General features: G+C 42.2%; 11 protein-coding genes across 14 annotated transcripts; 6 read left to right on the forward strand and 5 right to left on the reverse strand.

Moving 5' to 3' along the window:
* Positions 1-975: 975 nt before the first annotated feature.
* PLPP1 (phospholipid phosphatase 1) lies at positions 976-87,802 on the forward strand. 2 transcript variants are annotated; one of them, XM_079995102.1, is made up of 6 exons: positions 976-1,259; positions 36,738-36,889; positions 44,656-44,936; positions 68,971-69,028; positions 86,079-86,255; positions 87,570-87,802. In XM_079995102.1, the coding sequence occupies exons 1-6, from the start codon at positions 1,202-1,204 to the stop codon at positions 87,699-87,701; spliced, it is 858 nt and encodes a 285-aa protein (XP_079851228.1). In that variant the 5' UTR covers positions 976-1,201; the 3' UTR covers positions 87,702-87,802. The 2 variants fall into 2 exon arrangements, with proteins under 2 accessions (XP_079851228.1, XP_079851227.1); XM_079995101.1 differs by lacking the exon at positions 36,738-36,889 and adding an exon at positions 24,639-24,793 and having other exon boundaries at positions 978-1,259.
* LOC307226350 (granzyme A-like) lies at positions 36,897-58,720 on the reverse strand. The gene is made up of 6 exons (XM_079995116.1): positions 57,749-58,720; positions 52,119-52,272; positions 49,786-49,939; positions 48,656-48,928; positions 47,836-47,995; positions 36,897-37,394 (listed from the first exon to the last, which is right to left on the reverse strand). The coding sequence occupies exons 1-6, from the start codon at positions 57,750-57,752 to the stop codon at positions 37,378-37,380; spliced, it is 762 nt and encodes a 253-aa protein (XP_079851242.1). The 5' UTR covers positions 57,753-58,720; the 3' UTR covers positions 36,897-37,377.
* Positions 87,803-87,915: 113 nt separating the features above from the next.
* On the reverse strand, positions 87,916-128,268 carry MTREX (Mtr4 exosome RNA helicase). The gene is made up of 27 exons (XM_079994756.1): positions 128,100-128,268; positions 126,882-127,019; positions 125,159-125,225; positions 123,051-123,113; positions 121,845-121,957; positions 120,827-121,001; positions 119,045-119,135; positions 118,809-118,933; positions 117,937-118,035; positions 115,650-115,752; positions 115,382-115,513; positions 114,229-114,308; positions 113,570-113,680; positions 112,747-112,848; positions 112,146-112,271; positions 105,352-105,502; positions 103,792-103,964; positions 102,551-102,619; positions 100,151-100,279; positions 98,217-98,327; positions 97,686-97,874; positions 95,545-95,708; positions 93,785-93,890; positions 92,296-92,352; positions 90,520-90,682; positions 88,554-88,658; positions 87,916-88,188 (listed from the first exon to the last, which is right to left on the reverse strand). The coding sequence occupies exons 1-27, from the start codon at positions 128,225-128,227 to the stop codon at positions 88,136-88,138; spliced, it is 3,123 nt and encodes a 1,040-aa protein (XP_079850882.1). The 5' UTR covers positions 128,228-128,268; the 3' UTR covers positions 87,916-88,135.
* A 1,190-nt stretch (positions 128,269-129,458) lies between these two features.
* Positions 129,459-157,581, forward strand: DHX29 (DExH-box helicase 29). 2 transcript variants are annotated; one of them, XM_079994691.1, is made up of 27 exons: positions 129,459-129,790; positions 131,081-131,154; positions 131,460-131,573; positions 132,786-132,915; positions 133,610-133,749; positions 134,332-134,454; positions 135,134-135,260; positions 135,737-135,895; positions 137,589-137,754; positions 138,857-138,980; positions 139,647-140,249; positions 141,337-141,480; positions 141,602-141,778; positions 142,248-142,388; positions 143,750-143,894; positions 144,958-145,078; positions 145,837-145,921; positions 146,615-146,703; positions 148,603-148,731; positions 149,277-149,352; positions 149,882-150,106; positions 150,840-150,976; positions 151,915-152,008; positions 153,387-153,674; positions 154,579-154,710; positions 155,116-155,212; positions 156,590-157,581. In XM_079994691.1, the coding sequence occupies exons 1-27, from the start codon at positions 129,589-129,591 to the stop codon at positions 156,643-156,645; spliced, it is 4,098 nt and encodes a 1,365-aa protein (XP_079850817.1). In that variant the 5' UTR covers positions 129,459-129,588; the 3' UTR covers positions 156,646-157,581. The 2 variants fall into 2 exon arrangements, with proteins under 2 accessions (XP_079850817.1, XP_079850818.1); XM_079994692.1 differs by lacking the exons at positions 129,459-129,790; positions 131,081-131,154; positions 131,460-131,573; ... (3 more) ...; positions 135,134-135,260; positions 135,737-135,895 and having other exon boundaries at positions 137,616-137,750.
* Positions 157,582-161,416: 3,835 nt separating this feature from the next.
* Positions 161,417-169,257, forward strand: CCNO (cyclin O). The gene is made up of 3 exons (XM_079995071.1): positions 161,417-163,159; positions 165,932-166,117; positions 168,339-169,257. Exons 1-3 carry the CDS (start codon positions 162,827-162,829, stop codon positions 168,816-168,818), a joined length of 999 nt encoding a protein of 332 aa, XP_079851197.1. The 5' UTR covers positions 161,417-162,826; the 3' UTR covers positions 168,819-169,257.
* Positions 169,258-174,092: 4,835 nt separating this feature from the next.
* Positions 174,093-181,368, forward strand: MCIDAS (multiciliate differentiation and DNA synthesis associated cell cycle protein). Of its 2 annotated transcripts, XM_079995049.1 has the most exons (7): positions 174,093-174,304; positions 174,865-174,940; positions 175,982-176,070; positions 177,812-177,884; positions 179,154-179,371; positions 180,438-180,548; positions 180,933-181,368. In XM_079995049.1, exons 1-7 carry the CDS (start codon positions 174,197-174,199, stop codon positions 181,356-181,358), a joined length of 1,101 nt encoding a protein of 366 aa, XP_079851175.1. In that variant the 5' UTR covers positions 174,093-174,196; the 3' UTR covers positions 181,359-181,368. The 2 variants fall into 2 exon arrangements, with proteins under 2 accessions (XP_079851175.1, XP_079851176.1); XM_079995050.1 differs by lacking the exons at positions 174,093-174,304; positions 174,865-174,940; positions 175,982-176,070 and adding an exon at positions 177,442-177,694.
* Positions 181,369-209,565: 28,197 nt separating this feature from the next.
* CDC20B (cell division cycle 20B) lies at positions 209,566-220,871 on the forward strand. The gene is made up of 4 exons (XM_079995207.1): positions 209,566-209,714; positions 210,551-210,622; positions 214,868-215,074; positions 219,884-220,871. Exons 1-4 carry the CDS (start codon positions 209,652-209,654, stop codon positions 220,127-220,129), a joined length of 588 nt encoding a protein of 195 aa, XP_079851333.1. The 5' UTR covers positions 209,566-209,651; the 3' UTR covers positions 220,130-220,871.
* Positions 216,039-218,903, reverse strand: GPX8 (glutathione peroxidase 8 (putative)). Its single transcript, XM_079995136.1, has 3 exons — positions 218,642-218,903; positions 217,300-217,561; positions 216,039-216,623 (listed from the first exon to the last, which is right to left on the reverse strand). The coding sequence occupies exons 1-3, from the start codon at positions 218,858-218,860 to the stop codon at positions 216,460-216,462; spliced, it is 645 nt and encodes a 214-aa protein (XP_079851262.1). The 5' UTR covers positions 218,861-218,903; the 3' UTR covers positions 216,039-216,459.
* Positions 220,872-224,951: 4,080 nt separating the features above from the next.
* Positions 224,952-234,204, reverse strand: LOC307226348 (granzyme A-like). The gene is made up of 5 exons (XM_079995114.1): positions 233,810-234,204; positions 232,842-232,986; positions 232,074-232,215; positions 231,326-231,592; positions 224,952-225,158 (listed from the first exon to the last, which is right to left on the reverse strand). The coding sequence occupies exons 1-5, from the start codon at positions 233,868-233,870 to the stop codon at positions 225,000-225,002; spliced, it is 774 nt and encodes a 257-aa protein (XP_079851240.1). The 5' UTR covers positions 233,871-234,204; the 3' UTR covers positions 224,952-224,999.
* Positions 234,205-237,927: 3,723 nt separating this feature from the next.
* On the reverse strand, positions 237,928-244,672 carry LOC307226349 (granzyme A-like). The gene is made up of 5 exons (XM_079995115.1): positions 244,527-244,672; positions 243,117-243,252; positions 242,516-242,657; positions 239,825-240,088; positions 237,928-238,174 (listed from the first exon to the last, which is right to left on the reverse strand). Exons 1-5 carry the CDS (start codon positions 244,585-244,587, stop codon positions 238,013-238,015), a joined length of 765 nt encoding a protein of 254 aa, XP_079851241.1. The 5' UTR covers positions 244,588-244,672; the 3' UTR covers positions 237,928-238,012.
* Positions 244,673-256,135: 11,463 nt separating this feature from the next.
* Positions 256,136-264,527, forward strand: ESM1 (endothelial cell specific molecule 1). Its single transcript, XM_079995155.1, has 3 exons — positions 256,136-256,668; positions 261,419-261,574; positions 262,898-264,527. Exons 1-3 carry the CDS (start codon positions 256,368-256,370, stop codon positions 262,996-262,998), a joined length of 558 nt encoding a protein of 185 aa, XP_079851281.1. The 5' UTR covers positions 256,136-256,367; the 3' UTR covers positions 262,999-264,527.
* Positions 264,528-276,533: the final 12,006 nt, after the last annotated feature.

Here is a 276,533-nt window from a genome sequence, read left to right on the forward strand (position 1 = left end):
CAGTGAGTGAATCACTGATGTCTTGGTTTTATAACTGATTTGCATACTACAATCTCTTGCATTCAAAACAGATAATTAAGATGACAAGGCATGGATTGCAAAACATTTTAATAAGGGTAATCAACTTATTTCCACATCCAACACACTTTTCCAATAAGGTTTTAGACAATAAAATCAGAGAGCCAACACTTCCTGGAATTTGAAAGTACATTTGAAATATAATTCCTCTTGTTATATAAAAAAATATTCAGAGTTGCATACTCATTTCGGACTCTTCTGCTGTCCCAATATGTCAGGGCTTTACAGTACAGTGATTCAGAGTCAACGTTTCTGACCAAGACTCATCGCAATCCATTGCAGCTGGGACTCCCCAGTACGTGTTGGGTTTTATTTAATGCAAGTGTAGCTATATAGACAGATGTAATGGAAAACACGTGTCCAATCTCCCCCTTGCATACTTTTATTAAACTTAAACTACCCCCCTGAATTTTATTAGTATTTTTTTAAAAAATACTTCTTTCATTTGTATTTTTAAGAACTGACAGACAGGGCGAGGCGGGGGGAGTGAGAGAACAAAAATCACATCTCCTCCTTTAAATGCCCGTGACCGCTTCCGGCAAACTGTGAGGAGAAAAAGTGCGCGCGCGCGCGCGCGCACCCACCAGGAGCGTAGGAGGCGGGAAATGAAGGGCGATTGCCAGCCTCCTGGTGGGCGGCGCGGCCTGGAGAAACGTACCTGAAACGTCGGAAAGAGAGCTCTGATTGGCCGCGTCGGAAATCAACGAAAAAGAAAAGCAAGAACGACTGGGCGGGGCAAAGATTGGTAGGATGATGGGCACGACGGGGGTGGGAGAGAATCGCTCGGCAGCGGCGTCGCGAGCCGGAGCCCGCCGGCGGTGTGGGCGGAGCCTGCGCGAACCCCGCCTCCCCTCCCTTGGTCGCTCCCCTCCCCTCCCTTAAAGCACCAGCCCGTCCTCCGCGAGGGCCGCATAATAGTGGCGGCGCCTCAGGAGGCGCTTTGTGGTGCCGTTGGGGCGAGAGAGGGAGCGTGCTCCGCGACACCCGCCACCCCCCTCCTCGCTTCCTCCCTCGTCGCCTCAGCTGGCCCTGTGGCTGGATGCGGCTGAGCTCCCAGCCTCCGCGCCCCTGCCGCTGTTCGTGAGCCCGGCGCGGTCCAGACGGAGTCCCGGGCGCCGCCGCGATGTTTGACAAGACGAGGCTCCCTTATGTGGCGCTGGATTTGGTGTGCCTGATACTGGGTACGTCTCGGCCGGCCGGCCGCCCTGAGGGGAAGGGGAGGAGGGAGGCGGCTGCGGGGAAAGGGAGGCTTGACGCCGGGGATGCTCCTTCGCTACGCGCTTCTTTTCCCTCTCCCGTCCCCCCCGCTTCACACAACACCCTTGTTTCGCGGGGCGGGCGCTGCTTTTTTGCGAGCTGCTTCGCGAACTACGCCTGAGAGCAGCATTCGCATATGTACATATATATATCCCGTACCTATATTGATATCCGGTGTGTGGAGTTTCACATGCGGTAGGAAAAAAACTCGCGTTTAATACGCGCTTGAAATATGGGTGCGTGTGTACATACATACATATGCGATACGTGTGTCCGGGTCTGCTTGGCTTCCATTGCATGTCAAGGGGCTAAACTTCGCTTTTCCCACCTCCCGCCGCCAAGGCTGTGAGGAAGGGTTGGAAAAAGAGGGTGGTGGGGCTGCAAACACCGTACTTGCTTCCCCCATGTGCTCTGCCATCTTCCCCGCTTGCCATCACATTTTATTGTCGCTGCTCTTTTCTCTGTGCTTCTTCCATCCCTAAACTCACCTAAATTCGCAGGTCAACCCCAACCCTCAATTGTCTCACCTGAGGAAACTTGGTCACTGCAGCTTCTTCTGTCCATAGCAGGATTGTGTAGAGTGGACTGATGTAAGAATTGCTTTGAATCACTGGTGTACACTGAAAATTAAGAAACCTGCCTCTGTACACTGATAGTAGGTAGCACAGCGCTGGTAGGGTTTGTTGTCATGAAGCTGAAGTTTACTGGAAAACTGATGATATCATTTCCCTCCTATCTGGACAGGCTTGTATTTTTTAAAAAAAGGAATAGCCGTGAACAGTTGTCCAGGTTGTTGTCAAAAAATGCAGATTTCCTTGATAACAGCGTCCAGCATTCTTTGTCTATAGCTGCTGTTTGTCATCCTTACAAGCTGTGAAGAAATAGGTCTTCCCATTTCGGTCACAAGATGTGAACACTCAGTTCTAGGCTTTATTTTCTGAATATTATTTTCCCTTTTTCTGATCAAATGAAGAAATGAATATCCATTAGAGAGCTAACTGGAAAAAAGTGAGTAGTGTGCAGGTTTTCTTTTCTCAAGAATGGTAAGATTTCTTATCATTTTGTATTAGGCAGTTTTATGTTGTGTGGCCTTAGACAGCCTTGTTATGATAAAGATTGTGACTTAAATGTAATTTTGGTACTAAATGATCAATTGCCTTTATAGCGAAATGTTTAGAGACTTTACCTTGGCGAGTGGTACTCTTAGTTTGCTAGACACTCATCATTTAATTACTAGGAATGATGACTGATATCTATAGTTGATGAATACTGGCAGTTTGACCAATTCTAAACATACACATTAAACTACAGTAGTTGAAAATTTGTCACAATGCAAGAAGAGAGAGTGAGGGAACATCTTGCTGTGTCTATTCTGGCATTTTAATTGAAAGAATGAGGTAATTTCTGTGCAATTGTCTTCTGTCAAAGTTAACATAAGATCTTGAGCTATGTCTTACGTTATCTATTTGAAATCCTTTCCAATTCTGACAGCAGGCAGCAAAGAGGCAACAGGCCAATTTCAGTGTGACCATTTTTCTGCATGGGAGAATATATGAGAAAAATCTGCACCTCTGAATACTGTAAACAAAAAACCTGCAAAGAGGAGTGAACAGGAAACTAGTATCCTGTTTGTGGCATGCTGTTATAAAATCCATGCAGGTTTATTTCTTTTGCTAATAAATTATATTGCTAGTGGTTATGCATTTGAAAGGCCTTGGTTTTTACCATGAACCCAGTAGCTGGTTTAAGGCTAGTTTGTACACCGCTTAGGGAGTGGTTTATAAATCTTCTAAATAAAAATTCAATCTCATATCTCCATCTTTTTTGTATTGACCTACCTTACAGAGTTACTGTAATACTTTCAAGTTCATGTATATGTGAAGCTTCTTGAATTAAGTGCTATACAAATGCTTTATAGTAATAATGATATACATTTCTCTCAATGGAGAAAAGTTTCTGGAACTGGTTTTATATCTGCCAGCTAATGCATCTGAATAAAAAAAGGATGCATGCAGCATTTTTATTTTTTTTTATTTTTTTTAGTACATGCTCCTTACTTGAATACAGTGTATAATTCATGGATGACCATTTAACTGAAAAAGGGAGAGTTCATGTGTGGTTTTCTTCAGGTTCAGTGGCGTTCAACATTTGGATGAAATAGTTGATACTTCCAGAAGCTCAATTCAGATATGTCAAGCCATGTTTAAGCAAGTTGAACAATTGTTGGCAGGGCATAAGCAATGGCTTCTGATGAGCTAGCAAACCAGAACTGGAAAACATGGAAAACATGAACCAGGGTTTGTGATAACGAAGATTGCATTTCCCCAAATATAGCCAAAGAGAAGCCCCAGCAGCAAAGAGTGGGCAGAATGTAATACAGTAGTTCTTTGCAAGCTGCAAACCTGAGATTCCAAGGGATTATATTGCAACAAAATTAATAATTTACCCATGTATTCTTGAGGTTACGGTGGGTGATTTGATAATTATATCTCAAGTGGTGATGTCAGTTGTATCTTGCATAATTCTGTTTCAAGCATCAAAGGTGGTTACAGTGCTGTAGATTATCTCTCATGTCTTATGAAGTGAAATGGTAGCTCCTATTGGGTGGCATCACTATACAGGTGACACCCAGCTGTATTTCTTCTTGTCATCGGAATCAGGTGAGGTCATGCAGGTGCTGGACTAGTAGTCTCTGATCACTGTAATAGGTTGGTTGAGGGTGTATAAATTAAAACGGAATCCTGATAATACAGATGCTTTAGTTTGGTGGTTCCAAACTAATTATGTGAATGACCTGTTCTTGACAGTGCTGCTCTCTGCTTGAAAAAACAAGTGTGTAGGTTGGGAGTGTGTGTGCTCGCGCACTGTTGGATTCTACCATGTGACACTACATTGCAGCAGCAGCATGGAATGCTTTCCCCCAGCTATGGCTGTTTCTGCATAGGGATACTCTGGCCACAGTAATCCATGCTGTTAATAATGTCTCATTTGGATTACTGTAATGCTGTCTACTTGGGGCTGTTCTTGAAGATGACCTGGAAACTCCAAGTAGTGCAAAATGAAGTGGCTTGGTTCTGAGTAGAGTTCCCACATCTGTTTTTAAAAGATTTGCACAGGCTGCCAATACATTCCCAGTCTCAATTTTAAGGTGTTACAGATGACTCATAAAGCCCTGAATGGTTTGGTATCTAAATACTTGAAAAAGAACTTCTCCCTATATAGTCCTAATTTACCAGGGTTGCTCTCCTTATCGTCCTGCTTGTGGGAGCTTTATAACTGGAGCTGACTTGAGGTGGTTCCCCTGCCTTGGAACTCTGCTTTATGAAATCTTGCTAGAACATTCACTGCTGTTATTTCAGTCTGAGCTTAAAACCTGATATATTTGGATTTCTGATCTTTAAAAATTGAATTTTTACCTTCTTTTGTGATTTTATTGATGCTGATAGGGTTATTTGGCTGAATTTGGTGTTACCCTGCCCTGAGATATTCAGATTAAGGGCAGGATATAAATAGCCTAGCTTTGGGTCTAATACCTGACCTGCTTCTTACATTACTTAATTTCAGAGACATGAAATAGCAGGATACCTATTTCTGTGTACTCGAGAATACTGAATGGTTTTTTGTTTTTGTTTTTACAAGAGTGGTTATGATGTTAATTCAAGAGAGTAGTAAGAGACAAAGAGCATAATAACATAAGACGTGTTCGTTGAATCAGACCAAACCTACCTCATCCTGCATCCTGGTCCTCATACTTGCCAGTCGCCCTGTGGCATGGCTTTCATGTAGTAGCTTGTAGGTTGATCTGATGTTTGCATGAAATTCTTGTTGCTTGTCTGCCAGGCTCTCTATATTTTGGCTGCTGCCAGCAGGAATCTGATAGGGTGAAACCAGTGGGAGATCTGTGGTTGGTTTCTGTTGGAGTGCTTTGCACAGCAGTCCAAAAGGAAAGATTTTTAAAGACAGGATTGGTTAAATCACTTAGGGATTTTTGCGCTCTACAGGTTTGGAGTTCACTTTTGTGTTAGCCTCAGTCTTTAAACATTGTGGATATTTTGTATTGCAATTTCAGATTCTAAGTGTATTCTTACCTTTGGTTAGTAGAAGTAATGTAGAGCAGGCTCCACCAGGAATTACTCCAATTAAAGACTGATTATGGTAGGATTGCTTTTATTTTGTGTAGTTCTCAGTTAAAGGAGACCTTTGGCCAAAAAATATTCTGCTGGGTTGTGCTTCATGTTCATATTCTGTCATCCAACACCCAATCGCAATGTATTTTCCTTTCTGGAAATTTTCCCCCAAATATGCCCTAGTTGTTTGAGCTTATTCCCTGGGTCAGGGACTGGCAGATTTCAGGTTTGCAGGATGTGCTGTCTGTGGTTTTTCTTGTCTGTGTGTCTGTTTTTACCAGAACTTTCAAGATCCACCAACCACAGCCAAGCGCTAGGTAATGGGTTGTGTTGTGTTGTGTTGTGTTGTGTTGTGTTGTGTGTGTGGACATATATTTATGGGGGAAAGCCTTTTAGTTGTTGTGGGTGGTTTTTTTTAAAAAAAATAAATAAATACTGGGACTCAGAAACCCTTAGATCTACCAGTGCATGCTGAACTGCCTTTTGATTACCCCTGGTCTGAGTAATAAAAAATCGATGCTGCTTATTCTGTGTTTTTAAATAGTATGTTCTTAATTGGAACATGTGGAAGTGGCTAATAACATTTGTGTGGATATCACCCATTAGGGCCATGTGTTAGGAAAACTGTTTGATCAGCTTCAGTATCTCTACCTTGAAGTCTGGCCCTTTGGATTATTCAAAGTGCATGCAAAGTGTGTTATCTGCTGCCTTGTGGGACATCTTTGGGAGAAGAAAAGGCTAAGAGTAAACTACACAAATCCGGAGTGGAGTTTTTAAGGCGGATGGATGTCTTATACGCCTCCTTCCGACAAGTCCTGTAGCCAAGCTGGTGCCAAATGTATTGTTTTGCTTTGTTTTGGACCACATCAACAAGGCTGAGAGAGGGGTGCATCTTGGTGTCTGGGTAACCTAGGGCTTCCGTACACACAGCCCAGGCCTCTGCTTCACAGAGGCGATGCACTCCATTGTCTCTCAAGACAGACAGGTGCCAACAACAGTGTGAAGTGTCTTGAACATTCAAAATGCTAAGAATTATAAGCTCTTAATTTATTGCTGAAAGACCATATTTATTTGTAGCTGAAGTCCCATGTTACATATGTTGTTCAGTACGGAAGTTATGAATCTAGGATTTTGAAGTAGAATAATCCTATGTGCCATTTTCTAGAAAACACAAAGACTCACACTATATTTAGCAATTGGGGCTATAGTTCTACCCTATAGAAACACTTGGCTCTAGGTGCAATGAGGAAATACATTTTTCCTATTTCCTGTCAATGACTCTAAATTACTGCTTTCCTAATGCAGCTGATGAAACAATTCTGGTGTTTAATTTACATTTGGCTTTAATTATGATGTTTGCTTCCAAAGCTGTGAGTAATTTAAGTTCCACTGCACTTCAGGTTTGCTTGCCTACTTTCTGTAAAAATGCTGCTGCAGGGTGACTAAGGCTGCGGTCCTATACCCATTCACCTGGAAGTAAGCCATACTGAGATCAATGGGACTTCTGAGTAGACATGTCTAGTGTTGTATTGTGGAATACTGCTGATGGGGCCCAAAAAACAGGTTGCAATCAAATGTGTGTTACGGCTGCCTGATTACCCTTTCAGGGGGTACAGTAAAGGAGAAGCAGTGTGGAGGTGCATTTAATCCTTTTCCAGCTAGTTGTTTCCCTCATTCCTTATTCTGCCCCCCCCCCGTAACTTCTCCTATAGTGTGTTAAATGTGTATGCCCCTTCCCATTTAAAACTGTGGCAAGAAAACAGGAGGTAGCAAAATTTAGGTGCCCCCACTTTCTGCTGCATTTCCACTCCCTAGCACTGCAACAAAAAGTGATTTCCTTCCTTCATGTAAACAAGAGCAATGTGTAGTTTGTCTCTGACATAAACATTACTTTTAGTTAGTTTGATCCTCCAGTCATTTGACTTCTTATCTTTGTAGTTAGAAGGTCACAGCTTCAATACAGATCTGAGATTGCTCCAGTTCTCTGTGCACCTGCCAATGTAGCAGTCCGAAAGCATACCAGTGCATTTAGATAAATAGGTACTGTTGCGGTGGGAAGGTAAATGGTGTTTCTGTGCACTCTGGCACTCATCACGGTGTCCCACTGTGCCAGAAGTGGTTTAGTCATGATGGCCACATGACCCGGAAAGCTGTCTGCAGATAAATGTCCACTCCTTTGACCTGAAACGAGATGAGTGCCACACCCCATAGCTGCTTTTGACTGGACTTAACTGTCCAGGGGTCCTTTACCTTTTTACCATGACCAGTTCTCTGTGGGCCTGTAGACCAGTCTGCATTGCTTGAGTATTACCACTCTCCTTGTTCACTGTGAGTTCCAAGATTCTCTGTAATACCACTTATCATACCATCACAGGGATAATAGACTTCTGAGGCAGAAAATGTTGCTTTCTTTTCTCTCTGAGCCTTTATAGGTACACCAGATGACAGAACTCTAGATGTCTAGTGGTAGAACTCTAGATTTCTAGGTGTAGAAGCTAATGGCAGTGCCAGCAGTTCCTAAGGCTTCTAAGTTCTCTCTTTTGGATCAGAAAGCAGAGCATAAATGGGCCGTATAAAAGGTTGCCATTTATCTTCTGACAGGGTTTCTTCTAACAGATGCATAACACACAGAAATGTTACATTTAAATGCTGGGGGAAACGACAGCACTTAAGACATAAGGAAGGTGCATGCCTAATAAAGGCGGCAAACTAATTGTGCTGTTGCCCATGTGCCTTGTCATTCTTCTGCTGTCTAATGCTTTAGGCAGCCATTGTTTGTAGGATGCATTCTTGATACAGAAGATATCATAAACATGCTTTCAATGGACTGAAATCAATGGGAAAGCTTCTTGGTAAATGTGTTGATGATTGCTGTACAGTTTTTTAATATGGGGCTGATCTTAAATTGGAAAGGCTTACTTTCAAAATATTGTTGTAAATATTCCCTAAGTTCCCCAAGGTATTAAAAGATCACATTTTATTGTGGAACAAAGCAGAAAGGCTTAAATTGCAAACATCTCCCCTCCCCCCCCCCTTGGTCTGGCATAGTTTCTCAGTGGTTGGTCATGCCTGTGATACTCTTGCTGCCAAGAACAGCACTGGGGAGTGCTATCATTGTGTAACATAATGTCAGTCTACCATACCCAGGCCCAGAGGCAGTTAACCTTCATCATCATTCTCTACTTGCTGCAGAGGAAGTGAAAAAAAACACCAAACTATGGTTTTACTAAGCCAGAGTTTGTTTTAGGCATCACACTAGTTGTTTTCTTTTGAAAGCAGGGCAGTAAGACAGTTTAGCCTGAAGTCATTAAAGCCTAACTTACAATCACCTATTAATTATAACAGTTTTCTATCTAATAGGAAGTCGTACATTTTGACCAAGCTATACTTGAGGGGTTTGTAGCTTTTATTCCCATCTGTTACTCATGCATTAAATTGTTAAGGACTTAACAACTGGGGCTTCTGTTCTGGCTTTTTGTGTAGATAGTCAGATTGCTGTGCTAGACAGTCCAGTTGTTCTATAGACAAATCTGCCCCTTTTATGGAGAAACAGCCCATAAATATGGCTTGGAGAAGAGCTCTGGAGGTAAGGGCAGCCGAAACATGTTCTCAGAGTTGATGAGAAGCACTTTTACAATTGGTTGACTAAGGAACATATTTTCAATTGGGAAGTATAGAAATTGCTTTGCTTCTTGCATAGTTTTAAATACCCAAATCTGTTATCATGCAGTCTGGCATTTTTCTCTTGACAGCAATTACTTCAACCATATGAAACTTTCTTTGTATTTGCGCGTTTGTTAAAAAGTGTAAAACAATAAATAAATAGCAACAAAAACAATGATATTTCCCCCTTCCCCCAGTTTTTCCCATATGGAACAAATCTGGATGACTCTTGAAGCCAGAACATATTGGTGGAATAAACTTTGAATATTTAGTGAACATTTAAAACCCAGTAACTAATGTTGTATGTTTACAAGTAAAACCAAATGGGCGTTTTAAACCAATTTAAACAATGACCATCAAGTGATGTGACAAACTGATGAATTGTGTGAAAGAACACTTTATGTTGGTTGATTTAGTTTAGTGCAATCAAACTGGCATTTGACAGTTAAGTGGTATGTTTGGGTCTGTGAATTTGGAGACGGTAAATAAGAAACACTGTATGGAACAATTTTGTCTGCTTTGCATAGTCTTCTTAGTATATGCTCTTAAAATATGAATAAAATCAGAAGTAGCTTGTGCCTATTCCAAATTTCAGTGGTTTAGGGAGAACTGTGATTTAAATAGTTTTCTGATAAGCCTAATGCCATGCTTTGTATTCACATGTTTTTAATAAGACCTCACAAACTGGTTGCTTCTGTTATGTTTTCTTGTAATGCTGATAGTCCATCCTTGGACCATCTGGGAATCTCCTGACTTTACCTTGGAGGCAACAGCTTTTGTCATCTTTGTATTTAGTGGGTGCATCTCTTCTTGGGAATGATTGAATGAGGTGGTATCACTGAAAAAAATAAAACTCCAAAATGCCCCTTGACTCTTTAATTGACCTTATAAGTGATAGGATTTTCTGCATGAGCAGGCCTGTAGTAGTTTAGCTACATGTGTTGCCAAATGGCTGCAGTTAACTCTCATAAAATAAAGTTGTGCTGTCATGAGCAGAGTCCTTATGATTCTGTAATACTAGTATTTGCTGCTACATTAGATCAGTTAGATACACTGACAGCAAAGACTGATAGTAATCCCTCATCTATGCATCAAGCCCAGTTCCAAGGGTTATGCATATACATGAAAAGCATATATAATCAAACCTTTGGAGCCACTCTGCAGTTAGCAGGTGTGTGGGGTGGGGGAGAGAAAGAGCATCCCCAGCATGCCCAGATCCAGTGCACTGAGTGGGCCTGTGAATAGGCTTTTTGAAAAGTAAGAGAAAACCTGGACGAAGTCTCCATCTTCCACACTTGCTGCAAAAATTAAAGAGTACTTTAACTGGCATAGTCAAATGTTTTTTAGGGAATTTTCCATACTCCATGAAATGATGGTTTGGATTGTTGCATAGGAACTTATTGCTTAGCGTATATTCACACTTACAGCATAATTTCAAAAGTGAAGCTTCTCAAGGAGAATTGCCATGTCCTTTAAAATACAGAAAGATTTTTATTCTACAGGAGATGGCTCTCCCTTCAAGAGTTCCTTGCATTTGCTTTGGCCAGAGTTGTGGCCTTTTTGAAAAAGAAAATTTTATAATGGTTATTCTCACATTTTGCTGGAAAGGATGAAGGGTTAGTTTTCCACCCAAGAAAAATCCCAAACTGCCCTTCACATTGGTTAAAACACGCACACACACACACACGCACGCACACACACACACACACACACACACATTTTAGGATGCCCATTACTGGAGCTCTTTGCTACCTTAGAAATATGAGCACCTATATATATTCTATTAAAATATTTTACTACTTAAAACATACATTGCAATTTGGTTTATGTCCCACAATATAAAAATGACATGGTTTTAAAGTAAGTTCTGGAAATGTTTCCAGTCTTGCATGCTATGGAAACTCCAGTGTGCCAAGGGAAGGGATGGTTCCCATTATATCCAGAAGGGCATTATGTTTAGTACTTTTGTTTCACGGTGCGCTTCATGTAGTATGAGGTGATAGTCTAGTCTAGTTCAGTATTGTGCCAACTCTGGCTTATGCTATACAATAATGTGGTTATGAAATGGCTATTAGTTTGTCTGTCCCCAGTTACCCACTCCCATAGGCCTATTGAAAGGATAAGCCTTAACTGGAAGAAGTATTTGAATGTTCTTCCTGTTACTCAGATGCTGTGTACAAAGTTCATGGTCATTCACTCCCTTTTACTTCTGCTTACGCAAAAGTGACAGTAGTGTAATACTTTCCATTAGGTACCATCAAAATTTACAAAGTAGTGCACAAGCTTTCAAGTCCAGCTTTTCAGTAGTTGCTCAGTATTTTGTGATTTTTTGTGATGCTTTAAACACTCCTCTTTGCTTTGGATTTTCTCTGATGGACTGGCATAGCTACCAGTTTCTTTTTCTTTTTCATTTAGTGTGTGCACACCAGTTTAGGGTGGAGACAGGTTTTAAATAATTGGCTGATTTTACAGGCTTAATATGGAATAGAAAAATACTAGATTATAAAAATAAGTCTTTCTCATGTGAGAAAGTATGCCTCATACTTGCTTGTCAACATAAAAATATTTCCCCACTCCACAGTAGCTGGAATTCTGTAACTGATTTTTGCATTGGTTTTTCTGCCATGGGATGTTCTGCCATAAAATGTTCTATATAATCTAGAGGCAGCCTTCTCTGAAGCCGCCTTATGAAGCTTTGTTTTCCCATCTTGCCCTTTTATTTATTTTCTTTCCGCAGTTGATAAGACTTTAAATAGCCATGGTGAAAGTACACAAGATCAAAGTAATTTTAAGCAAACAGACCTGTGATCCACGTTGCAATAGGGGAGGAAGTTGGCTTACCCTCTGAACTATTGCATTGAGAGAGGGTTGACATGTAAGTCCTAGGTTCAGCACCTATCATCTTGAAGAAAAAGGTATCTGGTTGAAGAGTAAGGAAGAGTTGCTTTCTGTGAACTTTGAGACCTGCTGCAAAGCTTGGTAGATAATACTGGACTGAATAGACTTCTGTTCCAGGTGTGGGGAACCTTTGGCATTGCACTGTTGCTGTATTACAACTCCTGTCAGTCCCAGCAAACATAGCCAGTGGCCAAGGGTGTTGGGAGTTGTAGGTCAGCAACATGTGGAAGACCAGAAGTCCCCCATACTTGTTTTATTCCCACAGTACTTAGGTAGTAACTTATTTCTTTGCACTGGGGCCCAGTCCAAGGGTTGTATCCAATGCTGTCAGTCCGCTGACTCAAAGGCCCTTGTGCTAGTGATGGATTCCTGTGTTGCACAGCATTGAGAAATAAACCAACACAATAGGTCTGCTGGTGAAACCAATGATTTGATTAATTTATGTTCCATATACTGTAGTACTTAATAAAAGCAATCTAAGTGGCTTGCAAAGAAACTTACAGAGATACCCAATAAATATTTAATCGAAGAACCATGTAATTCAACCAAATTAGAATGTGAAATAATTAAAATTGCACTAGTGGAAAGGGCTCATCAACCTTGGGAAGGTAGCTTATCTAGTAGAAGGAAACCTCTGCTGGTGGAAGAAGTGCTAAGGAGTAAACCCTAGACAAATCTGGAGTGGAGTCCCTAAGATGGTTAGATGGTGCCTTGTATGCCTCCTTCTGGCAACTTTGGCAAATTTCTTGCTCTGCTTTTCTTTGGACCACATCAGTGAGGCCAAGAGCGGGTTCTTGTCGTCTGGGTAGCCCAGGACCTCTATACACACCCAAGCTTGTGCCCCGGGGATGTCACTTCAGTGCAGCTAACACAGTGGTTTGACTTCACCCCTGGAGATGTACTCCATTGTCTCTCAAGACAGACAGATGCCAACTACTACTACTACTACTAGTGGAAATATTGTGAAACTACTTTTTATTTTACTGCCCTGTATGAATTATACATGCAAATGCAAGATTTTGGGAGAGGTCCTGTTGTGCAGTTGGGAAACAATGCTAAGATTGTATATTTATTATTATTTCACAGTGTTTATGTACCATGTGATAAACTGAACTATAATTCAGGATTGCTATTTTAACCTACAGATAAAACAATTAAACACTTAGGAATTAAAATTTTGTGAAGGATAGCTTTAATTGATGGTACTGAGAACACACATGATTATTATTTATTATTATTATTATTTTGTTTCTGGTCTGTTATATCTGAGAATGAAAGAAAATATGAAAGATGGCTTTATTATCATTACTATGTGGGACTTCCGGGTTGGCGCCTCCGGCAATGGCGGAGTTCCTCCGATCGGGAGGAATTTGCTCCGTGGAAATCAGGGTCTGACCGCCACGGCGAAAGCGGAGACCCACTAAAATCACAGGCGGGAGAAGCTTGTGAACGTGGGATTCGGCTGGCATCCTTTGCGCCTCCCCTGCTCGCGGGGAAACCCAGTTTTGGGGATCCAGAGCGACGTGGGGTGAGTGGCGCGGTGCTTCAAATTGATTGCTTTTTTCACGGAGTGAAGCCGCATTGCTGTTGCCGGAGAGCGCTGACTTTTTCCTGTGGACAATTTGACTTCAAACAATTATCCGTGAGTAGAACGGAAAATTGGATTTACAAACGTCTTAATTTGGTACCGAAACGGGAAGGTTTCAAACAGGAAGTCCGCCTTCCCCTTTTGTAAATAGATTGAAGCAAAGAAGCTGCAAGCTAAGGTCTTGGAAAGCCTTATGTAAAGGATTAAACTTCCATCGATTGAAATCATTAAACCCCCCTTGGAAGCAGGAGAAGAGGGGGGAAATTTTGGATTGTGTAGCCTGCAGGAGAGAGTGATAAAAATTAAATTACCACTGCTCTGAACCTGGAAACGGGCTGCCAGTAGATTGACGTTTTGGGAGAGTTCATTGACAGTGAAGAGAACGTAAGTTGACAGTTAGTTAAATAAGAGAAATATATAGTTTCCATTGTCCTCTTCTGCGTTTAAAAAGGAGGAAAAGTAACTGAAAATTGAAACTAACTTTACTTTTTGAACTGTGCTTGAAAGGATTAATACAAGTGGAGACTGTTTCCCTCTAGTGGGAGCTTTTGAAACTGTTACAAGAGTGGAGCTGGGGAATCTCCAGCTGCATGATAAGAACTGTGAGAATCAGGGATTGACCTTGGACCATTTAAGAATGTCGACAGGAGAAGCCTTAGTGACGGCATTATGTAAGATAAGCTACTCGTTGGAACAACTTCACAAGAAGACGGATGTTTTGACTACTAAAATTGATAACTTGGGACAAAAAGTGAGCACCAATACAGAAATTATTCAGGATTTGATACAGGAATTTACTTTAGCAGGACAAATTGTGGAAAAGGAGAAGGAGAAAGTTGTTGTTGTCTAACCTAAAGTAATACAAGTGGGAGCCTCAGCCTTACAGAGGCAAATTGAGGACTATAAGTTGAGGCCTTTTATGATTGAAACTAGAAAAAGTCAGATTTTGAGGATCGGAGCCCGGCCTGGACTGGAAAAGGAAAGTTGGAAAGATCCCTCCATGCAGGGATTAACTGACTTTTGGGACATGGACTTGGGTCAGGAGGAGATTGGAGTTCTGGGGGCCTTTGGATTTGGAGGAATCTTGAAACATGCCCTGAAATACTTTATGGATCTTAGCTTTAACTATGGAAATTTGGCTGACCTGTAGAGAAGGAATAAAAGCATCGTTAGGTCGGAGTTTCCCCGAGATCTGCTCTTTAGCATCAAAGAATATGAAGAAGACCTGCAGAAGGGACGTGGAAAAGAGTTAAGAGCCTCGGACATAAGATCTCCAGGTTGATGGACTGTATGGAGTTGACGGAAGTGACTGGCAGAGTCCGAGACTGGGGAGAGGAGATGGTGGAAGAAGATTGGAAAATTTAAAGTTTATATATAGAAATATTGTAAAATTAATGAGTGATAGAAAAATGTTGGAATGAAATTTTATGGCCTTAGTGGAAATGTTTTCAGGAGTTAAGCTTAAATAAGTATACTAGTTTTAATGGAAAATAAGATTAAAAATATGTTAAGACATTTATATGACAAAAAATAGAGAAAGAGGGAAAGGAATTGCTGAGACAACTAATAGAAGTGGAATACAAAAAGGGAGGTGAGAGGAGGTCGATGAAACAAGGGAATGAAAGATAGAATATGGAAAAGGTATGATGTATGCTTTTAAATTGTTTTTGTATTGTTTTGATTAGTTTATTGTGTTTCGTTTAATGTGTTAAGGTTGTGTTTTGTATAGTTTATATATTGTATTGTATTGTTTTTTTCTTTTTTTGTTCTTTTTTTCTTTTGTCTTCTTTTTCTTTTTTGTAAGTATTAAAAGTAATAAATATTTTTTTTAAAAAAATATTATCATTACTATGTGCATGCTTCAGTATGTTAAAAAAACCCTTTATTAAGAAAGCTGCAATATACAATTTATTTAAATCCAACAATTAATTAGCTGTGATACCTTTTTTTAAAAAAACATCTGTTCACAACCTTCTTATGTTTGGTTTTTGATTGCCTCTGCTGTGCTGCTGCTGTAATCTAACTTCTTGCTTCCTTTAGTGATTTGAGCTACAGAATACTGTTTACCAGGAAAATATTTCTGAAACCAAAGCTCTCTTTGTATCTATTCAAAACAAAAGAAAATGCTTGAATCTGTGAGCAAAGTTGGAGGGGGCTCTATTGCTAGAGCCTGATGCTGTTCCTGCCAGATAGCATTTATGGCTTCTGTCTGTGTTCTGCAGTAGCTCTTTTCTATGGCAAAGGATACCAAGCTTCCTGCTAGAAAGCCACATAGCTGCATGCAAATTCTCTTAAATTCAGGAATACTCCCTGTGCACCCTTTGTACTTTCCTCTGTGGTTAAAAGCGGAAATATGAGCTGATTTCACCATTGAAATGCCAACTGTTAATCAGTATCATGACAGAAAAAATATAGCATATATCAATGTGGTGGTTTCAGCTATGAAGTTGGCTTTTGTATTTGCTGCATATGCAAGAGATCGTTGAGGGACATCATGTTATGTTAACAGAACATCTTGTTATGCTAATCGGGCATGGTTGGGCTATTTTTGCTGTGTGTGGTGCTTTTCCAGGGCTTATAAAAACTTCAATCTTAGCTGGAATATTTTCCTAATGTAAACCGATTAATTAAAAAGCCAGGCATATTTTTGCCAAGGGAAGCACATTTTTCACCTTTGGATATTAACATGTTGGCACTCCTTTTCCTGTGGACTTTAACTTTCAGAACTGAGGATTTCCTTTTGGTTCCCCCGCCCTGCTTGTGTTTCCTTCCCTAAAGGCTTCTAAGCCAGGACAATTGTGTCCAATTCTCCGAACTGAAATGCTTGGCTTTTTGGCTAGCGGATGCTGTGGTTAGATAAACTGGTGTTAATTGTACCTAGCCAGGGTATAGTCCCTTTAACCCAGAGCCTTCCAAACTGTGTGTTGCAATACAGTGTGTAGGTGTGTCACATGAACACTTCCTGCACGCCTCCCAGGGCTAGAAAGGGGTTAGTTTAACCTCTGGTTTGCTAGTAAAACTGAATTACGGTACTTGTTTCACAAAATGATGCATGTCTAAAAACTGTACCACCAACATGAAAAGTTTGGAAAGCTCTGCTTTAACCCAATCATCTTTGACTGACAGCAGTTGTTTAGGGTTTACTTATCCTATGAGTTGGGGATGACAAGGTGAAGACCTTCCTGAATCCAGAAAGTATGCCATATAATAGGAATCTTGTCTTAGTTTAGACAAGATGAATCATGAGCCTGATGAAAATAAGTAGCAGCTTCCTTGTCCTGTTATTTGGCAGGTTTAATCAGACCACAAGGATTAGATCTGTACCTCAAGGCTTGTGACTTCTAGTCTCAGAACTGATGCTTGTAATTTGGTTGTGAGCATTATTGACGTCTCCCCTATAGGTTGTGTCTCCATTCCTGAGAAATCAACACAATTGCCTCCTTCTCCATCACTGTTGAGATTGTTCATGAGCATTAGTGGCTGTGTCATAGAATGGTAGCTGTGAATCGCAGACAAGAGCTACAGTTGTCCTTACTGAATGTCTACACAATATTTGGTGTATTTTAAAATATTGTATTTATGCCCCCTCTCCTCATAAAGGCTGCTTGAAGCAAATGCAGGGTTGTTGATGTTTTTTAAATTCTGGTTTCCATGATTAGTACGGTACTTCCTGCTGTATCACATAAGTAAGGGGCGTGAAACCTTTTTCAGTCTGAGGACTACATTCCCTTACTGGCAACCTTCCAGAGGCCACATGCATAGTGGGTAGACAAGTGGATGTAAATTTTACCTTCATACAATAGGCTGATTTCTACGCACTGTCTCACACCCCTCTCTATCTTATATCCAGGCAAAGAAGATTTAATACCACTTCAAGGACAAATTCCAGCCAGACAAAAACACTCAGAGGCCTAGCTCCACAACCTCCTTTAAGGAGTGTGGCCTGCGGAGAGTCCAAAGGGCCAGACAGAAAGGCCTGGAGGGCCACATTAGGTTCCCCTTTCTTGACTTAAGTGATATTGTATCTTTCCTTTTTTAAAAATGGTAAACGAGGTCAAGATTCATTCTCTCCCTGATCAATGTTCTCTTGTTTCCACTACCTCATATGGTCTTTATTTTTTAATAGCTCCACAGCCACTCCCAGTTCATATTTCTGAAATGTTATGAATGCTAATATAGGACACACTAGAACTTGCAGTGACTTGTTTGTAATTGCTGCTGCTTCTAGTTGCATATTGTTGAAAGTGAGCAATGTTCAATTTATAGGACCTGTCTCACCAAGCTCCTTTAGCAGTTCTATTTTCCTAATGTAAGATAGGCTTTTTATTTGGTAATTTAGGAGGGGCAAATAAGGCGCACCTTCTAGTAATTCATTGGCTTGCATCCAGAGATGTTTTCTGATAGTCGAAAGGCACTTCCATGTGCACAAAACAGCCCTGCTGAATTCTCCTGATTCCCCATCCCATTGCGGCTCTTCATGTCCCATCAACACCTGTTCCAGATGGTCCCTCAGGCTTCTGAAGTGGCTTTTTGGGGAGGCCCACAGTGTGTAGTGGAAGAGGTCAGCAAGGTCCTCTTGTGCAAATGGAGTTTCACTCATCCAGCTCTGGCTCCAACACTTTATATGAAGTCTATTTTACAGTTTCCCCCCTCTGATTTAGTCTGTTTTGTCTTGCTCAAGATCACAGAGTATGTGGGCAAGCTGGGGTTTCAAACTTGAAATTGCACCTGCTGCTTGAATGGAGCTCTGTTCACATAGGATTTCCCTTTCCTTTTCACCTCACTGTACCCCCCCCCTCCAAATCTGCTCTGAAGAATCCCTCAGCCCTCTGGAATAGTTGTTGAGGGTGGGTGCAGGGCTTTAGGGGAGAGGAGGAAGTTCCATTGTCCAAGTGGAAGTCTGTTACATGAGTGGAATGGTAGTGTTGGATACCACTTTACATCTTGCACAGATCAACCATTCAGTCTGTTGGACTAGCTCTTATGGTACTCCAACAATCTATAACTTAAAGTTAATTAATTTTGTCCGTAATCTTTTAAACTTCTTAAAAAATCTAATACAATTTTTAAAATCATGGATTTTTAGAGAAAACCTAAGAAGAAAAAATTAAGCATAGGGATATGGAGTAAAGAGCTGTTGAGTTGCCTTACTTAAGGTCATACATGCCACTTTAGAGCACTTCTGCAGGTATGTATTTATGTCTTGCCCTTCTGTTAAAATGTAATCAAAGGAGCTTACAGTAAAGGTAAAAGAAAAAAGTAGCAGCAGTTTTAAAACAACACATGAAAGCTGGCAAGGAGAGAAGGAGATGTTGGGAAACCCCTGAAAGTTCAGCAAAAGGAAATCAACTGAGCGTATCAGTGTTTTGAAAAGGCATTTGTGCACACCATCATTGGAGTGTGTACTGGTATTTTAAGGTTTTTGAACGGGTATGGAACAGTAGAGGTGCAAATGACAATACTAGTTGCCTGCTAAGTAGGTAATGTAGAGAGGCTGCAGTATGCAGTGCTTCAGTTCACGCATCACACCAGCTATGGTTTTGCAACCAACAGTTACGGACTTGCAGACTTACAGGTGGTAAACAATGGTTTAGGCCTGTTTGTTTGTTTTCATTTCTTATCTGCTGAGCACTCCAGGCTCACTCTCATCTTCATGGTTCAGTCCCCACATTGGCAGGAAAGACTGCCTCAGAACCTGAGGGGACACACTATTCCATACCCTCCAACATTTCTCTGATGAAAATTAGGGACACCCCATTCCATAATGATGATTTTACTATTTGTACCCCACACATCTTACTGGATTGCCCCAGCCACTTTGGGCAGCTTCCAACATATATAAAAACCACAATAAAACATTAAAAAACTTCCCTATACAGGATTGCCTTCAGGCACCATACCCTCCGACATTGCTCCAAAGAAAATAGCGACATCCTAAGGAAAACTGGGACATTCTGGGATCAAATCATAAACCGGGACAGCTTCTCTAAATCAGGGGTGTCCCTGGAAAATAGGGAAACTTGGAGGCTCTGCTGTTCATATTTCTCCCAACATTTCCTCCTTCCATTTACGGGGGGGGGGGGGGGGGACATAATCAAATAGTTCTCTTGAGGTGTATGTTTTATTTGTATTTTCTTTTTGTGTGTTGCCCTGGAAGCTGTGCTGAAGGGTAGTATAGAAATCTTTTAAACAATTAACAAACAATTCCCATGGGCCTTGACGTATTTGCAGTAGTCTGTTAAAATTGAAGGTGTGTCTGAGTCCCATGGAAATTAATGGGACACAAGCACACTGTTAAACACTTAAACCCAGTGACTTCAATAGAGCTTTTGTTACACCTGAGAAGAACAATCTAGCTGGATCAAATATCCTTCAGTCATCATTTGGTTTCCATTAGGGAGCCAGCTAATTACATAGAGATCACAAACAGAACATAAAGATGATAACCAGCACTCTTTGACCCAGTATGTAGCATTGCTAAGAGAAGCATACTGTTTTGCTTTTTGAAGGTTTCATTTAGCTGTCATGGTTAATTGCTTTTGATGGTTTTATAGCCATTAAAGCTAGTGGCCATCATCACATCTTGCGGCAGTGAATTCCGCAAGTTAATATATCTGTCAGTATGTTTTTATATTCAGGAGCCTACTTACAGAATTGGTATAATTATTCTCTCCTGAGTGAATCTTTCTCCGTGACTGTCAATGACCCTGGTTTCTATTCTGTAATTTAGCCAAATATGAAGGGGGAACTTTCCAAGGCTGCTAAAAATGAAAGTACAAGAGAAGGGGTTACCCTTGAGAAGGAACATTGCAAGGCAAAATACTCCTGATAAAGGCTTACTGCTAACCATAAAATGAGTGAGTGTGGTAAAAACAAAAATGTTTTAATACTACCCAAGTTAGAATTGTTATCTTGCACAGACTTGAATGGTAGCCAGAGTCTTGTCCCTCCTTTGTCACCTTGGCATTATTTCTTTTCTGAATTGCCTTGGGGGAATCAAGTTCTCCTCCCTATCTAATTTTATAGACTACTGTTAACATTTCTAAACTTGCCATGTATGCTTAATAGAAACCAGACATCCTCATTACTGAGTTTTTGCTGTTGTAGCAGAAAGTACTTTTTTGCCCTTGGAAGACGGTGGAAAAAATGGTTGCGAAAAGCTAGGAACCCTGGCAGGGGCAGTTTGGCAAGGAGTGTTGGGACATCATTCAACAGAACTTTGAGTTGACTGGTAAGGGTGTTGTGGAAATTAAATGTGGGGCATCTGTGGAGCAGTTGGCATAGTGAGAGGCTGAGTATACATATTCAAAAACGGTGCCATGTTTTGAATAAACCTGTAACAATTTATGTGCAGGTCCATCAAATAGCAAATTCAGGTTGTTCACTTTTCCCTGTATGAACACTGACTATACTAACCCATAAGGCAATTAAAATGGAGCATTTGCATATAAGCCAAGTTAGTGGCACTGTATGCATTCATGGGGCTGCAGTCCAATGTTCACGTGAGAAGTAAGCCCCATCTAACCCTGTCGGAACTCTTTCTGAGTAAATATAAGCAGGTTCAGGTTGTAAATCTGCAAAAGTCATTCAGCAAAAATAGTGTTAAATCTAAGCTTGGATTAGAGTGTGAATCATGCTGCCAGATCCTGTACTTCTAGGTAGTTACAGCTATAATTAGAGTAGCTTTGAACCAATGCTTGAAAGGGCACAGAGAACATTTTATTTTTTTAACTATCCAGGAATTGGTGTAGGTGAAGATTCATATTCTAAAGCAAGGTAAAATAACAAACACTTGTGTAAGATTATTTCTTTTACTAACTTGGTTCTCTCTCCACCCCTCAAAAACTGCTAAATAAGTTGCTGGATAAAATGAGATACCATTATGCTTAAGACTTGACATGGGCTGCTTTCCATGTTAATGTTATGAGAATTGCTTTGAGTTTGCCACATCCACAACTTTCTGATAAGCTGCAGGTTCGCCTCTGTTCATTTCATCCACACTGCTTTGGCACCCTGACCTGTCTTCTTTTACTCTCAGACCCTTTATCCCTCCACTCTGTTCGCAGAAATGGTTATCTAGGATTATTATTTTTTAAAAAAGGTTGGTGTTTCGATCAAAATGTACAGTTGCATGAGCAGAAGGCTATTTTATTATTTTTACTCATTAAATTTGTATACTGCCCTTTACCCGCAGTTCTCAGGGCGTTTACAACACAATATAAAACACCAAATGCACAATAAAATTGAAAACCAAAATAACCCAATAACCCCCATTCCCTTTTTGCTAGTGCAACGCCCCGCACTGTATTCCTTACTATTCTGTAGCCCGCCCAAATAATTATAACCAGGGGTAATCTAATTTCATTATAATCAGGGGTAATCAGTAGTTTTACTCTTAGGAGTAATACTCCCCACATATTACATTGCAAGGTGCTGAAGGCCTGCGCGAATTTATTTACCCTTTCCTTTCAAGGGAGTGTATGTGGTTTCTCCACCCAAATTCTACCTTTAAGAATAGCCCTGTGAGGTAAATAAAGATGAAAGATAGTGACTAACCCGAGGTCACTCAGTGAGCTTCATGGCTGAGTGTGGAGAACTTGGGTCTCCCTGGTCTTAGTTCAGCACTCTAACCACTGTACCACACTGGCTTTCATGGGTCATGTAGGCTTTTGACGTAATCTTGAACCAAAAAGCAATAATGGTTTTTATTTCTGTGGTTAGTATGACATTTGCAGTAGTGCTAATCCTGGGATTCTGTCTCTGGATAATGAATGGTAAGCAGCTTTGCTGCGGAAGTGATGGTTTCACTGTGGTATCCTGTAAATGTGTGGTTGTGATTGTGGGGAAGGGGGATGGGGAGAGCAAAGAGACTGAAGAAGTAATGTCCTATGGAGAGAGGGTTTTACCTAACTTACCTCACTACTATTCACACTTTTTAAAAAAATGTTGGTTAGGGTTATTCCTCACTTTAAAAAAAAGTTGGAGGAGACCTTTTTTGTACATCTCTTTTTGCTTTGGGCCCTTTGGTAAATTCTTTTTCTCATTTTGGAATTTACCTTGAGATTAGAGTCTGGTTCAAGCAGTCATCAAATGATGATAATGCAGACATCAAATGTTAAGTTGCATTTGGATAATAAATAGCAGAGACTGACGTGAACACAACACATAACAGCACAGGCTGATCCTCTAACTCAATGTAGGACATTTACACATTCAGTTATGAGAGCCAAGAGGGCATGGGGATTAGTGCCTCTACATCCTGAGGCGCGCTGTACATTTGAGATGTTAGAAGTTAAAATACTACAAGGTATGGCACAAAAAAATACTGGGAGAGGGGGAGGAATAATCCTCAGCGTAACAAATATAGGGGCCCCTTTCATGTTTTTAACCTGGAAATTCTAAAAGGCATAATGAATGATAAGAGGTGCGTTAAACTTCTCAATCTGAGCTTCACTAACCAGGCAAATCTGCCGTGGAATGAGGTGAGCAATGGGCCTACCAAGGTCTGGGTTTCTCCAAGCAGTCTTCCTTAGTGTGACAAATATATTAAGAACGACACAGACACCATGCTTCTATTCCTGTGCCTCCAGCTCTGCCTTCTTGAGAGTCACAGCTACTGTCAGTGCTGAGAGGAGCCTTGACCACCCTTTCATTGTCAAAGCTATAGGCCAAATAGGGGCCTAAAATAGGTCTCTAATTACCTCTTCTTAAAAGTTACAACTCAAACATCAGCGATCATAGGGCTGCAAACTATCAGAAGAGCTGAGTACCATCTTCCAACACTTGATCCCTCAAGACTAGATTTTTCACACTACATCCCCATCCAGACAATTTTAAAACAATTTATTTAAGGTTGCCACATGTCCCCTTTTTCTGGGACATGTTCTCTTTTTCATGAGTAGGTAAAATGAGAGTCCATAGTTAAAAGTCAGCAAATGTGTCCTCTTTTTTGCTCTTCAAAAAAGACTGAGGGTAGGCAGATTTAAAACTACAGAGGAGTTTGGGTACTAACCAGCCTAATCCACATTTCAGCATATTATAAAAATCTCTATGTAGGTGGACATGAAGGTGTACAGTCTGTGTGTGCTTGGGGCTGAGGGTTGTTCTTGCCTTGAAATACGCATGTTGGGATGAATGTAATATTTAAATTGGAGAGTATATATGAGTCCCATCTCAATATGGGAAAGTGAAGGGGGGAAAACAATCCACAGTGCCTATCTCCCTGTAAAATATTTCACTGGGATACGACAATGTTTTGTTTTGGTTTTTTTAGTTGTAGCAGTTGCTGATGTCAAGGAGTAAGCCATAAAAATAAGAAGAACCCATGAAACCCTATGCCCCCTCTAGCAGGGAAGAGTCTTTTCTCTTGATATATACTGAATGTCAGAGAACCGCTAAGGTGTAGTGCAACTATAGAGAGGATTCCCTCTTCCTTCCAGCTTGCTATACTTGGGATGCAGGGTGCTCATCATGTGTGATAACTGGCTAGGATACTACAGTGATTCAATAGACACAGTTAGTTCAAATTGTCCTTCTACTCTGTAACTTCATTAATAACCAGTGTTCTTCATCAAGCTTTCAGAAAATTCTTCCCTTTTTTTCTGGCTTCAAAAACATTGTCTCATAAAAATAAGCCCTACATTCCTTGCAGTCATTCCAGTTCTTATTTATATTCTGTCCAAGTTTCAAATTCTTTCCCTTTTGATTATTTCCATTCCCACGTTATCAATCCAAATAAACATAGCAGCTAAATAATTTGCCTCATAACTTGCCTTATGTGGAAAGCATCATTCTGGTGTCTGAACTCTGCGCTATTCTCACTTCTGCAGTTGGCAGGCCTGGTTGCTGGTATCTATGGGACAGATAGGTAAATGGGGTTTTGAAGTCTAGGCAGTTCGTGTGCACTGCATGATACTGAATACGCTACACTCTTGAGTTTTGCATGTTGCTTAGTAGTTTCGTCCATGCTTGATAATACGTATAGATAAATATTTAACTGTGTATCTTTTTTTCCCTTCCCCCAACAGCTGGCTTACCCCTTGCTGTTCTAAACTTGGCAAAAATAAAGCCGTATCAGAGGGGCTTTTTCTGTAATGATGACAGCATCAAGTATCCGTTCCATGACAGTACCATCACATCCACTGTCCTCTACGCAGTGGGGTTCACACTGCCCATTTCCTCTGTAAGTAGCTGGCAGCTGTGTGGGGAGAGTCTGAAGTGTGTGCTGAGAGCTCATTATTTGACCAAGTCTTTGAGAAAAGAAAAGGAAAAGGCTTGGCTTAAATGTACTTGGCTGACTAAACTTTTGTAGTAATAGAACGAGAAGCCTCTGTGAAACGCATTAATAAAGCAGGGATGGTGAGCCTGCCCCATTGCCCCATTTCAACTCTCATTAGCCCCAGTCAGGGATAATTTGAGCTGTATTCCAAAACTTCTGAAGGACACCAGGTTGGGGAAGTTGCTCTATTTAGTTGTAAGGTAAAGGTAAAGGGACCCCTGACCATTAGGTCCAGTCGTGGCCGAGTCTGGGGTTGCGGCGCTCATCTCGCTTTATTGGCCGAGGGAGCTGGCATACAGCTTCCAGGTCATGTGGCCAGCATGACTAAGCCGCTTCTGGCGAACCAGAGCAGCACACAGAAACACCGTTTACCTTCCCGCCGGAGTAGTACCTATTTATCTACTTGCACTTTGATGTGCTTTCAAACTGCTAGGTTGGCAGGAGCAGGGACCAAGCAACGGGAGCTCACCCTGTCGCGGGGATTTGAACCGCCGACCTTCTGATCGGCAAGTCCTACGCTCTGTGGTTTAACCCACAGCACCACCCGCGTCCCCTATTTAGTTCTAAACCAATATAATTGTTGGCACAATTAGTGTGCACTGTTAATATGTATGCTTCCTTGGGAAATGTGTGCATTTCAAAATGGGAAGCCACTTTAATCGTTTATTTGAATATTGTTGGGAAATTTAAATTGGTTATATTATTTAAATTTATCTTAATTGTCTTGATTTAAAGAAATTCACCTTGGAACCAATTAAGAATTTCTGCTTTGGTGTTGAAGGGACTGCTGGGTGAATGAATGAATGAAGTGAGTTTAGAAAAATGTGTTCAGTTAAATAGGTAGGCTTGTCTTTGTATTTAAAATTATGCTGAATTAAGAATGTCTGTATGAGGTACGCTCAGTTAAAATGACCATTTGAGAGCCTCAACACTTCCTTAATTTAAATGTAAGATGTTTAGCATGACCCCTTTGATATAAGATTCACCGAATTAAGTTGTGTTTACTCATATATATATATGGGATTTTATGCTTGGGATCATGGGGGTGTTTGTGAGAGATCCAAATCGATTTTTTACTCATGCACAACCTTTTATCGTTGAAATACTGAGCTACATCTATTGGAATTGCTCATTAAAGGCTCTTGCAAATATAGCGAAGTGTGTTTTAAGAGTCTTGCTGTTAAAATAAAATGAGGACCACCATTGAAATACCTTGAGCAGTTGAAATATGCCTAACTGCTAAGATCACACTAATTTGTTATAGTAAACCTCTTCTTGGAAGTAATATTTCATTTTCAGTCTACACTACCCAAAGTCAATAGTGCTCATATGTTTGCTCTTTACTTCAGACACATAACATTACAGTGTTAATACTCCAGATCTCTCTAAAAGCAAATAAAATTCTTGCCTCTTAAGCTTGTACATGCTGCTAACACTTAATACCCAAATAGTTTACTTCAGCTGAAAAATGCTGTTGGGATATAGGAATGTCATTTGCTTTTTTGTATAAAGAAAGCCACTTCGGTTTAAACTGTACATTAATGAACAGTCTTGCCAACATTATTGTGTATAAATACATACCTCTTGTCATATGTAAACCTAGAAAGTAAGAAAATGATTTCATCTTTGTCAAGAACATAGAAAATATCATTTAGTTTCAGTACAGCATATTTGGAAAACAAGATTATGCGCTGAAAGGATTATGCGCTGTGAGGAGAAATACTATGCAATGTCATGTATGGGTCATTCCACGTCATGTCAACACGGTCATGTCACCCACCATCTCGGATTTTGATGAAACTTGGTGTACACCCTTCCCTTATGGTTGAAAGAAACCCCCTTAAATTTCCCCCCTTTATCTCAAATGGTTTTAATTTTATAGCACTTCAAAGTTTCATGAAATCTGAGTTGTCTGTCCGTCTTGAGACCCTTGGCACATGTACATTTTATGTTTTTTCTCCATAAACAATGATCAGATCTCTCTGAAATTTTACACAGAGCTCAATAAGAGGATGAGGATTTCAGGAAAAAATACACCAGCACTCAAAAGATTTTACAAATGCCTAATTTATTTTTATATAAATGTACTTTTTTTAGTGGAAAACCTCGGTTTAGAAAACCTCAATTTTCAGCTTGTGGGCATGATGGAACCCCAAGTTTTTGATGTTGAAAATTATTGCACAAACATGCTCTTTCTCGACAAAGAATGAAATTTATGGGTTTTTTATTCCTTGTAATGAAAATTTTATGTTTTTTGGACATTGTGGGGGAAAATAGCTACTGGGTACAACTTTTCTACAACCCATAGTTGTTGTAGGAAAAAAAATGAAACCAAGTTGTTCATTATAAAAATTAACATAATATTGGTTATTATAAGGTTGTTTTTTTAAAACCCTTGTTTTTTGCATTGATTTGATGTGGAATGACCCCATGGATAAATTTGCTACATTATGTAGTGTAATAGAAAATGGATCTAAATTATGCAATTCAAGGATTCTGAGAAGATAAAACTTAGCTAAAAACATCAGCAGGTGTCCTCCTTCAAAATATTAGCAAGTGTCTCTAGGTTCTGGATAGGCTTGAGCTCTGAAACAGAAGGCTTTCTGCAGTGGTTTACATTATAGTTGCTGTAACTTCTGAATGAGAATCGATATCGTTCAGCTCCTCACCTAATCTAAGGTATTATCCAAACCATATATTTAAAGCACTCTTATACCACTTCAACATATATGTCTTCCCCCAAAGGACTCTGGGAACTGCAGTTTACCCCTCACAGAACTGCAGAACTAGCTACTTTGGGGAAAAGCTATGACTGTTAAAGTAGTACATGAATGCTTTAATTGTATGGTGTGAATGTGACATAAGATTCCCCCACCTCTTCCAAGGTAATGGAGAATAACATCTGTGAATGTGTGGTTATGGTTTCTTAGTAATTCAGTTTAGAAAACAACACCAATGAGTGACTTGGATAACACAACATGTTTCAGATACTCACCTATACCCCATGGTTAATAACTTTGCCTTGTTCAAGAGCACCGTTAACTTTTCCCAAAGGGTAGCCAACTTGGTCTGTTGTAGCAAAAAACAAGAGTCAAGAGCCATAAGAAATGGGTTAGTCTTTAAGGTGCCACAGGATTTTTGTTTCTTTTATCATCTTTAAGCTAATCTGACGTTGTGGGTTAGGTTTTCCATCAAGGCTAATCTCCAAACACGATCATACCAGTTAGTTACTGTAAATGCCAGGGACATTTTCCATCCTCCCGCTACTGTCATTCTGGCAGCTACTAATAAAAGAATAATGAAGTTTTTATAGAGCACTTTGGAAAGGGAGGGTGAGGCTAAAGAAGGATATCTGGGCACAGTGTGATTCGTGAATGTTGGAAAGGTGATTCAATCTTGGATCCCAAAACCAAGCTACATGAAGACCATGCTACCACGTGTGAACATAAGAGCCCTGAACAGAGCAACTGCTCCAACAGTTAGGAGACAGAATTTGATTCATATAATTTAATCCTACTGTGAAAATCCAGTAGTGCACCATCTTTAATGTTGCCTCCCGTCCTGTGGCTGAGATGGCTTTAAAGGGAGGGGAGGACCACAGAGAGTACCATATCAAGTCTACAATGGGTTCACCAATATCTGCTTCCCAGGCTGCTTTTAATCTTTGAAATTTTCCATATTTGATTCCCAGTAACATAAATTAAAGAGCAGAAACTACTCCCTTGCACTGATTGTGTTTCCTGAGCCTGTGGTCAAGGGGGTTGAGAAAACAAAAGTTAACAACAAACTCAGGCACTCTGCTCTAACTCAGATTAACAGCTGTTTAATGAATGATAGAGATCGGCAGCAGCACTCAATTTTTTTAAAGCAAGGCTTGCTATGTACTTTTAAGTTCTTGAGGCCACTGCCTTTCAGGGTCTGGCAATGAGGCAAGAAGCTGCACAGGTGTTTTAAATTTCCCATTAACAAATAAGTCATACAGATGAACAAACCCTGCCTCTTCCCAGACCCCACCGTGACCGTAACACTTTGGGCAGGAAAATTTTTGGATAATCTAGGTAGGGGTGTAGGGGGGGGAGCATTGGAGCTAAAGCCTGCTGTCATCTCCACACATACAGCCTGGTAAGAAGAAAGGGATTTTCAAGACTTTGGAAGGCAAGTTGAGAAAGGGTACCAAAGGGCAGAGTTTAAAATCTTGGGGACACATGGGAGTAGTCCATTGACCCAGGAGACATCTTTGCTATGGTTAATAATGGGTAACAATTGCCTGAGTTGGCAAGGTTCCCAATACAGGCGTAGATCGGGGACCCCTATACCTCAGTTCTTAGCTTTCTTTCTTTTATTTTCTTTTAAAAGACAAGTTTATGAATACATAATCTTTCCCCGCGGTGAAAGAAACCTATAGAGAGACGGGGAGAGTAATAGGAAGTGTATGAAACCACAGTAGCCATGGTTTAATAATAATAGCTGACACACAACCAAGCTAGGAGAGTAGTAAAGGATGCCAAGAGATAACATCTTGCTTAAAAAGCTTCAACAGAGGATCATAATTGTTCCTTCAGAGTTGGGCTAGGTCTTTGGTTACCAGAATTCCCAAATATTTGAAAAATGTTTCCTGAAGTGTAAGATTGGACTTTTGTGCAAGAGAGACGTCATCAGAGACCTCATCAAACCTTGGGATGTGAAGGCACATAAATTGGGATTTTGTATAATTCACTTCTAAGCCATATTTGTTTGTCACTCAAGCAATGCAACTTGTAGGCAGTTTCTTTGCATGTTTAATGAGAGGTCAGTCCTGGTGTGTTGATTGAGGGTTACTCTTAGAAAGTGTGCATAGGGCTGCAGAATTGGATATTTGTGGAAAAAATATCAATCGGGTATCCTGATTAAGCTAGAAATGAATAAAGATCAAATAGCAAAATTAGTCTCTCAAGAAACTTGGCATTTGCCTATTGAGCCATTGGCCAGTCTTTTTCACTATTCTGCCAGCTTTGATTGTAAGGCCATTCTCAGGTGCTGCTGAACCAGAATCTCTGATGCTGAACAACTTGGAAAGCTCTTGATTATTGTTTAGTTAATACCTTGAGGCCTGGGTTTCGAATGCACTACACATGAAAGTACATTCTTCAAAAAGGGGGGGGGGAGCATGGCGAAAGGGAAGGGAAGGATCAGTGGTTTCCCTGGGGCTGCTCCTCTTTTGACTCTTGTACAATTCAAAATGAGTCACTTTGCTATTATTCATTAAGAATTTGAACAGCTGAAACCATCTGTTTAAAATGCACAAACATGGAGCATTAAATTGCATGTTGTGAGCCAGTATAACTTGATGTTGATGTCTAGATGAGCCCATTTGAAGGCTGTGGAATAAACGCCCTCCTGAGCTAACTATGTCTTTATGTTGAACTAACCTTTACATTAGACACACAATAGTGTGTGTAAATGATTAAAGGTAGCATTTTTTTCCTATAGCAACCTGGCAAGAACAAAACTGAACAAACATAATATCCTACCATTTTGCTGCTTCTTCTTTTTTTAAAGTTACTTCATAAAAAGAAGGCCTTTGTAAAACTTTAAGGGTGTAATCTGTATATTGGATGTATTCTGTCTTGTTCTTTATTTTGTTCATTATTATTCATCTGTGTATAATGAAAGGTTTTACGTTCTGAGGCTAAAACAGCTTCAGGGGAATGACTGTATGTTGGGAAGGGCTATTCCCCTCCGGGCCCCATGCTTGTGGTCCTAATCCTCCTTCCTGCCTAAGATCAATAGTGCCTTCACCTTCATGTGTTAATTCCTTACACACAAGTAACATGTGTAGTTGCTGTCTATGTTCAGTGCTAAGATAACTAATTCCAGGGACAATACTTGTACATGTGTGACCTGCAGTAAAATGTAATTGAGTGTACGTTTGCACCATAAGAGGACTGCCTCTCCCTTAGCAGGCATCCCATCCCTCCTGATTCCTCCCCCCGCCCCCATAGGAATGTTGACCGTTGCAGGTCTAGGATCAGGTTGAAACTAGGAAAGTAGCTTATGGTAACCCTGCAATGTTATCTGGTGCTTTTATCCCCTTTGGAGGCTGAGCCAAGTGAGTAGTATACAGCAGCCTTCACCAACCTGGTTGTCTCCCGACGGTTTGGACTACAACTCTCATCAACCCCTGCCAGCGTGGCTGTGCTGACCAGGGCTTATGGGAGTTGTAGTCCAAACCATTTGGAGGGCACCAGGGTGGCAAAGACTAGTATAGAGCAACCCTCTGCATTGTAGTTTGCTGTTATGCAGCTATTGTTCATTGGGCTGTGCTGAGACAGTAGCTGTTAGGCCTGCCCCTGATCTCCAGTATTAACTATGGAATACATTTGAGTGCTGCCGTGTATTCCATAGTTAATACTGGAGATCAGGGGCAGGCCTAACACTGGTTCAGAATCACAGTCAAAGCTCCCTCATGCCTCTCAGTTTGCAGCAAGTCAAATCTACTTAAATTGCCCTCTCAGATTTTTTAGCATGCCAAATCCAGCACTCAGTTGTGTGCAGAAGCCTCACCCATCAATGACTTACAAGCAGACTAATTGCAGTTTTAATGTCCCAAAACAAAACATACAATAATTCTTTTGCACATGAAGTAGAATCTGAGTTAGAGCAGAGTGCCTGAGTTTGTTGTTAACTTTTGTTTTCTCAACCCCCTCAACCACAGGCTCAGGAAACACATCGCAGATACACTGCAACGTTTTGTTGCAAGACCACACTTGTATATACTAAAAATAAACTCATTCCCACAGTGCCTGCCCTTATGTGGCAAAATTGCACCACCCATGAATAGGAGGGAGGCATTGACATGTGTGGGTGAACCCCAAGGTTTGCAGAGGTACGAAAAATCTTTAGAAAAAACTCAAAAGGGGGCTGCCTCCCCCCATGGTTCAGCAGTGATTGATTTCTCTCCCTCCCTCTTAAAGAGTAATTACATTTGCTCTGCCTGTGGCCATAAAGATGTCTACTATTCTGGGACTTGCTTTAATTTATGAACTCTCATTCCTGTATATAAGATGTATGCTCACAAAATTGAATGTGCACATTACAAACCTCCCTTGTGCAGCCTTTTACTAAGGAATTTAGGCTGTGCCTTTAGAACCTGTTTCAGGGCTGTGCCAGGATGTAAACATTACTGCAAGTGGAAGTAGACTGGGTTTCACAGGTGTAAGAGTAGGTTTTGTGGGAGTGGTGAAAACAAGGTACATCTTGGTAACATGCCTGGCTTAAAAAAAATTACCTCTATTTTTTATTCCTTTGAGTAACTTCCTGTTGTTGTTGACCATAATGAGCTTGTGGCAGGCAGTGTAGCCCAATGCATAGAATAATGGTCTTGGATCTGAAATATTTGTTCATATTTTAATTGAGCTGTAATCTGCCTTGTATTAGTAATACGTATCTTTCTTTTCCTCCCCATCTCCCCCCACCCCAAAGGTATTAACATCTTTAAAGTATCAAATAGGATTTAAGGCTGCTCCACAGATTGCAAAGTGTGAATTCGGTACATATGGGTGATATCCAACTAAGTTATACTTGGAGTAGACCCGCTGCAGTCAATAAATTTAAATAACTTATTCAGCTATGACTAATGCATCTGGGAGCAAGGATTGGCTTTAGCTCCCTCACTAGGTGTCAAACCCACGTTTGCCTTTAATGTGTGAAGCTGTTATTATTGTAAGAATAGTCCAGACAAGATTGTGTTTTGGCACATTATTTATTTTTCATTTTAAAAGTGCTATATAAATGATCTCAAAGCAGGCCTTGAAACACTTGTTTAGGCAGCAATGTTGAAAAACAAGTTTGAGAAGTTTAGATAATTAATGTGGTTAGCCAGATGGGCAGTATTGTGCACTTGTTATTGTTGGGTTTGCATGTGGCACACAAACCTAGGTTCAAACTCCTGCCTCCCATTCATGAGTGACCATACTTGAGTGTCTTTAGGTAAGTTACAATCATTAAGCCTAATCTTCACCATAGGCTTGTTTGTGAGGCTAAAACACTGCCTTGAGCAGAGAGTGGAATGCAAATGCAAAAAATAAATCTTCTAACATTTCCTGTCAAAACATTTCTTAATTAAGGAGTAAAGACTAATGCAAACAGACTTAAGCCTTACGCTTGTGCTCCCTTTAAAATCTTTGCCAAACTAATTCAGTTACTGATTTGATCAGCCTGATCCTCAAAAGGGCTTGATCAAATAGAGCTTGTTGCAGCCTGAACTGAAGATAGAGCATGCACAAAACATTGAAGTGCAAATAGAAAATGAATTTGAAAGAGGCTCGAGGTACACTTGCCATGCTGAGTATTCCAGTACTACTTCTGAACTAGTTTATTTTGTTCTATGCTATCTGCACATGGGATTTTTAATTCATTCTACTACTCCCTCCTCCATGATGAATGCAATAAAGTTTTCTATATCTAGGATCTGGAAAATTATGCAGAGATCACAGAAAATATCAGTTTGTAATTGAGTGCAAAGTTTGGCATGAAAATCTAAACTCTAATTTAAAACAAACAAACAAACAGGAAAGATAAGTTTTAAAGTGTATGAATAATGTACTTTAAACTAGGTGGTCACTGTAAGATTGGCAGTGATCAGGATGGCTAGGTTTTGCATAGCACTTTTTCTTATCCACCCCCATGCGTGGCTGCATCACAAAGCTGCTTCTGAGAATTTCATGAGTAGTTTTCATTGTGCAGTGTGTATGTATGTGGGTGCTGTGCATTCTTAGACATATCTTAGCGCAAAACTATATAAGGAATTAATATTACTTCATCTCTTTCCTTCTGTTCTTCATAATGTCTAAATCTATCAACATAGAATTAACATATGTGATAGGATTATTTATTTTGTGATTTTAGATTCTGATTTTACACTGTGAACCACCCTGAGACCTGCGAGTATAGGACACTATATAAATTCCATAAATAAATAAAAATCGGATGTGATTTGACATTGTGTGTCTTGCTCTGTCTCATTGACTGGTGGGACAGTGTCTGATAGGATGTTGCCATGTCATGCATTGGCTTGAATTTAGGCATTTTGAGGAAGAGAAGAACAGAGGCTGGTCTCAGCTGAGAGGAGAGTCTCATCTAACTCCTTGTTCTTCCATAAGGTCTTCCTGGGAAATGGCTGTTGAGAAGTTACTGACAAATTTCTACTCTGGGTAGATTGATTAATTCTGCCCATCCTCATTGGCAGACCAGCTTTCAGCATTTTGGACAGAGGGAACATGGGTAAAATAACAGTTATTAGAAGATTTGGTACCATGCTGGAATATTTTCAGTGTTAGATTAGAACTGGAAATGTGCAAATCTTTTTTAAAGGCATACTGATTAAAAACTGTGTGACTATGCCTGGAAAAATTAGAAACAAATGACCTTGTTCCCAAGTTCTTGGGCGTTCAGTTGAAATATGCAGATTATGACAGGAGACAAGAAAGAGATAACAGCAAAAAGAGCAGACGGTTCTTAGACTGCGAAGCTCCTCAATGTAAATTTGCAGAGCTCCTATTTGTGTTAGTGAAGTTTACTTACTGCTTGGACTTTGTGCATGCCATACCACACAGAGTTTGGCATGCAGCATGGAGCTGTCTTTCTGAGACTGTTTTAGTTTTATAAAAGTGTAGAAAAATTATAATCTTAAGAAACATGGAACAGTTTTGAAATCTCTGTACATTGTTGGCTGAACTGCTATGATTGATATAGTGGTGTGTGCAAGGGAGGCAGCAGGTTTAGTCTTCTGTGCCTATTTGTCTCTCTATCCTCCAGTAGCATTATAAATGGGAAGATTCCCTGATATAATGATTAAAGTAGATTAAAAGTGTTAGGCTTCCATGGCAGAGATTTTTGTTGTAGAATACATATATGTACCTCGGCTCATTGTTTTATCTGTTTACATTTGAGCTCTGTACTTTGTTTGCTAGGGACAGTTGATATTTGGCAGATTTCCTTCATTGGCAACCTTTTAATGTTTATTTTTTTGTTGATGAACAAAATAGGTTTCAGCTACTAATTAGGACTTTTTTTGTCAATTTACCCTACCCTCTTTACTGAGGTGTTTAAAAAGTCCTGTTGAATAGGAGCCACAACCTCCAGCATTCCTGAAAGGACATATATTAATCCCTATATATTTCTGACCACCATAGAATTTTGCAGTTGAGGTTTTCTGAGGGCTGATCTGACACTTAATTATGGAACGACACCTACTTCTCTACAAAAAATTTACTTTTTGGACATGTGTATCATAATCGGCACATTCTAATATTTGGGTTACTTGCATGGTCAATGAACCAATGTTTTCCTGATGTTTGTGCAAACAAAATTTTAAGGATCATAAGTGGAACTCTGTAGTCTTGGATTCCAGTAAAGCAGAATGTTCCATGGGGTTATGTCTTTGAAGTAATGTTTATGTTATTAACTGGCTTCTATAGTTAAGTGTCCACCATTTTCAGATTTTGTCATTTTTTTATTATCTAAGAAAAATACAAGTGTAGTTGTTAGCAGATTTAATTTTGGTGTTCATGCTGAACACCATGATTCCTTGTAGTTTGCTGATAAGCTGAACTCCTGCCACTTTTTCTTGCAGTATATCTCCTGTTCTTTAGGTTTGCTAACTTTACATGTTAATTTGCTCATAACATTCCCAATTCTGGAATTAGTTTTGTCCAGTGATTTTTTTTCTAAAAAAAAGTTTAGGGGTACTCTCATTTCCCTACTCATATTGAAATACTGCCCCTCAATGAGGCCAAACTTAGATTCAAAAAATGTTTAGGGCTATGTGTACTCCTGCACCCCCCCCCCCAAAAAGCACTGATTTTATCCAATCTCATCGCATTACATTCATCTAGAAATAAGTTGCAAGCCTAGATGTACATAACTGACTGACTATGTGGTCTTACCTGCCAGCTTCATGGCAAATTATACCACCTCTGAGGTAGTATCTGTAGGATGAGCAGGTCAGAATGTGCTTCTCGTCACTACCCCTCCCTCAGATTCCAGCTGCAGCAATGAAGTATAGAGCATCCCAAAGTTTATAAGATTAAGGGACTAGAAGGAGTTGAAGCCTGTGTGTCCTTTTCATTCCTACATCTCTTTTGCTTATCATTCCTACAATCATTGTCTTCTGATCTGTTGTTTGGATTTAAACCTGAGTTTGCTTACTTACATTACTTACATCATTTGACAGTCTTGAGCCTGCCTCAACTAAAAATAAATTAAAATGTATTCTAGCTTAGGCTTAGAAATTCTGCTTTATTTTCATTGATGGATATTTATGGATGCTTATGATGAAGATATTTCATATAAGGTGAGTGTGTAGAAGGCAGAGTTTGAGGCAGAAGTCAGCGATAATGCTGGATGCTTTACAGAACAAGCAGTGACCAAGTTATACCAGGTTCCTCTACATTGTCTCCTCCTGCTTTGGCATCACTTATCATTCCATTTCACAAGTGACCCTGTGTAGAAAAGCTGTCTTGGGATGAAGTTGCAAATCTGGTCTGCTTATGGGCAACAAGCTAACACTGAGGGCACTGGAGTTGCCATAAAACTATCTTGAAGAGCACAAATTTTACAAATTGAATGTGCACTTGCCACACTTGTGTGGGTGGAGAGATGCTGGAAAGCTCTTCCTGTTCCCTTTGTAAAAAAATTATTCTGCTAAAAGCCTTTAATGCATCCATTAAATCAGCATGTAAAGGTGAAGTGGTACTATTTGCTGCATGTCTCCTTCACGCTCTTGCTTACTGCTCTGGATGGAAAGTGCTTGGGGTTAAACCTTTTTGAAATACCCTGTGTAAAATAATTATCTTATTCTTTTTGCTAGTTGGCTTGCCTTTTGCAATTCTGACTGCGAGGAATACTCCCTTCAAACGAGGAGTGTTCTGTAATGATGAATCCATCCAGTATCCTTACAAAGAAGACACCATTTCATATGAATTATTAGCGGGGATAATTGTTCCCTTGGATTTAATTGTTGTAAGTTTACAGCTCATTTTCCTCAATTACATTGCATTTTGAAAAGTTGTCATACCTTGTTTGCTATTGGATAACATGATGTCAAAAGAGAGCACGCTTCCTGACCTGGAAGAAAGAAGTTACAATTCCTAGTGAAAGCGAAACTGAGCAATAATACTGTAATGACATCGCTCCATGGCTAAGCATTTATTTAGAAAAAATTGCCTAATGTTAAGGTGGATTGACATTCATCTTCAGACATTGAAAAACAATGTTTATTAATGCTTTTTATCTTACTCATTTGCATGTAAAGCCTGCTCCATTCTAAAACCTCAGAGCAGCTAATGCAATATTTAAGCACCCTCTCACATATAGATACATACACTATCTACTTTAGACTCCAAATGGAAGAATTGAAAATCAGGACCCACTGCTTGCTCTTAAAAGCCAGCTGAAATAGGATACTGTAATCCTGCTGTATTTTCAAAGCATGGGTAAGGGAGGAAGTTCTAAAGTTCTGGGACATCTGGGGAAACAAAAACAGCCTCATGATAAGAACATGTTAAAACTGGATCCAACTAAAGAGAACAAAAATGAACCTTGAATATTTTGCTCTTTATTTAATATTTGATTGGTAGTCTTGAACTTGATACAAACATTTTTTATCTATGTAGCCGTCCACCCTAATTCCATAACATTTCCATTAACTAATATATCCATCCCAACCTATCTTCCTATGGCTCCACACAGGCATGAGGAGAATACAGTGGTACCTTGAGTTAAGAACTTAATTCGTTCCAGTGGTCCGTTCTTAACCTGAAGCACCACTTTAGCTAATGGGGCCTCCTGCTGCCACGCGATTTCTGTTCTCATCCTGAAGCAAACTTCTTAACTCAAGGTACTATTTCTGGGTTAGCAGAGTCTGTAACCTGAAGTGTCTGTAACCCGAGATACCACTGTAGTTTAAGCCCCCTAATGGCCCCCAAAAGACAGTTTTAGGCTGTTAGATGGTGCCCTTAGGCCAGTGGTGGCCAAACTTGGCCCTCCAACTGTTTTACAACTACAATTCCCACCACCCCTAACTACTGGTCCTGTTATCTAGGGATAATGGGAGTTTGTAGTCCAAAAACGGAGACCCAAGTTTGGCCACCACTGCCTTAGGCAGTTTGATTCTCTCTGCCTTGCCCAGGGCTACAGAGCAATAAGACAATTAAGATAAGGTGCACTTTCTGCAGGAACCTAGATGATATACAGTGGTACCTTGGGTTCCATATGCTTCAGGTTACAGAATCTGCTAACCCAGAAATAGTACCTCGGGTTAAGAACTTTGCTTCAAGATGAGAACAGAAATCGTGCTCCACTGGCGCGGCAGCAGCAGGAGGCCCCATTAGCTAAAGTGGTGCTTCAGGTTAAGAACAGTTTCAGGTTAAGAACGGACCTCCGGAACGAATTAAGTACTTAACCCGAGGTACCACTGTAGGTGCCTTCTTTCTGGGGCACCTCAATTTTACATGGTATGGATTTACCTTGTATGCTCTCCCACAGGTCCGTCCCGCCCCCCCACTCAAAAGGCCAGTTTGCCCACGGCTGGGGGTGTCAAGCCTTCTGTTGACAGCCTGCTTTCCTGATCTAAATCACTACCCAAAGCTGCTGTTCCCACTGCAGATGAAAAAATGCAGGGATAGCACTTCAACTAGTGTTCTCTACATCCCTGTAAAGCTAATATTGTTCGTGTGATTTTATTTCAGGAAAAATGGCATAGAGGAAGGGTTAAACACGCCCTCCCGAGCAATTCATGAGGGTCCTCATGGTTGCCTTTTAAAAAAAAAATGGACATCTTATCACATTTTTTACATGCCATATATGTTTGCTATAGACCAAGCTATTTCTAGTGAAGTTTTTCCTTTACTGGGAAATTGATTGTGCTATAGTTAGCTAGAATGTGGTCATTTGCTCAGGTGTACTGAGCAGTCAGTGCTAACTTGTAAAAGTAGAGTCAAAGTTGCTATTTAGACAAATTGCTAGCTTGGTTGCAACACAGATGAGAAGGTGAGTTTGTAATTCTTATTTTTCTCTCTCCCTCTCTCTCCCTGCCCCTCAGTTCAAGCAAAAATAAACTTGTCTGCAGCCTTCTTTGTTCAGAGAACTCATTTCCTTCCAGTGTCTCTAGTTATTTTTAATGCTCCCTGTTCTAAAAGCAGTTTCAACACTTTTCAGCCAAGGATGATCCTCAGTGCTCCATGGGAATGATCAAGAGTAAAGGCAGTGTCTGGTTATTTCTTGCTTATGCTAGACAATTAAAGAAACAAACCTGATGGATTTCTAGCCTTTTTTTGAAAAAAATAATGAAGCTTGAAATGTGTCACGCCCTGATGACTTGCTTCGATCCACATGTGTTGGAGGTTGAAAACCCAGAGAGAGAATATTCTATCCAGCTCTTCATTACAAGCAATTTCAGAGCCGGTGAAAAATTAAAAACCTAAAACACCTGCATAAAGCACTATAACAACAGAGCCAAGCAAATAATAGCCAAAATCATTTTTGGATGGAGGTGTGCAGCTGGTTCTGGATAGAGCTACACTCCCCCTGAAGAGTCAAGTACACCACCTGGGACTTCTCCCAGACTCACTGCCTTCTATTTAAGAAAGTACAGGTGACATTGGTGGCCAGAAGTACTTCTTACAAGCTTACTGCTGCACCTGTCAAATCCATGGATTTAGCCGCAGTGACACGTCTTGGTTATGCCCAGGCTAGATTGCTGCAATGAACTCTTGAATACTGTTTGGAAATAGCACAGAATGTGGGAGCCAAGCGTTTGGATTATATTACACCAATTCTGTTCTGGTTACAATATGAGGTAGCTTTGACTCATTCAATTGGCTGCATCTTTCAGGTATTCTAGAATGAATGATACAACTGCTAGGGCTTGCGTATACTTCACAGGCAGGTTTAGTCATTGTTTGAGGACTATCCCTGCCTGTGGGTCTGGTCTTGACCAGACGGATACTGGAATCAGCAAGAGATACCCACATGACCTGAAGGTGCTGCTGTGCAATGCCAGATCAATGATTCATAAGTCCACTGCCATACATGACTTGATTGTGGATGGAGGACTTGACCTGGCATGTGTAACAGAGACTTGGTTGGATGAAGCAGATGGGCCTGTCTTTGCCACTGCTTGTCCACCAGGTTTCTCTTAACGCACAACAAGCCAGGCCTTGTGGGCGGGGAGGGGGGGTTGCAGTGATTCTTAGGAAGTCATTAGTTTGCACCAGGCATCCTATCGAGAAGACCCAGTTCTCTGAGTGCATGTTCTGAAAGTTGGGCAATAGGGGCAGTACAGGATTCCTTTTGGTGTACCGACCTCCCCGCTGCACCAAGGATTCCCTGCCCGAGCTGCTTCAGGTTGTGGCGGATGTTCTCCTGGAGACACCTAGTTTGGTTGTCCTAGGGGATTTTAACATCCATGCCGACACGACCTTACAAGGGGCCGCTCGGGACTTTGTGGAAATTATGGCCTCCATGGGGCTGTCCCTGAATAGGTCTGGCCCAACTCATAGCCGCGGACATGCCTTGGACCTGGTGTTCACCTCTATGGATGTTGGTGATCTGACACTAAGTAAAAGCGAAACTAAAGAAGTGCCATGGTCAGATCACTTCCTGGTGCAAGTGGATTTCTCCGTGACCCTTCCCCTCTGCAGGGAGGTGGGACTGATTTGGATGGTCTGCCCCCGCCACTTAATGGATCCAAATGGTTTCCAGAGAGTGGTAGGGGATGCTTTATCCCATGTTGATGGCCTTTCAGCTGATTCCCTAGTGGCCTGCTGGAATGTGGAGTTAATCAGGGCTATTGACTGTTTGGCTCTGAAGCGGTCTCTCCGATTGCATGGAGCCTGGACAACCCCATGGTTTTCCACAGATCTGAGGGCAATGAAACAATTGCTGAGATGGCTAGAGCGCTGGTGGCGGATAACTCATTCTGAATCTGACCGGACACGGGTTAGAGCTCAATGTCGAGCTCAATGTTGAACCAGGAAGAGGGCCTTCTCGGTAGTGGCACCCACCCTGTGGAACGCCCTCCCACCAGATGTCAAAGAGAAAAACAACTACCACATTTTTAGAAGACATCTGAAGGCAGCCCTGTTTAAGGAAGCTTTCAGTATTCAATAGACTATTGCATTTTAATATTCTGTTGGAAGCCGCTCAGAGTGGCTGGGGAAACCCAGCCAGATGGGCGGGGTATAAATAATAAATTATTATTATTATTCACATAATCCCTGTAGCAGACGTTGCCAACGTAATGCCTACAAATGCCAGTGTGCTCGCCAGTACCTTCTGTGATGCCTGCAAAAGGTCTTCGTAAATATCTCCCAAACACTTTACAATGCATGACTGTGAATTCAGTTCCTGTTTGTGCTTGCTCAGTCTCTCCTGCATTGAACATGTCTTTTTAAACATGTCCACATTTTATTACATACCACCAGCTGTTTTGTCCTATGTGATGTCCCTTCAGCAGCCATTTTCTTAATGGTGCCCAGGACACTTTATCAAAATTCCAAATGGGCTTACTGGCACAAAAAGTTGGCAACCGGTATCTTACAGCCTGCTATTAAAAACTGAGAACATGAAAACATTAAGGCACCTGGCATCTTAAAGCTTTTAAGAACTGAGGCTCCAATTCTGTAGAGTCACCATTATCATTAGTATAACTTGTTGCCTTTTAAGTCCAGTATAATTAGGCTTGCCATTGGGGCTGACCTTACCATTGGGTGAGTGAGGCAACTGCCTGGGGTGGCAGGGAGTGGCGGTGAGATGTTGGAGGACAGGTGTGTGGGCCACATTCATTGTCTTCTGTTGCCTAAGCTAACCTGCTGCACTCAAGTATCATCATCACTGTTGGAGTAAAATTCAACAACCACTGGTTATTTTCTGTATATGGAACTTGCAAGGGTGCCATCCAGTCCCTGAGACAGCAAAAATACAGTGGAACCTTGGTTGGCAAACATAATCTATTCCGGAAGACCATTTGACTTCCGAAATGGTTGGCAATTTCAATGGAGAAAATTGAGAAATGTGCCTCGGAAGCTGTTCAACTTCCAAGGCGCGTTCAAAAATGGAAGCAATTACTTTCGGGTTTTCGGTGTTTGTAACCTGAGGCATTTGTAACTTGAGGTACCACTTTGTTTACTAGGATTTGTTTTAGAAAAGCTAGATCTCTGACTACCCCCTTTTTCCTTTAACAAAAGTGACATTAATACACTTTGTGTTGAGAAATGTACCAGTACCATGGTATGTGCCCTTACCAAGCAAATATTTGCTGGTTTGACATTTGTTTTCAGCCCATGACTTTAGCTTCCTTAAATCCACTAACTTACCTGAACTGCATCAGGGTATGAGCCAAATATATTAGGGAATCTGCCTGGTAAGGAGGCAAAGCTCAGAAGCCCCCTAAGATTTGAAAATAGCTATTGGTGTCCACAGTATGTGGAAGGGTAGAGATTTAACTCTTGTCATAAGTCTGCATAATTACATTGAAATTAAATGTTTATACACTACAAAACAATGGAGTGGCTCTGGTGTTAACAATTAGATAAGCACCTGCCCTGAAACTCTCTCAAGGTGGTAACCAAGCAACACCCAATAAATGTGACCAAGCACCTGAAACCAATCTCAGGTCAAGCACCTTGCCAGCTGCATTAAAGTCAGTGAGGTCATTGTATGTCATCAGTTTGAGAGGAGGCATCACCCAAGATCACATTGGAATTTCTTGGAGCAAATGTCCTAGGGCACCTCCTAAACCAGCTTCCAAGAATTCTGTCTCTGATGACTGGTATGCATGTTACTGGAAGGTCTGTATACAAATGAGTTACCCTGTGTGGCTGATGGAAGCACAGAAAGCAGCCGTGCTCAAATATATAACTGTTCTCAGGTGGGTTGTCTGGCATGTTACATAGCATATCACACCATGTTTTGCATAAATTTATCACTGAGAATGCTGATCCTGACTATTTTGTAAAGACTCTGGGAGGCCTGAGGGGCTGCTTTCTCACTGCACCAGTCAGTTTTTCTCAGTGTTGTTGTGGTTACCTTCTTGTATGAGGCCTGGAATAAGTGCTTCCATTGCTCACCCACCCCTCCGAAAGAAAGGAAAGCAAAACTGGTGAATAGCCCTGCCTTTACAGAGCCTATGGTATTCATCCAGGTCCTAGTTACACATGTAAGGTCTGTAGGATGCTCCATGTTGATGACTGAATGTGAATTCGGAGAGATCTTTTAGCCATTGGGTTTTGTGGAAAGGCTTCTTATTAACGCTAGAATCCACAGAGATTTAAGTACAAATGGAAAACATATCTTCCAGTTTATGCCCTTATAAATGCAATAAATGCTATTCTTGGGCGGTGGTGGTGTCCCCTGATACTTAAAATCAAATTCTGTGGGACAGAGGTGCTATGTGGACAACATTCTGGATGTTGGTGTATAACCCACTGTTTCCTATATTCTGTTTCAGGCTCCTAAATATTTATTTAATCATATGCTGTCTGCAAGCTTTTGGATATCTTAAAGGCCTAGTAAACATTCGTGATCCTATTGTATATGATGCCCTACTGATTCACTTGCAGCATATTGATATGTTAGTGATGGATGGCTAACCAATGTGCATATCCAACATTGCCACAGTAGGAATTGTATTCATTTTTGTAGAAGTAGATTTTTGTCATTTAGCCTTGGCTAGAGATTTTCATTAAGGGGAAAATCTTCTAACCACCTTAACTTCAGTCAGGTACTTATAGTCCATGTTGTTAGCCTCCAATTCACATAATCTCTGACATTGGCTAAACTGGCTGGGGCTGTTGGGAATTGCAGTTGAATTCCCACAGTTTCCCCATCCCTGCCTTAACTGTAAATTACCCACTCTTGTGATTCTCTAACCTTGCTTGTGGACCAACTACTGTTTAGAATTGTTTCCTATTCTCTTGTGCACAGACTTCTATTTTAAGAGGAGAAACTAAAATTAGTCCCAGTTATGAAACAACAAGCATGAATGCTTCTCATGCAACCAACTTGCTTAAATTTGAACATCACCTCCCCCATAACAGTCAAGTTACAAAGCTGTATCTTCCTGTAGATTTCCAAATCTAGCACTTTTATTATTGTTTCAGTAAAGCTTCACATCCTGGAGGAAGGATGCTCTTTCAAAATATTCCATTTTGCTGAAACATGGGAGGTTCCCATGTTAAAATCTGGCCTTTAGCAACCCTGGCAACTGTGCTCTCATCTAACCCTTTAACTTGGTTCCTGAGTTTCCAGAATGATCACGTTCTTGGCAAAGAAACTATTTCTTTTGAGTGGAAGGTTAAGAATGAGTGGAAACTTGATGAGGAATAAAATGTGCTGTGTGCTGTGGTGCTACTACTGGGTCTTTTGTGAAGTAGTGTGGGAAAGGTTGTTATCGCTGGAAAAAAAGGTGAAGGGTTGCCTTCCATTCATTCATTAAACCTTTGCTTCATAATCAAATGAGGGAAAAACAGAGGTTCCTGTTTACTTCAGTGATTTTTGGCTCAGCCATTTGAGACATCCAAATGATTTCCAGAAATTGATTGTTCTTTTTATTATTACTTAAAATTCACATAGTCAAAAATCAGATTTACCTATCCTGAAAATCAATAAAATGAACTAAGAAACCCCGCCATATTTACCCATGTACGGAGCAACTTTTATATCAGATATAACATTTTAATGGTGTTTCTTTAACTCATGTCTTTCTGGTTTCTTTTTTTCTATTTCAGATAATCATAGGAGAGGCACTTTCTGTGTATTACAACCACTTGCACTCCAATTCATTTGTGCGGAACAACTATATTGCCGCTCTTTACAAAGCCATTGGGACATTCATTTTTGGCGCAGCTATTAGCCAGTCTCTTACGGACATTGCCAAATACTCTATAGGTAGATTGAGGCCTCACTTTCTGGACATATGTGTACCAGATTGGCCACGGATCAACTGCAGTGCTGGTTACATTGAAAACTTCAAATGCCTTGGAAACAAAGCAAAGATTAATGAGGCGAGGTGAGTCTGTTAATTTAAGATATTTTGGCATGAAGACTTGTATGATGAAATTTCCTGGCAGAAGTGGAAATTCTAACTACTTTCTAAGTGGGGTACTGATCCCAGCAGAAGTGAGTTTTGTGGTGATGATGTACTTGAAGTATAGCTCAGTTTATGAACTCATATTTGTCTACTGTCAGCACGCAGAATGTATTGCTGAGGTAAGTGCTTCCATGAACGAAAAACGCATTTTCCTGAATTCATTATGTTAATTGATTTCAAATAATTACAAGCTGCTGTAGTTGCTGTTAGTCCACATATTAAGATTTCAGTGATGCAGCACTCTCAGCTGTACAAAGAGTGGGAAGCAAATCCTGTAACATTATTAAGGCTTGCATCAGTATTTTGGTCATAAGTGGTCCCTTTTGATGTAATGACATCATCAAGAGCAGGAGGGCACAGGTAAGTATAGGATAAGCTGTTACAGATCCTGATGAAGGACACTGAAGAATCATGCAGATGTTTTCATGTATCCAAGAGAACATTTTGAGTCATTTGTAGACCAGCACTGTTGTCCTCCACACTCCTAGTGCCATGTGGCAAAACAAGTTTGAAAAATGAGAGGACAGAAGTTTGGGCAGAAGATTTGTGCCAAAAGTACTTCTTTGGATTACAGTTCTTGAAACTAGAATGGAGTTGGTTATATTAAACCTGGACAATTAGGAGGTGATATGATAGCCAAATGATATGATAGCCATATTTAAGTGTTTGAAGAGGTGTCATGTAGATTGTGGAACTTTTTTTTTCTTTAGCAGGCTCAAATGAGTAGAAATGGGATTTTTACTAAGCCTCAGGAAGACTAAAGCAGAAGGTGGTGTCTACTCTTTCATTAGCAATTTTTAAGCAGAGGCTGGAAAGCCACCTATGAGTGATGCTTTGCAGCAGTTTTTTGCATTAACAAAGGGGGTATATGATCTTTGAGGTGCATTCCAACTGTATGGGAGATTTCCACCATTAGTTAAAGTTGGCCTATTGAAAGCAATAGACTTAACTTAAAAGATTGGTTTACATTAGGTAAGGCTTTGCAGTCCACAAGTCTCTGGATCCTTAGGAGGCTGTAGTCAACAACTGTAATGTCTTAGTAAATAAAGATCAACATAATTTTTAATAATAAATATTGGCTGTTGTGCTTGCCAGTAAAATGAAGTTCATTCTAAAACAGGCAAGGGTTTCATGGTATAAAACTGAATTGAAATGGTGGCAGCACATCAGTAGGGGGCTGGCAACCTGCAGGATAGCTGTGCTTGTGGGAACTGTTGGTTTCCTGTTAAACCCCAGCCAGCAGCCAAGGCATTTAAGTAGTAAAAACTTATCATTGTGTTAAATGTTTTCTTCAGGTTAGACATATAATTAAATTAGCGGAACTATATGATTAGAAAGGTATGTGTACTCATGTGCCATTAGAAAATTGAGTTTGGATTTGGAAGAATATTCTTTGACTTAACTCTCTGTCTGAATTTTAAGGATATCTCTCTCACACACACACACACAAACACACTGAAGGGAGCATGACTGGTTTGCCTGCACATGGCACCAAGTTTTGAGGGCACTGCAAGAATGACTTGGAACAGAAGGCAAGTGGTGGGGTGTGTGCTGAATACCACTGGTGAAGTTTGAAAGCCCAGAGTCCACTGCTGCACCTAATGCATACTGGCTGCAACCATTTTGTGCAGGGGTTCCGTTCCTGGCCCCCACACGCATAATCTCATTCTGCCCTGTTACGCCCCCAGTACATTCTGTCCCGTTCTGCCCTCTTCTGGGTCCAAAAGGACCCACACATTGGTGGTTGTGTGTCAGTTGGATGCACGCTGCCTGTATATATTTCATTTGATGTGAGTGTGTTATAATTAGGACTTTCAGGGAATCTGAACTGAGAGACGTAATGAGCCTTTAGAATCTTGTCTTTCTAAGGGACCTTTTGTAGCAATATTTTATATTTTAAGGGCATCATACCAGAGGAAGACTTTGAACTGATAGCTCACCTATTAACAGCAGCTTAAAAGGTGATTTGTCAAAACTGGAAAAGCTCTATGTCACCTTCAATCTTATCTAATTTGGGAGATAATTATATTGGGTCTTTTTTGGACTAGTGGTTATATATTTTGAGTGTTGTGTGCCCCAGTCACATAATGGCTGCTATTGTGGAGAAGGGATGTACGGGCAGAAAACAAAATTAGAGTGCATTCATTGTTCTCCACCCCCATCCCTGGGCAACCTCAGGTTTACCACAGGAAGTCAGCAGTTAAAGGCTTAACAACACTGTTTTTGCCAACGCCAATCCTAAACCAAAGGCTAGGCTGCCATCTTGTACAAAGACATTTATGAAGTAGCTATGTTTACCATTGCACTGTAAGTAACTATGCAGTTAATTCTTAATGAATACCCAGACATCAGCTCCTGTACAATAGGAGACATGTCCCAACTTCTTTGCAAAATTTTCGTGGTGGCCATTTGAGGAGAGGGTTCTTTCACATTCATCCATGCTTACTGTGTAAGTAGTTTCCTCTGTAGTGGAAAAACACATTTCCCCCAGCTTTATAAAAACACATGAGATCCAAATGGCATTCTTACACATGAAGGAAGCAGCTTTGCAGTGTACAATAGGGGATGTGAACCAAATGCTATTGGCTTCCAACTCTCATTAGCCCCAGCCGTCAGGGCCAGTTCACAGAAGATGGAATTTGTAGTCCATCAACACCCACAGGTTCCTCATCACTTTAAATCAGTTACATATAGGGCACTCACTACAGCTACAGAGATTAGCATAAACTAAATCACATTCTCTTTTTAAAAAGAAAGAAAAAGGAGAGGTTTAATTAATGAGTATCTGGAAAGAGAATCATAAAACCAAGTGCTCAACCTGTAAAAGGTTCTGTGATTTCTCTTATCCAGGCAAGATAGTCCTCTGTGAGAAGAGTATAGATACCAGGGTAGCGTTGATTTCCACATTCTGATTTAGCACCAAAGGAGACAATGCCTCTTTGCTTCCCATTGCATATCAAAGGGCCACCAGAGTCACCCTGGAAAAAGATTAAACGGAGACATGTTACCATTTTGAAAAATCCAGCTCTTGCATTTATTGAGTCTAAAAGAGTAGTTCAGTTCAGCATAATGTTATATGTAGTGATGCATTCAACATTCACATTTTTTAATGTCTGAAACAAATGAGAAGACTTCTATGAAACGGTTATAAGTAAAAAAATGTAATCCAACATAATCATGTCCATATTTGCCTTGAAGTGTGTTCCACTGAATTTAGTGTGGCTGGCTCTTAGTAAGTGTGGATAGGGGTGCAGCAGGACATAATAATCACATGCATATTTAATCAAAACTGTTTGCCTAACTTCAAATTTAGTTTGGAAATTCTTGAGTAGGGATCTGCTTTTTGCTTTCCTCCTATTCACGAGTTTTTGTTCATTAACTTTTAGAATTGCAACCCTAAATATACATTCCTACAAGTAAGCATCTCATAATATATTGGAACCTATTTCCGTGTAAACATGTGGATTGCACTGCAGTTTATTGTACACTTCTTTCAATATCTCATAGACACACATGTGACTTTGATTAAATACAAATTTATTTATCTGTCAAACAGTAGATAGGTAGATGGTTAAGTTCTTTAATCAGTTGATAGCTTTCTTAAGGAAGACAGAATGGGTAAATAAAAACACTCTTACCACACAAGCATCTTTTCCCCCCTTGTCATCTCCTGCACACAACATGTTACTTGTCACATACATCGAATGCTTATAGTGATTCTCATCATTGCAGACACTTCTCTGAATAACAGTGACATTAACTTCACGAAGCATAGTAGATATATTCCTGCTTTTGTTATCAGTAATTCCCCACCCAGCTACTAGACACTGTGTTCCTGCCTCAACATCATTGGAAGTGCTAGGAAGCTCAATGCATTTGACATGTCGGTCAATCTTCGCACTTTTCTCCATCTTAAAGGAATCATAAAAGGAAATAGTACTTATAAACAGAGCACAATTGAATAATCTCATTTTAGACTTCCTTTTATTTTATAGTACATTGTAAGACCTATAACATATTTGTAATATAATGTACAACATTTGTTTCTCCTAATGATTCAGTGACAAACAGCGTTACTACAGATGATCAAAGAATCAGGAATTAGCAGTTCCAAGATCAGAAATCCCTACCTGCTTAACTACACACCTGCACCTGCACAATATTACTATTATACCATATGATAATGAGTTATCTAAATGATTCAGCCTTCAGCTACTTAAAAAAAAAATCTGCAGGAGAAACCAGTCATCAGTCTCTAATGAGATGTCAGTGGCGCCCATTGGGCTTGGTAGAGCTGAGGGCTGGGAGACCAACAGTAGGTGGAGCCAATGACAAGCAGAGCCAACTAATTCTATTTTTGGATCCATCCTTATTGCTGACTTCTACAAGGGCAATATTGAGACTAAGGAGGAAGCTCTGCTTTATGCTTCTTGTAGAAGTTGCTTAAGCTCAGGCTTTGGCAAGTCTCCCAGGAAAACTCATATAACTAAGCAGGCTGAATAAGAACAGCCAGATGACGATCACTAATTTTGCCAAAGAATAACACTAACACTTTCCTATGCTTTCTAGTTGAATAACCAACTAAGGCTGTATTATGTTTCCCATTGAACTCTGTGGGGCTTACCCCTGAGTAGACATGTGCATTGATTACACTGTTGCCTATTTAAAATTTAAGGCATCCAATTCACTTGACAAGAAAGATATTTAGAAAGATAAGTATAAAATTAATTTTTTGCCCCCAGAATATTCACATTCCATTTAAAAGTACCTTCAAAAGCATAATATCATTTTCCAACGTCTTTTCATTATATTGTGGGTGACCATATCTTCCAATAATTTTAATGCGTTGTTGTTTTTTTCCAGTTAGTGAATGAGCACCAAGAAAAACTATTGCTTGTGGAATTGATTTTTTTCTTTCTTTTCTGAAAAGATAAAAAAAAAATAAAGATTTGGTCAACATTTGCTTCTAGCAAGTGCATTAATATTTGTTTTGCACTCTCCTTTGCCTTTCACAATATTCTTGAGTCTGTGTTGTCATACAGTACATTTCACACTCTGCATACTGCATACTTAGGCTGCAGTCTGAAACATACTTACTTAGGAGTAAGTCCCACTAGACACAATGGCCCTTCTGAATAAACGTGTAAGATTTTGCTGTTTTTTTAATCCATTTTGAACTTAATCGTCTATATAAATAGTACAGGATATAATACCCCATTGTTTACTGTGTGGTTGAGAAGCCAAAGTCTACTGGGCATTGCACAGAAAGGTATGAATGGAAAGCCAGTGTCTGTTTCCTGATACGGAAGACGTCGTAATATCTGAAAGACTGCCTCTTTCCCAACAGATGCCCTTGGCTGTTAAGATCAGCAGAGATTCCTCTTAGTAGTGCTGCTGCCCATGGAAGTTCAGCGGATGGCAGCCCAAAAGATGGTATTCTTTGTAGGAGACCCTAAGCCAGAGGTTTTCAACCTTTTTGAGTACATGGCTCCCTTGACCAACTACATTCTTTCTTCGGCATCCCTGTGGGGCTCAGGAGCCCAGTTATGTCACCCTTGCCTGCAGAGCTGGCAGCCTCTCATCTTTTTCCAAACACACTCCCTTGTGGAGTGTTTCCTCAGCCTCCTCCTCCCCTCTCCTTGGGAGTCCTCTGGGCAGCCACAGTTGCCGCCCCTGGTCTCTTAGCTGCTGCCCCCTGCCCCAAAGGTAGCTGCCTCCTGACACTGCCCCATAGGGGCCTGGGAAGCGCTCCCTGGCCAGCCCCACAGGCATCATTCACTGGGGGAGCTTGTAGCCAGGGCTGCTGCAATGATCAGCTGTGCAAGCCTTTGGGAGGCAGGGATGCAAGAGGGCATCAGAGGAGGAAGGGAAGGAAAGAGGGACAGAAGCCAGTGTTGCCCACAGCACCCATGGCCATCATTCAAGGCACCCCAGGATGCCACAGCACACTGGTTGAAAACCACTGCCCTAAGCTGTGGAATTCCCCCTCAAACAGAGGTGCATCTGACTCCTTCATTGAATAGCTTTGGCCTTTGAATTGACCCAAAAAGATTTTTCATCTGGGGCCCTCTTGGAATATCCTGGGGCCCCCGTTTGGAAACATTGCTCTACACCTATCAAGTTAAGACTTCTAGAAGTTAAAAACAGCTACATTCACTCTATATTTTTATACAGTAGTTCATTAAATCTTCTCCACTGTTTTAACACTATGAACTTGGGTCCATAAAAGGTTCTGTTCCCCCATCCTTGAAATCAAGCTTGAGGAACTCTGGAAAAGTTATTTGCAGGAGTTTGCTGGCTGATAAAACATCTTCACCACTTCTCTTGTAAAATAGCTGCCACAGCTTTGTACCAGTAAATTACCTACAGGTTTCAGTATATTGACTAGCACAGTAACCAAGCTGGGTGTGTGTGTCACATTTCTACTGGAATCATCTTCATCTTCCATCATAATGAAGTGTTGACTTGCACATGTGATGTGAGCCATTACAGATTAAACATCACAGATAAAGCGTACACATTGAGCTATGAGTGATCACGTTAATCTTTCAAGCACTGGAAAATCAAATTTATGTGCATGCCTTTGTGAAACAGCCACAAATACTAAGTAGTCAAGTGACATGCAATTGTGTGTCCTTTGTAAAAGTGTTAACTTCATAATAATCTGCACTGCTTTGAACTTGGGACCACAAAATGAAATGTTACCCAGATTTTCAACCCGCACTGCAATATCACATTGCACTTAAGTCACGAATCCATGATTTACTGCAGAGTGGCTAACGACCTGTGGCTTTTTGGATGTTGCTGGATTACAACTCCCATCATTACTGACTATACTGGCCATGCTGGCTGAGGCTGATGAAAGTTGGAGACCTGCAATATCTAGTCCTGAATACCACAAGTTGCCCAACCCTGATCTACTGGATTTTTTTGCCATTCTCATTTTCTTGGATCTTACAGCAGGCAGCTACTACTAGCAGCTCACACTAGGAGGCAAAGGCTGTGACCTGACAGAATAACAACTAAAGGGCTTGCCTAAAGGGCCATGCAAAACTATACCAGGAAGAACTTTGAAGAATAGACATACTTCTCTATACTTACGGAAAACAATGAGCTGCTGTTAACACCCAGTTCCTTTTAATCAAAGTACCTCCGCATAAGGATGTGTTACCTTCAACACGTATAATGAGGGCAGCCATATAAGGTCTTGAGTGTGGAACTGATTCTTTGCCCCCAATTATATCTGTAGATTGACCTAAGTAGAAATAAGACACACTAATCAAATTGTGTTATATATGCTGTGCTTCAGATTAAAGGTTAATGTAATTGTGTTAAAGCACATGCTGATAGGCACATCAATGGAATTTTATGTTGATTCAATGGCATGCTGGATATTAGGACATCAGTTAATGCTCCTGAAGCCTAATTCAAACACTTTTGGCATAGTCGCTGCTCAAAACTGCAATGGTGTGATTGCATGGGCATGCAAACATTTAAATGCTGTTCCCACAAAAGTTGATGACAGATAGCCTGCAACGTTTATGAGCCTGCATCACATCCATGCAGCGGCCCAGAAGTAATCACTCCTGTGGGATTGGGAGACCCACAATTGTAGTCAACCAACTGTTACTCAGAGTAGACCCATTGGGATTAAGTGACTGAAGTTAATTGCCATTAATTTCAATGGATCTTCTCTTGAGTAAAAACCCCAGCATGGAAAAGGGTTTTATTTTTCATCCCAACAACATGGGACTTTGGCCATATGATTGAAAATAGAACATTGACATAGAACTGATAATTCTTTTCTGTGGTGTTATACTTTCCAGATGCTATAAACAAAATGTTGGGTGGGCCCAAGTCCCATTAAAATAACAAAGATTTAGTAAATAGTAAGTACCTAAATAGCAATAGTTTACAAGGAATTTATATATGCTTAAACCTTTTTCAGTCTGCTTGTTTTCTCGTTCTCTTTTTGTCTAGCTTTACAGATGCAGCAGAATGAAGTGGGGAAAAGTGGATAATCTGTAACATTTCAGATGGAAGAGGTGATCACATTTTTTAAATCCCTCTGACATACTGTACTTCAAAAGCTCCCTGCAAGTAGAAAGCTAGCATGACAGAGGTAGTGCTAGGCTAAAACCTCTCTGCCCGATGTGCTTATTTTCTTCTTGCAGGGTAGGTTTTTCAGATAACACCCATCCCCCAGCAATTGGAAGTAGCTCTGTCCCTTCTGTCTTGAATTTATTATAGTCAATTTAATGCAGGTGCCTGGCAAAAAAATTCCATTTTCCTAGGCTTTAAGAACTGCTAAATTTTAATTTAGATTAATTATGAGTTTGCAGTCTAATTGAATGGACTCTTCCTGTTTTCCTTTGTATCCTTTATTTTATTTTTCAAAAGTATTGCACATTTATTATGCTACTTCATTAGCTGCCCTGGAAACATACATTTCTGCTGCAAGTGTGGGATATAAATTATGTAGAGAAGCAAAATAAAGTTTTGCTTTGGCAGAGCAGTCTTAACTAGTGGCTTCAAGGTACTTCCTGCCAGCCACAGTGTAAGGTGGACAGCTTCTGCAATTTTTTTTTTATTATTATTATTTTGCTGTACTAGCTCCATGCAGAGGTGCCCAAATCAGCCCTTCTCCAGAAGCTGGATCCATGGCTTGCCTAGCTCTCGCCTAGCTGCCATGACATCCCTTTTTGGAGCACACTGTTTGCAGTAGAATTGCCTCTGCCGCAACACTTTATGTGGCCATATTTGCCCCTTTCAATGCATGTTCTGAACTTACTGACATGGCAGCTTATCTGCCTGAATTTGAAATCTTTTAACAGCAGCACAGGTTCTACCTACTTGCCATTATCTGTCAGTGGTAACTCCTTCAAATAGGGAATGGCTGGACAGCCAGGTTTTGCAAACTTGACAAGAGGGAGGTAAGTCTTGTAGAATGCAGGTATTGAGGGATATCAGAAATCCCATGAATCTGAAGCCAGCCCTGTTTTCCTTACACTGAATGTGTTGCTGAGGGAAGACAAAACAGATGTAGAACTAACTTACCAGTCTGAATTTTGAAGAGAAAATAAGTCGCCGAGAAGGACAAAACCAAGAAAAGCCCCATGGTGGTGGTAACTGCTTTGAGTCCCCTTCAGAACATGTGCCTGCTATATATAGGTTGACTATCTGAAGGAAGTGAGCTGTGGGTTTTTTTTTCTTTCTCCTTTCCCCCCTCAAATTATTCTACCTTTTGCCCCTCCCCTAGCCAAGATCAATAATAGCAAAAGTATCGTGCACAGTTGTTGTTTTGTGTGTGTGTGTGTGTGTGTGTGTGTGTGTTTTTGTGTGTAGCATTGTTCCCTGGGTTATATGGACAAATAGAGAAATTTGAGAAGGTTAAGGAAAAGGCAGGCAAAAATATTATAAATTAATGGGAAAAACTGAGTCTGTGTTTCCTCTACTCCAGTAGGGGACATATAGGAATATTTGCTGACAGTATACATAAACAACTTTTATTACTCATGTTCCAATAAGGTGTTTATATTTCTGTGACCTAAAATAGCATTTATAAATAATGAGATAATATTCACATATACAGTTCTGTAAATTTTGTTTGATGTTATATTTGTGTATCCAATTACCTTATATCTGCATTTTGTTTGATTTTTCTATTGTTCATAGCATTATTTGTAATATATAAACATTTAATAATAACAAAATGGGGGAAATGGGTGGTTTCCAAGTGTAAGGGGGAAAGCAATGGGGATTCTTTCCATGTGGGTGCCACATCCATTCTGAGCATCTTGACTAAATCTTACTTATATTGAAAGCAGTACAGGTGCACAGCTAGCAATTGAAATACCATGCCAATTAAGACAAATATGTGACTTGCTGCTGTGAGTCTCAGCAGCTGTTAATTTTAGAAGTGTCTGTCCTGTGTTGCTTCACATAAACATGGGAGGCGGGGGGAAACAGCAAAGCACCTGGGTTTTTGCAGTGCCACATACTTCTACTCCTCCACCCCTCTAGACTTGGCTCCCCATTAAAGTCCTGTGAACAAGAGCTGGTTGACATCTGTTGTTGGTGAGAAGCTCATTGAAAGGTGCTAAGGGCTTTGCAAGTGTGATTTTAACGTTTTGCAACAGATGCCAAAATATCCAAGACCAGCACTGGCACTCTGCTACCGTGAACATGTAGATATGCCCACAGATGTCCAGGTAAATGAAACTTAACAGATGCTGGCATTTTAATGATTGCATTAGGTCTTCACGGACTCTGGTTCATAAGTGGTGTATGTGTGTTTTATAAGATTGTATTTACACATTATTTACAGTTGAGTTTGTCCCTAATGCAACTTTCAAAGCTGTTTCCCTCAAAGAGCACTATCCAACGAAAGTTAAGTTAAGTTAAAGTCCAGTTTTCTGTTAATAGGATAGATTTGCAGCATAGTCTGAATCATCTTTGGCCAACACTTAAGTCCTGTTCAGTAGAATTTACTCTCTAGAAAGTGCATAGGATTACAACCACATTTTTAATTCTTGTTCACTGAAATCAATGTGGAGAGTGCTTAACTGGCTGGATTGTGTCCAGAGTTACGATTCCTATGGGAGAAGCTGGATTGCTCTGTAAAAGTGAGAAGTTTTATTTGGGCTGTTTGCTTGTGCTGTTTCAGCAGCAGCTTTATGAGCTCGTTGAGTGGCCAGAATATCTTAAAATTGTTACTTAAAGTAAGAAGCTGTTTTTATATGTCCATATAACACCAACTAAATGTTGGTGTCAGTTTTCATTTTACTCAAATCATTGGTCTATATTTTTTTTTAAGTCGCTGTGAGCTAATGTGAGCTGTCTTACTGCAATTAACATACAACTTTAAACCTTACTGAAAGAGCGATTCCCACAACTGCACATAAATATGCACATCTAAATTTAAATTGCCTTTGTCTGGCCTAAGGAAGGGCACTTGGTATTTTTAAACTAAAAAAAAAAAAAAAGCGTCTAGGGAGCAAAGTAAGGTTATTTTGAAATCAGCCTTCAACAAATGTGTCAGTAAAATATAAATAGATTACATGTTAATAACATTTTCCCAGGGTTGCAGTTTACCTGATCTAAAGAAAAATAACTGTGTTGCTACCTTCAGATTCAGAACAAGTTGTCTAGCACAAGCTGCATTTAACTCCCTGTTCCCCCACGAAAGGTTCCATTAAGCTGGTTTCTCATCCGGTGTATATCTCAATATAATAAAAAATAATTTGTCATTCAAAGTGGCACTATAGTTGCTTTCTTTCTAACAGTAAGAGCAGATGGCTGAATCCAACAATGGTTGGATGAACTGTATATTTGCCTCTCTTCAATGGATCTTCCACAATACTGATAGCCTTGACTTTTTTTTAAAAAAAGTATTTTGGTTTGTTACTTTTTAATAGGGCATGTGCTGTACTTTCAAATTGGAGAAAGGCAATGTTAAAGCAATGTGTGGTAATATTTGTTAAATCGTATACTGCCTTATATTTCAGAGAAGCCATTAGTTTTCTCAAAGTCGCTTTCCAGGAGGAGAGGCAGCATATAACATATATTCAGATTAAAGCACCAAATAGTTAATTTACTAAAATATTTAAATGGCTGAAATCACTAATAAGGGTGCACCACTAAAACAGCCACTTATTTTAGCCATAGCACAATACACCCATTTGGACTGGTGGTGCATGATGGCTGTGCTTTTTCTTTCTTTCCCCCTTTTTTCTCTGTACCCATGGCAGGGAAGGGTCATGTGTGAAATGGCCATAAGCAAATGCAGGTATAAACATATATTTTTAGCATAAGGTGCCCATCTGTTCATAATGTGTCTTTTAAGTTATTACAGGAGGTAGAGCAACAAAAGTTTAACCAGGGGAAAACTTTTCTATTTGTAGGTGAGGTTAGAGTGCTAACATCAAAACTGGAAGGAAGCTAAAATAACTCTGGCGTACGTGCTACATACACTTTAAAATATTTTTAGGATTTAATATGGGATTTGTATTGCCAATTGTATACGTTTTCATAGTGGAAAATGATATGCCCCAGTTCTTTTGTAGAAAGGTCAGGTATATTAAGATGAGCATTCCTTGCTGATCCAACTTCTCAGCATAGTAACTATAACACTGAAGAAAGGCGGAGCAGCAGCACTAGACTTGACCTTGTGTACTTGTTTTTACCATGAATAGTCAGCTGGCAAACAAAAGAGCTCTGTGTGAGGGGGCACTAGTTGAAATTTACCCTACTTTTTTCTTATTTATCTTGTTGCACGTGCTTCCTAAGAAACAAACAAAAAAATCACTGGGTGACATTTAAATGTGTCAGCCCATTTGCACAATGGAATTCGGCCTGTGCCAATGACATTTCCCCTTCCTTTCCTTTCCCCTGCTGCCCCCTCCCCCCAAAAAACCCTTCATTAAAATATGTCAGTTCCTTCACATAAGGACACAGGAATCTACCTTATACTGAGTCAGGCAGTTGGTTCATCTAGTTCAGTTTTGTCTACACTAGGGGTAGCCAACATGGTGAATTATGGACTCTCCTACTTCACAGCTAACTCTTCAGTAACAAATGTTTGCTGACAGTTTCACAGGGATTCTAGCATTTTGGAAGGCTTTTATGCCACATACCTCAAAACTATCCTCTTAGATGCATGTACTTAACTTTTTGCAGGATGAAACACTGAGATTCCAAAGGATTATATTACAACAAATTTAATAACTTACCCATGCAGACTTGAGGTTACAGTGAGTAACTTGATTACGGTAAATCAAGTGGTAATGTCAGTTGCTGTATCTTACAGTGTCCTGTTCTGGGTGTCATGGATGGTTAAAGTGGTATAGATTATCTCTTGGTTCTCAGAAGTGAAATGGTAGGTTAATAACTGTCACAATTGTCAGGCACGCATATATGCTACCAAATTTGGTAGGATATTGGGTGCTGCCACTATACTGATGACACCCTGCTCTATTTCTTGTCATCTTAATCGGGTGAGGTCATGCACATTCTGGTCCAGTGTCTGGTCATTGCAATGAGTTGGACGTGGGTGTCTAAATTCAAAACTGAATCCTGATAATACAGATGCTGTGTTATCCTGGGTCCAGGAATTAAGTGTTCTTGACAGGGTTGCATTATGCCTGAAATAACATGCATATCCTGGGGGCTAGATTCCACCTTTTGACTGAAACCCTTGTGTCATAAATGGCAAGGCATGCTTATCCCCAACTATGGTTGCTGTTGGACTGAGATAGTCTGGGCACAGTAACCCATTCTCAAATAACTTTTTATTTAAATCCATTCCAATCCATCTTCAGGCCTGGCCGTGGGACTGAGAGTGAGACAGGGTGTGTGTTGCCTAGCTGCTGCTGCTTCAGCTTCTTGATCTCTCTGCAGATTTCAGTACCATGGTATCCTTCTGGAAATTGGGCACACTATGCTACAGTTGTCCTACCTAACCCACAGGCCCTTAACAGCTGGGGACCAATTTACTTGCAGGATCACCTTATTGACTGCTTTGATCTGCGGACCTGGCACTGTTTCAGGGGCCACATGTGCCACATAAAATGACTTCTGCAGTTGTAAGAAATTGATCTTATAGTGTGGGAGCAGCACCATTTTGAAACTTCCTTAGCTATTGACACTAGGCAGACACCTTTTTTCAGCACCTGCTTAAAACATTTTTGATCAGGCAAGCCTCTCCAGACATATACATGTTGACGTGTTGTAATTTTTTACTGTGAATTTTATTTTATTTTAATTTAATCTTTTAAATCTTTTAAATTACTTGTTTTAAAATGATAATTTAATATCTCTTGCAAACTACTTGGAGGTTTTATTACAGTCCGTGTGTGTGTGTGTGTGTGTGTGTGTGTGTGTGTAGTTGAAATAAAATGCTGTATATTATAGAATAATATGTATCATTAACATTTACAGGAGGAATGTAAATAGGAGAGGAATATAAAGGAAGAGGAGAGAGGAGAGGATTAACGAAAATTGAGCGGTAGGTTAGAGGTTTATTGGAAAAGAGGAAGAGCATGATGAATAGGGTGAGGAAGAACATTTCAAGTGGTGTGGAAGGAGAGCTGGGGCAGTGGGAAATGAAGAAATCCTGGGGTTTGACAAGTAGGAAAAAAATAGCAGGAATGGAATGCACTCTCTCTCTCTCTCTGTGTGTGTGTGTGTGTGTGTGTGTGTGTAAAATCTTCTCCTGAGTCTTATATACTTGAATAACTCAAAATGTAATTCTGGAGGTTTTCAGAAAAAGAAGCTGGGGTATGGCTAGGGCCCTATCAAACTAGGCAGCCAGGGAGTCCTTTGGAGCCAGGGAACTGAGCTGTGCTGGGAAGCCTGGGTGGGGGCCAGCATTCAGCAGGCAGCTGGAGTCAGCCAGGAGTTTCATTGCTCAGCCATGTTCTCTCTGGCTCTGCTCCCCGGCCTGATTGCCAATCTCTGCAATGACCTTTGCTCGTGTGCTGCTTACACGCCAGTGTGTGCTAATGCTGCAGTTTGGTTTCCAGCTTGGAACCACTTGTGCTGCTTGCACGAAATGCCTCTGCTACTTCATTGTTTAAGAGAGATGATCTTGTCCAGCCTCCTTGAACTGCACAAGAGATTAACTCTCCTTTTGGTTTAAATCCAAGTCTCTTCTAGGGGAAAATGTGTTTGATTATCCATCTCTTCATCGAGTTAGGAAAATGTCCTTTTCCATTAAGTCTCTTGCCTCATTTTGGCTAGTTTGACTATTCATAGGTCTCGCCTAATCCCCTCCCCCCTCCAAATCATTCAAAGCTGTCTTTCTTGCTTTTAATTCCAACTAATGTTACTTTTAGTAATTACTTATGGGTTAAAACTCCATTTACAAAGAACAGTTTGAGATTATTTAAATTAAAGCTGAACTCTAACAATTTGCAAACTGACTGATTATAGATAGATAGATAGATAGATCCGTGTGTGTGTGTGTGTATGTGTGTGTGTGTTGCTTCTACCTATGTGTATTATTGCTGCTGCTGCTGTCCCACCTTTTAAATCTAAATTTCAGCTTAAATTCATTTGGATGTTTTTATTTATTTAGGGTGATTAATGTTAAACTGACTGTTCCAGTTTTAAACATGGACAAAATGTACATATTCAAAATAAAATTAACATGTAGTTGCATATATGGAAAAAGTGCTCCAAAGGGAGGCTTTGCTACTTCAGACAAGTTACAATTAAAGCATTCCCCCCCCCCTTTTTGTTTTGTTTTCTAGAATGCATTTTTGAAGTTGGCTGTAGAGTAATGATACATTTCCTTATACACTTCCCCTAATTTAATTGTCGTCACCCAGATATTTATTTTTCCAGCTTTGTTCAACAATGTATCTACCTCACTTGAGGTCTTATTTATTTATTTAATAATATATCAAATTTAAAAATAACCTACTTTTCTAAACATGTTATATATAACTCAATATAGTTCCCAATTTAAAAACTTGATAAAAGGAAACACAGTGCAACTTTAAAAGATTATTATTTTCAACTAACAGAAGAGTAAATTTCTCTCCTCTAATAGTATTCCAGCTGGGTATGTGAATATATAGCACTCTTCATAGTGGCAATACATCCTGTGCAACATATTTAAAAACAACAACATATTTTCAAAAGATGAAAGAGTTAAAAAGGACACAGATTTCTAAGATGCATAAAGATTTGTTAACTTATTTAATTTTATTATTTTTTTTCTTTCCTTTTATATTGTTCAATAGAACCATTTAAGACTTAGAAAGACTGAAATTGTTTTGAATATCATGTAAAGCAAACCTTGTGCGGTAGGTTAAGTTAAGAATCAATGACTGGCCCAAGGTCACCCAGTGAGCTTCATAACTGGGTGGGGACTGGAACCCTGGTCCCCCAGTTCTTAGTCCAGCACTTGAACCACTCCACTGCACTGGCTGTCTTGGATTACTTTATTTAAAGCAAACTGCTACTTTGAGTTCTCCACATTGTCTGTGACTTTAGTAGTGGTCTTGAATGAGAGTGATATCCATGCTGACATTTTCTCAGAAATTGTAAGAGAAATCTTGGCTCCTACCAGCAGGAATTGCTGGACGCCCACTCTCCTATAATATGCCAAAGTTCCACTTGAACTTGTGGAATGGTTTCAACCAGCACCTTGCAGATCTGATTTATGGTTGAATTTTGTGTATGGGAGTCTTTGAGGTAAGCGATGCATATTCATATATACCATGGGTGGAAATTAGTATTGTTTGTGCAGGATACAATTTCACGGCCTACAATAGAAGGGAGCTCTGTCTTTCTCATCAGATGAACCCTGCAAAGGTTTTGCTATTGAGGTAATACATCTCTGTATTTTGGAAACTATTTTCAGGCGCAAGCCAGGATAGGGATAGAGTTTCTCTTTATACAGAGCACTGAAATAAGATCTTCAGATGTTTTCAAATTTGCTGTCTTTGAGTTGGAGAACAGAAAACATCGCTTCAGTTTTTAGGTTATATATGTTCAAAAGCAAAACAATCTGAGTAGTGGGAGGCTTGATTAATTGGCTTCTTTGCATTTAGTGCAATTGAGGCAGTACTTGGCAATCAAGCATAAAAATGGAATTTACAATCCTGATCCAGCCTGACAGACTCTTAATTGCAGCGTGCATCAAAAAGTTTCTCCAGAGATAGCTCTGCAGAGTTGTTTAACCAGGTCTTTGGGTCAGTTTTGACTAGGAAGATGAATTGGTGGGTAGCTCATAACATTTTGCAAATATTTCAATTTGATAAAGGGTTTGCCTGTAACTTCAGAGGACTTGCTGCATAGGAAATGGTGCCTTCAGAAGCATGAAGGGTGGTTTTCTTCCAGCTCTTCTGGAATCACAAGTGACAGGAATGGAACGCAAGTTTTTGAAACTGATGTTTTTAATAGAGGAGAACTCATATTGGTTACAGGAAGCAGCCAGTGCTGTATACCTGTTGCTTTGAGGCCCAAGTAAGAAATTTTGAATGATCACCAGTAACATTCCCATTGAGGGTGGCAATATTGTCAAAGTCAATTCTGAATAATAGAATCATAGAATTGTGGAGTTGGAAAGGACGCTGAGGATCATCCAGTCTAAATGTTTTTTCCCCCTGCCCAATTTCAGTTGCTGGATTGCATTTCCTAAAACTGAAAAGACATTGCAATGGTCATTAGTGCGATATGGAATGTTGTGATGCCCTATATATCGTAGATGGCTTTTAAGAAATAATAGGCCATTTGCCAGTGTCTGCTGAAGGCAGGAGTGCTGGGATAGATAGATTGTGGGCTGATCCATCAGATATGGTCATTACTCAGAGCAAGCTGTTGTTTAATGCTGGCTCTTTAAAACAGAAACAGAAAAATGCTCACTTAAGTCAGCTTTCTGAAATAATGCTTTTTTTGGGGGGGGGAATCCATACTTTGTGTCTTCCGTTAGCTTGGATTGTGGTTATAGTTCTGGGGTTAGAACTACAGGCTTGCTCTAATATTCATGTAGTAGATTTCTTATGAGCAAAAGCACTCTTTAATCTATCATGTACATGCTCAGAGGTGCTCTTTGTAGCAGAAATGTCATTTTAAAATAGATTCCACATGAGCTGTGGTTCAAATGTAAACCTTGGGAAGAGTACAAACTTCTCATATTTAGTAGTCCCATTGTTGATAAGCCACAGTACTTCCGTTTTATTTTAGCAGCTAATGGTAGTTGTGCCAAAATAAGTGCATGATGTACACTGAATTATAAACCCATTGGGTTCTTAAAAATACCAATTAATCTTACTTTTACTGGGAAAATGTGAAAATAGCTTTCTGCTTAGCAGGTTAGCACATTACTGAGAAAATTAGCATTTGCAGTCCAGCAGACCCCTGGCAACCAGCTGAACACAGCTTCTGGATGTGGTTGACAGAGGAATCTTAAGGGGAATCCCACTGATGGGCATTTGTAGGAGCTCCATACTGCTGAAGCAAAATGTTCTGAAATGCTGTGACCAAATACTTAAACTGTGCTTAAACAGTCCATGTTGCATATAAACAGTCCCGTTACCGTATTTTTCGCACCATAGGACGCACTTTCCCCCTCCTAAATAGTCAGGGAAAATGTGTGTGCATCCTATGGAGCGAATGCAGGGGGGAGGCAGGCGGGAAAAGCCCCCAAGAGCCGCACACAAGCTTCGTGTGCTTTTGCGGGCTTTTCCCCAGGAGGGAGAAGGGACTGACTGGCCGCATCAGTCCCTTCTCCCTCCTCGGGGAAAAACCCCCAAGAGCGGCACCCCCTTTAAAGGCTGTGCGGCTCCTGCGGGCTTTTCTACGAGGTGGGGAAATCTTCCCACCTCCCAGAAAAGCCAGGAGAAGCTGCACAGCCCCTTTAAAGAGCGTGCGGCTTCTGCGGGAGGTGGGGGAAGCTGCAGCAGATTCCCTCCTCCCGGGCTCCCTTTGAAGCGGCAATGTGGGAGGGGAGCAGCTCCTCTCCCACTTTCCTGCTTCAAAGCAACTACGGAGGAGGGAAGGAAGGGGACCATGGATCCTCCGCTGCTGACGGCTGCAGTGGATTCCCTCCTCCGTGATTGCTTTGAAGCAGGAAAGTGGGAGGGGAGCAGCTTACACTTGTGTAAGCAGCTACTCTCCCACTTTCCTGCTTCAAAGTGGAGGGAATCCACTGCAGTTGCGAGCAGAGGATCCATGGCTCCACTTCCTTCCCTTGAAGCAGGGTGCGGGGGTGCAGGGGGGAAAGACGGCAGGAAATAGATGCCGGGCAGGAAGACACAACCACACTTTGACCACTGAAAGTCCACCCCAGCCTCCCCAGATTTCCACTGAGACGGCCAGGCTAATCTTGATGGCCATAAGTCTGGCTCAGCATTATTAACTGGACTTAGATAAGCCATGGTTCCCCTTCCTACCCTCCTCTGAGGCTTGATTTAAAGCAGCAAAGTGGACAGGAGCCGCCCACTTTGCTGCTTTAAATAGTTTAGTGCAACATTTTATCCAGAATATTTTTTTCCGTATTTTCCTCCTCTAAAAACTAGGTGCGCCCTATGGTCAGGTGTGCCCTATAGAGCGAAAAATACGGTAATGTAATCTGTAAGTTTTGTAAGAATTCTGTCTTCTGGATCCAGTTACCTATATTCTTCCTTTTCTCATTGAGGGTGAGGTGGGGAACTCTGTTAGAAAGCTATTTATGGAAAGAAAACAAACTCCGTTGGCCATGTTTGCATAGGACATTAAACCAGACTTTCTGCTTTGTTATGATTTATTGAGAACAAGGAGCATGCAAGTACAATTGTTCCCACTTCACTCCTCCCTTAACGTGAGGAGCTGAAACAAACCAGGATGCATGGGCTTCATGTTACCTCCTAACCAGGGATTGTATTTTGTTGTTCCCTAACAAGCTACGATCAGCAACACAAGAACAAACCATTGCTCCACGTTGGCTAGCAATCTTGACTTGCTAGGGAGAAACAAACCATGATCCTGGTTCAGATGTAACTTCCTGGGATTTTTGATTGTTTGCTTGTTTTGCTCAAGGGAAGATCATTGCTTGATGTCAGTAATCTATGATAAGCCAGAAAGGCTGACTTCTCATTTATGTTTGATACGACCATTGTGTTCTAACCTTTGCTTCATTGTAGTCTCTGTGTCCTTGGGAAAGTCATTTCTGCATTAAGACACAGAGGAGGATGGGAAGTCTATTTTCCACCCCAGAAAAGAATTGGCAATGTTTTCTCTTGTATCATGTATTGCTCTGATAAAAGTCACTACATCTGGAGATAGTGGGTGATTAGCTTGTTTTCTCTTAATGGATCTTAGAATACAGGTATAGAGAAACACACTCTTTTTTTGTACACAAACAGCAATTGCAAATCTTGAACTCGCTGTGATACTCTGGTTATTTACAAATGTAAGTCAATACACAGAACATGAATTGAGAGTGGTTGCTATAGCTCTTCTCAGGAATCTGCACTTGTACTTTGAGCATAAGATGGCCTTTCCTAATGATTTAAGAAGAGAATATGCTGTGCAGTTTGTTCTTTTTAAGAATGCATAACTATTTAAATCATGTTGTGACTCTGAAAACCTGAAGAATAAGAAACGCACATCTTTCATGTTTGGCTTCCAGTAAGTTGCAGAGTAAGTTGCAGAGATAGTCTGTCCAGTAAGTTGCAGAGATAGTCTGTCTCAACATAAGGACAACAATAATCCCAGGAGGCATAGTAAGCAGTGAACGAAACAATAGTTGTGTTGGTTAAGTTTCAGGAAGGATTACAGTTTGGCCTGTATGTTATGGCAGCTGATGCCCACTGGATCTGGTGGGGCCACTAAGAGATCACAGGGTTGTGGCCAAGTTCTGGTTCTCCCCCCCCCCCCAACACCCTCCCTTGCAAAGATGCTATAGTAGACATTTAAGCAGAGCTATTTTACAAACAGTCAACACCTTACTAAACTGGAAATAAATGTTTTATTTTGGTTCAGAAGGGGTCCCTGCTGCCACAATTGCGTCTCTGCTGGGATTAAAAAAAACCAAGGTTCTTTTTCGCCTGTTCTGGTTGTTTTCCTATCCTACTCCTTTGCAAAGAAATAGTGGACACTTAAACATTGCAATTCTGTGACTACTTAGCACTAAGGGTCTGTCTTCAGAAGGAGTCCTCGCTTTCACAATTTGTAGTGTGTATTCATGCCACAATAACTGTACATTACTCAGAGGGTAAGGCCCTCTGAATTCCATGGGGATTCAGTCCCCCCTGGTAAGTATATACAGGATTGCAGCCCTAATGAGTTAATCTTAAAGGTACCACACGGGACTGGTAATAAGGGACTCCAGGCTATGGAATAAAATCCAGGAATATTAAGTGGACTAGGAACTGGTACTAGCAGTGAGGGTTATCAATTGAAGTTGGAACATTCAGGATAAAAGGAAGTACTTATTCACACAGTAAATGGACTTTGCTATTATAAGGATGTAGAAATGGTTGACAATTTAGATTGCTTTAAAAGTGGATTAGACAAGATCATGATGAGATGGCCATCATTAGCTGCTAATCATCAGTATCAGAGGCAGCATGCTTCTGAATACCAGTTTCTGGGGATCATGAGTTGGAGATTACTGGATAGCTCAGTTGGTTAGAGTGTGGTGCTGATAACTCCCAAGGTTGCAGGTTCGATCCCCATAGGGGACAGCTGCATACTGCTGCAGGAAGTTGGACTAGGGTCCCTTCCAATTCTATGATTCTATTAAAAACTGTTTTTCACATGCCCTACCTATGGACTGCTCATATACATCAGTTTGGCTACCGTGACATGGAATGTTCATTTGTGGCAAACGTAGATTTCTTGCAGCATAATGTGCCAGGTGGTCACTTGCTCACTTGCCCCATCTCACTATTCTGGAAACAGCTTGGAAGATCCACCAAAAATGTTTCCAGTGTTGTTCCATCTGTTCCAGCCCTCTCACTTTCATGCCCTTTCTCCCTGCCCTGGATTCAACCTCTGCTCTCTTCTAATTGTGTGAAATGTGAGTTTGTTGTAACAGGCTTACTACATAACATAATTATGTTATGCTTAACATAATTGGGTCACATTATTACTATGTGGAACGTAAAGCTGTCAAACTCAGGTTATTTAAACAGAAAGCACGTGACATTTATGAAATGTCTGCAGAGCTTCTTTAGGGGATACAGAGCTTTACAGTAAAAACGGACATACCCCAGAACTACAAAATCCAGTGTGCAGACTATGTCAAGGTATTAAAATCCTAACTTCCCACTGTCTTGATGGTGCTTTTCAGATGGATCCCATTAGATGCTTTTCAACATGTATATGTGCATGGGAAGAATCCATGCTAGATTATTTCCTGCTTCGTGGCCCCACAAATAGGTTTTGGTGCAAGTCATCCTTGTGTTAGAGGCTCTTTCACAGCCCTAAATAGCTTATTCTAAAAAGAAGTGTCAACATTAGACTTAATGAGCCAGAGTGAGAAGTCAAAATAAAATATGCACTCTTGGTTTGTATTATCTGACTTGTTGAAATAAACCCTTCCAAGAGAAAAATATGTGAAGCCAGTTGTCATGAAACAATAATATACATCCTGACAGCTCTGGAGGCCTGATGTATGGCTGCTACTGGGATGATTTAAGTCTTTTAAGAATGTGATGAAGGAGAGGGGAGAGAGACAATAAAGTAAGGGCTAGATGTTTCCACCAGTGGGGTACTTTCACTTTGGGGAATGCTTATTTATCCAGTGGTGGGGTTGGGGACTGGTGGGTGGGAAAGGTGGCAGGGTGGAGACCAAGGGAGTTTACGCTCATCAGCACTGGAGTGGAGTCTGGAACGAACGTTCAGGCTCTTGGCTGGCAGGGGAGACGGAATGTTCCGAGTCAGAGCTGCTTTTGGAAGAAGGGGGTTAGCTGCCTGCAAAGGAATGTTTAGCAGGCCTTTCTATTGTCTGTTTCTCCATCCCTCTGCCTCTCTCTGTTTAATGTATTAAAACTGGGGCAGGAGGAGGGAAAAGAGAAAACAAATGTGTGTGCAGCTGACAGGTTAATAAGTGACAGATACTATTTCCAGCTGGGATCTGGATGGAGTAGTAGGTAACTTTTGCTGAAGCTGCACCGAGGGATATCGTTTTGGTCATAGTAGTCTGTGTGCCGGGACGAGCGTGATGTGTTTGTGATATGAATAAACTGAAGCACAAACACGGGAGCCCCTATAATGTAGTCAACACATGGATATTTATAAAGCAGAATGCTGTTTCTCAGTCGTGGCAAACTTGTATCCAAGAGCAGAAAACTAATCATGATAGTCCCCAATTTTAGGGTTAGCTCTGTCGTGAATTTTCCTAGGCAAGTTGTTTGCCCTCTGCCAATCCCACCCCACCCCTCCACCAGTATTGCAAGGATAGTAAGACCAAGCCTTACCACTGAGGTGGGGAACCTCCAGACCACAGGTCCAGTTTGGCCAGCCAGGGGTCGCAATTTCTCCCATCAGGCTACTCCTAGGAAACCACACCCACCTGCTCCACACCTTAGGTCATATGTGGCATCATGTGTAGCGCAGGTACTAACATGGCTTCAAAGGAAAAATTGGAAGCTTTAAATTGATATTTTCATGTTACAGGAACCATACTTTGGAGCTCCCAGGTGGGCACATTCACTGAACTGTTTTCTGTGCCTGCTAAAAACATTTCCACCCAGCCTTTCTGAAAGCCTACTCAGATGTGTAAAATATTTCCATGTGTTTTTAATCTGCCATTAATTTTAATTATTTCTTCAATGCTTTATCAGTGTTTCTCAAACTTGGGTTCCCAGGTGTTGTTGGACTACAACTCCTATCATCCCTAGCTAGCAGCACCTAGTGGCCAGGGATGATGAGTCCCAAAACACCTGGGGACCCAAGTTTGAGAAATGACCTCTTTAAATAGTTGTTTTTACTGATAACCTGATTGTGTCATTCTTTTTGGAAATTGACTTGAGGTGTTTTGTTTTAAACAGTCAAACAGTATATACATTTTAGGGGGGGAAAGTAAGAGTGAGTTTCCGACTATTCCTTTGCTGGAGAGTGGCATACTCCCACTGCTCACCAGTTTATCCTAATGGGCATTGAGAGCATGTCTTGCTCTAGGATCAGGAAAGGGCTTGCATTGAAACCCCTTTTAAAATGGTTCCTCAGTTGATGCAACAGGCAGAGAAATCATTAAACCATCATCCATTACCCTCAACAATTTTCAAGTGGGCTGTTGGGGGCGGGGGGGGGGGAGTTTGGGAATCACTGGTGCAGATATACTGAGCTTGATGTACTAGTGCCCTAACTCAGTATAAAGGAGCTTCCTGTGTGAGCTTTGCTGAAGCTTTATTTTGCAAATCAAAGGTGAACTTTGTTATACAATTGCAGTGTGTCAAAATCTTAATGATGTATGTATAAATTGTAATAAGTATGTGGGCATTCTCTTGTTTTTCAGACTGTCGTTTTACTCTGGACATTCTTCGTTTTCCATGTATTGCTTGCTCTTCCTAGCAGTAAGTATACTTTTTAGCAGCCAGTTATGATGGGTTGGTTTTTTTGTTTTGCTTAAAAAATCTGTTTATGTTGCATAGCATGAAGCTAAAACATTTGCTGCATCAGCATTTCATTTGGGCTGTTTGTGCAGAGGAAGCATTAAAATGAAAAAGACTGGGGTGGGGTGGATGTTTGCTCTGAGATCTTTTCACTTGACGGTTGGAATATTTGACCACTGCATGTTAGGTAGGCTTTTCCTTAAATTGTCCAGGGAGTCTTTGTGTGAAGGCCAGTTCAAGCTTTTTTTTTGCTACCCTAGGTGGAAGTCTCGGAAAGTGCATCCCAGGACCACCTGTGACATTACAGAGGGTACCAGGACGCTTTCCGTTAGTGTCAGCTATCAGCCACACCAGCAGTGATTCAAGACCCGGGACTAATGCACAGCTTCTGATATGGAAGGCACCTTTGAAGTGTGACACCCTAGGCAGCTGTCTACTCTGCCTGTCTGGCTGAGCCTATCCTGAAAAGTGAGCAGCTCATAAAATGCAGCAGAAGTGCTTAGGCACTTCAGTAAGCAGCATGGCCAGGCTCGCTTTGCAGGGGGAGAGTCTCTTTTTCCCTTTCTACCTCTGGCAAACTAAGCTTGTCAGAAGCACTAAGAACTCATTCTAACTGAGAGCCCTAGGCATTCTTTTTGTAACTTCATGCTTTGCTCTGAGTGATTTGGGTAGGCTTAGCATGAGGCAGGGAGTGTGATGCAGATGATGGTCTATCCAGTGCAACCAGTCTCTACTTTAAGCAAACAAAGCAAGGAAGGAAGCAGGGGATGGGAATCCGCCCATCAAATGTTTTACAGGCTTCAGCAACATAAATACTAATTTATGACTGCCATCCAATCTTGATAAGCTACATTCTAGCTGTTTGTTGCTCTTTGTTTTTGGCCAGGAGAGAAGTAACTACCAAAGCAGATGGGACAATCTAGTCAAAATGGAGACTTTAGCTTTATGTCTGTGTATTTAAGCAAACAAAACGAATACAAAAAATGTCCACACTTTTTCTGTGGGGTGTGTAGGAATGAATATTGCAAGTTATTCCCAGCATGGTTCTGTGGACATGTAGCTATCAGAACCTGAAAAACTAAAACTGTTAAAAACAATGCTTTATAATTTTGCGTAGAAAGGTTTCTTGCTGTAGGATTGTTCCCAGGAGGAAAATATTTGTGGTTTTTTAAGAGCACTTAATTTGCAGTGTTTATTTTATTATTTCTCTGAAGCATTTCAAAGCTGCTTCAACTCCCAACAGAATGACAAGCCTGATCATCTAGCCTGTAGTGACATTAATAAAAATACCTCCTTTTTTTTTTTTTTGGTTGGGAGCCATAGTTAAGCATTGACTGATTCTTTCCTGAAATCAGACCTCTTATTTTTGTTGTTGTTCTTGGAGCCTATAAATTGTAGGCTTCCAAGTGAACCTTCTTTACAGTATATGGAATAAAATTATCCAGTCATGGACAGTGGCAGTACTACTGACAGTGGTGTCTTAAAAGTCTCTGCTGGCTCTGACCGATTTGAGCCGTGCTATAGAACTGTCCTGTGTCCAGCTGCTCTGCCTGGCAGCTGCAGGGAAATTTTCTGGCACTGCTACTGAAAAATCCATCAGCTGGAGATGTTTGGTACTGAAACCAGAGCCTTATGCGTGCAACGCATGTGCTCCAACACTGTCATTTCAATGCAAAGAACATTGATGCTTCCAATGCTTATATCTATCCAAGGGTGTATTAATTATTATATAGTCTTAGTAAGTTGAGGAGTCAGCCCAAAATCAGAGGGATGAGTGACTCTCATCAGTTTTGCATGGCAAAGTGAACAGGCTTCACACTTTTAGGAGACTTTGGTGTGCTGAGCTAGTCTTGCGAATGCCTCCATGCATGCCCAGATCACAGCTAGCCACATAAAACATTCTACAGAAAAATAGGTTGAATTGAGATGTACTAAGCTGTGTGTGGTATGTGCTGGACAATTTTGAAGACTGGTTTAGTTGTTCAGCATAACAGACAAGTCTTATCTTAGGTTGACCTTGGCACATTGGCGGGGGAAATGCTACCTTTACAAGCAGACCAATCTAATCCTTGACATCTTTATAATGTATTCTAATGATGGTGTAGTAATTGGGTCTCTCCTACCCCACGAGTATTAACAAGGATGAGCTAAAGAGAGCCTTGAGAATTTATATGGAACTTCTCCCTGTTTGGATTGCTCTCAATCCTTAATGAGTTAGTGGCTATGTCTTGTGCAATAAGAAAGGGCTTACCCCAAGGCTGGTTCTGCCTATTATTGCAATTTGCTGCTTACAAGATACAGATGTGATCATCTTTCCCTCTACGTATACATTTCATGGCTCCTAACTTTTCCATGTGGCAACACAGAGTTCTGCCAATGGCCCCATGTCAAGTCTTATGCATCTGATAAACCCTCCCCCCAAAAAAAAGTACTTTCTGATCAGCTTCAACTTGCCATTTGCATGCTTGACTCCAGCTGCAGTTGTGTGCTGCTCGGGACTCCCCAGTTCCTAACATGTGGCATTACTCACAGCCTGGGTTAATCATAACCAGACGCCTGAAATTTCAGCCTCCTGAGGGCTGGAGGAATCTGACTTATGTTAGTGTGACTGACTGCGCGCGCGCGCGCACACACACACACACACACACACATACACACACAAAAACAAAACCCAACCAAAAAGGCTATGACAGTACATTGGCAACTAGATTACAGCTCTGCCAGGATGACTGGAGGAACCAATAGAATTTCCCCAGACTCTCCTCAGCCCGTTGCCATTCACTTCAAACTATACCCCTTAACTTCTTCCAGATTGCAATGTTGCAGCTTCTTTTCTGCGGGAGTGTCTGCTCTGGCCTTCAGGTAGATCCCACAGTTTGTCAGTTACTTAAATCAGCTTGCTGAACCACAAGCCCAGGATTGTAACAGCCACAGTCTGTGTCAGTGTTAATTCCTTTTATCCCTCCCTCTCCAGTAACACTGATGCTGCTGTAACAGGCAATTTAGATTTGAATTGTGGTCTTAGAAAAGCATTTAAGACCTTTTTTTTTTACACCTGGAGGTGGTCATTAGGGTGATAGGTTTCGACAGCAACAGTGGGGACACACCCACACATCTCCCTTGCATGTTTGCTTGCTTACTTCTACTCATTAGAAATATCTGGAGATATTTGTCAGTTGAGCTGAAGAAGTTTCATTTTCTGTAGTGTTCCCTTTTCAAGGGAGGTGACATGCTAGGATAAATGTGCTCACAACTAGGAGTAATCTGTGTCTGGAGAGGTTGAGCTGTTTAATCCTCTGCTCTTGAATCCCTTCCACTGTTGGCTGATATATCCCGAGTTATTTATGTGTGACCAAGCAACACCACAGCTTGCTTAGCTGATGTACTTGTGTGTTTCTGTTAATTCTTACGTTTTCTAAAATGCTTTGGATGTTCACAATAGGAAAAAGATAAGAGTCGAGTCCTTCCTCCCTTAATTAATCAGTTAATTCAGTTGAGACTTGTAACCTTAATAATATATTTTGTGTGCAGATATCCATGGCTAGCAATATCCATAGCTCCAGTGTTGTGGTTTCAGCAGTGAGTGCACCCATCTGTCAGTTTTCACAGAGACGCATGTCACTCACTACTAACATTCCTACTTTGCAGGGAATTGGACTAGATGGCTCTTGGGGCCCCTTCCAACTCTACAATTCTTTGATTCTATGATTCTAACAAAATTCGCTTGCTTTCTACATAAAAGTGACATTTTTGTAGCAACGTAGTCGTGTGCAAAGTAATCCTTGGGAAGTGGGCTGGGGGGGGGAGGGAACTCAGATCAACCCTCTCCTTTTCAACTCCCATAGGGTTTGGACTTGAGTCATTTTGAAAGAGTAAGCTCTTGCACAGCTCTCAGCCAGGTCAGTCTGTTTAGCAGACAACTAATGAGTGAAGGTTGCTTTAACGGAGTGAGCTAATGATAGTCCATTTCCCACCCCTTTTCTTCCTTACAGGGCACAATTGGCTTACAGCAAGGGGTTGCATCTATTTAGAGAGAACTGAATGAAGGGAATGATTCATGTTTATTCCCTTGTGGACAGTTGAGAGAATGTAGTCTATTCTTTGACTGGTATAATGGGGGCAACAAATGAAGAATAAAATGCAAAATTGACCTTAAAAATTTTTTTTTAAAAAAAATCTAATTTCTGAAGAAACGCTTTTAAAGGGGAAACATTAGCAAGATTTTAAGGTAAATAAAGTTGGTTTTATGATATGGATTTTGATCCCTTCCCCGTACTTGTTTGGAATCTAACTTCTGGTTAGCTGGCCAGCTGCCCTGAATCTTACTGACTCAGGAGTGGAAAGATTTACTTGTCCTTTGCCTATGAAAATGCAGCTGTTGTCGTGTCTTTTAGCATTTGCGTTTATTGAAAATGGCCTATCCCTCCCCCAACCCAGCCAAAGCGCGGAAAAATAAAAATCCTATATAGAGGTGATTCATGACTTGCTGTCCTTGTAGGGGTATCCCAGGAGACAGGGCTACATGGTCTTGTATAAGTTCATGAAGAAGGTAGCAGTCAGCAAATAAACTGTACCTGGAATACGAGACTCATGTTGGACCAAATACGTTCACAGGCAGTTGTCTGCATACAAGCTGTTTGCTGGGTTTTGGAGCAGATATTTACATAGGGCTTAACCATAATCTGTGCCGTTTGCATTGTGTTGACATGATCCCTTTGCTACAGAATTGCTTACAGACTTAAACTATGTTTAAGTCTCCTTTAAACTTGTTGCCTAGCAATTTAAATAAATACTCCTATTACACACCCAATGGATACTATATGGCAGCATGTTATCATATTGAGATTGTTTATATATATGTCTTAAGATAAGCAAAACAACATTGCTCTGAGCTGCCATGAACCCTTAACTTACAAATAAAGCAATAAGAGAAAGGGGAGGGGATGCAAATCTCCCAGCTGCCCATGGAAGCAGCCAGTAAGACAGAGCAAATGTGTTGCTGTCCCATGTCTTGCCAGGGTCTTGAAGATTTGGGCCATACATGCACCTTATAGTCCAAAGGTTGCTATGCCATATTTTGTAGCTAGTCTTAACATTCATACTGATGAAGTAATTTGTGGTATGTCAACCGCCTGGATGGGGGAAATGGGGAGAAGAAAAAAAGAACCCATTATCCATACTTATCCACCCAAACCTCCCTCTTTTGCCTGACTGGCAGCAATTCTTGCTCTCCGTAAGTAAGCTGGTAAATAGCTGTTTGCAAGCCAGGTTCGATATTTTTTCAGACAGATACATCTGTTCTCTGTTGCTAACGGGACTCTGTAAACAGATCCTTGAAGTTAATTTGGGAGTTAGCATGGAGGATACATGTTAGGAAAAGGTTGTCACTTTTATGTCCTACTTGCTGAGTACACAGAAGCATCTGGCTGGCTGATGGTGGCAATAGAATGTTGAACCAAGTAGGCCTTCAGTCTGACCCAGCAAAACATTTGTGGGTGGGGTGATCCATCATTTGGGCCTAGTGAGCAGTACTAATGCTTCAACGATGCATGTTTTCTCTAAACTGAGCTCCTCTCCTGTCAACCATGTACACAACTCATGAGCTGAAATCTTTGGGGAGCATAAAACCAGCCAAAGTCTTTGGGATTATATGCCCTGATGGAGACTCCCATTCCACTGTATTATTTATTTCATAAAATTTACATACTACTTGATTGTAAAAAACCAACAACCTCAAAGCAGTTGGCTAATTGGAAGCAAGACAGGCCTAAATTGTGCCTCCAGTCAATGAAGTTTAATTTCCCAATATCTGTTAAATGGGATGCTGGGTCTTTGTGCTCTTTCTTTGTTACTCCTCCACCAAATAGTTGCTAGCACATGCAGGTGTAATTTCATGGGATTGCTAGGAGAAATCCCCTGGGATTTCCATTTGTGGCTTTCTGAGTTCCTTAGAGGAAGAGGAAGTCTGTACTTGGAGCTTATAATAAAGAGCAACCAGATTTCTGTATCAGAAATAGCTTGTGAGTTGTTTAGGGTTGCCATACATCCAGAATTTCCCGGAATACTGCAGTCAGAAGCAGTGTCCAGGCATAAATCGGCAAAATGCCCAGGAAAATCTAGGTGTATGGCAACTCATGTGGGCAGTCTCTTTTTTAAAACAAAAGCTCAACAAGCTTTGTGTCCAGATTTTCACTTTTTTGAAATATGGCAACACTAAATTATGCAAATTTATATACATGGTGAATTTTAATAATTTTGTTTCTTCTGCACGTGGGAGGGGGGAGGGAATAAGCTCTATGGGGCACCAATGCCTCATCTCCTGTTGTGTAATGATTCCTACTTGAATATTAGTAAATTTAAAAACTTAGCATTTTTGAACCATGTAGATAAAGTTGTGTGAAGGAGCCCAGTTTGCTCCCCCACCATGGCATGTAAATCAGTGTTCTTGGAAAGAAGAAGCAGGACTGAGTAGAGAAATCTCTCTTCTCTTCTGAGAGCTAAAAAGGAAGTGTATAAGGTTATACTGTGCGGCTTCTTCCCTTTTTTCACATGCTGCCCACAAACTCAATATAAGTGGGACATGCAACAAAATGCCACAAGCTGCATCGAAAGTGGCCTTTTCCCTCACTGTTCCCAGTATATTGAAGAGAAACAGAGGTGAAGCATTTGCTGAAATGAGCTGTTAGTGGATTTGATCTGCACAAGAGGCAAATGACATTTTTGATATAGGATGTGGCAATCTTTAATTAAATCCACGCATTAGTTGGAATTTTAACCTTTATCTCGGGTCTTGTGCTTGTAACATGTGCCAAAATATTAACATGATGTTGGCAATCCAGGCACCCATTGTGTCCCTAGTTGGTGCAGAAAGAAGCCATCTTATTTGCTAATGGGGATTCCTCCCAACCCCAGAACCAGCTCTGGTGTAATTCTATCAATCTTGAGCTGCCCCTTCAATTTAGATGCTCAAAGACTCGACAGGTTTGCTATTAACCTGAAGGCATGGGAGTTGCCAAAGAGATAGATGGCCACATCTTTCTAGGCTATCTAGGTTTCTTTTTCCTTGAATGAAAGAATATATTTTCCCCATCCTGCTCAAAAGTAAGATGTAACAGTAGCTTGTGGGGCATTTTAAACAAAACTGAAAACCACCTCCCCAAGCACAACTTCTCTGAGTAAAATTGAGCCCCAAGCAGCTGCTTTTAAGTGTTCCTTTAAAAGAGAGAGATGCAATCATGGCTCTGCCGTGTCATGTCTCTTTTGGCCCTAAGTGAAACAGAGATCTGTATCTATTTCCGTACTGTAATCTTTGTCTAATGGTAATAACCATTACTTATTAGAGCCTATAAACCATGTTTTAGTCTTATTTGAAGTGCTTGAGGAGGCAACTCTGAATAATGATCATTTACTACTTCCACATGCATAAAATATATCACAGTGGTTACGTTCTGTCTAATTGCTGGTTCAAAGCCAATCACTGAGCAACACAAGACCTAATTTTTGCACTGATTTATAAAGAGTACATAAATATTCTAGGTCTTCGTTTTCTGCATGATGGCTTTTTAAAACAGAACAGTACTTGTGTAGGAAAACCATGTACAAATTGTGCATGTAACTGCACATGTAACATTTTTGCTATCCTTTTCTTTGTGTGAGGCACCAGGCAAAAACTTTTTTCTATAGCCAGGCCTTTGGCTGATTGAATATTCTATGGCAGGGGTCAGCAAACTTTTTCAGCAGGGGGCCGGTCCACTGTCCCTCAGACCTTGTGGGGGTCGGACAAATTCCCTTTTGTTGGGGGGGAGGGAATGAACGAATTCCTATGCCCCACAAATAACCCAGAGATGCATTTTAAATAAAAGCACATATTCTACTCATAGAAGACAGGAGTGCCTGGCGTGCTCTGGTCCATGGGGTCACGAAGAGTCAGACACGACTAAACGACTAAACAACAACAAATTCTACTCATGTAAAAACACGCTGATTCCCGTACTGTCCGCGGGCCAGATTCAGAAAGCGATTGGGCCGAATCTGGCCCCTGGGCCTTAGTTTGCCTACCCATGTTCTATGGCCTTTTAAACGTGTTTGTGGGAAGGGGGTTATTGGTTTGTGTTTGTGTTTTATTATTATATTTTATGTTCTCATCTTGTATTTTTATGTTGTGATCTGCTCTGTGATCTTCAGATAAAGGGTAGTATACAACGTAATAATAGTAATTATTATTATAAATTGTTTTCATGTGTGACTGATGGACAGTGTACGGAAAGCTTTTACATTTTCCTTGTTTGCACTTTCCCTAGCAGAAAATAGCTTATGATGCTGTCCCATGGTGCCTTAGGAGTCTGCCTTGTTTCAACTTGAAGGCCATAGTTTTCTAGTTACAGGAAGTAGAAGTTCTACTTTATTCTGCATCAGTCAGACATCCTCTGGAGTACTGTATCCAGTTCTGGGCCCTGCACTTTAAAAATGGGATATTTCAATTAGGAATAGGTTCAGGAAATGGCAACAAAGATATTCAGGGGTGTGGAAAGCAAGTCCTATAAGGAAATGTTTAAGGAACTGGGCATGTTTTGTCTTGAGAAGGCTATGGGGTGGGGCTGTGGAAGACCCAAAGGGTTATCACATAGAATAGGTGCCCCAGATGGCAGGACTTGATCTAATAGGTTTAAGCCAGGCATGGCCAAACTTGGACCTCCAGCTGGTTTGGGACTAGAATTCTCATCATCCGTGACCACTGGTTCTGTTAGCTAGGGATGATGGGAGTTGTAGTCCCAAAACAGCTGTAGGGCCAAGTTTGGCCATGCCTGGGCTTAAGCTACAGGAGCCATTCAGCAGTGGAACCAGTTGCCTAGAGGGCTGTCCCTCACTCACAGTCTTCAAGCAGAGGCTGGATAACTATTGTAGTTCTGGATTTCCTGTGTCAATATAGGATGAACCTATTTTCTTCTGGAATTGGAAGTCTTGGTGCTGGAGGTGGAGAGCTGACCTGTTGCATTATTATAACTGAAAGCAATTTTGGTGTGCTATATCCACCTCTCTCCCAAAGAACTATGTGGTCTGACAGACACAGCCTCTTTATCTTTGCAGAAAATACTCTTAAAACTACAGTTTTCTTGCTGTTAATAATTACAAATAAGAAACATAAGGCCACTTTTAATACCGCTTGCAGTCATTTTTGCGGTTTAAGGGAACAGCACCCCACATGCATTTATTTCTATTCAGAGCTGAGGGAATGAAAACTGAATGTTTTCCTTTTCAGGCAAGTGGGGAACCTTTTTCAAACAGAGAGATGTATTCCCTCATGGGAAGCTTTCTGGGGGCCAGAGGCAAAAGTGGGTGGAGCAGTGGTTATTTATTCACTACATTTATATCTCACCTTTCCTAAATCTGTCTACTCCGAGTAAAAGTCAGTTGAATACAATCCATTATAACCTGTCACTGCAGCTATCTTTGATTTTAAATAGAGAAGAGTGGGCAGTAGTTGCATATGCTCTCTTGGATGGGTGGATCTTGGTCTAAATATTTTAAACTCTTAAAAAACACGCCTATAAATACCTTTGCAACCCTGCTAGCAGCAGTTTTTGTCTTTTGGGAAAGGATGCAGTTTCTAACATTTTTGGTTCCTTCTTCTTTGGCCAGTCAAATAGCAGTGGCGAGCTTTTATTTTACTTGATTGCCCACATTATAATTTGAATTGCTCTATCTGCACAGCTTCCTAATAAAAGCATTTAGCAATTATGTTAATATTTTATTAGCTGCCCCAAGAGTTACTGTTAAATGTAAGCATATAAATTGTAAAATAAACTAAATAAATATGTCATGTAAATGTAGGATGTTTTATATTAGAGTGTGAAAGACTCGCTCACCTGTTTTATAACAGAGTGTGAAAGACTCGCTCACCTGTCCTATAGGCCCCATCATCCTTGACCATTGTTTATGCTGGTTGGGGCTGATGGGAATTGTAGTCCAACAGCCTTTGGTGGGCCATAGGTTTCTACCCTTGTCCTAAAATGAGGTGAAGTGTATGTAACTGACAATGAATACTCATCTTACTCTTCAAAGCAATAGCATGAAGCTCTTACATGCAGCTCTGCATTAAGTGTGTTTCTGGACCTAATTCATGAAGTGGCTTTGCATTATCTTTATCATGCTGCCTGGAGTGCCCCATGAGTTCTTTAGCACACTACAGCCTATATGCAGTGCTACAGCAGCTGCAGTTGGGTATACAGGCTGACAGTGACTGTGTACACACAGTGCCTATTCATTTCAATACCAATTATACTTAAGCAAAATTACCTGCCATGGTTGTCATTGCAAAAGATGTGCTTATTATATAATAATAATAATAATAATAATAATAATAATAATAATAATAATAATAATAATAATTTATTTATTTATTTATTTATTATTTATACCCCACCCAACTGGCTGGGTTTCCCCAGCCACTCTGGGCAGCTTCCAACAAAATATTAAATACAATAGTCCTTCAGATATAAAAAGCTTCCCTAAAATATATGACCTTTTCAAGTTAAAAAATATATAAAGGATTAATGGGACTCCAGAGTCATGGCTGTAAACATCAGGCATGGTCTGACGCACTGTCTCCAGTAGTTCTGCTTTTGGTTTGTTTGTAACCCCTATGGTGCTATAGAGAAGGGCCCCAAACCACATTGGATTAATTCTTAAGAAAAGCTTGAAAGCTAAAACATTATCTTGTACACCCCTTAATCTGGGCCCAATCCCCTACACACATTCATTTTCTCCCCAAAGTTCTGCCTTTCACTCAATCCCCATCAGAAAAGAGTTCTGAAAAATCTAACAGTGTGTTAAGTTCACACTGAGATCCAGTTTTATAAGCACAGATGATAAATCCCCCCTTCCCTACCTTCATGTAAGAGACTCATGAGAATATATCTCATCAGTGTTTGTTCAAAATATTTGTATACCACCCTTCATCTTGTAGATTCCATAGATTAGCTTACTTTATTCCTGTACAATCAGACTGGATGAGATGCTAGAAAAATAGGGTCCCTAGCACAGGAGAGAAGGTACTTCCTTTGTGAATTAGATACATGTAGAGCAAAGGAATCTCTGGAGGCCAAGTCACCAGAATTTGCTGTAAGGCAGGGTTGGGTTGGGTTAGGTCTGTTGAGGGCAGTGGACATAGGTGGAGCCAAAATGGTGCAGGGCACCTCCTTTGCTATTGAACACTTCCTCCCTCTAGCTTTCCCCATTTCTTCTCCTTGTCACCCACATGAAATTACTGATTGCCCTCCGTCGGGTTGCATGATGTAGACTGTGACAAAAGAACATTTGGGGAGGGGGAAATAACACTCCTCTCGTCATGGCTGGAAAGAATTACTTGCTTACTACTGTTCCTCTTGTGATCAGATCTTCTAGAGCAGTGTTTCCCAACCTTGGGCCTCCAGCTGTTTTTGAACTACAATTCCCATCATCCCTGACCACTGGTCTTGCTAGCTAGGGATGATGGGAGTTGTAGTACAAAAACAGCTGGAGGCCCAAGTTTGGGAAACACTGTTCTAGAGTATTAACAGTGACTCCCAAAATCCATTTGACTGCAACCTCTGCTTGTTGCAACATTTGTAAATGCCTTCCTTACCAAAAGCAGTTCATTCTCTGCTTCCACTTGGGTCTGTGGCTTCTTCTAAAAGGTGGTGCATGTGGGAGAAGTGGAGCATTTCACCAGAGAGTGGGAGGAACACAGTGCTCAGGATGTATGTGGTGAAGAGGCTGTGTTTTCATTATGAGTGAAAGCTTAACCACATTCTATAAACACATCTCGAAGGGAGCTGTGGGGGTATTCTAATTTAGCAAATTAAAGGCACTTTTAAGCGGAGACCACCAAAGGTAAAAAGCATCTGATACCTAAGGAAACGGCAGCCTTCAGAGAAGGACAAAAATGATAGTGGAGAAATTCAACTGCCATGCTGCTAATTTATGAATGTTCCTCCCTTTGCTCAGGGCCAGGCTGCATGTTACAGGGGCCTTGGCATTTGCATTTCTACGGCAGGCACTGCTGTAAGCACTTTCCACTTGTAGCGATTTGTGTCATCACTTTTCTGCTAGCAGGCTAGAAACACATCACATTATTCAGTTCGTAAGGCAAGTGCTTCTTAGGCCAGGGGTGGGTGACCTTTTTTAAAGGTGACCTTTTAGGCTCTGCTAGCCAGCATGCAGCAAGTGCCTCAACTTGTGGGACCTTGTTAACTTCACAGGCTGGAGTTTCTCTTTGAAACTGGGATCACTGGGCTCCAGTCCTGTTTGCTACAGCTGCTCTGCCGCTTCCAAGAATTTTCTTGCATCAAAGATATATGAAAATATATCATTAATTATAGTATTGTACTTATTTTGATGATTCTGGAGTACTGCTTGTATGTACTACATGCCTTGTAATAGCGAGTACCTTGTGACTAATACAATCTGTTGTACTTTGCTTGCCATGTAGTCTTTGTATGCTGGCCTGGACCCGGTTTTTCTATTTGTGTCTGTTATACAGAGGGTTCCTTATTTTTGTGCTCAGCTGTCACCCTGGCAACCTCAGATTAGAAGGCCCAATCTTTTTGCAGGCCTACTCTGAAGGAAGCCCCATGGGTTTTAAAGCATTACTGTTGAAGTACACAAATACTTTTTTTAGTGTAACAAAGCAACGTAGCTGTTATTTTACTGGAAAGCAAGTTATTTACACATGCCCTACCGGTTTGTTCTGGGACTGTGGGAATGGGTTTTTCCATCTCCAAACCTAGGGAAAGGCTGCCCTATTCATGTTGGAGCACTTACTACTTTTGGTGGTGACCATCCTGAAACTTCAGTCTGTTGGTTTAATGAATAGCTTGCCAGGGGGCAGGGAGAGGCAAAACGGTTGACTTAATGGAGGCTACAGGACTGTTTGTTGTTGTGTCAAAATGGGCACATAACTAGAACTAGTTAGCCGTCTTTATGACTTGAAGCTGCCATATCACTTGTGTAAACAATAATAGGAGAAAAGGGCTGCCAATTAATGAATTGGTTGCGTGCATGTCAGCCTCCATGCATAAGCGGGTGTTTGTTTCATAGAATGCAGGGAGGGAGCGGCTGCTGTTGCTCTTTGTGATGACAAGGTAGGGGCCAGCCAAGCTCAAGCTGTTTATCTGAATTCAGAGAAGGAAGCAGTTAACCTCTCCTATCAGCTAACAGGCATGTAAATGAAAGTATGCATGTGCAACAAACAGCAGCAGCAGCTGCTCTTAAAGGAAAATCATCAGTTATTTGAAGTGACAGTGTTTGGTGTAGACGGCTCTGGAAGGCTCTTGTTGGCATTTGTCTGTATCAAGAGACAGTGGGGTGCGCCTCTGGAGGTGAAGTCAAACTGCTGGAGAATCACAGCACCTGCTGTGACTGCAGAGACCAGTAATTGCATTAGCAGCAACAAAGTGATTTCTCTGGGGCTGCCCAGATAACAAGACACCCTCTCTCAGCCTCGCTGATGTGGTCCAAAGGAAAGCAGAGCAATACATTTGGCACCAGCTTGGCTGTGGGAGTTGCTGGAAGGAGGCATACAAGACACCATCCAGCCGTCTTAGGGATTCCACCCCAGATTTGTGTAGGGTTTACTCCTTAGCCTTCTGAAGATGTCCCACAAGGCAGTGGGTATGGATTTCTACTCAGGGTTTACTCCCAGTCTCCCAAATGAGTATGGTCGTAAGGCAGTGGAGGCTTAGGATCAGTTTCCTTCTCCTTGATTGACTAGCTTCCCAGGTTGACAGGCGCCATCTGCCCCTCACTTCCCTCTACAGTACATGCAGAAACTGCTTCCTTGCTGTATAGAGTTACTAGTTCTTAGCCAGCTGCTTCATACAGCACTTGAGGTTGACTGAGGTGCTTATACAACTTGAAAACCCACTGATCTGGACTGTCACCAGCATTGTCCAGAAGAGATGAGCATTTGGATCCTCTTTTTCTTTTGGACTTGTACATCAGCTGCTTTTATTGTTGGTAGAATGAACAGCCCAACCTGTGCCTCTTGTCTCATTGCAGCCTAGCTCCACATCTTAAATAGCTGTGGCCCAAGTAGCTACTTTCCTAAAGTCCATGAATAAACATTAAATCCGAGTTTCCTGTTTTGCCATCTCAGCCTAGTTTTGTAGATACATTTCTGTTTTGGGGACAGCATTTTAATCATCAGTTCAGTTTTGACAGCTTGGCAAATAGCACGAAATCCTACCACCTAGATTTGTGTCCCGGGCCCTCAAATATCTTTGCTTATGGACCACAATCTTCTAAGGGACTGTCTTAGGTCCCACCTTCTCTCCCACTCATAACCACATATACCACCTTCCCTCTTATGTGTATAATGTTCCTCTGCCAACTACAGCAATTGCTTGCGTGTGGAAAAACCTTATTAGCAAAGGAATGCATTTTTCAATGTCTTCAGTGGAATTCCTAAGCTGGAAAGAAGGAAGTATGCCAGCTCTGTATTGCCAGCCTGCTCTTTTTAGACCACCAGCATGACTGCTGCCTCAAGTTCTCACTGGGACTAAATGATTTACATTGCTGTAGAAGTTAGTCTCAAAAACAAGCCTTGAGGAAACACAGTATTAGCCTTGAAACTGTACTGTGTAATTTTGCTATGTTGGACTTCAGCAGCAGCAGGAATTACCTACCTTTGCTGTTGATAGTGAACACACATGTATACATTTTTTAAAAATATGCCTGCAGACTGTCTTAGAAACTTCAGTTTTCTGTCAACAAAACATAGCTGGAATACAACTTTGGTCTGTGGAAAAACCTTTATCTGGTTTTCTAAACATTGCTCCATGCAGCTTTAAACTTCAGCTTTTTTTTAACCAGCAGAATGAAAGATTTGGATGCCAAAACTATGATGTAATAGCTGCTTTGAAAAACCGATTAGGCATTCCCCAAATATTTAACTTTGGAAAGTAGCACCTACTGCTCACATAGAGCATGCTCTGTGTATATATTCATTTACACAACCATAATGGTTCTAACAGGTACAAGGAATGGTTGAAGTTGTCTATGGGAGTGCTAGCCACAACCTGCATCCCATCAAGTCCAGTTACTGCCTGTTTTAGAAAAGGTTATGCCTTTGTTACAGGTCAGTCTGTGGATTATCCAAAACTTGATCTAGTTTGGTTTCATGGATTTGTTTTATTTTGAGTTTCTGCAGCATGAGGCAATAGATAAGGTACTTGGCTAAGTGCAGCCTCCTGTCTGTATTGTGGCTCATAACATCAAGCAGGGAGGAATTGACCAGTTGAATCCAGGGTGTAGTTCTGCAGGTGTCATCAGTGTGGTGTCCTTCAGATGTCGTCTACTTAACTCCCATCAACTGCAGCCAGCCTTGCCAGTGGTCAGGAATGATGGGAAGACACCTCGGCTCTTCTCCTCCCCACCATCATCACCAGCTACAGCTGTTTCTCCTCTTCTACCTTACTGCCACCTGCTTGCTTGCCAAACGGGAAGCAGGCAGTGGCATTTGCTCCTCTGTTCTCTGGGCCAGAGCAAGAGGCAGGTGAACAGAAGGAGCAGGTCCACAGAGCTCTTGGCAGGGGGCTCCTTGCTAGACTATAGCCCATGGTAGATGCTAACCTGTGATGGCTCTGGAAATAATGAATTGGTGTCTGGCATTAGTAATGGACTGTAAGGGATAAAAAACAAAACTCATTTCAGATCCGAGGGATATACTATTGATCCCAGTGCTGATGGACCATTTGTCTGCCTGGGAAAGTGATTTGAGCAGGCTGAGTTTGGAGATAAACTTGAGCGGCTTTGTCATACTAGCTGAGGCTGGTGTGCCAGCCGTGACTTGTCTCAGACAGACAGCTTGGCCATTGTTATCTATGCTCCAGAAACCTCCATTTTTGATGAATGCATTGTAAGTGGAGTTGCTTTCTAAGATTCAAATTAGTTCAAATTCAGCTGCTCTGTTGCTGACTGACAGCAGGCAATGGTAAGGTAATGCAAGGCCTTAAACAAGTGTACTGGCTCCCAGTCTATTTCTAATCACATCTCAGGAGGGCTGATCTAATCACATCTCAGGAGGGCTGATTATACGATATTGTTTTAATTAGTGTTTTTATAGTTGTTCTGATTTTGAGTGGAGTGCCCTACCTGGGTGGATGGAGCAGCCAAGTAATTTTGTTGTCCCCGAGAGGGGGCAATGACAATAAAGATATTATTATTATTATTATTATTATTATTATTATTATTATTATTATTATTCTTGCCCTCAGCGTCTCTGAGATCTTTCTTGGAGGCTTTCCTGAAGGAGTCTTGGCTATCAGAGATGAGGCAGCAGTGATTTGAGGGGCAAGGGGACTTCTCAGTGGAGGCACTGTGGTTGTGGAATTTTCTCTGGAGAGAGCATCAGCTTGTACCAACTCTACCACTTTGGCAGTAGACAAAGAACTTTTTTATTTTTCCAAGCCTTTTAACTCCATTTCAACTGTACAGTTTTATGCTGGGGGGTTTGGCCCTGCATTTTATTCTGTATTTAACTTTGTATTTTTATTTGTAAGCCACCTTGAACATTTTTATTGAAGGGAAAGTATACAAATTATTTAAATATGAGTTCATATCCCATCTAGGCATTTGAATACCTTCCTGTGTTAAGCAAGGATCTCCCTACTCACAGCTACTATTGAAGTAATGAATGGTTCCTTTAGTGCTATAGCTGATAATTAAGGAGAATATGCCTCACATATTATGAAACATTGTGCAGCTTGAAGCAAAAGGTGAATAATATGCAATACACAATATGATCCAATTTGCAAGCTCAATAGAAAGGGCATGTGTAAAATTAGGCCACAACTCAGCACAATGTTCATTATGGTACAAAAGTATTGCACTTAACGTTGTCCCTAGCAAATCAACGGAATATCAAGTTAGAACTACTGTATTTAAAAAAGACCCATCCTATTTCTGCCCACCCTGTTAACTAGCTAGACTTTTGTACTTCTGTACTTCTAAACTTTTGTCCTTTTGGTTTTAGCTTTATCTTCAGGCCAGAATGAAAGGCGATTGGGCAAGACTTGTGCGTCCTACGGCTCAGTTTGGTCTTATTGCAGCATCCATCTACGTGGGCCTCTCCCGTATTTCTGATTACAAACATCATTGGAGTGATGTGTTGACCGGACTTATCCAGGGAGCACTGGTAGCTATACTTATTGTAAGTCCATGCAAAGTTACTCTACCATTTGAGCAATATAGCTTTCTGGCAAAACTACTTTTGCTGAGACTTAATGATGAAACGGGGTGGAGGGAGGATGCCTGCACACTCCTGATGAGTTCAGTGTTGGCTTCCTGTAGTTTCCATGGGACAGTGGTGAGATGGGGGAAAGGTAGTATCTTCACTACTCCCAGTGTCAACGTTTCTTTTTCTACTCCTCCTTTAGATACCATGATGTACGGGTGGGTTAGGGTACATCTCTCTTCCCAAAACTATTTACAAAAGTGAAAGCCTTTCCAATTGGGACTAGCATGCAGAGATTATTGGCACTTGCCCCACTTCCCTTTCTGACAACAAAGATGAAAGAAGCCTGAAGTGCCTATAAACATGCCGCAGAAGTTAGGCATTAGGACTGGGCAATATGTGGTTTTCAACATCATGTTATATCAGCATATCTCAGCTGCTGCTTCCTCCCCACCTTAGGGGATGAAGACTCAACCGAGATACATTGCCTAGAGTGCTGGGTGCCTCTGCGTGTATGGAGGCTTGATCAGCTGTGGGGTGGGCAGCCTCCCACCCATCCCTCAGCTGATTAAGCACCCACCTTCCAGCTCACGTGAACCAGAGGCAGAAGGTTGCAGGCAATCACCTTCTCAAGCTCTGTCTACCTCTCTGTCTGAAAGGCAGGCAATTTGAGCTAGTAGATACCTGTTTTCCAACACTGTAATATACCACCAACTAAACTTCCTGATACAGTGGTATATTACGATGTTGGAAAGGAGGATTGGGGGAAGAAGTCCTGGCTCCACTTGTGCTAAGGCAGCCCTGTGAACACTTGCCTTGGCAAGAGGTAGCCCACCCACATCCCTGTGCAAAGGCGGTTCAGACGCACAGCTTCTTTAAACTGCTCCGCTGATGGAGCGCACAGCTGAGCCCCCACTCTGGCTTGTGGGGACGGTTTAAGGAAGCCTGCTTCGCAGCCGAATAAGCCATCCGCCTCCAGAGTGTGGAGCAGTTTTAAAAAACTTTGTGCTGTATGGTGTGGCAGAGGGACTCAGGAGCAGTGGCTGCTTCACCTGCACTATACCACCAGGTGAAGCTACCATTGTGCTGTGGCCCTCAGCTCCCCAACCACCACAATGTGCCAGCTCAAAATGTCTGAAACCGGTATGGCAATCTGATTGCCATACCAGTTTCAGACAATTTATTGGTATACTGCCCATACCTATTAGGCATATTTAAAGAATCATTTTGGTGTACTGTCTCTCTCCGACAGCTGTCTCACTGCCTAATGTGTTCAATTTGTTTATCCAGGTTGTGTATGTATCTGATTTCTTCAAAGACAGAGGTCGTACGTTTAAACAGAAGGAGGAAGAAGATTCACACACAACCTTACACGAGACACCTACCAGTGGAAATCACTATGGCAGTAATCACCAGCCATGATAAAGTCAACAGCTATTACCCTGTGGAATCTCCCCTTCTATAAAAAGAAAACGTCAAGCATTTCTGACCTATGTAAAGAAATAAATTAAATGCCTCTTGAAGGGACTGCTGCTGCTATACTTCTTGGATGCTCACTTTACATGTATATAGTAACACTTAGGTATCTAAACTTTAAATCTCTATTGGTTCAAGCTTTTGCTTTAAACACACAGTATTCTGGCTGTTTTTTTTAATTAAAAATAATGTGGTAACACTTATGTACAAACAGCAATGGTATGTAATATGCTTGCTAGCATGAGGCTTATGGTGAAATACATACAAGAATGTTAAGCATCTCTCCTGCTTGGGAAGGATTGGCAGATTCTGTCGCTAACTTTACACTTCTGCCTCTGAAGAATAATTGGTGATGTTCAAACTCCGTGCCAGGACAATACTTATAGGTAAAGACTTGCAGCAAATACAATATCTCTCTTGATTTTGGTAATGCCTGTTAAGGGAAGAAAATAATATGATGTCATAAGAGTAGCTGTACCTATTGCTGATACTAGCAACAGGGGATATATTAACAATGCGCCTGAGTTGAAGCTCAGTATCAATTTCAAATTGAGTATCATTTCCCCAGTTTCCATCTCAAATGTGTGTATTACTAGTTTGAGGGGGCTGTGGAGACATCAAGGGCTTTCCAGTTATCTGCTCCATGAAAGAACTGGATCACAGCAGATAAAAGGATACATGGAACCTACCATTAATACATTAGGGACACTCTGACTTCTTTAAGAAATTTAAAATTGCCTGTGAAAAGACTCTACATTTCAAGATGCATGCAATTTATAAGAAGCTGAACATACAGACCTTCTGCAAATTTGTTTTCCAGTTCTGTGTTTCCAATGGCCTTTGCTGCTTGACACATCTGTCGAAGCAATTCTTCTAGCCGCCTCATACAGCGTATTATGCTCCCTGCATGGGCAAAAAAGGGCTTGCAGTAAAAGCAGACATTTTCTAATAAGGAATAGCAGATCCTTTTCTACCAGGTAGTTGTAAAGCTGTCTACTCAAGCAGGACTGAAACATCTCAGTCCTATAGTTTTCCCCAAACAGATGATCATAAGGTCATGAATATTAATTTTCCCAACTTGTGTTATCAGAAAGGATGGGTTCCAACTAATGTTATCACCTATAAGTCAACCTAAGGCAATGGTTTTAACTTATTCTTCTTGCACAGGCTTCTCATTGCAGCTCTCAGGCTACCCCATCATAAGAAGCAGGGTACCAAGCTTCCTTCTTCCTAACCTCCTGCATATTTTTGTAGTGTGTACATGAAGGAAATGAATGGCTTCATTTCAAAGATTATGGGATACATTTAGATACATGGTGGAGCAGGTATAAGGTGTGGAAATCTAGAGGCTAGGAATGTGTGTTCTTCTCACTTTGTAAGTTAAAAAGAAATGAAATCGAAGTTTTATCAGCCAGTCTCAGCAAGAGATTAAATTTAATCATTTGATTCCGGATCCAGCAACTCTAGTAAAAAGCCACCTGGAGTCAATTACCAAAAAGACAGAAGTCTGAGCCAAAAGAAGCTGGGATATATCCTCCAAGGGTTTGCTGCATGCTGTATTCTGAGCAAACCATCACTTTGGTTATATAGACTGACTTCTCTTACAGGGCTCATTATGAAAATGAAACCAAGAACACTTTTACATCCACAGAAGCATTTTTGTATGGTTAAAACAGAGGATGTGTGTATGGAGTAAAGGACATTTAAATATACTCCATCTGCCTTTCTGCTAGACATACTGAACTATATGAACTTTCTACTTTCCAGTCTCTCAACCACAACATGATGTACATGGCCACTGAAATTTCACTTAAGATGGACTTTGTCATGACAAAGAGAAAAAGTGCCTTTCTCTCAGTATTTACTCCTTCTTCTGTTAAAGGGATTGCTTATCTGCCATATGGAAACAAGAATGTGCCATTTACTCTGCGTTTGCAAAAATGGGTGTGATGGTGGTTTGGGGTTATGCTACTATGGTCAGTGCCTTGTCTGTGTTTTATATAATTTCTACCCTACCAATGAAAATTGCTACTGCGGGCAGCTTACAAAGCTTAATTATCCCACCCTGCCCGATGCTGCATGTCAAACTTGGCCCATCTCCAGCTAGCAGCAAAAAGTTCACTTATTGGGCAAGACTTACTGCTACTACCTATCTGCATGGGAAAGGAGGGTGGGGGGCATTTTTATATGGCATTTGCAAATGCAACCATCCACAGAATTGATTGCCTGCTTCACTGCAACCAAATAAATTGTGTATATGACACAAGTGACTTCAAGCCTCTCTTATTCTTTACCCCCAATAACATTTCTGCTGCGTCCAAAGTGATGACTGCTACAGCACACAATCCATGCCATCATTGCAAAGATAGCAGAAATGGCTAGTGGCTGGGAAGCAATCGAAGCACCTGGGACAAGGTGCAACAACAACTTCTCATCCTCCCTCTTGTACCAACCACACAAGGTTAAAAGACAGTTTCAATCCTATGCATAGTTAACATTTGAGTAGGCTTCACTGAATTCAATGGAACCAAGGATCAGGCTGTGCACGTTGAGAGATACAGAACACAAGGGACACACTGGGGAGAAAGAGAAAAAAGAATAGGAGCAGAAAGCATGCCATGGGGAGGAGAGACAAGAGAGAAAGATTCTCCCACAGGCTGCTGATTAGGAGGCCTCAGTGGAGGGGACTGTTGTCATGCAAACAACTGTACTATCCTACCATCCCACACCTCGGATGCATTAGTAGTAATACAAGTGCACGTACCTTCAAAGACATCTGTCATTTTGCATATGTGAGCAAACGTTGCTCCATTGGCCCACGTGTGCACGACATCCATCAAGTTCGGCCTAAACGAATTCAGGTAGTTTTCCTCGTCAATTTCCAATTTAGCTTCTGCCGACACTTTAGCGATTCTTTTTGCACATTCCTTTAAAGAGGATTTTGAAAATTCGAGACAAACCAAATGAAAGTTATCTTCCTGAAATACGCACGCCAGACAATTGACTGTTAACAAGCTGAGATTATTATTTTCAGCGGCAGCAGCGCTAGATTTATATGGCCCGCTTGTTCCGTAGGTAGCTTACAAAAGAACAAGAAAATGCAATGTTCAAAAACAAGATTAAAAACATTTCTGATAAGGGAAAATACAACTGACAAGGAGCTCAATTTGAAAAATAAAACAACTTGCACAGAAAGCTAAGACTCTGTTGACATGTTAGTTGTATAAAAAGCCTGGAGAAATAACAAAGGTCTGGCGCTAAAAAGACCATGGAGCCAGGAGAGCTGCTCCATGAACTTCCCAGTCAGGGTGCCATGGGCAAGAAGCTGCACTTCCTAGCAGCCACCCACTTCACCTCATTTCCCAGGGCCACCCAGACCAAGGTCTCTGTCGAGTAACTTAAGGCCCACGCAGGTACATGAAGGGAAATAAGAAGAAGAAGAAGAAGAAGAAGAAGAAGAAGAAGAAGAAGAAGAAGAAGAAGAGGAGGAGTTTGGATTTGATATCCTGCCTTTCACTCCCTTTAAGGAGTCTCAAAGCGGCTAATAATCTCCTTTCCCTTCCTCCCCCACAACAAACACTCTGTGAGGTGAGTGGGGCTGAGAGACTTCAGAGAAGTGTGACTAGCCCAAGGTCACCCAGCAGCTGCATGTGGAGGAGCAGAGATGCGAACCCGGTTCACCAGATTACGAGTCCACCGCTCTTAACCACTACAGCACACTGGCACACTGATTGTGTTGCCTCATACATACCTGCTTCACTCCTCCCTTCAAACAAGTAAGCAAGCCAGGAACACATCAGATAGTGATCATTTTCCTTTACATCTAAACCAGGAAGCTATGACTAATGGCATCCAAACAAGTCAGGACTTTAAGACAAATTTAAACCACCTTGGTTTGTTCATTTATCATACCTTCCAGTTTGAATGTAATAGGAAACTATAGTTAACTGGAGATTTCCTGGCTCCTGATGAGAGGAGCAGAGCAGCTGCGTGTGAGATGTATGAGGGATAATTGTTTTGCAACATTTATAGACTGATTTCTGATTTAAAATCTCCAAGATACAAAGCAGTATCTTGGTTTGTTAATCTAAATGCAGCCACTGAGGAAGTGGAGACTGCCAGGCAGATGTCTTCATGGGCCTTCATAAGTAAACACAGAAGAAAATGCTAGTTTAACAGGCTCATGTAGCTCACTGGTATGCAAAAACCATATTGGATAAAATATTCCAAAAGCCCTCCCCTCACCCTCAAGCTATCTTAATGGTGTTAAAATTTAAAGACAAACTTTAAAAGATATCAAGAAAGATTTTGGATTATATCATCCCAAACACACCATAAAATTTAATTTTTAAATGTGCCAAGCTAGCACGATGTGTAGGCATGTCAAGAGCTGTGCCGGTGCAATATCTCAAATATATACTATGGTGTACGTTTAGGTTGCAGAGCAGGAAAGGGAAGGTAATTGACTTTTAATGGCTTGTAAAACCATTTAGTAATGAATGCGGCATTTCCTATGCCAGAAAAATCTGCTGAAGTTTACCTGCATTTGGCGAAGGGGGCCTGCCAACTGTTCTGTTAGTTTGGGCATTTCACTAGACTGAAAAAAAGATGAAGAAAGCATCAATATCCATTCATTTGGCATTATTTAAATTAATTTATAATTTTTTCTCTAAAGACCACAAGTTATGTAGCTGGTGCACAAAGTCTGAAACCAGCAGAGAACGTGTGGGATCAAATGCGTGGTGGATTGTGCTCATCAATCCTTTAACACTCCTAAGAAAGCTTCTTTTACAGAAAATAGACCAATAATAAGAGTAGTGCCAAACTTCAGTCCAGAATATGGGCCTCTGGACTTCTTTTCAGTGAAACATTATCCCAATGCCAATATATTACAACACATCAACTTGGAACAAAAATAAACTTTGAGATTACCACTGAACCACAGAATTTCAAAAATGCTCTTTAGATATTTGACATAGGAGCCAGTGATTACAAATAATTTATCACTGAAAAATGCAACTGAATGACGAGGGGAAAGAAATACTGAACACTGGCCATGCAAAATTAGAACAGCCTTCACCTTCCTCTTCTATGCAGCCTGCCACATACCCTCAGTACCTGCTCCAGATGATTAGGGGACCCCTCCAGAGCAGATTCTGGGGGGTGCGTAGGGGGCTTGAGTGGGAGGAGAGGAAAGCGAAGTCACACACTGAGAGGAAGTCCACCTGCACAACAGTGGATTCCACCTAAGTTTCTGATACTTATTTATTTTCTGATAAATTTCTGAGTTTCTAAGTTTCTGATACTTATTTTTCATTTCCGCCTGTCAGAGAAATGTCTTTTTCCTCTCTACTGAATATATGCAATAAGCTTTGGGTGTTTCATGTGCACACCCACTTCCGCTTATGTTCTTCAGAGGGGCAGGGGCTCCTTTGGCAGCAATATGGGATGCAATGCAGGACAACACAGCTGTAGGGCGGGGGCAGAACAAAAACCAGAAACTTCTTTGTGAATGAACAGAACAGCTTTCTTCTCATGCGTGAAACTTTCTGGATCCTGACCAATGACACTTTTGGAATGCACTTTATAATATAGGAAAATTAAAATAAAAACAGCTAGGAAAATTAAAATAAAAACAACAGAGTTTTTAAAAATTCATTTTGAGACAAGGAACTCAGTAGAAGGAGATGCCTTGATTGTTGTGGGTGCCATTTAAACTCCTTTTTTCTCTGCTCTGGTTCTGTCTGCTTGACTGTCTGTTTCCAGCTTCCTCTGGTGTTACTTATCAGGAGAAAATCTCAACCCAGTGAAAGTCCAGGACTCTCTTGCCCTCCCTGCATGGTAGTGTCTGATCCTGCATGTACCCTGCCCATTTTTTTTTAGCTTGAATCTAGGATTGTATATTAGTTTTACAAATGCTTTTTATCCCCCTTTTCTGACTAGAAAGCAAGGTAGAACGAAACATTCATTTAGATATAAATTACGGCTGATCAAATTTAGGTTTTTCTGGTTATGCAAACTTAACTTACATTTTCTTGAAATACAAAGCAGCTTAGTAAAGCAGTTGCTTGTTCTGCAGATAAGTCATTGAAAAGTCCATTGAACATCATTTCCGTCAGCAACAGCTCATCAGCACTGGAAGAGGAAATGCAATCGACAGGGTTAGATATTTCTTCGTCCTTTTATACATTTGAAAGCAATTTTCTGGGAAACTGATGAGTAGCTTCTGTTCAAAAGGCAGAATAATTAATAATAAAGACTTTTAAGCCAGAAAGTTCCCTTCCACTACCAATGAGAAAAAGAGAGGGAGCAAGCAAGCAAGTGAAGTATCTGGATGTCGTCATAACTTTTACAGATGGCATACCAGAAAACTACAGGGGTCCTGAGAAACAAAATTTGGAAACAAAGGTCAAGATGGATTAGCATGTCATGTAGTGTTCAGAAGCTGAAAGTGGACTTGCTGAAGGAGATTAAGCAAGAAGAACAGAATCCACACTGCACTTTGGTGCCAGAACTATGGGGGTAAGGGTTTTGGCTTGCCAGATGGATTGATCCCCGCTTGCCTCCTCCCATGTGCTCTTCTGGAGATCTACCCAGCCACCCAGTCAACGTCTGGGGGGGGGTGTGGGGGAAGAGGAAGGGGCCAGTGCATGAGCAAAAGCCCTGGTGCAGGGCCTCCACTAACAACTCACCAGCTGAATCCTGCCCAGCATATTTTATGAGACTGAAGGGAATAAACAAACTTGGCTAAGCATGTTTATTTGGAGAGAAAGAACAAAATTTAAAAAGGACCATATACCAAGCGTCCAAATAATTTTCTATGCTCTAATGGTTATTATTACAAATTCACAACATATATTGGGTTAATTCTGCCAAGCTAAACCAAGACACCTCTGATTTTCAGATGTAACATTAGCAAGTTAATATACAATCATAGAATGATAGAGTTGGAGGGGACCCAGAGGGTCATCTAGTCCCCCCCCCCCTACAATGTAGGAATCTCAGTGAAAGCATCCATGACAGACAGACACCCAAGTTCATCTTAAGAACCTCCAAGGAAAGAGAGTCCACCTCCTGTAATGGAACACTCTGCAGAATCTAAACAATGAACACAAAGAAGTCGCATAAAGTTCCAGATTTCACATTCTTGTTCTGGGTTTGCAGCTTTTTTGTTACCAATTAATAGTGTTGAATATTCAAAATATGTTAAGGTGTTGCTATCAGAGAGTGAGTGCCACTCCTAGATGATTTACACAAACACCATAATATTTGTTTTATAAACTAATATAGGGATCTAAAGAGTAGATACCATGTATCTTTGACATCATATTTCAAAGTGGGATCCAGACAGTGGTTTGAGGTATGCTCACAAACTGGGCCCACCCAGTACAATTTTTGACTTTACTTCCTCTGAGCAGGAGATACCCAGTGCCACCCTGATAAATGGTGGGGTAAAAGTATTTCAAATAAACTGCTTCTGAAAGGACCTGCAATTTCCAAAGTAGTTTGCTTAAGTGACTATGTGGGGGCTGCTGTTTAGAAGAACACAAACCAAAGCCCTGCTGGGTTCATGGCGTTCTCTGGATCCCAGCCTCACTGTGCTTTTCTGTCCTTTAAATTTACTGTGTGTTTCACTTTCAATAACCTAGGATCACTTCAATACTGCCCCCCCATATGTTTTAACATTAGATTTCTCCTTAGTGTCAGAATGTCCCACTGTATTACACAGAGGGAAATTGCATACAAACATCTGTTTGCCTGTCTTTTCTACAACAGTAACATATGTTACCTGCTGATTTCACAAGCGACTCGGCCTTTCATCTCTATGACGTCCGAGGAGGTTGCAAAACCCAACCTTCTCAAAACACGTTTACGACACTTGAGCTCATCCATTTGTAAAACAGTCCTGGCTTTCTTCAGTTCTCGTTTTGCTGCTTTAATGTCTACAGCGATCTGAAGTTAAACACAAGCAAAGAGGTGTTACGAGAAATCAGGCATTAAGACACTTTTGACCCTGCCTCCTGGGAAAAAAACCAAAGTTTTATTGTGAATGTAGAACTTCAATCTCCACAGGCCACATATCCACCCATACATCTGTGAAGCAAAGGGAGAAACAGATTTGTGAGCAAGAAAACAAAAAAAGTTAAGAATTTTCTATGGCAATAATGCATTACTATCGTAACTATTGATAAGATTTCTAGCCCACCCTTCCCCATAACATCCCAGGGCAGGTTAAAACAGTGTGAAAATACAATATTAAAATCAGAACCGCTTACAATCAAAACAAAGTGGGTATTAGAAATATATTCCCAGATGTCAATGTCAGAGTAAAGAGGTGGGTCTTAAGCATCATATAATGAAAACAAGAGAATAAAAGGGCCAGGCACCACTCTGTGAGGAGGGAATTCAGAGCTTAGGGGCTGTCTTCTCCTGGGCAACCCCCCCCCACTGGAACTTCAATGGGTGGCAAAATTACCTAAAGGGCCCCATGTGCCAATCTCAATCCCTGACAGAGTATGTAAAAAAGTCGGTGGTCTCTCAGATATTTGGACCTAAGTTATTTAGGGCTTTGAACGCTGAAGTGAGCATTCTGAACTGGTCCCTGAAATAAACTAGTAACAAGCACAGCTGTTTTAAAGCAGGGGTTATATGAGTTCTAAATGATGATTTTGGACCAGTTAAAAGTTTCCAAGGGGAACCCTGTGTGGAATGTGTTGCAATAATCCAACCTGGAAGTTACCAGAGCATGGAGCAGAGTGACCAAGTCATTTCTGTTGAAAAGGGGGCACTGGAGGCTTGAGCCTCCAGTGATAATGCTGGACCCAGTAGTACCCCCAAGAGGTCCCTTTTAACACTGTCCAGAACAGGCCATCTCCCCACCTACCAGGGAACTCAGGACACATAACACCCATGTTGTATCAGGATTCAGCTTCTACTTATTGGCTCACAACCAGCACATCACTGCTTCTAAGCACTGGTCCACCCGACCCCCTCTCTCAATTCTGATGGGATGGAGCAAGAGATGTATGCTCAAGTATAAGACTACGATTTGAGAAAAAACAAAACAAACCCAGCGGGAATTCTTAGCCCTGTAAAGACTAACTGACACTATCCAGACCACATGAGGCACTACACCAAGATGCCTGCAGACACACTTCCATCAAGGACAAGAGCCAAGTTGTGGGCCTTGCGGGAAAGTGAAAAAACAGTCACCACCAGCCCAAAAACCCTAAGCCTTCCCAATTCTTTATGCCAATCTGATCTGGAAGAATATCAAATACAGCAATTTCTCAGAGCAGCTCTTACGATAATGTTTATACAACTGGTTCTTGTACTCAAATGCAATATTCACATACATGCTTGTAATTACCAAACATACACACAGACATAAATTGTGTCTTTTGCTTTTAATGTTACTCAGAGGTGGCATCGCCCTGCCTGCAAGCATTTTGAAGGAAAAAGTCATGGTGTAGACATGTGAGCACCCTTCATATTAGATGAGATGCATATGTTTTGCTCTCGTTTTAGAGTAAGACTACACAGTGAATCTGCCTTGAGCTTCTGGGTATGAAAGGAAAATCTACCATTTCCAAAAGTGCTTCAGCAATGTGTTTCTGAGAGATATTCCTTCCTCAAATTATCTGGAACTACCACCAATTTACCTGTGTACTTATGTGGCCCATTGCTTTAAGGCTAATGGAATGATTGACAGGACCGATAACCAGGACAGATTCTTTGACCACCTAGTGCAATATTATCTACTACCTGTCAGCAGATTGGCCAGATGTCTCTCTCTTCTTCACCCACCACCTTTTTTAAACTGGAGATGCTGGGGATTGAATCTGGGATCACCTGTATGCAAAATGGGTACTCTTATCACCCAATTATTGTCCCTCCAAAATAAGATGCACTTGAAAAGCTTTTCCTTACCTGTGCTTTTCTTTCACAAAGTTTGTACACCGTTTCCAAATTAGAATCATTGTGAAGTGGGTGAGAATACATCCTGTGCTCAAAAGCTTCTATTTTTTGGATTACTTTCTTCAGACCTGGATCTTTAATGCCCATGTCATCAATAGGATCCAGCAAAGGAACACCATCAGGGAACCGTTTCTGCACTTCCTTAAAAGAAAAGACAGATAAAAGCAAATGTTAGTATCTGATGCTTTTTTTTTTAAGTGTTTAAAAGTATGATCTCTATTGCATCGTGGCAAAAAGAAGATGTTTTCAGATCTCTGAGAGTTGATATCATGTATTGGTTAACAGACTGGGCTACAAATAATGAACGATCAAGTTTGAGTCTCACCTGTGCCATGAACTTCGCAGTGGCCTTAGGTATCTGATATGGGCAATAGCAACACTGACTTATCTCACAATAAGGATAACAACTAGATCATGAATGTGAAGTACTTTGTTTTTGGAAAAGAAGTTCTATGCACTTTCAGCTTTTCAAAGTTATAGTACCTGTATTGACTTTAGTACGCTCTGCCTGTTATCAAGAGGCCTCAGGTCTTTGGGTATATATAGGCGAACACTGCTGATTGCTGACAGAAGATGCACCAAAACAGGAACAACCTATTGAAACATATGGTGATGGATGAACTAAAAATGCACATTAATCTGTGATTGCTAAGCAGTTATATTGTTTTGTGCACAGCATACATTGAGCATAGCCTAGACTTCTCTTACTTAATACACGTAGAGTTTTCAGAGATCATACTACACATGTGTATTTAAATGGTGCCTATTGCATGTGTTAAGAACTACAGCATTCATTTGAGCATTGATTTCCTACATAGTGTGTTCAATTGGCTTCACAAGTAGTTTTCCTGAAGAGGGGAGGGGGAGAGGCAAGCTCCAAAAATAATAAATTCTATTTTAAGATATATTGGAAAATGATGACATCTAAATGATGATTTTATATTTACAGCTCTGCCTGACAAGAGAACGTCTCCTACTGACCCAAATGGAGTCACTACAATTATCTTCTAAACAATGCTCAGTGACAGAATGTGCCCAGCTTGGGGCCAACTGCAATAGTTTCATTATGGCAAAGGCACTTTTTTCTTCTTCTTAAAGTCCACAAAATAAATTGTCAACTCTGTGTTGGAATGAAGTGAAGGGAAAATGTCTTTAATGTTTAATGGCTGCATGAAAAAGGGAACTTTTCTCCTGTCAAGCCAACAAATAGTTTAACAGGCTCTCAGAGCCCGCCTAAAAATAAAAAATAAAAGTCAACAGAATATTAAGGGGCAGATCTTGGGATTTACCATTGAAGCCTGCTATAAGCTTGAATAATCTTTTTTTTTTTTCAGGGCAGGGGGAGATGGGGGTTGAAGTAGCTTTGCTTTAGCTGAAGAGTTCTAAATCACTGTTATGCATCCTCTGTTCTATGTAAACTCACTGTTATGCTGTCAGAGAATGGTTAAGGCACAGAAAAAGGAAGGAAGACAAGCTATGGATGTAAAATAATCCATCTAACTACCTAATAGTTCATGCAATATTTCTAAGTCTTGGGATAAAATACACAGACTATAAATTATAGGCCATTTCCCAATTTTTATGAATCACTTGTGAATATAGCTATGTACATTTGAAAGTTAACCCTAAATGATGGGGGGGGATTAATAAATGAAAATGCAACAGTTTTTCATTCCATCTTGGCTAAATGTATTATTAGCCAGGCAAGGAATTGCATATAAGATAGGGGGGGGGGAACTGTTGTTTTTTTTTAAAAAAAACCCCAAACAAAAACCAATGCATTACATTGCAGAATTGTATGATCAACTAAAATCTAGTTACCAACTGCCTCTTGGAGGGTTGGGGGACTGAATTTGGAATCAGAAGATTCTGTCAACACTTTTGTGCCATTTTATAGCATTGTTTTAACGTCTGCTACTTACTGCACATGGCCTTGGGCCGTTCTTTAGAAAGACGGCTGGGATATTTTCAGAGCAACCTGAGCAGCTCAACCCTCATGGATAATAGCTGGGTTTATCTTAATCTTTTTCCATTTGGTTGTACACCTATTGCATTTATTGTACACAGCTGCATTCCTTCCTACTTTTGGGACGACCCTTATAGTTATGTGAATAACCTGATCACCCATCTACCCAGCAGGGAATGCTGCAAGATGCAATTTCATTGAGTTAGACTTTCACAACCCATAGACCACTGCACCATCTTTTACATCAAAACCACTTCTGTGATTTCCACTGAGAAGCAAACCACTCTTCAGCAAACGTTTGAGTCCACACTTATCCCCAGGCAGTGACATGGGACCTACTTGTTATTATCAATGTATGTCTATCGTTCTTCCATACTTAGGGTTGCCATATTTCAGATAGTGAAAAGCCATACAATTGTTGTTTTAATTACTTTAGGGGGGGGAATCTCACCTGCATCTCCCCTTTTTCATCGGGTTTTGCTGGTTTTGCAGCTTCAGTTGCAGAATTTTTTAAGCTTTCTTTGCTACAGTGCAGGAGGACTTCAGCAACATAGAGTGGGTCCAGCTCACCAGAGTTGGGCTACAGTGGTAGCAAGAAACCAAGTTAGTATGAATAAGGAGTTATTCTTTAACACTAGTAAAAGAAGCGTGAGAAACAAGAATGTTTCCATTAGTTAAGTTCTAAATATTCTTTGACTAATATCAAATTATATAGCTCCACATGTTGTTATTCTATATAAACCTGAGAATATTGATATAAATCCACAATAGTTCCTTGGCCGAGGTGGACTATAAGTCTCTTGATCAAATGAAGTCAATCTTTGCTATGGCAGGTTGTTAAGAATTATTAGCTTTTGTTTGCGAGCCTCTTTCGATCCATAGCTACACAGATCACTCAGTCTATGGCTCTCTGCCATAATTTGACAGGAAATCTGAAGAGGGTCAAAACTCCAGAAAGCTTGAGGATTATTCAAAATCACAACGGAAGCTCAGTTAGTATACTGAAGATCATGAAATGGTCTAAAAGGATACTAGCATAGTTAAAGAACAGAGTCAAAGAAGCTCTTAGAGGCAAGAAGGTTTCCTTCATAAAACGTATAAAAGCTTAATGAATTATTTGCATCTTTCTTCACTGCGGAAATGGAGGGCAAATTATATAACTGCCAAAATGTTTTTTCCAAGAAGGGAATCTGAAGAATTGAGGATAGCAGTTTGTGATGAGAGCTGAAGTTCTAGAGCCTTATTGACAAACCTAAAACTGACAAATCACCAGGTCTAAATATTACCCATCCAGGAATTTTTAAATATACAAAACTGCTTAACTTCTAACAAAAATTATGGATAAGGAAGGACAAAATCCAGTAAAGTGGATTGTTTTAGCAAACCTAATATGTAGCAATATTGCTGCTTCTCCTAAAGTGACCTGAGTTGTAGTTTTGGGCCAGCTATTATTTGTGGTAACTGCTGATTTTTGCTTCCCCGACCCCCAAACTGACTGGCATGTGCAGAAGGCTCAAGAGAAGACCTGGCCTCTCTTCCCACACTGATTTTGAGGCACTCATGAACAGTAAGAATCTTTCACAGTATCCTGGAAGACCTCCTCCTTCCCCCAAGTTCTAATCCTAAGAACTTGAGAGATGGGCAACTGTTGTCTCTCTCAAGTCCCAACCAGCACAGTGTGAAGCCAATTCAGAGTTCTCCCTGATGCAAAGAAAACTTGGAAGAGGCGGGGTATTTCGCTTTATGCTGGGAGGCAACCAGGGGCAGGTATTTGCTCACCTAGACCACAATTTAGTTGCCAATGGCTGCGTTTCAAGTATTTATATATAAAAGGCAGATACAGCAAAAGCCTGTTGGCAAAGGATCAAATCAGAGGGCAAGAAGTGAAACACCTCACCTCATCATACGGCATGCTATGGATATTTGCGTCTCACTTCCTTTTGAGAAAAGAAAAGAGGCTTTGCTTGACAGGGGATAGCATGTGAAGAGGACTATCAGAAGACACTGGAAGAATTTCACACTGTATCACAGATAGCTTTAAAATGGCCAGTTGTAAATAGAAACACATGATTTGTTCCACTATTAGATTACCCAATAATCAAAGTATTTATTCATAAAGACAGTTGTGGATAATACCATCCTATTTCGTACAAAAGATATTTACAGCAGCTGTTTTAATTTTGGTTTAAAGAGCTCTGTTTACTTGTGTCATCTGAACTGCATTTGAAAATGCAACCCATATGTGGAAAAGAAGCTTTAAGCCAACATGTTAAAACATGTGCTGTTTACTCAAACTTGGAACAGGCTCACATATGCATAAAATACTCTAAGGGCACACAAAACAACCAATACTCGGTTACATCATCAGTGCTGGCTGCACTTTAAAACAGGTAGCCAAGTATGTCATGCAGAAAACTCCAAAAGGGAGTCTTTTTAAATTCTGCTGGTAACATACAGCGTGCGTTACACAGGAGAAAAGAGAAAGATGCAAGTTAAAATAACAATAATACAAAGTTAGCCTGTCACCATTAAAAAAAAAATTCCAAATTATCTGGGTCCCATCAATATCTAAAAAATTAAACAAAACAGCAAGTGAGAGTAGGCAGCGCTAGGAAACCTGAGGACATTATTCCTATTTTAAATTAACAAAGAGTTTACATGGCATCTAAATATGAAAAGTTGTTCTAATACTGGCAATAAAAAAAAGCACAGGGAAATACAGGATTCCTTGAGCAGATAGTAGCATATTAGTTATGAACTCTGAAGTGTCATTTTAAAATATGGCTTTTTTTTCCAATCAGGTATATATTTATCTACCAGTGGAAGAAAAGGCCATCGGATATTGTTTTACCTTCACATTTGATTTCTTGGAGAAGTTCACCACCACGCCCCAGCCAAAGTCATCATCTTCATTTTTCACCTAAAATCAAAATCAAGCTTGTATATAAAGCTGCATCTGAAATAATAATTTATAACATATTCTGACCTTAAGGGAAATTACATCATTTGTAATACAGACGGTTGCAAACAATCACCAAGTGCAGAAGTGAATTTGGAAAGAAAGTTGGTAATTATATTGTTCACTTCAAGGACAGCTGAGAAATCTGTGAAAATTGCACCCGCCCACCCCTCTCCCCGCTCCATCAGAAGCCCTTCTGTTTGTGGGGTGGCAAATGTGGATCCAAGCCAAGAAAATTAACAATCAATAAATGTAACAGCTACATGTGTAAACAGCTGCCAAACAGCAATATGCTGGTCACTCGGGCTGGATTCAAGTAACCAGTCCTGTTAGTGGAAGTCAGCTACTACAACAGGGCTTTCCCTGTTTCTTTTCTCTGCCCCACAACCCATTTGGCTGTAGAGGGGTAGGATAATCCCACAAATAGTGGGCGGTTGGGTGGGATCATTTCATTATCACTTCTCAAGATATATCCCATTAATCTCCTATGTAGTGCAATGCCTAGTATTAGAGAGGCAGCGATATGACCCATAATGGAGCTAGCTGTGCATGGGTGAAGGTATTTCTATATAAACAAGACTAGAATTGACTTTTCCAATTTCAGGGGGGAAATGACGAACTAAGATTTATAAATAATATTTTTTTCCTAATCATGCTAAATGTCCCGAAACAAACAGATAAAGCAAGTACCACACATAAAGCAAAACTCTCAGAAACATACTCCTAACAAAAGATACAATTTATATGAACGAGGGAAGGGGGAGGAAACTCTAGATAAAACCAAAACAAAACACAAATAAATACAAAATTTACAATGTGAACTTCGGAGATACCTCTTCTTTCCTGTGGATATTTTTCTCGGTATGTTGATATGTTTTGATATTATTAATAATTTTATTATGTTGCACTGTTTCTGAAATGTTTCATTATATAGTAGTTATTACTATTACTTATTGTTAATAAATTTCCTTGTGCATCTCATTAACGGAGTGTTAAGATCCACAGGTGCAAAACCCCAACATTATGATGGCATAGGAGCCTCGTAGAAGAACTGGATGGTAAAATGCTTGTGTTTCTACTTTAGCAGAATGCACATTACAAAAACATAGAAGTGGGGGAGGGAAACTACTTACTTTTACCAGCCTCCCTGGCTGTAAAAATGGCAAGCAGTACTTTGGCTTGTGAATGTACTCTTCTATTTCTTTACCCAGTTTAGCCAGCTGTTGTCTGATTTTATAGTAAATGACCACATTTTCCTCATTTGGAATTTCAATCTCATTGTACTGCTGTTCCAACTTACTGACCTCTGCAAATAAATATTGTAAAACAAACAGATTATATGAAGTGCACAATATGGTAGCAAACCATGGGCAAGAGTATTCCTCAAGGAAACGCACTATCCATATGTAGAAGAATCTCTCCCCCCCCCCCCGAGCATCTCGTTTCCCCTCCATTTCCTTCTTCTTCCTGGCAGGGGCCCAAACACCCCAGGGTGTTACAGGGAATAACCTGGTGCAGTGCCAGCATGGCTTCTGGGGGTGGGACGGGGACAGTGAAAGAGCATTCTTCTATCCTCTATGAGGCTGCCTCTGGGTGTTGCACCCACGCAGAGAAGGGTACTGGCTTACTATTAAAAATTATTTTGTTGGAGAATATTCGATGCTCACTTCTAAGGACTTCTTTACAATTTAAGTGCACACTCAATATATGCTAGAAAATATAATACACAAAGTGTGAATGCAACAGAATTGTGCCAGCAAACAGATGAACTGTATAGGGACGCTTGTCAGAAAGCTGCATTCGCAGCATTCAGCACTTGGTTTGTTAAAGATTTGAACACCTGAAACCTTCCTTCAGCTGTACTCAGTGGCTGGGGATCTGGCAAGCAGGCAATGAGTCCTGTATATCCAAGGAGACTTTGGGCTTGTGCTCTTTCAACAACAACCTCCTGCCTCCGCCCACTCCAGATGCAAGCTGGCAAATTCCCTTTGAAAGGGAGGTCACTTGCAAAAGCAGCTTATAATCTGGCAAGGGCATCTGTTATTAAAAGAAAGTAAGGCAGAAAAATCGATGGAACATTTCCAGGCTTTTAGGATCTGTCAGGGAACTGCCATTGGGGCCAGAGGGAGAGAGGGGGCTCCAGAGGGATTCCGGAGAGCGTCCCGGGATGGGGAGAAGCAGCCCATCTTCTGGGGAAGGAAATCAGCACAGCACCAGTGGAAAAGGGAGGCAGATGGGGGAATTGGCGAGGCGGTCCCATGACTCCTTGCTGGGGACCAGCGGGGAGAGCACGGGTCCTCCGCTGCCCACACCCTCCTTGCGCAGAAGGCTTCCGCGCAGGGAGAGTAGGCGGAGACTAGGCGTCAAAGAGCTTCTTTGCTGGAAGAAGTACAAGAAACGCCCACTGACGGATTCTGCCAGCAATTGAGACAGCCACGGACGAGTGGCTGTCCGGACAGAAAAGGTTCACTCAGGCAACCCAGCCAGGTGCGGCGCCGGTTTATGCACGAGCAACCCCTAGAACCATTACAGGATCCTGGCAATTGGGGCGAATAATGGTTCTTGTCAACTAATTTCATATTCATTAGTAACAGGTCAACTGGCTCTGTGGCGAATATGGTGCAGGTAAGCCCTCTGAACAGAAATCGCGGTCGGCAAATTGACGAAACAATTAAGTATTTCACATAACTTACTTTCAACTACTCCTGGAATAGCTCTGTAATGTTGGAATTGGTAAAATGATTTCTCTAACATGTATTCCGGGTTAATTTCTTCCACACGCAGCAGATTTAATACCATGTTGTATGTCAAATGGAAAGCACTGTTTAGAGGGTCAGCAGATCCCTAAAAGAGAGAACTAAGATGAGCAAAAGCAGGCAACATTCATGTTTAAAACATTTTATCTTGGGAATACAAATGGAAGCCTGGCATTTCAAATCCCCAAATTATTCTTTACAGTATGTTCACATGCAATTTATATATTGCAAGAATCATGCAAGTGTTCCAGGATGGTATTTGAAGGTAAGCGTTAGAGAGAGAGACAGACAAACCTAGTGGATCTCTGTAACGCTTACCTGGGAATTGGCAGGGAGTGTGTTGCCTATGGAGCAGCCTACCATTCCCAGAAACGGGAGAAATTCACGTGCAAAGAAAAGTTACTGGACTAGGGCCTATGGCTGCAGTGTTCCTTTCGCACTTGAGAGATCATGTTAATCCATCTAAGAAAAGCTGAGAAAAGTCTCACAAAAAGTAAGAATGTCATCCTAACACATACAAAGAGAAAAACTACATCTGAACTTGAAGTCAGTCTTTCACTTGCATTATTTAATAATGATTCCACTCTCTTAAAATATCAACTTAAATTTTATATGTATCCAACTAAAAGAACAGAAAGGAACCATTATGAATAATCTGGATAATCTCTAAGGAAATTAAAAAGCACAAAATGCAAAGGTTGAATGTATAGCTTCAACTTTAAGTGACTGTATTCATTTTTTTAAGGCGGCGGGGGGGGGGAGACAACAAAATAGAAGAATGTAGGATTACGAACCAGGGAAGATTTAAAAAACAAAACAAATTTTAAAACTAACCCACCAATGACAGACGCTTGCTATATTGGTATAAAAAGAAAATTTGAGTAGCTAGGTTAAAGCTAATTTAGCAGCTATTATAGATTATGAATGGAAAGCTGCTGCCACAAGGAGAAATTGTGAGCTTCTGCTCAGCATTATTTTTACCAAGAGGCATACTGTAAATGGATCAAGTGTGGAAGAGCTAGCAATATTGGCTCCACCCCCTGACACAGGCAAAGGGCTCTTTAGCCCACTGCTCCTCAGGGTGATCAGCAACAGAGGCCTGGGCAAAGCTATTCCCTTACAAACTTCAAACTGCTCCAGGGTACTGAGCTGCTGAAATGGTCTTTTATCATTGCTTGCACTGTCTTGCACGCAGTAACCTAGTTTGACCTTTCTGTGTTATCTGTAACTTCCCAGTTGTAAGTCTGGTACTGCAGAAATGGTGGTTTCGCATCCTAGTTAAGAAACCAAGATTACAGCACAGTTCACACATTTGGAACTAACAGGAAACTGGTTTAAACAAACCATGATAGAAACAATGAACTTAAGCACACAAGGGAAAGAAAGAGGGGAGAAGATGAGGGCCAATGATAGCTCTCAGCTTAATAATGGTAAAAGTCGTTCTTTTCTTCCTTGAGGGTGAAAGACTTTCCCATTGATGTAGAATGAAATACCAATCACTGTCAGCTAGTTATTTCGTAATGCTCGTAATGCTCTAAGAAGGGAGTTTATTTTGAGGCAATTTATTTATTAAATCCCATGTTTCCTCAAGGCACTCAAGACGTTTACATTGTTCTCTCTTCTGTCTATCCTCACAGCAGGCCTATGACGTACTTTACAATGAGAGTATAGGGTGGCTCAAAGTCACCTAGCATCATTGCCAAGCAAGGATATCTGAACGTACATCCCCTCAGTCCTATACTCCAACTATTCAACAAAGTTTGGACCATACGTCAAAGATTTGCTGGTACTCAACCAAAGACAAAGCTGGTCCAAGACTAAGTCAAGGGTGGCTGTGTTGGGACTGAGGTGGAAGAAGCCTCAAACTTGTGTATTTACTCCTTCCCTCTGGGGTGGATATGAGTTGGAAATCATTCCAACCTCATAAAACTGTGATAAAACTTCACTATGGTTTGTTTGAAACAAGTCAAGATTAGCCAAGATTAGCCAAGGCTGAAATATAACACTAAATAGCAGTTAATAAAAAATGGAAGCAAAAGCCTCTCCTCACAATTGTGCTGGGGGCAGGAGAAGCAGGTGACACAAAGGCTTATTGCAACTTGTTTCTGTCATGATAAACCATGAGGTCTACCGTAAGGACTGAACTGGCCCAAAGTTACCTCAAAACACATGCCCCACCCCCTTTGTATGGTTGTAGGATGCCAATTACAAAAGGTTATTGCAAATTGCACGAGATGGATAGAATCAGATTGCCAACTGTAGTTTGTGACTTCAAGGAACCTGACAGTGAAGGAAGAAAAATAAAGACTTGAATTCAGGGCTTTGAGATGTGTTTTATTCAATGTGTGCATACTGCATTACACCTAAAACTGATGACAGCTTCCCAGGAAGTTTCCCATTTTTGCGCACACTACTTGTTGTTATGGCCTTAATGGCTAAAATAATAAACATTTAACTAACACTTTTACTTTAACATCCTTCCCACCCAGTTTTGTTTTCTTTTTTTTTAACTGAAAAGCACACCATAAAATACTGCACTATTACCAATTTGGCAAACACAAAGCAGTTGCCAAGGAATTTAATTTGGGCAATAAAGCAATCTGGCACCTGCAGAGTGGGCAAAGAAAAAGGGGAAATACTAACAGCTCAACATTTTCCAGAGATGGAAAAGCACATCAAGCATAGCTACGTAGGCTTCAAACTATATGACACAGGGTGGACCAACGACTATCTTGCATGGTATGATTTTTCTTCTTCTTTACAGGAATCCCTGTATTTCACTGCTGGGCTTTAAATTTTCAGAGGAAGAGTGAATGCTCAGGAACTCCAAACCTCCTCCCCACCGACCATTGAAAATTGCTAGGGAACTTAATTCTGCCTGTTGTTCAGCAACTGTAACGAACTGTGCTAAAAGCTACAGTGCTTTTTTAAAGACAGATGGAATTCAAATACAGTAAGAAATAAAAGAAGGAATAAAATACAATTAAAAACGAGTATGAATAGTACACAGGGACAGGTGAGAAGAGCCTGCTGGATCAGGCCAATGGGCTATCCAGATCTCACAATGGCCAACCAGGTGCCTGCAGCAAACCTGCAACCAGGGTCCAAACACAAGAGCACTCTCCCGTCTGTGGCTTCCAGCAACTAGCATTCAGAAGCGTACTGCCTCTGACTGGGGAGGCAGAGCTTCTGACATGGAGGCAGAGAGGTTATTGCCCCCTCTCCACTCACCACATGGCTGATCTGATGAGCAGACCATTTGGTTTGTCCTCATCATGATGCTGGACAATGGTCAAAACCTCTGCACCCTGGTGGGAATGAAAACCACCCACTCCAAACACAGCCAACTCAAGCATCCGATGAGCAGGAAGAGAGTAATGAGAAGGGCTTGGATACAGGGAAGAAGAAGCCCCAAGAAAACCAGATGCTGGCATAGCCACCCCTCAAGTTCCCTGGCACCACTGCTCATGTGTGCTGCGTTCCAAACATTTCCTCCCACTGCAGTCACCTTCTCTATAAGACTTGGAGCCATCATGTGCTTCATCTGCCTCCCAGCCCTAATCCTCAGTGTGGAAGAGGACACATAAGGACATGTGTGCACTTAAGCAGGCCTACTCAGACGCAAGTTCTCTGGGCACAGTGTTGTCACTGTTCTGAAGCCCAGAACTGCATTTATTACCCACCCTCCCTCTTTACTTCCAAACTCTTACAGGAACGCCTGGTTATCACCACTACAACACCTAACTGCAGTTTGTGTGGAAGGGAAGGCAGATGCCACCTCTTTCGGTGCTGTTTCCCAGAAGGTGCAAATGGTAGCAGCTCTAGTAATGCTGGTTCTAGCACCTCAGCCAATTCCACTGTGATTAGCAAAATTGGGGGGGGGGGAGTGTGGCAGATCCAGCCCACCCTTTGCCACCACTGTTCTAGAAGCACTGAATAACTGCTGTCACTTCTTCTGTCTGAGGTGAACAACACTGCCTGTTGTGTTTCTTTAGGGGCAACCCTGATTGCAAATAATCGTAAAAATTTGGTAACAAAAACAACCTATAAGATACCATTGTCAGAATGTATGTAATTCTACTAGATAGAGGAACTACATACAGATTTAAGGACGTGATACTGTAGTTTCCTGAAATGCAAGTCCGTGATATGCTGCCTGGTAGATTTAAGCCTAATGTAAAATAAGCCTGCCTGGAACAAACGTTTAAAAATGGGTTTGAATTGAAATTATTCTAGCTGCTGTGCTCTGAGTAGCAAAGCACTGAACATACTGACTGCTGCTGAACTGCCCTGGCTATTCATCCATGCCAGGTTCTGGGCTGGCAGGTCACATCCCTTGGCAAACTGAGGTCAGTTAAGTTTTCAAAGCCTGCCCACACATGGAGATGCTTGGAAACATATGCGAATGAGCTTGATGCAAAACCAGACAAGCCTGCAATTAAGTCTGTGTGTTCAGCTGATGTTTACACATGGGCTCTACACAGCTGGACAGATTCCACTGGCAGCAGCTTGAAGGTTTGTGTCTCTGTCTTGTCATAAACACAGAGATCAGGAGACGATTTCCAACAAGAGATTAGCTTTGGGGGCCAACTGTAAAATATAGGCTCCTCCAGTAAGAAATAGTATGAAGGAAAACTGAATGGGAATGAATACAACAGAGCAGCAGGGGTGGCTAACCTGTGGACCTCCTGATGGTGTGGGACTCCCAACTCCCTCCAGCCACTGCCAGAATAGCCAATAGCAAGGGCGGTGAGATATGTAGTTTCGCAACTGGTTAGTAACCCTGTGTTTGAGAGGTGCTTTTGTCATGAAGTATCCGCAGCGTTCTTCACAAGGGCAGCCAGTTATTTAAGAGGGAGCATCTGGCAGACCGAAGCGTGGGAAGTGCCACAAGTTGTGAGCCAAAGAGGTCACAGAATCAAGTTCAACTCCCACAGGTTTCAACAGATTAAAAAGACATATGTTCAGGATTCTAGCCTAGGTAAATTATATTTCCAAATGAATTGTCATTTTATAAAACTAAGCTGCTACAAATGAAAAGCCTGCAAAAAAAATAAAAAATAAAAAATAAAATAAAATAAAAACATTGGGAAGGTTTACCAATTACTGCATGGAGTCAAGGCAGTGTACAGTCATCTGCATGTGTACTAGAGCTCTTCAGGACTGCTCTTCTTACTTGCGTTCCCTGAAAAATCACTCCTCGAGCTTAGGGGGGACTTTTGGGAGAACTGCTCAATGAGGCACGAGGCACCATGGCCTTCTGAAAAGCAGGATCTCCCACCCTTCATGGAAACACTTTGCAGGCAGGCAGGCAGGCAGGCAGGCAGGGGCCTCTTGGGATCCCAGTCTATAAAATGAGCAATTTAGAGATCCAGGCTTTCTTTCATTTTGCCAAACTTCTTAGGACTCAAACCTGCATTGCAAATTAAGCTTTCCAGCTGAACTTTCTTGAAACAGTCTGTTAATTGAATGGAAGTAAGATAATACTGCTCTGTTTTCCCCAATCTGGAATACATTAGCCACAACTAAGATTAACCATAAAAGTTTGTTGTATTATAGGATAAAGTATTGGCCCTTAATACAGTTTGCTATCTAAACCAGCATACACATACAACTTGCTCAATTTTACTTAATGTACAGTATTTTTCTGTCTATAAGATGCCCCCCCCAATGTATAAGATACCCCCTATTTTGGGGACTCCGATTTAAGAAAATGGGGGGAGACGGCCCCCATGTATAAGATGCCCCTAAATATTGGACATTATTTTTGAGGGAAAAAACCTAGTCTTATACATGGAAAAATACGGTAGTTTAAATTTGGAATTACCACCATAACCACCCCCTTCTTTGCTCACTGTCACGAAGCCTTTAGAAGCAATGTACCTCGTGGATTCAAAGGACAGGGGAAATGCCAATTTCTGACAGTTTCCCACTACAACAATAGTTCCAAATGGTGGTTTAAATTTGTTAGTTATTTTAAGCATGAGCATTACAGAGATTAATAGCATTAATAGTATTACTGGCATCTTCCAATGAAAGGTGCTCATTTTCTGCCCTACAAGGAAGCACAAAATGCTGCAATTAACACGGGTCTGCCACCAAAGATGGCAGGCCAGTGTAAAGTTCCTCCTCCTTCATAACATGTAGTGCAGATTATTCCATTTCCCAGCATCTTACTATGAATTTCCTCACATCACACTTGCTGCCGTTGGTGTAGAAATACAGTGGACAAAGGGTGAGTTGTATTACAGATGTGGAACTGCAATGTGTACTGAGGTAATTGGGAAACTAACATTCTCTTTTGCGCAATGCATTCTCCCTCTAGGGAGAACATTAAAAACCCAAAACCAAACACTCACCACATTATGCACAAAATGGGCCATATCACTCTACTCTGAATTCACTCTTATCTCTAACAAGAAGTTACGAAACACCTGCTTTGTTATCAAATCTGGAACCCTCCGGTTATGAAACATGGAAGTCTAGCGCCAGCTTCCGATTCACATAAAGATTACAGGTTAAGATCTGTACTTCAGCTGACTGGAGGATGGGGGACCAATGCAAAAACCAACGAACAGCATAACCTTGCACAACTATTATCCTGAATGAAATACAGGATTACTATATCACTACAGTAACTACTGTTGGAGGAAAGTTAAAATTAAAGAGCAGTATTTCACATTATGCTCTTTATACACCTTTAGCAATATTCTTGTCAGAGATCAAGATACCTTAAGAAGTTGTTTTCCAATTGTTGGGCTCATCTTTTCATCCACCATCAGAATAACTATTCCCCTATCATCCATGCCTCGACGTCCGGCACGACCAGACATCTGAATATATTCACCTGAGGTGATCTGAAAGAATAACAGAATTAGACAAATAGGCATATGTGCAAAAACAAGTCAAGGCTCTCAGTCCAAATGGGAGGGAAGCTACATGAGGGATGAGGCAGGAGGAGGGGATACAAAGGCTGAGTAAGAAGCTATATTTTTAAAGCATTTTTTGCATATAGGAAGTGATAGTGCCAACAGTATTTCAGTATTCCAAAACTAAGGTTACTAACAGAGAGAAGGGAGGCAACAACAAGAAAACTGAAGCAGACTGGTGAAACAAAGTGTGCGTATAAAAAAATAAACGGAAGGCAAAATCCAAGCAACATGTAAATGTTTGGAGACAATGTCTTTAGAATCAGCAACAAAGAAAACCCTGAAATTAAGCTCAGAATGCTAATGGTAGCTTTCTGTACTCACGACTGATGGGTCATAAACTTAAGTGACTTCAGCTATGTGTTGCAGCATTTTGCTTATCCAGCATGTTGTATCTGCTTACCCATCGGAAATCCTTCCCATCAAACTTTCGGGCACTTGTGAACAGAACTGTTCTTGCCGGCATGTTTATTCCCATAGCAAAAGTCTCAGTTGCAAATAAGGCCTACGGAAGCAAAGCAATGAATAAGAACAAAGTAACTCTGTTTTGGAACATGAGATGAAGAAGACTGAACTAAATTTCCCTGCATTTGGATGGTCTATAACCCAAATTCAGAATAAAGCTAGGCAACTGAAAGCTCAGGGGCAACTGGTTTCCAGACGTTTACTACCTGACCAACGAACTACCTCTGATCCCAAGGATATATCTTTATTAGCCATGCCCTTCTGTATCAGAACAGTAACAGGCAGAGGGCTCTTTAAGCTATTCTGTAGCATGGGCAACAAAGAAAGATAGAGGTGTCTGTTAGTTAGCAGCTGGCTTGAATGTGAGAAAGTCGCAAAAATTAAGTGAAAGGATCTGTCAAAAATTCTCTTGCTCCTCAAGTCAAGGAGGAAGTTGTAGAAAAACACTTGATTCTTACAGTGTTTGTCAGCAAGAATGTTCCTTCAGCTGTCACTCAACTCATGCCTTTGGCCCCTTTGCAATATTTGCTGCTGAGTAGGACCTTACAATATTGCACACATTAGTTTAGTTCAGAGATAAATGCCCTGTCCATATGACTACATCACAAAACCCAGCAATTAACAGCTAAAAAGCTCCTAAGAAGCATTTTATGAAGGAATTTGCTGTGGTTTTTAATTTATAATCTGGTGTTTCATGGTGCATTCTGTGGTGACACTCATAAACTCAAGGAAATTACCAATATATACCTAATAGTACATACCTTGATCAATCCTTCAGAGAAAAGTATTTCTATGGTTTCCTTTAGAATAGGAAGCAACCCCCCATGGTGGATTCCAATGCCTCGCTTCAAAAGTGGAAGAACATGCTCAACCTGAAAACAAATATGGATCACATATTTCACCCACAAAAGGAGGGATCAAACCTAATTACATAGATTTATCAGGCTTGTAAGTAGTCACTTGCCTAACTGCTTGTTCCAAGTATTTTCTCCAGGCTAACTGAAAGGAGGATTTACAAAGACTGGCTATTTTTTTTTTTTTAAGTCCACAGATCACTAATTTAGGCATGTGTGGCTACATGAAATTCACTTTCAGTGAGCATGTATTCATGGATTTCCTTGTAAGTCTAAAAGAGAGCAATCTAAGAGTCAACTCTTACATCCGTTGAACACATCATCAGAACTTTGCTTTCCAAGGCAACAAAGTTTTGTCTACATTGCCTAGGATTCCAGTCAGGCCATTCAACATGATAGAGCACTTTATTTTTCTAAACTCATTTATGAATGTTAAGATGGAAACAGATGTTGGACATTACTTTTTGGTGGCCATGTAGCATAAACTCACTTTAACGTCCCACTTTCAAAATGCACAATAATGCCCTGAGAATTCTGAACAGTCTTAATTATCCTTAAGCACTCACTTGAGGAAGTTTTTTGTCTTCATCAGACAAACAGTCAATTGCATTATTAAACACTTCTTCAACCATCCTTTTTTCTTCATCTGAAAAAAGGAAAAATCTCTGCATAAACATTTTTGTTCTATATATAAAAAATCATGCTTGTAACCCAAAGGTTATAAAAGTACCATCAAAAAGCCCACTAAAAAAAAGTCCTATGTACAAAATAACTTGACTCATAAATAGTAATGGGGATGTGGGATAAATTGGTAAGATGTTTCTCTTGCCATGTTACACAGCTCAGAGGCCTCTCTGGGTTCTTTAAAGAACCCTCAACACCACACCCATTATAGATTGTAAATACAGGCAACATAAATAAGTCAGATTCTGGCACTTTTAATAAGTTTATATAAGAATTCATTAAATGTTAATTATACGTAACAAGAACATACAAAAATTCTGGGATCAACTATTTTTCTCATCTGTCAAACAATGAAATGTTGGAGAAATCGTTAAAGAATTGGCAGATTACTTTTGTCTTCTGCAGTCCAGCGTTTGGTGGCAAAAGAGCTCTCCGGGGAGCATGACACATATAACTCTTACTGTGGAAAATTGGCTCAGCAGCAGTGTGCTCTTGCAATGCTCCAAGCACACAAAGAGATTCAAACTGTAATTAGTTTATTTAAATAAAATTTTATGAGTAAAGTGCAGAAATTAAAAAGACAATTTTATTTTGCAAACTGTACTACTGTGAAAACAGACACAGCATTCTTGCAAAAAACACTGTCACGTTGCGTGCCGAAATTCACAGTAACATGATCTGAACTCTGTGAGCCAAGGGGACTAGTTTCTGTCTTAAACAGCAGTTCGATATTCTACAAAGCAAGCTGCTTTTGAATCAGAGGAAGTCTCAAAAGCCATGTTTTTGAAATAAAAAGGGTTAGCACACAACACTTGACTTGAGACGAAGTGTTGTGTGCAACTAAGTTATACTCAGAAGAGACCTATTGAAATGAAGGGACCTATGTTTATAATAGACATTCATTTTAATGAGTCCATTCCAAGAGGAATTTTCTAAGATGAATTTAGTTGAATACAACCATAAGCAGCTTAGATCTTGGTCATTGTTAAGTAAACCATCTATTAGAAGTATATGCAGGAAGAAGTTAGTACACACCTGTATTGAAGTCCAGTTTTGTCATTTGAAGAGCATACGCTTCACAATCTTTCTTACTGAAACTGAATATAATTACTGGTTGAAAGTTTCTTTCCATTATCATCTTTACAATCTTAAAAACATTTGACGGACCTACGAAGACAGCATAGTCAGAAATGAGTATAAATGTTGTGGAAGGATGGGAGGCAGAATATATTAATTTTTACTGCTGTAAGTGCAGTAGCTGCTTATCTCACAACACATTTTACACTGGAATGTTAATACCCACCTTTTGTTCCTCCTTTTCTGCCTTTTTGGTCCCCTTTAGCTAAGTCACCTGCATCTCGAAGGACTTGCATGGCCGTGTTAAAATTATCTTCTCTAAAATCACCCTGGGGGAGGGAAAGTGAACTTTATTGACATGTAAACACCACCATCGAAATGCAAGAGAGGTGTCACCAGGTTCAGAGAAATCCCAAGGTTTGCAGAAGTACAAAAAATCCACCTCAGAAAAAAAGTCCATGAACAGGGGAACAACCCAAAACAGCCCAATGAGCATGGAGCATGTGCAGTAGCCACCATATCCCAAGAGGCTGTTGGAAGAGAAAGTTGGAAAACCTCATCCCAAAGAAACTAGAAAACCCTGTATTTTAAAAATCACAGCATAACTTACACAACAGCACAGCTCCCTAGAGCAGTGTTCCCCAACCTGTGAGTCATTAACTGCAAGCAGGATTCAGGCTTTATAAGGAAATCCAACATAATGACTGCTTTTAGTCCTTAATGTCCTTAAATGTCATGATGATACAACTTGGTTTTGATGGCACATTATAATGTGCTGTTGACGCTTGTAAAGTTGCTCTCTGGCGGCACATCCAGTGACAGCTCACTGTGCGAGGGCCTTGTGGCAAACCAAGTTAGTTAATAGCTGAATCAAGGGTGATTTGAAGTTTGCTTAGTCAAAATTTGTCCAATGCTTTTCTGTGGAGAAGCTTGAGTGGGTGTGAAACCCATTTGTAACTGATGTTACAAAGTTGTCTTTATAAAAAGAACAACTCATTGAGCTGTCATGTGATAGGACCCTCAATTACCGTATTTTTTTCACCATAACACTCACTTTTTTCCTCCTAGAAAGTAAGGAGAAATGTCTGTGCGTGTTATGGAGGGAATGCCTTCGGGTGGCATGCCTACGGATTTTCCTCCTCTAAAAACTACGTGTGTGTTATGGTTGGGTGCGTGTTATAGACTGAAAAATATGGTAATTTTTTTTAGATGTGAGGTAATAAATAAATAAATAAATAAAACCATGCCCATCTGGCTGGGTTTCCCCAGCCACTCTGAGCAGCTGAATTATCTGAATTTTGGCTTCATGTTAACAAAACTACTGAATACTCCGATCTTGCTGATGGAGCAACACCTGTGATGCTGCCATTTGGTAGTGCATATCTTTGCAAAGCAGGGCTTCCAGCAATGACTGCTATGAAGATGAAATACAGTAGCAGGCTATGTGTTAATAATGATCTGAGGCTTTGTCTGACAATCATCTAACACCATATTGACCTACTCATTGGCAAAATGCAAGCTCAGCCATCCTACTCATGCATGCCAAAATAGCCCATTCACAGTTTGTTATAACTAACGCTGTTTGTGAAACTCTATGTTTTTGGAATAAAATTTTAATAGCTGATGCAATCAATGATTGGCGTTCCTACATTCCCATAAAAACTGTGATTGATTTTGCAAGTACTATCAATCTTTCAACAAAATTTCACATTAATATGGGTGCTGAGTAAAGTTTTGCTTGTGTTACTCAAGTAATGGTTATAAAATAGACAAGCTTGTCATTAAAATACATGAAACTGATGGTTGTCAAAGACCCTAGCTCCAAAATTCATGTGACTATAAATCAATGGGTCACTATTCCAAGTAAATTTGGACTTGTGGTCACCATGCTGAAAAGGTTCGGAACTGTTGCCCTAGAGACCCAGGGCAGTTACAATGAAAATGTATCATACACTCAAGAGGCTGAAACACTATCATTATTATTATTATTTTTTAAAAAAACCTTAACAAAGAATTCAGCCTAAATAAGAAAATATGATCTGTAGGAAAATAATCTGTAGGATTATTTGATACAAAAAATTTCCAAACTAAACCAAAGACTCTCTCTATATCCTAATAGAGGAAGTCCTTTTCCTAGCACTGATCCCTACCAACCAGGCAGAAGAGGGAGTTATTAGCAAGCCTGGAGGAATCTCAAGATTTTCAAAACACAAAAATATTTTCAGCTTTCTGCTCTTCTATGCTGCATGGCAAATCATTTTGGAAACTAGGAGGGGTATTCAAAAGCAGACTTTGCTATGACACAAGGTTTATGTGCCATAGATGCACATATGACACAAGTTTATGCTTATGGCTCAATATCTGCTGTTCAATTTAAAAAGTATCAAATATCGTAGTGGGCTTTCACAAACCTTTGGATGTGCCTACCGGCCCTTATTCTTCACCCCACATCTTTTTTTGCATTTAACATTACAAGTACAGGCATCACCAAAATCAACTGAACAATTCCTTACATTTTCATCAACTACAAGATGGAGTCCATCTCCCCCTGCTGGGAAGATATAATGTTGCAGCGGAGTGGGTCGATAATCTGTGTAAATCACATGACAAGGCTGGAAGAGAGAAACCCATTATTTACAAAATGTATAGTGCCTTTATAAGCAGTACACAGTGTATTTGACATGTTCAACTTCTATATTACAACCAGCTGAGCTAGGTTACCAATATAGGCTTCTCAACAAGATGAATGACTCCCTTCCTGTGAAGGCAAGCTCAGTCACGGGATCTGCCCATTACTTGAAGTCAGGGACAATTCTTGGTTCAGACATTAAGTACAGTGGTGCCTCGCAAGACGGAAAACCCGCTAGATGAAAGGGTTTTCCGTTTTGGAGGCGCTTCGCAAAACGAATTTCCCTATAGGCTTGCTTCGCAAGACGAAAATGTCTTGCGAGTTCCTGCGGGTTTTTTCCCCTTCCCCCCCCCTTTTCCTAAGCCGCTTATCAGCTGATCCGCTGATAAGCCGCTTAACAGCTGATCGCTTAAAGCCGCTAAACCGCTAATAGCGCTAATCCGCTAAGCTGTCAATGGGCTTACTTCGCAAGACGAAAAAACCGCTATACGAAGAGCCTCACGGAACGGATTAATTTCGTCTTGCGAGGCACCACTGTAAAAGTGAAATAAAAAGCTTCTGAACTCCTCCAAGGGGGCAGGGGGTGATGCATGCAAGCCAGGAGGAGGTTGGGCTCATTCACATAGCCCAAACCACAGTTTAACATCCAAATGAAGTCACTGAATTAACTAGAAACTTCTAAGGCATCATTCTCTAGAAATCACTGCCTTCTAATGCAGTGTGACTCCAAAAGTTATTTCACATATAGAACTTTACCTGTTTGTGAAGATGGCATATCCATTCAGCAAACTGGCGTGCATTTGGAATAGTGGCAGAAAGGAACACATAGTGAACGTTGTCTGGGAGTAAAATGATGGTTTCCTCCCATACCACACCACGTTCTAGAAACAGAAAACCCACAGGAAATGTTGTAAGACAGCACACCTTCACATTATTTCCATCTGGTTTCTGCATGTCTGAATCCATACACAATTAGCAAAAATATGCAATACCTGAATCCCTCATGTAATGAATTTCATCAAATATAACCCAAGCAACTTCACGCATGACCTCAGAACCTCTGTAAAGCATACTTCTCAAAATCTAAAAAAAAAAAAGAAATTTCAATTAGGAAAGAAGACTGTGACAAGGTCACTGCCATAATTCACCTTCAGCCCACAGAACAATGCATATAATGATTTATAAACAGAAATAAATACATTGGCCAAAATCTAAGCCCAATTACAAATAACACTGTGATGCAAGATTTCTTTAAGGCCCAGGATCCAAAGTGAAATTTCATGAATCCTTTACTTATAAAGGATTGCAACTGCTGTGAGTGCTGGAAGGAAGCCTGCTCTCTCCTGCAAGTCCCATTTCCACCTGGTCTAGGAGGCGGGGCCCAGACTCACAGCCACTGGGACATTGCTGGAAGAACTCTTGGGTTGGGGCAACCGGCTAAAAAGGTTTACAATGTTTTAAAGGGTTCTAATTTTGGTTCCTATGTTTTGTTTTTGTCGGGTTGGGGTTGGTTAAATGTTTAGTTGGGGCTGATGGTTATTTTAAGTTGGGTATAACTGTAAACTGTTATTATTGTTATCATCATAATCAGCTTTTATTGTGCTAGCCATAGGCCATGACATCATTCAGAAAAATAGCAAAAGGAAAAACAGCAATAACCATAAAAATCATCAGGCACCACACATACAATATAAACCATGGTCACAACTACTAAGATTGTTTGTTGCATAAAATAGAATAGCAGAAGATTCTCTAGTAAAATGTGCCAAATTAAATATCCGAATCCCCTTTGCAGTTGACCGCTATTTTATCTAGTTCTTTCCTCCTGATCTTCTTAGCTGCCAACACATAGAGTGCTACTTTATAAGTTACAAAGTCATCAGTATCCCTCAGCAGCCATTTCACCCTTTTCACCCTATTCAAGTGAGTTCCATTCGGAAACGGGTTTTATGAATCAGTCTCGTGGGTCTATATATAACGGGCACTGCAATAAATAGTGGCACAGGTCCTCCACACAGGGTTGCCCACACAGACAAAGTCTCTCTTCATAATGTACTTAATTGTTATTATTATTGTTATTATTGGTTTCTATTGATTTGTTTGTTGCTTGTAAAGGATATTCTCTTTTTTATGTTTTGTTGTATTTTTATATATGTTGTAAGTCGCCCAGAGTGGCTGGGGAAACCCAGCCGGATGGGCGGGATATAAATTTTAAAAATTATATTATTAATTATTACAGAGGAACCTTAGTTCTCAAATGGCTTAGTTGATGAACAAATCGGCTCCCGAACACCAAAAACCTGGAAGTAAGTGTTCCGGTTTTCGAAAGTTTTTCAGAAGCCGAATGTCTGATGAGGCTGTTGGCTATTGTTTCCAAGGTCCCTGTGCCAATCGGAAGCTGCACCTTGGTTTTCAAACATTTTGGGAGTCTCAGATTACGTTCGAGAACCAAGATTCCACTGTATAATAAAAAAATAGTTGCTATATGGGAACTTAAGACTATAGACAAGGAAAGCTGCAATGACAGAGGGAAGTTAAAATGGTTCAGCATAGTATATTGACTTTTCACAGTTATTTTTGCTATAGACAACTATTTGTTTTATCTTCAATAACACAAATTGGGTATTGCACACTGCAATTCTAAACACGCTTACTAAAGAGTAAGCCCCATTGAACACAGGGGGACTGACTTCTTCGTAAACATAAATATGAGCCACCAACACTCCAGCAGAGAAAACCAGTGTCAGGACAGGATAACTCCTAGACAAACCTACCTCCGTTGTCATTACAAGACAAGATGCTGTCGGATTGATGGTGACATCCCCTGTCATCAGACCAACATCTTGAAATTCTTCATACATCTCACGATATTTTTGGTTACTGAGAGCTTTGATGGGACTAGTAAATATCACACGCTGTTTTTCCCTTAAAGCCAAAGCGATGGCATACCTGCAGGGCATATGCGATTCAGCATTCATTAAAAGCAAAGATACTTCAAAACACTTTTCATTGCTATTAGATCTATCAATAGATTTGTACAGGGGACACATTTAGAAACAAGCTACAGGCTGAAATCCAATAAATGCAAATAGTAGTCCAGTCAATGTAAAACAGGAGAATGGATGAGAAAATCTCAAGAGAAAAACTCTTTGGTGTTTCTACAACCTGATAGCAATCTGCCCCAAACATTTAACAGCCTAAGAACTGCAGATCTATAAAAATAAACAAGCGACACAAAGGATCAGATCCAGACTTTACCATCCTGAACAGAAAGTCGTCTTCTGTCCACAGAAAGCTTTTGACCCAGTAGAGGGATCCTGCTGGTGCTGGTGGGGAATTCTGTGATCCCCCCTCCCTCTACAACCTCCAATGCCACCCCAAGCCCTCCAAAACAGTGTGGGAGGTAATACTAGGGACTGGCAAAAATCACTTTCCCCTCCCTTCTACTGGCAGCCTTCCAAGAAAAAATCTTTTTGAAAACCGAATTAAGCTTTTCCAAGTGGTACAGCAAAACTAGTCATGCAAATAAAGAGTCAAGACACGGCCAGCACGAACCTCTCTAGAGACTCTCCTACATCCCAATTCTCCCACACCTATTCATGTAGAGAAAGAATGCAACTGCCAACACCGTGAGCAACAAAACTGGAGAGGTGATATACAGGTTTAAAAAGAAGCCCAAGATCACCTGGTTATCTGCAAGTGATTTTTTACTTTCCATCACTGAGTATTTTGGAAAAACTTACAATAAGCCCCCCCTGCATTTATTTTTAAATTCATCTCAGAATTACTTACTCTGCACACACAGTTTTCCCTGCTGATGTATGAGCAGACACCAGCACCGACTGATTGTTATCCACACACAGAATAGCTTCTCTTTGAAAAGCATCAAGAATGAATGGATATTCCTGGGGGGATAAAATCAACACATATACCTTAATTTTTGTCAAGTATCTTCGTAGAATGTAACTTTGTATTAAAATTTTAGAACAACTGATCATAAATCACTCCAATGTTTCTCCTGAATTCATTATAGAGTGGAGGCTTACTATTATTATTAGAAAAGGCTTTTCACGTATGTACTTCAAACTCCAAAACATAGGAAACTGCACTCCTGATACTAATCCCCACAAGCTGGCACATTTCTGCAAGCTGCCTTGACATTATAAACAGCTTGGGATACTAAAATGAATGCAACTGCTAAACTATGAAACTGATATCCCCATGTATGATGGAAATTACACTTAAAAGATCATTGTGGAGAGAGCTTTGCCATCTTGCTTGTCTACATGGAATTTATGACTAGTTCAAATTGAAAAATAGAGCACTTTTGATAAACACATAACTGCTGCCTAAAAACCACCATCCTAAGACTTCTGTTGTCTGCTAACCTTCTTCTAAGAAGCTGCATTGATAGATTTTGCTATACTTCGTGTTAATGAAGAAACACACAACAAGAATGTGAATAAAAATCTTCACCCAACCCATAAGCAAAGGAAATATCCCACTGCTAGAATGAGATCAAGAGTCCCAGCTAATAATATTATTGCTATTCTCATTTCAATGTTAAACTGAGCTTTCCAACCATTTTAACAAAAAGGCTGGTCAAGTGAAAAGTCATAGGAAGCTGCTTTATACAGAGAAGGAACACTGGTCCATCTAGCTCCATACTGTCTACTCTGACTGGCAGCAGCTCTCCAGGGTTTCTTAGCCCTATTTGCAGATGCCAGAGATTGAAACAAGGACCTTTACAAAGAACTCTGGATAATGCTTTTGTCCAAAGTGTCTTGAGCAAACAGAGTGATTCATTGCATCATCATCTTTCTGCAACACTCAAAGTGTATCAAACCAAATATATGTTTAAGGCCATACAAGTAATCCCCACAGGAAATCTGGGGTGCAGTCATGTTATTAAATGTTAACCTGCTTGAATTATTTATATACCCAGCAGTTCCAGCCAGATATCCCTCCTGCATGTGCTGTAACATTCAAAACACAAACCTTTGCAGCTTTTCCAGTTCTTGGCTTCAGGGCTATAAAATCTTCATCAGCAGGAAGAGCAACCTAAAGAAAAAATGTTTTAAATATTTACACTAGTAGATGAAATTTATTAACTTCCTGCACATTTGCAGCTATCTTTCAAACCTGTACTCCTCTCCCACCACTGATCTTCTAAGACATTTTACAATTAGCAGAAAAAGCAAAGAACTGAATGAAGACACTGCTAAAACATTGCTCAGAAAGTATGCTAGATTCTCCCTCAGTAACAAAGCTCCTAATGCCTTTGGGTTGTGTCCAACAAAGTTGTTTAGTGCAATGAGAACTCCTCTCCAACTTCTCTCCCCACCCCCCTCCCAAACAGAATGGAGAAGCACAGGAAGAGAAGATGAAGGTGGAAGTCCTTGTACTAATGGGACAACTTTGTTGCATAGAACCCTTTGTTTCAGAAACAAACCTATCTCAAACAATTTCTTCATCAATAAACACTACCAATAGCAACTGGATCTATGCAATGCCAGTACAATACCTCTTTTTTAAAATAATCATAATTAACAGCCCCCAAGATCAATTACCGTATTTTTCGCCCTATAGGACGCACCTAGATTTTTAGGGGGGAAATAAAGGGAAAAAATTATTTCCCCCCCAGGCGCGGGGCTGGGGTGGGGGAAGCCTGAGCTCCCCCTTCCCCCAGCCCCCAGAACGGGACCCAGAGCGATGTCGAAGCTGCGTGCAGCTTTGGCATCGCTCTGGGAGCTTGCGGGGCTGGAGGAGGGGGAAGCCCTCCCCAGCCTTCTAACCAAGTCGGGGGACAGTGGGAAAGGCGCGCTGCACCTCTCCCACTTCCCCCCGAGTTTGCAGGGCTGGGGACGGGGAGGAACAGGCTCCCCCCCCCAGCCTTCTAACCAAGTCGGGGGATAGTGGGAAAAGCGCGCTGTGCCTCTCCCACTTTTCCCCAAGTTTGCGGGGCTGGCGACGGGGAGGAGCACGCTTCTTCCCCCCGCCAGCCTTCTAACCAAGTCTCCCACTTTCCCCCGAGTTTGCGGGGCTGGCGACGGGGAGGAGCAGGCTTCTCCCCCCCCCCCACCAGCCGTCTAACCAAGTCGGGGAACAGTGGGAAAGGTGCGCTGCGCCTCTCCCACTGTCCCCCGAGTTTGTGGGGCTGGCGGCGGGGCTCTCCTGAAGCCTGGAGAGCGAGAGGGGTCGGTGCGCACCGACCCGTCTCGCTCTCCAGGCTTCAGCGAAAGCCTGCATTCGCCCCATAGGACGCACACACATTTCCCCTTCATTTTTGGAGGGGGAAAAGTGCGTCCTATAGGGCGAAAAATACGGTATATGTATATCAACTATTTACCTATATAAGTTACTTTCTGTTCTCCAGCATATTCTAGTTTAGCCATTAAATGAAACGAGGACACAAATATATAGATGAAGGCTGGGGGCTATGAAGACAAAGGGCAGCTCAATTGTTTTCATTTTCAGACACTTAACATCATGGAGCACACATCACTGAGACAAAGATAGCCCTCATTGCAAAGGCGTCCAACCATATCCTCCTTTAATTTTCCCCAATGTACATGAATGATTTGCTCCTATAGATAAAAGTGCAGTACTTCATTTTAAAATGTAACATCAAAACATTACTAAAAGCAGAGTTTTTAAAGTATCTACTATAAGAGCAATGAAATGCATACAAGTAGTAGCATATGACGCAGGTGGCACTGTGGGTTAAAAGCCTCAGCGCCTAGGGCTTACCGATCGAAAGGTCGGCGGTTCGAATCCCTGCGGCGGGGTGCGCTCCCGCTGCTCGGTCCCAGCGCCTGCCAACCTAGCAGTTCGAAAGCACCTCCGGGTGCAAGTAGATAAATAGGGACCGCTTACCAGCGGGAAGGTAAACGGCGTTTCCATGTGCGGCTCTGGCTCGCCAGAGCAGCGATGTCACGCTGGCCACGTGACCCAGAAGTGTCTCCGGACAGCGCTGGCCCCTGGCCTCTTAAGTGAGATGGGCGCACAACCCCAGAGTCTGTCAAGACTGGCCCGTACGGGCAGGGGTACCTTTACCTTTAGTAGCATATGCAACAAAATATAACAACCACCAACATCACACTCACCTCATGTGTACAACCTTCAACAGTTTCAACTGCTTGTACCTTTATTTTTGGCATCAGGTCTGCCAAACTGAAAGGAAAAGTGCAAATTAATACTAGCAATCAGTAACAAATACCCCATACATTTATGAAGGTTGTTGGTTTAAGTAATTATCATGATATCCTAACTAAGGACTATGAAAAAACAATGCTTGTCAATCCCTTAGCTAGTACAATCATTATTACACATTTCCCACAATATGCCAATTCCAGAGCTAGCTTAAAAAACTGCAAGACAATTTGCTACTCATCTTGTCACCTGGGGCAAGTAATGAATGCTCCAGGCTCAAAGCACCATAAAAAACTGTGCTACACGACTGCATGTTCTCTGCTCTTCCCATCCCCCACTATCATCATAGTAGTATCCCAGTTATCTGCCCTAGCCTTTTAAAGATGGATAAACATTTGTTAATTATTCCAATGTACACCCTGACCCTCAAGCATTTTATCAGAGAGGCTAATCACATTTTAAGAACATTTAAACTTAAACAGTAAATCTTTAAAAGCAGCAGGAAGATCAAAATGTTCAGAATAAAGCAAACTAATCATCCTGGTCTTCAAGGAAACAACAGTATGGAGTCTTACTCACTTTCCCCTCATCTTTAAAGGACTGGGGTAACAGTCTATGATATTTCCATAGCAAAGAAGAGAAGGGCGCACATGCCCATGCAATAATTATTCATAGGGCTAATGTTAGGAGACTGGAAATTTAGTTGTGGTAAAGACTGAACTATAAGTAGCTTGTCTGCTTTAGATCAGCCAGGAGAGGAGAACCCCCTTCAAACATTTATTAACACAATTGTGTGGGAATATGGTCATTTGTCCATAAGAGCATGGGCAAAAGTTCATTATTGCAAGGATGATTTCATAGCAGAAAGCATTGCTTGGAGCATGATCAGCGCGTGGACAGCTCATGCCATCCAATGATTGGTCCACGTAAGCATAGCATGATCAAATACGTGGTCTGGTGTGAGAACATGAGACTAATGTATTGTATTGTCTTTTATCTGCTGACTGAGGCAAAGCTCTCTCCTTGAATTTGTATCTTTTCGTGGACACACAATAAAGGCTGTGCTCCAGCAGCTTCTAGGGAGAGCTGCGGCCAGATTTCTGCAACCCATCATGGTGTGAGACTGATTATTTATGGATGGCGAGCGGGTTCTCGTCACAATTGATTCAAAATTAGGAGGCTACATCATATATTAATTTACTTAGTTCAAATTTATCAGAAAACAATTATACTTATTTGGCATTTAAGGAAAAAAATTGATATGTTTGAGTATCAGCAACAAATACTAATTCATGAATACCTAGCCAAAATATTAAACAAAGACAAAAGAAGCCTCAACCAGAGAACTTGTGCCATCACAAGTTTGCAAGAAAGGTGATTATATAAATGCAAGAGATAAAAACTCAATTTGTTAGTCAACAAAACACAACAGAAAAAGTAGCAGTTTCAACTCCAAAGTCCTAAAATTCCAAGCTGTGTCTTTCCTTTAGGTTAAGCAAGAGGACAAGTATTCATGGCACAAAGTTTTCAAACATGCTTTCCTTCATTTGATTATTTATGGCAGAATAATGTTATATAAGCAAATGTTTACAAAACACTTATGAAAGCTCAATTATGGTGCTTGTAATCTTTACTGGCCAGTTATCATGCAACCATTCAAGCCTCTAACATGATTACCTGAGATCTTCTGTGGCGGTATCTTCCAACTTTGGCTTCTTTTCAAAAACTGGAATGTCTGTGCTATCGACCTCTGCATCTCGTTTAGTTTTTGTTGGAAATTTAGAGGACGCTGCAGATTTGCCATCTGATTGTTTCCTGAAATACAAATCAACAAAAAGGGTCATTGTTAGTAAACTCTCAAAATCTAAACAAATCTCAACAGATTTCCAACAGGATATGAAATGCAACATTCCTATTTCTTTAAATGATGCTTCATGCTGAGATTCAGATATGAATTTCTCTCTGTAATAACCACTGACTTTCGCAAATGGTAAAAATCATGTGGAAGGAGGGAAGCTGCCAGGTGAGGCCATGACCTGGTGGAGTTTACATGCACTACTCCCAGAACAAGCAGCAAAAACCCAGCATCTCCAAGGCTGGTTGGCTGTGGGCCCATCACTTATCTGACACTACTAGAGGCAATAGGGCCAGTTGTTTTTTTGGGGGGGTGGTTTTAAAAAATATTTTTATTGGTTTTTCTATGTATACATCCTCTAACAATATTTCTAATCAATTTTCCATATTTCCCCCCCTCCTACCCTGGACTTCCCTCATACTCCCAGGGCCAGATATTATCATCTCTACCAGAAGGAAATGTCTCAACTGTTATTCCATAGTGAGGGAATTGCATAAACCTTTCAAATATGTGCAGAATTCGTTCCAAATTTGCTGTTATTTGCTGCAGGCAACACAGTCTGAAATACTGTGGGGACAGGGAAGCTAACCCTGTAGGTGTCGAGCTTCAAGTGAGGCTTCAGAGAAGATTATTGTGGGGAAAAGTGAAACGCTTCCACATGTGGGAAGCTCCTCAGGCGCCATCATATATCTTATATAACCAGACCTGTGGCCTTTTAGAAATTTGTGGAATATTTTAAATGTATTTCTTCCCCCGCCCCCGGCTGTAATGTATGGATGTGGGGTTTGTTTGTAAGTCGCTTTGGGGTGATGTGCGGTGCTCCCAAAACTTTATCCAGTTTGCAAAGAAAGTTAGCGATCCCCTATCACGGAGAAACGTTTAACAGGGACAGGGAACTACAGTCTCCTCCTCTAGTTGTCTCTCAGGGCACTTCGACAGCGTCCCTTTGCCTGCGTCCAACAACCCGCGAAACGGCAGCCATCTCCATAGGGACGGTCGAACTTCGCCCTTCCCTCTCAAGCTCTCCCCTGGATCCTCACCCGGCCTTGCCGACGGCAGCGGCAGCGGCAGCCGCCTCAGCTGCCCCCTTCGCCTTCTTCGAGCCGGAAGCGGCGGCAGGGTCTTCTTCGAACACGCTGAACAGCTCGTCCCCAAAGGCGTCCGCCATCTTTCCCACTCCCCGGCAAACACACGCGAGAGGCACTCCCGCCACGCACCGCGCGCAGGACGATAGCGTCGTGCGCCCTAGAGCGGCCTTTTAGGCTGAACTTCCGGCGGACGTTGAAAGGGGCCCCCTGATTCTCAGAGATAAAAAATTTGAGACGCGCAGGGAGCTGCGTTATTCTGTTACACCAAAAGTAACAGAAAGGTCTTTTTTACGCCTTTTTATTTATACCTAAAGGGTATAAATAATAAAAGTAGTATTATTTTATTTGGCTACATTTGTATACATTCTTATCTCTAGCTGAACTGTCACCGTCTGCCCTTCTTGCCTGGTAAACTTAGTATACCTTTAAAGCACATTTCAAACACAACCCATGAAAGAATTATGGGCACTGCAGCTGAGAGGCTGGGAACTGTATTAAATGAAAGGTTGCTGAGAATTATAGCTCTATGAGGAGCAAGCAACAGTACGCAGATACTTTTGAGCGAAAGAATGGGCTTCGAATATATGGTGGTGTTGCTCAGCCTTATTCATTTTCCTTGCACGCCTCTGCTAACACCACAACCACCTTTAAATCCAGTGGGGATAGGATCACAACTACTTTAGAATGTCTCCATTTATTTCTAAAAGCAGCTCTCCCATTCCGCCTCGCGGGACATTTAAAAATATTACAGTATTCCCATAGCTGTCAACCTTCCATTTTTTTGCGGGAAATTCCCTTATGCCAGCGCCGTTTCCCACTGCTTCCCGCTGCTATCCTGGATTGTTAGATATCCCGTAGACTGTCCCCGGGACAGGTGAAGCTGCTGATCCCTTATTTTCGAGGCTGCTGCTCCCTTATTTTCAAATCTGAAAGTTGACAGCTATGAAGGAGCTTGTCTGACCGCTGTGAGGATTCTTTTTATGTCAAAGTTAACATCCACCTTTCTTCCCCAAAGGGATCCTAGTGCGGCTCCCAATAAGAACCACGTTACAAGAACTGCGGCACGTTGCACAAAACAGTTAAAAACCAGCTGAGAACCAGAGAACCACTTTATAACGACTCTTCACTTTTTATGTCTCTGTGAGCGTAGAGACAGAAAAGTGTTGCTGGTGGGGGTTATTTTTAAGCGGAAGAGGAGCTGGGAGGTGGGGAAGGAGAGCAACCGGAAGTTCTCTTAGAAAACGGCAGGAAGTGGCGTGCGCCTTTGGGCGGAAGTGCCCGTAAGCACGAGTCGAAAGCTTAGGACGTGCCCGTAGCTGCCTGCGGCCCAATCAGAGCGGCTGTCCCTGCGGGAGGCTTGCCGAGCCCGGATGCCAGCGGAGCCGGCGCGAGGTCTTTGTGCGGGTTCGGCGGCGGAGAGGGGCGCGCGCGGGCGTCGGGCATGGGCGGCAAGAACAAAAAGCACAAGGGCGGCAGCGGCGCCGCGGGGGCTGGGGCGGTCCATCCCGCCGCGGTAGCCGCAGCCCGGGCCAAAGCGGTGGGCGCCGGCGCGACCGAGTCCGGAGCCGCCGGCGAAGCTGCCGGCAAGAGAACCTCGGCGCCCCGCCCGAGCCCCGCTGGCAAGGACCCGCGCCTGAAGCAAGGTACCGCCGGGGGAACAGCCTTCAGAGGGTGCAGGGATCTCCGCACGCCTACTCGGAAGCCAGCCCCATCGGTCTCTATAGGATTTACTCCCGCGTTGCGTGTCGTGTAGGATTTCAGGGGGCGTCCATTAAGCTTCCCCTCTGCTCGTTTAAGGCAGAAATCCGACAGGTGAAGCGCTTTCCGTTGCTGCCTCCCTAGGCTGCAAGGAAGGTTGGGACGGGTCGCGATGGCTACCGTTCTCCCTCCACTGCCTCTGAAGGCTGGTTGCTGGGAATCACAAATGGGGAGATGGCTGTGGGGCTTGGGTCCCGCCTGAGGGCTTCCCCAAAGAGCTTGTTTGGCCGCTGTGAGGATGAAATGCTGGACCAGATCGGTCTTGAGCCTGATTATCTTACCGTATTGCTTCTTGTAACCTGGTTTATGCTAAGGAGGCAGGCCCATGTTTGAAAGCCCATATGTGTTTGGATTGCTGTCATGAGCTGTAGGTGGAGCTGCCACTGAAAAGTGCTCAGAAACTTCAGCAAAGAACAGCAGTCAGGTGGTTGATCCAGGCTGGTCCTAGGGAGCAGGTGGCTCCCTTCTTAACAACAGCACCACTAGCTACGGGTCTGACTCCAGGCGCAGTTCAAAGTACCTATACAGCACCAAGGTCCGGGCTATCTGAAATACCACATTCCCACATACAAACCTGCCCAGGTTTTGAGATCTTTAGGGAAGGTCCTTCTCTCTGTCCCACCACCCACACAGGCACGCTTGGTAGGGTAATGGAAGAGGGCCTTCTTGGTAGATGCTCCCAGATTCTGGCTCCCTCTCTGTTATCCTTCCACCAGCAGGTGAAGACCTTTTTATTCCAACAGGCTTTGGGGAACTGACTGCTTTTAATAAAAGGGTTGGTGCTTTGCTGTTTTTATTATAATTATCTGTATGTTTTTGATCATATATATTAGTTTTACTTATATTAATGTTTTCTAATGATTCGTGGAAAAGGTGGAATGTAAATATATAACGATTATAGTAATTACCCATGTAAGCTTTCCATATGTGATTCTAGCCATGTTTAAGCTTCATGTCTGCTAGACTATTCATGTGTTGTTGGCATGATGTCAGTGATATATCTGCCCATGCCATTGCTTGCTTGTGCTCTAACTCCAGCATGGTCTAGTATATGTAAAAGGCGTACACTGATAACAAACAAGTATTCCAGTTATTTATATCAGGAAAGCAGTGTTTTGACTGTCAGTTTTGCCTCTGTATGATATTACTCAAATAATTTTTGTTTGGCTACACAGGTCCAAAAACCTACAGCTTTGGTTCGTCATCTGATTCTGGTGCTTCCGCAAATGCAGATAAATCTATTCTTAAGGTAAGGGCATCTGTTAGGAGGGAAAGACGCATGTTTTATTATGTTAGACTAATCTGAAGTGAAAATATTGTACATAAGTAATATTGAGCATTCCTTCACCTTTAAAGCATCACACGTTATTAGGTAATTTCCTTACATAGATGCATATTTAGTGCATCAATCTTTTCATGTAGTAATCTGAACAATTCATGCCTCGGTGTATATTCTGTTTCAATGGGCTTGCATTTGTGCTCAACTATTAATGCACTTGCAGCTAACAGTTTGCAAGAACTTGTTCTGGTTGTAACTATTTTTTGCCTTCACAGGTAGTGATTAACAGTAACTTGGAAAAAAGAATTATTGGTGTAATCAATGAGCACAAGAAACAAAGTGGTGAACAGGGAATGATTTCTAGAAGACTTACAGCAAAGAAATTACAGGTGAAATATGAGAAACAAATGTAGTAACAAATGTTTGGGAATGGGGGAGTCACTGAAAAGGTTTAATCATAATTCAAGTTAGTTTTATTTTTATAATTTCATGTGTCTTTTTTTAAAAAAAATCTTCATTGAAATTGATAGTGAAGACTTATTCATTGTATTCCACTTTGTTGACTATCCTACTGTTCATCAGCAAACAAGGAAAAAAGGAAACCAGCCTTAGCCATTGACCTATCTAGTTCAGTATTATGTACATTAATTGGCAGCAGTTCTCCAGGTTTTAGGTTGACACACACACACACCCAGCCCTACCTGGAGATGCTGAACATTGAACCTGGCACTTCCTACATGCACTGAGCTATTGCTTTATTTTGAAAGATACATGCAAGAATGTATTTGTGGTTGAACTCAGTTTCTTTCTCAAGCACACATTGCCAAACAATTTCCAGCCTTAACCATGGACAATACAAACTAAGATTCTAAATCAGTTTTTGAAATCAGAATTTGAAGCTGGCTAGCAGGCCTTGCTTGAGAAGGGAACACAGTTAATGTTAACCATAGTTTCTCTGTGTTGGCATTGCCCTTAAGTCTGGTATGGGTAATTTGTGGTTGAGGGTAGAGGCATGAGGGAAGGAGTGCATGATCTCACAGTTCACGCCAATCCCTATACCATAATTAAAACGTTGGGTAGCATTGCCATGCGTCTGGAATTTCCCAGACATAGCTGGAATACGGCAGTTGGAAACAGTGTCTGGGTGGAAATAGCTAAAACGTCCAGAAAAATCATGACACATGGCAACAGAAATCTAGATTTTGGAGAACTTCCTTAAAAATAGACCCAAAACTTCAAAGCTCATCACACCACCCCACCCAAAAAAAATTTGTATTCAGATTTTCACTTTCTGAAATATGGTAACCCTAATGTTGGGTTCCTCTGTAATATCTCAATACTAGCTGACTACCTCTTTGAACTGTTAACTTAGCATATTATCAAAACTTTTGGGACTGATCCCAAGGAACTCTGATTGACACATGTAGCTTCCAGTGAGTATGGATTTCCTCATGCCCTACGCACTGGGAACAGTACTACACTTCCAGTGGGATAAAACAACTATGTAATAACAGTAAATGGAGATTGCTTTTTCAAGTGTTTCCAAAATAAAAAGGCTGGGGCAAGTAACCTCTGATTCCTTAACATACTGTTCTTTATAGGATGTGTACATGGCTTTGCAAGGATTTTCTTTTAAGACTGAAGATATTGAAGAAGCTATGAAAAATACTATTTTGTATGGTGGTGATCTGCATTCTGCACTAGACTGGCTGTGCTTAAACCTTTCTGATGGTAAATATATAGGAAAAATCTGGCTTTGAAGTTTAAGAGTGCTGCTTGCAACTGAAATTGACCTTTTCCTGTCTTTATGTATTACTCCTTTTACAGTTAGTTAAGAAAGTTATAGAAGCTTGCATTCATGCTAGTAACTTACTACTTGGAACTACCATGGGAATTACTTTACTGCAGGCTTCCTCAACCTCGGCCCTCCAGATGTTTTGAGACTAGCTAGCTAGGGATCATGGGAGTTGTAGGCCTAAAAACATCTGGAGGGCCGAGGTTGAGGAAGCCTGCTTTATTGTGTTGCACAGAGTTTAACTGCTAAATAAAAAATCAAGTAGATGTTACACATATTAAAACAGGCAGTTTCAAGATTCAGACAACATATATTTGCCCTCATTTAGTTGAAATAGTTAATATAGGGCATAGGTACAAAGGTTTTCATGAGATGAGCAGGAGGAGAATAGTGAATATATATATTGGAGTTAAGTGTACTTACTTTGGGAGCAAACAATTAGTGTTGAAATTATTATTGGAGTAGAACTCAATGGAAATAATTAATGGGAGGGTTTAAACTCCTTTTTCTGTACTGGAGCATAGCAGTAGTTGCCCAATAATGAATTTTTTTTTGCAGTTATTGTGACTGTACGCACATGTAAAGAACATGTGCGTAAGCATTATTTAAATTCCAACTTTTCTTTTAAAGATGCATTGCCTGAAGGTTTCAGTCAGCAGTTTGGGGAAGAACAACAGAAAACTAGAGCAAAATTCCATTCTCCTTTGCCTCGAAGTGAAACTCCCCAGGTACCAAACAATAAAAAGAAGGAAGACGACAATGAAAAAAAGGTACTTTATTGGATATGGAGAAAGTGCATGAAAGGTTTTTTGAAGCCTTAAAAAATACAAAATCAGTGAGTAAGGAAACTACTTGTCAATTTTCATTTTTTATTCTTTGATTGATTGATTTTTTTTGCCCTAAATAGTAGTGTGAGAATATTTTAAAATAATATATGGGAAAAATTATCTTGCAGGAATTAAATCAAGAGGTTCCCTTACAACTAATAAAATATTTTAGGTTTTATTATTACTTGTTGATATCTCAAACCCTTAGGCTAGCAATCCTAAACTCACTAATAAATAATCCCCGTTTGACACTGTGGAACTTCATTCTAATTAAATATGCAAAGGATTGCACCGCTTCACTCTAATCAATGGTCTGTTTTCGCTGACTTAAGTGGTAGAAACAGGTGTATCAGTATCAGCTGATCTTTAAAGAAAACCTCTCCATTCATAGATAGATTGAGAATAAAAAAAAGTAGGACTATCTCTTTATAGAGAGCACCTGTCTCATATCGAGAATGGCTAATTATAGAGAGTGAATAATTCATGTATATCCTCCTTATCAAATTATTTTTACACTATCCAAAGATAAACACAGGAAAACACAAGGATATCAGCATGAAGGAATGGATATTGCAGTATGCAGACCAACAGAGTGACGAGGAGAACAGTGAATCTGTGAAAAATTCGGAGGAAGAAAAATTTGATCCGGTAAGTTTATAAGCCATTTTATATAGATCTCTGCTCGCTGAAAAGCATGGGCAGTTTCAAATTTAACGGGCACCATGTTAGGTTAAATACTTCTTGATTTTAACACAACCTTAGTATGTTTACATCTACTCAAGTATCCCATTAAAGTATGAGTCCTTTGTCATGTATATCAAGCAGCTTGTTACATAATCACAGGCCTAAGAAAACTGAAAATGCTTTTAATAGTTCTAGAACTCTACTGTGAGTGCTTAAGAGCAACTTTATTGAGTTGATGCAGCACAATATGCTCACCATCATCTTTCACTCTTTGTAAGTTAAAAGAGCTCTAAAAGCAAAGTCGCTTCTCAGCTGATGTTGTGGAGATGAGCAGAGATTAAAGATCAGAGTGAGATTGTCACGAAGAAACTCTGATCTTAGTGTGTTGTGGAAGGGGGGTGGAGATTGAAAATGCTTTTGTAAGCCTTCTTCCTCTTCTCATTTGAGATTGGAGGGGAAGCCATTTTGACAGGTGAGCATCCCCACCCAGCTGTCAATCATGTCTTGTCATAATGACACCGTTAGATTTGGCCCTACAAGGCTAATCCGGCTCATGGAGCCAAAACTGTCCCCCACTCCTGTTGTAGACTGTGTGCCATTTAATCTGCACTTGCATAATAACTAAGTAGCTCATCTGGAACAGAATGAAAGATATTTACACTTGGCTGGGAAACTTGTGGAAGCAAAAGAACAAGCAAGTTCTTCCAAGCAAGACAAAAACAAGCAAGGACAGAAGGTGGCGCAAGAGAAAATAAGGCGCATTCAACAAGGTAAGAGCACTCAAAATTCATTTATCTGTAGCACGTTGGGAAAAATGCACTATTGGTATTGAATGTGGAGAAGCATGTTTATTGTTGGTGCTATACAAACATGATTGACTTTTTTATTTCCATTATGAGATCAAGTTGTGTGTGCAAAAGCGCAATTGCTCCCATTCCACTTGGTACAAAGGAAAGCTAAATAAGTTCCCTCATACTTGCAGGTTCAGAATCCAGGGCCTGGCCTTTCTGTGTTACACAAAGGCACATAGGGAAGTTTTAAGAATGTGACTGGCAAGACCCATGTCTCATGCCCACTTGGCACTTCTCAAACATTACTAACACACATGGGAATGAGAATTTTCTCATCTTCAACCCAAAAAGATATTCCCCCAAGCCATTTAAAGATATGCAATCCACTCCCTTCTCTTTATCCTTCCCACTATGGTAGCCAAGGTCTTACCTAACTTACTTTTCCTTCTTGGCAGAAATGGCAGGACTGGAAGAACACCCCGTGTTTAATCCTGCAATAAAAGTTACAAACCAACCAAGTGACAAGAAAAAGGTTCCTGTCCCTCTTGAAATGGGTGGTGCATTGAATTTGCGCATGCTTGAAAAACCTCAAGCTCCTCCTGAAGAACCAAAAGGTATGGAGCAGTTTGTTTAAAACAATATAAAACCTTTGTCAAGAATTATCTAGAATAAATTACCATCCTTGTGTAGAAATGCAAGGAAGAGAATGCCTAAAATAGCATGATGTGATTTTCTTGTAAAGGTAAAGGTAAAGGTACCCCTGCCCGTACGGGCCAGTCTTGACAGACTCTGGGGTTGTGCACCCATCTCACTTAAGAGGCCAGGGGCCAGCGCTGTCCGGAGACACTTCCGGGTCACATGGCCAGCGTGACATCGCTGCTCTGGCGAGCCAGAGCCGCACACGGAAACGCCGTTTACCTTCCCGCTGGTAAGCGGTCCCTATTTATCTACTTGCACCCAGAGGTGCTTTCGAGCTGCTAGGTTGGCAGGCGCTGGGACCGAGCAGCGGGAGCGCACCCCGCCGCAGGGATTCGAACCGCCAACCTTTCGATCGGCAAGCCCTAGGCACTGAGGCTTTAACCCACAGTGCCACCTGCGTCCCGTGATTTTCTTAGGTAACAGGTTTTCTGACATAAGTCTGCAACATCTGTAAGACCTGTCATTTAGCCTGTTGTAGGTTTACTACCTTGAGCAGATCTGGGAAACTTTTAGGCCTCCAGATTTTGCTGAACTGCGACTCTTTTCGAAACCATGGCCAGGGTTGATAGAACTTGTAGTTCGGCGGCATCTGGAGTTCTCAAAGGATTACCAGACCTGATCTTGAGTGTGTAGTAAGATTCTGAAGCACTTTCTCTAGTGGCTTAGTCTCAAAACACATCATTGCTTTGCCCTTGCTCCTGAAAGACAAACAACATGGGACTCAAACAATTGCACCTTTCTTGGGAAGGCATGTTGCATATCATTTCACATTATAATAATCCATGTGAATTCACACATTCAAGTAAAGCAAAGGCCAGTATGGTTAGGTAATAGCTCCACATGGTTAGACAAGTCCTGACCTCTTTGGGAAGGGAGGAACTAGAATAAGAGTTTGGATTTGATACCCCACTTTATCACTACCCTAAGGAGTCTCAAAGTGACTAACAATCTCCTTTCCCTTCCCCACAACAAACACTTTGTGAGGTGAGTGAGGCTGAGAGACTTCAGAGAAGTGTGACTAGCCCAAGGTCACCCAGCAGCTGCATGTGGAGGAGCAGGGACGCGAACCTCGTTCACCAGATTACGAGTCTACCGCTCTTAACCACTACACCACACTGGCTTTCCCACACAAGACCCTTAATACACGCTAGTCACTAGCTTTAATTTAACTGATTGCCCTGGTTTTTCATAAATGTGATATAGGACAGGATTCTACAATTTATATTCATCTGGATTCTTGCACAATGTGGCATCCTAGTGTTAATAGGATTATTAAGAAGTGGTGCTGGAGGTAATCACTGTGTTTTGTGTTCAGAATTAACTGTGCATTGTCCCACAAGTAAAAGCTTTCTCCACACCCTTTCCTTTGGGCTAAGGGAGATCCTTCTATATGCATGTGTTTAGAGGCTTAGCAGGGGGCTGTATAGAAATCGTACCACAGTAAGAGCTGTGTGGAGTCTGAATTAGTGGTTGGGATTGAACAGGTAACACAAGAATCAATCAATGCTGTCTCGCATAGTTCTGTGTTTAAATCATTCATCCTTTAATTCTGGTAATGACTTCTGTGTTGTTGTGCAAAATAATGAATGGTTTATTGATTGATGTTAGTGAAAAAGAAAGAACCTCAGGATGTGAGGAATTTTGATTATACGGCTCGAAGCTGGACTGGGAAATCTCCCAAACAGTTTTTGATTGACTGGTGCAGAAAACATTATCCCAAGTGCCCAAACCCATCTTTTGAAAAAGTTCCAGCAGGAAGATATTGGAAATGTAGGTATGTACTGATGTTAACTTTCCTTTTGACATTGCTTGATAATTTTTAATTCCTTTCCCATTAATTTTAGTATCATTATGAATGGATACTTAATGACTTGCTATATATCTACTGAATGCACTTAAAACGCCCATCTTTAAAACAGATGGACTTAACACTGGTCTCATTCATACAATAAGTATTTGGAAAAGGCTTTTTTCCAATTGGAAAAACTGAGGCAGAGACAAAACTGTTTGCCTGAGGCTATAGTGAATCCATAGTGTGGAACAAAGTCTTTGCATATGCTTTTTTTGATAAAGGTGATCCTGAGGAGCCTCTCACAGTCCCTAGCAAATAGCACAGAATGCTTCTGTTAGTGTTCCAAGTACTATGTTAATTCCACCCTTCCTTCAGTTCCAATTTTAATTCCTATCCACCCTCAGCCAGTCAGCATTTGGTACAGATTAAGTAGTTTGATGGAGGTGTTTTCTCTCTCTTAAGTATGGGCTGGATTAACACAGTTTATCTCTCAGTTTTCTCTCACAGTTGCATGAAATTCTGCTGATGGAGGCAGGTGAAGAGGCAAACAGTGTACCATTCTAAACATCACCACCTTCAGCCATCAGCATAGGGTGTTATTAGGAGGGAGTTGCTAAGTGGAAACCCCCCCCCATTATTATTTATTAAATGAGGATGTTTGTTGAAACACAATAGAACAAACACATGACTATGCGGAGTATAAAGTGGGATGAGGGGTAACTGTGGTAAATCGGTTTTCGAATGTAATCCATTCCGAGTTCCCAAACGTTTGAAAACTGAAAGTGGAAGCCTCAGTACGGAAAACTCAAAATGGAAGCCACGTTTCCCGTTTGACTTCCGAGGCACGTTTGAAAATCAAGGCATTTACTTCCGGGTTTTCAGTGTTCGAGTTCCAAAACGTTTGACTATGGAGGCGTTCGAAAATCGAGATACCACTATACCTCTGTGGTATCACTTACAATCCCAAATGTGTAGAAGGGTTAACTTTTCGAATCTTGCAGTTGAAAGCCATCCTTTATTCAAAGTAGATATGATTGCTGCATGACTTAAAATGAATTTATACACTTTGATTTAACTTCTTAAGGGTGAGAGTTACCAAGTCGGCTGATGAAACAATGACAGCAATTCCAACAATCCTTACGGAGGACAGCATGCAGGCTCAACACCTGGCTGCTACATTAGCACTTTACCAATTAACCAAAGGACAGGTGAGGTTTTGTATATGATTGAACTCTGAAAACTGTTCCTAGTGCAGACAACATTTAAAATCGTTCAGTTGCATTTACAGTGGTGCCCCGCAAGACGAACGCCTCGCAAGACGGAAAACCTGCTAGACGAAAGGGTTTTCCGTTTTGGAGGCGCTTCGCAAAACGAATTTCCCTATGGACTTGCTTTGCAAGACAAAAATGTCTTGCGAGTTCCTGCGGGGTTTTTTCCCTTTTTTCCCCCTTTTCCTAAGCCCTAAGCCGCTTATCAGCTGATCCGCTGATAAGCCGCTTATCAGCTGATCCGCTAAAAGCTGCTAAACTGCTAATAGCGCTAATCCGCTAAGCTGTCAATGGGCTTGCTTCGCAAGACGAAAAAACCGCTATACGAAGAGCCCCACGGAACGGATTAATTTCGTCTTGAGAGGCACCACTGTATTATTATTTACTAGATTTATATCTGCCCTTCCTCCCAAAGGAACCCAGGGAAGCACACCTTACAGGAGTTGGTTCATACTTGCCAATTCACCATTTGGTAGCTCATGTATGTGCACATGTACCCTTTGGAGGCTGGTGGATCAGTAAACATGCACACTGTAAACATCCTGTTACCAGGTCCAGAGCATATTTTCCCTAGTTAAAGTGTTGTTTTTTTTGTCTCTTCCACAGTCAGTCCATCAGTTACTTCCTCCCACATACAGGGAGGTTTGGCTAGAGTGGAGTGACACTGAAAAGAAAAAGGAAGAAGAAAACAAGATGGAAACCAACAAACCCCGTGACCAGTTCATTGCTAAACTGCTAAACAAGCTGAAACAGCAACAGCCCCAGCAGCCGCTGGAAAGCAAGCCCCAAATATTGGAAGATGCAGAAGACTCTTGGGAGAACTTGGTTTCTGAAGAGGACTTTGGTGGTCTCTCTCTCGACAGCTCGGTTACAGATGACCTGGAACCTGCTAGGACCCTCTTTAAGAAACTGCAGAATACTCCTAGATACCAGAGGCTTTTAAAAGAGAGGGAGCAGTTACCTGTGTTCAGGTACCGACATGCCCTCATAGAGACTCTTAAAAAGCACCGAGTTGTGGTTGTGGCTGGTGAAACAGGCAGTGGCAAAAGCACCCAAGTTCCACATTTTTTGTTGGAGGACTTGCTGCATAACGAACGAAATCTGAATAAGTGCAACATTGTTTGCACCCAGCCCCGAAGGATCTCAGCAGTGAGTTTGGCAACCAGAGTATGTGAAGAGCTGGGCTGCGAAAGTGGACCTGGAGGAAGAGTAAGTTGCCTGTGGGAGGGTGGCCGTGTGCTCTGACTTGTTGTTGTTATTGTTTAGTTGTTTAGTCGTGTCCGACTCTTCGTGACCCCATGGACCAGAGCACGCCAGGCACTCCTGTCTTCCACTGCCTCCCGCACTTTGGTCAAACTCATGCTGGTAGCTTTGAAAACACTGTCCAACCATCTCATCCTCTGTCGTCCCCTTCTCCTTGTGCCCTCCATCTTTCCCAACATCAGGGTCTTTTCCAGGGAGTCTTCTCTTCTCATGAGGTGGCCAAAGTCTTGGAGCCTCAGCTTTAGGAACTGTCCTTCCAGTGAGCACTCAGGGCTGATTTCCTGAAGAATGGATAGGTTTGATCTTCTTGCAGTCCATGGGACTCTCAAGAGTCTCCTCCAGCACCATCATTCAAAAGCATCCATTCTTCGTCGATCAGCCTTCTTTATGGTCCAGCTCTCACTTCCATACATCACTACTGGGAAAACCATAGCTTTGACTATACGGACCGTTGTTGGCAAGGTGATGTCTCTGCTTTTTAAGATGCTGTCTAGGTTTGTCATTGCTTTTCTCCCAAGAAGCAGGCGTGCTCTGACTTAGGCCTTTTCAAATTGTCAGTTTATAATGGGACCTCTTATCACAGGGATTTCAAGTAGAGCCCCTCCTTGCTGTGGATTTCACTTGAGAGATTAGGATCTCTCCTAATGACTGGCCTACTGCTATACTGTTCATATTCTGGTATTCTTTTGCAAAAATGATTAGCGCTGCAGAGAGAAGCTATTGCATATCCTTTAAGAAAGCATCACCAGGATAGACCAGCTGGGAGTCTGTATTTAGCACAGTAAACCAAAAACCAAACCCTACTGAAAAACCATCTTGCATGGCTATTTAGTGTTTAAGGAAACTTAAGTCCAAGAGTGCTGTGTTTTTGTCAAATAGGTAGACTCTATAAAGCAATCATTTTAAAACTAGATCCTTACAATTTTTTTCAGGACTTTTGATTCAAAATACAGCACAGAATCCAGCCAGTAATAAGTTTACTACAGGCTCACCCTTTGTATACTAATCTGTTTTTCTTTCTTTTTAAATTAAGAATTCCATGTGTGGCTATCAAATCCGTATGGAATCCCGAACAGGCGAGGCCACTAGATTGCTTTACTGTACAACTGGAGTTCTTCTTCGAAAGCTGCAAGAAGATGTTCTTCTTTCTAACGTGTCTCATGTTATAGTAGATGAGGTTAGCAACACTTTCACAGTTACCTGCAGAAGACTGGAACAGTGCAAAGCAACACGTTTTATAGAAAGCCCTTGCTTCTGTCTCATTCATTAACTCGCTTTCCATTCTGTTTTTTTTCAAGGTCCATGAAAGAAGTGTTCAATCAGATTTCTTGCTAATTATCCTAAGAGAGATCTTGCACAAGCGTTCAGACCTGCATCTAATTTTGATGAGTGCCACGGTAGACAGTGAGAAATTCTCCAGCTATTTCACTCACTGTCCCATACTAAGAATTTCAGGAAGAAGTTATCCTGTAGAGGTAAATATACAATTGCACTCATATCTTGGGTGTGCTATTAAAATCTAATTTTGCCAATTCTTGCAACGAGGCTATAATCCTGAGTCCTTATTTGAAAAGACTATTTAAGAAATCTTCCTAGGAAGCCATGTGTCCTTATTTCTTTTATTCCTTCAATGAAATGTTATATAACGTTTTAAACTCATACCTGAACCAAGTAATGTATTTTTGATTTATTTTTTGCTTAAACCCATGTTTTGAGGGGAGAAAATGTTTAACATGAGCTGCTCTTGTATAGTTTCACAGCACAACATGACAGAGGAGCCTTGTGCTAACGTTTAAATTATCCATTTTTCAGATCAGCCTTTATAGGTACCTATTTGAACAACAACAACAAAAAGTTGGTCCCTTCCTTTCATAATACTCAACCCCCTGCTGAAGTTTGTTTAAAGTAACGTTCAAAGCATAATTCATTTTTTCACAACTCTAGGTTTTCCATGTTGAAGATGTGATAGAGGAAACTGGTTTTATCCTTGAGAAAGATTCTGAATACTGTCAGAAATTTTTGGAAGAAGAGGAGGAAATAACAATAAATGTTACTAGCAAAGGAGGAGGAGTTACAAAATACCAGGTGAGACATTTTCTCCGCAGGGGATTCAATTTCCTTTCATGAACAGTATTTCAACATCGTACTGAAAACCCAGTGCAGAACAGTTAGAAAGTGGATTCTGAACATGCATTTTAAGAACCCCAAAATGGGCTTCTCTGAACTTGTTACGTAGAGGATGAGTGTGTATGATAACCATGCTACTGATACACTTGCATCCCATATTCTTTTAAAAGGGAAACATACATGAGGTTGCCCCCTATTTATCTTCATGTGGCAGGTTATTTGAGGGATAGTAATTGGCCCAAAGTCACCCAGTGAGTTTCACGACTCATCAGGGATCTGAATCCAGGTTTCAGCAGTTCAAGTCCAAAATTCTATCAGCTGTTCAACACTGGCTCACTGGCTCACTGACTAAACCCTTATAATAAAGTGTCTTTTGGGACCACTAATGGTTTCAGTCACATTGTATCTGTGGAATGGCATGTTGGTCCTTCACCCACTGTGTAAGCCAAGGCAGATCAAGAGAGTTAAATAATGGGTAGGCAATCTTAAGGCCTGGGGGTCGGATCCAGCCCAATTGCCTTCTAAATCTGGCCTGTGGACAGTCCGGGAATCAGCGTGTTTTTTACATGAGTAGAATGTGTCCTTTAATTTAAAATGCGTCTCTGGGTTATTTGTGAGGCCTGCCTGGTGTTTTTACATGAGTAGAATGTGTGCTTTTATTTAAAAAGCATCTCTGGGTTATTTGTGGGGCATAGGAATTCATTCATATTTTTTTTCAAAACATAGTCCGGCCTCCCCCACAAGGTCTGAGGGACAGTGGACCGGCCCTCTGCTGAAAAAGTTTGCTGACCCCTGAATATCAAAGTAATTTGGAGGTTGTGCATTTTGACTTACCACAAATGTTTTTAACCAGAAGTATTATACCTGGCATTGCTTGGGAATTCTAAGAAACAAAAAAAAAATTAGTGCAGTTTTGAAAGATTCAGTCTGCCATTGTAATTCAAAATGGCATCCAACTGTATCCAAACATAGACCAAAACCTCCTTGATCTCAGGAATCATTGTGCAAAATTTGGTTGCATTATCCTAAGTGTCCAGTTGCATAGATAACAGACAAGCCACTTTCCAAAATATAACATAGATTAAATAATGTCTTTGAACAGTGTCATTTGACCTCAGTTTCTAGGTAAAGTGTTTTATGTAGTAATCATAGTTAATATAGCATTAATTATACTATTTTTTCAATTCTACGTTTATGATTTTGTCATCCACGTTGCAGTATTATAAAACAAGCTATAAACAAATACCTATTTTGTTAACCCATTTCAGAACTTACATTTCCAGTGTTCTTTCTCACACACACCCCTTTCCCTTTCTTAGGAACATGTTCCAGTTCAGGCTTCACCAGGTATTGATTTAGGACCTTACTACCAAAAATTTAGCAGTCGAACCCGTCAAGCCATTTTTTATATGAATCCCTACAAGATAAACTTTGACCTCATCTTGGAGTTGCTTGCATTCCTAGGTATGTCTTTTTGGAATTCTTTTTAAAGCTGTTAGAAAGTTACAGACCAAAATGTTTTCTTTAATGCCATATATTAAGGCTGCTATCCTTAATATATGTCCTTGTGGGACATTTTTGAGGGGGGGGGGAGAGACTAAGGAGTAAACCTTACACAAATCTGGAGGTCTTGTTCTCTGGGCATCCCAGGACCTCCATACAACAGTACTCAAGAAGCGTCACTTCAGTGCTGCTAACGCAGCAAAAATTGCAGTTATGAGTTACTGATCTCTGCAGCCACAGCAGGCGCTGCGATTCTCAGGTCTGACTTCACTCCCTGAGGCGCATACCATTGTCTCTTGAGACAGACCGATGCCAACTAGAATCCTATATATCAGGATTGGTGAACCTCACACCCGTTGGTCAAATGCAGCTCTCTAGATGTTTCTTTCTGGACCTTGGTCACACTTCCTCACTGGCCCTCCAGCAAGCTCTCCTTGAAGACACTTGCCTGCCATAATATCTTTCCTTGCCTGGATGGAAGGAGGGTGTGTGTGTGTGTGTGTGTGTGTGTGTGTTTGTGTGTGTGGAGCTTAGAAACCTTGGCTTTGCAATGCAGGAACACAGTTTGCTGTGCAAAGGGAACAGCCACATCCATCCCTCCACTAATGTAGAGATAAAACTGCTTAGAGGTTCTTGTAAACTGTCCTGACAATTTAGCAGTATGCAAATTCTCTTACATAAAAAGGAATGTTTGCCTCTGACCACACCCACCGTTGCCATGTGGCCCCCAGGCTAAAAACAAGGACCTTCTACCCCTGCTATACACTCATCTCGACATAAGTCTCATTAAACTCCATGTGACTTCTGAGTTAACATACCGAAGATTGTTCTGTGTATGAATGGCCATCCTGGGCTCCTTTGGTGGGGAAGGGTGGGGTATAAATTTAATAAATAAAATAAATATGGTGTTGAATTGTTTGCTTTCCTTAATGGTAGAACAGTGGGTGTCTAACCATGGAGTATTGGCTTTTTTAAAAAACCACAAATCTGAATGTGAATTGTTTCCTTATTGTTTCCTCTATAGACAGAACTCCCCAGTTCAAAAATGTAGAAGGAGCTGTCTTGATTTTTCTGCCAGGCCTTGCTCATATCCAACAGTTGCATGACCTCATTTCAACTGACAGAAGGTTTAATCTAAGGGAGAGGTAAACTAATTATTCTTGAAAAAACACTGATCAGTTCACATGGGAAATAGGTGCTGTGTTTATGTTTGTAATTTTAAATAGATTATGGAAAGGCTAAACAAATTTGCTAGCTGAAAATATGAGCCTCACTTGTTTAATGGAGACAATTTTAAGTGCTGCGCAAGCCAGGACTCCAGAGAAGCCCCCTTTGCTATCATTTATTCGATGGACAAAAATATTCATGTTTCTGCAACACTTTAAGGAACTGCTAATGTAACCGTTGTTCACTTCAGGTGTGGGGAACCCTTGGCCATCCAGATTGAGCTGCAGCTGTTGAACTACAACTCCCATCATCCCTGGCCATTGCCCTTGCTTGCTAGGGCTTACAGGAGCTGTGGTTCAGCGATATCTGGAGGGCCAAAAATTCCCACCACCTGCTGCAGACCATGCTGGATGAGTCGGGGCAATGGCTTTGTGTGTTGGAGGAAGGTTGAAGGTGCTGAAAGAAATATAAGCCTGAAAATATGGTAAGCTGTATGTGCGTGGGATTTTGCCTTCCCAAACTTTTAAGAAGTCATCAGTCGGAGGGGGCAGCATTCAAGCCGTGTTTTCTAAAATGCAGCCATGTGAGCCTTTCTTGAGTCTTAATGCTAAAATGGGTCCACATATGAACTAGCATAATGACCATTGTTTACTTTTTATATGCATGCATGCAGTCTTAGAAATAAACCCAATGGGTCACTCAGTGTTGTTTTTTTTTTTTTACACAATCCTTTCAGGCACCAGCTAGTAGCACTGCATTCTGTTCTGTCCACCCAAGACCAAGCAGCTGCCTTTACGTTGCCCCCGTTTGGTGTTAGAAAGGTATGGTTTATACAAGTCTCTACACTCTAAGGATGTCTGTCTCATATTGCGTTCCAGTTTGATGTTTCCTCCTGCCTTTATTGGCGTAATAGACTGCCTTCACATCTTTCGAAACATGATTGATGCTGCCAAATTGTACATATGCTGCCCGCATCCCTTTTATGCTATAGAATCGTGTCTGCCTGTGCACAAGGTGTGGGTAATAAGCAATATCACTTCCTCAAAGGTGGCAATCTTTTGCACCTTTATTTGGAACCAAGTCCCTCTTAGCAAACTGGAGCTTGGTTCTGAATAAATATGCATACAATTTGATGGCAATTGGCATGCATAATTTTTCAGAAGTAAGTGATGGTAGTTACTGGGCAAAGTAATGTTTCTCCAGGAGCTGGAAAGTGGGTGTTCATAGTGCTTTTAGTAAAGTCTTCAGAAATGAATAAATTGCATTGCTGAGAATGTAGAAGATCATCTATATTGATTCATGATGAAATACAGAGTGGCTTTACTTAGATTCTAGTGCATGATGGTTTGCTGGTCCCTAGACCCTAGTTTGAAAGCATCATAATAAATCCATCAGCTGTTGTGCTAACAAAACAGTCATGTGAAATATTAACAAAAGCAGGACACATAACAATGGAAAACTTTGGCAGCACACTAACAATGAAACACTTAACAATTTTTTTGTTTCTTTTACAGATTGTTTTGGCCACGAATATTGCTGAAACAGGTATTACTATACCTGATGTTGTTTTTGTAATTGACACTGGAAGGACAAAGGAAAATAGGTAACACTCAGTGTTGACCATTGGTATTGAAGTGCTTTTGTAATGTGAGCGCAGTGCTCAAAACTCCCATTGTTCTAGGCACATTTTGCGACAGGGAATTTCATTAGCGTGAACAGTTTCATTAGCGTGAGCAGTTTCTGAGCTCTGGGTGCAGTACTGCGTCTAAGATTAAAACTATAGAGTGGAAGGAAAGGAGGACCTTTTTCTGCCTACCCACTTCCAGCTACTCTTTGAAGACTAGAGAAGAGACCCTCTTAAGAATATTAGGGGGGGTGAGCAGGGGAACAACTAGTGCATTTGAAAAATGAACATAATATTTTAGCTGCAGTTCATTCATTTTCAGCTTTGTATTCTTGTTATAAAAAAGTGTGCCTAGCCATTCCATTGTTGCACCCATAACCTAGGTTAAAGGTGCCATTTATCTCCTAGCTTTCATATCTCAGTTTCTAATACTATGTGAGCATGTAGCATAAAGTGCCAGTTAACCCAAGAAACTTTTAATTCCTCAAGAGGCAACATGAGAATGGGCCTTTTCTGCGGTGGCTCTCCATTTGTGGAATGCTCTCCCCAGTAAGACTCACTTGCCTTTCTTGCATATCTTTAGGCACCAAGCAAAAGCATTCCTCTTCTCCCAGGCCTTTGGCTAATTAAATAATGTATGACCTTTTAAATTTGTGGATGGTATTGTTTTTATTGCTGTTATGTTATATATTTCTGCATTCTTGTATTCTAAAATGTCCTGTGTTCCTTAGACGAAGGGCAGCCTAGAAATTTAGTAAATAAGTAAATCTGATTAAAAGTGATTGGTAACATGGAAAATGCACGATTATTTTCGTGGCAAGACTTGATTTCTGTAACCAGAACCATGCAGTTGTATGCTGTGTCTTGGGAAAGCAGTGGTTTTTGTTTTGCTGGTTGCATATTCTGTAGCATGGAGTTGTATGTAAGAAATATGGAGCTCTTTTGCAAGAAAATCAAGATTCTACAACTAGCATGCATAACGGATATTTGCATGTGCTCATTTTTGTTATACAATCCTCTCCGCCCCCCCTTTTTGTAAAAAAAATTCTTTGCTGATTGGGTAAGAAAAAAACTTGGTCCTGGAGGAAGCTAGCAGGTGCCCGGACAATGGTGCTAAGGAAGGAACTAGGAACTGTTTTTAGTGAAATCCAATATCCTGTCCACTATAAACTCTAATCTCAGTCCTCTCACAACTTATAGCAGAAACTGCCTCAATTCTTTTCAAGTTATTCTCTTTAATACTGAGTATTGTATTTGTATGCTAAGGTTGTAGAAGAAAAGGTTGCAGGATTCTGAACAAGTTGCCATGTTCCTACACTAGAGTCCACAACCAGTACTTCTGAACCCAGTTTCAGCTATAGTGTGAGGTTGTCATCAGGTATTTTCAAACTAAGGACCATTTTTAAAATCCTAGTTTGCTACGTTGGACCCATTAAAAATATATATATTAATACATTTCCTTGCTGCCGCCTCCATCCAGCTTGCCTGGTCTCTCTGCTTATCCATCCTATATCAAATCTTTTCTCTTGGGACTCTTCAATTAAAGACCAATGCTCTTGTTATCTTCATTGTTCACAGGAGCAGAAGTTTCTAAGCTACTTTGATTTCTCACAGTAATGTGAGTTTACTTCCCAGAAAATCAAATCACGCCATACCTTTTAAAACACCATGCTCCGTTTTGAGGTAGATTCTACGAAGGTCAATAGGCATCTGTAATTACAACTAGTTTGATGTGACTGCAGAAATCTTCCACTTAGAATAAAAGGTGAAGCAGACCTTGCAGAATCTGCTTCCAGATCTGCTTGCAGAGAAAGTTCTGAACATGGCTTTAATGCTGAAGCTTTAACAGAAATTTGTGTTTCATTACCTTTAACCCAGATACCACGAAAGCAGTCAAATGAGCTCATTGGAAGAGACGTTTGTCAGTAAAGCTAGTGCACTACAACGTCAAGGGAGAGCTGGTCGCGTGAGGGATGGATTTTGCTTCCGAATGTACACCAGAGATAGGTAAGGCTGTCTTGGCCTTCGAGATTTAGACGCTAAGCAAGTAGTACTGTGTTAGCTCAGAACCATCTATTTAAAGTGCAGCACTGAGATTGGCTTAGGTTTATTGAATTTATGCATCTTCTCCCACAGCAAAAGTCCCAAAGCTCTTTACAATGAGAATAAAAAATAATAAAAAATACTTAAATATATTTAAAGCCTAATGATTGCAAATAATCTGTTATGGTTCTTCACTTGGCTGTTAAATGACTACATGTATTCTGCCCCCAAAATATTTCTCTGCATAGTACTTAAGTGAAAAAGGCCCTTTCACCCACAGTGAGTTTCACAATGGACATTGACAGGCGTTCGATAGAATTAGCAGAGCCCAAACTAGTCAGATCTTGATTAGAACTAACTTGCACTATTGTTGTGTTTTCCAGTATCCTCAGTCAATGAAATGGCCGCCAGCTTAGTTAACACTGTGTTACGCCTGTGTACATAATCACATGGAAGATTTAGCAGTATGGACCACATCTTACTGCATCTCTCCTTTGTGTGTTTTACAGATTTGAAAGTTTTGCAGACTACTCTGTTCCAGAAATATTGCGGGTGCCCTTGGAAGAACTGTGCCTTCACATCATGGTAAGAGCTTTTCTGTTTCAATTATTAATACTTCTGATTTATCGGGAAAGCATAAGAGGCTGGGTTTGATTTCTGAAGGCCTGCAGAAAAAATGGAAAAGTTTATTTTTGTCTTAAGCACCTATTTGATCCGTGCAGAGAGAGGGCAGGAACAGATGATGAGGTTTTATATTGTCATGCACATGAATGCAAGTACTGTAAAGAAGAATACTTTTGAGTAAATGTGTATTTTGGTGGAGGACATATATCCATAAAGTTATACTTTATTACAGTCATACCTCGGGTTAAATATGCTTCGAGTTGAGCTAGTTCGAGTTGCGCTCCTCGGCAACCCGGAAGTAATGGAGCACGTTACTTCTGGGTTTCGCCGCTTGCGCAGACATGCCATCACTGGTTACGTTTACTTCTAGGTGCGAACGGGGCTCTGGAACGGATCCCGTTCGTATCTAGAGGTACCACTGTATTATAGGATGCATTATAGGATGCTATTAGATGCATTTATCTCTTCCTTGCTCTTGGGTCATCTACAGAAATGTAACCTTGGCTCTCCTGAAGATTTCCTCTCCAAGGCCTTAGACCCACCTCAGCCTCAAGTAGTTGGCAATGCCATGAACGTTCTACGGAAGATTGGGGCTTGTGAATTAAGTGAGCCAAAACTGACTCCTTTAGGCCAACATCTTGCAGCATTACCAGTCAATGTAAAGATTGGTAAAATGTTGATATTTGGTGCTATTTTTGGCTGCTTGGAACCAGTGGTAAGTTGACCGCCAATACATTGACTATTTTCTAAACTTTAGACAGTATCAGTGCTTGCAAAATAATTGTTAATATTGAGGACCTGTTATGGTCTTAAGGCATATATCGATCTCTATATCTGTCTGTCTGTACACACCACTTTAGCTGTTTCAGGGCAAACTGGAGTGAAATTTGTAACAATAGCCAAATAGGATGTATTTTTCAATAATATATTTGAAACATTGCTCAATTAAGAGTCTGGTAGGATAAAGAAAATAGCTGTCTTCATCATGCCTTACTTAGGAGGTTTTAGAAATTTCCAACTTGGCATTTTTTAAAAACAGAAGGTTGAACGAAATGGATCTGGGCAGCTTTTATGTGCCATTGTCTTTCACTTTCCAAATCTTTCAGAAATCTGTGATCACATGTAATGCTAACTCCTTGCTTTCATTTTTCCACTGACAAATTATAGCTCAGCTGGTTACAGCGTGGTGCTGATAGCACCAAGGCTGCAAGCTTGATCCCCATAAGAGACAGCTGCATATTCCTGCATTGCAAAGGGGGGGGTTGGACTAGATGATCCTCTGGGTCCCTTCCAGCTCTTTGAATTATTTGAATTGTGTAGTAGAGTTCTGTGGTTGTGTAATCACTTTGGTTCTTGATCTCATGCAAGCTTAATGAAATAGATACTGGTGGGAATAAAGATGTAATTGCTATTGGATTTAATGTATCATATTTTACTATGGTCTGCAGGCCACTCTTGCTGCAGTAATGACAGAAAAATCTCCGTTTACTACACCAATTGGAAGAAAAGATGAAGCAGACCTTGCGAAATCATCTCTGGCTTTGGCAAACTCAGACCACTTAACAATTTACCAGGCATATCTGGGGTAACTCAAGTATTCTTTCCTAAAGCATTTTGATCAAAAGAATGCATTCTGTGATAAACCTTTCGTTATTATTTATTATCCAGACTATACAAGGTGCTTAAAAAGGTAAAGTGGCCCCTGACCATTAGGTCCAGTCGTGACCGACTCTGGGGTTGCGGCGCTCATCTCGCTTTACTGGCCGAGGGAACCGGCGTACAGCTTCCGGGTCATGTGGCCAGCATGACTAAGCCACTTTTAGTGAACCAGAGCACCGCACGGAAACGCCGTTTACCTTTCCGCCGGAGCGGTACCTATTTATCTACTTGCACTTTGAAGTGTTTTCAAACTGCTAGGTTGGCAGGAGCAGGGACAGAGCAACGGGAGCTCACCCCGTCATGGGGATTCGAACCGCCGACCTTCTGATCGGCAAGTCCTAGGCTCTGTGGTTTAACTCACCGCGCCACCCGTGTAGTTTACAACGTGCTTAGGGTTAACTTAACTAGTCTGCCCTCCCATTACTGTCATAGTGTTATGCTACACTTTTGAAACTGGGGAAGTACGAAGGATACAGTGTTATGGCAGCCGTAACTGCTCACTGTGTCTTCTGTTTCAGAAGAAACTGCCTTTAGTGCCAACAGAAATGGTCTATGTTGCAAATGCAGTTGCCATAGTGCTAACCTAGGGAAGGGGGTGTTCCAGCCAAGGAACTGCAGCAGTGCTATAATACTACACCCCCACAAAAGAGGGATGGTATCAAGGAAGCACAAAAGTTTGCAGAGCTTCAAGAACATTTAGGGAAGGGAAAGGGGGGACCCCAAAAACAGCCTCATGAGGACTAAGCCTGTTCCATTCTGAAGCACTACTTCCCATATTCCTTGACTGTGACTGATTTGTGTTCTTACATCATGAGTTTTTATATTATAATAATTAGGAGAGTTGGTTGTTGTTCTTTTGCCTAGATGGAAGAAAGCTCGTCATGAAGGAGGATACCGTGCTGAAATGACTTACTGCAGGAGAAATTTCCTCAACAGAACTTCGCTATTAACTCTGGAGGTACCAGCAACAATTTTGCCATTTAAAACACTTCAGCCTTATTTAGGGATTTATAAGTGGCTTAAACAAACACACAAGGTGGGGAGAACACCACATGTCCACACACACATCATCATCATCATCATCATCATTATTATTATCCTGCCCTTTTCCCTGATAGGACTCAAGGCAGCTTGCAGAAAAAAACTAGAACTGCTAAAACCATTGACAAGAAAACCATTAAAAAACAATGAAAAATCAATATAATTAAAACCATGTACATATAAAAATGGGACGCAGGTTGCGCTGTGGGTTAAAGCCTCAGCGCCTAGGGCTTGCCGATCGAAAGGTCGGCGGTTCGAATCCCTGCGGCGGGGTGCGCTCCCGCTGCTCGGTCCCAGCGCCTGCCAACCTAGCAGTTCGAAAGCACCTCCGGGTGCAAGTAGATAAATAGGGACCGCTTACCAGCGGGAAGGTAAACGGCGTTTCCGTGTGCGGCTCTGGCTCGCCAGAGCAGCGATGTCACGCTGGCCACGTGACCTGGAAGTGTCTCCGGACAGCGCTGGCCCCTGGCCTCTTAAGTGAGATGGGCGCACAACCCCAGAGTCTGTCAAGACTGGCCCGTACGGGCAGGGGTACCTTTACCTTTACCTTTACATATAAAAATATGTTTAAAACATACAAATAATTAAAATCAAAACAGCACAACACCAGCGCTTTCATTAAAAGCAGTCAGTTCCCAAAGGCCTGTTGGAACAAGGTCTCCCCCTCCTCTTCACCTTGTGGAACTTAGAGGGTGACAGTTTGCAGAGGGGAAAACGCATGTACTCGGGCTGCTCATGTTTCCAGTATTCTAAAATGTTGTGGGTGGGGGCAGAGCTCATGCGCTCATGCCTCTTTCCTACCCATACATGTTCACTTAAGCCACATGCCCAAGTGGAGTGGGGCCTTAAATGTTCTCATCTAGCAACTAAAACGACCGTAACCCTAAACGTCATTGGAAAAAGTGGTACTGTATCTGTTTCCATGCAAATAATGCAAAATAAATGGGGCTAAACTCCATTGTCTCTTTCTGATTGGTGTGGAACCCCTTTTGCAATCGAGGCTCTAAATTGCTGTAGTAATACATGATATTTGGGCCCTGAACTTTATAGGCTAATTACTAAACTAATAATAGAACCAGCATGCAGAAATCATAAATTTTATTATCTGTTTATAATATATTTAGAAACTAAAATGAAATGCAATCAAGTTTCTTTTATGTAAATGTGTTTGGTATCTTCATTAATCAAGTGTAGTTTACCTGATAAAGTAAAAGAAAATAGGCTGCCGTCGTTGGAAAATCTGTTGTTGAATAGTGAATGAATTGTTAAAATATAGCCATTTGCATCTATTTCAGGACGTTAAAAAAGAGCTAATCAGGGTGGTGCGGGCAGCAGGATTTGCAGCGCCCTCCTGTCACCATGAAGGGACACACTCCCTTTCGCTGCAAGAAATGGTCCTCCTTAAAGCTGTGCTGACTGCTGGGCTTTATGACAATGTGGGGAAGATAATGTACACCAAGTCTGTAGATATCACCGAGAAGCTGGCTTGCATAACAGAGACTGCTCAGGGTAAAGCCCAAGTTCACCCTTCCTCTGTGAACAGGGTCCTGCAAACCTATGGGTGGTTGATATATCAAGAAAAGGTAAGATCTGCAACATTCTGCCAAGCAGAGGAAATGGCGCGACAAAACTTGAGTAAGATGTCTTGCAGTGCTAGGAAAACGATATGCTATTTAGGACCAGGATTTCTCGCCTTGGTTTAAGTGGGCATGACCTACAACATCTTAGATCTATGGTACTTTGTAAAACAGTGGTTTCCAAACTATGGTCCACAGACCACTAGAGATCTGCAAGCTTCATTCAGGTGGTCCACAGCATGTGTGCATTAAATATTCATGTTGATTTTTAAATGTATTTTTATTGCTTATTTTATTGCAGTGTGAATTTTATGGAATTCAAATTGAATACAGTAAAATACACTATCAGAAGTAAAAGAAGCAATAAAAAACCAATTAAAAACCATACAGCATCTAGGGTAGTGCTTTAGAATTGCCACAAGAGGAAGAACAATCATTAAGTGGTCTGCCCATGACTTTCATCAACTTTCACATCATCCGTGGGAGAAAAGGTTTGGGAACAGCCACGGTCAAATTTTCATTGTGACCCATGGTATTTGGCGTACAGTGGTACCTTGGTTTAAGTACTTAATTTGTTCCGGAGGTCTGTTCTTAACCTGAAACTGTTCTTAACCTGAAGCACCACTTTAGATAATGGGGCCTCCTGCTGCTGCCGGAGCACGATTTCTGTTCTCATCCTGAAGCAAAGTTCTTAACCCAAGGTACTATTTCTGGGTTAGCAGAGTCTGTAACCTGAAGCGTATGTAACCTGAAGCGTACGTAACCCGAGGTACCACTGTAATTGTTCAACATGCTTTCAAAGGGTAGTGTGTAACAATTCCCTGTGGCAGAACAATGATATACTGCTATATCAGAAGTGGCAGTTGAGTCAAGTAACATAATTATTTGAATTATTTGTGCTTTCATTCAGATAAGATATGCCAAGGTGTACTTGAAAGAAACTACTTTGATTTCCCCCTTCCCAATTTTACTTTTCGGCGGAGACATAGAAGTATTGCATCGTGAACGGCTTTTGTCTGTTGATGGCTGGATCCATTTTCAGGTATGTTTAGCTCTCCTTTTATCCACCCAGCTTGGGAGAAGACTTCCAGTTTGTTAAAACACAGTTTCCCATTACTTCTGAGCCAGGAAACCAGTTTAAATGCTTCTTATAAACCTGCTTTACAAATCAAATAAAATCATCCTGATTTTGGATATGGCAGGAAATTGATATAGCAAATCAGTTTTCTCTCACACTAGGCATGCAAAAGAAAGAGGGATGGGAAGGTTCCATCACTTGTTCTCACTCCAGCAAACCATGGTTTCTTTTGAACAGCAGTTTTATGTCTGACAACATCTGACATAACTTGTATTTTTGTATGTGGGAAATGTATCTTTAAGATCTGATATGTTATTAACAAACTGTTCCGAAGGGGAAATGTAAGACTGAATATTCCTGTTTTTGCAGGCTCCTGTCAAAATCGCAGTGATTTTCAAGCAACTGAGAGCACTCATCGAGTCTGTTTTAAAGCAAAAACTTGAAAACCCTAAAATGTCACTTGAAGGTAATTCCCCAACCACAGCACAGCCATAAAAATATTGAACTCAGTATATGTAAAATTTGTGGAATAGCAAAACATATGCGTCATTCTCTTAGATTTTATGAATGATGGATGAATATCATATACCACTGGGGGTGGGGAGGTCACTATTTTCCACAGATTTCTTCAACTGTGAGCACTTTCTTGGTGTAAGCTAGTGCATTGCAATATTTCAGTTATGTTTGGATGCAGGAGTCCCCATATATCCATGGACTTCTCCCTTAAGGATTCCTACATTCTTTTCAATAAAGGGGCCTATCTTTCATACACACAAAGGAATGTGTGCTCAGAAAGGGTCCATCTATTGAAACAAATACGTTGCAGCCTGTATGCCACAGAGATACAGGTAAACATTAGTGTGAACTTATTTTTGAATTTGGTATTGTGTCTTTCATTAAACATGAATAGAGTAGTTCTCTGTGGATAAGTCACCAAAATAAAATGCAAAACTGATTAAGGTAAACTCTTACTGAAACAAAATAACTATAAACCTTAAAAAAAACCACCTTTATTATGCAGAATAGTGACTTAGCAGCTCAAATTTCCAGTGTAACAAGCACACAAGTGCCATTTCTGCTTTTGCCCTAGTCACAATGAGCTTATTTTAGCATGAGACACACACAATGCATTGTGTGTACATAGCATAGCTTCAGATAACAAGGCCTCTCACTTTCTTTCATGTTCAACAGCTTAATGTGTCCAAATTCCTTGGCACGCTTTCTAAATTTTATGCAAGTTTTTCTTTCTGAGCAAAATCTGAGGGAGACCGGACATCATTGCAAACACTAAATAACCACAACAATAGCTTAACAATCTGAATGCACAAAATTGTTAGCACTGGCCCCTGCAGATGGTTATCTCTCAACTACTTTAGGCAAATATCTCAACATAGGAATCAAGTTGTGAATCAATGTGTGGCGGGATTTAAAATGCGGCATTTGGTGATTGATGCTAGAAAAATCGATGAACTCACTGTTAGAAATAAAAACATGATAGCTCTCAGGAGTATATTCCAACCTATTCTTTTAAACTCAAGAAGGGGCATTTATGGGTTTTTAAACCATAACCTGAGAACTCTATATCTATGGTCCATGTCTTTAATTGTGTGCACAATTCTAATTTGTGAATAGTCAAGCGACCTCAGGTACATTGATATCCCAGATCTGAAGAGGCTGAACTTCACTTCCTTATCATTTCAGCCCTCATGATATTTTGTGCTGCTTTTAGCAGGCAGGGTGCAGCGTGACAATCTACAATACACATGATTATAATTCTTGACGGGGTTGGGAAATATGGCTGAATTTTCCATTCTTCAGCACTTACTGTCATTCTGTTCCCCAGATGATAAGATTTTGAACATCATCAAAGAACTGATAAAAACAGAAAACACTACCTGAAACAAGAATTTGGCTGCAACTACAGAACCACAATAATTGGAAGAAGAAATTTATATCTAAAGTAAAGAACATGCTAACTGTAAAAGAACATAATACTATCATGTGGAAACTGCTTGGACTTTGCATATATTTTCTATGTCATTCTGTGAAGAATAGGAATGCATTGTAAAAATGACAATAAAATTGGGTGGCCCTTGTTGGAATGTTTTTAAACTGTGGCATCAACATAAATGGTTTCAGTATTAATGTGATATATGTCAAGCAGAAAGTGTGAACTTAACTTGATTATGTTTTCAAGAGCAGAATTTGAATTTATGGAATAGGTTTTAGTTCTCTTTAGGAATATGCAATTGGGGAGCAGGAGACTTTTCTTTGCCAAAGTATATGTGCTACATAATTATCAATAGGATTTTTATCTACATCATGGTAATTTGATGCAATACATTTTACAAAATTGCTGTTCTTTGATTATTACTCATGCAGTGAGTTTGAGAGAGCAAGTTACAAATCAGTATTTGTAGAAGCCATTAGTTCTGGAGTTCCATTAATCCTTTAGAACCCACTCTCTTTTGCTTTGACATCATGTGCCTGAATTGAGTATGTACCAAACCTTGAGAGAAAAAATGTTAAAGGTATTTTACAAATAAATATTTAGCATTGCACATCAAGAATTTAAAAGTACATTCTTCAGAAGAAAAGATGTAATAAGGAAAAATAAAATAACCATTACTTTTTAATAAGCCTAAATCTTAGAGGAACTTCTCTCCTGCAGAGTCTTCCTCTTTCTAAGCATCCATTTGCCTTCGTCTTTTTTACAGAATTTGACTTCTCTCCCCACTTTTTAAATGTACTGCAAAGAAGCTACAAGAACTGTGTTCAGTCTTTAGATACCAGCAATGAATCTATAATCCAGCCAAATAAAATATTTTCCACTCATATTCAGCTGAGCTTTCAAATCATTGTTTTGGCTCAGACAGCATAATTGGGAAACAAAATATGAATGTATTACATTTATCTGACCGGTATTGAAATATATAGGAAAGTTCCTGCTAAGATTGATCAAAGTAAAAGATAAACAGGGTTATATTGCTGCTGCATCATCACAACAATCCTGTGATGTTGATAAGGTTGTGAGAGTTATTTGCCCCAGGGTCACCACAATGTGAACTCAGATCTATCAAGGTTCAACACTGGATTGCAATTTATGTTCTTATAAAATTAACAGCTGCATGAGCTCCTTGTCCAATTTTCTATTCTTATTTTGAATGTGGTATTTTGCAAATTGAGATGTCAGTTTCATTTATTAGCTTTAAGTAGGATAAAATATTTTGTTGCATATACCATACGAAAAAGGCCTTTGGAAAACTTTTAAGAGATTGCAAAATGTGACGTGTTTCCCTTTCACCAGCTGAAGCTTCCAGTTTTCTCATCTGGATAAGCCATTGGTGATGAACCCTGTTTTTTTAATGAACCAACCCTTGAAATGATTGAGATCTGTAATGTAGTTTGGAATGCAACAAATGAAGTTCATATATTTTGTTCACACTTGATGTTAACAGTTATTAACACTAAAGATTGACTTTCTAGATAAATTAAGGCACTGCATTTCATTTTCAGAGAGTTGCAATGAAACTCATTTGCAGCTACATATGTATACTATTTTGTTCTTATTGCTATGGTAGTTAATTGTTTGTTGCTGACAAGCTGTGGTGCTTGGTCAGTGCTTTACATATATTGAGGATTTGCCTTTCCCCTTTAGTTTTATTGTTGTTTTTGGAACTGAGGCAGCTTAAAAAACAGTGTCAAGAGTCTGAGGGGAAAGAACAGATCAGGGCTCTGTTTGTTGTTATCTTCAAGTTTTAATTCTCTTGTGACAGAAACCAGTCTAAAAATATAAGAAATGTATCGTTTTTCTGCATGAACATAAGATAGACTGGGAAGTAAGGTCTCTAGCACTGGTAATAGTTGCTTTCTCCTTTTTCTCATAAAAAATTGCCTTTTAATAGGAATTGCAAAGTAGTATGCTTAAAAATACAAGGTTGTTTGGTAAACAACATGCATCTTAAATTGAGGAGGTATAAGCTATGATTTACATATATTCTGGGAACTGAAGGAAGGAAGGAAGAGAAAGAAATTACTAAATTTAATGTAGAGGATTATATCACGCAACATACAAAACTAGTCTGATAGCTTGCTTCATGGATCCAGCAGAGGGAGCAATTTGCCTGAATAAATTGCTTTTCAGACATTAAGCTAAAGAAACTTCACATCATAGATGTGCTTTTTAAGTGACGGGCTGCAACCTGGCATGTTTCTCTGTTCTATAGAGAGGCTTGCTTATGCGGGAAGTTTATGGTTTCAGCATAATGTCAAAACCACAACAACCTTATAAGAGGTTGTAAGAAACTTTCCACTTTAGGATAGCTCTCTGAAGTATTTGTGACAAAAACACTTGTTTTCCATTTTGGAACTCTTCACCCCATTTTCCTGAGCTTTTCTACCTTTCAGGAGATCTCTTGGTACTCTTTTTAGAAGGTCTTGGTAGTGTTTGTAATTATTCGTGTCTAATGGAAGTACCAGTTGGAACAGATACACACATCTGTCTGTTAGGGTCATAACACTGTTCTGTGATCAAGAAACAATTCAGCATTATGCAGCTAGTAGCAGTGTTGATACTTAATTACTAGAGTCACCTGGAGTAAAGAACAGTTTATGATTAGACGGCTAGGAGTAAGCTAGCTTTTTAAAGGTTGAGATCCCCAAGGGAAAGAACAAATTTAGTCATTGGCCTCATAATATCCCCCTGCACTTTGAATTCCTTTACTAAATGGTTGCATTCATTCCTAGGAGTATGATGTAATATGGCAGAGGTTATTTTGAGGGGCACACCTTACATTTCAGTGGTAAGCAAGAAGAATATAATAGTGGGATGTGGCAATGTTTGGGATGGGGTGCATAGAGAGTAGAAGATCTGGGGAGGTGTAAGACAAGGCAAGGACACCCCTAGTTTCAACAGACTGTTTCCCATGAAATTTCACGGTCTTTTGAGTATTTGAATATATAAAAAGGAGTTCTCTCCATCCTGCTCCACTCTCCCAAAGCAATGAACAAGAAGCTGTCCAGAACAGGGCTATGCAGTTAAGAACACAACTTGATTTTTGATGTCTGGGGTCTTTAGGGCAGAGCTGATGCACATATATCAAATTATGATGGACTTGCACTGCTCATACATGCAAGTTCATTGCACCATCCACATAACATTGCCCTCATCAAAATGCTACCCCAGATTTACCATTTTGTTTTGGAAAGTGATTCCACTTTACTTCCTACTTTAGTTGTGAGTTGCCTTTTACTCATATCCAAAAGAATGAAGTGCTGCATTTTGGGTACATTGTTGCATTGAGGGCAATGTTTGCCCTGCACAACTACATCAGAAGACCAAGACCTGTGAAAAGTTGCTCCTGCCCGATCCTCCTTTTTACTTGTTTTAACAGACGGCAGATTGGTACATTATCTGGTCAATTTAATAACAGAGTGAGATCATTTTCTCAATACGACAGCTAGTGAAATTGTTAGGTTAACTACAACCCTGACATTTCAAATATTGTACGTGTGTAATCCAGGGCACTGTGTTTAGTAGGAAAAAACCCTCTGAAAACAGGACATTTGCTAGCTCTCAAAATGAGTTCAAAGTGTCATGGATAAGGTACTTCAAAGATACGCAACAAGTTGAAACGTGGTACACATGTAGTGCAAAACACAGCAGAAAAGTCTCTCAAAACATGACATTTGTGCACCTAACAGTCAAAATATTGATAATGATTCCTCTTAATAGAAACTACCATTCCAACATTCCAAGCAGCACATGATTAGAATGGCTTGGATTTGGGGGCAAGTTCTAGTAGCAATCAGAAAGAGTTGTACCGGTTGGATACAGGGTCTTGCACATTTCAGGGGAACCATTGAACCCCATGAGACTTCTGAGTAGACACGGATAGTATTACAGTACCAGTTCCCACTGAAATCTATCAGTCTTACTAACTTTTCAAGTTGACTTCAGTAGAACCTAACTGCAACTTAGTCTGGATCCCGACTTGTGCTTGCAGGAAGCATGTATACATACATACATGTATGTATGTATGTATGTATAACATTCTATTGAGTAATGTCATACTCTACAGCATATCAAAACAAAAAGAATCAGCAAGGGACTATGTATTAGGGAGCAAGACATTGCTGACTGCATAATCATCCATTTGCTTTATTTCAGCCATGCGTTCCTGTGCTACTATTAAAGTTAAAATTAGAAGGAACTTTGTGAGGGCCTAATACACCAGTATTAGGTCTGTATAGTTAAAGCTGTGGTTTTCCCAGTAATGATGTATGGAAGTGAGAGCTGGACCATAAAGAAGGCTGATCGCCGAAGAATTGATGCTTTTGAATTATGGTGCTGGAGGAGACTCTTGAGAGTCCCATGGACTGCAAGAAGATCAAACCTATCCATTCTTCAGGAAATCAGCCCAGAGTGCTCACTGGAAGGACAGTTCCTAAAGCTGAGGCTCCAATACTTTGGCCACCTCATGAGAAGAGAAGACTCCCTGGAAAAGACCCTGATGATGGGAAAGATGGAGGGCACAAGGAGAAGGAGATGACAGAGGACGAGATGGTTGGACAGTGTTCTCTAAGCTACTAACATGAGTTTGACCAAACTGTGGGTGTCAGTGGAGGACAGGAGTGCCTGGCGTGCTCTGGTCCATGGGGTCACGAAGAGTTGGACACGACTAAATGACTAAACAACAACAATACACCAGTAACATATAAGCTGCCTGGAAATGCTTTGATGTGGCAGTACGGCTTACATGTAGCAGTGACTCTATCCTGAGGGGCACCTGAAATATAGAGGCACTTTCCTGAATTGCCTGGTATCTTTGTGCCACCACTGCACATTCCTTGTAGAATTTCCATGCCATTTTTGGGACCCAATTTGCTAAGCAACTATTTTAACAACGGCTGTCAACCAGTGAAAGTTTAAAATGGACTAATTAGGTATATTAAATCTAAAAACAAATAACACAAGAGCATTGTCTTGGGAGAGACATTCCCTTCTGTGTAAGGTGGGGAGATGCCTCTTCTAAGGTGGAATTTTCCATCAGCCGGCTTTTTAAAAAGGTCATCCAACTAACAGACGGCACACCTTTTTAGTGGATCAAAAAGTTTATCCCCCTGGTGTAAAGCACTTCAGGACTATTCTTAATGCAACTTTAGTAAGCCATCTTGAACTTTTAAATGGAAAAGGTGGCTTCAAGGTGGCCTGGAATAGACATCTAAGCCGTATGGAACTGCCACCGCTTAGTAACTTTCTGGTGGTTTTCATGTGGCAGATGGACCCGAGTGCAGTAAAACCTTCGGTGCGGGTACCAGTTCGTCTGAATGAACAAACTGAGAATATAGCTTTTATCGTGGAGTGGGGATACTTGGCAGTTAGGTTCCGTGGCTGTGAGGGAAGATGGCGTCGTCCTTGTCACCCTTTTTTTCTTTCCCTTGATTTGCTCACACGCGTTTGTGAAGGGACCTTCTCCTTTTTGCAGGCCAGGAAATCCCACCCGCTTGGCTTGGGAGGAAAAGCCAAGCCAAACGAGGGGAGCTGTTAAATAAACGAATTAAAAACACAAACGAGCCGGTTTTGAAGTGTATTATTGAATGTCTGTGCTTAAATCGTGACTATTTTGATGCCCATTCGAATGGGGAGATCAGGCGAGGCCCCGGTGGGGGGTGGAAATAAATACCACAACAAAATGGCAGGCGCCTCCTCCACGGGGGGCGGTGACCCCACGGGGAAGTTTATTTGGAGGAAATAGGAGTTCCGCGAGGGGTGGAAGAAAGGCCCTCTTGGGTCCCCTCGGCGCTTGACGGGCGCCCCACACTCTTCCCCCGCCTCCAGGCTTGCAGCAGTTAGTTACACAAGCGGGAAAAAGGCGGCCCGCCGCCGAGGAGCCGAGAGCGGTTCTTTCGCCGGGAAAGCCGTCGAAGCGGAGGGCCGGGAAGGCGCTGCCCTCGGCGGGCGGGACAAAGGGCGGGGCGTCGCTCCCTAACATATAGCCGGCCCCGCGCGCCTCCTGCTCCTCGGCGCTGCCCGGGAGGCGGCAATAAGCGCGGCAGCAGCAGCAGCCGGAGCGGCAGCATGGTGACGACCCGCCCTGGCGAGGCTCCGGGCAGGCGGCGGAGCCCTCCGCTCAAGCGGCAGCGGGCGGAGGACGTGACCCCCGAGGAGCGCCCCGAGGCCCCCGGCGCCGTCGAGGCCGGCCTCGGGCTCCGCGCGCCGGTCAAGAAGAGCAAGCCCCCCCCGGTGGGGCTCCTCTCCGGCCGGGCCGGGTCCCCGGGTCGCCGCCGCTGCGAGCCCATGCGAGCCCTGGAGAGGCAGACCTTCCGCGACTACGGGCAGAGCTGGTACCGCTTCCGAAAGGAGCTGGAGGGCAAGTTCCACCCGCTCGACCCGCTGGCCCAGCAGCCGCAAGTAAGCGGAGGGTGGGTGGGGGTGGCGGGGTTTTGCTTTTTTATCCCCCCCCCCCAAACCCGAATGAAATACACAAAAGGGAATCGCGGGCAACTTTTGGCGAGGTTAGAAAGTGAGCATCTACTCATGTATTTGGTACACTCTTGTTCTCATCTCTCTCTGACACCGAATCCTGTAAACGTGGGAACAGAATTGTGTCCGCTCTGACTGGGCAAAGTCCCAGCTCCCGTGTACAGTCTTCTTGAGTACACTTAGTGCACAGGTAAGATATTTCATAGGTTGTTTTGGGGCGGAGACAAGAGGTGCGTTCCGGCTCTTCCCCATTATTCACATTCTGTGTGATGTATGAAGAGTCCTAGATTTCTTCTTTCTTTCCTTCCATTGTATCCCCCGCCCCCTAACTTTTTTGTGTAGGAAGCAGTATGAAACTGGGTATATCAGCATCACAGATACACGTGTTTCAGTGTTTATCCATACACATGCTAGAGAAAGCTGCTTTCCAGCTGATCCTCACACAAATACCATGGGCGTAGGGGGGACAGCTTCCCCCATCAAGTAAATCAATAAAAATAACTAACTGAGGTTCTGCCCCCCTTAACATAAATCCTGGCTACACCAGTAGATGTGGTCGTCACACAAGATGGTCAGTTTTCATGTGATTTCTGTGCAGAAAACAGATCCCTGAAGGCTTTCTCTTTTGTCGTTATAAGCTCTTCAAGACGAAAAGCAAAGTGAAAGCACTTGATAACATTTGTAGGTGAGGAAAAAAGATCCCTTCACTCCTGATTTAGCAAGGCATCAGCTACACGATCTTAGGCAAATTTGGGATGACAGAACCACATGATAAGATAAAGCTTAATGCTCCTGACAGGCTGTCCCTGAGAGACATTGAGAAGTTATGATCAGAGGCTATTGGGCACAGCTGTCAGTGGAGTGGAACCTGAACTTAAAAGAGGTTGGACATTTAGAGGGAGTCTCAGAGAGTACCAGCTATACACCATGCTCTGGTTTGCATCTAGAAAATGCATTCTGGAATATATCTTGCATTTTCCACATCCAACGTCACCATCTTTGTTACACATACTGTAATTTTTTTGCAAGTCTTTGTCATTTTTGGCAACTGCAAAGAATAGCATAATTATCTGCATATAGTTGTCTAGCATACTGTGCTTGTGCTCTGCAATCTCATTCTACCTCTGGCACGTTGCTTTCCTGTGAGCATCTTAAGCTGATGCTTAACATTTGTAAAGCATCCCACATGCTGCTTATAATAATAATAATATAATAATAATTTATTATTTATACCCCGCCCATATGGCTGGGCTTCCCCAGCCACTCTGGGCGGCTTCCAAAAAAATATTAAAATACCGTGATACATCAAACATTAAAAGTTTTCCTAAACAGGGCTGCCTTCAGATGTCTTCTAAAAGTCTGGTAGTTGTTGTTCTCTTTGACATCTGATAGGAGGGCGTTCCACAGGGAAGGCTCCACTACCGAGAAGGCCCTCTGCCTGGTTCCCTGTAACTTGCTGAGTGGCTTTATAACCTCATGAAAGCATTTTCACACACATACTTTTTCACACTTTACTGGATTTTCCTATACCTTTCACACACAATTTTAACTACAAAGGAGGGTTAGGGGGAAAGTGTGCACCATGAAATGTGTGTGTCTTTTGTTACACGTAAATGTTTGGTAGGTATTGTACCAAAATAGATGTTTGTACACCCATCACGTGAGCTGTGCAATAGAGTGGTGACAATAAAGGGCAACTAGGATCCCATATATAATATGGTGCAATTAAATATTAAATACTACCAATATTAAATGACAACATTGGTTGCGGATTATAAATCACTCATAATAACTAGCAAGCAAGAGATCATGGAATAGAAGTGGGCTTAAAAAATAAAAGTGCATCTGAACACTTGGAGATGGTATGTGGAGAGATGAACCTAGGAAACCACCCAAATTGTTGAGCTTCTTTTTAGAAACCCACCCAAATTGTTGAGCTTTTTTGGGGAAACCTCCCCCCAAAATAAGCTTTGGGGGCTGTTTCTGCTGCTTTTCCCATCGCGTTGCCATACATCCAGGTTTTCCCTGATGTTTTGCTGCATAGGCAAAATCCACCCCCCAAAAACCAGGACATGTCAGGAATTTTCCTGACATATGGCAAACCTAGATGAACCCCATTACTACTTTTCACCCTCTACCCCAATATGTGCTTCACTGTTTCTATGTGGGAGACACTGAAGAAAGAGTAGTACATCTCCGTACATGCCTCCCCTGAGAATATATTTTCCCATTGTTGTGTACAGCAGTCTGCTTCCATTTGTGAAAAGGTTGTATGTCTACTTTCAGCATTTATGCAGTCCTTTATAACTCCTCTGTGCATATGGGACAAAAGCTTTATGTTGTAGCCTTGTGAATGGTTTCTGCAGCCACCACAAAAATTGCAAAAATATTGCTGCCTTAAAACAAAGTAAAAATAAACTCCATCATGGCAGCTCTTTTGATAATTTGTTTTCTTTTATTTCTGTCACTGGTGTTCACAAAAATCATTACACATGGGAGAATAGTTTTGTTATTTCAGTTGAAACTAATACATAGTACTTATTTACAAGGCAGGAGTAAGGAATTCAGTAAATGTCCTAAAACTTGGATGTAATATTTTGGTTCTCATTAATAAGAGTCTATAATACAGTAAATGGTTGCCTCTATATTTCATTATTGCCTCTTTCCCCATCGTAACCTTTTCTCTTCTCTGCTTCCCAGATAACTGCAGAGGCTCGGTGCAAACTGATCAGCTGGCTAATTCCAGTGCATAAACACTTTGGCTTCTCTTTTGAGTCCTTATGTCTGGCAGTAAACACTCTAGACCGCTTCCTTACCACCACCCCAGTGGCTGCTGACTGCTTCCAACTCCTAGGGGTCACCTCCCTCTTCATCTCTTGCAAACAGGTACAAGGACTTGGAGGCTCTCCCCTTCGTTTTTTATGATTATGATTAATTCAGTTTATATACTTCCCTTTATTAAAATATCTCAGGGCCATGTACAACATTAGAAGCACATTACAATGATGATAAAAACTTAATAAAAAACATACTGAGAGATAATTATAATAACAGCCCTCTCCTTTGTTTAGGTAGTATGGTTTGTTATTGCTATTGAATACATACTATAAGAACAGCTTATAAGAGAAGGGATCTCTGAACCCTAGTGATTTAAGAGGCTCCCAGGTGGCGCTGTGGGTTAAAGCCTCAGCGCCTAGGACTTGCCGATCAAAAGGTCGGCGGTTCGAATCCCTGCGGCGGGGTGCGCTCCCGCTGCTCGGTCCCAGCGCCTGCCAACCTAGCAGTTCGAAAGCACCTCCGGGTGCAAGTAGATAAATAGGGACCGCTTACCAGCGGGAAGGTAAACGGCGTTTCCGTGTGCGGCTCTGGCTCACCAGAGCAGCGATGTCACACTGGCCACGTGACCCGGAAGTGTCTCCGGACAGCGCTGGCCCCTGGCCTCTTAAGTGAGATGGGCGCACAACCCCAGAGTCTGTCAAGACTGGCCCGTACGGGCAGGGGTACCTTTACCTTTACCTTTAATAAGTTACATGGGGTTCCTTACTATAGTTGGGTCACTTGTATGTTACATGGTTTTGTACTCTGATACTAAAGATCTGCTCATAAATTCAAATATCTCAACCCATTTCCATCCTAACAGATTCATTTTTATATGGAAGTATGTAAATAATATGGCAGACATGTAGCTCAGACTCTTAGGGCCTTTCCAGAAGGTATTTCACTGCTAACAGCTTGATATCCCTTGGATCCTAAGATCAGATAAGCTAACTTAAGGAAGTTCACAGGATGAAAGTTTCCTGTTCCTTCCTTCCTCCTTGCAGCCATCTGTGCCCCTCAAAAAGCCTTTTGGAAAGATCAGGAGTCCTCCTGCACAAAGTGAGAAGGAACATGTGGGGAGGGTGGGGGTAGATCACCTAAAATCATGCTTGGGTCATAATATATCATAAGGACATTTATAGAAGGAAAGTTCCCCATCTCCTCCTTTCATAGGCAGCCCCTCAAACTCCCATCTCAGTTTAGTTCAGGAAAGACCCTTGACCCTCCAAGAGGGTCCCAGGTAGCTGCAATTTTATGTGGTCACAGGTACAGTGGCGCCTCGCAAGACGAAAAGAATCCGTTCCGCGAGTCTCTTCGTCTAGCGGTTTTTTCGTCTTGCGAAGCAAGTCCATTGACGGCTTAGCGGATTAGCGCTATTAGCGGATAAGCCGCTTAGAAAAAGGGGGGAAAGGGGGGGGGGAACCCGCAGGAACTCGCAAGACATTTTCGTCTTGTGAAGCAAGCCCATAGGAAATTCGTTTTGCGAAGCACCTCCAAAACAGAAAACTCTTTCGTCTAGCGAGTTTTCCGTCTTGCGAGGCATTCGTCTTGCGGGGCACCACTGTAGCTGCAATTGGGAAGAGAGAACAGGAACTTTTAGTTCTGTGAAATTAAACTAGCTTAACTTAGGATCTAAACCACTGTGTTCACCACATTTCTCCCAAACAGGGAAGGTGTGCCCCGCAGTTGTAGAGATGAGCAACAACCTTAAAAAATATAATTGTGTACAGTCAAATTGAGGTAATTTAATTCTCTTGTTTTGAATCAGGAGTAGGAAGCTTTTTCTGTTAAGCACCATTTTTCCTCAGGAGTAATCTGTTGGCGGGGAGGGGTAGGCCAGAGGTTGATGGGGCTGGTGGCTGTAATAGGGAGAATTAGAATCAAAAGTAGCTAGGGTGCTCCTTTCGTTATTTCTGCTTCTGCCACCCCTCTGAGCATGTGTGTGCTTTCTCACTCCATATTCCCCTTTCTCCCTGTTTCTTCCTTCCTAATCAGGCACGTGAAATTAGGTCACAAGGTTCCCGACTCCTAATTTCGCTAGAAGAGAGTTAAGCTTACGTTAAACTCCCACCAGGCTGGAGGTGGGCAGTATATTAAAAGTGTTCCTGTTTAGTTGTATTGCATCTGACCTTGACTAAATTACAGGTGATAAATGAGAAGTGCTTTTACCTTTGGGAATATAATAGCAGTAACACATTTGTACCAGTTTTGGAAATACCCACAGGCATTGTTTTCTTTTATATTTTGTGCTAATGGTGTGCACTCTTTCCTTTGCTTGTGTGCCTTTCAGGTGGAAGTGCACCCACCCAAGGCGAAACAGCTCCTCGCTCTTTGCTGTGACACTTTCTCTCGGCAGCAGCTCTGCAACCTGGAGTGCATCATTCTGAACAAACTCCACTTCAACCTGGCAGCCCCCACCATCAGCTTCTTCCTGGAACACTTCACTCATATGCGGATGGAGGCTTGTGAAGTTGACGCCTGGGAGGCCGAGAATGCCAAAGCTCTGGCCAAAGGTGTGGCTGAACTTAGCCTGGCCGACTATGCTTTCAACAAATACATGCCTTCCTTGCTGGCTGTTTGTTGCTTGGGCCTGGCTGATCAGATGTTGCAGCATCAGAAACCGCTGGACTTGCAATTAAGTGACTATCCAGAGGGGGTTTTACAAGATTGCTTGGACAAGCTGCACTTACTGGTGTCTTTGAATGAGGACTCTTTGCCTCTGGTGCTACCCCCTGAGATTTCAGATCAGTGTCTGCACTTAGAAAAATGAGCCGACCAAACAAAAATACTTGAAGACCATGCATTTGAAAGTTTGTCCGATTTTTCAAATGCATGTACAGAAGGACCACTGATAGTTGCAATACCTCTAAAATAACAGTATTCTCTTTTTAAACTTTTGTTCAATAGTCTCTTCAATGAGTTTTACATGATATTTATTTGTAATGGAAGCTATGTTGTTGGTTTAGAACGTAATCTACTAAGCAATGACTTCTCTAATCTTTTAAATGTAATTTCAAATTCTTATTTGCACAGTAAACCTGTCTTATATTGCACTTGCATTATTTTAAGTAACAAATTGAAGTTGTAAACAGTGTACATTATGCCTGCTTGTATTTATTGAGATGATAGTTCAGTGCTCAGCCATAGGAAAGACAAAAGTACTGTAAAGGCATTTATCTAATAAAGCTTTTATCAGTAATTGTCTGTAATGGCATTGGCATGTCACCTTTTCTGTTTTATGTGGATTGAGGGTTACAGGGAGCAAGAATTCAGCAACACCCCCCTGCTTACCACACTTCCACACATCCCTCAACCCACCCACCATGTGACTGTGTTTGGTGCAATCACCAGGTATTAAAAACGACTCAGTCCTATATTGTGTCCCTTACAGCACAATACTGCGCATGTTTACTTTGAAGTAAATCCCCTGTGCCCAAGGAAGCTTACCATCTAGTAAATGTGTTTAGAATTGCAGTTTTGGAGTTAGACCCATGTCTTGGCATTAAATGTTGAAAATCAAGGATGTGGAATCTCAGGCCTCCAGTCCTCTCACCAGCCCTGCTTTGCACCCTCCTGGCTGATCCCCCCCCCCCCCCGATTAAATGTGTCCTTGAACTCTGATAGTACTTGTCTGGATGGAGGACAGAGATGGATGTGTGAGTGTGTGAAGATCTAGACTATTGTAAAAGGTAAAGGGACTCCTAACCACTAGGTCTAGTCATGGACGACTCTGGGGTTGCAGCGCTCATCTCGCTTTACTGGCTGAGGGAGCCGGTGTAGAGCTTCCGGGTCATGTGGCCAGCATGACTAAGCTGCTTTTAGTGAACCAGAGCAGCGCATGGAAACGCCGTTTACCTTCTCGCCAGAGCGGTACCTATTTATCTACTTGCACTGTGTGCTTTCAAACTGCTAGGTTGGCAGGAGCAGGGACCGAACAACAGTAGCTCACCCCATCATGGGGATTCAAACTGCCAACCTTCTGATCGGCAAGCCCTAGGCTCTGTGGTTTAACCCACAGCTCTACCCGTGTCCCTTCTATTGTACAAAGCTACAATTCATATTTATTGCTCTGCTCACTTTTGTCCTCTGGCCATGTCTACCATTTCCATGCAGTCTCTGGAAGGTTGCCCACAGGGGAGTGCTGCACATCTTCACCGTGTTCTGCCTTCCCTCATTCATTCCCTCTCCTCGGCTGATTTTCTCCTACCCAGTTATTTCTGGCCATGAAACCTAACTGGGAGACTCTACTACTGTGTTTCGGTGCCACCTCCGTTCCAAAACAGGTCCGGCTTCGTAATGTGGAGTCTGACCCTTACACACTTGGTTCACCTTCCCTTTTATGTGCCATGACCAAAAAAAATGTATTTTGCAATAAAAAAGACAAATGGGACTTGTTAGAAAATGTTACTGTGTGCCCCAACTCCAGTGAGGTGTCTCCTGCTCAGGATTCCGTAGGTAGCCTGGAATGGGAACCTTGTTGCAGTGTGCAGAGCTATGCAGGCTTGTTGGGGAGGTGGATTTCCAATGCAGTCTTCCCACCCCCTGTAGGCTTTTGCTGTTCCAATGGATGAGATAGTAGGTGCCATGAAGATTCCCCTGCCTGAGACCCTGGAGAGCCAAAGAAGACAATACTATGATGAACAAATAATCTGACCTGGTATAAGGCAGCTCTCTATGTTCCTGTAGTGCCACAGGAGTCAGGGTTGGCACTTCCACCCCGGAGCCTAAGTTTTTTATACAGTAGAGACATACAATAGAGTAAGGAAGGCTTCTTTTTTCCTCCTGCCTCTGCAGGGAAGGTTCCCCCCACCCAACAAATTCATATAAGGCCAGTGCTAGGCAGAAAGCTGTCCTCCCTGTCTGTCTGCCTGCCTGCCTGCCCTCCCTTCCAAAGCAAGACCAGAGTTCAGATCCTTCTATTGTGTTTCACCACCCAACGTGAAAAGACAATAACTCATTTCTAGGAGCTCGGGACAAGATAAAGCCAGCAGAAGAGAATCTGAATGATGCCAGTCCCAGAGGATGTTGTGTTTTGGCTCATTCATTTGCACCAAAGTGCAGCTGCAACAGCCATAATAGGATTCGTTACACTTCTTCCACAGGTCTGTATTAAATGAAAGAAACTACCATCACCGCCCTTTCCCCCCCCCTTTTTTTACAAAAGGACACGGACCACCTGTTATGTAGTGCAAGGTTTCCTTGTAATAGATGCACCTGGCAAACTTGGTGTATGGATGCCCTATGTCCCACCTTTGGCGATACCCATTTCAGCATACATTGACACACCCTGACGGATTCGTTTGCCATATGTCACAATGTACAATGTGAGTGGCAGCTTGCAAAGAAAGCCTCTGTGCATGACTTTCCACTGGAGATGCTCCTGCACTACCGAGTTTTAAATTGCTCTCTCCATACGTAGGCTGTGCACACATTACTGGCTTAAAGTACAGCGAGGACATTCTTTTTCTCAATTCCGATTTAAGGCAATTTACGAGGAAACACATGGAAGCACAGTATTTAATAAGAAATGACAGGGCAGATACGGATTGTGGCCAATGTGTGTACACCACTTCCTAAACTGGCAGCGGGAGTGCACTGGATTCAGAGTAAACAGGAGTGTGTATACAACCTATTGTATTTTGGCTCAAAAGAAACTTTGATCCATGCAGCTCCATGGAATCTAGCCCTGCAATACTTAATTTTAAAAGTGAAAAGTGCTGGGGGCCCTAATCTTGCTGTAGCAACACATCAGACCATTTAAGTGGGAAGGCCTTCCAACTAACCAAGATACAGAGTGGAGTTGTATCTTACACCGGGGGTTACATTCCCTGCACAAGCAACCTTATCTTCTGGGGTTGGCGCAAGGTCTCATGGGGCCATCCAACATCTTGCAATGGCCTCCAGAGCCTGGGAGAAAAGGTAAGCAAGGCGAAGAGCTTCCACACTCTTTTCTGCCCCGATAAAACCAGATATGGGAAGAGCTCTTAGGCTCTCTGCCTTTCATGCATTTAATCTGTGCCATTTCAACTGGCCAGGCACCAAGTGCATAACGTTGGAGCAATACGGTAGTCATGGGAGACTTCAGCTCCCTTGATACCTGTTGGAACTCAAACTCAATGATGTAAGGTTCTATCAACTCTTCAATTGTCTTGCAGTCTGCCCTATCCCCTTATCCTGCTGACTGTGTAGATCAGGTACCTGCAAGCCATCAAATCTCACCTAATCAAGCAATGCCTGTGAGCACTTGAACCACCACAAGAGATGCTCAGTGATGCTTAAGGCACTGGTCCTGTGTGAGAACACTTAACTTGGGAACCGCTGGACCCCTAAGACTTACATCTGAGCAAACCTGCCTAGTTCTGGGTTGGGCTGAGTTGGGAAAGGTTCAGCCAAGGGCAACCAAAATGATCTATGAGATGGAGAGAGTCCCTTAAGGAAGAAGGGTTGGCGTCCCATGTTTCGTTAGGCCAAAAATGGAAAACGACCGAGGTCCCAACCAAAGAAGAATGGCAACTTAAGCTATAGAAATATGCGCAGCTTGCAGATCTAACTTATAAAATAAGAGCACAAGAAGAACATTCATTTAAAGAAGGTTGGAAAATGTTTATTGAATATATGGGGGGGAATTGTGTACACTTGAAAACGTTGGCAGCATTAAGATAAATTCAGCAGTGTAAATAAGTTTTGATGGAAGTAATAATGGAATACTGAATGGTTTAGTTTATATAAAATATACAGTGATTTATGCTATACAAAATGAACCATGGAAAGAGAAGGGAAGCCATTGACTGAGGTTGTTTAAATGTATATTCTCAAGTGTAAAACAGAAAATTTAATAAAAATTATATTTTTTAAAAAGGAAGAAGGGTTGCAGAATTTGGGACTTTTCAATTTAGAAAAAAGGCATGTAAGAAGTGACATGATAGATGTTTATAAAACTATGCATGGCACAGAAAAAGTGGGCTGGGAAACAGGTTTCTCTCTCCTTCATAGCACTAGAACTTGTGAACATCCAATGAAGCTGAATGTGGAAAGATTCAGGACAGATAAAAGAAAGTACTTCTTCATGCAGCGCATAGTCCAGCTATGGCACACACTCCCCCAGGATCCAGGGATGGCCACCAACTTGGATGGCATTAAAAGAGGCTGAGACAAATTAATGCCCTCTTTAGGGAAGTTTTTAATGTCTGATGCTGTACTGTTTTTAATATTCAGTTGGAAGCCGCCCAGAGTGGCTGGGGAAACCCAGCCAGATGGGCGGGGTATAAATAATAATAATAATAATAATAATAATAATAATAATAATAATAATAATTAATGGAGGAGAGGGCTATCGATGCAATGCTGTATCTCCACAGTTGGAAGTAGGAATGCTTCCAAATGCATTGCTGGAAACCACGGGAGGGTTTGTGCTCTGGTTGGCCACTGTGAGAATCGGCCATGTGCAGGATCCAGCAGCATAGGAGCCAACTCCTAGGGGCCCAGGTCCTTCCAGCTCTTCAGTAAAATATTTGAGGGGGTCGCCATCTCCAAAGTTGATGGCCATTGCCATTCAAATTGTGTGTGCGCGCGCACGTGTGTGAGCTCACCATGTCATGTGATCAATTATATGGGACGGAGCTTACTTGGGCTCCCCAATATTTTATCCCAGTTGGCACCCCTGACCAGCAGGCTGTTCTTGTGAAAACGGATGGTGGTGGAGGGGAATAGGTGTTTTGCACATGTTCAGAGGCACCCTTCCATCTCCAGGGGTGAGGGAACCAGGGCAGACTGAGCCATGGGGACAAGTGAATTCCCGATCGGCTCGCCTCCCGTCCCTGAAGAATTCACCCGAAGCAACTCCCCGCTCGTCGGTTGGCCGCGGCGCCAATGCCTGGCGAAAGGGCGCACTTTGGCGCGTGGGCTCCGCGCGGCGGCCTCGGCGGCGGCGGCTGGGTCTAATCCCAGAGGGGAGAGGAGGGGAGAGGGCTGGGCTGGGCTGGGCTCCCTTGTTGCCAGGCTGGAGCGTGCCAAGGCGAAGGCGCCACCTCTGGCGCTCAATCGGCCGCCGGCCCGCCTCCCCTCGGCTCTCTCCTCCCCAGAGAGGCGGCCAGGCTCCCCTCGAAGGGCGGCTCAGATCGAGCCCAGCCAGCCGGCCGAGCAAGTGCCATGCAAAGCCGCGGCGGCAGGCAGGCCTGCGGCAGCCTGTGCCCCAACAGGGTGCAGGATCTGGCCGAGCGGCTGGGCAAAAAGCCGGCCAGTAAAGCAGAGAGAAAGGTGCGTTCTTGGAAGGAGAAGGCGAGGCTGCGAAGCCCGACCGGCCAGCCTCTTGCCATCTGCTCTTGGCAGAAATAAACGCCGGGGAAACCTGTCTCCCTGCCCGCAGCAGCCGATCTGCGGAGGGAGACAGCGTCGCCCAGCGGTTAGAGCAAGCGCATTTCCCCTGCCCGCACCCCGGCCAGGAAAAAAGGCTATTCCAATATGCAACCACCACTACAAGATGGGGACTAATAGCCGGGAAAGGAGTGTCTCTGAGCACGTGCAGAGCCCTCTGCCTGCAGAACAGCCACCAGCTGCCATCTGAAGTTAGATGGAGGTGTTTCTACTGCAAAGGGTTTTGTTTTAGATGCCCTGTCCACATAAGGTTGCCCTTACAACACACTCCTAAGTACCGGTACTTTTACCCAGTAGTAAGGATTCAAAGGGTTATTCCGACCTAGCCCTCTGCATGTTTACTCGGAAGTAAGTCCCCAGTGGCGCTTCACTTTCTCTAAAGTAAATGTGCCCAGGAGAGAAACCTCGAAACCTTAATGCTGTTTGTGGTTGTTTGTCGGCAGGTGCCACGGAATATCAACCTCAGATGCAACCCAATAGCCATTTATAACGACCCACCTCCGGATTCTGTAGATCTAGGTGAGTGCGGGTTTTTTTTTTAAAGTACGCTTAACTACCTTCTTTCGTATCGCAGTTCGTGATGTAATGCAGGGGAAACGCAAGAGAACACTGCTCGGAAATTGCCTCCCCTCCAGCAGGGAAAATGCTGGGGCATCATAATAATTAATGTGGGGGGGGGGACCTTGTTCTGACACATGAATGATAATAATAAATGATAATAAGCATTTCATAATTGTATCAGATTAGCAGAGGAAGTCAAGAGAGAGTCAAGAAGTCAAGAGGAAAATAATCAGGCAGAGGTTGCCTACTTCTTTCCTTTTCTTTGATGGCGTATCTGCTTAATGCTAGTCATTTAAATGGCAACTTCTGTGCAAGGTTGTTTGCATTTTGGATTAAAAACTAAAGATTTGTGTTTCAGCTGACTGTGTATCTTTGGTTGGAGCTCAGTGGGTGGTATTTCACCTGGTTTTCCTCAGAGTAGACTCACTGAAATGAATGGACATGACCCATTAATCCCAACAGTTCTTCTCGGAGTAAAAGTTAGTTGACTACCACGTATGCGATCGGAAGTAAGCATCCAGGGTTCAGTGGAGACTACCTGTAGGCTTGCGGCGACTATGATCCTAATAGATTAAACAGTATGCTTTGTACAGCTGCTGTACGTGCGTGCGTACAGAGACAGAGCTGTCTGCTTTTTTGAACTCTCTTGGGGGCGTGGCTAGGTGGAGCCGCCCTAATGACCTCCTGCACTTTAGATTTTACCTTTACCGCAGGTGCCTTGCTTGAGAAGAGACCACTACTAAGGTTACTCCTTTAGCAATTTGTATTTCATAGAATCGTAGAACTGGAAGGGACCGTCAAAGGTCATCTAGTCCCAGGAATCGACACAACCAGAGCACTGGTTAATCTGGAATGAAATAGTCCACACACACACACACACACACACAGGATTTGCGTTTCTATACTGACAAATCTAACATGATTTTCTTGCATTTTTTAAAACTTCCCAGGCTCTTGCCCTTTTAAATAAACACTGACCTGCCTCCCCCCCTTTTTTAGCGTTGTCGACCATCGATTGGCAAGACTTAGCCGACTGCACGGGCGCCTTTCAGCAGGAAGTTTCTAGAGGCGCTGCAACAACCCAGCAGGTAGCTGACAACCGTCGCCCCCTCATCCTCTTTGGTTTTTATTGACACGCTTCCCAGACCTGGGCCCGAAGCAGACGTGATGCCACCTCCCCTTTTAAAGTCGAGGTTGATCCGGGTCGGGGCTATGATGGGGGAAAGAACTAGCAGCGCTGGCTCAAGACACTTTGCAAGGAGAAAATGCTCCCAGACCCAATTCCACACGAAGAAGCCAACCGGTCTGGCAGTGGCATCATCTCTGATAACGTCCTCTATCCCACATTGTGGCAGCAGGCCAGCCTGTGTAGCACTACCCCCTGACCCGCCCCAGGCAGCGTGTGCCACCCTAAGGGTGCCCCTTCACAACAGTAGGGCACCAAACTTTCATGGTTCACACGACCAAAGGCGATCCTCCCTAGATTGCGCCTAGAGGGGTTCATTTGGGCGCAAGTACCTCTCTTCCTGTATGGTTCATGGATGAAAGCACACTAGAATCAGGGTCTTTTTTTAAAAGGAGAGAGAGAGAAGCGGGAAACCTCAGTTAACCTCAGTTAACGGAAATGGCGCTGTTTATAGTGGGTCCGGGGTATAGTTGAAGCGCGTTCAAAGAACATGACTTGCCTCAAAGAATCCTTCACAGAGCTACAGTTCCCTGTCAAACTACAGTTCCCAGGATTCTTTGGGATGGGGGACCAATGTGCGTTGAATGTGCTTTAAGTGCATCGTGTGGATCTGCAGTGCAGCTGCTTCCCTTGTTTTCCAGTGCTTTGCAATAAATGATGGTTGCAGCACAGGACCAGTCCGACGCATAAGCGCGGCCTTTCTTTGCAATGATGCTGCTACCTTTGGACGCGGACGAAGTCACTCCCGCTCCGAATCATTTATTATTTTTTTTGTGATAGGCTAGGAAGTAACGTCCCTGGAACACAGCTCTTTCCTAATGAATAAACGCGAGCATGATTGCGCGGTTGGGCAGTTTTATCTGGGAAGAAATCTGAGCACACACCCCCCCCCCCAAAAGAAAATCGCCACCAGACTATGTAATGTTTCAAAGCACTTTGGATGCAGCCCACAAAAAGAGCAGAAGCTAGCCCATCTCTTTTAATGAATGAATCTTTTTTTGCACCAGCCATAGCTATAAAACAAAATGCAGTATGCAGAGGATAAAGGTAAAAAGTTAAACTATTTACGATCGCAGCCCAGAAACCGGTTAAATCTGCGTGAGGACCTTTTGCAAACCCAAATTGACTGTCGGTTTAAGCGGTTGATGGGTTCTTATACTGCTAGGAATCTTCTCCTCTTTGAACCCACGCAAGGGGCGTGGCTAGTACGTCCCACCTGAAAAAGTATACAGTTCAGGGTTAATTTTTGCCCGGGACTCGCGGAATGCCCCGCTCAAATGAATCTGATTTGCTGGTGAGGCTAGCCAATGAGAGTGCTCTAAGAGACGTAAAGGGAAGCCCCGGTGGCGAAGCGTGCGATTGGGTTTTCCAGCTTGTTTCTTACCCTGAACATTTCAGCAGGGATTGCTGCGCTTGGATCTCCTCCCTAGGCGCCGCTGCGTAGATAGCGCCTCTTGCTTTCTCCTTATGCCATGGCAGTGCAAGCTTGCCGGCTTCACTGTTCAGCATGGCCAGTGGATTTTCAGGTGCGTTTTATTAAGTGCCTACACTGAAACTTGCCGAAGAATGAGCAGCGAGCAAGAACTGAGAATCGAGAAGGGTTCCCCCCCCCCTAACTGCCTCGTTCCTTTTGTATATTTCAGAGCCCGTGCTCGCAACCCGAGCCAGAGTTTGATTTCCAGGAGTTTCGCGATGCCGTGGATAACTTCATATCCGGCAAGTATACTATGAGTCCAGTTTAAAACTGCGCCTGTCAAAGAGGAAAGGGCAGTCTTAGGACGAACGCTTAGTGTGGGGACACCTGGGTTAAAAACCGGTTAAAATTTTTGGGTTTCTGCATCCTGCACGTGTCTATTCAGAAGTAAACAGTGTATTTATTGGTGTGTTTTTTTGTCTTTTTAAAACACTTTTACCCAATTAATCTGGGAATCCTTGATTGATAAATATCTTTAAATCAGCTAAGGACTATAATCCTATTTAGTTCACAAAATACTTTTGCTCATTGATTAGGCTAATAGTTAAACTAGGCATGATGAGAGATCTGTGATTGGATATGTTTTGCCCTCTGATGAAATAGCAAATTTAGGACACTGGAGAAAAATTAATTAGGAAAATGGTGAGAGAGGGAAGAGACTAAACTTCACTTTCTCAGTACCATGTTTCCAGTCAGATCTCACATAACTTATCACCTATTGGAAATTGAAAACAAATCAGCTGGAGATCCAGTCATAGATCTCTCAATGCCACAGCTAGTTTGACCCTCAATGTGGGTTTGTGTTTAAAGCTTTGAAACCCTTAGGCTGTAAACCTATATATCTCCACCTTGAAGGAAACTCAGCTGAACACAATGGGATGTATTTCTGAGTAAATACGCATCAAATTTCTGTTAGACAGCATTTTTAGATATTTATTTAGAAAAGCATTTCTATACCATCTTATAAAATATAAGGGTGGTATGTGATGCTAAAACATAAAAGACAATAAAAATTAAAATGCAGGTGATAATTAAGGTGACTGACTAATGAGATTTGCTTTAAAGCACAGGCAGGCAACCTTCAGCCGCCAATGAAAAAGGCTGCTCTTGTTTCAAAAGGTTCAACTAGATGAGATGTTGGATATCCATAATTAGAATCTGCCACAATTTGTATCAAAGTTAAAAGCAGCTGCAGGGTGTATGGAAGCTGATTTGGAACTGCAGCTTGTTCCCAGTCAAACCCCACCAAAGCTTCTATTTACTGTGGGAGGGAAGGACAGTTTAAGGGAAATAATTACAGCCCTCAGCCCAGATCACCACTCTTCCATGCAAGGGTCCTAATTAGTCTTTCAAAAAGCAAAGCAGATCTTAAACTACTTCATGTTTTGTTTGCTGTTTGTCTAAACTTCAAAGTCGCCATTCATTGTGCCATTAGCACCTTGTGTTTGACCTGTACATGTCAAATAAAGAGTCAATCAGCTGTATCACTTGTTTCTTATTGGTCTCTCTAGATCCATCCTCTCTGATGCCACCTCTGCTGGACTGCGCTGATTTCTCTTTCCCTGTGGATGATGGAAGATCCTTCAGCCCTTGCTTTCATCAGCCTGCAGAGGACGATTCTGCTTCTCAGATGAATGCAGAAAACATCTCTTCCACTGAGCAGTACTGGAAAGACTTAGCAAATCAGAACCACAAAGCTCTAGGGGATGCACTTGTGGAAAACAACCAGGTATAAAAATAAAATGAATATGGGGGGAGAAAGTTACTCTGAAGCCAGCCTTACTGGTTTCTTAGCAGGAAACCACTTAGGACAATGACATGGATTTAAGTTGGAACAGCACACTGAGATGAAACATACTTAAATGAAAGCAAGTTGCATTGGTTTCAGTGACACTTGTGTCTAAAGAAAAACCTGAATATGAATAGCTTAGAAAATGACTTGCAGACTGAGATGTCCATTTGCAATTCTTAAACTATTTTGGATTGGCCCTACTGCAGGGTTGCAAACTTACTTATGCTAGTAAATTTCATTCTACTCCATGGAGCGTCCTTTTGAGTAAAACACACGGAGTTGTGGAATTTGTTCACAGAAGAAGGATCCAGGGTTTCCTTTAGCTTTCAATAAAATGTAAACAAATCCACCATCCATTACACCAAATGGAAGCATGGGTGCTTTAATCACAGCTGTTCCCGGTGAAGTGGACTTCACATCACAGATTCAAATTCTATTGAACCCGGTTAGGTGTAAATTATGCATTCAAGGAGGCTAGTAGGAAAATGATTTTTCTCTTCACTTTGGCTGGGTTTTTCCCTCTGTAAAATTGCATTTTGCAGGACTTGCTAAGATTGTTGGAAATTATCACCTAAACATTTTACAGTTGTGGCTTTTGAAATGTACTTGCAAAGTTAAATGAGTGGAGTGCTGTATAAGAGTGAGAGGAGCATATCGACAAAAAAATATACCGTACATTTAAACTTTCCTCTAAGGCAGTTCAGATCTGAATACAGCCCACTAGCCTTTAACAGTGGCCAACCAGAGGCCTGATCAAGAAACCTTTTGACACCTGCTTGCCAGTACACAAACATTCCCCAGCAGCATTCCCTAACCTGGTGCCCTCCAGATGTTTTGGACTGCAATCCCCATTAGCCCCAGCCAGCATGGCCAATGATCAGGGATGGTGGGAGTTGTAATCCAACTTCTGGAGGGCACCAGATTGGGAGAAGGCTGATTCAATAGATCACTCTTCGTACTTCAGTGACTTTCAGAACTTCATCTCCTATTTATCTCCCAACAGCTCCAAGTGACATTGTCTCAAAAGCAGGAAGAAATTGCTTCCCTGAAGGAAAGAAATATCCAACTGAAGGAACTGGCCAGCCAAGCGAAGCAGCTTGCCTCTGTGCTGGATGTAAGTACTGGAATGCCTTTCTCAATTTGGCATCTTTTCTGGCAGTTGTCCCTGCTGATCTGGAAGCCCTGCTGATGTTGCATGGGGAGAGTGGAACCTCTGCCTCTCCACTTGCCCAAGGACACATTCATCTCCCCATAGGGTACCAAATAAGGTTCAGGAGCTGAACCCTGGTCATGGTGCTGTAAATCCCAGTGGGTAACTATGTCAGATCCACAATCCTATATCCTTCAGGAGTATGAAGGTTTTTAGCAGTTTATTCTGTAGGGGGTGCTGTTGGTTTAAAAAACATTGGGCTTGTTGATTCCCCCCCCCCCATTCCAGGTTGGCATACACTCATGCATTGAATGACTTAGAGTGCTTGATATCTTTGTTTCTTGGCAGAAGCTGATGATCCCACAGTGCAAAGATAGCGTAGACCTCTCCCTTGCCAATGGTCCCAACAAGAGGAGCCTCAAGCAGGTGACCATCGCTGAGCAAGAGGAGGAGGAGATGGAAGTGAACGAAATTTTGCGGGAAATATCAGACAGGTGCAATGCAGCCTTGCAGTCCACTGATGACAAGAGAAGCCCAAAGCGCCCTCGGGGAGAGAACGAAACAATCCACATGTACGGTGCTTTCCAGGGCTTGCAGACATGCAGCAGCCACAGTTCCCTGGACCTCCGTGGCAGTGAACTTGAGGAAGGGGTGTCCTTCACGACAGCCATCAATGAGCATTGTAACATTAGGACGCTGGCCTTCCCCCAAGGCAATGCATTTCTGGTCAGGACAGCCACTGGGGGTCACAAGTTTAGATGGGTTCCCAGGTGATGAAAGAAGGATGCAATCAGCCGACTACACTTGCCTCTCTTTCCAGTGACTTCCTGCCAAAGAACTGCTCATCTTCCTGTGTAGTGCTGCTTGCACCAAGGCATTTCAGGTGGAGTCTACTGCTGACAGCTGACTGATGTCAACCAGAGTTGCTAATATTTAGCTGGAAGTCCAGACATCTGTTTAAAATGGACAAACACAGAGCACTCTCTCTCTCTCTCTACACACACACACACACACACACACACACACACACCTCTCTTTAAGTAAGCTGATGCCAAACTTCTTGTTACTAATCATGTTTTCTGTTTTGGATTCCTGGCCCATGATTGCACTCTAGAGAGCCAGTGTGGTGTAGTGGTTAAGAGCGGTGGACTCGTAATCTGGTGAACCGGGTTTGTGTCTTCGCTCCTCCACATGCAGCTGCTGGGTGACCTTGGGCTAGTCACACTTCTGTGAAATTTCTCAGCCTCACTCACCTCACAGAGTGCTTGTTGTGGGGGAGGAAGGGAAAGGAGGTTGTTAGCTGCTTTGAGACTCCTTTGGGTAGTGATAAAGCGGGGTATCAAATCCAAACTCTTCTTCTTCTCCATAATTGGAAGCCATGCCCTGTGGACTTCTGTAGCATATTCACTAATCCTTGTTTGATGACAGATGGGCCATCCAAATTCAGCATAAAAACTTCCAGTTAAAGAGAGCCCACCACCTTCCAAGGGAGCCCATTCCACTGTATTGCTGTCAGAAAGTTCTTCGAAAGCTTACCTGGAATCTCCTTTCTTGTAACTTGAATCCATTGGCTCCAGAGGGTAGGACCTGACGAGAGGGGACTGTTTGATGAGAGCTTGGAACGCACTCCCTTGGAAGGTGGTGAACTCTTTTATTGGAAGGCCATCTGTCATGGATGCTTTAGCTGAGATTCCTGCATTGTAGGGGGTTGGACTAGATGACCCTCAGGGTCCCTTCCAACTTTACAATTCTGTGATGGCATTTTGATGAGAATTCTCTCCCCGCTGCCGCCTGACCATCTACTAGTTGGGAATCGGTGGTTTAACAGGAGCTACGTTGTTTCCTTTTCAGTGTCCCAAAGCTACTTAGGAAGACTTAACGATTTTCATTGTCTTTGCCTAAAATACATTTTGAAGCAAGAGAGAATATAGCTGATTTAATGTAAAAAGATCTTCCTCTATTTTCAATGTTTACGTGTGAGTGCCCTTACTTATATAGTCAAAATAATAGCATCCATGCACAAGATGGAGATATTGGCAGGCTCTAGTGAACCCTAGGGAATCCTAGGGAACTGTAGAATGAAAAATGAAAAACATCCTGTGCGTGTTTAGTCTACTCAGAAATGAGCCCCACTGAGCTCTATGGGACTTGCTTGTAGAAGAGTGTGTGTTTGGCAGGGTGGGGTGGTTGTAGCTTCAAGGTAAGCAACCATGCTGCAGAGGTTGTAGAAACTGGAAGAGAGCTAGGTTCCTTCCTCTTGCCCCCTCCCTTTCCCTCAGACACCTACTGTGCCACAAATGGCTTGCTTTGGTGTGTATATATAGGCATAAGCAGAGATATTTTCCCCCCTTGTGAACTAGCCACATCAATAGACTTATTTGCAAGGCTGCTTGATGCCTAGCTCTGCTAGATGCTGCTTATAATGCACTCCAAGTCATTTTCTGTATATGTATATGCTGTAATGCTTGGGAGAATGTTTTGGATGCACAATTTCCTTCTAAGTTAACACCACAACCAGAAGCACTGAAGTACATGACCCCCTCCTCCATTTTCTTCAAAATGGGTAGACCTAGCAGCCTGTCTAAATTGGAGGGTAGTGTTTGAAGAAGCCAAATTCTGATTTAGAAAGCGTGAGACTGCAGTGCTGCTATTGCTTTGAGGTATGCCGGTAGAGGGTTGGGTGTCCTCAGGGAAATCTATGAAGGATCGCTATACAAAAAGTTCTCCGGTGACTAGCAAAATTTGAAGGTTTCAATGGAGAAAACAGAGGAGGGATCTTTCTCAGTCTTGGTTACTAATACAGTCCATTGAGACTTCTAAACAGTCATGATAAGTTCTGTGGATCCAGACTATATACTTATTACTATTACTGTTGTTATTGGAACAAATGTTCTTGGTTTACCGTAAGTGGCATCTGTCTAAAATTTTGCTACCCACAATCTTTCAAACTTACCATTGAAAAATACTGAATACAGGCATACCTTTTTCTTTTTGTGTGGAGCTAAGATGTTTGAATATAAGTTTTATAATACCCCAAAGTTTACAAAACCAGGCTTTGTACACTGATATCTGTATAAGCTGCATTCCCGCCTAGAATTCCAGTGATGCTTTTGTGTCCATTATGGCTTTTGATTTCATTGTTTTTACTTCTGTGCAAGTGCTGGTGCTCATCTGGTGACCCACTGCCTCTATACTTCCTCAGCTTGATTTGAATCAGGAATGATAAATATTTTTGAGTGGTATTCAACTAAGTTTTATTCAGAGTAGACCTATTGAGATTAATGCACCTAATTTACCTCATCTGCTCTAAACAGGTATAGCAGTATCATACCCCTTTAAACAGTCATGGCTTCCCACAAAGAATCATGGGAAGGGTAGGTTGTTTTTCGTTTCTCTTTCAATAAAAGATTTTTATTTTCAACAAAATATAAACAGAACATTAAGTTCCCCAGCTCCTCCCCTGGAACAGAAGATTAGGGTGTCAGATTTTGCCATAAAACTGTGTGCACAAGTCGGTGGGTGCCAGTCTTCCAAGTGTTCATTCAAATATTTATAAACAGGTACCATATGTCAGTAAAGTCGTCCGCATCGGATTTGTTGTTCAGGACATTTTTTGTCAGTTTTTCAGATAAGGCAATAGTCCACACATTCTGTCACATATTGTGTGATATGCAGGTGCCCAAGTCCTTTCTATAAGAAGTTGTGCCGCCACCAGGAGGAAAGAGATGAGTTTCTTATAAAGTAAATTGAGCCGATCTTCTTTAAATAGTGTTAATAAACCCAGACTTGGATTATGTTGTACAACTCTACGATTCTATGCTGATTTGTAATGTTGCTCATTTCCACATGACCACCATAAACCAACTGCCTTATATCCTCTCCCACATGTTGGTGAAGATGTTTTGTCTGTGCAACCGAATCTTAAAGGTCTTAAATAAATTAACTCCTCATCTCCGCTTTACATGGTTATTTTTATTACTGAAAACACTGCTGCAACACTCATATAGCTGTTCCCGAGTATGAAATGGCTCCAACTCAGTCCACTTTGCTTACATAAGTTGGGGCTGGTTTCGTCGCTCGCACTCTTTCCCATGGTGTCATATTGGTCCTGCTTTTGCAGTTAAGACTATACGGCTTGTGTTTGCTTCCAAATCTAATCTATGGAGAAATAGCCAAAGTGGGAATATACAAACACAAACATGACCATTAGCTTGTATTAGGTATTGCCTTTAATGCTTTGTAGGAGGCCTGAGTGCAGCATTCTTCATAATGTTCTGTTACCCTTTGTTGGATTTGGCTCTTTTCCTTAAGCTGATCACAAGTCACTGGCATCTCACCGACTTTTATTTCACTATTTTCTCAGAAGTCTTTTTTTAAAATGAAGAAGCAGGACACGTTCGGCCAACCTCGAAGAAAAGGCTCAAACCATTTTGAGGTGACTTCATAACGTTAAAAGCAAGATCTCCCTTCATTTGTTCCACACATCAATATAAACTTGGTCATGTGCCGCTGTTTACATTTTCAGTACGTTTTTAGCAGGTAGCTGAAGGTAGGGAGGTCAAGAAGTGTAGCAGTTTTCTGCAATGCTGTAGTAGGTGTACCAAAAACAGCCATCAGCTGTCCCTCCTCGCAGCAGACACCTGTTCAAACTCTTGTCAGCTAATGCCTACTTATTTGCAATATTTACTTCACACTCTCTTAAACAAAATCTTGGGGGGAAATCAGAAACTGTAATTTCCCTCAAGTTTATTCACACAGCTGGATCCATTTAACGAAATAATCAGCATTAACCTGGTGGCTTAGTTGTCATGAAGTTAGAAAATGTTTCTTTTTTTAAACCTTTAATCAGGAGCTCACTAAATTAAAATCTCTTTGGCGGTCTTTGACCCGCCTTTTTCTTTCTCAAGTCTGCTCAAACTGCTATTACTTTGGCTACTTGTACCCACGCCAGCTGAATTACCATATCTAGAAACTTACAATGGTAGCTGTCGAAAGCCCTGATGGTCCAAGGCCAACTGTGCCCATTTTAGTTTATTGCTTATTTCTTTATTATTACAGTTATATCACACTTCTCCCACCCTGCCCAAGAGCTCAAGGTGGAGTACATGGTTCTCCCCATCTTATCCTCCCAACAACCCTGTGAGGTAGGTTAAGTTGAGGGACAGCAACTGGCCCAAGGTCACCCAGGGAGCTTTAAGGGTATGTTGGGGTTTCAACCCTGCTCTCCCAGATCCTAGTCCAGCCATTATGCTATTGTCCCCAAAGAGACCTCTTTTCTCCTATTCACAATGGGAAATGTTTAGTGTCAGATTTCTAGCTCACCTCACATCCTTTGAACAACTTTGCATACAGTTCATAGGAACCACAGTTCCAAAACAGGTATATAAGCTAGCCAAAGTCAAGCCAAGTCCCACTGATTTCAAAAGGAGCATTAGACAGTCATTAGGGATGAGGAACCTTTTCACAGGTTAGTGGTGGGTGGGGATAAAGCCAGGAGTGTGCAGGGCTGGAGCCCAAAATGACAGGGCACCCTCTTTTCTCTCTGTTTTTCTGTCACCTTCTGTTATCGTTTTCTTTGTGACCGTCTCTCCACTTTACCACTTGCATGAAATGAGGCTGCAGGTTCCTCACATGCTTTCATGGTAATACAGTGGTAACTCTGGTTAAGAACTTAATTTGTTCCCGAGGTCCGTTCTTAACTTGAAACTGTTCTTAACCTGAGGTACCACTTTAGCTAATGGGGCCACCAACCGATTTCTGTTCTCATTCTGAAGCAAAGTTCTTAACCTGAGGTACTATTTCTGGGTTAGCGGAGTCTGTAACCTGAAGCATATGTAACCTGAGGTAGCATTGTAAGTCCTATGGAACTTAATGAGCCTGTATAGGATTAAACTGTTAACCCCTTCATTAGATCTCTCTAAATTGAAATCAATGGGACTTCAAAATCCTGGATGTTGACTGGATTGTCCCTTAGTATGAATTGTTCCATTTGCACATTCTGGAAGAAGCTCTTGCTGCTTCCAGATGACCTGTATATTGAGCATTCACCTCATTTAATTGCACAAAGTTTGTGCATAGGTTGGATGGTGTTGCATCAAGCAAATATTATCCTAGACTTTCCACTACATTTCCCCACCACTTTCCTTGTTGCAAAAAGTTTGATTGGGGGCGGGTGGGCGAGGAGTGGCTTTGTTGTGCAAGTGCTCCACATCAGCTTGAATTTCATGATCTTGAATATATGATTGGATGCCATCCCAAAATAGTGACTTTTTGGAAATGCCCTCAGTTTCTAACATAAATAAATGTGCTGTACATTTGTGGGAAATTAAAATTTGCTCCTTCACTGGCATACGAAAAATAAATTATTTACACATTTAAAATAAATACACCTATTAGGAGCCCTATAGAAACTGCAGGCTAATATTTTTGAGCACATTAGCAAGTCAAGTTGAGGAAGATGAATGAGAGGTCACAGGACCAAAACAGCTGGTTGCCTCCTCTCAATTATCAGTGACATTTCAGGTTAGTGGTGCCAGAGATGAAAGTGAGTCCACTGAGCAGAAAATAGAAGTGAGTGGGAGAAGTCTTTTTTATTTTCATCAAATGAACTTTTGCATTCAAGACTGAGGGGTGCCATTCAGAGAAGGCAGTTGCTGCCCCTTGGACTTCCTCCCCCTCCAGGTTTCAAACCACTTACGATGATGATTAAATATGTATTGGTTGCTTAATAAAAAAAATTTTTGTCTCAAAGCAGCTTAATTTTTTTAAAAGCATACAATACCAAATGCACCAAAATATTTTAATTCTTTTAAAAAACTATTTTAAAAACCAGAAGATTAAAAAGCATATGATTATTCCTCAGGAACTCTTTTATCTCGGCTTATTCTGGACTTAAAATGCAGAATAACCACAACAGCTGTTCTTAAAAGGAGGGAGTACCCAAGTTTAGTCATAATCAGAATAGGCCCAGGTAAATTAATGTGCATGTCTAACTTGGATTCATTCAAGCGCATAAGTCCGTCACCCTCTCCGACTAAATTTTATAAAAGGAAGGATGCTTACTTAATTTTCACATAAATATATATATTGTCCTTTTCTATGTGCTGACAATCTTACGTTTTTTTTTAACAATCATTTTTATTAGTTTTACATATAATCACATTACGTAACATCATATCCTCTTATTATATCTTTTTGGCTCTACTGAGCCTAATGACTTCCCTCCCTCCCGCCTAATGGTTTACAAAATTTAATTTTACATCATTATTCTTTTTTGCATTTCCCTTCCTTTCCTGTTCTTGTTATGACATTTCTTAAAATATTACATTACTCAACCTGAATAGGTAATAGTTTCCTTTTACAAATCTTCAGATAACCCTGCTAGTGATGTTAATTGCTTACAGTTGTCTTTCAAATATAATATAAATTTATTCCAGTCTTTTCAGAATGCTCGATCTCGCTGGTTCCAGATTCTTCCTGTCAGTTTCGCCAGTTCTGCAAAGTCCATGAGTTTCATCTTCCAGCCTTCTTTTGTTGGTAATTCCTGTTGTTTCCATTTTGGGGCTAACAGAATTCTTGCCGCAGTTGTAGCATATAAGAACAATTTTTTATCTTGTGTTGGTATCTCTTTACCCACTATACCCAGTAGGAAAGCTTCTGGTTTCTTTTAAACAAAAGTGTTTTTAAACATTTTCTTTAACTCATTGTATATCATTTCCCAGAAAACTTTTACCTCTTTACATGCCCACCACATGTGGTAAAAAGTACCCTCCTTTTCCTTACATTTCCAACATTCATTTTTTGTTCTATATATTTTAGCCAATTAACTGGTGTTAAATACCGTCTATACATCATTTTCATAATATTTTCTTTAAATGTGCTGCATATAGTAAATTTAATACCTTGATTTCATAACCTCTCCCATTCTTCCAATTGTATATTGTATCCAATGTCTTTAGCCCAATGTATTATTACTGATTTTACCTCTGACAATCTTCTGTTTTCAGTGCATGCATTCAGGCTGCACAATTACAGCTGATTAGAAGGTTGTGCACCACCCTCTCTGCCAAGTGACCAAACTTTTTGCTATACAGAAAGAGACGGGGCAATGCTCTGGAAAGTGTGGGAAAGCACTGGCTTTGATGCAATGTCATCTATCCTCCCTGCAAACAGATAAGAATGAATGTTCATTATACAGCCAACATTGTCTAATCTCTCTGGAAACAAATCAGGATGAATGCTCAATAAACAGGTCATCTGGAAGTGACAAAGTGGCAACTGTGAAGTCCTAGGCTGTCTCAATCACTAAGTGGTTATATAAAACATAATCCTTTGCGGTAACTGAAGGTTTAGCCCACAACTAGAAAGGCTTTTGGCAAAAATAAATAGATATTCTTTTCAATTTATTGAACAATATACAGCTGTTTAAATAAAGAATATAAAAAAACTCAGGTTACGGTCTTAAAGCGGAGATTCAGCCAAGATTACATTGTTTACTGTACCTGAGACTCACCTACAGTGGGCTGATACACTGCTTTAAGTCCGTGGTTACCACATAAGCCCAGAAAGTTTATGAATGCAAATGAATGCAGTTCCAACAATGGCTGCATGCTTAATCAAAGCACTGACGTTTAAATTGCAACCCCTGGTATGCATGCAGTTCATAAACAAAAAGTTCATTTCATTTTTCTGTTTACTTTTCTTCCTGGATGAAATAGAAACACCTATAAAAATACAAAGGGATAATAGAATTGGATCTCAGTAGCAGAAGTAGACCGTGCTTTTCAGTGCCTTAAGGAAGCTGGCATTCCTTCTGCTGGTAGGCAAAGTGTGCGGGAAGGAGGATTCTCAATAGCTGAAACTGAGAAAATACATGTATTTTGGATAAGTAATGTTCTCCACAATTGCTCTTTGCTGAAGGAATGCTTCGATTGTGCGAATACATTTACAGCCCTGCATTTCACGAGAAGAATGGTTTATACATCCAGGACATTCATTTTGTTCGCTTCCATGCTAGTTTGCTGATGTTGTAAACAAAAATTGCCCTTTTCCCTTATGGGGTATCCAAGAGCCCATGTAGAGTCCTTACATAGGTTCCCTATTGGTAGGAGAGAATAACAGAGGCCAACCAGAGAATATTGAGAAGCAAAGTAGCTAGTAAACTTGATCTTTATTGATCTGTTGCATAGGGTGCTCCCCTCACCCGCAGGAGAGAGGAGGGACCATGAAAAATGGCATGCCAGGCCTTATAAAGACTTTTGAAATTCCCATCCTGTAGATCAAGACCACCCCCAGAAACATCATACATACATCACAGATGGGGTGTAACCTAAGACCACCCCTCAGATACATCACACCTACATCACATAAAAGGCGGTCTAAAACAGAAATTTGAATATTGTTTTTCTCCTGTTGTTGTTTATCTCCTGTCTGGCAGGTTACTTGATTGGATTGCCTGGGGAGCCTGGCCATTCTTTTGTAGTGATAAATAATTAGTTTCTGGGCCAGGTCACAGGCTCACACCCTATTCATATCTTAAATGTGTCCTTAAGACAGGATTTGTGAGGAAAGAGACAATGGGGAGGTTTCCAATTTTGACCTTGTAGAGAAAACATTGGATCAGTTTAGGAATCAAAATGGTTCCAGGTTGGCGTTACTGTGCTGATCTATGTACGTGCTTGGTTGGTACACTTATGAACATTGCCATATCTCTAAAACTATAAAATTCCTATCACAGTGGTTCCCAGTAACTAGTGCTAACGGGCATTTTGCCTCTGACACTGTCATGGCCAGTAGCCACTGATAGTCTTATCCTCCATGAATTTGTCTAATCCTCTTTTATTTTTTTATTTTTTTAATATTTTTTATTAACTGGCCAATCACATCAAATTAAATCACATCATATAAATTCCGAATTACAAAGCAAAATTTTTAAATTTTGTTGGGGGAACCCATACTTCAAGATCCAAAGGGGAATTCAGATCATCTTCTTATTACTTCTTATTACTGTCTAATCCTCTTTTAAAGTCAGCCATCACTTATTCTTGGGGGAGCAAATTCCATGGTTTTAAGTGTTTGGTGTCTGAAGAATGGCCTTTTTTTTTTTTTTTTTTTTTGCTTGCCCTGAATCTTCCAACATTCAGCTTCATTTTATGTCCCCGAGTTCTAATGAGAGAGAAGAAAACTCTTTCCTCTTTTTCAAGTCTCTCTAGCAATCTTTCTGACTGGAGAACAGAGTATAAATGCTCTTAACATCAACACTGGGTTGCCTGAATACTGTTCACGAGGATATTATTTTAGAATTAAAAAAAAATCCAGTGGTGCTGTACGGCAATATGTTGTTTTTATTGTATCACTCACTTTCCAGAATTCTTCATTAGACTGGAATAATGCTACTTAGGACATATCTATTTTTTTAAATAAAACACACACACACACTTAAACGCAATTCACTCCAGTGGGAGGGCATTAGGTTTAACCATGAATTTCCCCTCTTAAAATAAATGAGACAAAGCACTTAACGTGAAAGTCCTGTTCTTGAAGAACTGCCAGTCAAAATTATAACAGAATGCTAATATAAGAGATAAAAACAAATGAAAAAACGATAGGTGTGTGACTAAAATTACAGCTCCTTACACATGCCTATTCCTGTATCATTGATACCAATTAGTAAGGTGTATTCTGGTGCGCAGCTTTGTTAACGTTCTGCTATCCCACAGGGTCAAGCACGCAGATTATGAAACATTGAATACATTGTGTACAATTAACAGGGAAATCAAACATACCAATGGAGCAGTTGCAACTTGGAAATCCCCTTGGCTGTTGGGTCCTTGTCTACATTCCGAACAATTCCCACAAGTTAAGTAAAAAAATTATTATGAGGAAATATTGAATGGGTCTTTGATTCATAGACATCATTTTAGTTAATGTCAACTTTTCATATATTTGCTGCTGCTGCTGCTGCTAATATACATCAAGCTGTCTTTGTTGGAGCAGTTTTTGGGTAATTACCACAAAAAATGTAGAGGAAATATCAATCTGCTATTTTTTCATTGACACCTAGGAAATGGTTGTGTCATGAAATTCTACTCAATATTGATCCAATGCATAGTTAGCAGAATAAAAACTTAAACATGTTGCAGGATCCCCCCAAAATAGACCAGAGGCCATTAATATTTCATCCAGCAGAGCTTTACTGCTACTGAAGGCAAATGAGCATAAATGGTCACAAATCCAATACATTCAGGATTGGCACTGTCCATAAGAAATCCAGTTGCAGCAGACTTAACCTAAACTTACAATAATTTATAATAAGACTAAACATTAACACTATACAGTATACAGAACACCACACCAGAAAGAAAAGAGATAGAAAGAGAAAGTGAAACCCAGGCTCCTTCTGGCCTTTTATAGTCAGCATGACCTTGACTAAAAGAGAAAACAGACCCAGTTTAAACCAGCTGTACTCAGCTTCTCTGAAGGAATAACCCAAACACCATGAACCTTCTTTCACACAGAGAAGCTTCCAGAACCCTCCTGAATTAATTAGATTAGGAAAGATCTCTACGCATCAGATCAATACTTTCCGTACTAAGAAATGCAAACCACCAGATGGCAGATCTATTACCCCATCTTTCTATAATGACGATGGGGTGATGAGCCAAGATGGCTCTGATTTCATGGGAGATGAAGTTGTAACCCACTAGCGTTACTCTGCCAATGCAGATAAACTCCACCATCAGGATTGCACCCACATTGCAGCGGGGTTGTGGCTATGCCAGCCTTGCAAAGTAACCCAATGTTGTTAAACCCTTTACCCCCCCAGCGGTGTAGTGTATAACAACCCTGAAATGTAGTTATCTTGGTTTGGTGGCCTTTCTCTATCCAGGAAATGCAGTGGGAGGGAGGCTGTGTAGTTGATTGTTACAAAAGTGCAATTAGTTAAGGACTGGAGGAGATGAGGGCAGCCAGGGAAATAGCTGAAGGTTTCATTTGTAAGCGTAAAGAGAAGAAGAGAAGAGTTTGGATTTGATACCCCGCTTTATCACTACCCGAAGGAGTCTCAAAGCGGCTAACATTCTCCTTTCCCTTCCTCTCCCACAACAAACACTCTGTGAGGTGAGTGGGGCTGAGAGACTTCAGAGAAGTGTGACTAGCCCAAGGTCACCCAGCAGCTGCATGTGGAGGAGCGGAGACGCGAACCCGGTTCACCAGATTACGAGACTACCGCTCTTAACCACTACAGCACACTGGCTGTGTGTTGGGATAAAGAGGTTGTTGGGATGCTAGACTTGTAGAAGGGCAGCTGATCTGAGAAACAATGCAGGTGTAGACCCACATCCATCGGAAATGGTAGATCTGCCTTCTGAGAAGCTAGCTATGTACATTTGTCCATTTATATGTAAATATAAATAAAATATATAAATATAAAGCATATTTACAGTACAGTGGTACCTCGGGTTAAGAACTTAATTCATTCTGGAGGTCCATTCTTAACCTGAAACTGTTCTTAACCTGAGGTACCACTTTAGCTAATGGGGCCTCCTGCCGCACGATTTCAGTTCTCATCCTGAAGCAAAGTTCTTAACCTGAGGTACTATTTCTGGGTTAGCGGAGTCTGTAACCTGAAGTGTCTGTAACCGGAGGTACTACTGTATATGCTTCCCCCAATCCCCAGAAAAAATTACTGCAAAGACCCATGGGGGCAACTTTTCATTTCAGTGAAAGCTAAATACAAATGAAACCTTCCCCCTGCTGCAGACCCCTCCTCCTTTTCTGCCTTACACTCAGCCTTTGTCTCCACTTTTGGTCTAAATGTCCAGCACCTCGAGCCACTTAACATGGAGTATTTACTCTTATAGTTTAGTATCAGTTGTACCTTCCAGTGCTCTTAAATGCAAACATGTTCACTTTAAAGGACAAAAGCAAGGAACCAGAGTGTTGCCTCCTCGGCTATTTATTGCAACACCTGCAAATCCTTATCGTTTGCTCTCCTATGACGGCTATTTTGGTAGCTGTCTCAAGCTTCATACTGCAGAAGTGGCAGTTCTGTAAAAGGGAGGGCGATGTAGCCTGTTGACTTTTAAGAGTATAATCCTAAATGGAAGATATGCCAGTTGAGGGCCTAGAGCTAATTACTGAGGACCCCCTATTTTTCAAAAGCCAAGCCGTGGACCCCCTACTTTGGAAAATTTTGATAACTCTATGATACTTACCTCTGCAAAGCAATTTTTTTGAACAAAATGTGGGCAAGACCCTAATAAGCCAAGGATTTTAGGTATACTAAAAAACAGATTACGGCTGAGTGATATCTGGTTTTCAACATGGTGATGTATCAGCAACTAAACACCGGGATATTCTGATATATCACGATGTCTGAAATTAAGAGATCAGGTGTGGGGATGAGATCGGGTGGGTGGGGGGAGGGGAGGAAGTGGAGTCACCTCCACCACATGGTTTGAGTGGGAGGGGATGGGTGGGTACATCAGCATGGCAGCCAGCAGTGACAGCCAGCGAAGATGCACAGCCACTGCCGCTGCTTTCCTGCTGACTGAGAAAAGCTGCTACACCTCAGTGCCAGGAGAAGATAGTGCCATGATGCCTTGAAGTGAGGGCGATCAGCTGCCCTGTTCTCCGTTCTCAGAATTAGCAGTGTGAAATACTGTATACTCGGAGTCCTGTAGTGATTTCATGCTCTTTATTGCAGCTTGTAAAACAGTGATTAAATTGCCCCCCAAACCTCAGGCTTTTATATACATTATGTACACAATGAGTCCCGTCTGATTGGCTGATTCTGCTTCCCTCCTGGAGCCTGATTGGTCTTTTCCTGCAGGCCAACCAGTTGTTGCATTCTACGATCCTACCAGCCTAATAGGCTGATTAACTTCTTCCTGGAGCCTGATTGGTCTTCTCCTGCAAGCCAATCAGTTGTTGCCTTCTAGGATCCTACTTGCCTATTGTTCTAGGATCCAAGCTTAGTACATAACACAGTGTTATCGACTAAGATCATTGGCTGAGATCATCATGTGATATTGACGGTGCCTTGAAATCGGCTGCCCTACTCTCCCTTGCATGAGGAGTGATATATTGCTGCGCATTGCTGGGTCAAAATCGTTATCGTGGTGTGATTTCAAAACTGATTTTGGCCAATATATTGAAAAATCACACAGCGCTAAAACAGACCATAAAATTTGTGATAGTACCATGCAAACATTTAGTTGGGGGGGGGGAGTCAAGGAATGGGGCCACAGACCTGAGTGTCTTCCGTGGATCTCCAGGGGTCCCCGAACCCCTAATTGGGAACCACTGGGCTATATGATTGGGCAGAATCTTCATTACATTACTGCAAAACCGGATCTGTTGCTACCAGGACAGATATAAGAACGTACTGTTACAAGTTTGGAGGGCAAGGAACCCCTAAACTTCTAGGTGCTAGATTCTCCCCATAATTCCTGGATCATAGGAGGAACAAACCTAATAATGGCCAAGTTATTAACCCATTAAGAAGGCCATTAACGGAGACTCTCTGGTTAGACATAAAACGGGGAAAGCCTCCTTCTGAGGTGAGAGATAGTTAGTGGAGACAAAAGGCCAGAGTTTCAGGAGGAAGGGGCAGAATTATATTTACAAGGATGGCTTCAGATTCTAAACTTACATGATGAGAGTGAGCCTCCCAGAGTGGCTGGGGGAACCCAGTCAGATGGTTGGGGTGCAAATAATAAAATTATTATTTATTATTATTATTATTATTATTATTCAGGAGAAAGGAAAAGTGTGAGAGGGAGGAAGAGGTGAAGTGTGAAGAGTTTGGCAGGAAACCACAAGGTGTATTTTCCCCTGTTCAGTCTCAGAGTGAGGGCAAGCAAGGTTGCTTACATACAACAGCATGCAAATGTGTGCAGAGGGGGGAGTTTAAAGCTCAGCCTGGGCAGCTGGAAGGCCAATGCTAAACTCTCCCCCATTTCATTCCATCCTCATAACCACTAGGCCCAAGCACAGTGAACCTTCAAAGTTGGAAGTAAAGGTTTTAGGTTAAATATGTGGACAGGCAAAGGGCTCATCTTCTGTTCCAAACTGCCCCACTATGCTATGCTTTCAATAACCCCTGCTTTAAAATAAATAAAAACAAAAATATTTTCTTTGGTTAAAAAAGTATGTGCATTGTCTCTTTTCAGGTTGTAGGGTTTTTTACGGATCAGTTACATTCAATGTGAGACATTAGTGTTGCATACAGTATAAGGTTGAGGGAGAAGGGGGCGGGAGAGTAGTAAGACTTAGTGTAGGTGTGGGGTTTTTAACCCCCACTTTCTTGATATAGATTCAGCTGAGTTAGTTCTGGAGCCCACAATGTCTAGTGTAGTTTTGACCCTAAATTTGTATGAACGGTGTGCAAACAGAGTCATGCTTAGAACAAACATGTTATCACTGCAGTCCCTCGTTAAAATGATAAGTACCCTATCAAACTGGACCTGAAGTGCTGTTAACACACGGCAGGCATTCGTTTTTATATTTCTAGGTAAGAAAGTGTGAACCAAGTTAAGAGATCTGCATGCCACAACCTGCAAGTGAGCTTTTGCACTATTTGCCTTTATTTACAATTGGTAGGGCTGTCTTGTGGACGGGGCACAATGCATGTGGAGTTGGGCAGATGGGAGCCAGGGTCCAATGACATCTTGATAGCTACATGTCCCTCATTCCTGCCACAGTTCAGTCATGATATCTGGCTTGCAGAGTGGAAAGGAAGAAGGTTCCTTCTAGCCTCACAATGATCCCTTCCACCACTTGCCTACATCAGGTGCACATGAGAGCCATTGAATCAGCTGATACGACACATAAGCTCCACTGAAGGACACATTGTGAAGTTCAAAGCTGTTGAAACATCTCTCTGATTGCCTATATCTGAACACTGGGCAATTTTTCACAAGACCAATAAATGTGTATTTTTCCAATAAAGGGGTATTACTTTATGGTTTTTTTTTTAAAAAAAAGGTTTTATGTCGTGATTAGTGTGTGTCTGTTTTGAAGCTGTATTTCTTCTAGTTCTTTCCCCTCCCTTGGTTGGCAAACTAAACAAACAATTAAAAAAAGATTACTTTCCAATGGTATTGTTGTCTTCAATCGTTAGGCAGCTTTTAAATTGACGTGAAATGCCCATGGGCTGTGCTGCATTTGAAATCACCTGGGCGCACATGAATGACTCAGTAATAAGAAAAGTCAATTGTAAAAGAACCACTCCCTTCAGAGGTGAAAGATTAATGTTAATACTGTTAATCTGTAATAAACCACATTGCCCTCTGGCATTCCACCCCCTCTCCAACTTGATTTTATCCTATATTTGGATCATGGTAGACAATAAAAGTACTTAGGCAGAAAGGTATATTTGCTTGCGCTTACGGTAATTTATTATATATTTATTTGTGTGTGTGTGTTTTTCTAATCCACTTTTCAATTCGGTCAGATTCCCAGCTATTAACAAGTATTTCTTTAATGCAAAGAGAAATACAGGGGAGCCTGCTTCATTGCCCTTGGTAACTGTGAACACTAAACCAAGCCCATTCTCTACAAACCCTTATACATTGGCAGGATGTATTAGATGGAAAACCACCTGCCATTCTTCCAAAACATTTGTCCAGATCATTCACTCTGGGGCGCTATTGTTGTTTATTTATATAAGTCTACCAAATGGTCTGAAGCTCAACATCAAAAAAATGAAGATCATGGCCACTGGGCCCATCACCTCCTGGCAAATAGAAGGGGAAGAAATGGAGGCAGTGAGAGATTTTACTTTCTTGGGCTCCATGATTACTGCAGATGGTGACAGCAGTCACAAAATTAAAAGACGCCTGCTTCTTGGGAGAAAAGCAATGACAAACCTAGACAGCATCTTAAAAAGCAGAGACATCACCTTGCCAACAAAGGTCCGTATAGTTAAAGCTATGGTTTTCCCCAGTAGTGATGTATGGAAGTGAGAACTGGACCATAAAGAAGGCTGATCAACAAAGAATTGATGCTTTTGAATGATGGTGCTGGAGGAGACTCTTGAGAGTCCCATGGACTGCAAGAAGATCAAATGCATCCATTCTTAAGGAAATCAGCCCTGAGTGCTCACTAGAAGGACAGATCATGAAGCTGAGGCTCCAATACTTTGGCCACCTCATGAGAAGAGAAGACTCCCTGGAAAAGACCCTGATGTTGGGGAAGATGGAGGGCACAAGGAGAAGGGGACGACAGAGGACGAGATGGTTGGACAGTGTTCTTGAAGCTACCAGCATGAGTTTGACCAAACTGTGGGAGGCAGTGGAAGACAGGAGTGTCTGGTGTGCTCTGGTCCATGGGGTAACAAAGAGTCGGACACGACTAATCGACGAAACAACAACAACAACCAAATAGCATTGTTCTCTGGGTGGCTGAGAAGCATAAAATGATAAAATGCAATTAAAATACAGTGTGATAAAGCATGCATATTCATAATGTTATGGGCAGAGTGGAAAGTTGTAAGTTGATTATTGTATGCAAACTACTGAACTGAACACCTATTTGGGGTCCTGTTTGCATGCTAATAAGTATCCAAGCTCAGTTGTGATTTAGGCATCTTCACTTAATTCATACATTTGTTTGTTTGTTTGTTTGTTTGTCATGTCTGTATCTGACCTTGGATCTGAGTTTTTAAGGAGAGTCAATCAATATAACTTTATTGTTCTATCCAAAGGCAATGACAAACCCACAGCAACAGTACCAATAAAACTATAGAGATTACGTCCATAATAATGAATCCATGATACAAGACAGAGCTTGCCAGAGTCATAACAAGCTCAAATCCAGCTTGATTTCAAATTAAACCTTGGAAACACCACAACAATTTATAGCGATTTTATCTAACTCCTTCTTCCTCCTTTTTCCTTTTTAACTTTTTTTTTTGCAGTCATTGCGCTCTGTGTGCTACAACACTATAATTGTCACTTAAAAGAAACTGGACCAGCTCTGCTGCGGTGTACCTGCTTGCTTGTGGGAACAAAGGTTTCAGAAAGCAATCTCTTGGGTCTCTATCGAAGGGGCAAGCTAACAGATAATGAGTGATGTCTTTCATTTGAGGTTGACCACAAATACAAAATCTGTTTGCATACAGGACCTGGTTTTAGATGCCATCCAAGACTGCAATGAACATCACTTGGAAACACAGCTCAATAAAAGCATTTCTTAAGGAAGCTGGTGAGAGCTTGGTCAGGTAACTAACTCTAAAATGCTCTGTTCTGAAGAGTGGATACCAAGGGGGAAATCTGGTGTTTCTAATTAGTTGCAGATCCTTTCTGGATTCTATCCAGGAGAGCCAATCCCTTAGTCAACACTTATTCAAGGTCAAGGCAGAACTCAGTTCTGGAAAATAGTAATAATCTACAACATCTTGACAAGCTGCTTTGGAAAGTTGGTTATCACCCAATTACAGTATACATACTATTATAGCACAGAGCAGGAAAAGATCCAATAGGCATAGAAACATTTTTAAAAATATAGTACTTTTAACTGAGCACAGTCTGCTCTTGCCTTAATTGTTGGCCAGCTGGATTCTGTACAAAGGACAGCAATAGGTCTGAGCTCCTGAAGTCCCTATCAGATTCAGTAGCTAAACAATTAAATGACATCTATCAATATTGGAACTTGAAGTCAGAGACCTACTTTTGCACCATTATGAATGCTCAGGAGATGGACCTGGAGGAGTCATTTTCCATTCTTGACTCAACTCCTTCAGAGCCAAGGCTACTGATGTGGATGAATATGCTGATAACCCAGTTGCTGACTTCCAAGGAAATGATCTTGGCTCATCACCTAAACAGAAGTCCCCCAGATGATCTGCAGGTGGCCATTCATAACTGGCCCGTGAAGAAATTCAGAGGAATAATGAAAATAGAATCTGACATACAAGCAGGAATTCAAGCCTTTGTAGGGGCTCCCCTGGTATTAGAAAATGGTTTACATTATTTAGGAGAACGTATATCATCTTTTCCTATTTTATTTCCACAACCACCTTGTGAGGTATGTTAGGGTGCGAAATAGTGACTAGTCCAAGATCCAACCACTAAGCTTCATGGCTAAATGAGGATTTGAATTTTGGTCTCTCTGGTCAACACAATATACCCTTCATTGGTTCAGCTACAGTACTACTAAAATACTAGATTACCTCCAAGGATCCTTCTAATGTAGCACCCTGCTTGTGGTTAACGCTTAGCTGGAATGAAATATTCAACGCAGCAATAGAGAAATTAAAATAATAATTTATTTGTCAGACAAATAAATGATAGGCACAGTGGTATATGGTTACCAAAGCTCTGCCCCCTCCAACCCTGATGGCCAGCACTTATATTTCCTCAACCCAGCCCCCTTGCTCCTCCTTTGGCTGCCTCTGTCCAATCAGCCTGGTTGAAATTCCTATTGGCTGTTTGCTAGAACCAATAATAAAAGATACACCCATTTCCTATTACCTTTTATGGGAGACAAAGAGCTATATTTCCTTCTATCCATAAATGGCAGACAAGTAGCCATATATTTTACATTTGCCTCGACAAGGCACCTTAATTACCAGATCACCTTTTGCCCCTGTTGTCCCTGCATTCCAAAACAAATGGCTAAAACAGATGGCTCATGGTATTGAGTTCTATCTAAACAGAGATCTTACTATTTACCAACTCTTAATTAGTGTTTTTGCAGCTTGATTGTATTCTGTAATATGTAGGGTCAGTGTAACCTTTGCTCCCAGCCTGTATTTCCCTTTTATGACTTTGAGAAACTTGTCTCCTGCTTCTGCTACAAATCAGGGGGGCCCTTGTCCAGGAGGATAAACAACCGCCAAAGTACTTAGCCAGCTGGTTTTCTGCCTGGCATGAAACATTTGCAAATCTTTAAGCTCATTTTAAAATACAGGCCTTGATGAGATGCCTCACTAACATTATAGGATTCTATTATCCTCTGTTTTGGACAATGCAAAAAAGCACCCACCCTATTCTGAGAGGTAAATTCCAGATTTTGCTTATTGAAAATAGTGCATGGAATTGAGTTTCATGATGAATAGTAGTTTTGGGGTAAAAAAGAATGGCTTGGGGATAGAGAGTTCAAATTGGCTTGTGCAGAGCTGCTCACATGGGTGGGTATGGACCGTGTACATAAACTTCATTGAATGATAACTTATGTGCATTTGCAGAAATGTGATTTATAAATGCTAACAATATATATAAATTAAATGAGCGAAAACCAAAAGCCTGTTACAGCAGAATAAAATCAGAACAGCACCACTATGACAATTCAATAATGCAGTGCAGGGGGGGGAAAGCAAATCCATAAGAAGTCGAAACTTGGAACGCTCTAAAAAGAAATGAGGCAAGCTTGTCATAAAAGCACAAAATTTGTTAACTGCAGTCAAAGTTTCTGTTTGCATATTGACAGACTTGCTGAAGAACAACACACTCCCATTGGCATGTGAAACAAAGGACATTCAAGTATAAGGAACAGAAAGTTTGATGTTCTGCGTTAAGTATTCCTTCAATAATGCTAAAAGGCTCCTTTGGGGAACAATGTGTACGCATCACTGCTATTCACAACACCCAAAATTAAGGATTAAAAAAATACAATTGGCTAGATGACCACAGAAGTAATTCCTGCCTCTCTTTTCATAGAATCTTAGAGTAGGAAGGGACCCAAAGGGTCATCTAGTCAAATCTCCTGCAATGCAGGAATCTCAGCTGAAGCATCCATGACAGATGGCATCCAACCTCTGTTGAAAAACCTCCAAGGAAGGAGAGTCCACAACCTCTTGTGGGAGTCTGTTCCACTGCCGAACAGCTCTTACTGTTAGAAAGTTTTTATGAACGTTTAGTTGGAATATCCTTTCTTCTAACTTGAAGCCACTGGTTCGAGTCCTGCCCTCCAGAGCAGGAGAAAACAAGCATGCTCCCTCTTCCATGTGATGGCTCTTAAGATATTTGAAGATGGCTATCATCTCTCAGGCTCCTCTTTTCCAGGCTAAACATACCCAGCTCCTTCAAGCGCTCCTCATATGGTTTTAGTTTCCAGACCCTTTGCATATACTCCCATTTCCTTGTTTCCTTTAGGCTAGTAGTTAGCATCCATCTGCCTTGAGAGAAAATGGAGTACGCCTGAGTGGGGGTGGTGAAGTCAAGTCAATGGAGAATCACAGCATCTGCTGTGGTTGCAGAAACTGGTAACATGAAACTGATGCCTCCCGTGCTGTTCTTGCTGCTGCACCAGCAGCAGAATGACCTCTCTGGGGCATGGAGGCCTGGGCTGCCCAGATGACAAGACCTTGCTGATGTGGTCCAAAGGAAAGAAGAGCAATACATCTGGTAGCAGCTTGGCTGCCAGAGTTACCGGAAGGAGGCGTACAAGGTGCCGTCCAACCGTCTTACGGACTCCACTCTGGATTTGTGTAGCGTTTACTCCTTAGCCCTTTCTTCTCTTGAAGATATCCTGCAAGGCAGCAGATACATGCAGTCCTGAGCTCTTTGAAGGAATGGCAGGATGCAAATGTGGTAAAGATTTGGCCAATGCTAGCATGGAGCAGAAGCTGAACACCTGCAATTTATTATTATTATTATTATTATTATTATTATTATTATTATTATTATTGCTGCTGCTGCTGCTGCTGCTGCTGCTGCTGCTGCTGCTGTTATTTGACATGGGTACAAACCAAAGCATTTGTAACAGTGGACTGTTCATTTACCATTCCTCCTCCAGATAAGTTATCTGGTGAAGCAGTATCCCTTTCCCACATCTGTTTGCACCTACTTAATGTAACATAGGTATTTAAGAGAGATGTTTCTTAAAATAGCACAATAGAGTATGGGGGTGGGGGGAAGAGTTCTAGGCTCAGCACATGTCCGGGCAGCTGGCCACTTAAGCTGTAAACTCATCAGTTACTTCCATGGGAAAAACTGTGCTGATGTGATCAGGGACCTCTGTGCAGACACCTCCAGCATATCTTGCTGGTTTGCTGCTGGGTCAGTTCAGGGAGAAACCATACAGGTAGTTTATGGGTTTGGGGCTTGTACAGGATAAACATTTTTGGCGGTAAGGTTGGACATCTCTAGATAAATAGATAGATAGACAGATAGAGATAGGTAAAGGTAAAGGACCCCTGGATGGTTAAGTCCAGTCAAAGGCAACTATGGGGTTGCAGTGCTCATCTTGCTTTCAGGCTGAGGGAGCTGGCGTTGGTCCACAGACTGTTTTCTGGGTCATGTGGCCAGCATGACTAAACCGCTTCTGATGCATGGAGGACCATGACAAGTGCCAGAGTGCACAGAAATGCCTTTTACCTTCCTGCCACAGTGGTACCTATTTATCTACTTGCACTGGCATGCTTTGAAACTGCTAGGTTGGCAGGAGCAGGGACAGAGCAATGGGAGCTCACCCCGTCATGGGGATTCAAGCAGCTGACCTTCTGATCAGCAAACCCAAGAGGATCCCTTTAAATAAGCACACAAAAGCAACTAACCTAAGTTTGCTTTTTTACTAACGTCTCAAGAGGCTAGTAGGCTGCTTTTCTGTGCTGGCCACAGAGGAGCAAACAGCATGGAAAGATCCAAAGCATACATTTTAAGGGATGGCAATGGTGTGTTTCTCTGTGTTACGATTTCTATATTGTAATTTGCTGGATTGGGGAGGGGACGAGTCTCACACCAAATTCCCTTTCATTTACTGTAGTGCTCTTGTCAAACACAAAGGATCAGCACCACCTAGTGCCAAGCAGTGTTACAAGCACAGTTCCAGAATCATGCTGCTTGTAGCCAGACGACAAAAATTGCTGTTATGTCTTAGAGACTCAAGGGACGCAGGTGGCGCTGTGGGTTAAAGCCTCAGCGCCTAGGACTTGCCGATCGAAAGGTCGGCGGTTCGAATCCCTGCGGCGGGGTGCGCTCCCGCTGCTCGGTCCCAGCGCCTGCCAACCTAGCAGTTCGAAAGCACCTCCGGGTGCAAGTAGATAAATAGGGACCGCTTACCAGCGGGAAGGTAAACGGCGTTTCCGTGTGCGGCTCTGGCTCTGGCTCTGGCCAGAGCAGCGATGTCACGCTGGCCACGTGACCCGGAAGTGTCTCCGGACAGCGCTGGCCCCTGGCCTCTTAAGTGAGATGGGCGCACAACCCCAGAGTCTGTCAAGACTGGCCCGTACGGGCAGGGGTACCTTTACCTTTACTTAGAGACTCAGGTGGTATGCACACTCCTGTTTACGCTGCACCCAGTGCACTCCCGCTGCTAGTTGGGAAAGCGGTGCGCACATGATGTTAGCCACAATTGTATCTATCTTGCAGTTTCTTATGAAATACTGCTTTTTCATGTGTTTCCCCCCAAACCAGCTTTGATCTGAACTGAGAAAGAGAACAATATTGTCAATGTTTTAAACTAGTAATGTGTACACAGCCTCAGTGTCAAACTACATATTAGATACTATAAATAAAAATCTAGACAGCTGTTTCTCGTAGTGAAAACTGGTTACGGGAGAGGAGCAGAGAAACTGCAGGGTTCCAAAGAAAAGTTTTTTTTAAAAAAATAATATTTATTACTTTTTAAAAAGGAAAAAGAGACAAGAGAGAGAGAGAAAAGAACAAGAACAAGAAAAAATAAAACAATACAATACAATATATAAACCATACAAAACATAACCTTAACACATTATCTAACACAATGAACAAAACAAAACAAAACAAAAACAATTTAAAAACATACATCATACCTTTTCCATATTCTAACTTTCATTCCCTTATATCATCGACCTCCTCTCACCTCCCTCTTTGTATTCCACTTCCATTAATGGTTTCAGCAATTCCTTTCCATCTTTCTCCATTTTCTATCATATAAATGTCTTAACATATTTTTAATCTTATTTCCATTAAAATTAGTATACTTATTTAAGCTTAACTCCTTATAGCATTTCTACTAAGGCCATAAAAATTCATTCCAACATTTTCCTGTCACTCATTAATTTAACAATATTTCTATATATAGACTTTAAATCTTCCAATCTTCTTCCACCATCTCCTCTCCCCGGTCTCGGGCTCTGCCAGACACTTCCATCCACTCCATACAGTCCATCAACCTGGAGATCTTATGTCCAAGGCTTTTAACTCTTTTCCACGTCCCTTCTGCAGTTCTTCTTCATATTCTTTGATGCTAAAGAGCAGATCTCGAGGAAACTCCAATCCAACGACACCTCCACTCCCTCTCGACAGGTCAGCCAAATTTCCACAATTAAAGCTAGGATCCATAAAGTATTTCAGGGCATATTTCAAAATTCCTCCAACTCCAAAGGCCCCCCGACCTCCAATCTCCTCCTGATCCAAGTCCATATTCCAAAAGTCAGTTAATCCCTGCATAGAGGGATCTTTCCAACTTTCCTTTTCCAGTCCAAGCCAGGCTCCGATCTTCAGAGTCTGACTTTTTCTAGTTTCAATCATAAAGGGCCTCAACTTATAGTCTTCGATTTGCCTCTGTAAGACTAAGGCTCCCCCTTGTATTGCTTAGGTTCGACAACAGCAACTTTCTCCTTCTCCTTTTCAACAATTTGTCCTGTTAAAATAGATTCCTGTGCCAAATCCTAGAAAAGTTAACTTTTTCAAACACCTGCCCTGAGTCTTGTGGGGAGGGCAGGCTGGTGAAGGGGGAACTACAATGGAAAAGCCACCCCAAATTACAGCCTCCTTAATCACTATAAGAAACAGCTGTCAGAGACTGCATGCATGTGCTTGTGCCTAACATGTTTGGCCATCATACCTGTGACCCAGAAAACTGGGGTGGGCAGAAAGGCCTTGAAGGAGCTTCTCTGTTGACTTGGTTTGCATGTCCTGTAAAACCAACCCATGGTTCAGTGTGAACGTGTGAGCTCTTAGAGACGAGATCATGGCCATTTTGCTGCTCCCCAGTCGTTTTGCTGCTGTGTGGAGCTGAGCTAAGCCATGGTTTGGCTTAGTCACTTAGTGTGTCATCTGAACCCAGGTTTGTGGTTTTGCTCTCCTGGACAAATGACCAGCTATAATCTATAGACCAAAGTTTCTGATACTGGAGGTAATCTAGGCTGCATCCCTGCAATAACGCGTCCTGGGAACTGTAGTTTGTAGAATGGTGCCATATCCTTCATTACATCCTGTGGTAGCCAATTCCATGGTTTAGTTATGTGCTGTGTGAAGAAGGTGTGGGTGGACATATCAAATGACACAGCGATTCTTCCAACAGCTCTTGTTTATTCATAGGCCAGAACAGAACTGAACTGAAGGGTTCAGCCAACCTGCTTATATAGAGCTCTACTACAACACAACTGTAACCATTTTCTGTAACTATCCAATCACTGAACGTCACTTTCAATTCCTTATTTGCATATGTGGACCTGAGTGAAAACTATCTACAGTATCCCCCTGCTGGCCCAGGGTGAGAACTTCAGTACATAACAGAAGGACTTTCTTTCGTCTGCCCTGAATTCCCTCTACATTTTTGGTGAGTAAAATGTAACAGTTGCTATCCAGTCAGAGCTTCTCTTCTTATCACCTGGGAAAAGAAAGGGCAAAAAGACTAAGGTGACACACCTGTAATGCCAAATGGAGTTTGCCATTGCCAAAGGCAGAAAAGGAACATGTACAAAGGCCACAGCTTGCCCTCAGGTCACTCTTTACACACCTGGACACACCTGGCAAAAAAGAGATAACATTGAAAAGAGCAGTCACCCCTGTGGTTCTCTGTTAGCAAGGGCCAGTTCTATTGTGTACAGTCTCTTAGCTGCCACTGTGTAAAACCACACTCCCCTGTTCCCCCACACCTCAAACTGTCACCACTTTGTTCCAAAAACCGGTTAAGATTCCTATAGTTCGTTGTCCCACAACACTTACAAAAAGTCAAGCACTTAAAACGCGGAAACGAGAACCTAAGGACATAATCAACTGTACACTACCCACATAATAAACAAAGGACAAAGCAGTGCATATTTCATCATAGTACAAGAATCCTGACATTTCCATTATTATCTTTATAGCATTATTTGTCAGCAAGGGTGAGTCACTCATCATGGACTAATCCGTGGCACCTGAAGGGTCCCTAGTGTGATCAAGGTAACCTTCCACATTTGCAGTAATAAGCACATAAGGAGTTTGTTATTACAGGTGTGCCTTGTCAATTCCCCTGTCCTTGTTTCCTATCATATTCCTAGGGCTTGGGGTGAGTTACGTGTGTGTGTGTATGTACACACACACACACACGTACGTATATTAATGCAAACCACAGAGTCTTGGGTTAAAAACAAATTGTTTCTGGGAAGATGTTTGCTGATAACCCCATGAGACCCACTGACATTTCTCCGTCTGTTTGGAAACAAGCAGCCTTTGACTGAAGGGACCATCAGGGTTCCTTTTTCCAGCTTTTAGCTGAAAGTAGCACTGGGATCAGGTACATGCCCTGTATGTTTAGACTAGGTATTGAGGGCCACAGTCCCTTCCGGGAAATCTTTTAAGGTCCACATAATAGTGGTGGGCGAGGAGAGAGGCAAAGGTGGCTAGAGCAACAAACGTAAATTCTACCTTTGTACACTCATTAAAGTACACACTACCCTGGGGTAGACCCAGTCTCCCAGCTTGTTTTGGGCATTTCTACTCTTAGGGCCCAGTAGAAGCATCTGATGCGCTGCTGATGCTAAGCAGGTGCAAATACGATCAGTCCATTTGGACTGGGAGAACAGCCAGGAGGAGCCTCATGAGAACAGCATATACATCATCATGAACTTTTATGATTCTTTAAAATAAAAGGGAGGAGTCAAGTGCAATTCTCTTCCCGTTTGTGACTGTGGGCTAAGGGCCTAGTTCTCATTGAGGTGGGTACCTTATGTTTGGATTATACCACCTCAGACTACAGTGGGTGGATTCTTACAATACTGAATGCTCTTGCATACAGAGTATAGACCCCCTGCACATAGAGAACTAGAGATCAGGGAACAACTTCTAGTTTCTTTCTTTCTTTTAAGTAAGTCTTTATTGGTTTAAAATACAAACGTAAAATGAAGGTAAGTATAGAAAAGTTAAATACAAAAAAACAACACATCAAGACATAAAAGAAAAAAATTAAAAAGACAAAAAAGAAAAAGAACCAAAAATTTGTACAAAATTATGTCTATCAAATAAAAATTTCTGCATAAAACTTCCAATCGTTCTCATTATACGGTTTCTGTTGTCATGGTTTTATTGCACAGCTTTACTTTATACCCTTTTTCATACATTCCACTAGAGTACAACTTCTGGTTTCTACGTGGGAAATTTTTAAATGTTTGATATGGAGCTCACCCTTGGGGGATTGCAGTCGTCCCCTTGATTCGCCCAGTCCTCTTGCTAATTTTTTTAATCTGAAACCAGCCTTGTGAATGCTAATTGAACCCTGCACCACAAACCTCAGTCTCCCCCCAGCTAGCCCCCCAACCTGCCTGCTTTCTTACAACCAGTCCAGGAGCTGGCACTGCCTGTCACCTTCCTCTTCCTTAGGGCCCCTCTAAGGCCCCTCCCACAATTTATTGCACAATCATGATTATTTGGGCTCACGAGGCAATCGGGGGAGTTATATGCAATCACACTTTCAGTACTGCTTGTGCCTGGGGCAGTCACTCTGCTTCATTTCCAATCAGTGCATATTCCGTAACTGCCTGCTGAAATCCTATATATTTTTGTTTGTTGTGCTACAGCACTTCTCCAGAGAGCAAACACAGAACAAATCAATGAAGCAAAACTGGGCTTTATTTCACCCGGGTCACAGACCCAGTTTGGCACCCCCTCATGCACATTTGCATGTACACATACACACACTCAGGCTGGGAATTTCAATGGTGTCCTCAGCCCCCCCCCCCATGGTTCTGCCACCACCAGTGGTTACAATGTCGGACTAGGATCTGGGAGACCTGAGTTCAAATCGCCACTCAGCCACAAAGCTTCTTGTGTGACCTTGTGGCAGTAACAGTCTCTCAGCCTGACCACAGGTTGTTGTGAGGATAAAATGGGAAGGAGGAAAACGATGGAACCCCCTTGAGCTCCTTGGAGGAAAATGTGATATAGAAATGCAATAAAATAAAATATTTAATGCACCATTTCTGCTTTAAGAACACATTGCAGGCTACACCCACAATAAAACACCAGACTGGAGAGGCCCAAAGTCTCAGTGCTGTCCCTTGCACAACTCAGCCTGTGCCTCTCTTTGGTGCTCCGGTTGTGTGTTCATGTTTTTAAATTCAATGCTTGTATGTTTATTATTACGTTCAATAAAAATCTTGGAAAAGAAAAGAACTAATAATTTGCTGCCCTTTCCAGACAACGCCCCCCCCCATCAGCCGCGGTGGGGGCTTGTTAGGATCGCGTCTCAAGTTACACCAGCCACCTCCCGGGGACCACAGCCTGGAAGGGATCTTCTCCCAGGAGATCGGTTGGGGAAGGGGGCGAGCCAGGCCCTTCCGCGCTTCTTTGCCCGCCGCCGCGCTCTTTGGCGTTGCTGTTACCTGCTCTACCCGCGCGGCCCCGCGGCAAACAATGGAGGAGTTTCCGCGTCGTGCAGCAGAAGCGGGGCTTTGCCCGGGATCGGAAGAAAAGACTGAAGGGAAAGAGGAGGAGGCGGGGGCCGCGCCGTCCGGGCGAACGTTGCGCGCCGCCGCGTTCCAACGAAGGGAAACTCCTTACGTCAGAACACCGGTTCAGCCAATCAGGCGTCGGGGCAAGGGATTCCCGCTCTACTTGCCGCTTGTTCTGTCTCTTTAAATGGTTCCAACCGAGGAGAGACCTCAGTGGAGATTGGGAATAGGGTAACGCAGCAAGGGGGTTCTCTGCGGAGACAAGCAGCAGGTGGGCATAGACCGGAGGAGGGGGAGAATAAGGTAGCCTCGGGAGAGCCTCTTGAGAAGCAGCAGGCAAGATCAGAAACTCCTCATTCCTCTAGCCGGGGGGGGGGGGGGGGAGAGGATTCCATCTAGTGGGGGCGGATCAGGAAAGAGAAGCGATTGTTCAGCTCCTGCACAGCTAGCTAAGTAAGAAGCCAGCAAGCCCCTCTTCAGAGATGGAGTGGAAGTTAGAAAGATTCGCAGCCCGGAAGGTCAAGACGGATGAAAGTGTGTTGTGGGTAAATCTACGTCCTTCAGTCTCTCTCCGCACCCCCATCACTTTTTTGTTGTTGCTATCTTTTATTTACTTTTTTCTTTACATTTATATCCTGCAAAATTTTAATTTCAACACTCAGTAGAGTGATCTGAATGCTCAGTGCATTAAGCACTGGCCAGCTTTACAATCCTACGCGTGTCTGCTCAGAAGTAAGTCTTATTTGAATTCAGTGGAGCTCCCCCCCCCCCCCCCATAATTAAAACTTCAACTATTAAGGGTGCAATCTTATGCACATAAGACCTGGGAGAAATCTCTTGTTTAATATGGTGGGACTCATTTCTGAATACACCCACATTAGTTTATGATGTTAGGGGGAAACTGTAGTGCGACTGACTTCTGAGCAAACACACTTTAGATCACTGTGTTAGAAAACCTTTGGAGGCCAAGACTGGGGAAAATAAAGGTCAGTGCCTCTAATTATTATTATGGGTCTGTTAGGGTGTATGTGGCGTTCCTTAAAAATAAGGACCATCTAATTCTAATACAATAAATTGCAAGTTATGGAAGGCTACACAGCCACACAGAAGTTCATTCTCTTTCCCAATCAAGACGTACTTCCAGATTAGTTAGGATGGGTAGAGGTTTTTTTTATTTTTACAAAACCCTATACAGAAATGCTGTCCCTTGCACCATGAGATGTAGGGGAGGGTGTATGCGAAAGGTCACTAGGCCTGGGCAAATGCAGCATATGGTTTGCTACAAGTCACCAAGAATATGAACTGAAGTCTGTACGGTTCAGACCTGATACCTAAAGGTTGAGTAGCGTTATTGTAACATCTCTGTACGTTTGCTTTCTAGGAGAAAATAATGAGAACTCTGGGGACAAACCTCCAACAGACCAGAAACCTAAGTTTGCAGATTCTGGCTAAGGTGAGTGTTTATAAAACTGCAGAACTGACTCTGCAAGCTTTTGATTGTCTGCTGCACTTTCGTGTCCTCTGGAAGAGAGTATGGGAGATGATAGGCATTGTGTAGTGGTTCTTTCCTCTGGCATAAGCTTACATGAATGTTCTAGGAGCCAAAACAGATGAATGTGTTAACAGTGAATAAATGTTGGTTGTGGCTATTTACTGTTGGGAATGTTTGGTGGTAGAAGCAGTGCTTTTTTCTGGGGGGACACAGGGCTACGCACACCCCTAAACATTTTGTGAATCTTGGTACTTTTGTCCATTTATTGTATTTATTTTCCCCAATTTGAACTATAAAATGGTGATTTTCTTATGTCAAAATGAGAGAACCCCTACACATTTTTTTAAGAAAAAAAAGAGCACTGGGTAGAAGCAATTCTGCATCGTAAGTGAGAAGGAGCAGACGCTGAATGTGAACACAGGAATGTACCGCTTTGGCAGTGCAGTACTAGCTGGCTGTTTTGGATACCTGCTGTTTTACAGCTGCTGGTTGCACTCCATACTGTTGCATTCCCAAACACCGTAAATGTAATGGGAGTGCGCCCCCTTGTGAACACTACTGGGATGCCCAGCTTTAAAATAGGTGCTTAAAATTCCAGATTTATTGCCTTGGCTCTGCAGTCAGAATCACTAAATCATTCTTTAACCAGCTTGACAACAGGGTGGCTTTTTATTTTTATATTTTGGATGTCTTACCCACTCTTTATCATAGGGTCCTAAGGCAGGTGTCAATGATATAAATGTAGTAAAATCAGTTAAAATGATTCAGAAGAAAATGTTGCGTTCTAATCTATCTATATACATACACAGACGTATATAGTCAAAAGACTGGGGCAAAGAGGTGTGTCGCCTACAAATGAAGAAAGCTATACAACAAGGGTGCCCTTTGCACCTCTGCCCAGCTTCCCTGTTGTCGGAGTGACCCTGCTGTGAAGCTGTCTCTCTCTGTGTGTGTGGTGGAATGGCAGTGTATTGTTAGCTGGATGAATATCTGAAAGGCACCAGCTGACATTCAGCTGCCAGCCTACGGCACATATTGTGATCATCTGACAACCGCAGGGGTTTGTATAGTAAGACCTTCGAAAATGTTCTGGCATTATTTGAGCACACTCATTAGCTGCTTTGCAGAGTTCTGAACGTCACAACAGTCTTCTTCAAGCATAGTTGTTCAGAGCAACAGTAAAATAAAGGAATAAAGTGATTTTTATGGATGGGTCTGGTCACCTTGAAGTGCTTGGGAGGTTCTGGGAACTAGGATATATCTAATCTTAATGAATGTAACTTACCCAATATCAATGGCTGCATTAAAAGTAAATCAGCTTCCATATATGCAGGGCACTGGACACCTAATATTGATGCCCTCTACAATATTCCTTTCATTATCCCATTTTGTTTTACTTCTGCACTGGGCAGCCATAAAAAGGTTATTGTAAGCAGCCATTGACAACCTGGTGCCCTCTAGCTGTTTTGAATTACAACTTCAATCAGCTCCAGCCTCTGTGCTGGCTAGGTGTGATGGGAGTTGCAGTCCGAAACAGCTGGAAAGCACCAGGTTTACAAAGCCTGGTCTAAAAGCTTGCACTGTTTCCAAACAGCTGTTTATTTTAACAAGAGATGTTGTTTCATGTGGCATCTCTCATCCTGGAATATCCATTTGATTCTGTTTGACCTCTTTCTGTGTGTTTGTATGTGATGGCTTGGCAGTGTACTATTAGTTAGCTGTTGTACCTATTCCAGCAACTAAATACACTTCCATATCATTGCATGACCATGCGTCATAGGCTAAATGCTTTCCATTTGTCTCTGATGGAAGAAGATCGTTAACGGCCACTGCTGCGGAAACCCACCAGTGCCTGCGGCGTTGTGAAAACTTGCAATAAGATAGTCTGTTTCTGATCAAACTGTCGGCTTTTATGAATTTGTTCCCTGCTCTTTCCAACTCTGGCCAGTTGCTTAACTCATCCCTTCCAGACTAGCTTGTCTGCTGAAGTGAATATATTGCCATATGGTGAAAGCGAAGAAAGTAGAAATAACAGTGATGGCCAGGGTGGGGAACCTCAAGCTTGGGGGCCAAATGTCACTCTCCAGGCCTCTCGGCTCCCCCAAGGCAGTGGTCCCTCCCCAGGCCCCACCCTTAATGGTCCTGCTCTGTGACGTCCTTGAATGTTTTGGCCCAGCTGGAATGTGTCCTTGAATTGCAATTATGCCTCTTGCTTGCATGGATGAATTATATGTAAAAACCTCTGGCTTTTGCATGGCTGGAATACAGCCTACTCTACAAAGATTAAGAGGGACGCTGGTGGCGCTGTGGGTTAAACCACAGAGCCTAGAACTTGCTGATCAGAAGGTCGGCGGTTCGAATCCCTGCGACGGGGTGAGCTCCCGTTGCTCGGTCCCTGCTCCTGCCCACCTAGCAGTTCGAAAGCACATCAAAGTGCAAGTAGATAAATAGGTACTGCTCCAGTGGGAAGGTAAATGGCGTTTCCGTGCGCTGCTCTGGTTCGCCAGAAGCGGCTTAGTCATGCTGGCCACATGACCCGGAAGCTGTACGCCGGCTCCCTCGGCCAATAAAGCGGGATGAGCGCCGCAACCCCAGAGTCGGCCACGACTGGACCTAATGGTCAGGGGTCCCTTTACCTTACAAAGATTAAGAGGCACACCTGTTGCTCCACCTAGTGGCATGCATCCCCCAAAAGGCAATGTGGTCCTCAAATTGGGAAAAAAGTTTTCCATCTCTGCACTGTGGCTTTGGGAGTCCAACGCAGGAGATGGGGATCTAGCCCCTGAGATCCTCTGGCACAAAGATAAGTCGCATCCTTGGTAGATTAAGCAGACATAAGACTGTCTCTCCTCAATGCCAAGGATGTTTATAAGGATCAAGGGATTTCAGAAAAGTGGCATTCAGAAGCAATGTCATATACAAAGGGGAAACTCTCAGTCAGACTGTATGCTAAAGACTTCTGGAGGACCCATATCACTGGGGTGTGCAAGTGTCTATTACAAGAGAAGTCACTGCTGTTCTGAAATTCTGCTTCTTCTGCACGTGCAAATTGTTCCCAGTGTGTAATGGCAGTATTTATAACCAGCAATGGTTACATTCATTCTTTGTTCCACATTCTAGTCTGCATTACCCTTCACACATGTACAAAATATGCAAGAGAGATTCAATGCACATTTGAGCCTCATGTTTCAACACTAAAGTTCACACAATCTTCTCCATGCAATCTTTCAATGTGTGAGCCAACCCCACTGCACAACTCTGCACAGTGAGGTGTTTTATAGTGTTCTTGTCTCCATCGTTATTAACTTTCAGGGGGAATCCCTGTTTACCCAGGTATCTGGTGGCTGAGGAACACTCCTGGCAACCCCAAGATCATTGGTGGAGGAATATTTTTAACTGCTTTTAGAATGTTTTAAACTGTAGCTGCTTTTAGATTTTATTTTATTAATAATGCGTTAACTGTTTTAGAACATTTCTGCTTTGCTTTTTAATTGTGCCTCTGTTTGCCACTCTGGGAGGAAGGTGGGATATCAATTCAATAAATAAACAAAAATATTCCCACTTGACACCTGCAAGCTCAAGCAACTTCAGAAGGAGTTCTAATCATGTACCAATGTATGAATACCATACAAGGAGGATCTTCTCCCCTATTGCCATTTAGGATTCTTCCTCAACTTGCGAAGAGCTTTAGACATGTACATCGGTACACCAACATAACCCCTTCTGATGTAGCATGAACATGGGGACATCAGGGAAGTGTGGCAATTCCATAGCCACCTCCACACCTTCTTTCATCATGCTGAGGTTTGTGGGGGGCTTGTCATATGTTCCCTCTCTGAATAGACTATTTCAGCAAGCAGGGTATAGTGGTGCCTCGGGTTAAGAACATAATTCATTCTGGAGGTCCGTTCTTAACCTGAAACTGTTCTTAACCTGAGGTAACACTTTAGCTAATGGGGCCTCCCGTTGCTGCCGCGCGATTTCTGTTCTCATCCTGAGGTAAAGTTCTTAACCTGAGGTACTATTTCTGGGTTAGTGGAGTCTGTAACCTGAAGCGTCTGTAACCTGAAGCATCTGTAACCTGAGGTACCACTGTATTAGGATGTGATATTGAGCAATTGCTAACTTCATCTGTTCAAACAGCATGGGGTGAAATGTTTGAACTGCTGAGTTTACCAAAAGCCCAAATAATCCTTATCTATACAGGACACAACTGACACCAAGCAGCACAGGAGACAAACATCACAGGTGGATGATCAATATTTCCCAATAACTGAGGTACGGATTCTTTTGTATGGGACTCCCAATATGAACTGTATTGGTAAGCTACCATTCTCCATGCAAAATAAAGTAGAGAAACAATTATTACACTTTTTAGTTTGTTTGTTTTTTTGTAGTATGCAGAGGAGAACTTACTAATGGTTAAACTTGCTATGCTCTTACACTGGTATTTATGAATGGCCTGCCATGACCATGGGATGTGGAGGGGAGGGCATGCAGGATATCTGTCAGCAAAGGACCGTGTTAAGGAAGCTTTTGACATCATGGCAACAGTTTCCCCAAAGTCAGCATTTCTTACTGGAACTGTAGGGATAAAGGGTGTCCATTCATTTGTAAAGGTTCCTTTTTGGAGTGACTACTGCAGTAGAATCTGAACCTGCTCTTGTCATTTGGGGCCCCCAAATATTGACCACCAAACTAGTTCCTGTCCGTGTGGCCCCCAGAAGAATGTAAGATGGAACTTTTGCCACGCTAAACACTGACGGTTGTCCCACCTCTCTTTTCACCAGAAGTCCCGCCTCCTTTTAAGATCGCATTCCATAATTCTGTTTCTTGGTCGTACTACAGCAGTGATGGGGAACCTTGGGTCAAATCTGGTCCTTCAGGCCTATCAGTCTGGTTCTAAGGAGTCTCCCCCCCCCCCCAAAAAAAAAAAACCTATTTGGGTGGTTATTTCTGTAAACTCTGGAGTTCTTCCAAGTCTGCTGATACCTCCCTCTTGTATGTGGATAGTGGTGCTTTGGTTTCTTAAGTGTCCACACTCACAAGACTGAATTTGCTATTAGTATGTAGGAAAATTATAATTTCCCTCTCTTCCCCCCTTAAGCAGTATGCTCCAGTTTACTCTATAGTGCATCGTGCAATAGAAAATTATTTTGGAAACCAGTGTATAGAAGAGAACACTCCAAACAGACTTGGCTTATTCTATCTCTTTTTTAAAAATAAATCTTCTTCATAAAAACTATTTACATTTTTTTTGTTACCCCCCCCCCCCTTCCACCTCACCCCACCCTCAATGGAGCATGCATTTCCTGCTGTTGTTGATAAAATGCTAGATTTTATCAGCTTTAAACAGAATGATTCAATTGCAGGACAATTTCTCAGGCTGTACTTTCATTATTGGGTTAAATAGTGTTACTTGAGTTATTTGGCAAATGGTGTTTTAAGTCACCTGCTGGGAAAGAAAGAATACCTTATTTTGATTTGTCTAGGACAGGGGTAGAGAACATGTGGTCCTCCAGATGGGACTACAATTCCCATTATCCATGACCATGGGCCAGATCCAGGGCTCAGTTGAGTGAAGTACACAGCATACTGATCCTTCTCTTTGCTTCCCAAGGGCTCAGGTGGTTTAAGAGCTGCTCATTAAATGGAAGAGTTTTCTGTCAAAAGCTAACAAAATTTTATCCAGTAAGAAAAACCACTGCTTGTCCAGCTTTTACCATTATTAAGCAGGAATGTACTAAGGGCCGAGGAGAGATGTTGCCCTGTGGAATCCAAAAGGCACACCCGCTTTGTCAGAGGTCGTCTCTTTTTTTCAAAATGATCTGCCTAACCAGAGCAGCTATATCTGGCTTGATGCTTTCTATGGGCTCTTCGGGTCTCCAGAACTTCACGACTTTCCCATCTGGGCTGATGAGATACTTCCAGAAATTCCACTGAGGCATAGTTTTGGAGGAATCTGCAAGAACAACACAAGATTAGTTTGTATTGCAAGCAGAAAGGGGCACCATTCAGATTTTTTAAAAAAACAAAACAAAAACAAAACCCCCTTATAAGAACAGAAGAATGTTAGAATCCTAGAACTGTAGGGTTCGGGGGGGGGGGGCTCCAAGGGTCATCTAGCACAACCCCTTGCAATGCAGGAATCACAGCTAAAGAATCCCTGACAGATGACAGAAGACCGAGCTGCTGGCTCAGGCCAGGGGTCCATCTTAGTCCAGCATCCTGTTCTCATAGCGGCCCACCACTGCCGTTTTCAGAAACTGGTATTCTGAAGCGTACTGCCTCCAAAAGATGCGTCAAAGTGCCACTGAGATCAATAGGAATGATGATCTTAGCTCCTACTGATTCTCTGGACTGCCAAATTCTTCCTCCTGATGAATTACAGTAATATGAAACTAGGAGCTAATCATTATTGCTGATCAACACACGATCCATAGCTGCCTTTCCACATCTCTGCTCATCTCTCCCCTTTGCTTAATTCAGTGGGGTTAGGATTTCATCTTAAGGGCTAGAATCTTGGTGGTGGTTTTAAAAAAACAAGATTCTTGGGAAGCTGGGTTCTGTGTCCAGTACCACATTTTGTATGTTTTCCTGTCCACTTTCCCCCTAGAGGTAATGCTGTACATGCTTACCTATTAGAAATTGAAATGCTGGCGATGCTTCACTTCCTATAATCTTTATTTTCTTGAAAATGGGGAAAGTGACTCTGTAATTTGATTTTGCAAGATATTCAATCCGCTGGCTTGTGTCTGGCTCCATTTCCCCATACTGATTACAGGGGAAGGCTAGCACTGTGAAGTGGTATGGTCCAAACTCCCTATGCAGTTCCTGCAGCATGATGTAATTTTTTTCTGTGTGCTGGCAGTAACTAGCCACGTTAACAACCAGAGACGCCTTCAGGGAGACAGAAAACAGGGCAGTGAGAAAGAAAGAGGATGAGAGACTGCTTATGCCGAGGTTAACAAAATGGCTTTACATTCTGACCATCTCAGTTATTTAAATGTAGGAAAAGTATACATGTTCAGCTTAGCTTCAATTGCAGAAAAACAGCCATCCATCTATTCAGCATTGTTTTAGCCACTGGCTGCCACAAAGTAAACTTCTTCAATTGCAGGAAGGAAAATATTAATACCAGTGATTGCTGCTTAGGACGTCTCTCCCCCACTCTGGAGAAATTGCAGGGATTATGTAAACCATCAGGACAACTTCAATTCACTGAAATACATTGGCTAGATTATTCCTAATGTTAACAAAATCCAATTGTTGACAGTAACAGATGCATTTTTTAAAAAAAGAAATGGGACTATTAAAAAGTCCAAGAATCAAACTCATCAACTGTTTGCATTTCACAATAGTTAGCCATTGGATTCTGCAGACGTTTGCAGCTTCTGTAATAAAACAAGAGAATCATTTTGATGACTTACAAAAAAACAGGCCTGTTAGAGCAGACCAAGAGGCCAGCTGGATCAGACCCTTTGTTGACAAGAACCAGATTACTCTGGAAGGCTCACAAGCAGCACAGGAAGGCACCAGCCCCCCCCCCCCCTGTAGATGCTAGATCAGGAACGGGAAACCCATAGTTCAACAGGTGTTGCTGAACTACAGCTTCCATTTGCCCTGAACGTTGGCCGTGCAGGCTGGGGCTAATGGGAGTTCAAGTCTAACAGATCCCGTTCTGTGTGCTAGATGTTCATTGCATCTGATATTAGGAGAAACCTTGCCGTTGCTGAAACTACTTTGTTGGAAGTTAGAACGTCTCCATTTACACCAGCAAATATTATGAACTGTTTCTTGTACTCAAGAGACTTGGATTCCCACTCCCAGTATTCTTCTAACTGCTAAGATAAATCTACATTCACAGTGTTGTTTTTTACAACCAGCCTGCATCTCAAAGGACGTAAAATGTCATTATTATGCACGGAAAGGACAATCGCTCCATGCAAAGATTTCAGAAACAAAATACGTGTCACTTACTTTGCCTCTGTATTTCTCCAACGAAACGGCCCTGCCTTTCGGATCCATCACTTCAAAGGAATAGAAGTCTTTGACTTTGGGCTTCAAGTACTTTAGTTGCAGCAGTCCCAGTATGGCTGTGAACAAAACCATAGAGAAGAAAATGATTAAAATCCTGGTTTTCAGCCTCGAGCTTTTCAAAGGATACGCTGTCAGAGGCAGAGGCAGAGGCGGCTCCATTTTGGAGGATTTTGGGGGAAGTCTAAGCAGGCCTGGAATGTGAAGGAGGAGCTGAAACACAAAACTCGCAGCAGCTTGGAAAGGGAGGTGGAAGAGGGAGCCAGAATGCAGGCTGTGTCCTCCCCCCCCCTCCCCAGCCCACACTTTGCCTAAAGTTCTAGGCTGCAGGGCCTAGAAACTGGATTATTTTTTTTCTTTAGAAGAAATTTATTGACAGCAAGTCAGCATTTTAGATCCCCCTTTCCATTTAAATGCAATGCCTTCTGTTTTACAATTTGGCAACAAACCATATTTTCTTCTTGCTTTCCTTCTCCCCCACATTTTTCTCCCAGACTGTCATCTGATCTATGGTTATGCAGGGGGTTAGAGTTGTTGTTGTTGTTGTTGTTGTTGTTGTTGTTGTTGTTGTTGTTGTTCTTCTTCTTCTTCTTCTTCTTCTTCTTCTTCTTCTTCTTCTTCTTCTTCTCTTGATTGGTTTCATTAGAAATTGGTCTATTCATCTTGCAAATGAACTAGTGGGCATAATCTGATTCTCAGAAATCGCTTTGTTAATGTTAACGAGAATGTATGTAAAGCACCTTGAACAGTTAGAAAGAGTAGGTTGGATCCAGGGCAAACAAACAAGCACAGGCATGTCTACTCAGAAGTAAGTCCCATCAAGTTCAAAGAGGCTTATCCCCAGGTTAGTTGCACTTAATTCCCACTGGGACAAATAGGGCTCTTATCCTGTCAGGCTTTACACTTTTATTTCACTGATACCTAAATGCCGCTAACTCACAGCACAGTTTCTATACCAGCCTAGTAAATCCCTCTGAGTTAAATTGGTCTTATTTCCAGGTAAGTGCAGACTTACTCTGGAACCACTCTATAAATAATAATAGCAACAACCATAACTATTGAAACAATATTTGACTGCACAAAACCTAATCCATTAATTTATAGTGTGTTTAATAAATATAAACAACTTTATAAACTATTATGTATCACCATTGTTATCACTTTACTGCTTTTTGTTTTAAACAGACTCCAGGCAAGACTTCCTATTCACATTTTAAAAGTTCCCTTGTGAAGAAACTGGCATCTTCTCCAGTTGCTAGTAGCCCAATTTCCACAAGGTGGCAGCAGTCACGCAGCAGAAACCAAGTGGAGCAAAGTTTTGCAGAGAGTCCCTCTACCTCAGATGATGGGCCTGATCTGATGAAAATCATGACAGTTCCAAGTCAGTGTACAGAGATGGGTGATTCCCTCAAAGTAAAGGGGTTATTCTAGTCATTACTCCATAACTCCAGATTAATAAATGCAAAAAACTTGAAAATGATATACAGGTGGTATTTTAATAAATACCTAATAAACTAGCCAAGATGTAGAAGACTATATCAAGTAAATGCTGGAAAGGCAAACAGTCTGAAGGATCATTTTTTCATATGTGGTGGACTTGTAGAAAAGTGACAGGCTTTTGGGAAATGATACATAATGAATAGAAGAATATGTTTTAAATTGTGATCCCCAAAAGTCTGACACATTTCTTTTGGGAATAATACAGGGCGAGGTCCCAAAAAGTTGGTTAGATTGTTTATGTATGCTACCACAGCAGGCAGAATTTCGTAAGTGCAGAAATGGAAAGAAGAAGAGGTTCCAACAAAAGAGGAATGGACTTTAAAACTTTTGGACTGTATGGTGATGACGAAACTGACGGCAAAAATAAGAGACCAAAAAAGGTGAAATGTTTCTGGAAGAGTGGAGATCCTTTTCAGACTCTGAGAAAATGCTATAGTCAAATGAAATCGCAGGCAGGACTGCAAATATAAGCAAAGGAATGAGAATGATAAAGGAGTGTAATGTAGGATATATGTTATAGAAATAAGTATTACATTTAAGGCGGTAGATAAAGGATTTGAACAGAAATGTCATGGAAGGATGGGAAGTCAAAATTTTAAGGGAATGTTGCATTGAAACTGAATTGAATTTGCTAAATTGCAGGAAAATAAATAACAATTTATGGATCAAACAATGCACAAAAAAGGACAGATCTCTGCTTTCGGTCTCTGTAAGCTGAGTTTGGTAACATGGGGAAACTGTTCAACAATGCCACTACAGCTGACAGTGAACAAAACAGGTGTTTAAAGCCTAACATTGTTTTGGTGTAACCAAACAAATAGAACTCAACCAGTTTGGCACATCCTGATTAATATTATTACTAGTCTAACAACAACAACAACAACCTTCCACATGTCTCAAGGTGACATTTAAAGACCAGGTTCCTGAAAACCTGCATCTTCATCCCCTGACAGTTTCCTGCAACTTGTCACAAACATCCTTAAAACACAATTAGAAGTACTTCTCCAGTTAACCTGTGCCAGGAAGCAAGTCCTTTGCACTCGTGTGCACTGTCACAGCTGGAACAAGCTAAACTGTCATTTGCCAAAGGTGGGCTGGGTGGGTTTCTGAAGGGTCTGTATTCAAGATGAACCACAAAGCTACTGAAAGCCAAGTGCCATGAGAAATGTGGGTGGAACTGTGATTTGCGTATGAGCTGGAAATCACCACAGAAAGTGGGTGGGGAGCCTTTCTCAGGCTTGGGGCTGTGTCCTGCTCTGGGCAACTGCCGGGAGTCACCTGGGACCAGATGCAAAAGCATTTGTAACAATAGATGTGGCTCTTACTGTAGGCTACATTCCAGCTATATGGAAGTCAGAGGTCACTGCACACCCACCTGCGTTGTCTCTCCAACCAAGAAGGCCTTATCTGAGTTCATGGACACAGCCAGTGAGGCAAAAAGAGTTGAGGAGGACAAAGAGTGGGGCCAGTGAAAAGTGTGGCTGAGGAGAGGGGACACTGTTAAGTTGTGGATGAACATATCAGATGACACAGCGATTCTTCAAACAGCTCTTGTTTATTCACAGGCCAGAACAGAACTGAACTGAAGGGTTCAGCCAGCCTGCTTAAACAGAGCGCCACTACAACGCAACAGTAACCACTTTCTGTAACTATCCAATCACTGAATGTCACTTTCAATCCCTTATTTGCATATGTGGACCTGAGTGAAAACTATCTACAGTATCCCCTGCTGGCCCAGGGTGAGAACTTCAGTACATAACAGACACGGCCTAGGGAGGGTCCTAAGAGCCCAGATGTAGAGGGTTGGATGCACGGCTGGCCTTAGACATTTTGGCACCTGAGGCAGACCCCAAAATGGTGCCTCCTTCACTGCTGAGGAAGAAAGGATGAGGAAAGATCTACATCAGGAGTAAGAGAGGAAGAAAGATCTACCTTGGGAACAGCTGCCCCTGTGGATTTTGACACCTGAGGCGGTTGACTCGCTTGATCTTATGGGTGGGCTGGCCTTGAATAAAAATCTACATTAGGATCAGCTGCCGCTTTCACTTCACCTGGGTGGCTGGCCCTGGTATTTGGCCCCCGGGACTGAGGTTCACCGCCTCTACTCTCATACACACCAAACTGCCTGAGCACTGTTCTTGCTGGGTCTTCTTCCGAAAGCAGTGCCTGTCCCTTCATAAGCTCCGAGGCACTGAGAGACGATGCAACCACCCAGCCTTCTGCCCTTACTGACCCTCCTCTTGCCACCCCCTTCTGTCTGCTGTTGCCAGCAGCGCTGTAGCTTTGCCCCCATTGTAGTTGGAGTCAGTAGGGCAGTTAAATAATTTTAGGCTCTGGTTTTATCCTGCCATCTCCAGATGCCAAGATGTGGTCTGATAGGGCCCCGTAGTTAGATGGTAATGTTCATTATTGTGAGCCCTTGTGGTCCGTCTGCAGAGTGGGGCCCTAAAGTCCTGGCACCACTTCTGGGAGAGGAGATGGGATGAAGGGACTACTGAAACAACGGTGTGAGAGGCACAGGATTATATCCTCCCTTGCTGTTGCAGTGTTTTAAAGAGGTGAGTCGCCCAGTCTTTAGGAGATGACCCGACAAATACCAACTCACTTTTTAAAAAACGAATCAGCAAAGATTGTCCTGTGTTACAAGTTATGGTGCTGGTTAAAAGACTAGAATCCGTGGCTGAAAAGCTTTTGGTAGCCCTCAGCTATGCTTGCAATACTTCAGTTACAGGATTGTGGTGCTTGCATGTAGAGAAGGACTGTTGGGCTGCAGTTCAACATATATTTTACTCAAAAGTAACTTCAACAGAAATCAAATGGGACTTAAAAACCAAGGGCTGCCTTTTTCTCCACTTTCTTCTCAGAATATAATACAGAATTTACAAGCATTAAGCAAATCTGTACTGTTTTTCTCAAGGGAATATGTCATCTGCAACAAAATGTTGCAGTGTGGAGTGCTTCTGTTCACGATTCTAGTCAGCCTGGAGACTCCATTTCAACATGGGGCTCGAACCCACAACTCTGAGATTAAGTGTCTCATGCTCTACTGACGGAGCTACCAAGGAGATTTGGCTGGATCTGGGAGCAGACAGGAAGCCAGTAGTCTCTTCCTGCTGCCTGTTTTAAGGGTTCCAGGAAGGCTGCGTCCAAGGGAGAATCAAACGGCTTCTGGTGAGCCTGCCTTTCAAGACAAAGCAAGGCTGTGGCTGAGGGATTCCTGACAAAGCATACCAGTGAGGAATATGTGTTTAAGTTGAAAGTTAAGTTCTCATATAAAATTCCCTTCATGCCACTACATGAGTTTCACATTAGCCTCAAGAAGCGTATCATGTGAACTGGGCATTTATAGTGCAGTGGCAATTCCCAATATTAGGGTGCCTGGGGAAAGTGTTGCCTTAATCATGGTATTTGCTGCTAATAAAGACTTTGATTTTTCCATTTGTGTTTATTTGAGTCCACATACTTTTAACTCACACAGTGACTCTCAATGTTAGTTTCGTTTTCTAGTTTAGTTTCTGGTGAGCTCAAATGCAGTGGAAACTTGTTATCTACAGATCTATGTGAAATGAAAACAGTGATCTGTTATTTCCCCCCAATTTGGTTGAGTTTCTTTGTGATAGGAATTTTATGGTCTTAGATATATGGTAATGTTCATAACCGCACATACATAGATCAGCACAGGAAGGCCAACCTGGAACCATTTTGATTCCTAAACTGAGCAAATGTTTTCTCTGCAAGGTCAAACTGGAAAAGTCTCCCCATTGTCTCTTTCCTCAGAAATCCTGTCTTAAGGACACATTTAAGATATGAATAGGGTGTGAGCCTGTAACCTGGCCCAGGAAATAAGCATTTTACCACTACAAAAGAATGGCCAGGCTCCCCAGGCAATCCAATCAAGTAACTTGCCAGACAGGAGATAAACTGTGACAGGAGAAAAACAACATTTAAATTTCTGTGATGTAGGTGGGATGTATCTGAGGGGTGGTCTTAGGTTACACCCCTTCTGTGATGTATGCATAATGTTTCTGGGGGTGGTCTTGATCTAGAGGATGGGAATTTCAAAAGTCTTTAACCCACAGCGCCACTAGGGATATAAATATGGATCACCTAGAGGCATACCACTCTAATACAAGAAGTCACTTAAATTGTGACTCTCTGAAGTGCTAGGGTGGTAACAACACACCCAGGACCCCCTTCTTCCTTACAGAGAAGAAACTTACCACAGTTATGTACCAACGTTTGCTTCTCTGATTTGCCCCTTATGAATTTCATATGTTTACAGTAGTCAGGTTAGGAGTGCAGTGGGTGAAGGAGGATAAGCAAACCCTCCTTTTGATTCTGCAAACAATGAGCTTGAACACGTGGATGACATCAAAGGCACAACTCCCATTCATTCAAATCAGGCCCCAAGTTTGCTTCCCATGACTGCGGCTGAATGCTTGTTGTTGTTGTTGCAATCAGGCTTATCATTTAGGCTGCTAATTTGACTCCAAGCTCAAGGTAATAGGTTGTATGTGGATGGTGAAATTCTCTGGGCCAGAGGCAAGAAAAACCCCTAATTATACGGACAGTAGACTGAAGATTGGAACTAGATTTTAGATTGGAACTAGAGTTCAGATCACAGATCAGCATTTAGATCCCACAGTTGGCTTTGGGTGCTGAGGTATCTGCTTCCCATCTGCTAAATGGGTGTTATAATTCAGCTACAGAGATGAGTAAGATGAGCATAAACTGAATCACCAGCAAACAAAGAAAAGCTTCATCAATATGTATAAAAAATGAGTATCATAAAATCATGTGATCAGCTAGTGCCATTGTTCATGACTGTGTCTATCCAGGAGAGGTGGTTGGCTGTGAGTCGAGCATAGATGCCAGGGTATCGGTGACTTTCACATTTTCTAACAAATGAGAGGATTCCAGTTTGTTCCCCATGGCATATTAAAGGACTACCAGAGTCACCCTGAGGAAAAGAAATGAAAGAAGAGATTGGATGTTACCATTAAGCAGAAGCTGATCTATATACCTCCCTATGGTCATAATATTCCAACAACAAATTCAGTTCTGCAATTAGTCATTTTAACAAAATATTTTAATTAAAACAGTGACTGCAATGCAGCACAATACAGTCTATGGCAGGCAAAGGCAGATGGCACACCCTATGAGTCCCAGAGTGTTTACCTGCTACTGACACCAGACTAATTATTATTATTATTGTTGTTGTTGATGATGCTGATGATGCTAATACAATAATAACATCAAGCAGCATTAATCCAGATTGGTCCTCAGTCCCTAAGTTAACACGCTACATTTTAATAATGACTTCAACCAAGGAAGGATTTTGCCTAGCAAATCGGGATAAAATAAACAAAACTACACAGCTATAGCTTGATTCCCCAAGTCATACTGGATAAAACACTAAGCATTGTTAAGATTATGAACTGAAATCTTCATCAAAAGCTGCATGCCTTCTGTTATGTAGGGAAGTTTCACCCTGGGCCAGCAGGGGGATACTGTATATAGTTTTCACTCAGGTCTGTAGATAGTTTTCACTCAGGTCCACGTCAGTTATTTTAGGTGGGAAACGCTGGGCTGTTGTTGCTACAATGTTGACAGTCGGCTGCCTATAAAAGCAGGCCGGCTGAGCTGTTTGCAGTCAGTTCTATTCCAGCTTACAAAATAAAGAGCTACTTGGAGAAATCGCTGTGTCGTCTGCTATGTCAACCCACAACTTAACACTGGCGACGAAGGTGGGATCGATGGACATCAGAGCACAGCCAGATGCGGCCAGCCTCTGAACTGAGCTGAATCACTGAGCTGAGTCACAGAGCGAAATCACTGAGCGAAATCACTGGACAGAACCAATTCAGAGCTGACTGTTCTGGCTAAGAGCACTGTGTTCCATCCATCGCCCTTCATGCCGGCATCGGAATCATGGCTTCACTTGTGCCTCTACCGCCGTTTGCGCCAGCCTCTGAATCATGGGACTCCTACCTCGCTCGGTTCGACTGCTACCTCCAAGCCAACGAGCTGACAGCAGTATCAAAGGATCGGAAGTGGGGCCTATTCCTCAGCCTCTGTGGGCCTGAGGTGTTTGAGATGGCCCGAGCATTGGTTGTGCCTGAAGCAGTCCAGGCAACACCATGGGACACGATCCAAGAGAAGCTCCGCAACCACTACGCACCAAAGCCGTCCAAGATTGCTGCCCGCCATGCGTTCTACCACCGGAACCAGGCAGAGGGGGAGTCAATCAACAACTACACCACCGCCCTGCGACAGGCTGCAATGCACTGTGAGTTCCGAGACTTAGACGATGCCCTGATGGATTGAATCGTCTGCGGGGTCCGGGACATCCATCTGCAACGGCGTCTCCTCGCCAAGCCAGACCTCACGCTACAGAAAGCCATTGAGGAGGCTGTTTGGATTTGATATCCCGCTTTATCACTACCCGAAGGAGTCTCAAAGCGGCTAACATTCTCCTTTCCCTTCCTCCCCCACAACAAACACTCTGTGAGGTGAGTGGGGCTGAGAGACTTCAAAGAAGGGTGACTGGCCCAAGGTCACCCAGCAGCTGCATGTGGAGGAGCGGAGACACGAACCCGGTTCCCCAGATTACGGGTCTATCGCTCTTAACCACTACACCACACTGGCTCCGCCCAGGAGATCCGCAAGTCCAGCAGCCCGCGTCTTACTAGGAAGCCAGTTCCAGTGCATCACGAAGAGGCCAGCAGTGATGAGGGATCCTCCAGTGAAGACGATGATGTGCACCAGACAAAGCGGGAGCGCAGGAAGTTCCAACAGAAGTCCAAGGGCCAACCGGAATGTGCCGGCTGCGGAGGCAACCATTCCCGTGCCAAGTGTCGATTCAGAGACGCCATCTGTAGGAAGTGTTCCAGAAGGGGCCACATCGCTAAGGTCTGCCGATCGGCTCCGTCTGACACCCCCCCTTCATCGACTCGCAAGTCCAAGTCTTCACTCCAGTCTGCCAAGGAAAGTTGTTTCGCTCTCACCAACTGCCGCTGCCCGTCTGGAACCACGATTGGCCAAACCGACTCGCCTACGCGACGCAAGCTGAACGTCACGGTGCTCATTGAAGGAGCTCCATGTGACATGGAGATCGACACCGGGTCTGCCCTGTCCATCGTGTCATGGAGCACCATCAAAAGACTGGTACCCAGAGTGTCCAAAAGGCAACTCGACTCTCACCACGTACACCTGAGAGACTACCAGGGAAACGACATTCCCGTGGTAGGCGTTGGCCGGTTCCGGATTGCCTTCAAGGATTTTTCGGGCCTGCTCCGGTTGGTGGTGGTCGAAGGTCAGCGGCCAAGCCTCCTAGGGCTAGACTGGTTTGATGCCCTCGGCCTGGAAGTCACCGGCATCAACTGCATCTGTAACGCAGAGACTGAGGGTCTGGTCAAAGACTTTGCCGAGGTTTTCGAGGGCACCTTGGGGCAATATACAGGTACACCCATCTCCTTTAGCCTTGATCCACAAGTCGCCCCCATCAAGCTAAAGCCACGCCGGGTTCCCTTTGCTCTCAAGGCTAAGGTGGACGAACAACTGGACAAACTGATCGCCCAAGGAGTTTTGGAGCCGGTTGACCACGCCAAGTGGGAAACCCCCATCGTCACGCCTGTCAAGCCAGATGGGTCAGTGAGAATCTGCACTGACTACAAGTGCACGATCAACAAGGCACTTCAGCAGCACGCTTATCCGGTTCCTGTTGTCCAACACCTGCTGCATTCCCTGGGTGGGGGTAAGGTCTTCGCTAAGCTGGACCTTGCCCAAGCCTATCAACAACTGCCCGTCGATGATGCCACTGCTGAAGCCCAGACGATCGTCACCCACCGGGGGGCATTCCGTTGCCGCCGGTTGCAGTTCGGGGTGAGTGTGGCTCCTGGCATCTTCCAAAGCCTTATGGAGCGTCTCCTGCAAGGGCTTCCGGGCGTGGTACCATATTTTGATGACGTCTTGGTGTCTGCAGACTCACACCAGCAGCTGTTCGAGCGCCTCCGTGCCGTGCTGACCAGGTTCCAAGAGGCTGGGCTCAAGGTAAAGAGGGAAAAGTGCCAGATCGCCGTTCCACAGGTAGAGTTCCTGGGCTATCTTATCGATGCCTCCGGCCTTCACCCGACCACATCCAAGATCCGCGCTATCCAGCAGGCCCCCACCCCAAAGAACAAGACGGAGTTGCAGGCGTTCCTGGGGCTGCTGAACTTTTATAACATGTTCCTGCCCCACAAAGCCACAGTGGCTGAGCCTCTTCACCGACTCCTTAGCACAAAGACGCCTTGGGCCTGGGGTCATCGGGAGACGGCGGCCTTCAACGCGGTCAAGGCTCTCCTTTCATCAGACAGTGTGCTGGTACAGTACAGTGAATCCAGGCCGCTGGTCCTTGCCTGCGACGCCTCACCTTTTGGCATCGGTGCTGTCCTTAGTCACCGTTTTCCAGACGGAAGAGAAGCACCGCTCGCCTACTTTTCCAGGACGCTATCTCCGACGGAGTGGAATTACAGCCAGCTCGACAAGGAGGCAATGGCACTTGTGGCTGGAGTGAAGAGGTTCCATGAATCCCTCTATGGCAGGACTTTTGACCTCATCACTGACCACAAGCCACTCCTGGGCCTCCTCGCCGGTGATCGTCCAACTCCACCGGTCCTCTCGCCACGCATGCTGCGATGGACTGTTTTCCTGGCTGCCTACCACTACCGGCTCATCCATCGCCCCGGGAAATCAATGGGCCATGCCGACGCCCTCAGCCGTTGCCCTCTTCCAGCATTTGTGGAAGACCCGGCTCCAGCTTCATCGCTCCTTCTGACTGAGGATCTTCCGGCAGCGCCTGTATCGGCTGCCACTGTGGCCTCCGCGTCTGCCCAGGATCGCACCATCAGCCGGGTGCTCAACTGGGTGTGGAGGGGGTGGCCACAAGGGCCTTTTGCATCGGAGTTCCAGCCCTTCGCAACCAGACAACATGAACTCTCAGCTCATCGCGGCTGTCTGCTGTGGGGAGACCGCGTCGTGATTCCCCAGGGACTCCGTCAGCGCGTCCTGGAGGCTCTGCACGTTGGCCACCCGGGAATTGTCAAAATGAAGGCGTTGGCTCGGTGTTACGTCTGGTGGCCTAATATGGACGATGCCATCACTGCCTGGGTGTCCGCCTGTCAAGCGTGCCAAGAGTCGAGGCCTGCACCACCGGCAGCTAAGGGACAAACCTGGGAGACGCCAAAGACACCCTGGTCGAGGGTGCACATCGATCTGGCTGGCCCCTTTCACGGCCGGACCTTTATGGTAGTGGTGGACGCCTATTCCAAATGGCTGGAGGTCGCCCTGATGCCCTCCACCACTACCGAAGCCGTCATCCGAGTGCTGCGAGGCCTGTTTGCAACGCATGGGTGTCCTGATGTCCTTGTCTCTGACAACGGACCGCAGTTCACGTCAGGCACGTTTGAGCGGTATCTTTTGGGACTGGGCATCCGCCATGCCCTAACGGCACCCTTTCATCCATCCAGCAACGGGCAAGCGGAAAGAATGGTGCGCTCGGCAAAAGAGGCACTGGCGCGCCTGGACCGGGGAGACTGGCATGAGCGGGTCGCCGAATACTTGTCGTGCAACACATCACCCCTCATGCGGCCACAGGGCGGAGTCCTGCTGAACTGCTTATGGGCCGCTGCCTCAGGTCACCGCTCGACCGGCTGCACCCGGACTTTGCCGTGGCTGAACCCCCAGGCTGTGCCAACGCGCCACGGTCATTTGTCCCAGGAAACCAGGTCTTTGCCCGGAACTATGTGGGGGACATTCCTTGGGTCAGTAGTGGGAGTCACTGGACCTCGCTCGTACCAGGTGGCACTCGAAGACGGACGCTTGTGGCGACGGCACATAGACCAGCTTAGGCGCAGGGTTGGGGACTTGGACACTACCGTGGTGCCCCCAACTGCGCTTGCGGCTCAAGAAGAGACACGTACAGATGGCGAGGCCCCACCTACACCTCCCTTGCAATCTGCCAGCGTGGAGCCGAACCAAGCCGCTTCAGAGGGTCTGCCAGACTTACCACAGACTCAGAACACTCCACTTGCGGAGGCTCCACCCACAGCAGCGGATCCAGGGGAGTTGGTTCCAACGCCACCTAGGGTCGCACCACAGCCTCAGCAAGAACTGTGTGGCCCTCTGGACTTGGCTACCAGTCCCCGGCGGTCTGGCAGAGTTTCCAAGCGCCCAACTTATTTAAAGGACTATGTTGTTGGACATGTATCACTGTTGGTCTAAGTATGGGAAATGTAACCGATATGCTTTTGTGCCTAATTGAACCATTACGCGTAGTGCTGTATATAAGGAAACCATTACGATTGTAACTAACGCCTTATCTTGGTGGGGAGGGGTGTTATGTAGGAAAGTTTCACCCTGGGCCAGCAGGGGGATACTGTATATAGTTTTCACTCAGGTCTGTAGATAGTTTTCACTCAGGTCCACGTCAGTTATTTTAGGCGGGAAACGCTGAGCTGTTGTTGCTACAATGTTGACAGCCGGCTGCCTATAAAAGCAGGCCGGCTGAGCTGTTTGCAGTCAGTTCTATTCCAACTTACAAAATAAAGAGCTACTTGGAGAAATCGCTGTGTCGTCTGCTATGTCAACCCACAACTTAACACCTTCTTCAGTGTATTCAAAACTTTAAGCAGCTAAAGTTTTACTTCATAAACAGGCAGAGGCTCAATTCTTAATAAGTGAGGGCCATTTCATTTCATTTTACTTAAACTGATTTACAGACTGATTGATTACAGAAGTTTCTAAGTGGTGATTAATTGGTTTTAATTGCACGTTAAGGCTGTTTCATTCTGTCTTAAGCGACTTCTGGTATCTTACTATAGTAGAGTATTTATTTATTTATTTATTTATTTATTTAAAAGAAGTGTTAAAGGTGAACATTCCTTCTAAAAATGAATCAAGTGGCTGTACTTCATTCAATGCCTCAGGTTTATTATTTTTTTATTATTGAACATTTGGTAAAAAAATAATAATTTAACTGATTCCTTGGTCGATCAGTTGAAAGGCAAAAATTTCTTCATGGGGGGGCAAGCAGCTGTATGAGTGCATGAGTGCAGAATTAGTTGAAAGAAACAAAGACTCTCTTACCATACACTTGTCCCCGCCGCCTTTCTTTTCACCAGCACACAGCATATTCATTGTCAGAGGAGGGTGAGAATTATAGTGGTGCTTGTCATTGCAGACCTTTCTGCTAATGATGGTGAGGTTGGCTCCATGCAGCGTATCAAATCCGCTTCTTCTATTAATTGTTCCCCACCCAATTACGACACACTGGGTTCCACCCTTGATGTCATCATATGAGTGGGTAAGTGGAATGGTTTTTACAGGTGGAGGGTGGCCTTTTCCTGACTGAAACTGAAGGAATCATAAAAAGGATCTATAGTTGGGATCTATAGACAAGAAGAGGCCACAGATTTTCATGCAATCTACCTTAGGCTTCCTTCTAGCATAATATTAATTAATAAATAATAATAATAATATTTCCTTTATGAATCGCTCTCCATGAGGCATCCTGAAACTATATATATATATATATATATATATATACACACACACACACCCCGTATATACCGTATATACCATGTTTATGGAAGACAATCTTACTCAGCTATGAGTGATCGCCAAAGAAGAATATATATATATATATATATGTATATATATATATGTATATCAGCTACATATAAAGAAGTTAAAATAACTGTAAAATGCTTTTGAGGTTTTATTACAATCAAGCTGCTTGTAAATTTCGTTAAATGAACACATAAAACAATTGCATATATAAACACACACACATCCAGTTTAAAACGGCGATAGCACTTACATAACATCGACTTACCTGCAAAAGCATAATGTCATTTTCAAATGTCTTCGGATTAAATCCTGGGTAAGAAAATGTTTTGGTAATGTTAGCCTTGTGTTTTCCGTGCTCCATTTTAGTTCGTGAATAAGCTCCCAAAATCATGTATGTTTCTTCATCCCTGAAAAAGCGAGCCACTGATAAATTCACCACACTGATATTTGATTTTCACCATTCTGAGTGTTTGCATACTCTTCTTTATCCACATATGTATATATTTTGCTGCTTCAGACGGGTGAGCAGTATTGATTCATTTTTAGAAGGAATGTTCACCTTTTAATACTGCAAAGATATGTTCTAAGCCAGGGGTTAGCAAACGATTGCAGCATGGGGCCTGTCCACCGTCCCTCAGGCCTTGTGGGGGGCTAGACTATATTTTGGAAAAAGAAGAAGAATGAATTCCTATGCCCCACAAATAACCCAGAGATGCATTTTAAATAAAAGCACACATTCTACTCATGTAAAAACATGCTGATTCCAGGACCGTTTTCAGGCCGGATTTAGAAGGCGATTGGGCCAGATCCAGCCCCGGGCCTTAGATTGCCTACCCATGTTCTAAGCAGTTGTTATCCACATTTCAAACCCACAGTTGGATATCCTTGTTCTCTTACCCTTCTTGAATTTACAAGCTGCTGCTGTAAGCAATGGATGTAATGAAGCAAATATTGCTACCTGACTTGAAAAGGTCCTTGAGAATTGATGCCAGGAAGAGGTTTCTACAAAGCATCAGTATTTCTCCAGACTTACGGAAAACAATGGGCTGCTGTTAACACCCAGTTCTCTTTGATCAAAGTTCCTCCACATGACACACTGTTTCCTTTGATGAGTGCAACCATATATGATCCTAAAGGCTGACCTTCTTCTATCCATTCAACTATATCTTGAGGTTGACCTGTAGGACATAAGTCATTTGATCAGGTCGGATTTGTAAACTGCTTTGAGGTTTTCCCCTCTTACAATCAAGTGTTATATATATTTTATGAAATAAGTAAGTACAGTGGTACCTCGGATTAAGTACTTAATTCGTTCCAGAGGTCCATACTTAACCTGAAACTGTTCTTAACCTGAACCACCACTTTAGCTAATGGGGCCTCCTGCTGCTGCCGCGCTGCCAGAGCACGATTTCTGTTCTCATCCTGAAGCAAAGTTCTTAACCTGAGGTACTATTTCTGGGTTAGTGGAGTGTGTAACCTGAAGCATATGTAACCTGAAGTGTATGTAACCCGAGGTACCACTGTAAGTAAGTAAGTAAGTAAGTAAATAAATAAATAAATAAATAAATGCAATGTGCTGCAGGCCAGTTCATGAGTTATGGGTGTGTGGGCATAACTCTCACCCTCCAGTTCCCAGGAGTCTGTGAGGAGGGGAATGTGCTTTAAATTTGTATGGTGTGCCTGCAGCCTGAGTGAAGCTGAAATTGACAGATGGGTCCATCTTTAGATGTACTTAACATATTCTGTTTCTTTGGCATGGTGGCTAGTTTAGTTCAGAATTCCACATAGCTCTAAGAATGTTTTAATACACCCTGCCCTGGCCCACAGCCTCTCCTCTGTCCTGCCGACCACCAAGGCAATTAGGCTAGCAGGGAAAAACTTGCACCAAATTACTTTTTGGCCATGTGGTTGTTCTATATACACCATGCTCTACATATATAGGAGGAGAAGAAGTGGGGTGTGCAGGAGACATATACAGCAGATATAGCAACATTGACTTACCTTTCTGAATTTTGAGGAGGAAAATGGTCATGGAAAAGCACAAAACAAAAACACGCCCCATTGTCTGCGGCCCCCCACAATGAGATGTCTAATATGTATTGAGCATAGGAAGGAAGTGAGATTTCATTTCGTCGTCTCAAGGGCATCCTTTTATAAGCTCGGAAATTTGAAACACCCACAATGAAGCCTCTGGGCTTTCTAGAGAGCTGTTATTTATAGGCATCAGAGAGAGTCTGGGGATCTCAGTATGTATATCAACAGTTATTCAGCTAAGAGGTACAAAGAGAGAGAGAGAGAAAATAATCATTGCTATAGCTGTTGCAGTTTTCAGGAAAAAGTACTTTAAAGTTGGCTGCAAACTACAATTCTGGCCAGACTGAAGAAAACACCTACCATTAGCTGGCATGATTATGACATCACCATTCAGTTCCTCCAGTGACTGATGTATGATGAGATAATAGTGCATCATTCTCTGACAAGCATGCTCTGACAGATAACTACCCAAAATCAATCTGTCTCAGCGACCTCCAGCTGTAAAATGGGACAGGTGTATTCTAGAATATTGTAGGAAATAGTATAAATGCTTACACCTCCTTGTGAGGTGGTCCGAAACAGTTTTGGGATAATAAATTGGGTCTGTGGATTGGCCTTAGTTGGGTATCAAGAACAGATAATTATGCAAGAAAGACTGGGGGACACTGCCAAAGCTTTTCTCTGTCCACCTGTACAGAGGGGAGCCCAGCCAGCTGAAGCAACACTTGGCAGTTGCAAACCAGGTGCCCCCCCCACCGGTAACTCCAGAATGGCATGGCTCAGTGTGCTCTTTGCGAGTACTGTTTCCTCTGACACCAGGAGAGGAGCACCAGGCATCATTGTGCTGTGGGTGCCTATTTTGCGCCCCCTCAAGAATCTGCGCCCAGGGCAATGGCCCCTCTGGCACTCCAACTGTATGCCCCTGAATGGACTCACTACCACCTCTTCCCACAGTTCAGAGATAACCTGCTTTTGTTCCATGTTATAGGGCTTTTTAATGCTCTGTGATGTGGTCTCAGCCATGGCCAGAGCATAGCATAGCATAGAGAAGTTGGTTATCCTCAGAGTCCCCTGTGGTTTTAATTTAAAGCAGGTGTAAAAAAACCACACCCTTCAATGTTGAATTCATAAATTACAAAGAAACAAGAAGTTCCGGATTCAGTTTCTGTTACGTGCATGAAAGTTGCTGTCACTGCTATATAAAAACCTTTAAATCAGTGGTTCTCAACCTGTGGGTCCCCAGATGTTGTTGGACTACAGCTCCCATCATCCCTGAGCTCTGGCCTTGCTAGTTAGGGGTGATGGGAGTTGTAGTCCAACATCTGGGGACCTACAGGTTGAGAAAGGTTCTTTTAAATGGTCATTAAAATGCAGATTGTCAGGAATTTGGCCCCCCAGAGCACACCGGGAGAGTCAGCCTCGGAAATTGAGCTGAGTGAGGAAGAGGTTGACTCTGTAGATGAGAACTGTCTGTTTGATTTTAGAGAGAGCAGTCCAGGGCCCCTCCTCTCCAGGGAAGAAGCGGTTAGCTCTCAAGGGGGGGGGGGAGAGTTGGAAGTCAGCCAAGGCGTTGCTAGGCAACCAGAAGATAAGACAGTGTCAGAGGCTGAGTCTTCTGAGGAAGAGGTAGCTCAGCCCTGCAGTCCTAAAACAAGGAGATTAGAGAAACTCCGAGAGCAATAGAAGGGAAGGAGACGAAAGGTGGGATTTTGGCGTTCTTCCTGTTGGGGGAGGAAAGATGAGTCAGACTGAGCAACTAAGATTAATGAGAGCAGGCAGAACGCCATGCTCTGCATGTGTCTTTCTTTTAAATAAACTTGTATAAAACTGACGGAGAGCCTTCGTTGCTTATCAGGCTGCTTGCCTGCCAAAGATCATTATACAGATTGTGTCTCATATGTGGCAGGATCGGCCAGAACATAAGGCCAGACATCAGTTGGATGGAGCAATGAACTGAGAGTGCAGCTTCTGCTCTCTCAGTGAGACAATTAGACCTCCACTAGAACTCTAGGGTGGCAAGCTATGCCTTGCCAAAAAAAAAGTATCATCCCCCAAAAGACAACAACATATGGCAACAGTTTGCCCACATGCTGATTTTTATGTATAGAATAGATGAAACTTTAGAAATTATTACTATAATTTAAATGGGGCTCACTGTGGGCATGCCATTTCCAGGCCTCACCCGCTCTGCAATCTTATGGCACTTTCAACCAGACATGGAGACGACAGTCCTCCAAATGGAGGGTGGCCCTCTGTGAAGTATGACACCTGGCCCACAACCCTGCTAGATGTCTGTGGCCTGGTTCACACATGCAGCTCAGCAAGGGTGCACCCTGAGGTGGTAGGCAAAGTGGGCTGTGTCATTTCAAAATGCTGTTTCTGAATGCTCTTCCTCTGCAAGTAAACCCACAAGCACATTATGAAAGATTCTTGTCAAATCTGCTCCCTGCTTCTCTGCTTGTAGAGTATTGATCGTATCAGAGGCACCAGCTTTCAAGGGCAATGGGAGGGGGCAAGGTTGTGCATGTGACGTCAGAATGTTGGGAGGAGCTGGGGGCTGAGTCAAACACAGTGGCCACATGGCTTCAATGGCTGGCAGCTCTTCCTCCGACTCCTCTTGGGGCCGCCTGAAATGATTCGTTGCAGTCGAGTACCTCAGAATTCTGCCGCTGCATCCCCACCTCATTCTGCTGCATGTGAATTTCATATCCTTCAAATTTTCTTAATTGAGAGATGGTCCTAGTACATAACGGGCAAGGATGAATGGCATGCTGGCATCTGATCTGTCTCGAGAGAATGGAGTGACCAGGTTGCAAGTCTGGGCAGTGTGTATGGAGGTCCTGGGCTGCCCAAATTCCAAGGGGCCCTCTTGGCCTTGCTGATGTGGTCCAAAGGAAACCAGAGCAATACAAATGGGACCAGCTTGGCTGCAGGAGTTGCCAGAATGAGGCATATAAGGTGCTATCCAACAGTCTTAGGGATGCTGGATTTGTGTAGAGCTTACTCCCTAGTCCACTGGTTTTCAACCAGTGTACCAATGCCCTCAGGGTACCCTGAGGTGCCCTGAATGATGGTCAGGAGTGCCGCAGGCAACACTGGACTCTGTCCCTCTTTCCTTCCCTCCCTCCTTTGATACTCTCTCACATCTCTGCCTCCCAAAGGCTTGCATAGCTGTTTGTTGCAGCAGCCCTGTCTACAAGCTCCCTGGGCGAATGGTGCCTCTGGGGCTGGCCAGGGGGCGCTGGTTGCCAGGAGCTGAGGTGGCCTCGGAGTAAGCAAGCAAGCGGGCGAGGGAGCCCAGCCACCAGTCCGCCAGCCCTTGCTGTTGGGAATGGACAGACTCCCACACCCCTGTGGGGCAGTGGGAGGAGGAACCTCCCTTTGGGGCAGGGGGGGCAGCTCAGATACCAGGGGGCGGCAGCAGCGGCTGCCCAGAGGACTCCCAAGGAGAGGGGAGAGGAGAGGAGAGGAGACAGAGGAAACACTCCACAAGGGAGGGTGTTCGAAAAAGGGTGAGGGGCTGCCAGCTCTGCAGGCAAGGGGTGACATAACTGGGCTCCTGAGCCCCACAGGGGTGCTGCAGGGAGAATGTAGCTGGTCAAGGAAGCTGTGGACTCAAAAAGGTTGAAAACCTCCGCCTGAGCATTTTCTTTTCCTGAAAATATCCTGCAAGGCAGCGCAGGCTTAGGACCAGAGTTTTCCTTCTCCCAGATGGGCTACCTGCCCAGGCGGACAAGCCCCATCTGCCCCTCACTTCCCTCTAGACCACTATAGGTCTTGTCCGTTCAATCTGCCAGAGCCTGTGTTTGCATGCAGGGAAAGTCATAGCTCAACGAGGGTTTGAGACCCATCGGCTACCCTCACCTGGTTTAGCCAGCCAGTTGAAGCCGTTCCTGGGGTTTGGCCACTGTCGCATGCTGAGAGCTTCTAGGAGGTGCAGGTGAGTGTTGAGTGCAGGGAGGGGGACCAAAGGTGGACAAACTATCCAAAAGCAGCACAACATGTCCCCCACCAGAGATACTACCTGGTGTATGAATGACATGAACGACATACCCATGAAGTAAAGCAGCTAGCAAGGTTTTTGTTGTTGTTGTTGTTGTTTACATTTGATTTTATTAAAGGCAGATCAACAAGTATCTGGAGAGAGAATCACAAAATCAAACCAACCATCTACAGGTTGCCTCCAATTGTCTTTTGTATCCAGGAGATATGCTTCTTTGTGAGAAGAGTATAGACGCCAGGTTGACGTTTATCACCACATGCTGATTTTCCACCAAAGGATACAATGGCTTTTTGTTCCCTGTTACATATCAAAGGACCACCCGAGTCACCCTGGTGGGAAAATGAAGAGAGAGCCTTGACAAGACTATTCCTTGTTGCTGATTCATATCTTTCCTTGCTCATACTCTCAAAATGATAGTAAAAGGAGAGTTTTGACAAATTAAACACCTGCAATTCATGATTTCCCTACAGGACAGTCCTTCAACTGTTCTCCCACTATACAGTGGTACCTCGGGTTAAGTATTTAATTCGTTCCGGAGGTCTGTTCTTAACCTGAAACTGTTCTTAACCTGAAGCACCACTTTAGCTAATGGGGCCTCCTGCTGCCGCTGCGCTGCCGGAGCACAATTTCTGTTCTTATTCTGAAGCAAAGTTCTTAACCTGAAGCACTATTTCTGGGTTAGCAGAGTCTGTAACCTGCTTGCTCCGTTCACCAAGTCCCCTACCTTCCCCCATATTAACCCCCTTTCCACCCCAGCTTGCTTTTCACCCCCCCAACCCCATTTCTGAAACCACTTCTCTCTTTTATTCCACAGTCTGACTTTGCAACCCTATTTTCACCTTTGCCCCAAGTCCACACTTCCTCCCTGCTCTTTTTCAGCAACCCTCCTGCACATAAATCACTCCCTAACTCTGACAACCTCCTGCATCTTCCTCCTCCCACACCTTACCAACTACTAAGCAGACTTGTGTGTTTATTTGTGTGTGATGGTAGCTAATCAGGTGCCCATCATAGCTGTACAAAATCAAGGTCTGATTAGGCATTGGCTTTTCTTTAGTTTATGCTGAAACTCTGCAGAAACATTTTTCTCAGACCTTGCCCAGGCCTGTTGTTTTTAAGGGCAGGAAAGGCACTACAAAATAATTGCTGTTTCTCTCTAAACTGCTGTTTCCACCCTAATCTTCATTGGGCTATTTTAATAATAATAATAATAATAATAATAATAATAATAATAATATACCCCGCTCATCTGGCTGAGTCTCCCCAGCCACTCTGGGCGGCTCCCAATCAAATGTTAAGAACAATACAGCATTAAATATTAAAAACTTCCCTAAACAGGGCTGCCTTCAGATGTCTTTTAAAGATAGGATAGCTGCTTATTTCCTTCACATCTGAAGGGAGTGTGTTCCACAGGGCGGGTGCCACTACCGAGAAGGCCCTCTGTCTGGTTCCCTGTAACCTCACTTCTCGCAATGAGGGAACTGCCAGAAGGCCCTTGGCGCTGGATCTCAGTGTCCGGGCAGAACGATGGGGGTGGAGATGCTCCTTCAGGTATACAGGACCAAGGCCGTTTAAGGCTTTAAAGGTCAGCACCAGCACTTTGAATTGTGCTTGGAAACGTACTGGGAGCCAATGCAGATCTCTCAGGACCGGCGGCTGCTTCCAGTCACCAGTCTAGCTGCCACATTCTGGATTGATTGCAGTTTCTGGGTCACCTTCAAAGGTAGCCCCATGTAGAGTGCATTGCAGTAGTCCAAGCGGGAGATAACCAGAGCATGCACCACTCTGGCGAGACAGTCATTTAATTCCCAGCTGGGGGAATTTCACCAAGGAAACACTGTATTTAAAAGTCTTGAGTAAACAGAGCTACTGTAAACAGAGCTAATAATTCCTCCTTATGTGTATCACACTACTGAACAAGGTATCAGTCACAAGAGAGTTCATATTTGAGGACAGAAATGGTAAATAAAGAAGCTTACCACACACGCATCCTTTCCTCCCTTCTTGTCTCCAGCACACACCATATACATTGTCACAACAGAACGATCATAGCCATCATTGCATTTTTTTCTGTCAATGACGGTGACGTCAACTTCACGCAGGGTATCAGATGGCTTCTTCTGTCTGTTTTGAGTAATTCCCCATCCAGCTACTTGACACTTGGTTCCTGCCTTGAGATCATCGCCCTTTTTGGTAAGCTTAATGGTTCTCACATCTTTGTTAATCTTTGCTGTTCCATTAAGCTTAAAAGAGATGGAAGAGAGAGTGGGGTGTGGGTGTGTGTAGGGAAAACCAACACTTATTATTAGCAGGCAGTGTGGTGTAGTGGTTAGTGTGTCAGATTAAGACAAGGGAGAGCTAGGTTTGAAGCTCCATTCAGCCATGAAACTCTTTGCTGGGTCAGTCAGGCAAACCTACCTCACTAACAAAACTGCTAAAAAATGTGCTGATCTTCAATTTGAAACATTCCACACAACCGTATTTTGTGAGCAACAGTGGGTTAAATAAGTTAAAGTTTAATGAATTTATAAATACACTTTAAAAAAGAAGAAGTTTTCACAATGTTCTGTGCAGTAACAAAGAACACCAACCAGACTTCACTTTTGAAATAACCAAGCAGCCCATGATAAACTCAGGATGCTATCAGCAATTCAGTGCATCATATAGGTAGCTCTGAAGGGACGCGGGTGGCGCTGTGGGTTAAACCACAGAGCCTAGGACTTGCCGATCAGAAGGTCGGCGGTTCAAATCCCCGCAACGGGGTGAGCTCCCGTTGCTCTGTCCCTGCTCCTGCCAACCTAGCAGTTCGAAAGCACGTCAAAGTGCAAGTAGATAAATAGGTACCGCTCCAGCGGGAAGGTAAACAGCGTTTCCGTGTGCTGCTCTGGTTCGCCAGAAGTGGCTTAGTCATGCTGGCCACATGACCCGGAAGCTCTACGCTGGCTCCCTCGGCCAATAAAGCAAGATGAGCACCGCAACCCCAGAGTCGGCCACGACTGGACCTAATGGTCAGGGGTTCCTTTACCTTTACCTTTATCGGTAGCTCAGTTTACACCAGGTAATGTAAGGGAGAGTGGGGGGAAATCTTCAGGGTCCTCCTAAAAATACTGATTCCACTAACTCTCTAGTCAGCAGCTAATTTTATGGGGCCCTCCTCAAAATCACTTTGAGTAAGAAAATGGACCAACCCCAATTCCAATGAACTGCTTGCTAATCTGGGTGTGGACAACTTGGTCCTCCAGATGTTGCTGAACTACAACTTCTATCATTCCTTGCCTTTGGCCAGGCTTTCTAGGGCTGATGGGAGTTATAGTTCAGCAATATCTGGAGGTTTAGAGGTTTCCCACTATAATAATAAGTCACTATACCTGGTGCACTCCAGGGTCTCTTGTGACAGACAGATGCCAACAACAACACCTTGTATATGCCTCACTCTCTTGTGCAATTGGAGAATGGATTAATGTTCTTTATGGGACGCAGGTGGCGCTGTGGGTAAAAGCCTCAGTGCCTAGGGCTTGCTGATCGAAAGGTTGGTGGTTCGAATCCCTGCGGCGGGGTGCGCTCCCATCGTTTGGTCCCAGCGCCTGCCAACCTAGCAGTTCGAAAACACCCCCGGGTGCAAGTAGATAAATAGGGACCGCTTACTAGCGGGAAGGTAAACGGCGTTTCCGTGTGCGGCTCTGGCTCGCCAGAGCAGCGATGTCGCGCTAGCCACGTGACCCGGAAGTGTCTCCGGACAGTGCTGGCCCCTGGCCTCTTGAGTGAGATGGGCGCACCAACCCCAGAGTCTGGCAAGACTGGCCCGTACGGGCAGGGGTACCTTTACCTTTTTACCATAACCCCCTCTGGATGCTGCCAGATCTTCCCTTACAGCCACCCCCTGCTAATTGGATCTGAGGAAATTAGTCATGCTCTACTCCCATTAAAATCAGTGTGGCAGATTAGCCAGAAAACCTCCCTAGATTCTGCCTCCTGGGCATGTAAATAGATCTCAGCAGGCCTAACAGCTTACCCGCTCCCCATCTCTCTGAACATCCAGGCTTATGGTTGGGAGGGGGAGCATTTCCTATCACCCAGACAATGGCACTGTTGTGCTCAATCTTTATGATTCCTTTTCTCTACCTTACGTCTTTAACTTCACTCCTCCAGTGTTACCCCATTGCCAAGGCAACCGGCATATCACTATCATAGAATTTCATAGAACTGGAAGGACGTCTAGTCCAACCCTGGCTCAGTTCAGCGATCATGCTTGGCCAAGTGTGCGCCTCTTGCAGCAGCTGTGAGGAGTCCACCTATCATGATGTTATCAGTGGGTGTCACTGTCATCAAACTCCCAAAACTCCTCAGGGAAAAGAAGAAGAAGAGTAGAAGAAGAGTTTGGATTTGATATCCTGCTTTATCACTACCCGAAGGAGTCTCAAAGCGGCTAACATTCTCCTTTTCCCTTCCTCCCCCACAACAAACACTCTGTGAGGTGAGTGGGGTTGAGAGACTTCAAAGAAGTGTGACTAGCCCAAGGTCACCCAGCAGCTGCATGTGGAGGAGCGGGGACGCGAACCCGGTTCACCAGATTACGAGTCTACTGCTCTTAACCACTACACCACACTGGACACAACATGGTTGCTTCCCTTAGCACCTATATTAGAAGTATGTGCCATTTGGAGATATACCTGCAGAAGCATAAGGTCATGTTCTTTTGTCGTCTCATCATAGCATGGGTGAGCAATTTGTCTAGCAACCCTAAATATCTGCTGGGTATCCTCATGTGTAGCAAATGAATGAGCTCCAAGAACAACTGTGGGACTTTTCTCCCTAAGAAGATAAAGAATATGGATAAGTTAAAGGATGTCCAAAGTTCACTAGCGTATGTCAGTTTCACATATGTTCATTTACAAATCCATTCCCTTTCTGCATCAATCTGCATTTTTATTAAAAACCACACAAAATTTTACCTTTTTGAACTTACTTTGCACAAAATAAACAATTGAATGTACTCTACCCCAATCTGCTCCCCAATGTATTTTATTCTGAAATATGCATTTTTATACACATTTTAACCTTCAATATTCATTTTTATATGCATTTTCCTAGTTTTTTTTTGAGCCAAGAACTGTATTGCAAGATTTAGAGATATGTGCAACACCCAAAGGATAGCTGTGCTCTGATATTAAGCTGGTAATTGCAAATCTGATAGCATCCCTACATGGGCAGTATTAAGTTTGTGAACCACCACCACCAAAAACAGAAACAGAAACATTTCTTGAAACTTACAGACAATGGGCTGCTGTTAACACCCAGTTGGGTTTGATCAACGTTCCTCCACAGATCTGCCTTCCCTTGATTAAGGCCATATAAGGTCTTGAGTGTGGTTTTGATTCTTTCCCTCCAATTATATCTGCACATTGATCTGAGAAAGGGGTGGTGGTGTTAGTCATGCTAATAATCACAGTGGGTGGCATACACTGCCATAATAATAATAATAGAAGAAAAAATAATAGAGGAAAATGAGTAATGAAGGAAAAGAATGTAATTCACTCCAGGAAGCCTGTGTAACTGATGGCCCATCAAACTGAAAAGTGCTCCCTGGCCATGTTATTCTGGTGGCCCAACCAGGTGATTGACAACCTGCCTCCTGTTTCTGCAATTCCAGGCAGTATTAAAAGAGGCTTAGTGTGCCTTTGGTGAGCTGCCGTAAGTGGCTGGTGGGCTTGATGGATCATTCCTTGTGCTGACCTCCTGCAAAGGATGAAGACAGGTGCATACAGAGAGGCAGAGATTACTGGGTGCTCGCTTTGTGCTCAGCAGAAGCTGAGGGTGGTGCCAATTGTTAGATCAGGGGTGGCAAGTCTCAGGCCCAGGGGGTCAAGCTCAGCCCTCCAAATCTGGCCCTTTGGACTCTCCCGAAGCCAGACCACCTACTCACTGTACTGTGCCTTTATGATCATAGTGTGATCAGAGGCAGTAATACGAGCTGACCGAGATAGATCAGTTGGTAGAGTAGAAGGCTCTTAATCTCAGGGTTATGGGTTCAAGCCCCACCTGCTGGGGAAAGATTCTTCCATTGCAGGGGGTGGGGGTTGGACTAGATGACCCCTGTGGTCCCTTCTAACTCTACAATTCTACAGTTCTGTGATTCTAAATACTAGCTGCTGGGGATTGGGAAGGTGCTGCCCTTCTGTTTACCCTTCTGATCAGAGACACAATACAGTGGGAGCTGAAGCCATTTACATAGCCATCACACATGAGGCATTTGACAGAGCAGCAATGCTCTCAGAGGGAAGGATAGCATTTCCCCAGCAGTAAATGCTGCCAGATGAGGTCTGTGATATAGCTCAGCCAAAAAGGTACAGTATCAGGCTCATCTTTCAACTTCAAGTGGACCAAACTGGTGTGCAGGTTCCCTTACTTTGTAAATACTGAAAGGAGCACACATGTTGTAAATCAATTGCCAGTTGCTTTAAATGGTTTTAATATTGCATTTTTAAATTCTTGCAACCCACCCTGGGACCTGATGATGAAGGGTGTGCAAGAAATCCAACTAATATATTTTAAGCTATTGAATAAATGATTGAACAAAAACAAGATTGCTTTGCTTAACCACTTGATTGCATTACATTGCAATCTCTCTCTCTCTCTCTCTCTCTCTCTCTCTCTCTCTCTCTCATATAATGGGACACTTACCTCTTGGAATCCTGAAGAGAAAAATGGCACTGAAGAACCACAAGTCAAAGAAAACACCCATCGTTGCTGCTTTGTGTTCTCCCACATCAAAGTATCTGGTATATATACACAGTGAGGTTTTCTTCTTCTTTCTCTTTATAGATGTTCATTTAGAAACTGAAACACCCACAATGTGACCTCAGAAACGTTTCAGTCATTTCCAGGCAAGAAAAGTTTGTGTCATTTAATGAACCAACATGACCAATGAATTGGGGAGGGAATGAGAGACAGGCTTACCCTGTGTTCTCAGGAGTGCTTTACTGATATTTCCTATCATACCTGAGGTTGCTGTGTAAAACTGGGTGACGACTATTGAACCTAGTGGAATGTTTTGGGTAGGCAATTGCTTCCTGCTAAGTCAAAAGAAGGTTTGAGAAAGAACGGACTTCCACAGACTTCTTCTTATAACCTATAATATTACTGTGATAAATGAGTAGATGATAATGTTAGTTCCATATTTGTGAGAAATTGACCTTTTATTGTGGAAGCATCTGACCTCTGGAACTCCCTGCCTATTGATATGAGAAAGGCACCTTAGTATTTTTGACACCTACTAGAAAACTTTTTCATTTATCGTTTATTTTTTTGTAGGCAAGCCTATCCAGACACATAGTTTTATTACATATATTTGCTTTTAAGATCTGTTGACGGGGTGAGCTCTGGTTGCTCGGTCCCTGCTCCTGCCAACCTAGCAGTTTGAAAGCCTGTCAAGTGCAAGTAGATAAATAGGTACCACTCCAGCGGGAAGATAAACAGTATTTCCGTGTGCTGCTCTGGTTCACCAGAAGCGGCTTAGTCATGCTGGCCACATGACCTGGAAGCTGTCTGCAGACAACCGCCAGCTCCCTCGGCCTATAGAGCAAGAGGAGTGCCGCAACCCCAGAGTCATCCGCGACTGGACCTAATGGTCAGGGGTCCCTTTACCTTTCCTACCCAGACATGTAGTTTTATTACATATATTTGCTTTTAAGATCTGTCAATTTGATCTATATTTTGATAATGTATCTACTGTTTTTAAAGCCTTATTGCTGTTCATTTTAAACATGTGATACCATTTGATATTGCAGGTAAAGATCTGGCCTATTGGACCAATGAGGCTTCCCACCCCCATATATGGCTTGCTTCTTTCTCAGTGTCCTTAGTGTGTGGGGGGGGGGTCAGGTAAACCTCCGCCCATATCTAAAGGATGCATGAGGCAACATGGGCTACTCAGGCAGGACCTGCCACCCATATCTCTGCCAGTGAAAAAAAGACAGTCACGGAACCAAGAAATTACACAAAACAAAAGAATTGCCGTGAAAATCCCTGAAACGAGAAGTAAACGACTATAAAATTAAATAAAATAACAAAAATCAAAAAAATTAAGGAAAAATTAACCTGGAATTAACAAAGACTTAAAGAGATGCCGGCTACAAAACTCGTTTTACTGAACTAATCAGTTTCCTCAGAAGGAAATAAAGAAATTATAAACCTTAAATGATTTTAAGTGATATCAAACAAACTCAAGAGCAGGGCTGAAACGCTTCCTTGAGTTTACAAAAACGGTATAAGAGCCTCAATGACAAGTTTTAAACATAGCCCTATTTAAGAGAACATTATAAACCTTAAATGATTTTAAATGATTTCCAGCAAACTCAAGAGCAGGGTTGAAACGCTTCCCTGAGTTTACAAAAAAGGTATGAAAACCTCAATGACAAGTTTTAAACATAGCCCTATTTAAGAGAATCAAGTGGTAGTAACAAGAAATTGAGGACTCGGTTGTAAAAACTCTAGTATTGCTTCTACAAAACGGTTTTAAGAAAAACTTACAAAGGAATACGAGATACCGGTAAGTTGTTTAGGTTTCAAACAAACTCAAAAACAGGGCAGAAACTCAAAAACAGGGCTGAAGCGCTCCTGACCACTGACGTTAAAGACTCATATCTCTGCCGGCTGCACATTTAGCAGGATTGAGAAGGGACTCTGTGCAGATCTCAGCACAAGTGCATAAACTTCCTCCACACAAAGATTTGTGTGCTATTTGATTCATCCACATGAAAATAAATGCCTTTGAAACACTATAGGCACCATGTGCCAATGTGCCAAAGAGGCAGCAGCAACTGAGATGGTGGAGAAAGATGCTCCTCAGAGCCTTCTGTGAAGTTTACCTTTTCCCCACAGAAGTCCTAATATTTTTTATGTCCACCAGAGGGCTCTCAAACTCACATGTACTATATATTACCTTTAGTAATTTGTCTCTGGATGAATGATGTGTTTCACCCTGCTAAAAAGCCTTGGTTTGCATAGGAACTGAACATAAAATACAATATTGGGGGGGGGGGTAGTCAGGAGGGCTTCTCTATATGATTGCAGTGTATAATTGGGTTGCCATATTTTTAAAGGGGGAAAGTTGTTGAGGGGTTTGTGTTTTTTTTTTTTTTTTGCAAAGTTGTTCAGCTTTTTGAGGTATTTTAAAGAGAATTAGCGAAAATATAGATTTTCGACATGGACTGTGGTATGTCCAGATTTCCCCCAGACATTTCAGCGACTTTCACCAAGACACTGTTTCTATGTCTATCCATATTGTCCATATACAGATAGGTAGCCGTGTTGGTCTGCCATAGTCAAAACAAAATAAAAAAATTTCTTCCAGTAGCACCTTAAAGACCAACTAAGTTAGTTCTTGGTATGAGTTCTTGGTATCTGAAGAAGTGTGCATGCACACAAAAGCTCATACCAAGAACTAACTTAGTTGGTCTTTAAGGTGCTACTGGAAGGGATTTTTTTATTTTGTTTTGACATATTGTCCATAGTATTTGTTACATTACAAGTGAGATTAAAATCCTGCTAATGTTTTCATCTGCTTACAGTGGTCTCCTAAATAAATTATAAACTTTTCCCATTCTTTCTTGAATTTCTTGTCTTCTTGGTCTCTGAATTTTCCAGTCAGTTTTGCCATTTCAACGTAGTCTAACCACTTAGTTTGCCATTCCTCTCTGGTAGGGACTCTTTCTTCTTTCCATCTCTGGGCTAGTAGCATCCCTAAGAAGCACCATTTCATCACCACTGTATGAAATTAAATTGGGCTGGTTGTTGGTAATTTATTGATAAACAGTTGTTTATTAATGTTGATATGTGATATGACGTGGGTGGCGCTGTGGGTTAAACCTCTGAGCCTAGGACTTGCCGATCAGAAGGTCAGCGGTTCGAATCCCCGCGACGGGGTGAGCTCCCGTTTCTCGGTCCCCGCTCCTGCCAACCTAGCAGTTTAAAAGCACGTCAAAGTGCAAGTAGATAAATAGGTACCGCTCTGGCGGGAAGGTAAACGGCATTTCCGTGCGCTGCTCTGGTTCTCCAGAAGTGGCTTAGTCATGCTGGCCACATGACCCGGAAGCTGTATGCCAGCTCCCTCGGCCAATAAAGCGAGATGAGCACCGCAACCCTAGAGTCGGTCACAACTGGACCTAACGGTCAGGGGTCCCTTTACCTTTACCTATGTGCATTAACCAGGATAGTTTGCATGATTTAGCTGCCTTCTTGTTTCTTTGCAGATTATTTTGTAATGCTGAGTACTATCTGTATGATATGTCCTCGCATAATGATAAATATGAATGTGACAAAGGAAATTTATCCATTGCCTTGGCTGAAAATGCTGCAGAGCGCTACTTAAATCCCATTAATTCCAGTGGGATTTCAGCAGCCTAATTGTGGTCAGGACTGAAGTCCTTTTAAATAAGCTTCTAATGACTTTACCATTTACAAGGGAAATATGGGAATCAGCAGAGAGACAAGCTGGCATTAAATGTACACACGATATCCTGCACTTTATGAACAGGATGGTAATGAAATTCTCTCTTATTCTCTTTGTCACTGCATGAAGCCCATTTCATTCCATGCAGGATTTGTTTCCCTCTCTTTGTTGTTGTTGACAGCAAGTCACATCTGGCTCTCAACAGACAATGTAGACATGGCCAGAAATGTTGTTTCCTGGAAGAGTGGTGTTTTGAGAATGGAACCTGTCCACTGCTGATGGGATAAATCTTTGGTTTATCTTCCAAGCAAAGGTCATTTATCCATGTAAAAGTGCCGTCAAAGGGTGCTTCCTCTTTAGTGACGTGATCTGAGGGTAGTAAGAGATGTTTACAGAGCAGAGCTGCAAGAACAAATGTTGCTGGGTTTTTAGATTATTTTATTCAGATTTACCCACGGGATTTTAAGAGGCAGTTGCAAAGGTATTTTAACAGGCCAGAAAACAGAGAGAAATTAAACAATAGCATACATGCTGTTTTTTGTTTTTTTTTAATTAATTTTTATTTTAAAAAATTATTGGTTTTCCGTACTGTATTTCTATTTAAATTATATGAATGATTTGCAAATTTGTCTTTGTATGTATAAATTGACACATGCAAATTTTATGCAAGTCTGGGTTCTCTTTTGCTCCCCTTTTAATGTATTAATTGCATTCTGTTTACTACCTTTTACCACCCAATGAGTTCAAGGTGGTGTGCATGTTCTCCCCTCCCACAACAACCCTGAGAGGTAGATTAAGCAGAGAGACTGGCCCAAGGTCACCCAGTGACAGTGGCGTAGCGTGGGTTGTCAGCACCCGGGGCAAGGCAAGTAATTTGCGCCCCCTAACCCGTGGATTTGCGCACCTTAACCCTAACCCCCAGATGTTGCGCCCGGTGTGGCCGGCCCCCCCTGCACCCCCCATGCTACGCCACTGCCCAGTGAGCTTCAGGGTTTAGTGGGGATTGGAGTGCTGGTGTGCTGGATCGTAGTCCAACATTCTGGCCCTCCTACTGTTATGTGTCTTCCAGTCGTTTGTTTGCTTTCTAACAGGCAGAGCCCAGGCTCCAGGCCTTCTCTGATGCTCACCACAAAGAAGCTGCAAAATTGATCCCATGCCCTCACCCCGGGCTCTGACTATGGGCCAGAAGGCAGTTGCAAACCTCAGAATACACCAAGTTGGCTGTGGAAGGTACAGCGTACGAAACAATTCCTGCCACTCCTCAGAGGAGGAAGAGAGTGGTGGTGATAGGTGACTCCCTTCTGAGGGGGACAGAGGCAGCAATGTGCGGTGGTAACAGGATGTCCGGGGAGGTGTGCTGTCTCCCAGGTGAAGAGAGTCATGATGTGACGGAGAAATTGCCAAGCTGACCACAACCTCCTCCTTCTGACTCATGTGGGTACAAATGATACCGTCAGACACAGCCTTCGATGTATAGCAGTGGCCTATGACAAATCCCAGCTGTATTCAATGGTGCTTAGTTCCAGGAATTGGACTGTTATAGCATAAAGACTGTTATAGCATAAATCTTCTATTTCTGCGGTCAGAGGCAACATGTCTCTTAATGTCAGTTCCTGGAAACTGCAGGTGGGGAAGGTTCTGTTGCATTCGGCTTGTGGACTTCTCATCGGTCAGCTTCTGTGAGTGCAGAATACTGGACTTTAGCTAGGCTCTTCTTATGCAATTTGATGCACGTCAACCTGGGAACAAATCCCATTGAGCACAGTGGGACTTAAATATGAACAAACATTTATAGGACTGCCGGAGACCGACAGCATAAGAAAAAAGCTTGGGCTCTTCAAAAATTGCAACCGTTTTACCAAGCAGTGAAGCATCTTCGAATACATCTTTTCCTCTCTTTCTAATGTCTCATTGTAAGTTATAGAGGTCAAGAAAACATAGCAGTGCAATCCTTTATGTTATGAGCTTGGTTTGGGAACTCCCTAGAGCTTGGGTAGATGAACTCTGGGGTTGCACAACTTATTTCCTGCCCCTGCCCTTTGAGCCTTAAAATGTCCTCCTTTGGGGATGTTGTCTTAGGTCTGTGTGAGCAGGAATTCTGTGCCCAGATTTTTAGCCAGTTTAAAGCAGTACAACTAAAGACAATTAAATACTTGTAGGGAAAGTGAGTTTTGCTTTCTCAAGTTGCCTCAAAACCATGACAATGGTGACTCATTTCAAATCAAACAGAGGCTAGTTTGCCCATCACTATTCCAAACGTGTATCTGGATGGAAGATGATACTTAGAGGAAGAATGTGTGGGAAGGTTACATAACATGAAGCCATTATTATTCCACACTTTCCAGTGCATTTTCAAATCATTTTCCTTACCACAAAACCTCTTATGCTTCTTTTTTTTGGGGGGAAGTGGGTTTGTTGCGCAAGACCCCCAAATCCACTTTCCCTGTGCAACTTGAATTTGACAGTGTATAATTGAATCCTGCCCGCAAAACAGCAACACTCTGGAAGCGGGCTCAAAAGTAACTTTAAAAATACGATAGTATTCTGATTCAAGCCTTTGAACCTTGCTGGGATTTTTGACTTCTGAAATATCTACATCCCCTCACAAACCCTACGGAAAAAACAAACCTTGAAATGGTACTGCCGTGGTCAAGAAAGCATCTAAATGCCCAAACCTTTCTTTTCCTCTTGCATCTATTTTTACCAAATAATCTTGAGCCGCAGTGTCACATGAAACAAAGCACAATTAATAACTCTTTGAAAAGTCACAACAAGAGAAATAATACCAAAGGAGGGAATTGGGTGTTGTTGTTTTTTAGTCTTCTGTTCCTGGAATCTTCTTCTGGAATTCACAGAGTAGCTTTCCTTACTCTTGTTTCTTATACGTAGTATATTGTGCTTACAGCTTTGTACAAAAGAAGTGACAGGAAGGCTCAGCGAGGTCTGGAGTGTGAAGAATGGTTTCTTCAAATGCACCTAAGTTTAGAAATCAACTAATATAGTTTTCAGATGTCCAAATGGCTAGTATACGTTATAACACACAGTGAAAATATTAAATATATACTGTATAATAAACAATAAATAAATAAATGATGTATGCATCAAAAATAATAATTTATCTTTTCAGGTTTGATGAAATGAGTAGAACCTACTCGGTTTTTTTCGAGTGGGGGAGAGAAAAACCTCAGGCTCAAGGACTGGATGTGCCCCCCCGTCTTTCTAGTCATCCCACAGAATTCCCATGCCATTTTTTCCCAGGCTCCCAGCATCACCAGTCATTCCCAATACCCTCCTTGATAGCTTTTGCATGGCTGGAATGTGTGGTACCTGTGATAACACCTTTTGCTTGCCTAGATGGAGAGAGGGTGTTAGCAGGTGACCAAGGGCTTTCATGAATGAAGGAGAGTTTCTGTGGACCCTGTGCTTGGTTGAAAATGTTGCACCATTTTCTGAAATCCTTTGATATTTGCACGTCTAGGAATTTTGCAATGTAGTTTGCCAGCAAAAGTAATGTGTACAAAATTGCACACATTAGGATAAAGTTTACGTAAAAATGCATATTAGACAAAATAACATGAAATGCATTATATTCTGGAAAATGGCATACATAAATTTATATACTAGGAGAAATTCACACTAAAATGCTGATGACTTTTCGTGATGACTTGTAAAAATAATGATAATTGCAAACTGATGTGGAAATGTGGAGAATTGAAGTTAAGACTGAAGAAATGAGAAACTGAGAGAAACTGAAATTGTGAGATTCAGCCATCCCTACCTTCAACTAAAGGTATCTTAACTTGTGTCTCCATTATTTCACCCAGCATAATTAACTGTACATATTACATTCTTTTATCCTGCTTTCTTTAACATAATTTGTGTTGAATAATAATATTTCTTTTGCTGCTTGTAATATGGGCAGCTTTTCATTCTACATACCACTGGATCTGTTCCAGAAGAGTTTGTGACTGTATTTGGTGGGCTGTTTGTTTGTTTTTTTAAAAAAAGTTTCTCCTTTTTTGGGCCACATCTGTGTTAACACTTCTATTTTTATCACCTCGTTGGGATATTTTCCTCGAGGAAGCTCAAAAGTGCCAGCAATCTCTTTCATCCCATCAGATATTGTTTGGTATTTTACACAATGAGTACTTCCTAAATATATTTGCAGAAGACGCCAGGAGCAGCACAGTCGTCCATAACAGACATTCTTGCATGGAAATGTGTGTGTGCATTTTACACACACACACACACACAGAGAGAGAGAGAGAGAGAGAGAGAGAGAGAGAGCATCAAACAGCATGTCATGCAAGCATGTCATTCAACTAATCTCTAAAATATTATATGGATTACAGTGGTACCTCGGGTTACATACACTTCAGGTTACAGACGCTTCAGGTTGCAGGCTCCGCTAACCCAGAAATAGTGCTTCAGGTTAAGAACTTTGCTTCAGGATGAGAACAGAAATCGTGCTCAGGCGGTGCAGTGGCAGCAGGAGGCCCCATTAGCTAAAGTGGTGCTTCAGGTTAAGAACAGTTTCAGGTTAAGTACGGACCTCCGGAACGAATTAAGTCCTTAACCCGAGGTATCACTGTACTATGATTAACAAAACATAGTATTTTTTATTTATGTTGCAAAACATTTTGGCTTCCACCTGAATCAGCTGCTCGAAAAAAAATGAAATAACAGTGTTTCCAAGCAGGCAGTTACAGAGCTTTGAGGATAGAATGCTCAAAAGATCTTCATTTGCTGAACCTAAGCGATGCTGGTGCTCTCCTCCAAATTGAGCCCATGTGCAGGGGCGAAGGAAGGCGTCGTGACACCCGGGGCGGGCATCGCTACATAGGGTGCATGTGCAGCATCGCTACGTATGATGCATGCGCCGTACATGCGCTGTACATAGCGGCTTGCCGCCGGCACCGGGATCCTCTGCTCGCGGCTGTAGCCGTGAATGGAGGATCCTTCACATGTGGGTGCGGCAGCACGATGGCTGCTAACGCTGCCCCAAGCCCCTGTAGGGTGGCTTCGCGTCAGGGAGCAGGTCTTCTGGGACTCATAGTCAAGAGGGACTGAGAGAGACCCCTGCATGAAATCCTGAAAAGCCAATACCAGTCAGTGCAGGCAATATTAAGCTATGCCGACCAGTTTCCTGGTTCAGTGTAAGGTAGCTGCCTCTCTTCTTATGGCTTAGGATAGTCCAGCATCATGGTGAACCAAATTTCACCAAGTGGAGTGGTTGTATAAATGCCCTCTTGATGTGACGTCACTTTATACCTCTTGCTTCTTATCTACAGTGCTTTGGTAACTTCTGCTCAGAAGCGGCTTATAAATTTGTAAAGTTAATTTTAAAATTAAAAATCAGTTGTCTTGACTCCAAACCACATATGTTTCGCACAAGGCAAAGCTGAAATCGACAACCTAGGAAGTGCAGAAGTGCACATTCTGGGCTCGCAATAAAGGCTAGGAATAAAACCTGCTTTGTGTATATTCACTCAGTTTGGCATACTTTGCTCCATGACAATAGTTCAATATTTTCAGAAGTTGTTGGCAAGGAGAAGGCCAAAAGAACAGAAGGAGAGGAAGGGTGTTGGTGCTGGGTGGGCCAGTTGGGTTGCCAGAGAAAAGGAGCAAAGGGAGGGGGACGAGGTTCTGAGTCATCACCACCAACATTCCAACATTCCAAACTGGTTTCAAACGTCTTTGTATTTTCTTGGAAGCCACATTTGGGTAATAGCTTCTATTTTAAAAGAAAATAAATCACACCATGGATGCCACATTCTGGATGAGTTAGATGTTCTTGAATTCGCATAGCAAATCTGCAATCACTTGAAATACCCATGCCCAAAGAACCTCTGGTATGTTTGGGACTCTTAATGCTCCACACCCCCAAAGCCCTCTGTCATTCTTGTATTCAAGATGATATCCCCTGCAACGCAGGAATCTCAGCTAAAGCATCCATGACAAATGGCTACCCAACCTCTGCTTAAAAACCTGCAAGGAAGGAGAGCCCACGAGCTCTCAACGGAGACCATTCAACTGCCGGAAACCTCTTACTGTTAGAAAGTTTTTCCTGATGTTTAGTCGGAATCTCCTTTCTTGTAACTTCAAACCATTGGTTCGAGTCCTATCCTCCAGAGCAGGAAAAAAACAATCTTGTTCCCTGTTCCCTGTGACAGCCCTTGAGATATCTGAATATGGCTATCATATCTCCTCTCAGTCTCCTCTTTTCCAGAGGAAAAACATACCCAGCTCCGTCAACCGTACCTCATAAGGCTTGGCTTCCAGCCACTTGACCATCTTGGTTGCCTTCCTCTGCACATGTTCCAGCTTGTCAACACCCTTCTTAAATTGTGGTACCCAAAATTGGACACAGTACACCGGGTGTGGTTTGACCAGTATTCCGGGTGTGGTTCTTATGTTCTGGAACATCCAAGGAGACTCTCAGGGTGGCTCATGATGACTCAAGAGAAGCAGCTGTTCCAAGGGTCTTGGGCTTCCTTTTGCGAATTCCCCATCATTGTACAAAATGAAACTTTTGCATCTCTCCTGGTGGAGTGTCCATTGCCGAGGATGGGGAGATTGTCTCTGGGACAGGCAGGAGCGATGCAGTGAGAAGTGAACAGCACTTACATGTCATGCTCCTTCCCCACTGTTGTCATGTTCAAAATTGCTCTAAGTGGCACTGAATAATAGAAACATGAAAAGATTCAAATTCCTAATTAGAAGTAAGAAAGGTCCATCGCCTTCCAAGATTTATTTCTTTTCAGCAATGATTCTCATGAGGAGAGTATCTCTGTCCTACCTCCTACCTTCTGAGCTTGAGCAGTTGTTCTATTGGCTCTTCCTTGCAATGGCTTTGAAAGCCTGAATGCCATTTGAACAGAAAGAAATGTGAACATTTAGCCTTGATTTTCTCCAATGGACGACCTGAAATTTCTCCACCAGAGTCAATGGAGTTCAGGAACAGGAGGTTGTGTTGTTTCAGCCTCACTTGACACGCACTTGACACTGCCTGCATGCGGATTAGATGCTCTAACGCTCAGCTGCAGCCCTTCTCTGTGGCCTTAAGGTAACTTGGAGCCTTGGCAGAGAATCATGCCCATAAATTGGTCCTCTGCTCTTGGGAACAGCAAATCAGCCAACAGATACTGAACTGATAACTGTCAGATATCTGAAGGTGGAAACACAAGACCTTGACACCTATCTTACTATGTTGCCTTTGAACTCAGTGCCTTGGTTGACTACCTAACCTAAATGTTGACGGGATTATTGTTTTTGTTCCAAATAAGGGTTTCCTTTAGCAGGTGTGCTACCTTTTTTTTTTTTTTTAAGCGCCCTTCTCCAACCTGGCTTCCTCCAGATGTTGTTGGAGCACAACTCCCATCATCCGTGAACATTGGCCATGCTGGCTGGGACTGATGGGACCCACCGTCCAAAACATCTGGAAGGCGCTAGGTCAGGGAAGGTTACTTTAACAAGACATCGCTTTATATTACCAAAGTTGGTAGCAGGGGTTTAGAAAATGAATTGACCATGGCAGCTATGTAGTTAGTTATACGATCTCTCTTTTTGACTTTGGGAGCTGCTTTTGTGAGTGAAAAGGGTGATTTGCAAGGGGACCGAGCCAATGTTGTCCTGAAGGAAAGGTATGTAACCTACTACTCCTCTTCCTCCCCACCCCACCCCCCTGCACTTTTCTGGCAGACATCCTTGAGCATTTGAGACGGATATGAGAGTTTTCAGCCCTCACTGGAAAACAACCCAACTAAACATAACAGATTACATCAGCTCAGGCTTTTCAATTCCTGGATGGCAGCAGCGTGCTAATCCAACCTTCATCCTGGATTTCGCAAAGTAAAACAAGGGAGGCTGGCAAGAAGACAGCTTGAGGAAATTGACGACGGCAGGCCTGGTGAGCAGTAGGCTGTATAAAGGCTCAAAAAACTGCAAGCTGATCTCCCAGCTACTACTTCTGGTCCTTCACTGCTACGTCCCAGCAGCAGCAGCAGACCTCAGAGCTAAATTTCTCAACCTGCTCTTCTGCAGTGGAAACCTTGCACCTAGCACCAAAAGACATGAATCGTTTTTTGGTCTTCACTCTCTTTTTGGTACCCACGAATGCTGGACCTACCTGGAGTACCAAGTATGCTGTGGACTGCCCTGAGTCCTGCAACAGCAGTGAATGCAAAAGCCTGGTGCACTGTAAGAAGCAGGTGTTGGATGACTGCGGCTGCTGCAGAGTCTGTGCTGCAGCCTTGGGAGAGACGTGCTACCGGACCGTCGCAGGGATGGACGGCGTGAAATGCGGCCCCGGATTGAAGTGCCAGTTTTTTTCCGAAGAGGATGATTTTGGTGACGAGTTCGGTATCTGCAAAGGTAAAGGACAGTCGCTGGATAAAACTGCCAGTCATGACAATTAGGATGATACTACTCTCCATGTGTAGTGGCTGGTGATTTCATCCAGAAATACACAATTAGTACTCTTTATTTTAAAAGCAGCAGCAACACCCATCCATATTTGAATTATCCTGGCATAGCAAAAGCCTCTCTGAGATGCAGACAGACACAAATGGTTATTTATTGCTAAATCAATATTATGTCTAGTGCTTTCATTTCACAGTTTGGTAAGGTAGGTCATAATTTCTATGTTTTGCAAACGGAGGCTGAGGCAGGGTTGCTTGAGGCTGCCAGTGAAATCTATGGCTGAGGTAGGTCTTAAACCTAACCAACTCTTATGCTGGCCCCATACCTTCCAGAAACTACCCAGGCCTTATCCATTTGGAAAAGGACACTTTTATCAGGAACAACATTTAGTGATTGACTGGGAGAGATGCACAGAGGGAAAAACTCTCAGGAGGGTGGTCCTAGGTGAAGATGTCCGACCAGGAGTATAGATGATCAAGAGAACGTAGTCTGCGCTCCACAACAGGAGTTGTGATACAAAAGATTTGTGGGGTGAGAACCCCACACCCAACAGTGAAGATACAGGGTGATATTCAATGTTAGTCATACTCAGACCCGTTGAAATTAATGGGCACGACTAATTTAGGTCTATTACTGCCAATGAGTCTACTCAGAATCAAATTGAATTGGATGCAATCTCTTTTCATGAACCAGAAAAAGCTATCCCAGGTGTGCATAGATTCCATAGCACCAAGATGGGTGCTGTGAGCCTTCATATCCCTGCAGGTGCCTCCTTTCCCCCCTCTCCTCCCCAGCACCTAACAGGTGTTTTGTACTGTCAGAGATACAGCCCTTATTGGCACCAACTTTGTTAGAAGCAGTGTACGTACTTTGTCAGATAAAGGTAATACAATTTTTTATTGTTCCGCTTCAGACTGCCCATGGGGTGTGCATGAACTTTTTTTTAAAGAAATGCTGAGTGCTGTCTCATATTAAAATGTTAAACCTTTTTCTCTAATGAACTAGTCTGATACTAGTTTGACATATATAGGCAGAGTCTTTTCCCCCTATTCTTTCTCGTTTATTGTTTTTATATTCCATCCTTTTCTCCAAGGAGCTCAAAATAGCATACATGGTTCTTCCCCTCTTCTTTTAATCCCCACAACAGCCCTTTGAGGTAGGTTAGGCAGAGAGGCAGTGACTGGCCCAAGTGAGCTTCATGATGAAATGTGGATCTGAACCCTGGTCTCTCAGGCCCTAGTCCGACACTCTAACCACTATAACATACAAGGAGCTCATTTTAAAATTGCATTCTCCCATCTGCAGTCTGAAGTTGTATACACTAGTCCAATCTACCACTTTTACTCTGCTTAATACATAACCTAATATACAGATTGTTAGGTGCCTGGAAATGTACAGAAGTATAGTCTTCTGATCAAGGGAAGTCATGGTACAACTCTGTTCTGACTTGGTGAGATCCCACCTGTGCCACAGTTTATGAAGGATATTGACAAGCTGGAACACGTGCAGAGGAGGGCAAGCAAGATGACCAAGGGTCTGGAAACCAAGCCCTATGATGTATGGTTGAAGGAACCTGGTATATTTAGCATGGTAAAGGGGAGATGTGATAGCCATTTTCAAATAACTAAAAGCCTGTCACATGGAGGATGGAGCAAGCTACAACCCAAACCAATGGCTTCAAGTTATAAGGAAGGAGACTCCAACTAAACATCAGGAAGAACTTTCCGACAGAAAGAGCTGTTCAAAAGTGGAACAGACTCCCATGGTGGATTCTCCTTCCTTTGAGGCTTTTAGGCAGAGATTAGATTGCCATTGACAGTTGAGATTCTTACAGTGTCAGGGGTTTGGACTAGATGACTCTATAGGTCTTTTCCAATTCTATGATTCTATGAAAATGTACATGTCCTTATGGTTTCTGCCTAGGGGGTAATAGCTTTCAGAAGCTGGTTTTTGGATTCCTCAAAGCTGGCTGCCAAAAAGACATTATTATTTGCACTAAAAGTGCACCCATTGCGCATTTAAAGCCTATGGCTCTACCTTAAAGACTTCTGGGAACTGTAGTTTGTTAAGGATGCTGTGAACTGTAGCTCTATGAGGGTGGAACTATATTCCTAGGAATGGTTCTTCGGGGAACCATTTGCTTCAAATGTGCATTGGTATGCTTTAAATGTATGCTACATATCATAAGTCAGTGGAGTCGTTTTCAGTGGAATCATTATCACTTATAGTGAACTTATGTTATAACTGGCTGGCACGATCAGTATGCCAGAGCAGGGGTGCCAACTTGAATAAAATATTGTGGGGGCCCAGGTAAGCTCCACCCTGCAAAACTGATCACATGATGCAGTGCACAAACACCATTTGAATGGGAATGCCCATCAACTTTGCGGGGACCCAGCCCCCTCAAATATTTTGTTGTGGGGGACCGAAACCCTCATGGCCTCTAGGAGTTGGCTCCTATGTGCCAGAGGCTTGGGAGAATCCAAAGTTTGTAGAATTACTACTACTACTACTACTACTACTACTACTACAGTGGACTACTGACTGAGGGGTGGGGGGAATGGAATGGCGTGTCTAGTAATCTGAATAGGATCACTGGGCATGACAACATTATGTTGCAGGTCCCATGCGTTTACTTAGGTGCTTAGGCTTGCAGGCTTACGTTTTGATCCAACGGGGAACGAGAACCTTCCTGTAAAATAAGCTTCAAACCGGCTAATCACCTGTTTGAAAGAGGCTGGGAGTCAGAAGAGGTGCTGCAGTCAGTTTCCCACACTCTTTTCCAAGCAGCCTGATTACAGTTTATTAAAGAGCTACGCAAGAGCAGGCCTGGAATGGGTTGTGTGGGATCCTGAAAAGGTTCACATGCAAGAATTCCTTACCCATCTATGAAAGCATGTCCCTGTAGGTGATGAGTCCTACTTGGAAGGAGGTACATGAGTGGTTCTTAGGCAAGGCTTAAATGACTTTTGAGGTTGCTTCCAGAGTCCAGACAGCCTGTTCACTGCTCATTTCTCCTAATTTGTTTGCAGGGAGATTAGACAATGTTTGGAGATTTATTGAGCATTCATTCTGATATGTTTGCAGGGAAGTTATGGGGCGTTGCATCAAGCACATGTTTTCTCATGCACTTCCATGCATTTCTTCCCCCATCACTTTTTTATAACAAATAGTTTGGGGGTTTTTGGGGTGGGGGGAATAGGGGGCAGCTATGTTGCGAAAGACCTCCCAACCAACTTGAATTGCATCACTGAATTTGCCAGTATGTGAATGAATCCCACTCAAAAATAGCAACAGCCTGGAAGCCCCCCGAGTCTCCCTTGCACAATATATTTGGTGGTGCGGTCACTGCAAGTGAAGAGTAATTAGAAGAGATTCTTATGTGTGTTTTAGCCAATGGAGATTTTATGTTTGCATTTCAAATGGATGTAAATGAAAACCCGCTTCGTGGCCTGCTTTAATTTCAGGAGCGTGGAATTGCTTTCTGCTGCTGCGTCAAAGCAGCATCCAGCGTCTTGCAATGGGACTGACCTTTTAGTTGTCTTCCTGGCACATTATCAAGCTTTAAATATGTAGTGGTTAGTGTCAGACTTTGGCTGGGGTGTGGGGATGTGGCTTCAGATCTCCACTCAGCTACAAAGCTCACTGGTTAACTTAGGGCCGTCACTATTTGTGGTAAGAAGGAAAGGCCATCTTTTAATATTTGCTTTTTCATTTCCTGTTCCATTCATACCAAAACAGCCTCTGTCAGTAAACCACGGCATCCAGCTTCACTTGTTTAGTCCACTGCTTAAATGCTATAGTCCAGCATAGCAAATGGGAGAGAGCAGTGCGGTTCTGTGGCACTTACCATCTAAAACTCCCAAAAATCTTCAGTAGATGAAAACGCTAATGCAGATCATATAGAGGACTGTAGGCAATGTTCTGTATTATAATACAAAGAGAGAAAACCATACTGCTACAGGAGTCCTGATCTGGTGGGTGATGGGGGAAAGTCCTAGACAGGGCTGCTGGACAAAGGCATTTTCCTGCCTGAGGTACAGCATCAAAAAGCAACACCCTCCCCCCCCCCCCCCAAAGTCAAAGTACAAGGGACCCAAACCTGGCAAATATTTTGGCAATTTAGGCAGAAAATCCCACAAGCACCTTTCCTTTGCCTTGGCAGCAACAATTCAATCACAACAAAGCTCACTAACCTAATAAATCTAATAAATAACGTAACAATTTGTTATTTCATGACACGGCAGAGATAACTGTTTAATTCCAACCAGTTTATCTCTAGCTAGCATCCTTTGTTCCTCCTGATTATATATATTTTAGAAGATTGAAATCTTTTGTTTAGCCTTCAGGAAAGGCAAAGAAAACAATTTAACTGAACATATCTTTTGCAAGTAATAAAGTAATGTTATTAACATGCTTGCAACTGTGGGAAATATATGAAGAGATATGAACACACACATGTTGGCATTGTTGCTTTTTTGCTTCTCAAATTGCTTTCATATTGCTTTTCAAATTGTTTTATTATGAAGATCTTTGAATCATTAAGGGGGGGGGGAGAAGTGAAGTTCAAGGTATATAATCAGTGTCTTCCATAATTAGGAATCCATAGAATTGTAGAACTGGAAAGTCTCCAAAGGGTCATCTAGTCCAACCCCCTGAGATTCATAATAGATTCACTGCTGTTTCTTTTTCTGTCTTGCAGAGTGTCCATATGGGACCTATGGACTGGAGTGCCGAAGAACCTGCAACTGCCAGTCTGGCATATGCGACAGAGTAACTGGGAAATGCCTGAAATTTTCATTTTTCCAACTGGCTGCATCAAAGCCCCCCAGCAGACTAAAGCTAATTCCACATGCAGGTACGTGTTAATTGCTCAAAGCAGGAATGGGGAAACTGGTCTCTTCAGATGTTGTTGGACTCCACCTCTTGTCTGTTCCAGGCAGCATAGACAACAGCCAGTAATGATGAGAGTTGTAGCGCAACCATGTCTGGAGGTTCCCATCCAAGCAATAGAGCATCCTCCTGTGCAAGTGTCTTGAATGAACAGGAGCTGTGCATGAGCACCATGGCACTATGCAGGGGAGCTTTCTGATAGGAGCATCTGAGCATAGGAAACTACCTTATACCGAGTCAGATCAATGGCCATCTACGTTGACCGGCAATAGTTCTCCAGGGTTTCAGACAGAAGACCCCTGCTGGAGAAATCAGAGGATGAACCTGGAGGTCTTCTGCATCTGTTGGCCAGCAAGACTCCTTGCTGCCTTTGTCCCATCCAAGCAATAGAGCATCCTCCTGTGCAAGTGTCTTGAATGAACAGGAGCTGTGCATGAGCACCATGGCACTATGCAGGGGAGCTTTCTGATAGGAGCATCTGAGCATAGGAAACTACCTTATACCGAGTCAGATCAATGGCCATCTACGTTGACCGGCAATAGTTCTCCAGGGTTTCAGACAGAAGACCCCTGCTGGAGAAATCAGAGGATGAACCTGGAGGTCTTCTGCATCTGTTGGCCAGCAAGACTCCTTGCTGCCTTTGTCCCAAGAGATTAACATAGTTGTGCTTTGGAGATCCATAACACCCAGTCATCAGACTACACAACCACATGCACCTCTCCTGGACTGCATGTGCAAGTAACCTATTCTGCATGCACAGCCTTTTTGAAGGGCATAGAATCATAGAATCATTGAATTGTAGAGTTGGAAGGGACCCCCAAGGCAGATTGGTTAGATCAGTGTTTCCCAAACTTTGGTCTCCATCTGTTTTTGGACTACAACTCCCATAATCCCTGACCACTGGTCTTGCTAGCTAGGGATAATGGGAGTTGTAGTCCAAAAACAGCTGGAGATCTATGTATGGTAGTGGGAGATATTACACATGAGTCTCCCATGGCAGAATGATTTCCAGATGCATTGTTAAGCTGAAGAGGATGGAGGGACAAGGTCTCCATGATTGTAGCCATGTTAATTAAATATCTTCTAGATCTGGTGTGCAGAACCTGTGGTCCTCCCCATATTGCTGAACTACAACTCCCATCATCCATTGCCATTGACCATGCTTGCTGGGGCAGATGGAGTTGTAGTTCAGCAACATCTGGAGGGCCAACGGTTTCCTGTTCTAGATGAAGACACAAAGGAATGGGGGAAAATTATTTAATAATCTTTCTCTATTTTAAACTTTCAGAGAATGATATGGGATCCGGTGATGGCAATTCTGTAAAAGAGGATTTTGTCAAAGAAAAAGCCATTAACTCTCCAATAACGAAATGGCTAAACCCTCGCTGATATTAGCCTATATGGGCAGGACTTTCAAAACTGATGTGCTTTCTTCACATTTATAATGAATGTTCAGCAATCTGCTCCAGCAAAGGAAATAGTAATGTGTAATAAACAAATAACCGAATCCAGTCTGTAACTTCAGGAAAAGAGAATAAGACTGTGTACAGTGTACATGTTTTAAAGAACACATCTTAATTGTCATTAGAATACTTAAGTACATTATGAACTGTTGAATGTAAACTTTTTTGAAAGGACACATGAATCTAGGAGTCATATCAAATCTGCAAGCCCTACACAAAATATTCATTCATTTAAAACATAGGAATTGTATGGTGACAGAAGTCCACCAAAATTAGGAAAATATAAATTTTATAGCTGATATCCTGGTAGACTGATGAATGTAATAAAAGGGACTAAAATCAGTATTAATTTTGAATATGAAGACTACAGTCTTACGCATATTGACATGGAAGTAAGAGCCATGGAATTCAGTGAGACTTATTTTTGTGTAAGCATGCCTAGGATCAGGCTGTACTGTCACAATCCAAGACACAGCTAAACTTGCAGGCAGTTGAATCCTGTGTATGTTTACTTGGAGTTACACGCTACTATGTTCAATGGGCCTTACTCTCAGGTAAGTGCACATTGCTGCCTTTACCCAGGTGAAAATGTATCCATGCCCTTAAGCGCCCTTCGTTCAGTGTTAAATGGTGGCTTAAAACCACATATTTCAGCGATATAAATCCCATCAAATTTAATGGGATTAAGGCCACTTGTCTGCAGGATTGCACCCTCATAGTTTTGTTAGATTCCTTTTACACAAGAAAGACCACCAGCTAACTTTCCACAGCCCATAATACACATCTCAAGTGTGACAAACCCAAGCAGGTTTACAGGAGTTTTAAACAGTGATTCAACTGCTAAGTAGATTATATGAGCTACTGATTATGTAAAAACACTAGAGCAAATATTGTAAATAATGCATCTGTGGAAACAGAATGAAGGAAGCTGGAATTAAAATGAACTTTCTGTAGGAGACGTGCAGTTTTTATAAGAGGAAACTCTTACAGGTCATCAAAGTGTAAAAAATAAGTTAGGGGCAGCCCCTTAGGCCTCTTAATGTATTTATTGGTGCTGAACCAATTTTTCCCTGCTGCAGTAGACCAACATTTAGACTGGCTTCAATTTGTAAGGCTGAGTTGTCAACCTGAAGACGGGAGTTCACAATGGAAGTGCCAACACAATCAGCAGTACAGAAAAGTGCAAACAATTCCTGTGTAAGTCAATGGATCATTTCGAAGCAAGTCAGATTTGAGGCTCCTCTGGGAAATTTTTCAGTCAAATAAAAGTGGTTTGGCAGGCATAATGAGAGAGTTTATTTAAATAGTGCTGTGAATACTTTCATGAATTTAGTTCTTTTATTGTTGCTCTTTGTCAGATATTTGTGACATGATGGATCTTTGAATGTGCATGTAATAAGCTTAATGTTTATAAGTGTATATGTGTATTATTGCCCAATAAATCAGATAGAAACATATTGCTTCCACATTCTCTTCATGATAGTTAGGGATGATGTGAGTTGTAGTCTGACAACATCTGGAAGGCCACATGTTAGCCATCCCTGCAATACCTGATGTCACAATATACTATGATCCTTTAAACAACAACAACAACAACTAGAAGTGTCAGAGATTAAAACTGGGACCTTCTGCATGTAATCTAATTTTGAGTTACATTCCTTTTTCCATTTTTAAGACAGAGCAAAACAAGCTCAGTCGGTAAAGCATGAGACTCAGTCTCAGGGTTACGGGTTCAAGCGCCACATTGGACAAAAAATTCCTGTGTTACAGGGGGTGTGGTCCCTTAAAGGTGAAGGTAAAGGGAACCCTGACCATTAGGTCCAATCGGGACCGACTCTGGGGTTGCGGAGCTCATCTCACTTTATTGGCTGAGGGAGCCGGCGTACAGCTTCCGGGTCATGTGGCCAGCATGACTAAGCCGCCTCTGGCGAACCAGAGCAGCGCACGGAAATGCTGTTTACCTTCTCGCCGGAGTGGTACCTATTTATCTACTTGCACTTTGACGTCCTTTCGAACTGCTAGGTTGGCAGGAGCTGGGACCGAGCAATGGGAGCTCACCCCGCCACGGGGATTCGAACTGCCGACCTTCTGATCGACAAGTCCTAGGCTCTGTGGTTTAACCCACAGCGCCACCCGCGTCCCTTACAACTCTACAATTCTATGGTTCTATACACTGGAAAATTGATTTATTTCACTTGAGGTCTAATTATTGGGGGCCCCTTTCACCTCAAACAGCTTCCTCTTTAGTGAGACAATCCTGGCTTCTATAGAGGTCATTGGATAAAGGAGTGTTCTTGAAGGCTGATCAATGTTATGCAATGGTGGCTGGAGGTAGAATCCAAAATGCATTCTATAAAAGGTTCTGACACAATCAGTGACTAAGAATCACATACCCACAACAGAGAGCTGAATGAGGCTGGAATGCATTCTGAATCTTGTCATACTGAATAAAGGATAAAAAGACTCCATAAATTGATCAGTTTGCTGCCTTCCTTCTCTAAGTTTACAGTATTTGCAAGCATGGTTCTTTAGGTGAAATCCTATGCCATAGGAAAGTCTGTCAATTTCAGTTTATCGTTTTTCCTGTTTTAAGATCAGTTGCCCAAATTTTGAGGTGTTTTTTTAAAGCTCTCATAAAAAATCATCAGAATCTTAATGTGAATTTCTCCCAATATAAATATTTTTGTATGCAATTTTGCCTAACATGCACATTTTTGCAAAGCATATTTCCCCCAATATTTATATTTTCCTTAATAGTATTTATTCTTGCATACTATTTCGCTGATATATGTATTTATATGCACACTTTCTCCTAGTATGTAAAGTTTTGCACACATTGCTTAAAAGGACACTGTGTCATGTTTGCACATGGTTTTGGACAATGCAAATTAAGCAGCTTCATTTTAAAGGGGGACTGAATCAATTTTTTTCCCCCATCTCTAAGCGAACTTGGACAATGAGACTTCCTCTTCTCACGCCTGCAGTCCCACTGCTCTGGAGTGTCCCCCCAGCTCTTCAGAGATTGATCTTCTTCCTTTTTATAACTCAGTGACATACACACTGCTGTTAATAAGTTTAAAAATAAATAAAGCTATTCTAATGACAATTTAAGGTCAGAAAATTGTAGCTAGTGTAGTTCAGGCTGAAACACAAATAGCTCAAAATTCATGGGCACGAGTATGAAAAACTGACTTCCTTATCACTGTCATCAGAAGATCAGCATGAATAGAACTTTTATAGGGTGCTAAAGAGCATGGATTAGTCCATCTCCGGGGTGCCAAAGCATATATTTTGAACGAAAATACCATTATTAACACCTGCACACAGGATCTGATGTCTTTAAATGGTCTGTTTTTGATCACCACAATGTTTTGAAAGTATTTCCTGACACCTGGGAATTTGGTAAATATTTCCTGTTTTTATTGTGTCTAGAGAAAACAGGAATTTTCCAAGTTGAAACTGGTTCATTGACAGGCTCTTAGAAGGCTTACAGTTGGGTATTTATGGATGTTTTTTGCTTGTCATAAGAGGTCAAAACAAAACTATCTGATTTTGGGGTTCCTCTGAAATAAATGATCTCTTGGAACAAAATTGCAATTGAATGAAATGATTGTGCTAATGCTATATTAATTTTTATAGGTTTTGACATTATTCAAAATACTGACAAGCAGAGATCTGCAACCATACAAACATATTTTTAATGTGCAATGCTTTGTCGGTAGCCCCTTAATGATTCACACAGGAAAACCACACGTGCAGACTTTCATACATCCCATTTATCTTTTCATTCTTTATGACTGCCATCCCAAATGCCAGAAGTTAGTTCTGTATCAACATGCATAGGAGTACACTGATAATGCAGAGTACTGAATGAATGAATGAAATCTTTATTGCTAAAAGCTATAAGCCATCACAATTGGTCACAATGCGTAAAATACAAATAATTAATTTAAAACTGAACAGCAATAACAGCAAAGCAAACATACAGAAATGCAAAATATCACACCTGCATAAGTTAAAGCACTCTGCTTCTCACATACACCCTTATGATACTTGTCTTGGTGCCTAGCTCTCAACTTACTTGCAGCCAAGGCAAATTTTGCAACCTGTGTGCAGTTATAAATACAGTACGTTATTGCCAGCCAGGAAAATAGAGATTTGCTCAAGGGGAGGTCAGTTGGAGAGAGAGAGCAAAGGATGTAATCGATGAATTTTTGTCTAGGGGATGTATATAAAGGGCATTGTAGCAAAAAGGGTTGAATGTCCTCGACGTCTCCCAACTCAAAGATGCATAGTCTTTGGTACACAGGAGTGTTATTAAATCTTCCCACTGGAGTAATATTATTTATTCATTAATCCTTCTTATACTCCACTCTTTTTCCTGCTATTGCTCAGGATGGCTAACAACAATTTTAAAACACGATGAAAATATTCTAAAAATTAACCACAAATCAATGCAACACAGAACAATCACATACACAGAACAAGAACACTGACATAGGCTGCAATCTTCTGAGCATTTAAGTGAAAGTTACCCTTAGGAAATACAGTGCGTATTAACTTTTGAGTAGCAAAATTTTGCACTTTAGCAATCAGGAAGCGTAAATCTCTTTTGTTGAATGGCACACTGCGAAGTTCCCTTGTGTAATTTTTTTTATTTTTTATGCTGTTGTTGATTTCCTTTTGTTTGATCTTGTGGTGTTCTGTGTCGCTGGCTTTTGCCGTAATAAAACTAACTTGACTTGACTTTTGAGTAGCCACAGATAGAAGATGTGCATTTTACAGTCGGTCACTGTTGTGCTGATGATGCTTGTCTTTTCAGCTCACAGCACCTCTTTCTTCCTCCAGTAAGTCACAATACCTAAATTCTGTCTATTTTGCGTTTGTTCTTTGTACACAATTGATTTCTTGTTTTTACACCAATATACAAATGAAATGTTTATGGTAACACAAAACACACATTATCCTTATACTTGTATCTATCATTCCAAAACATGATGAAAAGCAACCAATGTTCCAAAAGCTTATTTGCTTTGCTCATTAGATGCTCCTTCTGAAATATGTCCTCTTAACCATTACTATTTCAGAACAGATTTTATCAAACATTCTGCTGTAGGTGGAGGGTTACTTTTCTTCCACTTTTTGGCTATGGAGATTTTCCGCTGCTGTCACTAAGTTAACTATTACTTCCAAGTCTATTTCTAGCGCAGAAATATGCTATTTTTACATAGCCTAAAAGCAAATGTTTTGATTCCAGGGATAACAAGTAACCTCTTATTTCATAGATTGTATTACAGATTGCAGTACTTCCACTGCTGGAGGCAGTGTACAGTGGTACCTCTGGTTACGTACTTAATTCATTCCGCCGGTCCGTTTTTAACCTGAAACCGTTCTTAACCTGAGGTACCACTTTAGCTAATGGGCCTCCTGCTGCCGCCGCACGATTTCTGTTCTCATCCTGAGGTATTACTTCCGGGTTAGCAGAGTCTGTAACCCGAAGTGTTTGTAACCCGAAGTGTTTGTAACCTGAGGTACCTGTTAAGTTGTGGGTGAAAATATCAGACGACACAGTGATTCTTCAAACAGCTCTTGTTTATTCACAGGCCAGAACAGAACAGAACTGAAGGGTTCAGCCAGCCTGCTTATATAGAGCTCCACTACAACACAACAGTAACCACTTTCTGTAACTATCCAATCACTGCATGTCACTTTCAATCCCTTATTTGCATATGTGGACCTGAGTGAAAACTATTTACAGTATCCCCCTGCTGGCCCAGGGTGAGAACTTCAGTACATAACAGTACCACTGTACTTCTGAATGCCAGTTTCTTGAAATCACAAGTGGGGAGAGTTATGTCCTGCTTTCAGTCTTCCCACAGGAATTTGGTTGGCCACTATGAGAACAGGATGCTATTAGCCCATAGGGCTCTTCTTATGTTCTCAGAGCTGATGAGACCAATTTAGTGGGTCCAATGATCAATAAGGAAGTTTCTGCATATGCTGTAGAGGGAAGAGCGGGGCAGATGGGGCTCATCAACTGGTAGCCCATGTAGGAGAAGGAAAACTCTGATCCTAAACTTCCACTGCCTTGCAGGATAGTTTCGGGAGAAGAGTAGTCCAAGCAGAAAACCCTACACAAATTGGGAGTGGAGCCCCTAAGACAGTTGAATGGTGCCTTGTTCGCCTCCTTCCGGCAACTCCTGCAGTCCAGCTGGTGCCAAACATGGTCAACAGCACCAGGACAGCAAACTGAGCAGCCACACAGCTCACCTGCTGACATGGATTGCATTTTCACTTAAATTGTAGTCACTATATCTAATTCTTCATCTATAAATAGACATTAGCATCTGCAACTTTTATGCAAATGTATTTTGTCGTCCCCCCCTTTTTTTTACAATGCATAAGTGACCCTTTCTGTTGAAGGTAACACTATCACAGTAAGATGATTGGGAAAAATAAACTTTAATTTCCTCTCTTATTTCCAAAACGATGTAAGTTCTGTGCTCTTCAAGCTCATAGGAAATGCACCTTTTAAAATGGACACATGGACTGAAACTCGTATCAAAGGATTCTGCCCTCTTGCATGCAAAAGGCCTATTTTGGAAGAGCAAAGCAAAGCAAACAAACAAACAAACTGAAAAGCTATTGAAATCCAGAAACAATATTAGCATGTTCCTGAAGACTGAAGTACAATGGAAAAAGAGGAATGCAAGAGGGTCCCTACAGCTATGACACATTTTCCTCCTTGTTATTTTTAGTTTTCTATTCCTGATTTTTTATTTTGGATTTCACTTGGCTTCCCCTCCTGCATCCCCTCACTCATTTATAGCTCTTCCTTATAGAGTGCATTTCATACATTCTTTCCTTTCCTCTAAAGGAAACACAGGGACTCTTTGCCAGCTTAAGGAGGACATGTTTGTCTTGGCAAAGTGAGATTCTTGCTTTAGTCTATTTAGGAAAACTGTTTATGCTTTTCAGCTTTCTAATATTCTGGGCTTCATGGAGATAAGGAGGCCTAGAGAACATTGATAAGCCAGGCTTGAAATTCTACATTGTTCTGATATTATCCCTTTGGCAGGGGGGAACAGATGAATTTTGGATGCTGGATGCCGCTTAGGGTGGTCATGTGTCCTACGTCATACTGTGCAACTGTCCCATTGTAAGTGGGACATCCCAGATTTACAAAAGCCACTCTGGCTTCTTATTCCATTCCCAAATGTCATTTTTTGGCTCCCACGCACTGTCCGCTCCTCCTCCTCCTTCCGGAAGCGGTGCCAGCATCCAGAGGTGTAGTGCTGACTTCTGGAAGTACATCGGCTGGAAAGCTGAGCCACTGGGGCTCTCAAGGTGGCAGCAACGGGGGCAAGGGCAGGCAGGCAAAGGTGCATAAGGGCTTGTCAATGGGAGGAAGCTGGGGGGGGGCAGGGTCTGAGTGAGAGGGGGCATCCATCAAGGTCGTGTCTCAATTTCCCTCACTGGGATGTTGGAGGGTGTACTCCTTTATAGAGAACTACCCTCTATTTGGGACGCAGGTGGCGCTATGGGTTAAACCACAGAGCCTAAGACTTGCTGATCAGAAGGTCGGCGGTTCAAATCCCCACAACAGGGTAAGCTCCCGTTGCTCGGTCCCTGCTCCTGCCCACCTAGCAGTTTGAAAGCATGGCAAAGTACAAGTAGATAAATAGGTACCGCTCTGGCGGGAAGGTAAACAGCGTTTCCATGTGCTGCTCTGGTTTGCCAGAAGCGGCTTAGTCATGCTGGCCACATGACCTGGAAGCTGCACGCCAGCTCCCTCGGCCAATAAAGCAAGATGAGCGCCGCAACCCCAGAGTCGGCCATGACTGTACCTAATGGTCAGGGGTCCCTTTACCTTTACTTTACCCTCTATTTAGAAGTAATCATTTTTCTGGAGAGCTGTCCAGTTTAAAGAAAATGAACCACCAGAACAGAGAGCCTTCAGCAAGTTACCCATCCACAGCTGGGTACCTGCAGACTGAGCAGGCACAAAAACCACCAGTTCACAGTTGCTCCCACTTTGACAAGTTGTGCTGTCTTTCTATTCAAACTGCAGTGATTTGCAACAATACATATCAACTATCATGTGCAAATTTTATGCAAATCTCTGTCCTCTTTTTTCTTTCACTTTAAGTGGTTGGCCTATCTATTCCTAATTTCCACCATGCAACAAAACATTTGGCATTTCCAAGTGGGGATAGTGTTTCACAGCGCTACTGTCAAAATTATACTGAAATGAAACTTCTATTCTATACAGGAATCTGCCTCATTCTACTTCGCTTCTTAGGTTGGCCTACGTACTCCACTTAGCTCACAGCTGTTACAATCCTTTAGCCGTTTTGCAGAGAGAACTTCTTCATCATTGTTAAGACTATCAATGGCAATTAGCCACTGCTGGAGGTGGTTTGCCACTAAATGCCAGTCGTAGAGAATTGCAGGAGGAGAGAGGGCTATTAAGCTCAGGTCCTGCTTGGCTGATGTGAGAGCAGGTTGCTGGACGGGATTGGCTTGATCCAGCAGAGTTCTTCTTATGTTCCTTGCAAGACACTTCTCTTTCCTGTCTTCTTCTTTGGTGATCACTCATAGCTGAGTAAGATTGTCTTCCATAAACACGGTTTTAACAGTGAGTCCGTGACTATGGAAGACAATTTTAGATCCACACATCCTTCCATGGTGGGGACATAGGTTTCTGGGTGTGAGTTGATCATGGTGAGGGTTTGCCAAGAATGCCTTCCTCTTAGTGCGTTTCTCCTTTTCGTCCCGAGTTTGAGCGCATTCAAAACCCATGCAGAGGGACTCTAGCTCCTTAATGTGTTCTGGAAGTAGGTGACTCTCTGGTCACTATTTATTTATTCACACCCGCCAACATTCTCCTCCCATGAAAGTAGGGACGTCCTATTCCACCACTACCACCACCATCATTTTATTATTTATACCCCAACCATCTGACTGTTTTGCCCCAGCCATTTTGGGTGGCTTCCAACATATATGAAAACATAATAAAACACTAAACATTTTAAAACTTCTCTCTACAGAGCTGCCTTCAGATGTCTTCTAAATGTTGTATAGTTACTTATCTCCTTGGCTTGGGAGGTCGCATAACTCCGTACCCTCCAACATTTCTCCGTTGAAAATAGGGACGTCCTAAGGAAAAGCAGGACATTCTGGGATCAAATCAGAAACCAGGACGGCTTCTGCAAATCCAGGACTGTCCCTGGAAAATAGGGACACTTGGAGGGTCTGTTTATTAACTTTCCCCCCTCAGTTTACCACTAAAGTGCTGTTAGTGCTCAGACACACTGTTTCATCATTACATCAACCCTGTTAGGTTCAGAGAGTGAGTGGCCCAATGATCACTTAGTGAATTTCTTGGCTGTATAGGACTCAAACCCAGTTCTCCCCACTGCTAGTCTGGAACTCCTACTATACTAACTACAGTGGTACCTCGGGTTACATATGCTTCAGGTTACAGACTCCGCTAACCCAGAAATAGTACCTCGGGTTAAGAACCTTGCTTCAGGATGAGAACAGAAATTGTGCTCCACTGGCGCAGTGGCAGCAGGAGGCCCCATTAGCTAAAGTGGTGCTTCAGGTTAAGAACAGACCGCCGGAACAAATTAAGTACTTAACCTGAGGTACCACTGTATACTATACTGCATAATGAGCACAAATAATCATAAATGCACAATAAAAGGATATCTGGAGGGGCCCTATTGACTGATGACTTGAACCCCTGTTGTGACTAAAATACATGATTTGTCAACAATGTTGTGCTGGGTGAAGTCTATTCTGTTCCCCACCCCACCCCCCTCGAAGTATGTTCTCCTCAGGAAAAGCGCAACTTCATCCACAATTGGTGTAAACAATGTGACCTTCAGATAGAATGGAGCCAAAGGTCCTATGAATAGCCTTCCTTGTGAGGAAGACGGCAGAAGTACTGTTCGTTAAGACATGAAAATGACCTGAGGCTGCAAGCCTGATAAACATTCCTGCTGTTAAAAGAGTTGCTTACTTTTTTCACTTAATACATTCAGGAAGCGTCACAGAATAAAATAAAGCAGAATGAATCTGCCGCTAGGGCAAATATTATTGTGCCAAGCGCATGTTGTAGAATACACCTGCAATAAGACACCATTCTGGTGTATTCATATGCACAACCTTATTCTGGAGCACTCTCAGCTAGGAACATAAAAGTTGCCATATATGAAGTCATACCACTTGTCCATCTTACTCAGTTCTGTCAGCACAGACTGGCAGAAGATCTCCAGGATTTTAGACGGGGGTCTCTGCCAGTCCTACTTGCATGCAAAGCAGATACTCTATGGCTGAGCTCCAGGCTATGGGATTTTGAGCACTGCAATCAAAACAATAATAAAAACATGCACATTTATTTTTAAACCCTGACATAATATAGTGCGGAATTCAGTGGCCAGAATTAAAACTATTTTGTTAAGACACCCAACTATGGGCTCCATTCCTGTGATTAATGGAATGTGCTAGTTTATTTTTCCCTTGAGAATCCAAAAGGCTTAAAAAAGGATCAGAACTGAACAAAAGCATATCAATAACAGGAAGCTGTTGGTGAGAAATACCCCGATCTTCCTGTAAATTCACGTCACCACGCTCCTCAGGGACAAAGGTGCATGAACAGCATGGTAAATAATTATGATTTAATATGGGCTTTGCAATGTTGTTTACTGCACAACAACAAAAAAGAATTGTTTCTCAGGGTGCAAAGAAAAGGCAAATAATAGAAACCCATATCAATCTAATCAGGAAACGATGATGTTATGTCTGGGTCAGCTGCTGAAAACAGATTGTAACCCATCAGGGTATCAACTAGATAGCTATACATGGATCCAAGTAAAAATATCAGTGGTAGAAAGTCTTAATGTTAAAAGGGAAGTAAGTTGGTGGTCAGGGGGTGGGGTGGGGTGGAGGTTGAGGGTCGACTTCCTTTTGAGTGCTGAGATTGCACACAAGCACAAATAGTACGGACAAGATTGCAGCACTTCCACGAAAGGCATTTACCATATAGGTTTGGCATTTGGAGGACTAGTTTTTCAATAACCATCTTGAACTTTTGCCCAGTGCAGTGGAGGAATGTTGTGGTTTGATTGCTGGAGAAACGGTGGGAGGCAAAGAGTAAATGGTTATGCAGCTTCTGGGTCAAGGGGTCTGGACTGAGCGGGAGGTTCTGCATAAATGCAAAGCTTTGAGGATACGTCTTCGCCACAGTTCCTTGTCAGTATTCCTGTTCAGGGTCCCAGACAGCTCTTTTTACTCCCCTGACATTTCTTCTTCAATTGTCAAACTACATTTTATGGGATACTGAACATATTCGGTCCTCAATGCATTTTTTTGGGGGGTGGGGTGGGGAAGAAACTTTATTGTTTTCAAGCGTCTTTTTGTACAAAACCTCAGAGTTAAATGAGCAACAGACACCACCCTCTTCTTTCTGTGGCCCCATTTGGCTACAGTCTTCTGCCAGAGTTTGCCATTGGAAGGAAGGATGGTTTGACTGGCAACTGGGAACACTGGACCTGTGAGAACCTAGCCTCAAATCCTTCCCCGGGGATGATTTTAGGGACAAACAAGAAGTGACAGGTTTGTTGGCTTAAACCCAAATCTTTCCCACATGCCTACAACTGTGGTGCATGTGTGTCTAGTTTTTACAGTGAAAAGGGCAAATGGGTGAGGATGTTAAACTCTCCCTTTCCTGCAGCACACTAAATACGATTGTGTGCATATTTTAACTTGTTTTTGCTGTTTAATTTACAGATGCAGGGCATGGAAAAACAATAAATGGAAAAATAACACAGAACTGGAAAGGACTTGAGCATCTCCACATCACACGATGACGACTGAATATATAGACAACTGCCTTATCTGAAAAACTAACAAAAACATGCTTGCCCTGAACAGTGAAAGTGATGTGGATAATTTTGTTGAAATATGGTACTCTTTTGTAAGCTATTCAAATGAACATTCTCACCAAACTTGCAAACAAACTTATGGCAAAATCTGATAAGCCAATCTTTTGCTCCTGGGTAGGTGGGGAAGTGTGGAGAAATCTATTTTTTATTTATATTTTGTTGCAAAAATCAATAGCAATTTGTTTTAGAAAAGAAAGAAAGCTGCATTTTATCAGCTAAACAAAAATACGCTGCTGAGATCTGCTAAGATGTAAGGCGTGTGGTCCACTTTGTAGTGCATACACGACTTTCTTTCATTTCTTCAGCAGTGAGTGATGAAACCTTAATACATGGTTAAATTGTTGTATTACTTAAATTTAGTAATTAAATGCACTTTCAAACATTGTGCTGTGTCACTTTGTTCTCACAAACTCTGCATACCAAAAAGAAGAAAAGCATTAAAAAAAAATCTGTGGGGTCTTGCATCACTGCTTTATCCAGCTTCTTTCCCAAAATATTTTGGAGATAATCACGCAAGCAGTTATGTAAAGGCCACTTAGAACAATGCAGTCTTTGTGAAGAAGTCTGGGAAAAAAATAACTTGTGCAGAAAATAATCCTAGCCTGGTCTGTCAGATTGTAAAGCTTAAGTCTGTTCAGGTCAGCATCAGTTTTAGGATGAGAGGTTTTTATCCACAGGTTTTGAAGGAAAAAATCCACAATGAATTTCCCACCCAGTGTCACTATTGCAGAAATGAGTTAACATTCTATGAAATAATGCTAAGTATTAGCATATGAAAAACAAATTTTCACTGAAGAGGTTTTGACTGAAGATTTATGATATACATGAAGGAGCGTCTCCACCCCCACCATTCAGCCTGGACACTGAGATCCAGCTCCAAGGGCCTTCTGGTGGTTCCCTCACTGTGAGAAGTGAAGTTACAGTGAACCAGGCAGAGGGCCTTGTCAGTGGTGGTGCCCGCCCTGTGGAATACCCTCCCATCAGATGTCAAGGAAATAAAGAACGTTCCGAACACATCTGAAGGCAGCCCTTCATTTTAACATTACTACTATCCTGCAAAGAAATCTGTGCAATTGCTCTTCAAAAATTCCTGTGTCCCCTCTGGAATTTCTTATCACCCCGTTTGCAATGGATGCATTGTGAGAATTGGACATGAAGGAACATGTGGATTTGCTATAGCTAGGGATGGGGAGAAATTTGGTTCAGTTCATATTTTACCCAGTTGTCACTTCCCAAAACGATACATGAACTGAAACGCAGCTAACTTTTGAAATTCACATTTCTCTTAATGTAGTTCTCCAACAAAAAATATGTACCAAAATGCATATATTAGTGGGCAGCGTGCATAGAAATGCATACATTGATGAAAATAAGAGTAAAATGCATTGTATGAAAATGCACTGTATAAAGTTGAAAAACTTGAAATAGAAACTTGATTCAGCAAAAGTAGAGCTGTTCAAAAGACAGAGGAAATGTCTACACTTCCTGTCAGGCTTATTAGCGGTGGTCT

Source organism: Podarcis cretensis (genome assembly GCF_951804945.1).
Source record: "Podarcis cretensis genome assembly, chromosome: 11".
In the NCBI taxonomy this organism is placed as follows: Eukaryota; Metazoa; Chordata; class Lepidosauria; order Squamata; family Lacertidae; genus Podarcis; species Podarcis cretensis.

What these genes read in the sequence shown, in the direction of transcription:
- MTREX (XM_079994756.1), bottom strand. Translation starts at nt 128,227, where the DNA reads ATGGCGGACGCCTTTGGGGACGAGCTGTTCAGCGTGTTCGAAGAAGAC. An exon ending in CAGAAAAGGAGGAACAAAAG is followed by an intron (nt 115,514 to 115,649) that starts GTGGGTATTAAC and finishes CTGTCTTCGTAG; the next exon opens with GTCCGTCAAATGTTTTTAAG. An exon ending in AGCCAGGGAGGCTGGTAAAA is followed by an intron (nt 102,620 to 103,791) that starts GTAAGTAGTTTC and finishes TTTTGATTTTAG; the next exon opens with GTGAAAAATGAAGATGATGA.
- LOC307226349 (XM_079995115.1), bottom strand. Translation starts at nt 244,587, where the DNA reads ATGGGTGTTTTCTTTGACTTGTGGTTCTTCAGTGCCATTTTTCTCTTC. An exon ending in ATGACCTTATGCTTCTGCAG is followed by an intron (nt 240,089 to 242,515) that starts GTATATCTCCAA and finishes ATCTCTTTTAAG; the next exon opens with CTTAATGGAACAGCAAAGAT. An exon ending in GAGGAAAGGATGCGTGTGTG is followed by an intron (nt 238,175 to 239,824) that starts GTAAGCTTCTTT and finishes TTTTCCCACCAG; the next exon opens with GGTGACTCGGGTGGTCCTTT.
- ESM1 (XM_079995155.1), top strand. Translation starts at nt 256,368, where the DNA reads ATGAATCGTTTTTTGGTCTTCACTCTCTTTTTGGTACCCACGAATGCT. An exon ending in CGAGTTCGGTATCTGCAAAG is followed by an intron (nt 256,669 to 261,418) that starts GTAAAGGACAGT and finishes TCTGTCTTGCAG; the next exon opens with AGTGTCCATATGGGACCTAT. An exon ending in AAAGCTAATTCCACATGCAG is followed by an intron (nt 261,575 to 262,897) that starts GTACGTGTTAAT and finishes TTAAACTTTCAG; the next exon opens with AGAATGATATGGGATCCGGT.
- DHX29 (XM_079994691.1), top strand. Translation starts at nt 129,589, where the DNA reads ATGGGCGGCAAGAACAAAAAGCACAAGGGCGGCAGCGGCGCCGCGGGG. An exon ending in TCCTCCTGAAGAACCAAAAG is followed by an intron (nt 135,896 to 137,588) that starts GTATGGAGCAGT and finishes GATTGATGTTAG; the next exon opens with TGAAAAAGAAAGAACCTCAG. An exon ending in GAGGAGTTACAAAATACCAG is followed by an intron (nt 142,389 to 143,749) that starts GTGAGACATTTT and finishes TCCCTTTCTTAG; the next exon opens with GAACATGTTCCAGTTCAGGC.
- LOC307226348 (XM_079995114.1), bottom strand. Translation starts at nt 233,870, where the DNA reads ATGGGGCGTGTTTTTGTTTTGTGCTTTTCCATGACCATTTTCCTCCTC. An exon ending in ACAGCAGCCCATTGTTTTCC is followed by an intron (nt 232,216 to 232,841) that starts GTAAGTCTGGAG and finishes TCGCTTTTTCAG; the next exon opens with GGATGAAGAAACATACATGA. An exon ending in GCGGCGGGGACAAGTGTATG is followed by an intron (nt 225,159 to 231,325) that starts GTAAGAGAGTCT and finishes TCTTTTCCTCAG; the next exon opens with GGTGACTCTGGTAGTCCTTT.
- GPX8 (XM_079995136.1), bottom strand. Translation starts at nt 218,860, where the DNA reads ATGGAGCCGCCTCTGCCTCTGCCTCTGACAGCGTATCCTTTGAAAAGC. An exon ending in TGGAGAAATACAGAGGCAAA is followed by an intron (nt 217,562 to 218,641) that starts GTAAGTGACACG and finishes GTCTCCCTGAAG; the next exon opens with GCGTCTCTGGTTGTTAACGT. An exon ending in AGCATTTCAATTTCTAATAG is followed by an intron (nt 216,624 to 217,299) that starts GTAAGCATGTAC and finishes TTGTTCTTGCAG; the next exon opens with ATTCCTCCAAAACTATGCCT.
- LOC307226350 (XM_079995116.1), bottom strand. An exon ending in ATGATATTATGCTTTTGAAG is followed by an intron (nt 48,929 to 49,785) that starts GTACTTTTAAAT and finishes GATTCCTTTAAG; the next exon opens with ATGGAGAAAAGTGCGAAGAT. An exon ending in GGGGAAAAGATGCTTGTGTG is followed by an intron (nt 47,996 to 48,655) that starts GTAAGAGTGTTT and finishes ATCTTTTTCCAG; the next exon opens with GGTGACTCTGGTGGCCCTTT.
- PLPP1 (XM_079995101.1), top strand. Translation starts at nt 1,202, where the DNA reads ATGTTTGACAAGACGAGGCTCCCTTATGTGGCGCTGGATTTGGTGTGC. An exon ending in GCAAAGATTAATGAGGCGAG is followed by an intron (nt 44,937 to 68,970) that starts GTGAGTCTGTTA and finishes CTTGTTTTTCAG; the next exon opens with ACTGTCGTTTTACTCTGGAC. An exon ending in ATTGCTTGCTCTTCCTAGCA is followed by an intron (nt 69,029 to 86,078) that starts GTAAGTATACTT and finishes TTTTGGTTTTAG; the next exon opens with CTTTATCTTCAGGCCAGAAT.
- CCNO (XM_079995071.1), top strand. Translation starts at nt 162,827, where the DNA reads ATGGTGACGACCCGCCCTGGCGAGGCTCCGGGCAGGCGGCGGAGCCCT. An exon ending in CGCTGGCCCAGCAGCCGCAA is followed by an intron (nt 163,160 to 165,931) that starts GTAAGCGGAGGG and finishes TCTGCTTCCCAG; the next exon opens with ATAACTGCAGAGGCTCGGTG. An exon ending in TCTTCATCTCTTGCAAACAG is followed by an intron (nt 166,118 to 168,338) that starts GTACAAGGACTT and finishes TGTGCCTTTCAG; the next exon opens with GTGGAAGTGCACCCACCCAA.
- MCIDAS (XM_079995049.1), top strand. Translation starts at nt 174,197, where the DNA reads ATGCAAAGCCGCGGCGGCAGGCAGGCCTGCGGCAGCCTGTGCCCCAAC. An exon ending in GCGCTGCAACAACCCAGCAG is followed by an intron (nt 176,071 to 177,811) that starts GTAGCTGACAAC and finishes TGTATATTTCAG; the next exon opens with AGCCCGTGCTCGCAACCCGA. An exon ending in CACTTGTGGAAAACAACCAG is followed by an intron (nt 179,372 to 180,437) that starts GTATAAAAATAA and finishes ATCTCCCAACAG; the next exon opens with CTCCAAGTGACATTGTCTCA.
- CDC20B (XM_079995207.1), top strand. Translation starts at nt 209,652, where the DNA reads ATGGAGTGGAAGTTAGAAAGATTCGCAGCCCGGAAGGTCAAGACGGAT. An exon ending in CGGATGAAAGTGTGTTGTGG is followed by an intron (nt 209,715 to 210,550) that starts GTAAATCTACGT and finishes TTTGCTTTCTAG; the next exon opens with GAGAAAATAATGAGAACTCT. An exon ending in GTTTGCAGATTCTGGCTAAG is followed by an intron (nt 210,623 to 214,867) that starts GTGAGTGTTTAT and finishes TTATCTATACAG; the next exon opens with GACACAACTGACACCAAGCA.